The 288,358-nt window shown below is 44.8% G+C and overlaps 1 protein-coding gene across 1 annotated transcript; it reads left to right on the top strand.

Annotated features, from left to right (window-relative positions):
- Positions 1-117,702: 117,702 nt before the first annotated feature.
- On the top strand, positions 117,703-287,975 carry MEIOC (meiosis specific with coiled-coil domain). Its single transcript, XM_033919289.1, is given in 9 exon segments — positions 117,703-117,967; positions 150,175-150,303; positions 169,033-169,190; positions 181,925-182,029; positions 231,793-233,656; positions 265,720-265,854; positions 283,112-283,129; positions 283,131-283,293; positions 286,776-287,975. Coding segments are annotated over 9 exon segments (2,808 nt in total). The 5' UTR covers positions 117,703-117,961; the 3' UTR covers positions 287,006-287,975.
- The last annotated feature ends 383 nt before the right edge of the window (positions 287,976-288,358 follow it).

Raw genomic sequence — 288,358 nt, 5'->3', positions numbered from 1 at the left:
ACTTTTTATACTTTGTTCCCCTTCCCTCTGCCTTGATCCCTCTTCCCCTCTCTTTCTCTTCATACAAATTGTATTTCTGCCCTTCTCCATCTTGTATCGGTAAGTTTATGTTTGTCAGTGCGTTTGATTGTTTGTAGCATTGTTTGTAATTTGTTTTTAATGTACATTTTTATTATACTCTGTTTTTATATTATGTAAAACCGCTCTGAATTTTTGATAAGGCGGTATATCAAATTTCTAAATAAACCTGAAACCTGACTTACATATTTTGACAGACATTCCATGCTATACCATACCTAGCATATATCATCATTCACAGTTATGCATTGTCCTGACAGGCCATACACCCTCATGTTCCTGCCATGTTCTTGTATGTATTGTCTGTCATACCATGCCCTGTCATGCATCCTAATGCACTGCCATGTTCTATTATGTATTGCCTTACCACGCTTCATACTCCCAGGCGCTATAATGTACTGTCAAGCTCTACTAGTTACCTCAATATCATACCAAACTCATAACATCACCACCCCATGCTGCAGGAGGTCGTGTGCTGTCATATCCTATTAAGTAATACCATGCTTTTTGACTACTATCATGCTCCCATATGTATTATGCTATCATGTCATGATCTAGAATGTACTGTCATGCTCTACATTACTATACCCTGTTATGTTTTATTATGTATGTAAACTTGTAACCCGTTCTGAGCTCTTCTGGGAAATAAATCCAAATAGATAAATAAAATGCAGAAGAATTAAGTGAAAGAAGATTTAAATAGTGCAAACTTTCGTAAATTATATATAGGTCTTTTAGGCAACTTAAAGAAGTGTCAGTAGACAATGCCTGTGCCACTATGGACACCTGCAGCCCGTCAGCCTCCTTCTCTCTCACCTCTTCCACATCCCTGCAGCCCATCTCTTTCTCTCTCTCACATCCTACTTGCCCCTCTCTCACACACAGCTTACCCCCCTCCCCTCCAACCCTCAGAGAGCTTGTCAATTTTGTTGGCTCAGGAGATTGGGAACTACAAAGTCACCAGGTTCATATACATCTGCTATAAAGACAACCACAACATACAACAGATTCTGCATCTTTTTCTAAAATCCTGTTTGATGTTATGACAAATTAAAATTAAAGTTTTGATGTCACCTCCATTACAAAACACATTAAAAACACATTCAGAACTTTAACATACCTTAACAACATTAATGTCCAAGATTTAAAAAGCAACAACCCTATGCATGAAAAGGCAGCACTGTAAATATTACACCGTGTCCTAAAACACCAATATACTACCTACTGAAAAGCCCACATAACAAACACAACTGCAGTAAGATATCTACACAGTAGAATACCCCATCTTAGTCCAGAAATTCCCAAACTGGGTTTCAAGGAGGCCTAGGGATCTTCAAACTCTCTTCGCGGGTTCCTCAAGAAATTAGATTGTAGAATATATGGGGCTCATAATCGAAACAGAAATACATCTAAAAACCCGCCCAAGTCGGCACTTGGACGATCAAAGACAGGTTGTCCAAATGCCGATAATTGAAATGGGTTTTTAGATGTATCCAGAGACTTTGTAGGCCTCTGAATCCCGCAGTGCGCCCAGAGCAGAAAGGGGCATTTTTGGAGGAGTGGTTAGGGCGGGATGTGGGCCAACCTAGTCATACTGCAGGGATAATCGAAAGTTTAACAAGACTACTTAGCCGGAACTTATACGTTTTGACTTAGGCAATCTAAAAACAGGTATAAGTGCCCAAAAGGTATCCAAAGTGACCAGAGAACCACTGCAGGGACAAAGTAAAGACCCCCACACACACTCCCCCCCATATTCTCTGACCTCCTCACACCACCATAAAAATCAGAATGAAAATGTACATACCTGCCTCCAGAACATTAGCACTTGGCATAGCAAAGCCTAGTAGAGCTGCACAGAGATGGCTTAAATAGTCTGGAGCAAAGTCTGCTGTCATCGAAGATTTGAAGAGGTGGCAGCACCCCTCCAAGGCAGCACTTGGGATGGTCTGACCCCCCTCCCCCAGGCCACTACCTCATATACCAGCCACCCACGGGCTAGATGTTTCTCTAACCCCTTCTTCCTGTTACTGGCACCCAATGTGCAGCAATCTATGGAGCATCAGGCTGATCAAACAGCTGATCTGAGTTGTGAACCACATGGGTAAGAAAGGCACCAAGGACAGGAAGAACAAGTTAGAGATGTACTGGGTTGCTACACTGCTGATTACATTCTCCACCTGTCAGCTGGGATTAGACTGCTGGGGCTGGGGCAAAGGACTAGAGGTGTGGGGGTACAAATGTAAACATTAGTTCCTAGCACTGGAGATCCGTAGAGGTCTAGGACAATTCATCACGGCCGATGAATCGTCCAGAGCAGCATTTGATCTGTTGTGGAGGGCCATGCTCCACCCCCTGCCCCGCATCTCTTGAAAAGTTCACCATCAAGAGCAGCATCTTCCACCTCCTGCTTACGCCGGCCTCGACTCTCATCTCCTGCGACTAGAAAGTGATTTCAGAAGGGAGCCCTGGCCAAGCAGGGAGTGGAAAATGCTACTCACGCCAGCAAACTTTTAAAGAGGAGGAGGGAGAAGGAGGGGCACAATTCATCTCAGTTCATTGTGACCGTCGTGGAGATGATGATTCATTGTGGCCATTTTATCGCAGCCATAATGAAACATCTCATGATGAAACAGCCGCGATGAATTGTCCCATTCTGATCCACGGTGCCCACTGTTAATCAGTCACCAAAGAATGACACTGAGGGACATTGCATAGAGATTAGAATGTTATGGGTAACAGTTTTCTGTTGAGATTTCTATATTAATAATGAGGGTTGTAATTAAATGACAACTAGGGTGGATTCTACGGATGTGAGGGTTCACTTAGTGTACTGGTAATTTTTATTGTACAATGAGATGTTTTTAGAATTGTGAACCGCGATAGCACTTTGGTCAAATATTACAATCAAATCATTCCTTATACCGTGGCTCAGAATATACAAATCTAACCCATTTGGAAATATGGTGTCCAAAATCTCCCTCCAGCAACCACAGGAGCCACCTAAAAATGCCATTTAAGATACGTGGAGGGCCATAATCAAAAAATACATCTAAGTCCAATTTGGGCATAGGGCGCTACTCGCCCAAAGTTGGCAGCAGCAAAATGGCCATTCTCAAAAAGTAGATCCTACTTCAGCCAACAACACTTTGCCATCCTTGTCCAATCCATCATCCTCTCCAAACTAGATTACTGCAACGCCATCTACTTAAATCTATCAAAAAAAAGTCTTCTAAGACTCCAGCTAATCCAGAATACTGCAGCCAAACTGATCTTCTCAAAACGCAAATCTGACCATGCCTCCCCACTCCTTGCCAAACTTCACTGGCTCCCAATAATCCCCAGAATCCATTTCAAATGTTCCTGCCTGGCTTTTAAGATCATTCATGGCATCCTCCCTCCTCTTATCCCACTGTCTTTCAACTCCTCCAGTCCCGACTCCTCCAGAACTGCCCAATGGTATAAACTAGCCTTCCCCTCTCTACGCGGCATCCACTATGCAGGCAAACTGGGAAAATCCCTTCTCTTCAAAATCACAGGTCTTTGGAACGACCTCACCTCCCCGTTGCGGAACCTGAGCTCCCTTCAGTTATTCCGCAAACAACTGAAAACCTGGCTGTTCAGCAAATTGTAACTCTATCCTTCCCCCCCTTTCCCCTCCCCCTTCTTCACATAAGTTCATGTAATCCTTTTCTCTTCCTCTCTACCTACTATTTTAAGTTCTTGTAAACCGTGTCGAGCTCCATACTCATGGAGATGATGCGGTATATAAACTTAAGGTTTAGATTAGATTAGATTAGATGGGGGTTTTTTTCAAAAATTGTCTATTTATATGTCCAGGCGTTTGATTGTCCAGACAGCCACTACATCTGTCTTTATACCACACTCGACCAAAATTTTGTCCAAGTCCCAAGCACCCAGAACAAGACAATTTGGATGTGGGAGGGACCAGAATTGTGATGGACTGGCCACCCAGACATGGCAACAGAATAGTGGGGCACCTTACAGGGCACTGCTGTGAACTTCACAAAAAAGTGCCACATAAACATCTCACCAGAACTCCCTTATAGGTTATGGTGAGCCCCCCCAAAACCCACTATACCACCTGTCTACAACCTCAGTAGCACTTATGGCTACAGGTGCCACCTATATGGTAGTAAAGTGGAGTTTTGAGGGGTTTTGGTGTGCTCACATTTTCCACCATTAATATATTGGTTAGAGTGGCTTATGGGCCTGGGTCCTCCTGTCTATGGTTCACTAGCCCAACCCCCAGACTACTTAAGCCACCTCTGTGTAGCTCTACTAGGCTTTCCAATGCCAGGTGCTGATGTTCCAGATGCAGGTATCTACATTTTTATTCTGAACTTGTGGGGGTGCGACGGGGTCAGTGTGTGTGGGTCTTTACTTTGTCTCTGCAGTGGTTATCTGGTCACTTTGGATATTTTGGGGGCACTTATACCTGTCTGTACGTCATCTAACTCACAACATATAAGTCATCTAGGCAGTCTTGTCAAACATTCAATTATCCTTGCAGGACGACTAAGTCTAGATCGGTCCACATCGCACTCTAACCACTCCTCCATAAACGCCCCTTTCAGCTCTGGATGCACAGTGGGATTCAGACGCCTAAAATGTCCCTGGATATGTCCAAAATGCCATTTTGATTATCAGCACTTGGATGACCAAATGCTTACTCGTACAGGTTTTTAGACATATTTAAGTTTTGATTATGAGCCCCATAGTCTACAAAGTGAGAGAAAAGAGGGCTAGGGCTAATTTTCTCTTTTCTTGTCCCATTTTCTTACTGCAGTCAGATGATACCTGATGATATGCTACCAGCTCTGTTCCATTTAGTGAAAAACACTTTGGTTTTCATAAAATGATTTATCAAGAGGCTCCCAGGAGCCACCTGTAGTATGTACCTGGTTTCAATCGCACTAATTACAAGTCCAGTATTGATGTGGGAAAAAAGACCTTGAAAGCTCCTGTGTGCTCTACCTTCCTCAGCATTCTTCTTAATCCCCCATCTCAGGCCTCCCTTCTTTAAAATAAAGATTCTCTTTCCTTCTCTGATTGTTCAGCTGGATTTTGATTCAACAGGCTTTTGCCTCCGGTTGATTTGTATCCAGTGTAAGAGGAAGCTTTCTGGCCTCTGACCCAGCAGTGGAGTTGAAAAGGATTCTTTGAGCCCATCAGGAAAAAAAAAGCTGAAAAGGGAGGGAAAAGAGAAGAAAAGAAGAGATACTCTTATCAACTAAGGTTTACATCTGCTTTTAGCTGAATGCCTGGGATCCTGTCACTAACTTTGTACTGACCTTCTCTGACAGCAGAGATTATGTTCAGCATTCTTTCTCTCCAGCGATTGGATCATTTTATCTCTCTTTGACAAAGAGGCCATGTTTGGTTATAGTGCCACTTTATTGTCTCAGCCATCATGAGCTGTCTTTAACACTTAAGGGTCATTGGTGCAACCTTTTCCCAAAATCAACTAGGCCACCTCTGTCCACAGCAGCATAATTCCTGCAACAGTCAGTTCATTACCCAGGGGCTGATTTAACCCTCCAGCAGTCTCTAGTCACTGGAAAAGCCAGCTAACTCTTCTGACCATGGAGATGGGTGCGAGTCCCCCTCCAAAATCACGGGTTTTGACCAGCTGGTGGATCTTCTTTCAACTGTGTGTCAGCTAACCTTTCCAAAATAAAGGTGAGGCCATGGACTTCCATGGTAGGGCTAGGCCAGCCACCCATGCTTGATAGTCTTCCTATTATTGCTCTTGTGCCTTACCTAAAAAATGAATCAAGTGTGAGTCAAACCAAAGAACAACAACAAAAAAATGGTGAAAAACTGCTTAAAGAACATGTTGCTATTTCATAGACTCAACAAAAATCTTTATGTTAAATGGTTATTCTATAGATTAATATATAATAATAATAATAATAATTTTATTCTTATATACCGCCATACCCAGCGAGTTCTAGGCGGTTTACATCAATTAGATTAGGATCTACCTAGGCGGCAGATTTACAATTATTTATCAGAAATTACAGCTTTAAACGAACTAGAAAGAGGATGTGGAAGGAAGGGAAAAAGGGAGGCCTCATGAGGGAGGCGAAGTGGGGAGGAGGGGAGTTATTGTCGGGGGGGGGGGGGAGGGGACAATTAACGGTTAGATTGGTTGGTAGACCCTAAATTTAATTCCTATGATAATTGAGATTTTAAATGAGGGGGCAAGCCTCAGAACATGGAGTCGATCTTTCCCATTTTTGGGGACTTCTTCAAGAAGAAGAAACCATCCTCTCTTGCACTCCTTTTAACATCATAGGCTTGAGACCCATCTCCCTACCAAATAACTTAATTTAATTAATTTAAATTACTATATTCCTTCCTTTTAATTCCTTCAGTTTTTAATTTATCTTATTAACTATTTATTTCATCCAAAGTTTAAAACTATTCAAAAAAATTCTTTAATTTAATGATTTAGAATTCATATCTTCCTTATACATATCCACCTACCAATCTAATACTCGAGACCATCAGAATACTCTACAATATTATACTATAAAATTTATAAAGTACTTAATATTAAAGTGCATCAGTGCTTGAAAGTGCTTTTTTTATACTTGGATATACTACTAAAGATATATAAAAAAAACTTCTGTTCATCTCAGTTCATATAATCTCAATTTCTTCTCAGTTCATTCAATCGCAATTCATCTTCCTTCATTTCATAAAGTGCTCATGATGCTTAAATTCATTAGATAACTTAGTTCATAAAGTGCTTTTGATGTGCTATTAAAGATATGCAGGATGCTTCAATTTATCACAGTTCATGTTAGCAATACTCAAGTTCATTGAAAAAAAAATCAAATCTGTGATTAAGGCAATATTATCTTACTAGCTTTATAGCCTGTTACATTAACGGGTGCTAGAATATATGTGTGTGTGTCTGTCTTTATTTTTTTCTCTCTGTCTCCTTAGCCACTTTCTGTATTTCTGTCTTTCTTTGTTTTTGCTGTCCACCACCACCCCTTCACTGCTCCCCTTATCCAGCAGCAGCCCTTTTCCCTTTTACCTCCCCCCTGTCTATCAGCACCTCTTCCAGCTCCCCTGTCCAGCAGTAGGCCTCCCTTTCTTTTTTTCCCCCCATCCATCAGCACCTCTTCCTGCTCCCCCTGTCCAGCAGTAGGCCTCCCTTCCTTTTCCCCCCATTCCATCAGCACCTCTTCCTGCTCCCCCTGTGCAGCAGTAGGCCTCCCTTCCTTTTTCCCCTCCCTGTTCATCAGCACCTCTTCCTACTCTCCCTGTCCAGCAGTAGGCCTCCCTTCCTTTCCCCACCTCCCACCAGAGCAGAATCTCCCCTCTGTCTATCCCCCCAACGGTCCAGCATCTCCCTTCTCTCTATCTCCCATCAATCCATCACCTCACCTCTGTCTCCTCCTGTCAGCCACTGCCGTTCGCCGTGTGGTCGATCCGCTGCCGACAGGCGGGGTCCAGCTCTGGCGCAGCACTCGCGCACAGCAGCGGGAGCAGCGCCACCAGCAGCAGCGCCGCCATCGGGATCTTTTCTCGAGGAGGCGGGACAGGCTGCTGAGGAGCTTCGGGGGCTGCTGAGACGGCAGAGACGGAGCGGGCGAGCTGAACTGGCGTCCCCCCCCTCCCCGGTGCCAGCGCGCTCTCCCTCTCAGCGGGCCAGGCCGGAAAAGAGGAGACTGTTGTGTGGTGACATATAAGCGCGCATGCGCACTCTTGTGGCCACATCGCAACGGATCAGGGAACACGGCTTTAGAGTGCGCATGCGCGCTTACCATTTTATTATTATAGATACTGTACTTAGCTTGAATCCCTCAAACACGTGCTCTTTTAAAACAGCAGCCGTTGCTGAAACTTAATTATAGTCGTCCAACGAGGCCTACATTTCACAGGAATGGCTTACAACCCAATGCATCAGGGATATATTCTTTTCACAACGCTATGAGAAAAGCTAAGAATTACTACTCAGTTTAAAACATATACTATTCAAATTCACGCATTCAATTGCACACACACGCTACTGTTTACCCTCTTTTTTTGTATCCTCATGTCTCTGTTGGTTCCGAGCAGCAAGCAAATACGGTATCACATGTCCTATTTAAAAGGAGACGGCATGACATGTAGCCAGCATGTTTTTAGGGCAAATTAACTATTAAGGTGGCCTGAGGCAAAAAAATGGCGTCTTACCGGCAACAAACAGTTACCTTCAGCATTCTTTAACATTATAGAAACATAGAAATAGACGGCAGATAAGTCTGCCCACCCCAATGACCCTCCCCTACCTTTTTCTGTGAATAGATCCCATGTGTCTATCCCATTTGGCCTTAAAATCAGGCACGCTGCTGGCCTCAATAACCTGAAGTGGAAGACTATTCCAGCGATCAACCACCCTTTCAGTGAAAAAGAATTTCCTGGTGTCCCCGTGCAGTTTCCCGCCCCTGATTTTCCACGGATGCCCCCTTGTTGCCGCGAGACCCTTGAAAAAGAAGATATCTTCTTCCACCTCGATGCGGCCCGTGAGATACTTGAATGTCTCGATCATGTCACCCCTCTCTCTGCGTTCCTCGAGTGAGTATAGCTGCAACTTATCCAGCTGTTCCTCGTACAGGAGATCCTTGAGTCCCGAGACCATCCGGGTGGCCATTCTCTGGACCGACTCCAGTCTCAGCACATCCTTACGGTAATGCGGCCTCCAGAATTGCACACAGTATTCCAGGTGGGGCCTCACCATGGATCTATACAATGGCATAATGACTTCAGGCTTACGGCTGACGAAACTCCTGGGTATGCAACCTATGATTTGCCTTGCCTTGGATGAAGCTTGCTCCACTTGATTGGCAGTCTTCATGTTCTCACTGACGATCACCCCTAAGTCTCGTTGTGCTTCAGTTCTTGTTAGGATCTCGCCATTAAGGGTGTAAGTCTTGCATGGATTTTGGCTGCCCAGGTGCATGACTTTGCATTTTTTGGCATTGAAGCTGAGTTGCCAGGACCTAGACCAGCGCTCCAGTAGGAGTAGGTCATGCATCATGTTGTCGGACATTGAATTTATGTCTGTTGTGCTTTTGCCCACTACATTGCTTAGTTTGGCGTCATCAGCGAATAATGTTATTTTACCTCGCCAAGTCTCTTATAAAGATGTTGAATAGGATCGGGCCCAGGATTGAGCCCTGCGGCACTCCACTGATTACTTCCGTCATTTCGGAGGGGGTGCCGTTCACCACTACCCTCTGAAGCCTACCTCCAAGCCAGTTCCCAACCCATTTCGTCAATGTGTCGCCCAATCCTATAGAATTCATCTTGCTCAGCAACCTGCGATGTGGTACGCTATCGAATGCTTTACTGAAGTCCAGGTATACGATGTCCAGGGACTCCCCAACATCCAGCTTCCTCGTCACCCAGTCAAAGAAGCTGATCAGCAGTTGGATTGGCAGGATCTCCCCTTAGTAAATCCATGTTGACGGGGATCCCGTAGATTCTCCTCGTTCAGGATCGTATCCAATTGGTGTTTGATTAGAGTTTCCATTAGTTTGCACACTATTGATGTGAGACTCACCAGTCTGTAGTTTGCTGTCTCCATCTTGGAGCCTTTCTTGTGGAGTGGAATGACGTTAGCCATCTTCCAGTCCAAAGGGACGTTACCCGTACTAAGGGAGAGATTGAAGAGCGCGGATAGCGGTTTTGCCAAGACATCACACAACTCCCTGAGCACCCTGGGGTGTAGGTTGTCAGGCCCCATTGCCTTGTTAACCTTAAGCTTTGACTGCTGGGTATAAACTCGAAATTACTAAACGGGTCCTCTGCGTCAACCCTTGTCTATAGCTGAGGGCCAAGTCCTGGCGCCTCGCGGGTGAAGACTGAGCAGAAGTATTCATTTAACAGTTGGGCTTTTTCCGAGTCCGCTTCTACATAGTGTCCATAATACATCTTATTGTATAGGCAAACAGTCAATAGAAATGTTGCCACTTAAAACATTTATTGAGTCCATCAGATTGCATTGAATTTAACTTAAAAATCCAGCGTTGCTCCTTCTGAGCCAGGATTTTTTTTAAATTCCCTCCCCTCCTCCCTGGCTTTATCATGTCCAGAATCAATGAACATAAGAACATAATCAATGCCTCTGCTGGGTCAGACCTGAGGTCCATCATGCCCAGCAGTCTGCTCACGCGGCAACCCATCAGGTCCAGGACCTGTGCAGTAATCCTCTATCTATACCCCTCTATCCCCTTTTCCAGGAGGAAATTGTCCATTCCTTTCTTGAACCCCAGTACTGTACTCTGCCCTATTACGCCCTCTGGAAGCGCATTAAAGGTGTCCACCACACATTGGGTAAAGAAGAACTTCCTAGCATTCGTTTTGAATCTGTCCCCTTTCAACTTTTCCAAATGCCCTCTTGTTCTTTTATTTTTCGAAAGTTTGAAGAATCTATCCCTCCCTACTCTCTCTATGCCCTTCATGATCTTGTAAGTCTCTATCATATCCCCTCTAAGTCTCCTCTTCTCCAGGGAAAAGAGTCCCAGTTTTCCCAATCTCTCAGCGTATGAAAGGTTTTCCAAACCTTTTATCAGACGTGTCGCTCTCCTCTGAACCCTCTCAGTATCGCCATATCCTTCTTAAGGTATGGAGACCAATATTGGACGCAGTACTCTAGATGCAGAGGCACCATCGCCCGATACAACGGCAGGATAACTTCTTTCGTTCTGGTTGTAATACCCTTCTTGATTATGCCTAGCATTCTGTTTGCCTTCTTAGCGGCCGCTGCGCACTGTGCCGTCGGCTTCATTGTCATGTCCACCATTACCCCCAAGTCCCTTTCTTGGGTACGCTCATTCAATAAAATCCCTCCCATCGTATAGTTGTACCTCGGGTTTCTGTTTCCCACATGTAATGCTTTACATTTCTCAACGTTGAACTTCATCTGCCATCTCGTCGCCCATTCCCTTAGTTTGTTCAAGTCCCTTTGCAATTCTTCACAGTCCTCTTTAGTCCGAGCTCCACTAAATAGTTTGGTGTCGTCCGCAAACTTTATTATCTCACACTTCGTCCCTGTTTCTAGATCATTTATGAATATATTAAATGGCAGCGGCCCGAGCACCGAGCCCTGCGGGACCCCACTCATGACCCTCCTCCAGTCCGAGTAGTGGCCCTTCACTCTCACTAACACACTCATGCCTAACAATTCTCCCTTTCTATTCCCTCCCTCCTATGTCCCAAGTTAGTGTCCCCTTCTTCCCTCTCTTCTGTGTCCCATGTTCATGCCACCTCCCTTCCATCTAAGTCGAATTCGTGCCCCCTCCCCCTTCAGAATCGTGCCCCTCTAATGCCCCAACGCACTCCTCCCCCCCCCTTTCTCCCTTTGTCCCAGAAAGATCATGTCCCCTTACTTGTTCGAGCTGCACTTGCTCTATCTGCCTTCAGTGGCTTGTTGGGGGGGGTGCACTGGCAGCGATTCACACGCTGCACGTGACATCAGAGGGAAGTCCTTTGGGTCGGCTTTGGGAGGGAGGGAGGAGAGGGGCAGGGGGCAAGGAGGGATTCCCAGACGGGCAGGGAATATTCTCCGCGGCAGCCATGCGCCATACCTCCAACAAGCGGCCCCAAGGGTACGCGTACTGCATGTTGAGAAACACTGCACTAGACCACTGGACCACTAGGGTCAGGGTTCAATGGACCACCAGGGTTTTTAAAATTCTTATTCAGGTGAGGGGGAGGGTCAGGCTCCCTGGCCATGCTCACAAGAGCTGTACCTACTGCACAGCTCTTATAGGCACGCCCCAAGTAGCTCTGACTCCCTTAGCGACCAATGTTTAAAACCAATAGCGTGCATATAATTTGCACACTGTTAGTGTTGAACCTTGGATGCTAAAATCAGACCAGTGTTTCTCCGGTGCTGTAGCTCTACAATGCTGGAGTTTTATGTATTTGCCCCTCAGTCGGGAAGGAGCATAAATTGTGGTACAGTGCATGCACAGCCCATCTTCCACTGGAAACCTGGGCAAATGGTCATAATCTGCAAAACTTCCCAGACGCCAGACAATTTCTTAGAAAGGAGGACATGTCCGGGAAAACCAAAGCATTAACTAAGAAATTCAGGTGGAGATTTTTTTTTTTACAGTTTTTGTTCTTCAATTAGATAATTGGGGTTAAATCAGACTGAAAGATGAAAAGTTAATTATGGTGATATTAGAAAGGAGGGGAGGGAGGACACTCATTCAGAGATCAGAAGAACCAGCAAAGGAACCTGAGTATGTGTGTGGGGGGGGGGGAGAGAGGGCAATGCAAAGCCTTTCTGTGCCACTAACAGCTGCATTGAGCTAACACATGAAGGGGGGAATGCCACGTGGGTGTGTCAGTCACTGGGGGGCCTGACAAAAAGCAGGAGGGGTAGCAGGGTGACTGCTGCCTGCTCATAGAACTATTCCAGATCTGCAGTGAGTGAAACCTGTTTTCTCCTGGTTTTGCCACATCAGTCTCCTGCTTTGTTTCTAGCACTTTCCGTACTTGTCACTCTGGTCCTTCTTGCGTCTTTGCTGTGTAGTGACCTGCCTAAATTCCTCTCTTTTAGATAGAGTTGTGCTAGCCTTTAGAAAGTGTGTCACGTGCTTGTCACACTGTTCCGGAGCTCTTGGCGTTTCAGTGAATGTTTTCATTGGATTTCCTCCCAGCAGATGCCATAGGCCAGGATAACTGTCACCCTAGGAGGGTGCATGACCTTTGGCCCCTTTGGCAGGAAACTAGAGGTGAATGAGGAGGGGGGAGGATTAGAGGTTAAAGGCCACCTAAAATGAGACTGCTTGCACATATGCTATGGGTCTTGGTCATGCTTACTTTGAGAAATGAAACGCTCAGATCTGCATTTTCCCCAGGCTCGAAACTATCCAGTATGGCATCATCAAATTACTTTGCAACTGGCAAATCTTGGTGCTTGTGTAGGGTTACCATATGGCTCCAGGAAAAGGAGGATGGTTTGAGACATTGGGGTTTTACTTCCATTGCTCAGATGCAATGGCATAGTGAGGGGTGTGGGGTACGGGGAGGGTTCGCCCTGGGCGTGGTCTTCCTAAGGGCGCAGCACCTCTCCTCCTCTCTGCTTCCCCCACTCCTCTCCTTGCGACACGCACGTGCCCCTTGCCTTCCCCCTGTACCTTTTGTACTTCCCTGGCGCGAGGTTGCTGCCTGAGTTGGCATCGACGCTCTCTCTGATGTCACTTCCGGGACCCACACCTAGGAAGTGACGTCAAAGGGCGAGCCGACATCAAAGCAGGCATGCTGCTCACGCCGGAGAAATGAAAAGGGTATGGGGGCGCTGTTCACTCTTACTACGCCAGTGCCCAGATGTCTCTATTCATCCTCCTCACTTCTATTGCTTTCAGTGGAAGTAAAATCCGGATATCTCAATCCGTCCTCTTTTATCTAGAGCCATATGGTAACCCTATGTGGCCTCTAAAACCAGGGTAAGCCAGACTCCTACAGCAGGGTTTCCACTGTCCTCACTCATTCTTAAAATTTCCAAGCAACGCGCAAAACAGCCAAAAAACAGAAGGGAAAGTAACAGTTCCATGCTGTTAAATTTATTTTTCTTAAAAACTATGATCTCAAAGAGCTGAACACTGAAAGGTCAAAAGAAAAAAAAAAATCAGAGAAAAAGTATTTTGATAATCTTTGTTTCCTCCACCTTCCTTTCAAAAAACTAGCCATAAGCAGATGCGGACAGACAAAGATATGTCTTCATTTGCCTCCATTCCACATCCAAAGGCAAAAAGCTTTTGATATTATGGTCCAAGCAAACTTTTGATATCCACAATAAAAAGAGATTGATTCCTCAGCGGTTACTACATGTAAGTAACATGATACGGGTTTAAGAACAATTGGTTGGGTTCATTACTTACAAGAGTATGCCAGGAGATAACTCAGATTCTGATTTATACATCTTGCCTCTGTATACTTCTGTTTGCATTACATAGTGTGGAAAATCAAGCAAGAACACTGAAGTAAAATGACATTTAACAAGTTGTGTGCAAATTTTAAACAAAGGCAGGGCAAGCAGTCACATTTCAAAAGTGAATTTCAAAAGTGCCTTTCTTGCTCATAATTTTTAATGTATATTTTCTGTAACCGCTTTGAACCTAACGGATGTAGCGGTATAAAAGAAATAAATTACATTACATTACATTATATTAATGGCCATGTATCAGGCAGTAGCTGCCAGTAACGCCCTTGTAAAACATTTTTCTCTGTTCAAACATTTTCTGTTTTGGCAGCAATACCTTTGTGCACTGTCTAATGAAGGAATTATAATTCTGAAAATGTATTAATTTAACCTCATTAAAGCCTCCTTTTATCAAGCTGCGTTAGGATTTTTATAGCAGGCCACTGTGGTAAATGTTCCGACGCTCAAAGAAATTCTATGAATGTCGGAGCTTTTACCGCAGCTAGGGTTACCATACGTCCGGATTTCCCCAGGCATGTCCTCATTTTGAGGATATGTCTGGGGGTCCGGATGGCTTTTCAAAACCCGGAACTTTGTCCGAGTTTTGAAAAGCTTCTATCAAATTGCCCTCCTGCCCAATGAGAGCGGGAGGCGGGGCTAGGGCGGGCTTGGGGGTGGGGTGGGGCATGATGGGGGGTGGGGATGGGTAAAACTGGGCGGGCCTGGGGGTGGGTCTAGGGTTGGGATGTTTGAAACAGAAAATCTGGTAACCCTAACCGCAGCGTCCTGCGATAAAAAAAACCTAACGCAGCTTGATAAATGATGTTAGGTAAGGGCAGACCAGTGGCTCAATGGCAGCACTGTACATTGCCTTACAGAAGGAGCTGGGCTTGGTTCCTGGCTCAGGCTGTCTACACCTCTGGTCATTTAGGATTCAAGATGGTGCAGGGGCACTTTTCACAGCCACAGGAGGCCTAGGAGCCAACTTTTCAAAATGACTGGAGATGCTCAATTCGGCACAAATTATCAAGTCCATAGAAAAGAAATCAAAGCGTGGTGGGTCAGGCTGTCCTTAAATGAAGAGCATAGCAGGTGGTGCCTAACAGGGAGGACTTGTGGCGTAAAAAAAAGCTAGGGTAGCACTGCAAGCCCCACCAGTCTCTCTCCCTCCTCAACCCCAATTCATCGCCACAGTTTGCCATCTTCCTCCCAGCCCATCTACACCAAACTCATGTCTTCAGTCCACCCTGGTCCATATACAACCCATATTCTCCACCTCCCAGCCAGTCCTCAATATTCCTTCTTCCCTACCTAACCTGTTCGCACCATATACCATTTTTCTCTCAGACCATCCCCACTTATTTCTCAGTCTTTCCCTGCCTTAATGTCGTCTTCTTCCTCTCATTTTCTTTTTCTGTTTTCCTCTCACTTTTTTCTCACAATGCATTTGGACTTTTGTTTTTGGGGTAGAATACTTAGTACCCCCCCCCCCCGGTACCTACTCTACTCCCCCATTCTTTGCTCTCTACTTCCTCTTGACCTGACTTACCTTAACCATTAGGCTCCCTCTCACTCTACCTTCGTCAGTGTCCCTCCCCTGCAGGCCAGGCTCACCCATCCCTCACCTCCTATGAGAATTTATCATATAGTTCATGTTTTGTATCCCCACTCTTCCTGGCAAGGATCATTTTCCTACTCCTCCTTCTCAAAGCCCCAGACGCCATTCATATCTGGAATGCACAGACTTAAATACAATAGCAGTTCCACATCCAGAAAGGGCCTGTGAGTTGCTCCGCCACCTGCATGTATAAACTTTGGAAGCTCAGCAGTCAGTTGCTCCACAGCCCTCAGGGCCAAATTTGCATGTCCTTCCTGAACCTAAGACTGAAACTCCCAAAGATCACATGCTGAGTAGGAAATCAGTGAACCCAAAGGCATGCATTCATCTCAACCGACTGTGCCAGCCCACCTGCTAAGGCTCTAGGGTCACAGAGTAAGTGGTTGGCTTGGGGAGCTGAGTTACATCTGCAAAAATGGAAATTGGAATGTTCTTTGGTGATAACAGCTTTGGCACAATGCCCCTTCCTTTATTAGTGGCGACTCCAGGGCAACATCCTTCTTACTCTCTCCTTTTACTAAACATTCCCTCTCTCTCTTCAATTCTCTGCCCAGCACCATTATCCCCCCACTCTCCTCTTTCTCTGGCCAATATCATGTGGAAGGATATAGGGGTGGCACACGATTATAGCAGTACCCCCTCATTAATGGTGACCTGCACAGCTACACAGGTCAAATAATCCAAAAGCTACTCTGTAGCAAAGCTTGCCTGGGAATGAGAACGGAAAGCCAGGGCTTAGTAGCTGAGCCAAGATTAAAACCAAACCAAGAACCTCTTACCTCCTTCTAACGCCACCCATATCTCCTGTAACCTCTTCCTGCTGCTGCCATGCTATTTATTTGGGATGATACAGCATAATGAGCCCATTTAGTCCAACACCACTATCTCCCATAAGATGTGACAAGATAAGGACTGTTTTATTTTTGTGAAAAAAGGGAGATGGTCCCCTTTTAATTTGAGACTTAGTTTCAGGTCTCTACATTTTTTTTTGCAATTTCCATGTAAATGTCTAGTCACCTATAATCATAGGCAGAGGAATGCTTTTTTGTTTAGGGGGCCCCGCAAGCTCTGCCCCAGACCCCGCCCCCGTACTAGTTCTACGGTGTTTCCATGAAAATAAGACCTACCCCAAAAATAAGCCCTAGCATGATTTTCGGGGTAGGTCTTAATATAAGCCCTATCCCAAAAGTAAGCCCTAGTCCCGAGATTCGCTAGCAGCAACTCTTCAACCCGCCCCCCCCTGCCGCCGCACAGCTGAATCCCCGCTGATGCTCCATTCTTCCCTCCCATCCGAACCCCGTCGACCGCAAGCAAACCCTACATACATTCATCCAAAGCATCGTTGGGCTGGCAGCACTCTAAACAGGCTGCTTCGGAATTCCTCGGCGGACAAGGCTGAAGCAACCTGTTTAGAGTGCTGCTGGCCCGACACTGCTTTAGATGAAGGTATGTAGGGCTCACTCGCAGTCAGCGGAGTTCAGATGGGAGGGAAGGATGGAGAGTCAGCGGGGGATCGGAGGTGGGGGCGGGGGCGCTCAAGGGTTCTGCTGCACAAGGGATAGGAGGGAGAGAAAGATAGAAACTGGGCAAGGGTTCTGCTGCACAGGGGGAGGGGAGGGAGGGGAGGAAAGAAGCTACACATGTGGAGGAGAGAAAGGAAAGAGGAAGAATTGGGGTGAAAGAGAGGAAGGGAGAAATGATCATGTACATACCCCAATTAATATAAGACACTGTCTTATTTTCGGGGAAACATGGTAATTGTAATACCATTTTTTCCATTCATTTTTCATATTCACACAATATAATCTTATTAACAATACATAATGGTTAACCTCAAAATTAAACTACGCAAAGCACAATGTATGTTTCTCAGCATTCATTCCTACCAGAACACCTGGCCTTGGTCACACATGCACAACACAGATAATCCCTATGCAAATACAGGGCAACAGACTAAAAGTACTAATATATACAAACCATACGCTAAGATTCAAGACTCTGCATACAGTACAACCCCCAGAGAAATAGAAACAAATGCATTTCTTCCTGAATAGTGCAAAATATAGACAGCAGATGTCATTTCTCAAAACTGACACAATTCAATCACTAAATTGAAAAGAAAATCATTTCCCTTACCTTTGTTGCCTGGTGATTTTGGTTTTCAAACCATTTTTCTCAGTCTCTGATTGCACTTCCTTCTGTCTGTGCTCTTAAATGTGCATCCAGGGCCACCTTATCCATTTGCTGTTTTTCTCTCCTTCACTTTCTGCCATACATCCATCTTTCAAAATAGAACAAAACAAAAGACCCCCCCCCCCCTCTCATCTTTTGTGTTTTGTTCTATTTTGAAAATATTGCCCCCACAAGTGGACTGTAATTTAAAATCCTTGGTCTGTTTGGATCATAAATCCATCATTAGCATTAACTTTTAACATTCAACTTTCTTCTCAAAATGTACTTTTCCATGCCTTCCCTTCCCATCTATCCATGTGTACCATCTCCTCACTCTTTCTTCTCCCCTACTTCATAAGAAACATTTCTTCTTATCTCTTCCCTGTCACACCCATTGCTGTGCATCATCTCCTCCCTCTGTCTCCCCTTCCCCTTCATCCCTATGCACCATCTCATCCCTCTCCCATGGTCAGACATCTCTGTGTTCCCCTTTTCCCTCTCATATAGTCTGGCATCTTTCTCCTCTCCATAGCCTAGAATCTCTCTCTTCTCCCATGGTCTGGCATCTCTCTCTCCTTCCCTCCCTCATCCTGAAGTCTAACATCTCTATCTTCTCCTTTCTGTGGTCTGGCATCTCTCTCTCTCTTCTTCACATTCCAGTGGTCTGACACCTCTTCATTCTTTGGGTCATCTCTCCTCCCTCCCAGTGTAACATTTCTCCCTCCCTCCACTATCATGTCCAACAATTCTCTCTCTTTCTTCCTTTCCCCATATACATAATCTCTCTTTCCCTCTCATGCCACATACCTATGTCCAACAATTCTCTGTTCCTTTTCCCTTAACCACAGCAGCATTTCTTTCTCTCCCTGCCCACTACTCCACCTGTGCAGCATCTCTCCTTTCCTAACCCCCCCCCCCCCCGGTGCATTTGTCCTTCCCAACTCTCTCCTTGTATGTGCAGTATCTGTCTTCCCAACTCCATGAGCATCTGTCCTCCCTGCCTTCCCAACTCCCTACCCCCAGCCCCTCCCTGTCAGGCATTGCACCTAGCCCCCTTTCCCTCCTCCCCTGTCAGACTCTGCACCCAGCCACCCCTACTCCTCCTGCCAGACTCTGCACCTAACCCCCTTCTCCCCGTCATGCACTGCACCTAGCCCCCTCCCCTATCAGACTCTGCACCCTTCCCCCTCTTGCCAGACTCTGCACCTAGCCCCCTTCTTCCCCCCCCCCCCGGTCATTTACTGCACCTAGCCCCGTCCTCCTACCTCCTCTGGCCTGATAATCCAGAGGTGCAGCAGGCAGGGGTGAGCTTTCCTTGCTCCTGCTCCGCTGCTAACCCAGTCGGTCACGGCTGGTTTCTTCTGCCGCTGAGCGGCAATGAGCGGGAGCGAGCTTTCCTCGCTCCTGCTCGACACTCAGTAGCTTCTTTGAATGGCTCCCATGAATTCTCACGAATCGGAAGAATTTGCGGGAGCCAGTCAAAGAAGCCGCTGAATGCCGAGCAGGAGTGCCAAAGTGTGCTCCCACACTTTGCCGCTCAGCGGCAGAAAAAACCAGCCACGACCGACCAGGTTAGCAGCGGGCAGGAGCATGGAAAGTTTGCTCCTGCCCACTGCACCTCTGGACCACCAGGGATAAAAGTAAGTGGCAATTTTTGGAGAGGCTACAGCCCCTGTGCCCACCCCCCCATTCCGGCACCTATGCCTATAATGATAATTGGTGTATCTTTTCTGACAATCCTCAAATATACACAAGAATCCCACTACAGGGTGATCATCAAGAGAATGGAGGATAAGGGGGTCTGAGAAACTTCCTTGGATAAGGGAATATACCCAATTCCAAGTTTCAATGGTTCAAAGTCTCCATCACTGACCCTCCTATTATTAAACTTATTTCTTACTGGTTCATCGATTAATTAATATTTTCTCTTTATATCAGCAAGAAATTACTTACCTTAAAGATGCAGAGTTGCTGACAAGCCCAACGGGGACCCGTTTTGCCACTCACGTGCCTTTCTCAAGGGTTCTCAGGATGCTCTGCCAATATTCAGTTATGCGTCCCGCCTTATTTAGGGCTAGTTTGTTGCTGCATATCGTGTTATCTTGTGCTGCTGCTGCTCCTGGTCTCAGGAAGCAGCAGCTGCAATGGTGGAAGTGGCAGCTGGAATGAGGTAGGGAAGGTTATTGTTGGGGCAAACTTCTTATACTAGGTCAGTGTCTTTCAAACTTTTTTTAGCTCTGGCATACTAAATGGAGCAGATGTTTTTTACTGCACATTATAATTTAAAACCAACAAAAAATTAAATTTGACAGTTATATATTTAAATATATAACTGTCAAATTTAATTTTTAGTTGGTTTTAAATTATAATGTGCACTAAAAAACATCTGCTCCATTTATTTGTGGGTAATTGTAACAACGGTGAAACTAAAGCAGATAGAATAGAATTGCTAATCAATGCAACGGGTGTGCTTGTTTTTAAATGCAAATTAACTCAAAATATGGCTCGATAGTTGACAAGCAAACACATTTCATCATCCACCATCTGCAGTCGTTCTCCTTTTTTCGAATTAATTTCTGTCAGAGCTGAAAATCTATGTTCGTATAGATGAGAATATTCAAACAGTAACAAACGGCCTCTCAATTGCTTTGTTGCTCAAGTAGGTTAACTACTACATAAAAAATAAAAATAAAATTACTTGCCGTTAGTTTTCAAGGACCAATCATGTCAAAGAATGATGCTTGTCTGGGCGATTGTATCCTTGCGCACACAGACGCTCATAACATTGATGGTCTCTTGCGTATGCAACGTACATGTCATCTATTCTAGTGTATACTTATGAAGGGAATTTTTCAAAATAAAGTAAAATTCTGGAATCTCTCGTGGCACACCCAGAATCTCTTCAGGGCACACTACTGTGCCACGGCACACAGTTTGAGAGACAGAAAGAACAGAATAAGCAGTATTCACCTGTCTCCTTGCCCCAGAGCCAGTGACCCCTTTCCCCTGGCTTTAACTCCCCTTGTCAACATACAAAATCCTGAGAAATAACTTGAGCAAGGAGGGTAAGATTAATATTTTATGCTATGGAGTTCCACAGCAAGTGAGCTAAACAATAGAACATGGCCTGGTGAACACATTCCAGCCGTGCTCTTGCAGGTGTTGGTATAACTAATGGATTTCATTGAGAAGGAAAGGTTTGGCCGGAATGTAGAGTATCAACATGGACATCTCCAAAGTCGTGAGTCTTTTTTGTCAAATATTACTCACACCTGCAGATCTGTTTACTCTGCCAGTGAAGGTCAGGCTTTCATGTCAACAGATTTTTTAAAGTAGAAGAAGAATGAAACAGCGAGGAAGCAAACAAATCAAGGGATCAGCGCAACAAGATGCGTAATGTGCAGGTGAACATTTTGGAAAAGAAGGGACATCTGGCTGTTTCCCTCCGACAGGGTCATGACCTCAACAAATAATGAAAGCCACATGAGGCAGAAGACCCTCTTTTTACTCTCCTCGAAGGGAACTCTGGCTTTCACTGTCAGAGGTCATAGGCTGAAGATGCATTAAAGCCATTAGCAGCAGGCTTTTCCTTATGACTGACTCCCCAAGTTCAGCAATTATCCATGTTTAAGACTGCAACCTTCTTCAGTGGTCTGAAATTATGGGGTTTTTTTCCCAGTTTCCCTGGTAAAAACATACAAAAAAAACACCCATTATGCATCTGAAAGACATTTGATGCTATCGTGAATGTTTAACTGCATTTTTATTTTTTTTAATATCAGCTATTTATTTATATTTCAGGCATATAAATAAGAACATAAGCAATGCCTCTGCTGGGTCAGACCTGAGGTCCATCGTGCCCAGCAGCCCGCTCACGCGGCGGCCCCAACAGGTCCAGGACCTGTGCAGTGATCCTCTATTTATACCCTTTTATCCCCCTTTCCAGCAGGAAATTGTCCAATCCTTTCTTAAACCCCAATACCGTACTCTGCCCTATTACGTCCTCTGGAAGCGCATTCTAGGCGTCCACCACACGCTGGGTAAAGAAGAACTTCCTAGCATTTGTTTTGAATCTGTCCCTTTTCAGTTTTTCCGAATGTCCTCTTGTTCTTATATTTTTTTAAAGTTGGAAGAATCTGTCCCTCTCTAGTCTCTCTATGCCCCTCATGATCTATTTCGGGCTTCCGGTGATGTCACCTCCCTGAAATGGCTGGTTAGAGCGTGAGCTCTGACCTGACTGAGCGCAAAACCCCCTTTGGTGCTTTTCTCACCTCTCCGCAACTATTTTACAGGCCTTCGACTGTGGGTGAGTGGCAGAGTGTGTTTATGCTGCTGAAGAAAAAGATCACGTCTTTTCCACAGCAGGCAGGCGGAGCCCTGCACCGCATGGGAGTGAAGCCCAATAAGGCGGCCTGAGACTCTGGGAAAAGCGAGTCGGAGCAGGATTCGGGGCAGGATGAGCCGCAGAGCCTATCCCCGTCTAAACGGTCTGCTGCTATTACTAAGGCGGACCTGCAGCAGTGGGTGGTGGAGATCAAACAGGAAGTGGCAGGCGTCAAAAGCAAAATCAAGGAGGCTGTCCAGGACATCCGGCAAGATCTGGGGAAGATCGCCCAGCGTGTAGAGACGGCAGAGCAGAGAATAGGGGAACAAGAGGAGCAAGTGCAGGGGTTGTATGCTGTGACCGCTGAGATGCAGGACTTATTGGAGTGTATCACGCAGGTGGAGGACCTTGAAAATTGTTCTCGCTGAATTAATGTTCAGCTAAGAGGGGTCCTGGATACTGAAGAATATCAAGATGCAGAGCTGGTGTTGAAAGGATTATATGCCCACTTGCTTGGAGGGGCTGAGGCTGGAGATCCTGGCCAGCTCGTGGTCCCTAAGATTAATCAGGCCCACCAAGCACTAGGCCTCACGATAATGTTGCCTGCATGCATAATTTCCAGGAGAGGGAGCAGTTTTTGAAATCTGGGCGTGCTGCAGGCACGATCATGTGGAAAAATTGTAAAGGTGGAGGTCTTCCAAGATCTCTTGTAGCACAGGAGAGAGTTCCGCCCAGTACTTGCAGTGTTAAAGCAATATTCCATCAATTATAGATGGCTGTTAACTTTTGGGTTTCTGCTTACGGTCAATGGCAACCATAAAGAAGTGACCACTACCCAGGAGGCATGGAAGCTGCTGCGGAAGGAAGGGATGGAGACGCCTGAGTTGGAGGAGCCGGGTTATTAAGACTGGGTTTTCTTGGCCTAAAATACTAGTGCCTACCAGCAGTGGCTTAGTAATGGGAGGTGGTCCGCCCTGGGTGCCATCTTGCTAGGGGCACTGGCACCCCTCCTCCTCTCTGCCCCCTTCTCCTCCCCCTGCTGTGCACGTCCCTTGCCATCCCCTGTACCTTTTTGACTTCGGCGTGAGTAACATTGTTGCCTGCATCGGTATTGGCGCTCTCTTTGTCACTTCCAGGTCCTGCGCCTAGTAAGTGATGTGAAAAGACGAACCAACACCGACATGGGCATGCTGCTCACGTCGGAGAAGTTAAAAAGGTACGGGGAATGAGAAGGGGTGCACGTGCTGCAGGGAGGGCAGGGGAAGGGCGCCACTGCCCCGGGTGCCTCTCACCCTCGCTACGCCTAATTCAATTCATGCCCAAACTCCACCACAAGTCCGCCCCTAACTACTCCTATTTGCAGGTATGGCACCTCAATGTAGACACCTACATCAAAGTGTCTTTATTTGGTTTTCAATGGCGCTTTCAATTATTAGCACAAATTAAGGCCCCCCTTTTATCACCTCTTCTGACCCATGTGGGTTAATGGCTCATAGTTTCTGAGGCTTTTTCCTCATTTGACTTCCAGCTTTGTTCCACAACCCCCACTCAACAGGATGGCCACTGCCTTGACCTTGTCTTTTCCTCCAACTGCTCTCTCTCTCTAACTTCTCTACCTCACTGCTCTCCATCTCTGATCACCATCTGATATCCTTCACCATTACTCACCCTCCCCCTTCACCACGCCCAGTCATCTCCAAGAGGTTTCAAAATCTTCAAGCCCTCGATCCTTCCACGCTCTCCTTGCCTCCACTATGTTATCTAAGTCTGTCCACGAGGCTGTCTCGTCGTACAATTCTATTCTCTCCTCTGCTCTGGACACCCTTGCTCCCCCTGTTTCTCGCTCTGTCAGGCGTACCAAACCTTAACCTTGGCTCACTCCCAGTGTCCATTACTTACATTCCTGCACCCACTGTGCTGAGAGCCTTTGGCTCAAATCTCACACATGTGCTGACTTTCTTCACTATAAATTTATGATGACTTCCTTTAATTCTGCACTTACACGGTCAAGCAAGACTACTACATCCAACTAACTAACTCCCTTTCTTCCAACCCTTGTCATCTCTTTGCCATGCTTAACTCCCTCCTCAAAGTGCCTCCACTTACGACCCCTCCTTCTCTCTCTCCCCAGATTATGGCTGATTACTTCCATGACAAGGTCCGCAAGATTGCCCTTGAGTTTACTACAAAGTCACATCCTTCTCCCCTACCTACCATCCGCTCTCCTGAACTTCAACCTCAGACCTCCTCTTCATCCTTCACTCAAACAGCTCAAGAAGCTTCTCTTGTCTGACCCCGCCCGCTTGTTCCCCTGTCAACTACTGCTGACTTTTCTGCCTTCTCTGTAATCACAAAGGAAGAAATTGCACAACTTCTGTCTTCAGCCAAGCCTACTACATGCTCCTCAGTCCCTATTCCCACCCCTCTACTCGACCCCCATCTCACATACTGTTATCCCTCTCATATGCCATATTCTCAATCTATCTCTTTCCACTGCAACTGTCCCTGCTGCCTTCAAAGATGCGGTGGTTAAGCCGCTTCTCAAAAAACCCTCGCTGGATTCCTCCTGTCCGTCCAACTATCGCCCTGTCTCCCTTCTTCCATTCCTATCCAAGATACTCAAGCATGCTATTCTCCGTCGGTGCCTGGACTTCCTTTCAACTCGACAGAATCTCGATCCGCTACAATCTGGTTTTCGCCCCCAACACTCAACAGAGACTGCCCTCACTAAGGTCTGCAGTGACTTGTTCATGGCCAGATCTAAGGGCCTTTATTCTATTCTTATCCTTCTTGACTTGTCTGCTGCCTTTGATACTGTAAATCACAGCTTACTCCTTGATATGCTGTCCTCGTTTGGATTCCGTAATTCTGTCCTCTCCTGGTTTGCCTCCTACCATTCCCAATGCATCTTTAGTGTATGTATTGGTGGGTCCTCTTCTGCTGCTACCCCAATAGTGGTTGGTGTTCCCCAGGGTTCTGTCTTAGGACCTCTTCTCTTCTCTCTCTACACCTCTTCCCCCGGTGCCCTGATCTCCTCCCATGGCTTTCAGTATCACCTTTATGCTGATGACTCCCAGCTCTACTTCTCTACACCTGAAATTTCACCTAAAATCCAAGAAAAAGTCTCTGCTTGTTTGGCTGACATTGCTGCCTGGATGTCCTGCCGTCATCTGAAACTAAATATGTCCAAGACTGAGCTTCTCCTCTTTCCTCCTCCTTTCTCCATCTCTGTAAATAATACAGTGGTACCTTGGAATCCAAATTTAATCCGTTCCAGAATCCTGTTAGAGTTCCAAAACATTCGAGTTCCAAGACAATTTTTCCCATTGAAAATAATAGAAACTGGATTAATCCATTCTTTGGTCCCTCAAACTCAGCAAGACTGGGCCCACCTGGCAGAGACAGTAAGATCGGGTCCCCCACCGGCATAGGCAGCAAGATCAGCAATAGGAACTGCAAGCTGTGCTCAGCCCAAAGCTTCCCTCCCAGGTGGAAACAGGAAGCTGCGTCAGAGGGGAAGCTTTGGGCTGAGCAACACTTGCAGTTTGTTCGGATTCCAGGGCAAAATTTAAGAAAAAAAAGTTCGGATTTCAAGTTTTTCGAGTTCTGGGGCATTTGGATTCTGAGGTGCCACTGTATTGTCATTATTCCAGTCTCCTCTGCTCGCAACCTTGGAATAATCTTCGATTCTGACCTCTCATTTTCTACATATATCCAACAAGCTGCTATGACCTGTCGCTTCTATCTCTTCACTATCACCAAAATTCGCCCCTTATTCTCTGAGCGCACTACCTGGACCCTTGTCCAAGCTCTCATAACCTCACGCTTAATTACTGCAATCTACTCCTAACTGGTATCTCCCAGTGTTGCCTCTCCCCCTTGCAACTTGTGCAAAACTCTGCTGCGTGACTCATCTTCTACCAACCTCGCTGCGCTCATGTCACCCCTCCTTAAGTCACTTCACTGGCTTCCTATCTGCCATCGCATACAGTTCAAGATCTTATTGCTGACCTACAATTGCTGCCCCTGAATATCTCTCCTCGCTTCTCTCTCCTTATACACCTCCCAGAGAACTCCGTTCCTCAGATAAATCACTCTTTGCGTTACCCTTCTCCTTCACTGCGAATTCCAGACTTCGTTCCTTTCATCTTGCTGCCCCCTAGACCTGGAATAAATTACCCGAGTTTGTCCGTCAAGCCCCTTGTTTTAAAGCAGACTGAAAATCCACCTTTTTGATATAGCTTTCAATCCTTAACCCTACTCCTCTGCCCTCCAACCCAGCCAGCAGATTAGCCGTTTCCCTTAAATGTATCCATAACATCTTGTTTGTCTGTCTTGCCTGTTTAGATTGTAAGCTCTTTCGAGCAGAGACTGTTTTCATACTCTTTGTGACTCTGTACAGCGCTGTGTGCATCTGGTAGCGCTATAGAAATAATTAGTAGAAGAAGATAATAATAAAGATTCATGAGGGAGATGAAACAATAAAGCCTATAGATTGCTGAATGAATAGATTAATATGGTGGATTATACTTTTGTTACCTAATATAAATTGAACCACTACATCCGCCTCTCCCTTTTATCAAGCCATGCTAGGGTTTTTTTTTATTTTTGCCCGCTGCGCATCAGAGTTTTTACCGCAGCGGCAGATGATTTTTAAAAATCCTAATGTGGCTTGATAAAAGGGAGCCTAAGCCAATTTTAAAAAATTAAGTTAGGCGCACCAATCTAGGCACATAACTTTAGGCGTCTTTTATAGAATTAGAGCCAAAGTGCCACAGAATATCTGCACTATCTGGGCAGAACCAGAAGTTATTCAGGTTCTGCTGATATTCCTGGATAACTGCATAAACAGTAGTCCTAACTTGCCCAGATAGCCATTCAGGTACTGGCACCTGGCTAACCTCTGTGTCTGCTCTGACACTACTACTATTATTTATCACTTCTGTAGCGCTGAAAGCTGTACGCAGCGTGGTACATTTGACATTTAACAGACGGTCCCTGCTTAGAAGAGCTTACAATCTAACTTGGACAGACAGACATGAAACCCCGGGACCAACTTGGTACTAGCCAGAGAGTGCCACGGTGGTCAGCCTTGATATTCACCAGCACTCTCTGGCAGCCAGGAAAAGTAGCCTGCCTCTGGCGATAGTATGACTACAAATTCTCCAAAACACCGCAATAAAAATTATCATGAAAAGAAAAAAATTTGATCATGTAACCCCACTGTTAAAGGAAAATCATTGGTTACCGGTAAACCATAGAATTACTTACAAAATAGCCTTACTCACACATAAAATATTAGTAAATACAGCCCCAGCATTTTTAGAAAGATTTCTAATTCCATACACCCCTGTAAAATCTCTAAGATCAGAAGAAAAATCTCTGTTAGTAATTCCCTCATTAAAAATCATTTATTCAAGGAGGGATATGATCTTTTGTTACAGCTCCTCAAATTTGGAACTTGCTTCCTTTCAACATAAGAGAAAAAAAATTACTTAACAAGTTCAAAGGCCTATGAAAAAGTTGGCTGTTTAAGGACGCCTGTAACTGACCCAATTAAAATCACATGACCTCACTCTGGAATATATCTGGACAAGGAACACTGCTAAGTAGAAATTAAGTGGGTAACGTTCCCTAACCTTTTGTCTCTTTACCCATCCTTTTTCATTTATTTTGGAATTGTATTTACTCCAATTTTTTTTAACCCCCCCCCAACTGCATCTTTATGTCATAATTGTTTTTAGTGCCCTGTTGGAGTTTTTATTTTTTTTATTTTTAATCTTTGTAAATCGCATTGGATTTGGATATTGCGATCATATCAAATATTTTAAATAAACTTGAAACTAAACAAGTGGATTGTTTTTATTCACTTACCCACAAGTTACAATAGAAAGTGAAAGTGGCCCCGTTCACATCTATGCACCTTTAGGCACGTCGGATTATGTTGGCCGATACTGCTTGCACCTCTTCAACAGTGATGTTGCGGTTAGTGTTCATGATGTTTTCTTGAGTTTATCCAGGGTATGTGGATTTTGGCGTACCCTTTCTACTTTAATTTTCCCCACAGATAAAAATTGTGGACAAGTCTGGGGAACGTGGCAGCCATAACCCCTTGCTCACAGTTCGCTACTCTGTAAACAGTTCATGAACCCGTGCCAGTGAGTCACGTGAGGTGTGGCATGTTGCCCCATCTTGCTGGAAAAAGCAGTGCATTTTTTCTTCTGGTGTTAGTCGTAAAATTGTTCAAAGATGTCCAGGTAAACCGCAGTATTCACAGTTGATTCAAAGAAAATTGGTCCCACTATTTGTGTTCCTGACACCGTGCACTAAACACCAATTTTCTGGTCGTGAAGTGGTGTTTCATGAGTTAAGTGGGGATTTTCAGTGGACCAGTACCTCATATTCTGGGAATTTACATGACCTGATAAATGAAACCAAGTGTCATCTGTCATGAAGTATAGCGATGGGTCCAAATGTCTGTCAGCAATCATAGTCAGCAACCATATACAGCAATTTACGCTTTAACTTAGTCTTTCAGTACCTGCACACGAAACAGGAATGATGTAACTTCCTGTTTTGGAGGAGCAGGGAAGCCGGCATGCGCAGTGTTAGAGCCCCGTGGCCTGGGTTCATTTCGCTTATGGACAGTGGGCAAGAGAGTGGAAGAGAGGGAAGCTGACCTCACCGGTGGGGGGGGGGGGGGGGAGGGGAGAGAAATGCTGCTGCACCCAATTGGGGAGAGAGAAGGAAAGAGGGAGAAGGAAGACCAGGGAAGGGAGAGGAGAAGACAGAGAGATGCCAAGACCATGGGAGGGAGGGGAAGGAAAGGAGATACCAGTCCATGGAGGGGGAGTTAAGGGAAGGAGACAGATGCGAGACCAGGGGCAAGGAACGAGGAAGGGAGAGAAAGGAAGGAGAGAAAATGCCAGATAATGGAAGGGGAGGGAGAGATAGAAGAAAAGGAGAGCAGAAAGATGCTAGGGTATGGGGGAGGGAAGGGAAACTAAGGAGACAGATGCCAGATCAGAGGGAAAGGAAGGAGAGGAGATGCCAGAGTATGGAGGGGAAGGGAGAGATAGAAGAGAAGGAAAGGAAAGGAGAGAGATGCCAAGCCATGGGGTTGTGGGAAGGAAGGAAGGAAAGGAGAAGTCAGAGATGCCAGTGCATAGGGGAAGGGATAAAGACAGAAAATGGAGAGGGGGTGAAGCTGAAATGAATCATGTATAAAGGAGAGAAGGGGCACAGAACAGACAGTTTACTGAAGGGATATAGAAAAGGGGGAAGATGCCATATGGAAGAGAGAGAGGGTGGACACTGGATGGAAAGGACAGAGAGGGCAGTGGATAGAAGGGGCGAGAGAGAGGGTGAACAGTAGATGGAAGGGGTAGAGAGAGGGGGACAGACGCTGAATGGAAGTGTGGGGGATGGGTGGACAGACATTGAATGGAAGGGGGTGAGAGAGGGGAGCAGACGCTGGAAGGAAGTGGGGAGGAGAAAGGAAAAATGCTAGATTGGGGGAAAAGAAAGAGTTAGATACTGTAAGGGGTGAGGGAAAGAGGTGGCAAGCTATAGGTAGACACAATGAAAGAGGGAAATTGAAGACTGAATAGTAAAAAAGAGTTTAGACAGAGGCAGAAAATAAATTGAGAAGGAAGACCAGGGAAGAACAGGAGGGAGTGGAGAGAGAGAGATGCCAGAGCAGGGGGGAACGGAAGGAGACAGATTCCAGACCTGGGAAGAGGAAAGGAAGATGGAGACAGATACCAGATCTGAGGGGGAGGAAAGGAGGAGGAGAGAGAGAGAGAGAGATGCTAAAATCTGCTGGGAGGGAGCGATGGAAGGGAAGAAGACAGATGCCACACCATGGGGGGAGAGGAGAAAAGTAGATGGATGCCACACCATTGGGGGAGGGGGAAGGAAGAGGTGGAAGGGAGAGGCAGAAAGTTTCTGGAAGAGAGCAGGTGCCATATGGAAGAGGCAGAGAGAGGGCAGACAGTGGATGGAAAGAAGAGAATGAGAAGATAGAAAAGCAGAAACCAGACAAAAAAGGTAGAAAAAAATTCTATTTGTTTTATTTATTTATTTTTGCTTTAGGATAAAGTATTATTGTAGCTGTGTTGATAATCATTTATTAATAGAAAATTGAAATAAGGTGATCCTGTTTACTGGACTAATTTTAATAATTTTTTTTTTTTTTTTTACTAATTCAGAGACCATAACTCCTTTCCTCAGGTAAGGACAGGGATACTTTAACAGCAGTATAGTTTACTGACCTGAAGAAAGAGGTTTTAACCTCTGAAAGCTAATTGAGAAATGTATTAGTTCAATAAAATGACGGGCACTAAATTTTCTTCCTGCTATGCCCCATGCCTCCTGCCTTAGAAGCAGGTGGGGGAGGGGAGTAGCTGAGTCCACAATATAACAATTTGCCAAACTGGCCCCACGGTCCCAACCCGAAAGATCTTCTGTGGACTCAACCCCACTACCCCTCTATCACCCTCAGTGGCAGAGTCTCATACAAGCAGGAAAAATACCAAAACAAGCTCAATTCAAAGTTCCCAAAACAGGGCGCCATTTCCTAGCAGTGAGCCAAGCAATGCTCACACGGCCAGCACAAGTCCCATTCTTCCAGACATCAAAAGGATTCAAGAAAAAAAAACCCAGTAAGAAAAACAACTTAGCTTTCTTCCATGTATATATCAGCAGGTTCCATAGAAGTGTCCATGTCCTCTACTGCTTGTGGGCTAGCTGGCTGGCTCACCTCAGGGAAATCTTCCACCTCTACCATTTCCACCTCATTATCCTGCTTGCATTCAGGAGCCCTGGTTCCTGTGTCTCTTTCCTCTTGTAGCTCAGGCCTGACTGAATTAGGCTTCCTGGGCTCTGTTTCCTTGGTTATGAGCAGGCCACGCCCTAACCTGTATGGCGGAAGGGCAAACTGTTGTTTCTGCTGAGTTTTTTCCTGGGCTTTAATTAGCCTTAGCAGCTGAGCACTCCCAGAGCTAGGAGCTTGTCTTCTGGTTCCTTTCTAAAGGTAACCTCAGGTTCCTCAAGGCTGTTCTCACAGTGTTCCCCCTCCTCCCAGAGTTCCTGCACTCGGGCAGACATTCTAGGCTCAGAGTCTGAGTGCTTGTGGGTAGCAGAGCTGTTGCATTGGTCTGCTCTTTTCAGTTTTATGCCTGAGCTCTGCACCCTTCTATCTGGAGCAAGCCTAGCTCTAGGGCCGGGATTGTGACAATATGCCTGATATATTCTTTGGAGATGTATTTTGAAAGTTAAACATACAAAAATTACTGACTGCTGACAGCTGAATATCAAACCCTAAAATACAGAGGGATACCTTAATAACACACAAAAGTTTCAAGTTTATTTCTTACTTTGATATACTGCCCATCAACATGGCAATCCGAGCAGCTTACAATCAATTTTTAAACAATAGGAAAAGGAAGGAAAAATTACATTATTATGTATAAACAAAGTAAAATGTACCTAATAAAAATTATACAAGAATGTCATTTGTCATCCAGCCCAGTCGAGCTCAAAAGTAGGCACTTACCATTCAGCAAATGAGGTCTGAAAAAAATGGCTTCATCCACTCTCACTTCAGGATATGAATGTTCCTTCAAGTCTGGAGAAGGTAGCGCTAAATCCACCTTTATTATATGAGCTCTCAAATATCAATGCCAGAAGGATGTTATAGTCACAACCAGTGATGTCTATACTTTCACCAATAGTCCTGACATTATTCCTAAGTCTACCATTTCAATAAAAAAAATTTTCGAGGAAGTTATTTGGAATACCCAGCTAGAATAGATGATGGAGATTGGAGCAGTAGTAGACTTCCAAAAAGCAAAAGGATAAACACCGAAAACCTTTACTTGGCAAAGTGAATGGATAGCAGATGACCTGGTGGCATCCCAGGTCATGGGGGTAGCCAATTCAAGTAACCAGTATAGAACAGAAGTTATGACTCAGGAAATGGAGGTGTAGAAAAATAGAAACATGATGGCAGATAAAGGCCAAATGGCCCATCCAGTTTGCCCATTCGCAGTAACCATTATCTCTTCCTCTCTCTAAGACAGGGGTAGGGAACTCCAGTCCTCGAGAGCCTTATTCCAGTCGGGTTTTCAGGATTTCCCCAATGAATATGCATAAGATCTATTTGCATGCACTGCTTTCAATGCATATTCATTGGGGAAATCCTGAAAACCCGACTGGAATATGGCTCTCAAGGACCGGAGTTCCCTATCCCTGCTCTAAGAGATCTCATTTGCTTATCTCACGCTTTCTTGAATTTAGACACAGTCTTTGTCTGCACCATCTCTCCAGGAGACTGTTCCATGCATCCACCATCCTTTCTGTAAAAAAGTATTAGATTACTCTTGAGCCTTTCACCTCTTAACTTCATCCTATGCCCTCTCATTCCAGAGCTTCCTTTCAAATTAAAGAGACTCGACTCGTGCACATTTATGCCACGTAGGTATTTAAATGTCTCTCAAGATCAAAAATGTCTCTATCATATCTCCCCTTCTTCCGCCTTTCCTCCAAAGTGTATGGCTACATCAGGCCACTGAGAAGGCTGGAATAACCTTTGGGGGCTGATAGTGGTTAAAACACAAAATTTAGGCCAGATATTTTTTACAGTCGGTGCCTGTGTGGATTGTTAGAAAGTTTAGTGCTAATTTACACTTTAGTATTTTCACGGGAAAAGATTGGGGTGAGAGAAGTGGTAAGAGGGTGTGTCCTAGAATGTCATGTGACTAATCAGTCAGGCAAGTTGGCTCACCTTGCAGGTATTTGCTTTTGAGATATTTAATCAATAGTGTTAAAAAAAAAAAAATTAAAGTGCAGAAACTTTTTGAAGATCCCTTGTAGGAAGGAGGATCTGGTGCTGGATTAGGTGTTAATTTTGTAAGAATCAGAAAGGAAGATGAAAAGCCTAAGACCACAAGAAGAGGCTATACCTCAACAAATTCTGGACATATTAGTGACTGATATGAGGGAGTAGTAGAAAAGAGGTGTAATGTTCTGATAAAATATTGGAGGAGGAGAAAATGGTGTTGGGTTATGTAGGGGGGGGGTCGCTTGCTACTTAATTACTTATGTGGATTTGGCTCACTCCTTGTCTATCCAAAGTGGAAGAATCACAACTTGATAAGCTGAATAAGCCAATTTGTTCTTTCTGTGTTACTACATTATGGTTTCAAAGTGTAATTGATTTGTAACTTTTCTGAGCCCCAGGAGGAGAGGCCCTCAGTATGCTTAACGAGATTTCTAAAACCAGTCATGGCTGCCTGACGGACAACAGTAACAAGGCAGTGAGGTGGATGCTTTTTAAACATTCCAGTGTGGCCAAAGCCATGCATGCCTCAAAGAGCACATACAGAGTCTGAGCAAAGCAATCAGCAGAGCCTGAGACCAATTATGAAGCTTTTCAGCCTACCCATTGGAAAAGACTCTTTGCCTTTAACTTGTCTGACTAACTTTCCAGTGTTGTGGCCTGATGGCAGGAAAGCGACGCTCAGGGGCTCCTTCCACAGTCATTTGCACTCTCTCGTTTTGAAAAGAAAGTGACTGGGAGGTCATTGACTTTTCAAAGGCAAGGTCAAAGGTGAAGCAGGACCAGATTGGTTACATTAATATCTAGACTGGCAAAGTTCTTATGTGGGGTTTTTTTCCTTTGAGATACCACCCTCAGAGTTTTGTGAATGCCTTTTGTAATCCCTGAAATAAGTGCTATGTCAAATTTGTTTCTCCCAGTCAATTGTGTGGTATCTTTACAAAGCCTGCTGGTACCTTATGGGAAGCATGTGTCAGAGTTGGAAGAGACAAGAGGGTTTTATATATTGATTTGTTTAGGATTATTATTAGGATTTTATATACCGCCTATCAAGGTTATCTAAGCGGTTTTTACAATCAGGTACTCAAGCATTTTCCCTATCTGTCCCGGTGGGCTCACAATCTATCTAACGTACCTGGGGCTCTGGAGGATTAAGTGACTTGCCCAGGGTCACAAGGAGCAGTGCGCGGTTTGTATAAAGAGATTAGGTTCTTATCTTGCTAATATTTTTTCTAGTAGATAGGTGTATCATTCTGGGCGAGTGGGTTATATCCCAGTGCTCGTGAGTCTTGCAGAAGGAATCCACTGACCAAGGGGTAGACGTTGGCAGCACCGGTGCTGATGCTGTAGGTTGTTTTTGTGCATCGATGTCAGATTCTGCAGACATCCTTGATATTCCAGCAGCTTTTGAGCTGAAGTTGTCTAGCCTTAAGCAACTGTTTCTGCAATTTGGAGCAGCGCAAGCAAGAGTCGGGAATGTGTTGAGGACTAAGGCACTGAACACACCAACTATTGTGGGCCAGTGACAGAAATGGTCCAGTTACACCAGGGGCACCGCTTAAAGCTGCTAGAAGGTTTTGGCATCGAGAGGGAACGCCGCTGACATGAGGTCAACGGCTGCAGTGGTCCGGGGAGGTTGAGTAGTTCTTATATCGAAAAAAACCTTAACATTTCTGGCCTGAAAGCAGGCTGGAAAAAGCCCGAAGGCCCAAAAATGGAAATCAGTCATAAAATAAAAGTATAATAAAATGAGAAAAAATATTATGAAAAAAAGGGCAAAAAAAGCTGAAAAAGTTTGATGCGTTTGGAGAAGAAAACTGAGAACTGATGGTCTCGCGCGCCAACGTCAGGCGAGAAGGCACCCGTACATGCGCGGTGTGGGTAGTCTTGAGACTTTTCAGTCTTTTAAAGTAACAGTACGCTTTCCATACCTGGCTTTGTCCTTACCGGATTCCATGGATGAGAATATGCTACCTGCTTGTCCTAGAATAAAAGAAGTAGACACCAAGGGCCAGATTCTACAAAGAGTGCATTCACCCACTTATAAAATGGCTGCTGATTGTGTGTCAGTCATGCAACAGTACTGTTTATAGAACTACAGCTTCATGAAAGATAGGTGCTGGAAATGTAGGCCAGGGTTTTAAAGGTCATGTGAATTGCAGCTACCGAGGTACTTTAGAACGCTTAATGCTACGTCAGGCATTAGCCATGGCTACAATGGTGTTAGGCATTATAAAGCACCTCTGTAGCCAGATGGCACCTACCTCTCAAGGGATATTTATATACAAAGACCAGACATTTAATGAAACCAACAAAATAGTAGGTCCCAAATCACCAAGGGGATCTTTTACAAAACCACTGTACCAATGCTGCAGTGGTAAATGCACCAAAGCCCATTAAATTCCTGTGGGCTTCAGAATTGCTACCTCAGCTCTGTAAAAGAGCCCCCAAGCCTCTGAAGCAACCTCAGAAAATGGTAGTATCTTTTAAATAGGATTTAATATTAATCAACAAATGCTGCAAAAAATGATCCAAATACTTGCAAGACCTTTCCATCAAGAGTATAGGCCATCCCAGAGGATATTCTCTATCTTTGGATATCTAGAGCAGAATAAAAAAATAGGAATCTTAAAGAACCAACAGTTCATGCATCGAAATTCAAGCTTAGTCAGAAAAGCTTGTGAGACCCTCCTGAGTAAGTGGAAGTAAGCAAGTTTGAATCTCCTGAGAAGGATCTGGATCCAAAGCTCAATACACTTTAATATCAGACGGCAGTTTGATTTTTTGAACATAATCTTTATCAAGAAGGATTACAGCACCCCCTATATCAACTTTTATTTTCCAAGCTAAATTCTCTTTACAAAAATATGAACCCTGTTCTCTCTCCTCTACATCTCTCATTACCAAAGATTTCATATTAAATAGGACAGGATGCATTAAGTCCCAGAGGAAACCTCTGTGAAGCCTCTTTCACAATCGATCTGTCCAAATGACTGTCTTCAGTCATAGCAAATAACATTTTAAGTTTTAACTTCTTTTACATTGTTTCATTGATCTATACCAGGGTTCTTCAACCTTTTGACATCTATTGACTGGCGGAAATAAAATAATTATTTTGTGGACCGGCACTGGTCCGTGGACCGGCGGTTGAAGAACATTGGGCTAAGTGGTGCCCATCTCCATCCAATCTCCGCCCCAGACCCCGCCCCCATCATTGTACTAATTGTAACACCATTTTTCCCATTCATTTTTCATATATACACACACAATATAATCGTATTAACAACACATAATGGTTAACCACAAAATTAAAATACACAAAGCACACTATATGCTTTTCAACATTCATTCCTACCAAAAAACAGATAACTCCATGCAAATGCAGGACTAAAAACTAAAAGTACTAATATTTGCAAACAAACCCTAAGATGCAAGACTCTGCAAGCAGTACAACCCCAAAGGAAAAGAAACAAATGCATTTCTTCCTGAACAGACAAATCATTCACTAAACAAAAAAATAAAAGCATTCCCCCTACCGTTGTTGTCTCTCTCCCTCCATGCTGTGCCTTGCCTTCTGGCCTTCCCCCCCGGTGGTATCTTCGGGCCTGTACACGGTGCGATCAATGCGGCGACTTCGGGTTGGTTCCCTGAGTGCTGTATTGCACAAAGCTGTGGGCAGCGGCTCCTTGCGCGCCTCGTCTGGAAGCCTTCCCTCAGACATTGCGACGTCAGAGAGAAGGTTTACGGTTCAGGCGCAGGACGCACGGAGGAGCCTTTTCCCATGGCTTTGTGCACCGCAGCACTCAGGGAGCTGGCCCAAAGATGCCGCATTGATCGCACCGTGGACTGGCGGCTGAAGAACACTGTCTTGGCCTGATGGAGGTGCCGGCCCTGTGTTAGTTTGTTTGTTGTTATATGACTTATGCTTTTATTAAATGTTGTTCATCGCTTAGTAATTCAAATAGGTAATTCATCAAATGCTAATAAAAACTTTGAACTTTGATAGGCATCTACTACTGACCCCCAGGGCAGTCCGAAGAAATTGATGGAGAAATGACGGATGAGATTAAACGCAACTGCAAGGGAGGCAACGCAGTTATCATGGGCGACTTCAACTATCCAGGGATAGAATGGAACCTAGGCACCTCCGGCTATGTTAGAGAGACCAAGTTCCTGGAAACTGTAGGCGATTGCTTCCTGGAACAACTTGTCAAGGAAAACACGAGAAGAAACGCAATTCTGGACTTAGTTCTAAATGGGCTGCGAGGACCAGCACAGGATGTAGAAGTAGAAGGACACTGGGAAACAGCGATCACAATGATTTGCTTCAACCTGGAAATAGGGGTGAAATGTCAGTCCAGAACGACGGCCATGGCGCTAAACTTCCGAAAAGGAAATTACGAAGGGATGAGACGCATGGTGGGGAAGAAGATTAAGAAGAGGACAGACACTGTAAAGACGCTGGAGCAAGCTTGTTCTCTTTTTAAGGATACGGTCACCAAGGAGCAAAATCTATGTATACCATGTATCAACAAGGGATCAAAAAGGAAAAAGAATAAAGAACCGGTGTGGCTCACTGTAGAGGTTAAGGAAGGGATCAGAGACAAAAAAAACTTCATTTAAGGAATGGAAAAGATCAAAAACAACATCAACGCAGGTGCCATAAGGCGGTAAAAAAGGCAAAAAGAGACTACGAGGAAAAAATAGCCAAGGAGGCAAAAATCTTCAAGCCGTTCTTTTGATATATTAAAGGAAAACGACCCGCGAAGGAAGCAGTGGGACTGTTGGATGACCAAGAAATAAAGGTAGCGATAAAGGAGGACAAAGCAATCGCCGATAGACTGAACACATTTTTTTTGCGTCTGTATTTACCGAAGAGGATATATACAGTATACCGGAACCCATCAGGCTATATGCTGGAAACGAAAACGGGAAACTGACAGGGTTAACGGTCAGTCTAGAAGAGATATACAGGCAGATTGATACGCTTAAGAGCGATAAATCCCCGTGACCGGATGGCATCCATCCGAGGGTCATCAAGGAACTGAAAGGGACCATAGCTAAACTGCTTCAACTAATAGCCAATCTGTCAATCAAAACAGGAAAGATTCCGGAGGGCTGGAAGGTAGCAAATGTTACACTGATCTTCAAAAAAAGGTTCAAGGGGAGACCTGGGAAATTACAGACCGGTGAGTCTGACATCAGTATCGGGAAAGATGGTAGAGGCACTGATAAAGAACTGCATCACTGATCACCTGGACGGACACAGTCTGATGAGGACCAGTCAGCACGGTTTCAGCAAAGGCAGATCTTGTTTGACAAACTAGCTGCACTTTTTCGAGGGAGTAAACAGACAGATAGACAAGGGCGGCCCGGTCGACATTGTATATCTGGACTTTCAGAAGGCGTTTGACAAGGTTCTGCATGAACGACTACTTCGTAAAATTGCAAGCCATGGAATCGAGGGTGAAATACTCACGTGGATTAAAAACTGGCTGGAGCATAGGAAACAGAGAGTGGGAGTAAATGGACAAAACTTAGACTGGAAGAGTGTCAAAAGTGGGGTGCCGCAGGGCTCGTGCTTGGACCCGTGCTCTTCAACATCTTTATAAATGATCTGGACATAGGTACGACGAGCGAGGTGATTAAATTTGCGGATGATATGAAGTTATTCAGAGTAGTGGAGACGCAAGGGGATTGTGAAGATCTGCAACGTGACATAATCAGGCTCGAAGAATGAGCATTGATCTGGCAGATGAGGTTCAACGTGGATAAGTGTAAAGTGATGCATGTCGGTAACAAAAATCTCATGGATGAATGCAGGATGTCCGGGGTAGTACTTGGAGAGACAAGTCAATGAAGCCGTCTACGCAATGTGCGGCAGCGGCGAAAAGAGCAAACATACTTGAAAGGGCCCAGAGAAGAGTGATTAAGATGGTTAAGGGGTTGGAGGAGCTTCCGTACAGCGAAAGATTAGAGAAACTGGGCCTCTTCTCCCTTGAACAAGGAGACTGAGAGGAGACATGATCGAAACATTCAAGGTACTGAAGGGGATAGACTTAGTAGATAAGGACAGGTTGTTCACCCTCTCCAAGGTAGGGAGAACGAGAGGGCACTCTTTAAAGTTGAAAGGGGATAGATTCCGTACAAACATAAGGAAATTTTTCTTTACCCAGAGAGTGGTGGAAAACTGGAACTCTCTCCTGGAGTCTGTCATAGGGGAAAACACCCTCCAGGGATTCAAGACAAAGTTAGACAAGTTCCTGCTGAACAAGGATGTGCGCTGGTAGGGCTAGTCTCAGTTAGGGTGCTGGTCTTTGACCAAAGGGCCGCCATGTGAGTGGACTGCTGGGCATGATGGACCACTGGTCTGACTCAGCAGTGGCAATTCTTATGTTCTTATTTGGGGAAGGCTCCTAGGTTTACCTAGGATGGTTTTGGGAACCCTGGATATTAGTGGCAGGTGTTCAACTTGGTGTGCTTGAGCTGAGGGGAGGGTATATGTGAGGGAGTCTATAGGATGCTGGCACTTTCCCTTAACAATACTCCCTCATGGTGTCAGGTCTTAAAGTCCCTAGTCCCCCCAAGGGGGAAGTGATACAGGATGAGTGGAACCAGGAAGACAGAAACTAGGAAGTATAAAAGATGAGAGCACAGCTGGGCTAGGGAAGCTCGGGGGAATGAAGAGCTACTGCATATGTTTTCACCATTTGCCTATGAACCAGAACCTCAACGGTCAGATAGACCATATTTACTGGGACTTTGTAGTGTTGACATATTGAACCTAGTTTGATTTGTTGGAGTCCTGGCTCCAGAAACATGATTTATTTCATAACTTTGACCATCTCAGCACTGCAGACTCGTGCTTAGCATCTCGACTCGAGATTTGGATTTTCAAGACTTCTCTCCATATTTGTTAAAGTTTGGTTCGCTACATTTTGGATCCCTGAGGAAGGCATGTTTAGCCAAAACACGGTGTAGGGATGGGATACAGCAAACACACATACACAGGCAAAGAGTCGAGCGGAGGCGCTGCCATGGCAAGCTCCGGAGCTCCTTTTATTATGCTTCTATGCTAATGACATCATAGTAACTCCTTCGATTACATGTCTAATGATTGGTGGATACAAAGGTACATGCTTTTACATCGTAATCACTCTCCCTTTACCTCGTGCTTTACCTCGTGATCACCCTTAAGCTCAGCGCGTGACAGAGGCCTGCTTCTGCATGTAGGCAATGTCTGTCTGTTGCCCATATAAGGAATAAGATAAGGGTTAATTTGTGACAGGTAAGGGGGAAAGAGGGAATGATTCAGTATTCATTCACAGGGGCTTAAGATCAGTGTGCTGATTTTGCCTTGTATCAGAACTGTGTCCCTTCAACACAGCCCATATTAGGTCCTCTCACGACATATGTGGATTGAGTTTGTATCGTTGTTACTGCTTTTATCAAGGAAATTTTGAATAAATTACTACCAAGGTCCAAGAACATTGTGTTTCCACAACCTCATTTGTTTGGATTTGTTCTCCTTTTCCTGTGGAAACTTGTTTTTGCTGGTTCTCTGCTTTATGGATATCCATAAAACAGCACCCACTTCAATCACTGGGTAGCCAACCAATTTCTCTAAAATCTGAAATTACTACTTTAGGAGTCTATTGCAACTCAGAATTTAAATCTGACCAATAACTTAATAGAGTAGTTAAATATCACTATTTTCAACTTCGCACTATACGACAACTGCGTTCTCTTTTAACTAGAGACAAATTGGCTAAGCTAATTTATGCTTTTGTAATTATCAGGTTAGACTCCTGTGACGTTTTGTATGTTGGCCTTCCAAAAGTTAATCTTAATAGACTCCAGTTGGTCCAAACACAGCCGCACATTTGCTTATATTCATGAAAAAAACCTGATCATATCACACCTGTTCTTAATGATTTGCATTGGCTCCCAGTTAAGAAATGCATTTCATTCAAACGTCTCTGCCTAGCATTCAAAGCATTTCAGTTAGATCAGCCGGGATATCTCAAGGCAAAATTGAAAGAATTGCATTGATTTACGGTGTTGCGTTCTCCACAACGTTGCTTGTTTGAGCTTCCTTCATTGCAAACTATATAGTTAACTTTCACAAGGAAAAGGGCTTTTTCATATGTAAGTCCTTTTCTTTGGAACACCTTGCCCACAGCTATTTCTGAGTCATTAGGATTTTTATCGTTTCGTAAGATGCTGAAAACCTGGATTGTTTTCTTCTGCATTTTAAACTAGTGCGTATTGAATGAAAGGTCTTGGTGCTCATTAATGACTGTCTTTAACAAAAATGTTTTAATTGATTGAAAAAGCTTTTTATTGTGAGCTGATATTTATTTGAATGTAAACCGTTCTTGAACCTTGGGTACTGGGCAGTATATAAAGTTCTGGAATAGAACAGAACCACTGTACTGATAACTCTGGGACACCGGACCAGAGCAAGAGAATGGAGTACCTTATTGAGAGATTATAATGCCTGCAGTGGTCCTGCAGGAGAAGGCTACAGAGGATATTCCTATATTCAATCTCTCGTTCTGCATTTGATTTCTCCTTCACTTGCATGCCAGGCAGAGCCCCCCTTTCTAACAGCCTTAATAAATGTTACATTTTTTTCACTTCAGTCTGCTGCTTGCCTGTCCCACACTTTCTTGAATTCAGACACAGTCTTTATCTCCACCACCTCTACCAGGAGACTATTCCACGCATCTACCTCCCCATTTGTTCTAAGGCTACGTGCATAAAATAACCTTAAAGGCAATGTGTTTAAATAAATGAGACAACTTCCTTCTAATCTGCTGTTGTGGGAAGGTTGCCTTTTGTTCTATCCTATTGTCCTACTAATCACTCTGACAGCAGTCATGTCAGGATTATTCAAATTGCCATGTGCCCAGGCAGCTAGTTCTGCTGGTCAAAATGCCTCAAATGTGAATGAGTCAACCAAACTCTAAGCTTGAACAAAACCGCAGGTAGGTAGAAATCCTTTCTTGGGTCAGCCTTTTGATCACAGCTAGTTTGCATCATCCTCTCTGACAAGCTGCCAGTTCTCCAAAGCCAACAAGATATTTCACTCTGCCCTAGAGCTTAAAAAAAACCCTCATTTCTCTCATTCTCACCTTATTTCTTCATTCCAGCATACATGTTGTTTGGAATTTTTATTTTTAGAAAGAAAGAGGGAGGATTGTGAAATATGTTTGTGTATTAAAATGTATAACCCACTGTATCCAAAAAATCACAGTGATTACAACCAAACATGCAATAATAAAAACCACAATACAGTCAAACCTTGGTTAGCAAGTAACGTGGTGTGCGAGTGTTTTGCAAGGCGAGCAAAAACATTTTATTAAATTTTAACTCGATAAACAAGCGATCTTGCAGAGAGAGAGGAGACATGATAGAGACATTTAAATATATCACGGGCCGTTCTTCTTCACCGAAAGGGTGGTTGATCATTGGAATGAACTTCCACTTCAGATGATTGAGGCCAGCAGCGTGCCAGATTTTAAAAGGAAATGGGATACACATGTGGGATCTCTAGGGGGGTAAAATCAAAGGGGGTGGGTCATTAGAGTGGGCAGACTTGATGGGCTTTGGCCCTTTTCTGCCGTCATTTTCTATGTTTCTATGAGTACATATACGCAAGTCACTTCAAGTAAGCACAATATATGCGTGTCACATCGCATCACTGAGCGCGGCTGAACGTAATAAAAGCACCAAGCGCAATTCACCTGCAGTTCAAGCACACGGTATAAGTGCACATATCAAGAACGCACATCTTGTGCATCACCCTCATCCTCTCCTCTCTCTCATCTCCCTCAAACCAGCCACGATTCTATTCAAAAGTAAAGTGCAGGCTATTTGTTTTACTGTATATATTTTTATTTTATACAGTGCGGTATTTTGTATTAAAGTTTTGGGGTTGTGGAACAATTCGTCCGAGTTTCCGTTATTTCCTATAGGGAAATTCGCTTTGATATACGAGTGCTTTGGATTATAAGCATGCTTCTGGAATGAATTATGCTCGCAAACCAAGGTTTTTACTGTTTCATGAATCACATCAAACAATGCACTGTCAAACAAGACAGTCATTACAAAAATATAAGAGTATTTTTAAATCCCATAATCTGTTAAACATAACATTATATACCTAGGCTTACCAGATTGCCAGATTTCCCCAGACATGTCCTTTTGGGGGTCCGGACGGCTTTTCAAAACCGGGCACTTTGTCCGGGTTTTGAAAAGCTGTGTTGGGCAGGGAGGAAGTCCGTGCATGCGCGGACTTCCTCCCTGCCCGACAAGAGCAGGCAGCGGGGGTGGGGTTAGGGGGGGTTTGGGGGCAAAATTAGGGTGAGATGGGTGTAACTAGGCGGGCCTGGGGGCAGAGCTAGGGTATCCGGATTTTCCGAAAGGAAAATCTAGCAACCCTATATATACCTCAGTTTAAGAACTGGAAAAAGCAAGTAAGCACAAGTGGATCGTAAGCCATTTTCTAAATTCTGTCGTGTTGGTAATTGATCACAAGTTCAAAGTCAATGCATTCCAAAGTACAGGACCAATAGCAAAACCTGTTTTTGGCTTAGTACATCCAACAGACTTTGATTAATTGATCTTAAAACTCAAGATGGTTTATATCAGGGGTGTTAAATGTCGGTCCTCGAGGGCCACAATCCAGTCGGGTTTTCAGACTTTCCCCAATTAATATGCAAGAGATCTATTAGCATACAATGAAAGCAGTGCATGCAAATAGATTTCATGCAAATTCATTGGGGAAATCCTGAAAACCCAACTGGATTGCGGCCCTCGAGGACCAACATTTGACACCCCTGGTCTATATACTCTTAATAATGAAGCTATAGCATCAGAAACCTTGTTAGTACCAACTAGTCTTTAAGCCCGTTACATTAACGGGTGCTAGAATAGATGTGTGTGTCTGTCTTTCTTTCTTTCTTCTCCTTGGCCGCTTTCTGTCTGTCAGTCTTTCTTTCTGTCCACCACCATCCCTTGCCTGCTCCCCCTGTCCAGCAGTAGCCCTTCTCCCTTGTCAGCATGGGTTCAGGCAAAGGATGGCTTGCCTCACCAATTTGCTGCATTTCTTTGAAGGTGTGAATAAAGGTGAGCCAGTTTGACGTAGTGTATCTAGATTTTCAGAAAGCTTTTGAGTATAAAGAAAGCATTTTCATGTCTACTTTTGCTTACTAGGCAGCTTCTGTCTGGAACAACTTACTGTTGCAAATTAGACAAATTAATTCTTATGTTTTGTAAACTTTTGAAAATGTTTTTATTTTAATTTAAAGATACTTATTTGTTTGATTACAATATGTTTTGATATTATGTTATTATTTTATGTAATTCCTTTGGTTTGAGTCTTCTTTACTATGTGATCCATGGTGAACCTACTGAAAAATGCAGAATAGAATAGAATCTCTCCATCCCTTCCTCCCTCCCCATATTTCCCTCCCTTCTGTCCCCCACCCTCTAACATTCTTCTTCCTGCCCCTACCCTCCAACATTTTTTCCTTTGCTCCTCTATCCTCTCATTTCTCCCTCTTTTCCCTTCCACCACCTAACTCTCTAATATATCTCCCTAACTCTCTTTTGTCCACCGGTCTAACATCTTGCCTCCCGTTATCCAGCATCTCTACTTCTTCCAAGTCTAACATATCTCTTCCTCCCGTTAACCAGTATCACTTTCTTTATCCACTCCCCCTCCCTCTGTTCATAGTAACATAGTAAATGACAGCAGATAAAGACCTGAATGGTTCATCCAGTCTGTCCATTAGTTATTTTTATTAAAAATACATGATTAAATTAACTTGTCTCTTATTTGATATTTATGGACCATAGACTAAAGTCTACCTGGTATTGTCCTGGGTTCCAACTGCTGAAGTTACCATCTAAGCTCACTCCAGCCGATCCAACCATCCCGTTGTTTGCAGGATATCTACTGTAAAGTCTGGCCAGTAACATCCTCATGTTCCAGGTTAGTGGAGTTCCCACTGATGCCCTCCCCAGCCCATCCTACACTGAATCATTTCATATGAGACACAAACTGTACAAGTCTGTCCAATACCAGCCTTAGTTCTTTAATTTATACCATTTATTTTCTAATTAGAGATTCTCTGTGTCTATCCCACGCTTTTTTGAATTCCATCACCGTTTTGCTATCCACCATCTCTCTCGGGAGGGCATTCCGGGCATCACCACCCTCTCCGTGAAAAAGAATTTCCTAACATTACTCCTAAGTCTTCCTCCCTGCAACCTCAAGTTATGCCCTCTAGTTTTACCATGTTCCCTTCTCTGGAAAAGATTTGGTTCTATATTAATACCTTTCAAGAACATAAGAATTGCCATCTCCGGATCAGACCTTAGGTCCATCAAGTCCGGCGATCCGCACACTCGGAGGCCCCGCCAGGTGTACCCTGGCATAGTTTTAGTCCCCATATCACTCTGTGCTTCTCATAAGGAGATGTGCTTCTAGTTTACCCTTACCCGTATCATAAGGAGATGTACATCTAGCTTACCCTTAAATCCTAGAACAGTGGATTCCGCAATTACCTCTTCTGGGAGAGCACTCCAGGTGTCCACCACTCGTTTTCCCCTGTCCCTCCTCTTCTCTAGAGTATACTGTACATGTTTAGGTCTTCCAGTCTCCTGTCATATTTTTTTTGGTTCAATCCCCTTACCATTTCCGTCACCTTCCTCTGGACCACTTCAAGCCTTTTTATGTCCTTCGCCAGATATGGCCTCCAAAACTGAACACAATACTCCATGTATGGCCTCACCAATGACCTATATAGGGGCATCAATACCTCCCTTCTGCTGGCTATTCCTCTTTCTATACAGCATAGAATCCTTCTGGCTACACACTGTTTAGATCACACTGTTTAAATGCTTTTAGAATAGATCCTCAGACACAATCACCCCAAGGTCCCTCTCTCTCTCTGTGCTTATCAGCCTCTCACCTCCCAGCACAAATGGGTCCCTTGGATTTATACCCCTAAATGCATCACTCTGCATTTCTTCGCATTTAATTTTAGTTGCCAGACGTTAGACCATTCTTCTAACTTTTGAAGATCCTTTTTCATGTTTTCCATTCCCTCCGGGGCATCCACTTTGTTACAAATCATGGTATCAAGTTTCAAGTTTTATTAAGATTTGTTATCTATGCAATATCATATATTTCAATGCGTATTACAATTTTTTTAAAAAAGAGGAAGACATAACAAAACATTAGGCTAAATTTACTTTCTAACCCTTCAGCAATGTCACTCACAAACATATTGAACAGAATCAGTCCCAACACCAATCCTTGAGGCACTCCACTACTCATTTTTCCCCCCGAAGAGTAAATTCCATTAACCACCACCTTCTGGTGTCTGTCCATTAACCAGTTTCTAATCCACTACACCACTTTGGGCCCTAACTTTACTGTCTTCCATGAGCCCCAGATTCTTCACTCTCCTGCATCCTGCCCCTAAGGAAACAGAAAGTTATGTCAGAGAGGGTGGGACACAGGCAGGGCTGATGGCAGGCAGCGAATGTGAATCGCTTCTCCCACCAGTGATCTTCAGACATCAGGACAGGGAGGAGAGATACTGCACTGGGTCAGGGGAGGATGGAAGAAAAGATGCCAACCTGGGATAGGGCTGAGGAATAGAAGGAAAGATGCCTGGCTGGGTGGACACACTCTAAGCCAGCTGGAGAATAAATTCCTACCGGGCAGTAGGCAACAGGCTGGCCTGAGCGTAAACTCTATGGCTGCAGGGGAGAGTGTTAAAGCTACAGCCTCAGCACCCTGGGGTTGTGAGTTCAAACCCACGCTACTCCTTGTGACCCTGGGCAAGTCACTTAATCCCCCCATTGCCCCAGGTACATTAGATAGAATGTGAGCTCACCGGGACAGAGAGGGAAAAATGCTTGAGTAACTGAATAAATTCATGTAAACCGTTCTGAGCTCTCCTGGTATAGAAAAATGAACAAATAAATTCAAATTCTATTCTTCTTTTATTCACGTCTGCCTGCGATGCCATTTCTTTAAATTGCTGCCTCTATAGTCACAGCAATCTGATCCTGCAAGGATAGGCCTGAATTGGTAACTCCTAGATTTCTCAGAGATTTTGCAACAGTAATATAGTGATCATCAATAACAACTGTATCCAGAGAATCCATTAAACCAGCCCAAAAAATAAATACAGTCTTTGCAATATTCAGACAATTTATTTGCCAACATCTATCTGTCAATGGTATGAAGATACAATCCTACTAGATGCAAAGTCTGATTCACTTGTGTTCCGACTGAAACAACGAATTAGATATCATCAGCATAGATTGTGAAAAATTGCAGGCGGACCTTAGGAAATTGGAAGACTGGGCGTCCAAATGGCAGATGAAATTTAGGGCTCATTTTACAAAGGTGTGCTAGCGTTTTTTTGTTTTTTTTAATATATATCTTTATTCATTTTTAACACTTTCATTAAGTGAATACAAGAAAAATTCATTTTACACTTGACTGTCGTATGCCAAAATGATCATGAGCTTTATGAGTGACGGATTTTGTCAAACTTTCTGTTTCTGTGATGAGCTAAGATGATACCATACACCAGGGGTGTCCAATGTCGGTCCTCGAGGGCCGCAATCCAGTCGGGTTTTCAGGATTTCCCCAATGAATATGCATTGAAAGCAGTGCATGCAAATAGATCTCATGCATATTCATTGGGGAAATCCTGAAAACCCGACTGGATTGCGGCCCTCGAGGACCGACATTGGACACCCCTGCCATACACTGTATGCCATAATGAAACAATAATTTCAAATGTCATGTTTTTTGCTTCTCCTCTACCAAAGACTCCTGCACTCCATCTCTTATCTGGTTGCAACATGTCACACACTTTCAAATGTACCGTATATATTAGATTTCCAGTGCATTTTTGAGAGAGAAAAAAATAGTTGCCTTGACTTATGAATCAACCCTCTGGATGCTTTGTCCTTAATACCTTAACTTTTCAAAATTAAAATGCTAATATTTTTTTTTACCAAAAATTTAAGATGTCTTTGAATGTTGTTATTTTCCAAAGTATTAACTAAAGCAGGGGTGTCCAATGTCGGTCCTCGAGGGCCGCAGTCCAGTCAGGTTTTCAGGATTTCCCCAATGAATATGCATGAGATCTATTTGCATGCACTGCTTTCAATGCATATTCATTGGGGAAATCCTGAAAACCCGACTGGATTGCGGCCCTCGAGGACCGACATTGGACACCCCTGAACTAAAGGAAAGCCAATGATTTCAAATGTATAGCATAGTATAGGGCAGGGGTAGGGAACTCCAGTCCTCGAGAGCCGTATTCCAGTCGGGTTTTCAGGATTTCCCCAATGAATATGCATGAGATCTATTTGCATGCACTGCTTTCAATGCATATTCATTGGGGAAATCCTGAAAACCCGACTGGAATACGGCTCTTGAGGACTGGAGTTCCCTACCCCTGGTATAGGGAATCACAGAATGGTTTCAGAAAACAGAAATAAGATTTATGCTCATGCTCAGCCAACTAACAAAAGTGTTTTTCATATTTCCAGGGCCACCATGTGATATCTGAGTTTTCTATTCTTTCACTCCATTAACTGGTCCTGTTCCTACAGATTCATTTGGGAAGTAAATTGACAAAACTGGCTTCCAAGGTCACAGAATTTCAGCAGCTGCCTTTGGTTTCCAGTGGAATGCTGTCAGTTTGACACATGAAGAACATGAAACTCTGTCAGAGAGAAAGCCTTGCAATACCAATCTTATTTTTGTTAGGCAAATTTACTCGTTTTTTTTTCTGTCCGGGGAGAAAGTGTCAACCCTAACCTGTCTGCCTTGTCCCCCACTTACCTCCGGATCAGGTTAAATCTTGCTCCATTTTTTATACATTAATTTTTAAATCAAGCTTTTCCTCTCTATTTGGAGTGGCTTTCTGCTGTAGGCTCTAGTTTCTGGCCAGACATTTGGGCTCCTTCCAGTGATAGTTTGCCCTGTCCCCCACCCACCTCCAGGCTTGGCTGAAATTTATTCAGGCTAGCCAGCAGCAGTAGCAAGGTGAGCCTGCTGCCATCAACCTACCCTGGAAGCCTTCTTGGGCAGGCCTATGGCAGCAGGTTCACCTCGCTGCTGCTGCTGCCAGCTGACCCAGAGATTCAATTTCAGTGAGGAGGTAGGTGGGGGAGAGGGGAGAAGCACCGTCCAGCAAGGGGGGGAGGGGGTTGGAGGGAGAGAGAGAGAGAAGCACTTGCAGAAGAGGAGTTGGAGATAGGGAGGACAAGAGAGAAGAACCCACAGGAGAGGGGGCTGTGGAGAAAGAGAGAGAGAGAAAAGCACCCATGTAGGAGGGAGGGAGAAGCATCCACAGGGGGATTGGAGTGAGGGAGAGGGAGCGAGAAGTACCTGCGGGGGGAAGAGTTGGAGGAAGGGAAAGAGAAAAGCACTAAAAGGATACAGAAGATGGGAAGGGGGCCTAAGAAAATGAGTGAAAGGTAGGGGTTGGGGCAGGGGCAGGGGCAGGGGTAGGGGCAGGAACGAGACTAGGGGGAGGTGGTGAGGGGTGGAGCTGGGGCGGGGTCAGGGGTAGGGTCATTTGTCCTTTTTTGATTTCACAAATATGATAACCCTACCCTGGAAAAAGAAGAAGATGAGTCTCAGGGGTGAGTGAAAAGAGAGGATGTAACTAGAGGAGGGTTTAGGGGGAACAGAGCAGAAAATGACTGGAAATTAGTGATTGAGTTGGGAAGATGCCAGATCATGGAGTGGGATGGAGAGATGCCAGGGCATGGGGTGAGGGACGGAGTCAGAGATACCAGACCAGAAAGAAAGGAGGGAGGGAGGGAAAGAAAGGAGAGGAGATGCCAGAGCATGGAGGAAGAGGGAAAGAACATAAGAATTGACGCTGATGGGTCAGACCAGTGGTCCATCGTGCCCAGCAGTCCGCTCACGCGGCGGCCCTTAGGTCAAAGACCAGTACCCTAACTGAGACTAGCCTTACCTGCATACGTTCTGGTCTAGCAGGAAATTGTCTAACTTTGTCTTGAATCTCTGGAGGGTGTTTTCCCCTATAACAGCCTCCGGAAGCGCGTTCCAGTTTTCTACCACTCTCTGGGTGAAGAAGAACTTCCTTACGTTTGTATGGAATCTATCCCCTTTTAACTTTAGAGAGTGCCCTCTTGTTCTCTCTACCTTGGAGAGGGTGAACAACCTGTCTCTATCTACTAAGTCTATTCCCTTCATTATCTTGAATGTTTCTATCATATCCCCTCTCAGAGATGGAAGGGAAGGAGAGGAGAGAGATGCCAGGGCATGGGGGAGAGAAGGGAAGGGAAGGAGACAGAGATGCCAGACTGTGGGGTGGGAAGGAAGGAAAAGGGAAGAGAAAGATGCCAGAGCATGAAGACAGAGAGAGAAAAATGGAGGGGGTGAAGCTGAAATGAATCATGTACACAGAAGAGAAGGGACACAGGATAGACAGTTTTTCTGTTTCTATATAACATTTTATGTACTCCAGAAAGAAGCTCTGTTTGGAACAACACAAGTAGTTTAGCAAGCATTAGCAGTACATTTGAGACTGCGATCATACTCTACATATCTCAGTTAAAGAAAGAGGTTCATTACTGTCATGCCTACTACCTACTTTATAGGCAAATCTCACTCATGCATATTCATTAGGGATATCTTGAAAACCTGACTGTCTGGGGGTACCCCAGGACAGGTTTAAGAACCACTGCTTTAAGGCAGTGTATCGCCAACTGTGTGCCTTCTGAGATTTCAGGTGTACCACGACACACTGGGGAGGAGGAGAGGCGCTGGCACCGGCTGAATGCCTACAGGACGTGCCTCTCGCAGTGAGAGGCATACCCTATAGGCAATTAGCCAGCACTAGCGCCTCTCCTCCTCTCCGGCCCTCTTCCCTGCTGGCACCCCCACTGGCGGCTCAGGGCCCATCTGGAGGACCTTTGTGCATGCGTGGACATCGTGATGATGTCATGCATGCACATGATGTCATCATGGTGAAGTCCACGCACTTCCAATTGCCTCAAGCCACAGCCACTATGTTTAGTGTGCCGCGGCTCAACAAAGTTTGTGGGACACTGCTCTAAGGCATAGGGAGCTAGTGTTTCATTTATCCTACGTATTAAACCGAGTAAAATGCTGTTGCTCGCCTTCATTTTCTGTTTAGCTGCTCTCCTAGTGTCTGGTATCTGTTTTTCTTTAATTCTTGATCACACCTACAAGTGCCATAAAAGATAACCACATCCAGTCTCCTGGCACTGAAAGTGCAGACAAAAAAAAGAAGAGAGAGAAAGGAAATATAATTATGTATTTTTAACTAAGGGGCAGACTGGATGGACCATTCAGGTCTTTATCTGCCGTCATTTACTATGTTATACTGAAACCAGTTAGAGGAATCCATGTTCTGTCTCCTGCCCTGGAGCTGAGGCTCATGTATTTATTTATTTTTTTTTCCTTGGGGGGTAGGGAAAGATGAAGTTTCCTGAAAGGGAACACTAGATTTCCTGACACACAAAACAGTGCCTCAGACTCAGGCTGACCTTTCACATACAGGCTTAGCTCCAGAGAGATATGAATCTTATGCAGATGTTTCCCCCTCCCCCATCTCAGGCAGAGTCCGAGATGGGGAGCACTGGGTTTTCTAAACAATTTGTTCCCTATCAGCATGCATGAATACTGCAACAGGGATTGAATCTAAGGCAACCTTATAGCAAATGAAAATAACATTTACAGGCCAATTTAACTTTTAAAATAAATCACTGTATCTCTAAACTTCAAACTTGGGCTATGTCTGTCCAGATGAAGCTAAATGCAGCTAAAACTAACCTTCTGTGGTTAGGCCCAAAACTGGATCGTCTTCCTTCCACTGTACTTTTGGATTCTGGAGCCTCCCTACAAATTGAGTTCTCCTCTAAGATTTTGGGAATACTTTTTTGATTCTTCTCTTACTTTTAAGGATCAAATAAACTCTCTGGTTTAGAAATGTTTTTTCAGCTTACGAATGTTGAGGAAGGTCAGATCTCTTTTCCATCAACGTCATTTTTCTGTTTTGGTCAAATCTATTATATTATCCCGGTTAGATTATTGTAACGCCATTTATCTTGGCATCACTAAGAACTGCCTTCGAAGACTACAATTGATTCAGAATACAAGCGATGTATGTTGAAATATATTTATTAAACAAGAAAGTGCAGCGATGCACCCCTTCCCCATGTACCTTCTTAACTTCAGTGTGAACAGCCACGAACTTGCTGCTCATGTATGCTTCAGCGCTCTCTGACATTATATCCGGTAGGAAGTGACATCAGAGAGAGCGCCCAAGCTGACGCAAGCAGCAAGTTTGTGGCTGCTCGCACCAAAGATTAAAAGGTAGAGGGAAGGGGCATTCATGTGCGCCGCTCACCTCCACTACGCCACTGTTTGCGACATGGATTGGCCTCCATGAAGACGGGATACTGGGCTAGATGGACCACTGGTCTGACCCAGTAAGGCTATTCTTATGTTATACTGCCTTTCTGTAGTTTGCATATTATATAAAAGTACTTATTTTGCACATGGAGCAATGTAGGATTAGGTGACTTGACTAGAGTCATAAGAAGCTGCATTGGGAATTGAACCTAGTTCCCCTGATTCTTAGGCCACTGTTTCCCATGTCAGTCCTGGAGTCTCCCCTTGAAGCCAGGTTTTCAGGTTATCCGCAATGACTATGCTTGAGATTTGCATATAATGGAGGCAGTCTACGTGGTAACCCCCAACTTCCTAAGGTACCCTGTGTCAAGTTATGTTTACAGGAGGTAAGCCAGATGACACGTCCTCCCTTACCTGGAAAAACAAGGTTCTGGGACAATAATCTACTAGAGCAAGAAAGATATGTATAACAGACTACTCAAAGTATTTCTCTGCCAGTTTCATACAAAAATTAACCAAAGAGGCAGATGTATAATTCACAACAATAACTTTACTGAAAGGTACTGGAGTCTACTAAAAAAAAAAACACCCCAAAACCCCACCAAGAATAACAAGGCAATAAGGCATTTATACAAGAGAAAAAGAGACCAGCATCTCCAATACTGCCGAACCATTCCCATCTCCCATGTTCTTCTATTAAATATGTATGTAATGTTTGGTTTTAAAAGGATTGTGGATGTTAATTGGAAACCATCTAGGTATTTCTAGGTGGTGGTATACATTTTTAAATAAATAATAAATACATCTTTAAAAGTTCCCTCAATATCCTGGGATCTATCCCATTTGGCCTCTTGGCTTTGTTGACTCTCCATTTTTCATATTATTTATAAACATTTGCTTCTGTGAACTGTGCAGGACCGGGAAATTGCATCAGAGGAAAGGCTTGGGCTGCATGAGCACTGGATACAAGTTGCTGCTCACTGCTGGTGAAAAGCTAAAGGACTTAAAAGGTACTGGAGGGTTGAGGGAGGAGTGAAGTTAAGAGACCCCTGATCACCTGAAGGGTGGGGTTCTTGTGCCCACCCATGTTGGGCTCAGGCCCACCCATGTTGGGTGTCTGGCTACAACGCTGTTGCCTAGTCTCCCCTTCTACTTTGTTGCTGATAATACTCCTGGTGGAATTCTGCACACAAAATTAGCAAATCCTGCAAGTTCATTTGTCAAAATTTAAACAATATTTTTGCTAATTATTATCTATTATTTAAGCCCATTACATTAACGGGTGCTAGAATATATGTCTGTCTGTCTTTCTTTCTTTCTGTCTCTCTCCCTGCCTCTTTCTTCCTTTTTTTTTGTCTCTCTCCCTCCTGCTGTCTATCTTTATTTCTTTCTATCTCTCTCCCTCCTGCTGTCTGTATTTCTTTCTTTCTGTCTCTCTCCCTGCCCGCTGTCTGTCTGTCTTTCTTTCTGTCTGTCTCTCTCCCTGGCCCCCTGTCTGTCTGTCTTTCTTTCTTTCTGTCTGTCTGAACACATATTAGGCACAGATCCCCGCTATTCTGTAAACTTAGGGACAGATTCTGTAAACAATTCCTAAATCGGCAGCTGCCTACAAAACTGCGTGCCAATCGCGCTTAGTCGCCATTGACAGAATCATGGCTAACAGCGCCTACCAGAAAACGTAGGCATCTGCAATGTAGGCCAAATAGGCGACCTGCTGTAGACGAAAATTCCAGCGCCTACATTGTAGATGCTTCCTGGCACCTACTTTTTTAATAGAGTTTTAATTTGTTTTAGATGACGCAGTCAGTTACCGCGCCATTTAAAACAATTAAGTTAAGCAGTGATAGGGTGCTTACCGCTGCCTAACTTACAGCACCATTTACAGAATATAGCCCTTAGTGCTGTCGTGCTCACAGTTAGTCAAAAATAATGACAGGGAATAGGAAAAATACCAAAATGGTATACCAATGAGGGAGTGAAAATATCAATATATATATATCAGCCAAGTTTCAAGTTTTTATTCAAATTTGATTGATTCGCTTATCTAATTTCTAAGCGAGATACAAATTAAAATAAAATAGGGAAAATGAAAACAAAAACATGACTAAAATAAAAACAATGCCAATAACAGGACAATTAAAAGAATTTAAATGAAAACATCAAACAAATGGCGTACTAATGGTTGACAGATTGAATGACAAACATGAAACAAAAAGGAAGCTGGGTTGGAACTACAAGTTATATAGCAAAGAAAGATGAATAAGGAACAAACAAAAGGAATGGGAACATTGCTACTTGTTTCTTTAGAGGAATTTGAAAAATAAAAAGAGTGAACATAAGAACATAAGCAATGCCTCCGCCGGGTCAGACCTGAGGTCCATCGTGCCCAGCAGTCCGCTCACGCGGCGGCCCAACAGGTCCAGGACCTGTGCAGTAATCCTCTATCCATACCCCTCTATCCCCTTTTCCAGCAGGAAATTGTCCAATCCTTTCTTGAACCCCAGTACCGTACTCTGCCCTATTACATCCTCTGAAAGCGCATTCCAGGTGTCCACCACACGTTGGGTAAAGAAGAACTTCCTAGCATTCGTTTTGAATCTGTCCCCTTTCAACTTTTCCGAATGCCCTCTTGCCTTCTTTAAATAGGTGGCTCTTGAGTAGGCCCTTGAAATGGACAAGGTTATTCTCCTCCCTTACGGTATTCCAAAGTTGTGGGACCACCACTGAAAAAATGTCATGCCTTTTTGTGCATATTAAAGCTTTACATATGGTAGGATTAGCTCAGAGACACAGAGGGGTAATAACAACGGGATGGATCCCACCACCACCTCACCACCCAATCATTGCTTCGTCCTCTACACTTTTTAGCTTTTTTATATAAATATGTATATATTAATTTATAATAGAAAAATTCTTTGTGAAACTCAAAATCACTTCAATATGAAAACTGTAACAGGTCACTTAGCTTTGTAATGGTTCCTTGGTTCTGACGTGAGCACGTTTTGTTTTCTGCATCAGGAAACCCAAAAATTGTATTCTGAACCACACTTGTAAGTAACAGCAGGAAAAGAATATTGGGAACCCCTCCCCCCCCAAAAAAAATAGACCTGGCTATGCCCCTGTTTCCTAGTCAGCTAGAGCTCTTGAATTCAGTGGGCAAGGATGTTTCATGCCTCTCCTGCTTGGGCAGTGGGAAGTAGGTAAGGGCTGAACTGTGATTGGTTAGGGCTATTTTCCTAGACTAGCTGACGGAGGCATTCCACACATTCTTGCCCCAACCACAACAGAAGGTAAGGTTGCTGCTCTATTCCCTGAGTGTCCCACAACTAGCATTATGTTGCAATTTTCCAGAGAAAAGACTAGCATCTGATTCATATTAATTTCAGGTGAAAAATGAGGTTACATTTTAGCTTGTTCTTAACCAAATATGTCTTGTCCTACTTCAAAATAAGAAAAGGAAAAGATCTAAGTTCCCTACATTCTATCATTTAAAAAAAAAATAAATTTGTTCTTGTTCTCTTTGTTATATTTGTTTCGAAGACAGGCTCTGCCAAAGAACGCCTCTGATATGGATCCAAGGAGAACAAGGGCTAGAAACTTGATCTTCTGGATCAGCTGCCAAAACTTTGCAACTGAAGCTTAAGGAAAGAAATGAGGCTACGCTGATGAGCCTTCTCCACCTACCCAAAATGTACCGGTATTTTGCGCCATAGTCTGAGCTGCCTAGCAGAGCGAAACAGACGAAAATGATGGAGAAAATATGACTGAGTTAGCACCTGAGTAAAGTAAGGGTGTGCAGAAGACAGGAATTCTACTCTCATAACCCTAAAGAAAAGTTCTTCCAAATAAGGAAAATCAGAATCATGTTTCCTTAAGTCATTTTCTTTTAAATTCTACAAACTGCGCCTTTCTTTGATTGACATGCGGTAGATACCACTTTGCAAGTTGCCTACCAAGTTAGGTGCCGGGATAGAACTTGAGGATAAAATGTTTGGGTATCTCCCCATTTAAATTGGCCCCTCCCCTCTTTCCTCCAAGCAGAGACAGACACAAACACACAGAGGAGTTGTAAAGAATTCCATGAGCCATGTCAATGTGCTTTCCCCACTTGTTTAAATTGATATACAGTAAAACCTTGGTTTGCAAGTAACTTGGTTTGCAAGTGTTTTGCCGTACCTGAAGAAGGACACGGTATTACTCGAAAGGGTCCAGAGAAGAGCGACTAAGATGGTTAAGGGGCTGGAGGAGCTGCTGTACAGCGAAAGATTAGAGAAACTGGGCCTCTTCTAAACTAAACTAAACTAAACTAAACCTTGGGTTTATATACCGCACCATCTCCACGAATGCGGAGCTCGGCACGGTTTACAGGAAGAAAGATGAGAGAGGAACTACAGTGGAGAGATTAAAGAGTTAGGTGTAAAGGGGGAAGGTGAGAGGCCTAAGAGGGGGGAAGTGTTACAGTTTTGAGAATAGCCAGGTTTTTAGGTGTTTGCGGAAGAGTTGGAGGGAGCTTGAGGTTCAGAGAGGGGAGGTGAGGTTATTCCAGATCTCAGTGATTCTAAAGGGGAGGGATGACCCAAGTTTGCCTACATGGGAAATACCTTTTATGGAAGGGAAGGATAGTTTAAAAATTTGGGAGGATCTGGAGGAAGTAGGGGTTGGGGAGTTCCAGGATAGAGGGATAACGGCAGGAAGGATGCCATGTAGGATCTTGTAGGCCAGACACGCACATTTGAAGTGGATCCTGGGGATTACTGGGAGCCAATGGAGCTTAGACAGGAGTGGTGAGACGTGATCAAATTTGCTTTTCGCGAAAACAAGCTTAGCTGCGGCGTTCTGAATCCGCTGAAGTCTGTGGAGGCTTTTCTTGGTTAGGCTGAGGTAGATAGAATTGCAATAATCCAATCTGGAGAGGATGATGGATTGTACTAGGACTGCGAAGTGTTTTTGGTGAAAATAGGGTCTGACTTTCCTTAGCATGTGAAGGCTGAAGAAGCATTTCTTCACCAGGGATTGGAGATGTTCGTTGAAGGATAGAGAAGAGTCTAAGGTGACACCCAGAACTTTGCTTGAGAACTCGAGCTGTAATGGGGGGCCGGTGGACAATGGGATGGAGGAAGGTAGATGGTCTAATTTTTGGCCGAGCCAAAGGAGTTTTGTTTTGGACTCGTTTAGTTTCATATGCATTGTGAATGCCCAGGATTGGAGGTTCTTTATGCATGAGGATATGTTCGTGGAGAGGTTAGTGAGGTTCGAGTCGGTCTCAAGGAGGACGAGGATGTCATCAGCGTAAGTGTAAAGAGTTTCAAGGGGGGATAGTTGGAGTAGTTTCAGGGAGGACATGTAAATGTTAAAGAGGATTGGGGAGAGGGGTGAGCCTTGTGGGACTCCACAAGTCGGGGTCCAGGGGGAGGATGAGGTGCCACTCATGTTAACCATGTAAGAACGGGAGCGCAAGAATTTGGAGAACCAATCAAGAACTATGGAGCTAATGCCTATCTCGGAGAGTTGGAAAATTAGAATGTCGTGGTGGACAACGTCAAAAGCTGCGGAGAGGTCGAATTGTAGAAGGACAGCAAACTTGTTACGAGAATGCAGTTGCTGAACCTTAGAGATTAGAGAGGCCAATAGGGATTCAGTGCAGAAGTTGGGTCTGAAGCCATATTGGTAAGGTAAGAGGATGGAGAATCTTTCTAAGTAGGAAGAGAGTTGGGTAGATATGATAGACTCGAACAGAGGAGATTGAGAGGGGATATGATCGAAACATTCAAGGTACTGAAGGGGATAGACTTAGTAGATAAGGACAGGTTGTTCACCCTCTCCAAGGTAGGGAGAACGAGAGGGCACTCTCTAAAGTTGAAAGGGGATAGATTCCGTACAAACGTAAGGAAGTTCTTCTTCACCCAGAGAGTGGTAGAAAGCTGGTACCCCCTTCCAGAGGCTGTTATAGGGGAAAACACCCTCCATGGATTCAAGACAAAGTTAGACAAGTTTCTGTTGAACAAGAACGTGTGCTGGTAGGGCTAGTCTCAGTTAGGGTGCTGGTCTTGGACCAGAGGGCCGCCGCGTGAGCGGACTGCTGGGCATGATGGACCACTGGTCTGACTCAGCAGTGGCAATTCTTATGTTCTTATGCAAGACAAGCAAAATATTTTATTAAATTTTAACTTGATATACAAGCAATGTCTTGCAATACAAGTACATACAGTATACACACATCAAAACTGAGCCGATGGTTCTTTCTCTGACACTTCAAGAGTGTAGTGACTATTCTAAACAAGCAAAGTCTTGCAAAACGAGTACATAGAGTATACACTCTTTACAGCATCACAACTAAGCCGATGGTTCTTCTCTCTCTGACGCTGTGGGAGTGTAGTGATTGTTCTAAACGAGCGAGGTCTTGCAATACAAGTACGTATAGTATTTTGCATTAAAGTTTTTGGGTTGTAGAACAAATCGTCTGAGTTTTCATTATTTCCTATGGGGAAATTTGCTTTGATATACGAGTGCTTTGGATTACAAGTATGCTTCTGGAACGAATTATGCTTGCAAGCCAAGGTTTGACTGTATATTTTTGGTTACATATCGCATCATATCATTCCCAAAATGTATTTGAGAATAAAATTGCTTTCACCATAAGCATAGGGGCGAAAAGAAGAATAATTGATAATGAAAAGCAATTTCAAGTATTCATTCAATTTTCTACACCAGGGGTGGCAACTTCAGTCCTTGAGGGCCAGAATCCAGTTGGGTTTTCCCCAATGAATATGCATAGATCAATTTGCATGCACTGCTTTCAATGCATATTCATTGGGGAAACCCTGAACACCCAACTGGATTCCGGCCCTTAAGGACTGGAGTTGCCCACCCCTGTTCTATACTGTTCTCCCAAGGGAGCTCAGAATGGTTTACATCAATTTATTCACAATCATTCTAATGTACCTGGGCAATGGGGGGATTAAGTGACTTGCCCAGGGTCACAAGGAGCAGTGTGGGTTTGAACTCACAACCTCAGGGTGCTGAGACTGTAGCTTTAACTAATGCGCCACACTCTCCCACAAGAAAAACAAATATACTTTAACATAACTTCCAAAATACAACATATTACACAGATTGTCTGTAACAATATGATCTTGTTTTGTATGTTACATTACAAAGTGTACTGTATTATTTTAAACTTGTTTTACATTTTTTTATATTGCTTTGAAGTAGCTTTTTACCAATGTTTGTTCTTTTTCCTCTTGGCTTTTGTATTTGCTTGTCCCTGGAGAAAGTTAGCCCATGTATTTTCTATTTTATTTTCCCATTCCCCCTTTCCTTTTGTTAACTTGGCAGTTCTCTCCAACTCAAATAAGAACCAGACTAGAATATGGTGCCATGAACTTTTCATTCACAATTCCTGGGAATTTATTCTCCTACTCTTACACTTCCCTCCTCTAAAAAAACTCAGGTCACTGCAGTAAATATCTTGGATCAGGGGCAGGGCAGGATTAATTCTTTGAGGGCCCTTAGGCACACAAGTATACTTGGGTCCCCCTGGCCCTGCCCCGCCCCCTGCCCGGCCTACACCCCGCCCATACCCCACCCCATTTATCTGTTTTCTTATTCACTTCTATTTATTTTTTTAATTCAAAACAAACAAAAATTAGCATACCAGTGCACAGTTTTTCTTCTATGCAACCTCCAAACATCTCTGAACAAATCCCCCTTCCTTCCTTTCCCACCTACTTACCCAGGGCTTTAGCTCTGAACTCTTTCCATACGTATATAAAAGTGTTCAAATATATTGTAAAGCAGTAATACTACCCAAAATATAAATCTATAATATTAATAACTAAGTTTACAACGCAGATGAAGTTCAACGTGGAGAAATGCAAAGTAATGCATTTAGGCAGTAAGAATAGGGAACACGAGTATAGGATGTCAGGTGCAACTCTGGTTAAGAGCGAACAAGAAAAGGACCTGGGTGTAATGAAGATAGGACCCTGAAGACGGCAGTACAATGTGCGGCGGCAGCAAAGAAAGCAAATAGAGTGTTGGGCGTGATAAAGAAGGAAATCACGAGTAGATCAGAGAAGGTTATAATGCCGCTTTGTAGAGCAATGGTCAGACCCCACTTGGAATACTGCATCCAACATTGGTCTCCCAACCTAAAGAAGGATATAAAACTGCTGGAGAGGGTGCAGAGGCGAGCAACAAAGCTAGTAATGGGTATGGAGAAACTGGAATACGAGGATCGACTTATGAGACTGGGATTGTTCTCCCTTAAGAAGAGGAGACTGCGAAGGGATATGATCGAGACCTTCAAAATACTGAAAGGAATCGACAAAATAGAGCAGAAAAAACTATTTACATTGTCCAATTTGACACGGATGAGAGGACACGGAATGAAGCTAAGGGGGGACAAGTTCAGGACTAATATCAGGAAGTTCTGCTTCACGCAGAGAGTGGTGGACACCTGGAATGCTCTCCCCAACGAGATTATTGCGGAATCGACCGTCCTAGGATTTAAAAGCAAACTAGATGCACATCTCCTTATGAGGGGCATAGAAGGATATGGGTGACTACAATTTATGCCAGGTGTACACCTGGGAGGGCCTCCATATGTGCGGATCGCCAGACTTGATGGACCATAGGTCTGATCCATAGATGGCACTTCTTATGTTCTCAATTGCCTTACTCTATGTCAACCAACTTTAACCCATATGTATGTATAAACAACCAAATCTGTAACTCCTCTAGTACGTTCCACTCCATGTTTGTTAACTTGTAACGAAACAACAAGGCAAGCTGTCCACCAAAGAATTCAACATGAAACAAAAGAAGATTAGCAGAAAAGAAGGCGATTTAAATCAGGTTTATTCAAGGTGTTCCCATGAACAATGCCCGATGCATTTCACCAAACAAGGCTAGCACACACTTGAACTCAAAAGACACCACCAATACCTTCTCTCACCAAGCAGCATTATGGGGTAAAGATCTAGAACAATTGCTTACGCCTTCCACTTATGGGGAATTTAGGAAACGCCTAAAAACATATCTGTTCCTGAAGTATCTAGACAGCTGACCCATTCAATTCTTTCTCTTCAATAACGGTTCCCTTGAACTGTTAACCACTATCTTTCACCTCTGTTAAGTTCATTCAATTTGTACCATCTTTTAATCTTTGTAAACCGCATAGAACTTCATGGTCCTGCGGTATATAAAAAAAACTGTTATTATTAACAGAAAACCATGTCTTTCATACACACAGAACACAGATACACCTTCACCCAGTATGGAATAAGTAATCACAAACTAAAAATAGAAATATGTTGATAAAGGTTAAACTGAACTACCAAGAAGCCAAACTGCATACAGTGAAACATCACAGAAACAATGACACATAGCCCCCTAATACTCTGCAAAATATAAATATAGCAGATGTAAATTTGAAAATACTGCCAATTACCACTTTACAAATTAACAAATAGAAATAAAGCAAAAATTGAAAATAAGAATATACCATTTTATTGGACTAATCCATTTTTCAATTAACTTTCAGAGGCCATATCCTCCCTCTTCAGGTCAATATAGTATACTGCTGTTACATTATACTGTACTAACCTGAGAAACGGGGTTTTGGTCTCTAAAAGTTAGTAAAAATTGTATTAAAATTAGTCCAATAAAAAGATTACCTTATTTTCTGCTTATAAAAGTTTTATCAATACAACTACAATACTATTTTATTCTAAAGTAACAAAAAAATATTTTTTTTCTCCCTTTTGTCCTGTCTGCTTTAATCATCTTGTCTTCACTCTCTTCTTTCTAGCCAGCATCTGTCCTCTCTGTCTTCCATGCAGCATCAGCCCCTTCCATCCACTGTCAGGAAGGGTCAGATTTTAGCAATGTTGAAAAGCGTCTTTTATACAGCTAAGTACTTTTAGTACATAAGAACATAAGAACATAAGCAGTGCCTCCGCCGGGTCAGACCATAGGTCCATCATGCCCAGCAGTCCGCTCCCGCGGCGGCCCAAACAGGTCACCTGTCTGAATCATCAGAAGGGGCCCCCTTGCCACCCTGGTTTCCCATTGAAGTCCTATCTTCCCATCGAAGTCCTAACCCTCCGGTTTTGCACATGCACGATCTGGTCGGGATTCTATACTTATTTCCTGGATACTTCTCTCAGTATCCCACGATCCCTTTATCCCTCAGGAATCCGTCCAATCCCTGTTTGAATCCCTGTACCGTACTCTGCCCGACCACTTCCTCCGGCAGCGCATTCCAAGTGTCCACGACCCTCTGGGTGAAAAAAAACTTCCTTGCATTTGTTTTGAACCTATCTCCCTTCAGTTTCTCCGAGTGCCCCCTCATACCTGTTGTCCCCTTCAGTCTGAAGAATCTGTCCCTATCCACCCTCTCTATGCCCCTCATGATCTTGAAGGTCTCTATCATATCTCCCCTGAGCCTCCTTTTTTCCAGGGAGAAGAAATATTAAAGTTTATTTAAATATAACTATCGAAAATATTAAATATTTAGAAAACTGGATCTGATGACGAGTGGGAGCATAAAGCCCAGCACAATGAAAGTAGTTTGAACGCCTGGTGGCCCACTGAGGACCAGTAAGATGATTTGTAATTTGGATGAATGAAGTACGGCATGAATGTGAGATAAATTCTTGCATTTGATGACATCAGATATTGGAGTGTTCTTCGTTTAAATAAGTTTAAGTAGTGCCAATTGTTACATTGTATAGAGGAAGAAGTGGCACGTTTTAGCGATATGTTGTATCTGGGTGAAGAAGGAGAGAGAGGTGTCAAAGATGACCCCGAGATTGCAAGCAGACAAGACAGGGAGGATGAGAGTGTTGTCCATAGAGATAGAGACAGAGATCTGGGGAAGTGGGTTTAGGTGGGATGTTGAGCAGCTCTGTTTTAGCCATATTCAGTTTTAGACGACAGTGTAATGTCCAGGGTCAATGTCGGAGAGGCAGGCTGAGATCCAGATCTGGGTTTCAGTAGAAATATCTGGTGTGGAGAGGCAGATCTAGAAGTCGTCAGCATAGAGGTGATACTGGAAACCATGGGAGGAGATCAGCGTTCCAAGTGAGCAGGTGTAGATTGAGAAAAGTAGTAGTCACAGGACAGAGCTTTGAGGTACACCAACTGATAGCAGGATGGCTGTGGAGGAAGAACCACCATTACATACACTGAAGGTACGATGAGAGAGATAGAAAGAAAACCAGGCGAGAGCAGAACCCTGGAATCCCAATGTTAACAGCATGAAAATCGGAGGTTTTGGAAAATGCTCAAAAATATCTTAATTTGCATTTTATTAATTTTCCAAAGCACCCAATTCTATCATCTACGGACTTATTAAAAGAAATACAGTATATGGAAGAAATTTCGCATATACCCAAGGAAGCTATACCCCCTTTTTCTAAGATATACCACATTTCCACTAAGAATGCCCCTGTGCGGGGACAGAGTGCTCCTGGGGAAAATGAAGATTTGTCACAAGATAGTTTAAATCTGACTGGGTTTTTGGAATACCTGAATTGGAAGCAGTAAAGGTTACATTTGTGTTTCCTCAGGATTTTGAATATGTGCTGAGATTTTTTAATCACAAAACTACAGAATATATGGGACAAAAAAATCAAGAAAGAAGAAATTTTTTGATATTTAGATCAAGAATTCAAACTTTGGGAAGCACTTTCCAATTATGTTATCCTTGTAGATGTGTGGAGGGCATAATCAAAAGTGTGCCTAAGTCTGAGGTTGGAAGTTTTGTGCAAGACGTCTCTTCCCTGAAGAAACCCTTTCTGAAAACGTCAATCGCTCCTCCTAAACTTACTTGCTCCACTTCATCACTGACGCTGAAACCGTGGATTGAAGACAAAGTTTTATTTTATTTTTCTTTCCAGCTTATGATTTATCTTTAATCTTATCTATTGTTTTGCCTTTTGTCTTTGTTTTGTTCTATTTCTATCATTTAAATTTCTCCAGAATTCTACTGTTCAACGGCTCCCCCTTCTGCTTCTATTCCTTTCTCTCCTATCTTCTACCTTCCAAAGTATTTAGATCAATGCTGTCTTATTAAAATGTTTATTTTATTTTTATTTTTCCTCTAACTCTACTTTTCACTTCTCTATTACCCTCCAGGTACTTTAGTTAGATTGTGAGCCTTCGGGACAGTAAGGGAATTTTTCAAGTACCTTTCTTATTTCTAATCTTAATGTATATTTTCTGTAAACCGCTTAGAATCTAACGGATGTAGCGGTATATAAGAAATAAATTACATTACATTACAAACCCAGCAGGAAAAATGTCCATTTTCAAAGCTGCCCAATGTCTATCTTTTAGTTTTGAAATGAACTAGGTATAAGTTTTGCTCCTTAGGACGTCCACCTTTTTTGCCCATTTTCAAAAATAAAAACGTCCATGTGAAAAACGTACAAAAGCAAGTTTTGTAGATGTACCCACCAACTACCTTGTCTGATCATGGCAGAAGGAATCCCCATCACCTGAGCTGGTTTCGGGGATTCCTGGCAGCTCAGCTGATGGGGATTCCCCCTACCAGGATCAGCTGAGCCATGGAGCCCTACACCCCTCCCCCTGACATTCCTCTGACATCCCCCACCTCCCCTGACATCTCATACTTCCCCTAATATCCCCTGACATCTCCCAATATTCCTGCACCCCCTCCCACATCCCCGGAATACCCCCTCCCTTCGGAAGAGCAAACGTCAGGAGGAAAGCTCACTCCCTCCTGCCTACAGGGCTGCATGCTTCAAATGATGGGGCTTCCCCCTCCCAATGCATCTTGGGATGCAGTGGGAGGGGCCAAAGGCCCTGATTGGCTCAAAATGGTGCTTTTGAAAGCAGTGCATGCATATAGATCTCATGCGTATTAATTGGGGAAATCCTGAAGACCCGACTGGATTGTGGCCCTCAAGGACCGACATTTGACACCCCTGGGTTAGGGGATGTTACAAAAGATTTCACAACAGATTGCTTTCATATCAGGCAGCCATTTGGGATTCTGTTTTTCACCGATTATTTTCCACTTCCACTTCTTATGTGAATTTTAGGAAACCACTCAAGGCTTATCTACAGTATATGATAAATTTTTATAAGTGGTAATTTTTTGATTTGTTTACTTATAGTTTGATGTTTGATGTTCAGCTCCTCTTGCTTATTGTAAACAGCAAGGATCCACATGGTTTTGCGGTATATAAGCAACATGTTATGATATATGTGATTTCTTACTCTATGTAAATTGAATCTTCTGTGCTTTTCTGTTCAAGTATTTTGCTTACAATATATATTATAAATGCAAAAACATAAATAAATAAAAGAGCCTATTTCAACTGCAACTTGATTCACAATTATCCAAGCCTTTTCTCTCCTGTCTTTAAAGTAATTTTTTCTTTTTCAGCCATGTTTTTTTTTTTTGTTATGTATTCAAGATTCAAGTCTTAATGTTGTACTGTATATAGCTTTTCATTTAGAAGTTGTTTCCTCTTGAGGCTAAATACTACTCAATTTTAGAATTGCACATAACATTTCAAGTCATTTAGGACTGAAGTGCTTCTTTAATCAGCTTGTTAGCACTTCCCACAATTCTGGGCTTTCCCCATGAAGCTTCAAGGTTTGAAACATTCCCCATTTTCAGCCCACCCAAAAGTACATCAAGCTAATAAGCAGGTTTGCCTGTCTCCTCTTTACAAACCTTTTCCTGAAATATGCAGACAATCCTCTCCTCTTCTCTTCTTAACCCACCCCAAACACACTCACACACATACTCTCTCTCCTCCCCCAGAGCTCCCAGCTATGCCTTATTCAGTTTTAATCACCAAATGATGAATAATTTAAATAAATATATACACCAGAAAAATCTCCAATAAATATCTTAATACCACATATTCCGGGTAAGACTAACTTTTATGGCCTCAGCCCCACCACTCCACCACTATTAGAAGTTTTTAGGGTGAAGAATTACATGGGATCTCATCATTAGCTATAAATATATATACCATATTTTTTGCTCCATAAGACACACTTTTTTGCTCCAAAAAAGTGGGTGGAAATAAAGGTGCGTTTTATGGAGTGAATACCACAACCACCACCTATTTTTAGTCACAGCAGGGCCCCCTGTACCTGTTTTTAGTCGCAGCAGGGCCCCCCCTCCGTACCTGCTTTTAATCCTGACGCTTCCCTCACTGGACGGCTGCAGCAGTGAGCCGCCACCCCCGTGCCTGTTTTTAATCTCAGCCCTTGCTGGACAGCTCCGGCAGCCCTCCACCCCTCTGGCAGTGAGCCGCCATCCCCCATGCCTGCTTTTAATACCGGCGCTTCCCTTGCTGGATGGCTGTGGCGGAGCCGCTCCCACACCCCTGCACCTGATTTTAATTCTGGGGATTCCCTCGCTGGACAGCTGCGGCAGTGAGAAGCAGAGTGGCGAACTAGGCAGGCGTGCCTGCCTGGTCCTGCGCGCCTGCCAGAATGGCAGCAGGCATTTCTCGCGACTCTCGAGAACTGCCTGCAGCCATTCAGGCAGGCATGCCTGCCTTGTTTGCCGCTCTGCTTTTCACTGCCCAGCCATCCAGCGAGGGAAGCGCAGGAATTAAAAGCAGGTATTCTTCTCATTCTACTGCTTGATTGCTGACTTCTTCGATATGCTGCATTTCCTTATTCTATTGCCTGGCATGCCTAGGAATGGTAGGGGCTGCTCGTAGAGATGGGGAGGGGGGATGGGGAGGGTTCTGTAGAGGTGGGGAGGGCTAGGGGTTTGTAGTCTCCAGAGCCCATCAGAGTCCAGGGCACTGGTGTGGTAGGTATAGTCTTAGATACTGTATTGTATAGCTTTATTCTGGCTTGGGGGGGGGGGGGGAGCGGGTCACTTGGGGTGGGCAGAGATTAGGTATGTGATACTGATGTCTGTTTTGTTGTTCTTTACTCTATGCTTTGGGGGTGTCTTTGTTTTTCATTCTTGTTCTGCTGATATTAAGGAATGTTTCCCATGTTAGAGGTGGAATGTATGATATTCTGCTAGGGGGAGCAGGGTGGGCAGGAGGGCTGGATTCTGTTAATATGGAAAACTTTGATGATCTGGATTTCCCTGCTTTCTGCTTGTTTGATTTCTAATCTCTTGGTATGTTTGTTTGTCTTCTACAGCATGCTGTTCTGCTGTTTTATTATCATCAATAAAAATTGTTTAAACCTAAAAACAGATATGGGGGGGAGCCCTGCCGGGATTTTAAAAAAGGTACGGGGGGGTGCCTGCCTGCACTGTGCCCTGTCTTAGCCTACCACTAGACCACCAGAGGGGGAACAGATTACAGAGCTTGGCAGGGAGGGGATCAGGGTGCAGAGCTTGGCAAGGAGTGTGGGGTTAGATGCAGGGCCTGGCAGGGAGAACTTCGTTCAGAATGGTTTTCTTCTTGTTTTCCACCTCTAAATCTAGGGTGTGTCTTATGGTCAGGTGCGTCTTATGGAGTGAAAAATACAGTATTTCATTTCACTCTCACAATAAATAGCTAAATATATATTAATGTTTTTAGTGGTAATAATAGTGCTTAAAAGATTTATACATAAATAAATTTGTTTTAAATATTATATATAGCCACTTATCTTAGCAGCTGGCTTTGGCCCGGGAGGATCAGACCTTTACATGTTTCGCACAGCATGCTTTATCAAGGGTCTCCCTACGAATCAAAAATAGAATACAGGATTCAATTCATTCCTATAGCCAATATATTATAACATTTTAAACAAACATATCACCCTTTTCCTTACCATGGCCGGTGCTGTCATCCGACTTACTAATGATTTTCACATGGAAGATGGCGCCGGCGTCTCTTACTCTAACTATATAGAACAGTCACAGCTGACTTTCCCTGTACCCTATTGGGGAAGAACCTAACCAATCAGAGATGTCCACTCAATTTCAGCATTTAAACCTTTCAGTTCAACAGTATCAAGTTTAAAGATATATTGCTGCTCTTTTTCATTAAAATTTTTTTCTACATTACCACCCACCTGTCCTTGCTCTACCATATCTAACACACACCACCATAGCTCCTCAATTTTATGATTCTTCAGGATCCAATGCTGTACCATAAGAGCTTGTAACGCGTAATAAAACACTAAGTGTGCATGCACACTTACCTACGTGTTCCATTAAACAAACAAATAGTGGGAGGGAGGGAGACAGAAAGAAACAGGAGCAGAGAGAGAGATAAAAAGAAAGAAAAGCAGCGATAGAGAGACAGAAATAAAGAAAGACAGACAGACATATATTCTAGCACCCGTTAATATAACGGGCTTAAAGACTAGTTCTGAAATAATAAGATATTGTGTGTACATGAAAAATGAATGGAAGAAATTTGGGCGGGGCTAGAGTGGGGTTGGGGGCGGGGCTAGGGCAGGATTGGGGTGGGGCTAGGGTGGGATTGGGGGCGGGACTGAATATTAATAGATGTCCCATTTTGATGAAAAAAATAAATGGTCACGTTAATTATGGCCCCCTTTTACTAAACCGCGATAGCGTTTTTTTAGCGCAGGGAGCCTATGAGCGTCGGGAGCAGTGCGGGATATTCGGTGCAGCTCCCTGCACTAAAAACTGCTATCGCGGTTTAGTAAAAGGGGAGGGAGTATAGTTGTTACTGAGGTGACATTGCATATTTTAAAGTCATCTGCCTTGACCTCTTTGATAAAAACCCAAATATAAATGATAATTAATATTTTCTCTGCGTACAGTGTGCTTTGTGGTTTTTAAAAAAATTTTATTGTTGGTAGATCAAGCCAAAAAAGTGTGGGCACCCCTGATCTAGCACCTTAAGTGCACTCCTACCCTTATGGCTACAGTTGAGGCTCTGGTTTCCTGTGAAATACATTCCTGCAACTTTCTTCCACCATGCATTCATTCACCCTGTTGCAGCTTAGACTGAGGTTATTGCTTTTGTATGTAAATAATAGTCAATATGCATTTTAGTCAGCAATGAAAGCCATCAATTTGCATGCCTCTCCCCCCTTCCATAGTTAAGTACAGTCCTTTCCTGGTCATCCACTGAGGGATCATATTGCACAGCAGGGGCTTGAAACTTTTGTTCTGTGATTTCATCCCCCCTGTGTGCCTGAAGTATATTCCAGTAAAGTAATCACTTCTTTTATCTCCTCAAAACAAACAAAACAAAAACAAAGGTTATTCAAGCTGGTTTTTTATCACCCTGAAACTGGGGAGGAGAGGAAGGTTCACATACCGTAGATCAGAACTTCCTACACTGTGGGTTGAGACCCCCAAATGGCGTCATAAAAACTTACCTTTGGTGGGCTTTCAATAGGTGCATCATTGTTCTGCACCTCCAGGGAGTAACATAATTTTATTTGGATACAATTATGGGGTCACAGCCACAAAACGATTGGGAAACACTCACACTCATAGATATTTACAAGCTATACAGATAGTCCCAGTCCCAAAAAGCACAGTTACTTGCCCTAACAGGTGTTATCCAGGGACAGCGGGCAGATATTCTCACGTTTAGGTGATGTCACAGACAGAGCCCCGGTCCGGACCACTTTAAAAGTACTTCGCCACTTTAAGTCTTTAGAAAGTTCATGATAGTCCGAACTGCGCATGCGCGAGTACCTTCCTGCCCGACGTAGAGCGCGCGATCCCTCATTTAAGATAAGCCAGCTAAAAAGCCAACCCGGGGAGGTGAGTAGGTTGTGAGAATATCTGCTTGCTGTCCCTGGATAACACCTGTTACGGTAAGTAAATGTGCTTTATCCCAGGACAAGCAGGCAGCATTCCGTCTGGAGAAGGACTCCAGACAATAATGAGAAGGTATGAACTGAGGACCAGATGGCAGCTTTACAGATTTCCTCAATGGGAGATGATCTGAGGAAAGCCACAGAAGCTGCCATAGCTCTAATTTTGTGGGCTGTGACACGACTCTCCAGTGCCAGTCCAGTCTGAGCATAACAGAACAAGATGCAGGCAGCTAGCCAGTTGGAAATTGTTCTCTTAGAAACAGGGTGCCCCAACTTGTTTGGATCAAAAGAGATGAACAGTTGGGGAGATGTTCGATGTGTCCAGTCAATGTAATAGGCTTTGTCCAGTCAATGTAATAGGCCAAAACCCGTTTACATTCCAAAGTTTGCAAAGCGGTTTCTTGAGAAGCTACAGCCTTGATCAACCAGTCATCCAGGTAAGGAAAGACTTGAAGGCCATGTGATCGGAGAGAAGTGAAGACTCTGGGAGAAGATGCCAGGCCAAAGGGAAGTACCTTGTATTGGTAATGATAGCAATTGATTTGGAAACAAAGTTACTTTCTGGAAACCGGATGAATTAAGATATGTGTGTAGGCTTCCTCGAGATCTAGAGAGCATAGCCAGTCATTTTGATTAAGAAGAGGATTAAGCAGGGTGAGGGATAGAATTCTGAATTTCTCCTTGAGTAGAAATTTGTTGAGAGCTCTGAGATCCAGGATGGGTCTCAGTCCTCCGGTATTCTTGGGGACTAAGAAGTAACAGGAGTAGAATCCATGGTTCTAGAACTTCCTCGATGGCATTCAGCAGGAGAAGGGATTGAACCTCCTGCGGAAGAAGGGAGAACTGTGCAGGGTCCAAAACAGACTCTTTTGGAGGATGGTCTGGTGGCAGGGTGTGAAAATTGAGATTGTAACCCTGACAAATGATGGTGAGGACCCAGAAGTCTGATGTTATGAGCTCCTAACAAACTATGAAAAACTGAAGACGGCCTCCAATGGGCTGAGGCATAGACTGCAGAATGGTGACGTTGGCTGTGCTCTGAAGAAACACGTCAAAAAGGCGCTTGGTGTCGAAGGCTCAAGATGTTTTAACTTCCTCAGTGCCTTTCCAGACCGCACCAACATCGTCTCAGGTGATATTTGGGTTGAAGATGACTGGTATCGGCGACTCATCGGTGTCGGCTCCTTAGTGAGACGTGGTGGTACCAATGGAGACTCCTGTGCAGGTGCAACCAGTGTCAAGGGCTCAGAATGGACTGGCACTGGGGGAGTCGGTGTAGACATGGGCAGAGTTTGAGTCGGCACCAGCAGCTGGAACTGCTCACGTAATTCCTCTTGCAGCAACTCTTTAATATGTTGCTTTAGAGCATAGGTGTCAAACTCAATCACATAGGGAGCTGAAATGTAAAACACAGGCTAAGTCACGGGCCAAATTTTTTATTATGATATTTAGTCTTAATAGAAATATAGATCTTTTTTCACTCTGAGATACCATATCAGTCTGAAGACACTGATACTATAGTTGCTACTGTGTAGTTGCTACTGGCAGCAGGTGCAGGATTGGGACTCTGGCATGGTCGTGTTTAGTGCTGGGTCTCGGCAGGGAAGGGGTATGCAGAAGCAAGGATGTGAAGAAGCAACTTAGCTCACTGTTTGGGACTGGGTCCTTCTGCCTGCAAATGGGTACTCAGGCAGTGTGGTAAGGCGCTTAGAGTGCCGCTAGGACTGGGGCTGCATGGTCAGGCGCTTGGATGCAGCACAGTTACTGCAGGCCACATAAAATGGCCAGGCGGGCCAGATTCAGCCCGCGGGCCTTGTGTTTGACATGTGCACTTTAGAATAAGCACCAGTATCATTGGCTTTTTTGCTGGTACCTTCGGTAATGTTCTATGCTCCGGTGATGAGGAGGTCGATGTCGAGGCACTCACCGAGATCAGAGCTGAGCATTTCATGAGTCTCCTCAAGGTCCCAGGACTTGGCTCACTGCTGTTTTGACCTGAGGCCCAAAGGTGGTGGAGGAAGACATCTTAGCCAGCTTACCCAATGAAGTGTTTGACACCGAAGATGGTTCCACCGATGTCAATTGATGCGGTGTCGATTTGACCGGTGCGCCAATGAATCTCCCTCCATTGCAACACCGAAGAGGAGGCGCTGCTGAATAAGGTGGTTCTTGAGAGTCCTCTTCTGCAGAGATGAACAGCGGGAACAGGTTTCAGGACGGTGCTCGGGCCCCATGCACTGGAGACACCAGCAAAGCGGATCAGTCACGGAGATGGGGCGAGCACAATGTCCACACTTTTTGAAACCCATCTGCAGGCGGGACATTGAAGGGAAGACGGCCTTGGCTAAATTAAAATCTGAGGCCAAGGTGGTCGAACAGGCCCCACATGGCCGAACCCGCAAAAGAGAAAATACAAAAATTTCTACTTTTTTTTTTTTTTACGAAAAAGAACTTAACTAATAAAAGAAAAAAGAAAACTGATTGAAAAGTCAGAGATCCGCGAGAGCGGGAAGGCAGCAAAAAAAAGTTTCAATGACCGTTGAAAAAGACGTGTCTTCTTAGTTCCGTGGAAACTAAGAAACTGAGGAACCGTGCGCCTTTTGTTGGGCGGGAAGGCACTTGCGCATGCGTGGTTCGGGCTATCGTGAACTTTCTAAAGACTTAAAGTGGCAATACATTTTTTAAGTGGTCCGTACCGGGGCTCAGTTGGTGACATCATCCATACGTGAGAATATGCTGCCTTCTTGTCCTGGAATAAAACATCTAACTGCCTTAGTAATATCCACATAGTGGCAGTAATATTGGAATAGTGGCAATTCTCAGTCGCTATCCTATTAAGCCGGACTGTCTGTACCAGAGCTTCGTGGATGACGTTACCCCACACATGTCATTGGATAACACCTGTTCTAGGTAAATAAGTGTGCTAAATATATTTAGAGGGCAACTGCCTAGAATAGAGCAGAGCTCATCAATTAGAAACACCACATAGGCAGGACATAAGAATATAAGAATTGCCTTACCGGGTCAGACCAATGAATCTAGCCCAATAGCCCAGGTCACCAGCACCTGGCAAAATCCCACATAGTAGTAACATTCCATGCTACCGATCCAGGGCTTCTCCCACGTCTGTCTCAACAACAGACTATGGACTTTTCCTCCAGGAAATTATCCAAACCTTTCTTAAAACCAGCTATGTTAACCGCTCTTACCACAACCTCTGGCAATGTGTTCCAGAGCTTAACTATTCTCTAAGTGAAAAAATATTTCCTCCTATTGGTTTTAAAAATATTTCCCTATAACTTTAAGTGCCCCTAGTTTCTGTAATTTGTGATGGAGTACAAATTACAGAAACTTGTAACACCACTTTTCCAAACTGAAGAGCCCTAACCTTTGTAGTCTTTCCTCATACGAGATGAGTTCTATCCCCTTTATCATCTTGGTCACTCTTCTTTGAACCTTTTATACTTGTAGTTCCGCTATATCTTTTTTGAGATAAGGTGACCAGAATTGAACACAATACTGAAGGTGAGCTTGCACCATGGAGCGATACAGAGGTATTATAACATTCTTAGTCTTGCTAACCATCCGTTTTTAAATAATTCCTAGCATCTTGTTTGTTTTTTTGGTTGCCACCACACATTGGGTGGAAGGTTTCATTGTATTGTTTACAATGACACACAAATCTTTTTCTTGGGCACTAACCCCCAAGGTGGAACCTATCATCTGGTAACTATGATTTGGATTATTCTTCACAATGTGCATCATTTTGCATTTGTCCACATTAAATTTCATCTGCAATCTGGACACCCAGTCTTCCAATTTCCTAAGGTCTGCCTGCAATTTTTCACAATTTGCATGCATTATTACAACTTTGAGTACTCTGCAAAAAGTAGGTTTGTTAGCCGAAGTTTGTATTTTATCCTCTGCTGGTGATATTTTTTTATTATTCAATTAAGTTCAAAAAGGAAGACATTTCAGATAAGATCACTGATTGCATGAATAGAATTGGAGCTTGGGCTTCTACTAATATGTTGAAACTGAATGCATGTAAGATGAAGTTTCTTTGGTTTCATAATTTACTATCTTCTGTTCCTTCATTTCTTATTCTACAACCCTGCAAGTAGATAAAACGTCTAAAGTTTTGGGTATTCTTTTAGACTCTTCTCTTACATTTGAAGATCAAATTTCTAATTTATGGAGGAAGATTTTATATATTATGATGAAATTTAGGCTTGTGAAGTTGTGCTTTTTTGAACATCATTTTGCACTGTTGGTTCAGATGGTAGTGTTACCTCAAATTGATTACTGTAATTCTTTATATTTGAACTTAACATCAAAACTGATTTTAAAAAACTGCAGTTACTCCAGAATACTGTGGTTAGATTAATTTTTGGTCTAAAAAGATATGAAAGTGTTGCGTTAGCATATAAAAATCTTCATTGGTTATCAGTTGAGAGGCAAATTAAGTTTACCATATTTTTCGGACCATAAGACGCACCCCCCAAAAAAGTGCAGAAAAGAGTGTGTGCCCCCCCTTCGGTACTTTTTTTAGTGGTGGTCCAGCGCGGTCTGCGGGACGGCTGCCTGTGTCTTTAGAAGAGCGACGCACAATTCAGGAGTGTGACATTTGCGATTCCTGCCTGGTCGCACTGCTCTGTGATTAACTGCAGTCAGTTATTGACTGCAGCCAATCACAGAGCGGTGCGGGACCAGGCAGGAAGCGCAAAGGTTGCCCTCCTGCGTTGCTCTGCTAAAGACACAGGTAGCCACACTGGACCACCACTAAAAAAGGTACTGGGGGGATTGGGGCTGCGGGTGGCTGTAGGTGGCTTTGGACTTCTGGCGGCTTCTGGAGGCTGCGGGCGGCTTTGGGCTTCTTGTGGCTGCGGGCGGCTTTGGGCTTCCCAGTACCAGACACACCAGACCACCAGAGACACCTACATGTAGAGGAGGAAAAACTAAGAGAAAAAAAATTCTGAACCAAATTTTTTTTCTTGGTTTTTCCTCCTCTACAGGTGGGTGCGTCTTATGGTCCGAAAAATACGGTAAATCAGCTTGAATAGTTCATTGTGTATTAGAGACTGACTCTTCAGATAATCTGATTTTGCTTTTTTCTCATTTACATTATTCTTCCAGCAGATCATGTGGTACCTTATTACTACATTTTCCACAGATTAGAGGAGTGTGGTATAAATGACTCAACTCTTCTTTTGCTTACGTGCTGCCTTTACAATTTGGAATAATCTACCTGTTTGCATTAGGACTGATATCAATTACTTAAGGTTTTGTAAAAATTTGAAAACATTTTTATATAACTTGTTGTAATTAATATTCATGTTATGATAATATTTATTTATTTATTTTAAAAATTTCTATACCGTTTTATATCAAAACGGTTTACAAAATGGTTACATACATAAAATGTTAAAACAAACCAGGACAAGCAGAAACAGACAGAATTAATTCTTACAACACAAAAAATCAATATTCAAAGAAATGCATCAACAAAGAGTTGTGTTTTTAACAGTTTTCTGAATGAACTCCTATCACTGCATTTCCAAATTTGGCCAACAAGGGTGTTCCACAATTTTACTCATGCACATGAAAAGGTCATTGCATTGGTTTCTGCATATTTTGGATTGACATTTGTTTTCAACAATGCAGAATTTTCTGAACGCAATGACCTTGTTGGTTGATAATCAGACAACTTGTTCTTAAAGAATTTTGGGATTGTGCCATATAAAAACTGGTGACAGATCATGATTGCTTTGTATTGGATTCTAAATACAACTGGCAACCAGTACAGTTGTCGAAGATATGGCGTAATGTGCTCATATCTTGATGTTCCTGTTATCAATCTAGCCGTGGCATTCTGTACTACCTGCAATGCCCTGCACCTGGTTTTGGTTATTTCCAGGTACAGGACATTGCAGTAGTCCAGCCGCAACAAGAACATTGCCTGTACAAGGGCATGAAAATAAAATGGTGAAAGCATTGGTTTCACAAGATACAATAAATGTATCTGTGCGAAACATATTTGTATTGTCTTTGCCACTTGGCAGTTCATTGTAAGCCTAGGATCCAATCTTATTCCCAGAATTGTCATTGACTCCCTCACTTGCAATACCTCATCTATCACTTTTAATTCTTTTGGTCATCTATCCCAGTCTTATTTCCCCACAAACATTACCTCCGTCTTCTCTACATTCAGTCTCAGACCTTGCCTTTCCATCCACCCGGTAATTTCACTCATACAATTACTCATCAGTTTAACTATTGATAAGAACATCAGAACATAAGAAACGCCTTCACCGGATCAGACCTAGGTCCATCTAGTCCGGCGATCTGCACATGCGGAGGCCCAGTTAGGTGCTCTCTGTTGGAGACCCGGATTTTCCGTATCCCCCGATATGATTTGCAAGAAGGTGTGCATCCAACTTGCGCTTGAAACCCTGAACACTAGTCTCTGCCATAAGCTCCTCTGGGAGAGCATTCCAAGCGCTCACCACTCGCTGTGTGAAATAGAACTTCCTGACATTTGTCTTGAACCTGCTGCCACACAGTTTCAGGCTATGACCTCTTGTCCGTGTCACTCTGAAAATGTCAGTAATGCTTCTTCCTGGTCTATTTTGTCAAATCCTTTTAATATTTTAAAAGTCTCTATCAAATCCCCTCTCAATCTTCTCTTTTCGAGGGTGAACAGTCCCAGTTTTCTGAGGCGTTCTTGGTAGCTCAAATTCTCCATACCTTTGACTAGTTTCGTGGCTCGCCTCTGCACCCTCTCCAGTAGAGTCATATCCTTCTTGAGGTATGGAGACCAGTGCTGGATTGTTTTTGTATTTTTCTGTAGATTTTACAGCCTCTTTGAATGTAAATAGCCTTGAACCTTTTTGGTATATTGCAATTAATAAATTGTGTATTAGATTAGATCTGCAAATTTAATCATCTCAGTCATCGTTCCAATTTCCAGATCATTTATAAATAAGTTAAATAGCACTGGCCCTAGTGCAGATCCCTGTGGCAAACCACTATTTACCCTCCTCCACTGAGAAAAATGGCTATTTAACCCTACCTTCTCTTTTCTATCTGATAACTAGTGCTGCCTGATTCAGGGAAAAAATTTTGATTCGATTCGATTCAGCCTATTGAATCGAGTTTTCAATTCAATTCGATCAAACATCCTGGTGGGTTTATTTTATAGCCTCTTCACCTCCTTTGCCCTCTCCTACCCACACTGGCACTGTAGTGTAAACAATATAAACAAAAAGACTTTTCCTTTCTCCGTTAAATCCTAGCCCACATTCGCGGTCTAACACCAGCTCTGGCAGGATACACATTTCAAATCTGACATATTGTAATCACAAAACAGAAAATAAAATATTTTTTCTACCTTTTGTTGTCTGGTCATTATTGAAATCATGTTGGTCCCAGGCTCTGGTTGTCTTCTGATCAGGGTCTCCTTCTTTCTTCTTTCTCCGTGCTAACCATCCATCTTCCATCTCTGTCCTCCCCTTCCGTTTCCCTTCTCTCCCCCGGAAGTCTGTCATCTTTCCTTTTTTTCATCTCCATCCCTGCAGCTGCCATCAATGGACCCCACCATCCTCAGATCCACCAGCTCTCCCTTTCTCTTCCCAACTACCCTCCTATCCAGTATCTCTATCCGCCACCCCCCTCCACACCATCCCTTGTGTCCTTCCCTCCCTTTCTGTTCCTTCCCTCCCTAAATCTCATTATCCATCATCTCTCTTCCTTTCTTCTGTTTTTAGACCCATTATTTCTTCCCCCCCAGTCTGGTATATGCACATCTCTTTGAAACATAGAAACATATAGAAACATAGAAAGATGACGGCAGAAAAGGGCCACAGCCCATCAAGTCTGCCCACTCTATTGACCCACCCCATTGAGTGCTAGTGACCCTGTTCCTTAACTTGGCCCTTGTAGGGATCCCACGTGTATGTCCCATTTATTCTTAAAATCAAGCACGCTGGTGGCCTTGATCACCTGCACCGGAAGTTTGTTCCAGTGATCTACCACCCTTTCCGTGAAGAAATACTTCCTTGTGTCACCACTAAATTTCCCCCCTCTGAGTTTGAGGGGGTGCCCCCTTGTGACCGAGGGTCCCTTGGGAAAGAATATATCGTTTTCCATCTCGACGCGACCAGTGACGTACTTAAATGTCTCAATCATGTCGCCCCGTTCTCTGCGCTCCTCCAGGGTATAGAGCTGCAGTTTGCCCAGTCTTTCTTCGTATGAGAGACCCTTGAGTCCGGCGACCATCCTGGTGGCCATCCGCTGGACCGATTCAGCTCGAAGCACGTCTTTCCGGTAATGTGGCCTCCAGAATTGCACACAGTATTCCAGATGAGGTCTCACCATGGTTCTGTAGAGTGGCATTATGACTTCAGGTTTGCGGCTGACAAAGCTTCGATTGATACATCCAATCATTTGCCTTGCCTTAGATGAGGCCTTCTCTACTTGTTTAGCAGCTTTCATGTCTGCACTGATGATTACCCCCAAGTCCCGTTCCTCTGACGTTCTAGCTAGCGTTTCTCCATTCAAGGAGTATGTTCTACATGGATTTCCGCTGCCGAGATGCATGACCTTACATTTATTAGCGTTGAAGCCCAGCTGCCATGTCGAGGACCAGTTTTCCAGCGTGATCAGATCCTGCGTCATACTGTCCTTGAGGTTGCTTTCACTTACTATGTTACACAGTTTGGCATCATCGGCAAACAGTGATACTTTACCCTGAAGCCCCCGGGTTAGGTCTCTTATGAATATGTTAAAAAGGGATGGTCCCAGGACTGAGCCCTGCGGCACTCCGCTAGTCACCTCCGAAGTCTCAGAGAGGGTGCCGTTGACCACCACCCTCTGAAGTCTTCCACTCAGCCAATCATTGACCCATGCAGTTAGTTTCTCACCCAACCCCATTGATTTCATCTTGTTTAATAGTCTACGGTGTGGGACACTGTCGAAAGCTTTACTGAAATCCAAGTATACTATGTCCAGAGCCTCTCCTGAGTCTAGTTTTCCTGTCACCCAATCAAAGAAGCTTATAAGATTAGATTGGCATGACCTGCCTCTTGTGAATCCATGTTGACAGGGATCCCTTAGATTCCCTTCATCCAATATCGAGTCTAATTTACCTTTGAGTAGAGTTTCCATGAGTTTACACACTATTGATGTGAGACTCACAGGTCTGTAGTTCGCTGCCTCTGCTCTGCAACCCTTTTTGTGCAGAGGAACGACGTTTGCTGTTTTCCAGTCCAGGGGTACTCTCCCTGTACTTAGGGAGAGATTGAAGAGCATGGCTAACGGTTTTGCCAGAACATCGCCTAGTTCCCTGAGCACTCTTGGATGCAACTCGTCCGGTCCCATGGCTTTGTTCACCTTGAGTCCTGACAGTTCTCTGTAAACATCAGCTGGTGTGAACTCAAAATTCTGAAATGGGTCTTCCTTGTTTTGCATTGCTTCCAGCTGTGGCCCGTGTCCTGGTGCCTCGCAGGTAAAGACCGAGCAGAAGTAATCATTCAGTAGTTTGGCTTTTTCAGAATCTGTTTCCACATAATTCCCGTCTGACGTTCTAAGGCGTACTATCCCGTTTGCGTTCTTTTTCCTGTCACTAATGTACCTGAAGAATGATTTGTCCCCTTTCTTGATGTTCTTCGCTAGAGTTTCTTCCCTTCGAAGTTTGGCCTCCCTAACTGCCGTTTTGACTGCTGCAGACTTTGTCCTGTATTCAATGTTTGCTTCTTTTTCCCCGGTGCGTTTGTATGAGAGAAATGCTCTTTTCTTCTCCTTGACGAGGCGCGAGACCCTATCAGTGAACCATTGGGGTTTCTTTCTTCTTTGTTGTTTAGTTACTGATTTTATGTAGCGGATAGTTGCCTCCTGAAGGGTCGATTTCAAGGTTGACCACATAACCTCCACATTATCCGTTCTTTCTTGAACCTGAAGCGTCTGATGGACGAAGTCTGCCATTTGTGTGAAGTCAGCACCCCGGAAGTTGAGTACCCTTGTTTTTGTTTGTGATCTAGGAAAGCCTTTCCTAAGGTTAATCCAAACCATGTTATGGTCACTGGTGGCTAGCGGTTCTCCCACCGAGATCTCTGAGACACTTTCCCCGTTCGTAAGTACCAGGTCCAGGATGGCCTGGGCTCTAGTGGGCTCTAGTACCAATTGTTTGAGCCGTACTCCCCTTATGGACGTCAATATCCTCCTGCTATCACAAGTTGTCGCTGAGAGTGTGTTCCAGTCTACATCAGGCATGTTGAAGTCCCCCAATAGAACAACGTCCCCCCGTAAGGTGATATTTTCAATGTCATCAATTAAATCAGCGTCCTTGAGCTCCGATTGTCTTGGAGGTCTGTACACTACACCAAGGTACAGGCATTTTTCTCCGCCTCTGGCCAGGTTTACCCAGATGGATTCCCCAGTATACTTGACATCCGTGATCCTGGTTGTTTTGATATTTTCTTTGAGGTAAAGTGCTACCCCTCCTCCTAACTTACCCTCTCTGTCTTGCCGAATCAGGTTGTATCCTGGTATAGTTATATCCCACCCGTGAGAGTCTGTGAACCATGTTTCGGAAATCGCTACTATGTCTAGGTCTGCATTAACTATTTCTGTTTCCAGTTCTAGAAATTTGTTCCCCAGGCTGCGTGCATTAACATACATAGCTCTCCACTCTTTTTGTTTATTTAGCTCGTGTAGAGAGCAACCCATTTGAGTTAAAGTGTCCCCTAGCGATTCTTTTGCAGTAAGGGTACTTACCTTATACTTTGAATCGAAGTTTTGGTTTGCCACATCAGGATTGTTACTTACTGCTCCGGTGTAAAAGTGGGTACCCACCCCCGACTTACCTAGTTTAAAGCCCTTCGAAGTAGGTGGGCTAGTCGGTGTCCCTCCCTCTGTGTACTTCTACACCAGGGACCCACTCCCCCGAGGGCCTGCCCCTCTGAAGGCCTGCACCCCCACTGAAGGCTGCACTCCCCCTGAAGGCCTGATAACCCCCTGAAAGCTTACACTCCCCCCTGATGGCCTGCACCCCCCTGAAGGCCTGCAACCCCCCTCCCCCCAAAGGCCTGTATGTTCCCCCCTGGCCTCTCGCTCTTACCTTAATCAGCAGCCTGCAGAGAGGATCGCGATGCTGTAGCGATCTTTGCAAGCTGCCGTTGTCCTCAGCATCATGTTCGCTCTACTGTGGTCCCGCCCCTCCTCTAACGTCAGTGGCAGGATCACGGCAGAGCCAATGTGGTGCAAAGGACAACGGCAGCTTGCAAAGATTGCTACAGCATCACGATCCTCTCTGCAGGCTGCCGATTATCTTTAGGTAAGAGCAGGGAAGCCAGGAGGGAAGCCAGAGGATGCTGCAAAGGGCCAAGGCAGCACTTCCCGACTGACCCCCCCCTTGCCCCCTAAAGCAGCAGCAGCAGCGGCAAGCCAGCAAGATTCAGCGCTGCAGCTCTTGCTTTAGGGGGTGAGGGAGGAGGGTTGGTAACTGAATCGGCAAGGCCAATTAAAAAAAAAAAACAACAAATAGATTTGAATCGATTCACCTGATTCGAATCGGTGAATCGATTTGAATTGGAAATCGGGCAGAAGTACTGATAACCAGTTCCTAATGTACAACTGAACATTGCCTCCTATCCCATGACTCTTTAATTTTCTCAGGATGCTCTCTTGAGTAACTTTGTCAAAAACTTTTGGAAAATCTAGATGTACTACATAAACCGGCTCACCTTTATCCACATGTTTTATTCACACCTTCAAAGAAGTCAAGCAAATTGATAAAGCAAGATCTCCCTTGGCTGAACCCATGCTGAATCTGTCCCACTAAATCATGTTTGTCTACATGTTCCACAATTATATTTTTTTATAATTGTTTCCACTATTTTGCCTGGCACTGAAGTCTGTAATTCCCCAGATCTCCCCTGGAATCCATTTTAAAAATTGGTGTAACACTGCCTATTAGTACTACAAACAATTTTAATGACAGGTTACAGATCACTAACAGCAGATCGGCATTTTCATGTCTGAGTTCTTTTACAACCCTGGGATGTATACCATCTGGTCCAGGTGATTTATCACTTTTTAACTTGTCTATTTGGCTTAGTACATCTTCCATATTCACCGAGATTTCTTTCAGTTCCTCCACATCATCACCCTTGAAAACCATTAACAGTTCAAGTAGATCTCTTACATCTTCTGTAAAGACCAAAGGAAAGAATTAATTGAGTCTCTCTGCTATGGCCTTATCTTTCTTGAGCACCCTTTTGCTCCTTGATCATCCAACAGTCCCATGGATTCCCTCACAGGTTTTGTGTTTTTGATGTACCTAAAAAATTACTATGAGTTCTTGCCTCTTTGGGAAGTTTCTCATCATATTCTTTCTTAGCTTTCTTTATCAGTGTTTTGCATCTAACTTGCCAGAGCTTGTGCCTCTTGTTATTTTCTTCATTTGGATCTTTTTTCAAGAATTTTTTATTTTTTGCTTTAATAGCCTCTTTTAGTTCACCTTTTAAGCACACCGGCTCTCATTTTCTCTTCTTTTCACCTTTGTTAATACATGGAACACATCTAGTCTGGGCTTTCACATGGTATTTTTAAATAACATCCACGCCTAGTTTACAATCCTAACCTTTGCCACTGATACTTTTAGCTTCTTTTTAACCATTTTCCTCATTTTATCGCAGTTACCCTTTTGAAAATTAAATGCTGCTCTGGTAGATTTTTTTATTGATGTCACTTCAGATATCAGCTCAAATTTGATTACATTATAATCACTGTTTCCCAGTGGACCCCACAAATTTACCTCCTGTACTATGCCTTACATTCCACTAAGGACCAAATCTAAAATACGTAGCTCCCCCTCTTGTCGGTTCCTGAATCAGTTGCTCCAAGAAGCATCCATTTATGACATCTAGGAATTTTACTTCCCTAGCACTCCCTGATGTAACATTTATCCAGTCAATGTTGGGGTAATTGAAATCATACATCAACCAAACATCAAATATCCAACATTACAGAGCCTACACAACCAAAGTGGAGAAGATGACAGGGATAATTTGGGTCCTTTACTCTGCCTTCTTTTTAAAAACTCCTGGCTTTCTTTCACCATTATTGAAACTTCTCTATTGGGACTCCCTAAATATCCTGTTTCAATAGTATCCTTCATGAATATTCTACACCGAACTATCTGCTCCTGGGAGACTGCTGGCTATTCCTCCCATCTCAATTTTAAAGCTGTTCTATCTCCTTTTTAAAAGTTAGCACCTGCAGCCTGGTTCTATTGCGGTTAAAGTGGAGTCCATCCTTTTGGAATAAGCTCCTCCTTTCCCAGAAGGTTGCCCAGTTCCTAACAAATCTAAATTCCTTATCCCTGTACCATCTCAACCTCTTGGGTCCTGTGCATAGAATTGGGAGCATTTCTGAAAATGCTACCCTGGAGGATCTGGATTTCAGGTTTCTACCTAAGAGCCTAAATGTGGTTTCCAGACCCTCTCTTCCACATTTTCCTATGTCATTGGTACCTATATGTACCAAGACAGCCAACTCCTCCCCAGTACTATCTAAAATCCTATGTAAGTGACGTGTGAGATCCACTACCTTTGCACCAGGCAGGCAAGTGACCAGGCAATCCTCACCCCCACCAGCCACCCAGCTAATTTCTCTGTCTCCCTCAGCTCCTCCAAGTCTGCTACTCTAGCCTCAAGGGATCAAACTTGTTCTCTGAGAACTAGGATCTCTTTGCAACGAGCACACACATATAACTTCTCGCCAACTGTGAGATAATCATACATGTGACACTCAGTGCAAAAGACTAGATAGCAACCCTCTTGCTGCTGGACTACTGTCTGCATCTTATTACTGAGTTGATTAATTAAACCCTATTAAACTACTAGGAATATATTAGACTAGTATAGAGAGCCTTAGGATTATTTTGTATGCTTTAGTTAGTGTTTAATTCTTAGCAGGTAATGAAATATAGTAAGAATATATAATAAAAAATTATCCTGTTATCCTAATTAGACTAATTGACTATAAATTAAAACTATAAGTAAAGAAATGAGTTAGGGATAGGCAGGAGAGGGTAGGGCAGGAAGGAATTAAGACTAAGCCAGACCCTGCTCTGCCTGCCAGAGACTATCTCTAGAAAAAAGTTAAAATTTTAAAACTGTAAAACTATAAAAGGCTTTCATTCTACAAAGACTAGCTAAGTAAAGCTAGCTCTTTTAAGATCTAAACCAGGGGTGTCAAATGTCAGTCCTCGAGGGCCTCAATCCAGTTAGGATTCATTCAGGACTTCCCCAATGAATATGCATGAGATCTATTTGCATGCACTGCTTTCATTGTATGCTAATAGATCTCATGCATATTCATTGGGGAAATCCTGAAAACCCATCTGGATTGTAGCTCTTGAGGACCGACATTTGACACCCCTGATCTAAATTGGCTATGTAAAGGAACAATTTAGTCTTTATCCCTAAACTTATCAAACCTCAGAGCAAAATAATATATACTTACCTAGAAATATGTTTTCTGTTTCTCTCCTCTCAGAAAGATGTGTCCTCTTCTCCTGTCCTTCCAGAAAGAGAATGTTAGATTAGATTTTAACCCTGGTTTTATATTTGCGGTATATCAAATAAATTGAACTTGAATGTCCTCTTCCCTCTTTTCTCTTCTCTCAATCATATTGTGCTTGTTCTGGAAGTGGCCTAATGGTTAGAGGACCAGGGAATTCAGGATTCAGTTCCTGCTTTTGGCACTAACACTTTGCACCAAGTTACTTTGCGGCTCATTTTCAAAAGAGAAGAATGTCAAGTGGCATAAAGTGGCAGATGGACATTTTTCTTACCATTCTGTCCAAATCACTATTTTCAAAACCTGTTTTCTAGATGGATTTCTAGGCTCATCTAAACCTCAAGGGAATGTGATAGAGGTGAGGTATAAGGCAGGCTTATAACTTGGACATTTTTCTGCTCTAATAAAATTTTTTAGAAAATGTCCAGGGCACAGTTTATAAGTTTGGGGATTAGACCTGTTTTAAAACAAATAAGTGCCAAAAAGGTACCCACACTGACCAGGTGACCACTGAAAGGATGGAAGCATGCCCCCACATTTCCCCTCGTGGTCACTGACCCCCCCCCTCCCACTCCACAAAGATGTGAATGAAACAGTACATACCTGCCAGTATGACAGTTACAGATGTTATGGTCAATCCTATTAGAGCAACAAGCAGGTTTCTGGAATAGCCTGGTGATCAGAAAAGGGTACCCAGGCCCATATCTTACTCTAACTACTACATGTATTGTGAAGAGTGTGAACCTCCAAAACCCACCCAAATCCCACTGTACCCACATATAGGTGACCCCTGCAGGCATAAGGGCTATTGGTATTGTATACAGTTGGGTCCAGTACGTTTTGGAGGGCTCATCATACACCGTAAGGGGGTTATGGTGAGATGTGTATCTGGAACCCTGTACTTGAAGTTCACTGCAGTGCCCCCTAAAATGCCCCACTGATCTGCTAGGATGTCTGTGTGGCCAGTCTACTAAAAATGCTGGCCCCTCCTACATCCCAATGGCTTGTTTTGTGCATTTTGTCATTTGGATGTTTGTTTGTTTTTTTAAAAGGTCAAAAAAATAGATGCACTAAGGCAGGGGTGTCCAACCTTTTGGCTTCGCTGGGCCGCATTGGCCGAAAAAAATGTTTCTGGGGCCGCACAAACTTTCAAACACTGCAGCAAGACACAGGAGGGAGCCGGCAAGATGGTAAACACCCAGGGGCAGCAGAGGAAAACACTGCATCGCCCTTGACCAGGGCCGCACAAAATACTTCACAGAGCCGCAGGTTGGACACCCCTGCACTAAGGCAAACACACCTAGAAAGGTCATTTTTGAAAAAAAGACGTTTTGTGGTTTTAAAAATAACCATTTTCTCTACCCAATTTTTGGATGCATTTGATAAAACGTCCACACTTGGACTTAGACATCATATTGAAAATGTCCCTCTTTATCTCCCATTGCCTCCAATATCCACTTATATTGTAAGCATTTTGAGGCAGGGGCATATTGTAATTGAATACTTATCAATGCTGTGTATGTCCAGTATTGCTATAATGCTTTACTACAATGGCATTTTCTCTGTTTGTTACTGCTGGGTTAACCTGAGGAACACACAAATCAAGAAAAAAAAATTCGGTCTACTGAATATTCACTGCTTGTGATATGCAAAGAATGCAGAATCATTTTCCTCAGCTAAGTTGGCTCTACATTATGAGAATAGCAAAATCTATATCATAATTATACCTTAAAAGATTTATAATGCCAATCTCCTTTGTACTTGTTTTTTAAAGGTTAGATAAGCCATAAGCTCTGTGACTCTCATACAATAGCTGTAGGTATGTATTAAAAAGTTTGTTTTGTAAGGAAGAGTTTCCCTGAGTTATCCTTGTGCTTCTAAAAAAAAAAAACCCCAAAGGGACTTCCTTCTCAAATCTTGATTTTTGGGTGTTATTTTATACTTCATCAATGAATCTCAAGTCTCTAGACTAGTTTAGTCTTAAGCTACATTGTCATTAATATGGAAAAAAATAATACACCCCATACACACCCACACACAGAGCTTAGCTTGAAACCTTACCTCCCTACCAAGCACAAGAGAAAAATCTGTCTTCAATTACCAGAACCATGATTAAAGGAACAGGAAATTCAGGGGCTGCTTGGATATGCTGGCAAAATTCACATTTTGCCTGATCCTGGTTATGTTTCTCAACATTAGGAAAAAAAATTCTGTCCTTCCCTTATATATCCCCTAACAAAATTCCTGAGGAGTAATTGAAAGAGCAATTGCATTAGGGAAGAAGCAAAGCCCCAAATTACCAAAACAAACTTAGCAGTAGAAAGAGATACATTATATCTATCACTATTCATAAGAACTCTTTCAAGGCAGTGCAGGTATTGGTTTTAACTTCTATTGATGGGGAAAAAGAGATCATTCTTCATGGACAAATAGGATAGAATCAGGAGTGATGTCATTCTTGATGCTCTCTCAGGCCCCAATGCTCAAAACTTTTTTGTGCTGGTAAGACTCGTTAAATCAATCTTACCTGGCACTGAAGCTCTGCCTCTAATGCTCAAAAGCTCTGCCTCTAATGCCCAGAGAGCTTTGTAGGTGCTTCTTGGCCAAGAAGCACCTACAAAGCTCTCTGGGCATGCCCAGTGTGACTACTGTTCATCACCCTGTTTCATTCATTCACTGGGTAACACAGGAAAGGATTTGTTTTCTCTCCTTTTAATAAATTCTAATGTAGAAAAGAACAAAAAAAAAAAAAGAGAAAGAAAAAGAAAATAGAAGATTAATTCAGGAGACACTAATCCATAATGCCCTGAAATGATATGATTTAAAGTCTAAAAATCTTGAGTGGTTTAGAATGGGTAAAAGTGAGTCAATTTTGTACTCTTTCAAAAATGACAAAGATTAGGGGACACTCAATGAAGTCACATGGAAACACCTTTAAAACAAATAGGAGTAAATATTTTTGTACTGAATGAATAGTTAAGCTTTGGAACTTGTTGCCAGAGGATGCAGTAACAGTGGTTAACCTAACTGGGTTTAAAAAAGGTATGGACAAGTTCCTGGAGGAAACAGTCTATAGTTTGATATTGAGACAGACACGAGGGAAGCAACTGCTTGCCCTGGGATCTGTAGCATGAGAATGTTGTTACTATTTAGGTTTTTGCCAGGTACGTGTGACCTGGATTGGCTACTGTTGGAAACAGGATACTTGGCTAGAAGAACCATTAGTCTGACCCAGTATGGCTATTGTTATCTTCTTATCTTACCTCTCTTCCATTATAAGAACATAAGAATAGCCTTACTGGGTCAGACCAATGGTCTATCGAGCCCAGTAGCCCTCACGGTGGCCAATCCAGATTACTAGTACTTAGCCAAAACCCAAGGTGTAGCAATATTCCATGCTACCAGTGGCTTCCCCCATGTCTTTCTCAATAACAACTATGGACTTTTCCTCCAGGAACTTTTGTCCAAACCTTTCTTAAAACCAGCTTCGCTATCCACTCATACCACATCCTCTGGCAACGTGTTCTAGAGCTTAACTATTCTCTGAGTGAAAAAAAAAATTCCTCCTATTGGTTTTAAAAGTATTTCCCTGTAACTTCGAGTGTCCCCTAGTCTTTGTAATTTTTGATGGAGTGAAAAATCGATCTATTTGTACCCATTCTACTCCACTCAGGATTTTGTAGACTTCAATCATATCTCCCCTCAGCCATCTCTTTTCCAAGCTGAAGAGCCCCAACCTTTTTAGTCTTTCCTCATATGAGAGGAGTTCCATCCCCTTTACCATCTTGGTCACTCTTCTTTGAACCTTTTCTAGCGCCACTATATCTTTCTTGAGCTAAGGAGACCAGAACTGAACGCAATACTCCAAATGAGGTCGCACCATGGAGCCATACAGGGGCATTATGGCATTCTTAGTTTTGTTAACCATCCCTTTTTTAATAATTCCCAGCATCCTGTTTGCTTTTTTGGCCGCCACCACACATTGGGCGGAAGGTTAAGAACATAAGAATTGCCACTGCTGGGTCAGACCAGTGATCCATCGCGCCCAGCACTATGCTCCCGCGGTGGCCTCCAGGTCAAAGACCAGTGCCCTAACTGAGACCAGCCCAGACCCTTTTCTTGGGCGCTAGCCCCCAAGGTGGACCCTAGCATCTGGTAACTGTGATTCAGGTTATTCTTCCCAATGTGCATCACTTTGCATTTGTCCACATTAAATTTCATCTGCCACTTGGACGCCCAGTTTCCTAAGGTCCACCTGCAAATTTTCACAATCCGCATGCGTTTTAATGACTTTGAACAGTTTAGTATCATCTGCAAATTTAATCACCTCACTCGTCATTCCAATTTCCAGATCATTTATAAATAAGTTAAATAGGACTGGTCCCAGTACAGACCCCTGCGGCACTCCACTGTTTACTCTCCTTATATTCCTTCCCATATCTAATCTAATCTAATATTTGTGTGTTGCGCAAACCTTAAACAGGCTCAAGGCGACTTGCAGTGGGAAAAGGGTATTTTGGGGAGGGAAGAGGGAAGGAAAAAGGAGAAAGACTTAATCATACTAAGCATAAAAATTTGAAAGGTACATGTAGTGAAAATATAGATATCAATTATCAAAGAGTAGGGTTTTAAGTTTTTTTCTGGAATAAGGCATGTGAATTTTGCCCATCTCAAATCAACCCGTACTTCTGTTATGTTTTATTTATAGCACCATCCCTCTGGAATTCACTCCAAAACATCTTCACCTTGAACTTTCTTATCCTAAATTAAAGAATGCATTACAAACCCATCTCTTTTCTGTAGCTTTTGATTCATGGCATCTCTAATTACCTGACCCTTTCCAGCAATAGCAATGTTAACTATTTGTCTTATTTAATATCTATCTTTTCTGCTACTTATCTGTTTCGCTTCTCTTCATTGTAGTTCCATTCCTTTCCATTTCTGTCTTTTAATTTTATTTTATTTTGCGATTACTCATGAAAAGTGGTATATTAGGACTAATAAACCATAAATGAAGTCTTTGTTTTGGTCTTTATAGAAGTGGAGTGGGATTTGATATACCACCTTTCTGCAGTTACAGTCAAAGCAACTTACATATTATAGACAGGTACAGTGTCTTGCTCAGAGTCAAAAGGAGCTATAGTGGAAATTGAACCCAGTTCCCTTGCCAGGGGACAGAATATGTCCCTGTCTCCTTGGATAACTGTGGGAAACCATCCTGTGTCATTCTTTAGTGTCTCTCTTAACCTCAGTCCTTCTACACCAGCATTTTTCAATGCAAGGCTTGAGGGTCAGTGGCTGTGCCCATTCATACTCTGATTCTTCCCTCTTTCCTTAAAGACTGACACAGGGATGGTTTCCCACTATTAACTGCAGGGACGGGGACAAATTCTGTACCCGTGTCATTCTCTACACTACACTCTAGAATGTCTCGCCTATTGCACTGGAAAACTCCTTGTGAAGGGAGACATATTGCAGTCTATTCTATATGTGTGTGGAGGGGGGTGGAGAAGAGGCCAAGATCTGAGTATCTGGGGGACATTCTAGAGCAGGGGCAGACAACAGAATCACCCACTGCGTTCTTGGACCTAGTGCAAAATTCTACACAGGAGGGTAATTATGCAATGCACAGTGGCCTGGAATTCCCCCAGGAGGAAAAGAGCAGCCAGAGCCTCGTGTTTTCTTTCTCAATCTGATGGAGGGAGAGCTGAAATTCATGGTGTCTGCAATGGTCTGCCAGGACAATAGGAAAGTGATATCCTACTTAAGCAGTCAAGCTTGTACAAATGGAATAAATCCTAGCAGTTGTTACTATGGCTTTGGGGTTTTTGAAATGCATAATAAAATAATAGCACCATGACTTTATTGACTTGTCACCTACATAGGTTACCTATATAACAGACTTTTTAAAACTACCCACTTCAGAAGTCAGCCACATTAACATAGAAACATGATGGCAGATAAAGGCCAAATGGCCCATCTAGTCTGCCCGTCCGCAGTAACTATTATCTCTTTCTCTGTTCTGTAACCCTTCCTTACTTGAGCCCTTTAAGAAGCTGGTTATGGATCATGAGAGCTCCCTGACAAAAGTCAGCAGGGTATCTGAACACAACCATGGACAAATGATCAGCTGAGCTCTCTACGGCAAACAAAAATGTGAATTACAGAGACAAGCATTAAAAAGATATATTTTCATGTTTTAAAAGGGATATAAATTATACTTAGATGTAAAAACTAAAGTTTCAGTGATCACCTCTGGCAGCACTAGTACTTGCTTGGGGTGTGGACATTCCTTCATTATTCTTTTGTGTGCTATGCCCTCTACTGGCCACTTGACCTCACAGCAATTACAAAAATACAGCAAAAAAAAAAACATTTTTAAACCCAATCCCTCCGATATTCAGCCAGCAGCCGTCAGCGTTTTTTCAAATGCTGAATGTCGCTGGCTAAATTATCCCACTGACACTGAATATTGGGGGATAATTATGGATGGCCTGGGGCCCACGTAACTGTCTTATGTGGGCCCCAGCTGAATATCAGGCTGGGGCCTGCATAAGTTTTGTTTTTTTTACAAAATGTGAGCCCACCTGAGCCCTTGACCCATCTCCCTAGCCCGAGGCCACTGCACCCTCTCTGAAACACCTCTAGCTCTCAGTAGGTCAGGTTACAATTACAGTTATTTTATTTGATATATTGCCATTTTTAACAAAAAAGGAAAAAAGGTCAAATCAATGTGGTGCAGCAGAGAGAGAGAGATCCTGCCCTCTACTAGCCTACTTGGTAGAGCTAGAGTAACTGGAAAGCACTCAGGCTCGATGACCAGAAGAAGGCCCACTGAGAGAGCATCTGAGGGACTAGAAGAGTCCTCAGAGAGACTGCCTGAGGGATCAGTCCTCAGGAAATGACCGGTGACCAGAGGGTCTGTGGAAGGACCAGAGTAGTGGTGGAGTCCTGGCTGAGTGTGGTTGGTGGAAAGACCAGTGGGGAAGACTGGTGGTGACCAGCTGAGGAGTAAAGTAGCCAGAGGGCCTGGTAGAGTTTGAGGTGACTAGGAAAGTACCCCAGGCTTGATCACTTGCAGAGAGAGCAATGAAGAGCATCCAGAACTGGTGGAGATCCAAGAGACCCCACCACAGCTGAAGGGGACTGACGAGGGACTGGCGGAGGGACCGGTGGTAACTGGCAGAGAGACCTGTAAATGGTACTGGGAGCTGTCAGAGGACCCCCCTAGGAAGCAGCCTGATAACCTAGAGAGGTGGCTCGAGAGTGAGTGACCAGTGGTGACCAGAGAGACCGGTGAAGAGGTGGCCCAAGAGACCAGGGAGGTCGTGTATGTTTTAGAACAGTGTGACTGAAGTGAGTTCGGAAGAACTGAGTTTACAAGAAAGGAGATTGGAAGCGCCTGGGGAGTGGGGAGTGGAGAGGTGACGGGTAGTGACCACTCAGTCCAATCGCCTGATCACAGTGTCCCAGTTCGATATTCAACCGGAGTCCTGCATAAGCTAATTGGGTAAATTGAGGAAAGTTTTTGAGCTGCCTAGATTCATCCTCTTAGCTTATACAGGCCTTGATTGAATATCACTGGCATCTGCACAAGTCCCGGTTTCTCCCCAACACTACTCCATGGCTGGTGTTATAAGAACATAAGTATTTGGTACACCCTCACCTGGAATACTGTGTCCAGCACTGGTCACTGTACTTGAAGAAGGACACAGTACTACTCGAAAGGGTCCAAAGAGCGACTAAAATTACTGGAAGAGTTGTCATACAGTGAGAGATTAGAGAAACTGGGCCTTTTCTCCCTTGAAAAGAGGAGACTGAGAGGGGACATGATTGAAACCTTCAAGATAATGAAGGGAATAGACTTAGTAGATAGAGACAAGTTGTTCACTCTCTCCAAGGTAGAGAGAACGAGAGGGCACTCTCTAAAGTTTAAAAGGGGATAGATTCCGTACAAACGTAAGGAAGTTCTTCTTCACCCAGAGAGTGGTGGAAAATTGGAACGCTCTTCCAGAGGCTGTCGTAGGGGAAAACACCCTCCAGGGATTCAAGACAAAGTTGGACAAGTTCCTGCGGAACTAGAGCGTGCGCAGGTGGGGCTGGTCTCAGTGAGGGTGCTGGTCTTTGACCTGGGGGCCACCGTGGGAGCGGACTGCTGGGCACGATGGACCACTGGTCTGTCCCAGCAGCAGCAATTCTTATGTTCTTATGATGTCATCAGCAATGCGGCACACAAACGTCCGGGTGAATGAAGGCCACGAAGCAGCCAATCTAGATTGCTGCCAACGTTGCATTTGTTACAAGATATTTCAGTCTCATGGTTGGCGGGGAGAGATGGAAGGGACAGTGGGGGGGGGGGGGGGGAGTGCGCAGGGAGGATGGGAGGGAGGGATAGAAACTGCAAGGGTTCTGCTGCAAAAGTGATGGGAGGGAGCGATAGAAAAATACTGCACAAGGGGATGGGTAAGAGGGGAGGAAAGATGCTGCACATGTGAGGGAGAGAAAGGAAATAGGAAGAATTGGGGTGGAGGAGAGGAAGGGAAAGATGATCATTGTACATGAAAAAAAAAATAAGACCTACCCCGAAAATAAGACCTAGTGCCTTTTATGGGCCCAAAATTAATATAAAACAGTGGGATCCTTTTACTAAGGTGCGCTAGCGTTTTTAGCACACGCAGATTAGCGCGTGCTAACCCTGCGCTACGCGGCTAGAACTAACGCCAGCTCAATGCTGGCATTAACCTCTAGCATGCGCAGCATTGTAGCGTGTGCTATTCCGCACGTTAATGCCCTAACGCAGCTTAGTAAAAGGAGCCCAGTGTCTTATTTTCGGGGAAACATGGTAATTTCGCAGAAATTTCCTGTGCTTATTTAAATTCTAGATCTGTCAGAAATAAAGCGGTTTTACTTAATGATTGGATTATTAGCAGACAAATTGCCTGCCTTTTTCTGACAGAAACTTACTTTTAAATGATGATCCTATCATTGGAGATTTATTGCTAACTGATTATAAAGTTCTTCCTCAATGTAGATACCATAAAAGAGGAAGGTTAGCTGTTATTCTGCAGAAAAGTTTTGAATTTAGAATCCTGGAATCTAGATCTACCAATTATTTGGAAATAATAATAATAATGATAATAACAACTTTATTTTTGTATACCGCAATACCACAAGCAATTCAGAGCGATTTACAGAGGAAGAGACTGTATACAGACAGCGATGTTACAAAAAAAAAAAAAAAAAAAAAGACTTTCAGTTTACATTAACATGCAGAATAATTAGGAAAGATCTGTCAGACTCTCTTACTTGTATTTTGTTTTATGTCCCTCTGGGCGGCTGGTCGAAAGCTAAGAGTGATTTGTTTTGCATAATTCCACCTCCTCACCTTATAGTATTCTCCTTGGGGATATCAATTTACATCTAGAGGAAGATACTCCTGATAAATTAGATTTAATAACTTTTTTGTCTTCTTTAGTGACCTTTTCCTCAAAGGGAGCTCTCCATCCATCTATTTCTCTAGTTGAAGGTTACTGGTATCTGAATATATGGTCAGATCATTATTCTTATTACTTTAATCTTAGATGGAGGTATAAACTGAAAAAACCCCAACCACTAATACCAAAAAATGAAGTTATTTCAAGGAAACAAGTAGATGCTATTATTTTCTGGACAAGTTATGAGCAAATATGCTGCCCAGATACTCCAGATCAGGGGTGCCCACACTTTTTGGGCTTGCGAGCTACTTTTTAAATGACCAAGTCAAAATGATCTACCAACAATAAAATAAAAAAAAAAAACACAAAGCACACTGTATGCATAGAAAATGTTAATCATCATTCCTATTCCAGGGTTTTTCAAAGAGGTCAAAGCAGATGACTCTAAGCACTATCACCTCAGTAACAACCATACAAAAATAGACAAATATACCCCCTCCCTTTTTACTAAACCACGATAGCAGTTTTTAGCGCAGGGAGCTGCGCTGAATGCCCAGCGCTGCTCTCGACACTCATGGGCTCCCTGCGCTAAAAACCTCTATTGCGGTTTAGTAAAAGGGGACCTTAGTGTAAAATATAGACAGCAGATATAAATTCAGACACATTTTGATCACTAAATTTAAAATAAAATCATTTTCCCTACCTTGTCTGGTGATTTCATGAGTCTCTGGTTGCACTTTCCTCTTCTGACTGTGCATACAATCTTTCTTCCCTTCTTTTAGCCTGTATGCTTCTTCTCCTCCAGACCTCATTCCTTCCCCCCAACTTTTCCTTCCTCTTCCCTGCCCTTTCTTTCTCTCTGCCTCCTTTTCATTTTTTTCTGTTTATCTTCTTTCCTTCTGTCTCCCTGCCTGCCCTTTTTCTTTCTTTCTCCCTGCCCTCCCCCAAGCCACTGCCACTGCCATTACCATCGGGGACCAGGACCCAAACGCCACCAATAATAGGCCCCAAGCTCTCCCTGCTTCGGCCAACCAGCATTCCTCTCCCCGACGTCAATTCTGCCATCGGGAAGAGGAAGGCTGATCAGCCCAAGATCGTGATCAACCTATTGGGGGAAATGCTGCCGGGTCCTGCCTTCGCGGAAACAGAAAGTAGGCAGGACCCGGCAGGAACAAGAACAAATGCTTCACTAACCTGTCTCCCGCATTAGCCCGTAGCGAACGCTTGCTTCAGGGCTCTCAACATGTGCATGCCGGCTTCCCTTCTACCCCCTCCCCCGGACATAACTTCCGGTTTCGGAGGGAAGAGAAGAGAAGCCGGCACACACACTTTAGAGCCCGGAGCATAAGTTCGCTAGGGGCTGAAATCTCCAAGCCGGTTTTTTGGTTTTTTTTTTTAATGTTCAGCAGCGGCAGATGACAGCTGGGCGGACCGCCCAGCTAAAAGGCCCTAGGGAGAACACTGGAGAGGAAGGCTGATCGGCCCGTAGATCAGGACGGCAACACGAGTGCGATCGACTTGAGTTGCCTTCCTGAGCTACTGGTCGATCGCGATCGACGCGTTGGGCACCCCTGCTCCAGATGATTTCAGCTTGCATTGGGAGAATGCATGTTTCACTATTCTGGATAAATTGGCTCCAAAATAAAAGCAGAAACAAACAAAACGCCTTCCTAATTCTAGACTCTGGTTTGATAGTGATCTTTACACTTTAAAACGTATGGTTAGAAAACTAGAACGGATCTGGTTAAAATCTGGGAAACAAACTGATTGTGATATTTGGAGGAAAAAGGTACATAAGCAATTTATAAAGGATAAATGCAGGGCATTTTATTCATCAAAAATTAGTATAACGGGCACAAATATCAAAGAACTATTTAAAATTGTTAATAATATTTTTGATACATCCTCATTCTCTCAACCGACGCATATGGTGCCTCCTAATTCCATAGACCTAGCAAATTACTTCAGTCAAAAAATTTATAATCTAAGATCATCCTGTTGGTCAGTAGGAAAAATCAGGATTCTATGCATTTTCTACAAGAAAGTTGCTATGTAAATTTAACCTGGTGCACATTCGGACACCCTGTATGGGATGACTTTAAACAGCTTTACGATAAGTATGTAAAATCATAGTGTTCCATAAGTGCTCCATAGTGATCCATGTTCACCAGTGATTATGAAATTGGCTGCACCAAAATTTCAATTGGATCTATTTAGCTGGCTAACTTATTTGCTAGAAAATGGTGTTACCATTATCAGGAGGTCATATTATCATTACTCCTATTCCCAAAAATCCCAAAGGATCTATTACCTTGGAAGCCAATTACAGACCCATTGCGTCCATTCCAATTTTTGTAAAAATTATGGAAGATCTGGTATATAAACAGCTGTTGAATTATTTGGATCATTTCTCCATTCTTCATGGATCACAATTGGGTTTCAGGCCACTGTATAGTACAGACTCAGTTTTAGCCTCAATTTTGGATAATCTTTGTAATTTCTTCAGTAAGGGTATTAGTGTAATAATAATAATAATAACAGTTTATATACCGCAGAGCCGTGAAGTTCTATGAGGTTTACAATGATTAGAAAGATGCTACAAATTGAGTGGTCCTCTTTATATAGTTCGAGTCTAGAGTATCTTCATTCAATTTTAAACATCAATAAATACAAAGATGTAGTGGGTTGCTAAGAAAGCATTTATATCACCAAGAGAACGTAGCAACGGGAGTTCAGATATTGACCTCAGAGTATAGAGTGCTCATACGGTCTATCATTCGTCATTAATCCCTGCTAATGTTCTCATATTCTTGTATATTTTTTTAGAGTCTATTTATAATCTTTTTGTTGTGTATTGTATCATTTAAATTATTAATAAACTACTGTTTATATATCATATATTTTGATCACTTAGCTTATTTTGCGTATCTGCATTCTGTGATCTACTGGTTCACCAGTGCGGTCCCAGCATTAAAGTAAGTATTCCCCCATGCCAACGCGTTTCGCTTAGCTTTGTCAGGGCTGGGGAATCTGCGGGAAACATAAAGCACAAAGAAAACCTGTTACTGTATAGTAGTAGTTACATAAAGCCAAATATTCATAAAGTAAAGTATCTTACCATAGTTTTAAACTTCCATACTATCACGCCGGCAATAACCAAAAGATGGCCGCGGCGTGCACCCCACAATATAAATACACACATCCCTTGACGTCATCTCCAATAAGGAGCGAACAGTAAAACTGTCAGAATACTAACAGGCTAGTTAGACGTCAGCCTGAGCTAGCCAGTCAGAGGCTTCATTCAATCCCTCAGGAGCCATCGACCCTAACATGAACATCCAACGTAGTTCTTTTAAGTTTAGATTCCTCTCTATGTTTCCACCCTCCCACCCTACATAGACAGAGTCTAAAACCCTCCACCTAAGGTCATCTAGAGTATGGCCACATAATAGCCAATGCCGGACCAAAGGGGAAGTTTCGCTTTTTGTATGAACACGCGATTTATGCTCTGTCAAGCGTGTTTTTATGGATCTCAAAGTTCTGCCTACATACAGTTTGGGACAGGGACATTGGATCAAATAGATGACATGATCAGAATTACAATTTGTTTTAGTTTTTGAGCGATAGGCCTCCCCCGTACGGGGGTGAATCCATGTTTCACCTGGCATAGTGTAAGGACACCATTGACATTTACCACAGGGCAAGTGGCAACCTGCAATTTTAGCTTTTGGATCTCTAAGAAGGTTGTGATTTACATACTCCCCAATATTTTTCCTACGTTTGTATGAGAAAATGGGTCGCTCAGCTAAAGTTGGATTAGCCAATCTAGCTATGTGCCAATGTTTCATAACTAGTTGGGTAATGTGATGAGATAAGGGCGAAAATTGTTGAACAAAAGCCACCCCCTCAGATTCAGTGCATTTCTGTTTTTCAAGAAGTAGCCATTCACGATGAGCATATTTAGCTCGAATATATGCTTTTTTTATTACTTCACGGGGATAGCCACGTTGAAAAAACCGTCTCTTCATTATTTTAGCCTGGGCCCGAAATTCATCAAGGGAGTAGCAAATCCGCCGAAGCCGCAGGAATTGACTGATAGGTAGACTTCTTCTGAGACCAATGGGATGGAAGCTGTGGTATCGAAGTAAGCTGTTCCTATCAGTTTGCTTTCGATATATAGTTGTTAATAGTTTGCCATGCTTCTTAATAATTTTTATATCCAAGAAAGCAATTTCACAGTTATTAATAGTTGCAGTGAACTGTATATTTGTATTCAGTTTATTCAAGTCTGCAATGAATCGATGGAGATCCGCTTCTGAAGATGACTCACTCTATACTCTGAGGTCAATATCTGAACTCCCGTTGCTACGTTCTCTTGGTGATATAAATGCTTTCTTAGCAACCCACTACATCTTTGTACAAATTGAGTGGAACATACATAGTTAGAGATTGGTGGCTAATAGTTTAAGGGGTCAGTTTTTATGGGAGAGATTGAGATGGGAGAGATTGTACAGATTCGTTACCTAGGTACTTCAAAAACAGGTATGTTTTTAGGTGTTTCCTGAATTCACCATAGTTATTTGCGTGTATAATCAGTTTTTCCAGGTCTTTGCCCCATAGGCTGCTTTCTACGATAGAAGATGTTGGTGGTGTCTTTTAAATTTACATCCTCTAGCCGATGGGGAGACGGACTTCAGGTGTGTACTTCTCTTATGTCTGTTGGTTGAGAAGGAGAAGAGGTCAGTTATATATTTAGGGGCTAGACCGGATAGTACCTTAAAGCAGAAACATCCCAACTTGAACTTTGCACGTGCCTCCATTGGCAACCAGGGTAGGAGTTGGTAGGAAGGGGTTATGTGATCGGACTTCTTCAACCCAAAGATCAACCTTACTGCCGCATTTTGTACCAGTTGCAGTCTCTGCATGTTCTTTTGGGAGATTGCCAGATGGGCAATGTTACAATAATCGAAATGGCTTAGTATTAGGGATTGTACCAGAATTCTGAATGATGAAGCGTCAAAGTATGCTTTAATGGACCTAAGTTTCCAAAGAGTAAAAAAACCCTTTCTGACTAGGGAGACCACTTGGTCTTTCATGGTTAGGCCTTGGTCCAGTATTACCCCCAGAACCTTCGTTGTAGATTGAATAGGGTAGCTGAGTTTGTTGATGCATTGTGGTGTTGTAGCGACAGTTGGGTGTGGCGAGGCTACGAAGAATTTAGTTTTGTCTGAATTAAGCTTCAGTCTGAATTCTGTTGTCCATTGTTCCATCAAGTTTAGTGCTTCTGTTGCCATGTGGGTAGTTTCAGAGGGAGAAGTAGTGAACAGGATAAAGATTGTAAAGTCATCTGCGTAACTGAATAATTTTATACCCCGCTGGGCCAGTTGCACGCCTAGTGATGATGTGTAAACGTTGAAGAGCAGTGGGGATAATGGTGACCTTTGTGGAATGCCAGATGGGTTTTTCCAGGTTATAGAGAGGTTGTGATTGAAACGTACTTGATAGGTGCGGGACAAAAGGAATCCTCGGAACCAGTCAAGTACCTCTCCTCTGATGCCGATTGCGTCTAAGCATTGTAGCAATTTCTCATGATCCACCAAGTCAAAGGCTGAGCTCATGTCAAATTGCATGATTAGGGCGTTATGGCCCTTGCTAAATAAGGAGTGTAAGTAATCTAGGGTCGCCGCAATTACTGTCTCGGTGCTAAACAGAGGTCTGAAGCCAGATTGGGTTTCATGTAGTAGAGAGAACTGATCGAGGTAGTCCATCAACTGGGTATGTACTAGACCAGTGTTTTTCAACCTTTTTACACCTATGGACTGGCAGAAATAAAAGAATTATTCTGTGGACTGGCATCGGTCTGTGGACCGGCGGTTGAAGAACACTGGGCTAAGTCGTGGGCCAGACTCCCCCTATCTCTACCCAATCTCCATCCCAGACCACGCCCCCATAATAGTACTAATTGCGCCTTGCACATCCCGTGCCTCATCTGGAAGCCTTCCCTCTGACATTGCAACGTCAGAGAGAAGGCTTCCGGTTCAGGCGCAGGATGCCCGTAGGAGCCACTGCCCGTGGCTTTGTGCACTGAATCAGTAGGGAGAGGGAGCTGGCTCGAAGATAACGCCGCATCGATCGCACTGTGGACCGGCGGTTGAAGAACACTGTTTTGGGCCTGATGTACGTGCTGGCCCTGTGGACCGGCAGGAAATTTCTGTGGACCGGCACTGGTCCATGGACCGGTGGTTGAAGAACACTGTACCAGACCTTCTATTATTTTTACGAAGAATGGAATGGATGCTACCGGTCTATAGTTGGATACTGATGTTAAGGATTGTTTATGATTTTTTTGGAATTGTGGTGATTATAATGTGACCGTTATTAGTTAGGAATTTTCCATTTTTAAAATTATCAGTCAGATAGTTCCACAGTGTTAGTTTAAAGTCTAATGGGGCTGCTTTCATAATGTCAGGGGGACAGGGATCTAGAATGTAGTGTGATTTAGTATACTTGTTATAGAGTTTGCTGAAATTATTCCATTCTAGATCCTGAAAGGAGTTCCAAATCATGTCCACTGGTGTTTCATTTCCCTGTATGTTGGCTATTGGATGTGCGCATATGTCATTTGTCGAACAGTTGTTTCTTAGGTTTATAATTTTTGAATCAAAATGCTGTGCTAGATCATTTGCTGATGGTAGTTTCGTATCGTGCATGGATTGATTGTGGCGTGTGGTATCAAATAAATTTGTAACCAAGTTGAACAGTTCTTTAGTGTTGATTCCTTTTGAACTCGTATTGAATGTGTTAATTTTGGATGAGTAGAATGCTTTTCGTTTTTCTTTTATTAATTGTTTGTAGTTCTTTATGTTGGATCTCCAGTTGTTCAGGTCTGATATTTCTCCCGTTTTATTTCAGATCCTTTCTAGTCGTCTTACTAATTGTTTCACTTTTAATAGTTCAGAGTCAAACCATTTATTATATTTATTTGAGCATTTTTTACTGTTTTGTTTAGGGGCAACTTTATCTAAAATAGATGTGCTTGTTTTCGTCCAATGATCCCTTCTATTTCTTCACGTAATTCGTAATGTGCCCAGTATTCCTCTGGATTGATATGGCCCCTTGTGAGATGTTCTTTTTTATCTTTGGGTGAGTTTCTGCTTTTGGATGATTCCAGATTAAGTTAAAGTAGTAAGTGAAATGATCGGACCAGATGTCATGGCACTAGATACCGTCAGATAAAGAGATAGAAGGATCTAGGATCTTTTTTGTTGACATAGCTACCAAATCTAACTGATGGCCTTTTTCATGTGTTTGTGTGGGTAAAGGGAGATTGTAATTGAGCGAGGATAGGAAGTTTTTGAACTCTTTCGTGTCTGGATTGTCCTCGTACTCTAAATGTAGGTTTACGTCTCCTGCTATAATATTATATGAAGGAGTAATTGAATTATGTAGAACAAATTCATAGAAATCCTCTCTGGCTTTTGACCAGCTTTTTGGTGGGACATAAAATAGAATACAAGAGAGGGATTCTTTTAGATCCTTGTTTCTAATATTGCAGGCTAGTATTTCTAACAGGTTGGTTATTTTGGAATCTACTAAGTCAAGTTCGAGTTCTTCCTTAAGGATGACTGCTAATCCTCCCCCTCTTCTGTCTTTGCGATTTAACATGTGAATTTTATAGTTATCTGGTATATGGTCATTTAATATTGGATCCTCTTCAGACAATAGCCATGTTTCCGTTAGAAAGAGAAAGGCTAATTGCTTGCTGATGATCCAATCCTTGATTAGGAAAGCTTTGTTCCTTACTGATCTGGTGTTGAGGTAAGCGCAGGGAACAGAAGTGGTTGTGATGGGTCTGGTGAGTGTGGTGATTTTGATTGGTTTTACTTTCCTAGTCCTTTTTTTGAGGGTACGATGTTGTCTTCCGTGGCTTGTGATTACTTTAACATGACTTACTCTTTCTTCCTGTTGGTCAATTAGAAGCCTAATGGGTGTGTCAGGGTAATGAACAGAGTGAAGTTTTGGATGGAGTGAGTTAACCTCCTTAATGTTATTGCTTATTAAATAGATCAATGGGATCAATAGGAGATTCATGTTTGCAGATTGTTATGATTCCTTCCTGTGGTAATTGTTATGTTGGTTTCCCGGTTTCCAGTATTCAGTTTGGTAAAAAGATGCAGGGGGGTGTCGGGAGGCAGAGCTGGTCTCCCACACTGACCCAGTCTCTCTCCTCTGCCGCGGGACGCTGGCTTTCAGTTGGGGCAGCTCCCAATAGCAGTGGAGCTGCCCTGAAGCTGAAGAAAGTGTGTAGGCAGGCTTGAGAGGGTTTTGTTTTGGTCGCTTCTTGGTCACTTCGCAAAGGCGCTCGCTAAGGCGCCTTTGACATGCGCCTTAGAGGGTGTGCTGAACGGCTGCGCGCCGTTAGGCGCTGAACTTTTTATTGGCTCAGTGGTGGAGCGTCGGGGGAAGGGGTGGAGTGTGCTCCCAAGCCTGCAGAGTTCCTTCCTCTGCTCCCGATAAGTCGGCTGGTCCCACAAAAGAAAAGAAACTTAAAAGAAATTAAATTAACTCGTTGCTGCTGAGTCTTCCAACTGGAACGTTGGGGGAAGGGGCGGAGTGTACTAATACTACAATTGGATTTGAGTAGCGCTTTCAATTTAGTCGACCATAAAAAACTGCTGGAGTGTTTGGATGCTATTGGAGTACATGGTAAGGTCCTTATATGGTTTGAAGATTTTCTAATGTCTTGTACATATCAAGTAAAATTGAATAATGAGCTCTCTCACAGTTGGAGTAACCTTAGTGGTGTTCCACAGGGCTCACCACTGTCACCTTTGCTTTTTAATGCCTACTTAGCATCTCTAGGAGATAGATTGTCCAACTTTAAGATTAAACTATTCAGATACATAGATGATATTACAATTTTGGTTCCTATCTTTACTTATTTTTCTCATATTAACCAAATGGTGTCTGACAGTTGGCGGCCATTAAATTATGGATGGTAGAATTTAATTTAAAACTCAATACTGAGAAGACTAGGGGCTCCTTTTACTAAGCTGTGGTAGCGTTTTTAGCACGCGCTAACTCCTGTGCTATGTGGAAAAACTAACGCCAGCTCAATGGAGGCATTAGTGTCTAGCGCGCGCTAAAACCGCTACTGAAGCTTAGTAAAAGGAGCCCTAAATTCTTCTATGCTTTGCCGAATTTGAAGGAAGATGTTACATAAATTATCTTAAATGCTAAAACCTATATAGTTCATTCTTCCATCAAGATACTTGGTGTAATTTTGGACCGGAATCTAACAATGAAAAATCAGGTTGACTCTATGGTATGTAAGGGTTTCCACACATTGTGGAAATTGAGAACCATAAGAGCTTATTTTGACATAAACTCATTTCGACTGCTAGTGCAAGCTCTGGTTTTGAGTCAACTTGACTATTGTAATATCATGCATCTTGCAGGAGCCCCAAAAAATCTAGAGACTGTGCATTATTCAGAATGCAGAGGTTCACTTGATTTATAATCAAAAGTATGATCATATTACACCTTACTATCATCAATTGCATTGGCTACCGATTGAAGCGCGGATTAAGTTCAAATTTGGATGTTTCTGTTTTAAGGTATTGGCAGGCTTAATTGCAGAATATCTCTTGGAATCATTTACATTCAATAACTCCAAACATTCCAGGAAATCATATTCACTATTCTCTTTTCCATTTGCCAATTTAAAAGATTTCAACAACGTCAAGCAGCACTATGGGATAAGGATTTGACTTTCTTAATTATGTTGACTGACATCTATAATTTTGACGTGTCTTAAAAACGTATCTTTTCACTGAATACTTTGAAAATTAGGCATGCTCTGCCTTTCTTCTCATCTTTTGAACTCATAATGTTTTCTGAACCGCATAGAACTTAGCGGTATTTGCGGTATAAAAGTGAGTTTTATGTTATGTTGCCTCAGTATCAGCAAACCATCATTTCTTGCTGGTCTTGATTAGGCAATTCTGTGTAAAGCTCTATTTCCATAGGCTGGTCTGGTAAGTCCTCTAAGTTTGTAGCTTCAGCTCCAGCCTCCTGCAACTCTCCATAGCAGTTGGCTGCTCAGCTCCAAAATGACCTCTCAGCCCTGAGGTCTCCCCACTGTGTTGCTGCTTGTGTCTGGGACGCTCTCCTGTCTAAGAGTGCTGCCCTAGTGTTTAAGAGGCTTTTGCCCCACCCCCACCCAGGTGTAGGAGCTCCTTTTGGCACTGCAATTGTCTGCTTTCTGATTAAAGGGTTTGCCTCTTGTGACATGTGTGCGCTGTAGCTTGTACTACAGGCTAACCTGCACTCTTACTCCCTCTGGTGCTTTTGGAAGGAACAACACCAGGTTCAGGAATATCTGCTTTTAACTGAGCTGGCATGCTCATGTCAGCTTCAACTGTCTCTGCTATCACCAGGACACTACTAGCAGGCATATCACAATATATATATATATATATATTGTCACAGAGAAGACCCTGCGACTGTAAAGGGTAGTAGGAAAACACTAATGTCAAGAATTAGGCAAAGGAAAATAAAACCCCAAAATGAAAGAACACTACCAATACCTCAACCCAGAACCAGAACCAGCCAGGGAAGTTCTAATAGTAAGCAGCCTAAGGAGAAATTAGGTTCTTACCTGCTAATTTACTTTCTTTTAGCTTCTCCAGACCAGTAGAGGTTAACTTTACGATTGGGTATATATCTAATCATGACCAGCAGGTGGAGACTGAAAACAAAACTTTGGGACAGTATATCCTAGCCCCTCCTCTCTATTTCCCTCAGTCTGCCGAATAGCCAAGCAGAACCAAGAACTGGAAAACAACAGAGAGAAAAAACAATACTCCGAAAGGAGTAACAAATAACATACCCAAAAATGCTGTTGGAAAATGCAGAGGAGAAATTCCCGAAGGAAGAAGGTCCCCACAGCTCGCCAGCTAAGCCAGCCGAGCCACAGCCGCTGTTCTTCAATTCTCCCCGGCCCTAGAAAAATACTAGAACCCGCAGCAAAAACCAAAAACTGCCCGCGCAACAGCCCCAACAACAACAACAACAGACAGGGTGGGGACCTCTACTGGTCTGGAGAAGCTAAAAGAAAGTAAATTAGCAGGTAAGAACCTAATTTCTCCTTCTTTAGCACTCTCCAGACCAGTAGAGGTTAACTTTACGATTGGGACGTACCAAAGCAGTCCCTCTCACGGGCGGGACCCCCGAAGGGCCGATACCAGAACACGCTCACCGAACACCGCGTCCCGACGCGCCTGAACATCTACCCGATAATGCCGAACAAATGAATGCAAGGAGGACCAAACCGCAGCCTTACAAATATCCACCGGAGGCACGAGCGACGACTCAGCCCAAGAAGCCGCCTGACCCCTAGTGGAATGAGCCTTGAGAAACTCCGGAACCGGCTTCTTACTCAGAAGATAAGCGGAAGCAATCATCTCCTTGATCCAACGCGCAATAGTAGCCTTAGAAGCGCCAGCCCCCCGACGAGGACCCGCCAGAAGCACAAAGAGATGATCGGAGCTCCGAAAATCCCGGGTCCGCTGCACATAAGCATGGAGGACCCGACCGACATCCAACTTGCGCAGCTGTCGTTGCTCAGAAGAACCCTCCCGACTACCCAAGACCGGGAGGACCACCGATTGATTGACATGAAAAGGAGAAACTACCTTCGGCAGAAAGGAAGGAACAGGCCGCAAAACAACCCGCTCCTTCGAAAACTCCAGGAAGGGAGCCCTACAAGAGAAAGCCTGTAGCTCAGACACCCGTCTAGCGGAAGTAATGGCCACCAAAAAGACCGACTTCAGCGTAAGGTCCTTCAACGAACAGCCATCCAACGGCTCGAAAGGAGGGCGCACTAGAACAGAGAGAACCAGATTGAGATCCCAAGAGGGAATCGAGGGCCTTATGGGAGGCCTGATCAACTTGGCCGCCCTAAGAAAGCGAATCACATCAGGAATGGCTGACAAACGCTGACCTGTCACCAGCCCCCGAAAAGCCGACAGGGCCGCCAGATGAACCCGAAGAGAAGACCAGGCCAGGCCCCTATCCAGGCCATCCTGCAAAAACTCTAGAATGTTAGGCAGAGAAGCGCGAAAGGAGACCACTCCCCGCGCTCGGCACCATTCCTCAAAAAGACGCCAAACCCGTACATAAGCCCGAGAGGTAGAAAGCCTCCGGGACCCCAAAAGTGTAGAGATCACCTTGTCGGAATATCCCTTCTTACTCAGGCGGCCCCTTTCAAGAGCCAAGCCGTAAGACAAAAGGGAGACGGGTCGAACATGGGAATGGGACCCTGCGTCAGAAGATCGCACTCGAGAGGCAGAGGAAGAGGATCCGCCACCAGATGCCTCACCAGATCCGCATACCACGGACGACGAGGCCAATCCGGAGCCACCAAGACCACCAGCCCCGGATGGCGAACAATGCGAAGCAGTACTCTGCCTACTAATGGCCACGGAGGGAACACATACAACAGCCCCTCCGTTGGCCACGGTTGGACCAGAGCATCCAGACCCTCGGCCAGACCGTCCCTGCGACGACTGAAGAAGCGGGGTACTTTGGCGTTGCCACTTGTAGCCATCAGATCCATCAGGGGCTGCCCCCAAGCACGCACTAGCAACTGAAACGCCTCGGCGCCGAGACACCACTCTCCCGGATCCAAGAAGTGACGACTGAGGAAGTCCGCCTGAACGTTTTCTACCCCGGCAATGTGAGAGGCCGAGAGGTCCAGAAGATGCGACTCCGCCCAAACCATGAGCCGAGCCGCCTCCTGCGCCACCAGAGTGCTCTTGGTGCCCCCCTGACGATTGACATAAGCCACCGCCGTGGCATTGTCCGACAGGACTCTGACCGACTTGCCCAACAAAAGGGAGTGGAAAGCCAACAGCGCTAGCCGGACCGCCCTGGTCTCCAACACGTTGATCGACCAGGAGGCCTCCTCCGTGGACCAGGTTCCCTGAGCTGAGTGACCCAGACACTGGGCCCCCCAACCCAGGAGACTCGCATCCGTAAGGAGCACCGTCCACTGCGGAAGATCCAGACCCACCCCCTGAACTAGGTGAGGGGTCCGGAGCCACCAACGCAGACAGCAGCGCGCCAAGCCTCGCAGGGGAACCGGAACATCCATCCCGTGCCTCTGGGGAGACCACCTCCGGAGCAGAGCATACTGGAGAGGACGCATGTGGGCCCGCGCCCACCTCACCACGTCCAGGGACGCCGCCATCGACCCCAGGACCTGGAGGAAATCTCGCGCCCGAGGACACCGGGACGCCAAAAGCAGGCGAATCTGAGACTGCAATTTGCTCACCCGGGCCTCTGGGAGGAAGACCTTCCCCAAGGAGGTGTCGAACAGCACCCCGAGGTACTCCAGACGCTGAGCCGGAACCAACCGACTCTTGGAAAGGTTGACCACCCAGCCCAGCGACCGGAGAAACTCCACCACCCGAGCCGTAACCCGGGAGCTTTCCTGCAACGACTTGGCCCGAATTAACCAGTCGTTCAGGTAGGGGTGTACCAGGATGCCCTCCGACCGCAAGGCTGCCGCGACGACCACCATCACCTTGGTGAACGTCCGGGGAGCCGTGGCCAGCCCAAAGGGAAGCGCACAGAACTGATAGTGCCGACCCAAGATCGCAAAGCGCAGGAAACGCTGATGAGAGGTCCGAATAGGAACATGCAAGTAGGCCTCCGTCAGATCGAGAGAAGTGAGAAACTCCCCCGGCTGAACCGCCAGAATGACCGACCGCAGCGTTTCCATACGGAAAGAGGGAACCTTGAGAGCCCTGTTGACCCCTTTCAAATCGAGGATGGGCCGAAAAGTCCCCTCCTTCTTGGGCACCACAAAGTAAATGGAGTACCTGCCCGTGCCCCACTCCGGGGGGGGCACTGGAACTACTGCCCTGAGATCTAGCAAGCGCTGAAGGGTCTGGCGAAACGCCAGCGTCTTCCCAGGAGTCTGACACGGAGAAGCGAGGAAAAAATCCGGCAGAGAGCGGGCGAACTCCAGGGCATAACCGTCCCGCACCACCTCCAGGACCCACTGATCGGACGTGATCTCGGCCCATTTGGGAAAAAAGTCGCGCAGCCGGGCCCCCACCGGAACCAAGGGGGGCGCCGGCAAGGCGTCATTGTGCAGGACGGGAAGCGGGGGAACCGGCGGAGGGATTCCCTGCCCCCCGACGGGCCCCCCGAAAGGGCTGCATGCGCTGGAAGAACCTACCCCGGGAAAACCCCGGAGACTGGAAAGAAGCAGCCCCACGCCCAGGGCGATACTTGCGAAATTCCCGCAAACGCCCCCGGGCCGCACCACCCCGAGACACCGGGCGGGCACGGTCCTCCGGCAAACGGGGAACTTTCGAGTCCGACAGAGTCTGAATCAACTTATCCAAGTCCTCTCCAAATAAAAACGACCCCCGAAAGGGAAATTTAGTAAGCTTAGCTTTGGACGCAGCATCCGCCGCCCAAGCGCGCAGCCACAACACACGCCTTGCGGCCACGCCAAAAGCCATGGACTTAGCCGAGATCCGCACCAAGTCATACAGAGCATCCGAGAGGAATGAGGCAGCCATCTCAATCTTCGCTACCTCCTGATCCACCAGAGACCAGTCGTCAGACTCTCGATCCAAGACCCGCTCCGCCCACCGAAACACGGCGCGAGCGACCAGTCCCCCACAAATAGCCGCCTGGACCCCAAAGGCAGAGACTTGGAAATTTTGCTTAAGGATGGTCTCCAATTTGCGCTCCTCAGAGTCCCGCAAGGCAGAACCGCCCTCAACAGGCACGGTATGCCGCTTGGAAATAGCCGAGACCACCGCATCCACGACTGGCGAAGCTAACGTAGCCCGATCCCCTTCAGGAATGGGATACAGGCGAGCCATGCTGCGCGCCAGCCGAAACGGCGTCTCCGGCGTTTTCCACTGCTCAAGAATAATATCCCGAATATCCTGATGCATAGGAAAAGAGCGGGAAACGGAACGGATCCCTCGTAACAGAGGGTCCCCCACACGCGGAGTCTCCGGCGGCGCGTCCTCAAAACGCAAAGCCGAAGAAACCTGTTGAATAAGGTCAGGCAGCTCATCTCTCTGAAAAAGGCGCACCACGGACGCCTCGTCACTGGAGAACGGGAAACCCGACAACCCGCCGCCAGCTTCCGTCCCCTCCAGAGGGTCCTGGAATTCCTCAGAAGGGTCCAGGTCCTCCTCCAGACCGACACGTTCCTCCGACCACAAATCCTCGTCCCACGACACCCGCGGACGCTTGGACAAGAGAGGCGGCGGAGGGGACGTCACGTCAGACGAGAGAGGCAAAGCCGCAGGGAGCGCGGAGGAAACCCCACCCCCCGAGACCCCCTGGGCGCAACCGGGACCCCCAGCCGCCTGAAAATAGGCGTTGCATAATGAAAAGAAAAAATCAGGGGAAAAAACCCCCCGAGGGTCCCAAGGGACTCCCTGCCACAGCAGGGGACCCAGCAGAAACCTGCCCCTGCTTAGCCAAAACAGGGGGAAGGTCACCTGAGGTGGAAGACAAAATGGAGGGGCCAGACAGAGAAGATGGCGTCTTTCCCGCCAAAACAGCTCCCTCCATAGCCTGCAGCGGCTGAGAGACCTGAAAAGTCTCAGCCGCTAAAACAGGCAAGCCGGCATCAGCTGTCAAAATATCAGCTGAGAGGGAATCCTCTAAAACCCGACCGTCGGCGGCTCGGGGAATCCCTCCGTGGGCGGACGGAGAAGACCGGGCTTCTCCACCGTTCCCTGCCGACTCGCGAGGCACCATCGGCGGGGAGCTCTGGGCGCCTGCAGCCGCTGCCGACGGAGCTCCTCCACCGCACCGGCCTGAACACCGCTTGCACAGGCCGGCCGCGAGTGCCTCGCGTCTGGAGCACAATGAGCACTTTTTCCCTTTAGAAGTGCTCATTGCTCCATACGCGACCTAGCTGTAAAAAAGTGCCGGTTAGTTGAAAAAATACAGTAAAATACAGTTTTCTTAAAGGGATACAACCCTCCAGACCAGCACTACCTCAGGATTTTTTTTTTTTTTTTTTACAGAACAGACTCCACAGGCTCTCGAAGCAATATGCCTTGCTTGATTTAGGGGGCAAGGCTTACTGCTGAGGCTCCTCTAAAAAAATATGGGGAGGTGGAGGAAGTGGGGGGAGGGACCCCGCTCGTGACCCGCCGGGTTTGACACCCCCGAGGTCGGACGAACCCCCAAACAGAGTCCGTCCAAGCTCCGTCCGGCTAAAAACAGGGACAATAAACCTCTAAACAAATTCCAACAGCCCTACCAAGGGAGATGGGTACAGATCACTCAACACCTGCTGGAGACTGAAAGAAGACTGAGGGAAATAGAGAGGAGGGGCTAGGATATACTGTCCCAAAGTTTTGTTTTCAGTCTCCACCTGCTGGTCATGATTAGATATATACCCAATCGTAAAGTTAACCTCTACTGGTCTGGAGAGTGCTAAAGAATACCCATTTGCTTTCACCTAGGATTGGGTTCAGGAATGGGGAACAACATGCAGATGGAACCAATAGTGCTGTGGATACTGTTCCCAGGGGGAATAGTTATCAGGTGGCTTACAACATTCATGGGGGACCTAGTTTGAGGCAACACAGGGAACATTCTAGCCACCACTTTAGCCAGGAAGAGGACACACCTGCAGCTCATTATCCTGAGGCTTATAAGAGCCAGCAGCTGTGCTCACAAGGCAAGTATCCACTGAATCAACCTAAACTGGAGAGGAAACCCTATAATGAATCAGCTTACCTCAGCAAAATATACAGGTCTGATCCAATCTTAATGATTTTGAAATGCTAGAAGATTTGCTTGGTGAAACTTCTTAGAATAGGGAATGTTTAGACTCAGAAGAAGCCATGGGCTTTTATGAGGGAGTTTTTCAGAATGACCTGTGTGCCATGGAAACAGAAATGGTTTAGGTTTCTTTTGTGGACAAATAAGCAAACCTAGAAGCTGGAACTGTTTGCTAAGGTGCTACTGAAGTAAAGGGGCTGGCTGACCCAGTAAACTCAAATTTAAAGTTTACTTGAGAGTCTGAATGCTTTGATGTAAAGGTTTTGCACTCAATTTTGAGACTGTGTTTTCTAGGCTATGGCAGGGGTGCTGCACAGTCCTAGCAGTGATCTTTTGGATATTTTCTTCTCTTTTGCTGGATTGTGCCGCCTACTGGGGAGGGACTACAATCAATGGTCATTGTGGGAGGAAGTCCCTTTCTGCCCTGGGCTCCACTGTCAGAAGAACTCAGAGGTGAATCCAGCCTGACACTGCCAGTAAGAATTTTGACTTGAAAAATGTTTGGAATATTTTGAGAAGAAAATGGTAGTTCTAAGCTGAAAGAGTTCCCTAGTGTACTCTAAGCAGAACTACATAGAAGATCTGCCTCCTGGAAAGCATTTTTTAAACTGTGTTTTTCCTTTTGAAGTTTGTGTTGAGCACTGAGGAACTATAAAAGCCTGTGTGAAAAGTGGAACATGTGCAAAAGTAATGAATTTTGGTTTGATGACTGAAAGTAACAGTGCTTATTGTGAACTGTTGAAATTAAGTCAATGAAGAAATAAAGCTGCTTGAGTTTTGAACTAATCCACAGAATACTGCAACTAGGTTGATCTTCGTAAAAAGCAAATTTGACCATGTTTCCCCGCTTCTGTCAAAACTTCACTGGCTTCCGGTGATTTCTAGGATTCACTTTAAATGTACCTGCCTAATATTCAAGATCCTACATGGCATTCTTCCTCCCCTAATTCCACTATCCTGGAATTCTTCAAGATCTGACACTACCAGATCCGCCCACAAACTCAAACTATCTTTCCCCTTGTTAAAAGGTGTCATGTATGCAGGTAAATTAGGGAAATCCCTTTTCTTCAAATTCACTGAGCTTTGGAATAACCTCCCTGCCCGCTGCGGAACCTAGGCTCATTCCAATTATTCTGAAAGCATCTAAAACCTGGCTTTTCTCCAAAACATAAACTATCTATTTAAAATGTAAAGCTAGCTATCCTCTTCATAACCTCTTATTTCTGATTATGTCCTTCCCTCATTTATTGAATTTACCTGTAAACAGTGCCGAGATTATCTTTATGGAGATGATGCGGTATACAAACTTAAGGTTTAGTTTAGTTTAATCCAAAATAGGTATTTTCATCATTTGATCCATCACACTAATGGGAATTGATTAAAACTGCTCAGTCAGCGCCATGTACTCTGGGCTCTTTCTGCTACCCCTGCTCTCCCTCTGAGTCCTCCAAATGCATTGTTGCCAGTGTGGGGCAGTGCTACGGAGGTTAGCGCGTCGGGCATTTCATCATGCGCTAACCCCTGCGGCAAGCCAAAAACCTAACGCCTCAGCAATGGAGGCGTTAGCGACTAGCACGGCAGGCGGTTGAACACGTGGTATTCAACCTACCGCACCTTGATGAAAGGAGCCCTAAAAGTAGGTGAAATAGGAAAAGCTAAAGACTTATCAGCACACTCTCATAAAATTATGAGATGTATAATCATTTTGAGGGCAGATTCCACAACTAATGAATGATATTGACATTGAGTTATGTCAAAGACTAGGCACTTTTGAATTCTATACATTGTTTCTACCCTTTTAGGAGCTACCTGGACTGACTGAGGAATCTCCCAGTTCTTAAATAAAGCTTTTTTTCATGACCTTATGCAAAGGTATCTTAATGTATTTGTTTGGTCATAGTTCAGGTTCAAAAAGTTCAGAGTGAGGTTCCTCCCCTCCTTCCATTTTAATGGGCAAAGCCTGACCCATCTGCCTACTCCCTGGTGGAGACTTGCGTTGTTAAGGAAAGTGAAGGATCAGAAGATATACCATAGGATTCTTCTGCTGAGTATTCTAGCAAATCCTTGCCTGAATGGTTGGAGACATCTGAGTCAGACTCCAAAATATTTCCTACCAGATGAACCAAGGAGTGTGTGTTTAGGTGTGTGCTGACTAAATCTCACTATATAGCTACAGCTTTACTGAACAGTCTTTAACCATGGATTTTCTCAGGTTTTGTACTAAAAAGCACGATTCCTTTGAATGGCCAAATACTATTAAACTCACTCTGTGTTATATTGGCAATTGTATAAGGCTCTCATTCAGTTAATCCTTCTTTGGTAATCTTAGTTTTAGCAGCCAGACTCTGTAGTTCTTGAACAACTTTCTTTAATAACATGAAATAAAGAACAAACACTTACAATTGATGACTTCAAGGCAGTTCAACTTTGTCACTGAATCTTCTTACTCTATCAGTTCCACCTATTCAAAAAGGAGCTGGGAGTGTGTCCACACCTTGTGGAAATAGCATCATTCTCCAGACTTAGATATAAAACTAAGCTGTGTTTGATTTTAGAAATAAAGGTGAAAACTAGGTGGAAGAACAATGCTAGACTCAGGTTCTCATACAGCCATGCAGTCTTACAAATTTGGCAACTGTTCTCTCAAACTGAAGTTGGGCGGGCTTAAGCTCTATGGATTTTCAAACTGAAGTTTTTGGGCTTTCAATGACCCCTTTTGCAAACGGAGACAAAGGACACTGCTAATGTCCTGATGTTCAGGACACACCAATTATGTGGGTCAGAGCCTGCAATGGTCAGATTACATCAATAATATTTCTTAAAGCTACTTGGTAATCTTTTCGATATGGAGGGAACAATGACTGATGCTAAGACAAAGGGCTCAAATGGCCCACAGAGATCGAGTAACCAGGATAACAAAAGTGGTTGATGCTCCTGGGAGGAAAAAAGGGTTGGAGTGGCCCAGGCCAAAAAATGAAAAATAGACAAAAATGAACTAAAGTTGGGTAAAATATTAGAATACAATAAAACAAGAAATTATGAGAAAAATAGTGAAAAATAAACAAGGGAAGGCACACAAAAAGAAGGCAAAAGTTTGATACGTTGAAGAGAAAAATGAAGACACAGTGGAAAACTAAGAACTGATGGCCCCATGAGCTGGTGCTTTAGGCACTACTTAAAGTTTTAAAGTGACAGTGCATCTGGTAGTGTTCATACCGGGTTCCATAGATCAGAGATTCTCAACACACGTTATGCGTACCCCCTGGGGTATGCACACCATTGCCAGAGGGTATGTGGTACCAGCACTGTATGTCTTCCAACTTCCTTCTGCCGTTGCATATCTCCCGCCTTATTAGTCTTCTCTCCCCAGCCTCCCCCCTCCCCCCCCGGACCAGCAGTGGCAGCAGTGTGCTGCTAGCATTAGTTTGCCAGTGATTCCATCAGGCAGCCTTGGGGCCTTTGCTAGGTCGGCCCGCCTCTGACGAAAGAGGAAGTTGCATCATCAGAGGCGGGCTGGCTGCTTGATGGAATTGCCGGCTCAGCAGTTCCCCCTCCTCTTTCTAGCAGCAGCTCACTGCGTGTTTTTAACTGCCTCACACAGCTGCCACTAGCATTTAGTCATGGTTCCATCAGGTAGCCTCAGGGCCTTTGCTAGGCTGGACTGCCTCCAACAAAAGAGGAAGTTGTATCATTGAAGGTGGGCTGACCTAGCAAAGTCCCTGAGGTTACCTGATGGAACCTTAGCCAAACTAACACTAGCAGCAGCTGTGTGTGGAAGTTAAAAGCATGCAGTGAGCTGCCACTAAGGAGAGGAGAGGTACTGCTGGATAGGGGGGAGGGAGAAGGGGTACTACTGGACATGGGGGGGAGAGAGGTGCTGCTGAACAAGGGAGAGGGAAGGGAGAAGAGGTGCTGCTGGACTTGGCCGGGGGGGGGGGGGGAAGGTGCTGCTGGACTTGAGGGAGAAAGGGACAGAAAGGAAAGGTGCTGCACGCTAGAGGGGAGGGTGAGATGGTGCATGGGGAGAGAGCATATTAGTAGTGAGTGGTGTTGGGAGAGGGAAGGAAGGAAAATTGTTGCAGGATGAGTGAGTGATGAGATAAATGGACATGGTGTGGAGGAGAGGGAGCAATGGGGCATGGGTAGAGAACATGTTGTGAGTGGGGTTGGGGAGAGATGGACTGGGGTTAGGAAGGAGGGATGCCACACTTGAGGGAAGGGGTGAGGAGAAAGACAAAGCATGCAGGAGGTGTTGGATATGGAGAGAGGAGAGATGTCACACAAGGAAAGGGGAAGAGAGTAAAAAGTTGGACTCATGGAGGGAGAGAGAAATGTTGGGGGAGGGAATATGGACTGGAGGAGAGGAAGCGTGCAGAAGGCAGAGAGAAAAATGTTGGATGTGGCAGTAGAGGGAGTGGGAGAGATGCACCCTGGATCTCGCTCTTTTCTCACTCCCTTTGTAGCAAGGGAGGGAATGAAAGGACAGTGAGTGAGAGGAGAGAAAGACATGTTGCCAATGGGGGTAGAGGAGAGAGGAAGAAAAGTTGAACTTGTGGAGGGACAGAGAGAGATGTTGGTTGGGGAAGGGAATGAGGTCCGGAGGAGAGTAAGTGTGCAGGAAGCAGAAAGAAATATTGAATGCATAGTCAGGACGTGCAACCAGAGGCTTATGAAATCACCAGACAACAAAGGTAGGAAAATATTATTTTCAATTTAGTGATTGAAATGTGTTAGTTGAGAATTTATATATATAGGTGTTACTGAGGTGACATTGCATATTTTTAAAATCATCTGCCATGCCCTCTTTAAAAAAAAAAATAATTAATATGTTCTCTGCGTACAGTGTGCTTTTAAAAAATTTTGTGGTTACCATTATTTATTAAGATTATATTGTGTGTATATTGAAAATGGATGGAAGAAATTGCATTACAATTTAGTACTATTATGGGGGTGGGGTCGAGGCAGAGCTTGGCCAAGTCTGGGGTGGGGGTACTCGGTTGATATTTGTTAGACTTAGGGTGTATACTTGGCTTGAAGAAGTTGAGAAACTCTGCCATAGATGAAGTCACCTACATGTGAGAATATTATGCCTACTTGCCCTCAGAGAATTAGTTCCCACTAGAGCAGTGGTCTCAAACTCAAACCCTTTGCAGGGCCACATTTTGGATTTGTAGGTACTTGGAGGGCCTCAGAAAAAAATAGTTAATGTCTTATTAAAGAAATGACAATTTTGCATGAGGTAAAACTATAGTTTATAAATCTTTCCTTTTGGCTAAGTCTTAATAACATTGTAATTTATAGCTAAAGAGACATATGATCAGGAAACTGTTTATTTTCCTTTTGTGATTATGATAAACATAGGGAGGGCCTCAAAATAGTACCTGGGGGGCCGCGAGTTTGAGACCACTGCACTAGAGGAAGTCTGGGGAGAGGTCTAAGTCTTCCAGCAACTTAGCAATTACAGTAAGTCAGAAAGGTCATCTTTACAAAAGAGTCTTACTAAAGTGGGGTCATTTCCCTCTCCCACTGAAACCTCTTCCTCTTTCAAAGCCTCCCTAATAGAAGCAGCCCTAAAAAAGCTAACTGTGCATGCGCCTGAAGAGACGGGATCCGATATTATCGGCTGCTTTTCTCTGCATTCCAAGAGCTCCAGCCTGGTTTGGTTGGACGCGACCCCTTCCTGTAGGTCCCTAAATCTCAAAGGGCCATCTTGGAAGCTGATAGGCCTGAGATACAATACAAAATCTGGCTCAAATGGGCATTCATTATTGAGTCCTTCCCCTACATTTATTTTACCATATTTATATTCCACACAAGCCAAATGTTCTATCGGATGACAATGAAAACCTAAATAATTAAAAACACTTAAAACAATTATTAACAAAGGTAAAATACTAATATTTCCCATTTTGTTTCAGCTAATAAGCAAAACACTTTTTTTTTTTTTGCGCGTTAAAAAAATCAGGTTAAATATATACGTACTAACGCATTTTCCAATTTTTGACAGCTCAGTTGTCTTCCGAAAACATACACATTGTTTAATGCGCCATATACATGATCTGTAGTAGCAGTATATGTCTAATGTCTGAGAATTAAGCTGCTGAATATAAGCCAAAGCAACTTTGTGGTTTCATTGTCCTTACATCTAAAAGCTGTTCTGAAAAGTCTAGGCTTCCGCAATTTCAAGACATTCGGCACCTCAACCAACTAGAAACTTAAATTAGTTTCCACCGTTCTTAGAACCAATCAAATCACATCACCACTCGCTGATCTCACCTCCTCTCGCGAGCTACTGTCCAATCACCAGCGGATTCAAACGAGGAACAGCCCGCCCTCTAGAATTTCAAGCGGGAAACCAAAGGATGGAGCACGCGCTTGTTGACGTTCCACTTTTTCTTGGGTAACTGCTGTCACGGGTCGAAACGGGACTTTCGCCAATTCAGAGTAAGTGGGGCTTTTTTTTTTGGTTTTGTTTTTTTTTTTACTGTCCTGTTTCACCTCTTCCTTTCTACTGCTGCAAATCCGGTGATGCAGAGGAGAGAGAGTTAAGCTGGAGTGCGCACCGGGCAGAGATACTAGTCGTGGCGCGTGTGAAGTGCACGTGACGTCTCGTGCTTAGCTTTCAGCGCGCCTCTTCCTCCCCGCGGATATGAAAAAGTAACGGCCGCTGGGGCCGCTCTTCTTAGTTGGGAACTGGGCGGCGAAGGGAGAGGTGATTGGGCTGCGGGCGGAAGAATCATGGTAGTTAAATAATGACGGTGTGAAACCTCGAAAATTACTTTTTAATTTCGCAGTTTAACAAAAAAAAAAAAAGAATACGTAGTAAAACAAAATACAAATTAGAACGTGATATTTTTATGTAAAACAATTAAAAGCCAATTGAAGAGGGAGTTTCTGATGGAGGTAAGGCTTTTCGACATGTGGAAGAAATGTATATTATCGAGTGTGTGAGGTAAAAACAAAGCAGAAAAATCTTTCGTTTTATAACAAGGTAAAGTTCTTGGCAGTTACCAAAAAACTAGTTCTAAATAATAAAGAAAATAGACGTAGCGAAAAACTTAAAGATGCGAGGATAAAAATTAGGGCGTTTTTTTTGTTCCTGAAAGCAGGTTAGTTTTTAATAAGGAACCTGAATAAACGCCTCCCTGTGGGATGGAGGACAAAGGTAAATCCAAACTCTTGGGGGATTAATCGGAGCATTTAACTCTTGACAATACAAGGTTTGATGTTATAAAAATCCAGAGGCATTAAGGAACAAGACTAGAAGGCCCAGCAAACAGGTTACAGTCTGTACAGAAGAAAATACAATTTATACAATTTAATGGAGGAAAAATGATTTAGTATAAATCCTTTAAGGAAAATAAATTCCCAGAGAAGTAATCTCTCACGTGATGTGCTATGAAAACTTCGGAACGCAGCCTAAATGATTTGTATGTGAAAGTGGAGAGGGCAATGATACTTTTAAAAGTCAGAACAGCAAGAGGAGGAAGGTTTTGAAAGTACATTCGTAAAGAAAAGTGATAAATCACAAACATGACTCAAGAAGGGTGAACCTCAAGAGTGACTTAGCATAAAGCCACTGGCAGGTGGTGAGATAGAAATATATTACAGTAGAAAGAGGTTCCAAAGAATTTGCCAAAACATTTGTTACCTTGGTAAGTACCAGAGTTATAAGAATTACTATTAGATGGGGAGGGCAGTCAATACCCTAAAATCTGGTAAAGCAGGTGTAACTGTATTCCAGATATCACCTCAAAATAGAATAGTATCTTAGAAGCCAAATTAAATTAACATTTTTTAAAAGGGGACTTGACTACATTGAAAGAATTTACAGGAATAAACTCTAAAGAAGCATAATTCTTGTTGATGACTGACACTTTTGAAAGTCTGTCATTTCATGATGGAGCTTGCTGTGATTTGATAATCACAACTGACTTGATAAATGGAAGAATTTTTTTTAGGTTGACTAATAAATCCAAGTCTCTTAATATTTATTTCATCCCTTGCAGTTGGTCACACTGCTTTAAAGGTCATGTGGTCAGTAAGTATTCAAAGCCAGTTAATCAGTTAATAGTACCTTTTGCCTTGTTAGCTGGTGCAATATGCCTGAATGAATACTCAGTGGCCCAACTGGATAGTGCAATTGAATATCCTCTCTTACCCTGCTAAAACCAAAACTGGTTATTGTGTGGGTAGTCCAGGAATATAGTCAGCACTTAACCAGGTAAGTGTCAGTATTGAACCATTTTAACAGGTTATATGGTCCTATTTGGCCAGTTAAATTGCAGTCAAGTCTTTGGCTGGGCTTACTTAACTATTTGGGATGCTACCAGTTTACCTTGCCTCTCAGTTCAGTCTAAACTGTTCTAATAAGAGCACCCGCAGAATAAATCTATAAAATTATCCCTCCCTGAAATCATGTCAATACAAGAAGTTTTTTGATAGAATGTTATCATTCCAGGCAGCTAAATTGAACACATGGCTTGGAAAACCCATACTTGAGGCCACTTCTTATGTTGACTTTAGAAAATTACTGAAGACACGTCTGTTTGACAAGTTCTAAATCTCAAAGCATGTTCCACCTATCTCACTAACAATTCCCAACAGCTGTCCACATCTTAATTACGCCACTGTTATAACTTTTAGATTTAACTGATGTATTCTTTCAACTGTTGTATTCCAAATTGAATGTTTACCATGTATCTCTGTTGTAAACCGCTTTGAACTTCTGGTATAGCGGGATATAAGAAATAAAATTATTATTATTATTTAAGAGCTGAATATTGGCAGTTTCCAGTTAAGTGCTGATCTGGATATTTAATGCTGATAATCAGGCATCACCTAGCATCGAATATCCAGGCAAAAGTTTCAGTATTGCACTCAGTGTTTAAAAAATGCTGCCTGCTGCTGACTGAATATTGTATATTTCTTGTTTCTATTTTAGTCTCTTCCCCCCCTTGAAAAGTAAAATCTATCTACATGATTTGTTTGTAAAATGCTTACATAAACATTAGTGCTATAGAAGTATCCTCTAGCTGTTGATCAGGGTTAAGATTATTCCTTTCTTACTTAGCCTTAAAGTAAGGAAGGCATAATTGATTTTTCATGATCAGACCTGTTTTCTTAGTAAATGGAGGCCTGGAAGATCCTAATGTCCCACTGCTGCCCTTTGATTTTTTGGGTAGGTCACTTAAAGCTTAATTGCTTCAGGTACAAAAATAAACCCACCTTGAACCACTACAAAAAATGTGTGTGCTAAAATATAGAAATGCCAAGTCTTTCTCCTGTGTTTGTCTATACTAGACTGTAACCACTGCTTAGGAAAGACTGCTATATATCTGGAAACAATATAGGAATCTAGTAGTAGTTTTGCATAAATCTGTATATTTGTTTAACGTAGCAAAACTGTGAACAGCAAGGACCCTTGGTCGCTGCATGTGCCTCTGAGGATATGTCATACTAAAATGATTGCTCCCAAACTGCTAAAATTAATCTGGAAATTGCAGAAATAAAGTGTAACAACAAAACAATCAGCAATCTAGAGATATCAAATTTATTCAAGATGCTTCTAGCGTTCCTGATGTGTTTTGCCAAACAAAGCTGCTTCAGAGACTTAACTGACTAAAACCAAAATATGTGCAAATTCTAATGCTATCATTAAAAATAAAATCACAATTTAATAAAAACATCTGAATAAAACAGACCATATGTAAACACATCAAAGTCTGTAAAAGGATGGCTAATTTATCTACTTCAGTAGAAAAGAGTTTTCAAAAAGATAGCTCAATACACTTCATCCACTTTTCCTGCAATGATTTTAACCCCTTTGAAAATAATTCTTCTGTTTGACCTTCAAACCAGGATGCTTGATACCTTCATCACTTGAAAACCACTGCACAGGAAGAGATTCTTCAAAACTCAGAGCAGGAAATAATCTGAGGGAGCCAGGTCAGGACTGTAGGGTGGATGGTTCAGCTGCTGAAACCCACATTCTCAGACAGCAGCCTGTGATTTTTGCGACATGTACACCAGTGCATTGTTGAGAAGAAGCAGCACGCCTGTGAATTTTTCTGGTCTTTTCGCATTGATTGATTTCTGCAAAGTGATCACTGTGTTGGCGTAATTCCCCTCCCCTCCCCCGGTTATGGTTGTCTTATGTGGCGTGAACTCCAGAAGCAAACATCCATCATCCCAGAAGACAGTTGCCGTGACTTTGCCTGAAGATTTTTATGTCTTGAACCTTTTTTTAGGATGGGAAATGACTTGTGCTTCCACTGCATTGACTCCATTTTGGACTCGAGATCTCTGTGATGCACCCAAGCCTCATCTCCAGTCACAAAACAATGAAAAAAATTAACTAGTCTTCATGGACCATCTCCTGGTTCTGACAGCATTGGAGTCTCGTGTCGGCATTCTTGGAACTCATTTTGCACTAAACTTGGACATGCGCAACTTTTCATTCAAATTATTTTCCAAACTGTACTTGCCGAGATACCGATTTATTCAGCTATTTAGGAAACCTAAATTCGCCTGACAAAATTAAATCCTCAATTTTATCCCAGAACAAGCAGGCAGCCTATTCTCACATATGGGTGACGTCATTGACGGAGCCCAAATGCGGAAGCCTCTCAAGCAGACTTGCTTGTAGAAACTAGAAGTTTCGAGTCGACCGCACTGCGCATGCGCGAGTGTCTTCCCACCCAGCGTAGGGCGCGTCTCTTCAGTTCTCAGTTTTCCGCGGAGCCGAGAAGTCCATCTTTGACTCTCTGCGTTTAACTTTGTTACTTCGTGCCTTCTCTATACCGCGGTTTGTGTTCTTTTCTTCACTAATCGCTGTTTTTATTTTATTTCTATTTTTAAAAAAAATTTTTTTACTTTCTTCCGTTCAGCTGCCGGGGCAGGCTGCTCGGCCGCAGCCCAGGGACTTTGATTTTGCGGCGGCTAGTTTTCTTCCTATGTCCCGGCCAGCAATGGGCTTTAAGAAGTGTAGCCAGTGCCTTTTCCTCACGGACCCACACCCTTGATGCCTCAAGTGCCTTGGGCCGGACCATCAACCGAAGTCGTGCGAGCGCTGTGCTACTGTTACAACCTCAAGCCCTTAAATGTCGTCGCATTTTGGTGAAGAAGCTCTTCGGGATGGATTCTTCCTCTGATCCCTCGAATGTGAAGGCGGCCTCGACCTTACCTTCGACCAAGATTCCTCCTGCTTCGACCTCGAGCCTCATCAGACCTTCTTTGTTTGCAGCGGCTCTCTCCTCAACGACTTCTGCTGTATCTTCCCCTGTATCCTCAGGTCAGATAGCCCAGCAGAAAGTTCCAGCGGTGGTGCTTAAAGTGCCTAAGACTTCCAAGTCGAAGCTCATTTCCACTGCCTCTGTGGAACCTCCAGCCAAAGCAGGTGGTCCGGTTTTAGACGCGGATTCATCCTTGACGGCTTCTTTCCAGACTATGTTGGAGAAACAATTCATTCAGTTCCTCACTAATATAAGACCGAAGCTTCTTCCTTTCATCCAGCCTGGGCATTCTGTAGACTCCTGCGAGGTCGAGCCTCTTCTGAGCTTGCACACTCTTTACAGGGAGCAGAGTTTCTGCGAGTGTCTGGTCTGGCATCTAATGACATGAAGCAAGGAGCAGAATCTTTGCATGTGCCTCGGCAGGAATCCTCACACTCTATACAAGGAGCAGAGTCTTTGGGAGTGCATCGAGGTTCCTCCACCTAGTCTCTGGAGCTTCGATCCACAGCCTCCAGCCCTATACATTCCTTGATGGCATCGGCTGCTTCTGTCTCAGAGTCGAAGTCTCCTCGATCTTTGAGATCTGCTTCCAAGCACCGTTCTCACCGACTATCGAGGCATACTTCCAGGCATAGTTCTTCTAAAGAACGACCTTCTTCAACTAAGCCTCGATCTTCTCCTACTTCTACTAGACCGCCGACTCCTCGATTGAGGTCTCCACTTCCACACCTCGAGGATTCAGCGGTTTCGATTGCTTCGTCCAAGTCTCCATATTCTTTTGATGCCTTTTTTCCTGCCGAAGCTTCATCTTCGACCCAGGCTGCCTAGACAACCTCGAGTCCTTCTCGAGGCAAAGCATTGGCGGATCAGCTATCTTTTTCATCTTTCTTTGTCAAATGGCTGTTGATTTGGATCTTCAATTAAATGCTGGTTCCAAATAAGGAGTATCTTGAAGTCATGCATCTTCCTCAACCTCCGGCAGAGTCACTTAAGCTTCCTCTTCACAAGCTTTTGTCTCGGACTTTTGCCAGATGCCTGGAGACCCTTTACACCATTCCAGCTGTTCCAGGCAAATTGGAATCTAGATATAAAACTCCATCGCAAAGGATTTGACAACTCACAGTTATCTCACCAATCCCTGCTTGTAGAGTCATCCTTAAAGAGGTCCCATCCTTCCAAGGTTTATGCCACCGTTCCTCCTGGAAGGGAAGGGACAACTATGGACAAATTCAGACGTTGCATCTATCAAAATTCTATGATGTCCTCTAAAGTCCTTAATTATAATTATAATTTTCATTTTATTACTTATTTTGAGTTCCTCATTACTCTTTTGCCTAAATATTAGTTATTTGGATACTCAAAAACACTTTGAATTTCAAGAAGTCATAGCTTCTTTATCACAACTCAGATTACATCTCCTCCAGTCGTCTTATGATGCTTTCAAGTTGTCTGCCCGGGCAGCTGCTTGCTCTGTAGCAATGCGTCGCCTTGCCTGGCTTCGTATCATTGACATGGACCCTAATCTTCAGGACCGCTTGGCTAACATTCCTTGTGCAAGCAATAACCTCTTCGATGAATCAATTGAGGCAGCCACCAAAAAGTTGTCTGAACATGAAAAATCTTTCGCTTCTATTGTCAGACTTAAGCCAAAGCCAACTCCTGCCAAGCCTATACGTCCTCTTCCCATTTACCAAAGGCGTTTTGCTCCAAGGGCGACTCCTTACACTTGCCCTCCTGCTAAGAAACAGCAGCCTCCAAAGCAACAAAAATCTCAACCTTCTGGTGCACCTAAGGCTTCACAGCCTTTTTGACTGTTTACGACAGAGCATAACCTCTGTCGTTCTGTCTCTGACTTCTCTTCCCCCTATAGGAGGTCATCTCCATCATTTTTACCACTGATGGATGACAATTACATCCGACCTCTGAGTGCTGACTATCATCAGGAAGGATACTCTCTTCATTTTACTCAGGTTCCACCAGAGCTTCCTCCAAGAGAGAATCCTTCCCAGACCGCCCTTCTTCTTCAGGAAGCTCAAGCTCTGCTTTGTCTCCATGTCATCGAAACAGTTTCTTTGGAACAGCAGAACAGGGGTTTTTACTCCCGTTACTTCCTTGTTCCAAAGAAGACAGGCGATCTGCGTCCCATTCTGTATCTCAGAGCTCTCAACAAATTTTTGGTCAAAGAAAAATTTTGAATGTTGTCCCTGGCATCCCTTTATCCCCTTCTTGAGCAGAACGACTGTTTATGCTCTCTGGATCTCAAGGATGCTTATACTCACATTCCCAGTCATCCGGCCTCCTGTCAATATCTCAGATTTTGGGTGGGGAATCTGCATTATCAATACAGAGTGCTGCCCTTCGGCCTGGTTTCATCTCCCAGAGTGTTCACCAAGTGCCTGGTAGTGGTAGCAGCAGCTCTTCGGAACCATGGTCTTCAGTTATTTCCCTACCTCAATGATTGGCTCAGCAAAGATTTAACTTCTCAGGGGGTTATTGTAGTGACCTGGTTCCTACAAAGTTTGGGATTCGAAATCAATTTTCCCAAATCCCAACTTCAGTCCTCACAGAATCTACAATTCATAGGAGCTGTTCTGGACACTGTCCAACTCAGAGCATTCCTTCCACAACAACGTCTGGAAGCTCTTCATACAGTGTCTTCCCGCTCTTCCATCTCAGCGAGACACATGATGGTCACATGGCCTCCACAGTACACGTTACTCCTTATGCCAGACTTCACCTCAGAATTCCTCAGTGGATCCTGGCCTCTCGATGGACACAGGTTTGCGACCCACTTTCTCGACACATAAGTCAATCCTTCATTGAAGCAGTCTCTCTGTTGATGGATGGTCTCTTCCAATCTTTCCAGAGGCTTGCTTTTTCAAACGCGCCCCCATCAGAAGGTCCTCATGACAGATTCTTCAACCTACGCTTGGGGTGCTCATGTCAATGGTCTCTGTACACAAGACCACTGGACCAGTACGAATCCTCAATGTCACATCAATCTGTTGGAACTCGGAGCGATCTTCAAGGCTCTCAATGCTTTTCATCATCTTCCTCATTCGGATAGATAACCAAGTCGCCATGTATTATGTCAACAAACAGGGATGGACGGGATCTGCCTCCCTTTGTCAAGAAGCTCTGAATGTTTGGGACTGGGCAATCTGCCACAACACCTTCCTCAAAGCTGTCTACATTCAAAGGGTGAAGAATTGCTTGGCGGTCAACTTGAAGAGTCTTCTGCAACCTCATGAATGGACACTCCATTCCTCGTCTCTTCATCACATTTTTTCAGAGTGGGGAACGCCTCAGATAGACCTCTTTGCAGCTCCCCACAACCACAAATTGCCTCAGTTCTGCTCCAGGATATATTCTCCTCATCGCCTTGAGGCAGATGCTTTTCTTCTGGAATGGACGAATCTCTTCCGCTATGCATTCCCAACATTCCCTTTTATTCTCAAGACTCTGGTCAAGTTGAAGAACAATCATGCCAGCATGATTCTGATTGCTCCTCGGTGGCCGAGACAACCTTGGTACTCGGTTCTACTTCAATTCAACAGCAGGGAGCCATACCTTCTACCATTTTTTCATTCTCTGCTTACACAGAGTCGGGGATCTTCTTCATCCCATCCTGCAGTTTCTACACCTGACAGCTTGGTACCTCTCAACATAACTCCTCTTCAGTTTTCTCAACCTGTCAGACATTTTAGAGGCTTCTAGGAAACCTACCACTAGACAATGCTACCACCAAAATTCTGTTTTGGATTACCTTTTGCACTTATCTACTTCTGGCCTCAAGTCTACATCGATCCGAGTCCATCTCAGTGCAATTGCAGCTTTCCATCAGCCTATTGAAGGGAAACCCCTCTCTGCTCATCTGGTGGTTTCCAGATTCGTGAAAGGACTTTTCAATGTCAAACCTCCTCTCAAACCGCCTCCTGTGGTTAGTGACCTCAATATTGTTCTTTCTCAATTGATGAAGCCTCCATTTGAACCAACAGATACGGCTCATCTGAAGTATCTCACTTGGGAAGTGGTGTTTTTCATTGCCCTCACTTCTGCGCGAAGAGTCAGTGAGCTGCAAGCTTTAGTTGCTGATCCACCTTTCACTGTCTTCCATCATGACAAGGAGGTCCTCTGTACTCATCCTAAATTCCTCCCTAAAGTGGTTTCAGAATTTCATCTCAACCAATCCATTGTTCTTCCAGTGTACTTTCCAAAGCCTCATTCTCATCCTGGAGAATCAGCTCTTCATACTTTGGACTTCAAACGTGCTTTGGCCTTCTATTTGGAACGCACCAAACCATACAGAACTGCTCCTCAACTTTTTGTCTCCTTCGATCCAAATAAGTTGGGCCATCCTATTTCTAAGCATACCATCTCTAACTGGATGGCGGCTTGTATCTCTTTCTGCTATGCCCAGGCTGGATTACCCCTACACAGTAAAGTCACAGCCCATAAAGTCAGAGCAATGGCAGCTTCAGTAGCTTTCTTCAGATCTACACCTATTGAGGAAATTTGCAAGGCTGCTACTTGGTCCTCGGTTCATACTTTCACTTCTCAGTATTGTCTGGATACTTTCTCCAGATGGGATGGACAGTTTGGCAGTATTACAAAATTTATTCTCCTAAATTGCCAACACTCCCACCATCCCATTCTGGTTAGCTTAGAGGTCACCCATATGTGAGAATAGGCTGCGTGCTTGTCCTGGGATAAAGCAGTTACTTACCGTAATAGGTGTTATCCAGGGACAGCAGACAGCTATTCTCACATCCCACCCACCTCCCCTGGTTGGCTTCTCTGCTAGCTATCTGAACTGAGGAGACGCACCCGATGTCGGGCGGGAAGGTACTCACGCATGCGCATGCGGGTGACTCAAAATTTCTAGTTTCTACAAGAAAGTCTGCTTGCGAGGCTTCCACATCCGGGCTCCATCGATGATGTCACCCATATATGAGAATAGCTGCCTGCTGTCCCTGGATAACACCTGTTACGGTAAGTAACTGTTTTTTCTTGCACATTTCTGTGGAAGTTGCTTCCACAGGCTGTCCAGTATGAGGGTCATCTTCAATGGACTCTACCCCACTTAAACTGCTTGCTCCAAAATTTTACTTTGCAGTTTATGGTTAGTCTGCCCCATCATCCTACAGTCATGCATTCATGGATCTTTGACTTTTTCCTTTTGTGAGAAATTTTATCACTGAATGGTGCGCCAAATCTATCAGTTTTACTTGATTCCTATGAGGAGTCCTGACATCCTGTCTCTTGGATTGTTAGATTCACACCGAGCTGCAACTATGCATGAGTAACCTTGAGACATGTCACAACATGCACAGATATTTCAACACACTTGTTACTTTCTTTCATACTCGGGTAAATTATTGAACGCCTCTCATACCTAGCTGGGACTAGAAACAGATTCCACAAGGAATGAAGCCAGTTGATACAAAGGGATAGCTTACTCTAAATATGCAATACTGTAAAAAAAAAAAAAAAAGGCATGTCCAAACTAGACTAATGTTCCAAGGTTTCAATAACCTCTTTGAAGATAAAAAAAACCCTACTAAATTAAAAACCAAGAGTAAAGAAAGCATTCTTAGTCGCCTTAATCTGTCAAATGACAAACGGGTCAGCATGTGTACACAATCAGGCTTATAAAAATGAAAGCCTGATGTCATGAATAATAATGGCAAGAAAACTTCAAATCCCCTTTCAAAATCGACCTGGCACTCACTCAAGGAATCAATATTAAAAGGACAAATCAGTATGGGCCCAAAAGATTAAATAATAAATACTTAGTACATTTTCAGCCCCAGGCAGGAAATTCATAGGTGACCAGCACCAGGTTAATAACCTAAATAAATCCTGCCCCATACATCATCTAGTCCTGTGAAAATGTGTACAAACTGCCAATGGAAACTTTTTAGTCAATTTTGAAAGGGGAAAGGAAGGAAAAGGGTGGTTCAAAACCCTATTCCCTGGTGAAAAGCTAATCAAAAAACTGGAAAAATCAATATCCAGAAAACAATAGTGTTCAAATAGTGTTATCAAAAACAAATATCCAAAAAGCTTATCTGAAACAGAGTTCTTGTCACAGTTCGTAGCAAAGGAATTTCTTGTCATGGCTCGACACAGCTCTGTTTCGAAAACCACCTTCAAGGGCTGAGACATTGGAAATAAGTCCCAAAAGAAAGTCAATTAGAAAATAATACGATCTCACATCAGATTATTGCCCCGTTCAGTAAATTCGACCTGCGACAGAAACGAAACACAATGGCAGCTAGAGAATTTGAAGACGCCCTGGAGATCTGCGTAGGCAACGCACTCTGCGTCATGACATGAGACACCGTCAAAACAACAATTGAAAAACAAAATGCAATATACAAAATGCACAATTTATATAAATCCCAAAGGATAACGAAGAAAAAAAGTGTGTGTGTGTGAATGAATATAAAAAAATGAATTAATAAAGGAAAAAAAAAAAAGACAAATCGGGATCCTTGCAAGATATTCGTTGCGACTCCAGGTCAGCCGTTGAAACATCTATCCACGTTTTTAATTCAGTCCCACTGGTGAGTGGGATTTTAAATGGAAAATCCAAAAGTTTTCTCTCATCAACAAATGGGACATTTTGTCTCCCTCAAAAGAGGTAGGTATCTGTTCTAAAATGTACCACTTAAGGTCAGCTAATTTGTGATGATGTTGTATATTGTGGGAAACCAGAGGGCCACATGTTTCTCAGTCTTCAAACAACTTCGATGTTCTATAAATCTAGTTTTTATGGCCCTGGATTTACAACCCACATAAATGAGCCCACAAGGGCAAGAGATGACTAAACCACAAAAGTTGAACCACAGGAAGTTTGAGCTTTCAATTTGTAAGACCTCCATGTGCTAGGATGAACCCAATGAGTACCAACACATGAGGTGTTGCAGTAAGAGCAGTGACCACAGGGAGAATGATACCTCGTTCTTGGTTGATGATGATGTTTAGGTCTGAAGTTGAAGGATACCAGATGTTCAGAGAGACTTTTACCTTAAGAAAAAGCAATACAGGGATTCTCTTGAAATGCCAGGTGAAGCTGGAGTACATGCCATTGAGTTCGTATACTATGGGCGACTGCGGATGATTGAGTGGAATGAGAGAGAACACAGACATGATTTGATGAAAGTTCTTTAGAATTTTTAGTTAGCAGGAGCTCCCTATTTGCATGCCAAGCGATTGAGGGTAACTTTGAGACAAGAATTTTTTTTGTAACAACTTTGCTTCTCTTTTAAAATCTGCATCGGTGGTACATATTCTCCTGGCTCGTAAAAACTGGCCAATAGGTATAGCAGATTTTAGACGTCGAGGGTGACAACTGGAAAAAGACAGATAATTGTTTCTTGCAGTAGATTTATGATGAACTGTAGTTTGTGTCCTCCCCCTCTCTAAGAACACTGTAGTATCAAGAAATGTGATAGAAGCAGGCCATTCAGAGTGGATTCCCTGAATGGTGAAATCCTAATAAGTCATTATAGCTTGCAGGTCCTATGCTTCCAGACAGATTTTTTTTGGACATCAGGCCGCCTGGTGGTATAAATTTCTGATTTGAATAAAAAACCCAAAAATAGTCTTAGACATTTGGAGCATTGAGATAAAGTAGTATTTTTCTGCATATCGATGGCCACGAATTTGGACTTGGAGGATGAGATGTACAGTGTCGGCATCTATGAGACAAACTTTTTTTCTGTTACATAGATATTTTTGGACCCCTATTAGGTTACACAGGTTAGACAGTTCTAAATCTAATAGATGCTGGCACTGTCATCTATGTAAGCACCAGCACTAGGTTAATGGAATATATATATATGAATGAAGATACTATCAAATAACAAACTCAGCTGAAAGAAGTTATCTTGCAGCTTTGCTAGACTTCATTCAGGCAAACTTAAAGGTTAATGTTCACTGCCAGTTTTCTCAATCTGTAAGAGATGTTTTAGAAGCTTCTAGCAAGCCTACCACTAGACAATGCTATCACCAAAAGTGGACTAGATTTTTCTACTGGTGTTTTTCTCATCATAAGGCGTCTCAGCATTCCTCCTTATCTTCTGTTTTGGACTACCTGTTGCACTTATCCAATTCTGGCCTCAAGTCTATATCTATCCAAGTCCATCTCAGTGCAATTGCGGCTTTCCATCAGTCTAATGAAGGGAAACCCCTCTCTGCTCATCCAATGGTTTCCAAATTCAGGAAAGGACTCTTCAATGTTAAACCTCCTCCTGTGGTTTGGGATCTCAATGTTGTCCTTACTCAACTCATGAAGCCTCCATTTGAACCAATTGATAAGGCTCATTTGAAATATCTCACTTGGAAAGTGGTGTTTCTCATAGCCCTCACTTCTGCTCGAAGAGTCAGTGAACTGCAAGCTTTAGTTACTGACCCACCATTCACTGTGTTCCATCATGACAAGGTGGTTCTTCGTACTCATCCTAAATTCCTACTTAAAGTGGTTTCGGAATTTCATCTCAACCAATTCATCGTACTTCCAGTGTTGTTTCCAAAGCCTCATTCTCATCCTGCAGAATCAGCTCTTCATACTCTGGACTGTAAATGTGCTTTGGCCTTCTACTTGGAATGCACCAAACCACACAGAACTGCTCCTCAACTTTTTGTTTCCTTCAATCCAAATAAGTTGGGCCATCCTATTTCTAAGCATACCATCTCTAACTGGATGGCGGCTTGTATCTCTTTCTGCTATGCCCAGGCTGGATTACCCCTTCACAGTTAAGTCACAGCCCATAAAGTCAGAGCAATGGCAGCTTCAGTAGCTTTCCTCAGATCTACACCTATTGAGGAAACTTGTAGAGCTGCTACTTGGTCCTCGGTTCATACCTTCACTTCTCACTATTGTCTGGATGTTTTCTTCAGACGGGATGGACAGTTTGGCCAAACAGTATTACAAAATTTATTCTCCTAAATTGCCAACACTCTCACCATCCCATTCTGGTTAGCTTGGAGGTCACCCATATGTGAGAATACCTGCCTGCTTGTCCTGGGATAAAGCACAGTTATTTACCGTAACAGGTGTTATCCAGGGACAGCAGACAGCTATTCTCACAACCCACCCACCTCCCCTGGTTGGCTTCTCTGCTAGCTATTTGAACTGAGGAGACGCGCCCTATGCTGGGCGGGAAGGCACTCGCGCATGTGCGGTGCGGGAGACTCAAAACTTCAAGTTTCTTCAAGCAAGTCTGCTTGTGAGGCGTCTGTATCCGGGCTCCGTCGATGACATCACCCATATGTGAGAATAGCTGCCTGCTGTCCCTGGATAACACCTGTTACGGTAAATAACTGTGCTATATGAGAAGATGAATGCTGAAATGTTGGGGCATAGCAATTTATTCAAACTGGTTTGGGGCCCATTGACATCCTTTATAACTTAATTATAGGTGTCTTTTGTCAATTTTTGTTTATTTCCATACACATCCAGGACAGGGTGGGGATATCTCGTTGGGTTATTCTTTGAGTAAATTTATTGGATGGGAGGGGAGGGATAGTCTTCTTCTGCATTGTTATTGATTGAATATAAGTGTTTGTTTTGATTATTAATATCTGGATAATTCCTGGCAGTTTGTATTAGTTTGAAAAATTAAAAAAAAGAAATGTGATAGAACATTGATTACTGGTCATAGTGAAACATAAGCAGGGAGTTAAATAATTAATCCAAACTATGAAGGCTATTAAATGTTCTTGTGCGGAAGTTCAAACAAAAAAGATATCAATAAAGCGCATCCAACACTGGATGTGTTTGAAAAGTTCATTGGAATAGAGATGATTCTCTTCAAATTTAAAAAAATGTGGTTACAAACGTATTGTAAATAATATGTAGCAGCAGGGATTCATTCATACCACAAAGACAAAAAGAACTGTTGACAAAATCATAGAAAAAACGGAGAAAAATAAACCTCAATTGTGGGCAGCCGGGACTACACAAGTACCCTAAGCCACCCACATCATCGCTGGTTTATGAAAAAACTCCGTATGAATATAAATCACTCTCATACGTAGAAATTTAATCTCACTTTCAGTATTTTCAGTGACAACATTCAAAAATGTCCAAGAGAAAGGTACTTTCAGTATTTTCAATATTTTCAGTGACAACATTCAAAAATGTCCAAGAGAAAGGTAACTAAATCCCAAACTAACTAAACTATGGCAGTCAGCTCAGCTGTAAGCATACATACAAGATATTGATACTCTGGTTTTACAAACCACGCGGCTTAACTGTTTTAGTATGCTTACAGCTGAGCTGACTGCCATAGTTTAATTAGTTTGGGATTTAGTTACCTTTCTCTTGGACATTTTTGAATGTTGTCACTGAAAATACTGAAAGTGATATTAAATTTCTACAGGACTAGATGATGTACGGGGTAGGACTAATTTAGGTTATTAACCTGGTGCTGGTCACCTATGAGTTTCTTGCCTGGGGCTGAAAGTAATAATTATTTATTATTAATCTTTTGGGCCCTTACTGATTTGTCCTTTTAATATTGATGCCTTGAGTGAGTGCCAGGTCGATTTTGAAAGGGGATTTGAAGTTTTCTTGCCAAATTCCTATTTTGTAGTATTTATTGTTATTTTGGCAAATTTAGGTTTATTTGTGGCCTATGAATAATGAGCATGAGCATGAGCACTTTATAACGCTGTGCTGCCTGTTTCGTGATCATCCTGTGTGACTTGCCACCCAGATAAGATAAGTTTTTAAAGATATTAGTCTCAACAGATTATTTTGTTACAATGTATGGTGGTATAAAACATAAAATGGGGCTATGATGGTCTGATGGCAGCCGGTGTTTTGTTTTATACACTTAAACACTGATGGTTGTGGGTCTGAGCACTATTTAAAAGAGTATTTTAATGAATGATATAAAAAATTTATAATATTGTGACACATTTGTAGTTATTCATGAATAATGAAAGCCTGTTATGAATAATAATGATTGGCATGTTGTAGAAACCATTGAACATTTCCAAGATAAATTTTGATAACCATAAAAAAGGAAAGAACCTGAAAGACTTATTATTATATTCGGCACTTCCAATGGGTGACAGTGCTGCCTGATTTAGGGAAAAAAAATTTTGAATCAATTTTTCGATTCGATTTTCCTGCCCAAATGAGTGTCTCTTCCCCCCCCCCTCGTCCTCCAAACATCCTGGTGGTTTTATTTTATAGCCTCGAGGTGCTTCAAGAAGGGGCTCAGACTGCAGCTCGAACATAGGCACCGAGACAAAGAGATCAGGTCTTGAAAGTGCAGCAGTGCGCTCCAAAGAGGGCGACCTTGAGGATGAGTATTCCCTATGTTTGGAGGCACGCTTAGCTGGAGGTCGGGGTCAAGGTCTTGGCAGTCAAGGCCGACCCCGAAGCCGAGGTCGAGACCTTTTCAGCAGACTGTTCCATCGTGCCAAATAGTTGAAGAATTTTAGCATGGCGTCTGCGAAGGGCTCAAGGTTGAAGGATAGCACAGCGCGAACAAGTGTCAGGGCAATGTTCAGGACCCAAGCAAGCGATGCACCAACGATGAGGGTCGGTGAGTGAAAGTACCTTGCCACACTGGCTACACTTTTTGAAACTGGTAAGAGGCCGGGACATAGAAAAAAGAAAAGCCGACGTAAGAACGAGGTTCAGCGGCCAGGCCTAGGCCGACGGGCTGACGGCCAAAAAGAAATAATAAAACTTTTTTTTTTTTTTTTTAAAGAAAAGGAGAAAAAAAGACATGCGGGCTCAGCGACTGGGAAAAACAACAAAGCCGCAGTGCGAGAAGGCAACGAAGTAGCTGCAGAGCTGAAGTGAAGAGGACTTCTCGGCTCCGCGGAAAATGTTGAACTGAGATACCTCACAGGAGACGCGCGCCCTGACTCGGGTGGGAAGGTACTCATGCATGCGCAGTGCAGCACTCGTAAGCTCTTACAAAGATCTTAAAGCAAGTCTGCTTGCGAGGCTGTCCGCTGCGGGGCTCCGTTGGTGACGTCAACTACCTGTTGAGAATATGCTGCCTGCTTGTCCTGGGATAACTACATTTATCCGGCATCTATCGATCCCCATGGGTGCCGGTAAACTGAGTCTACTGTATATCCTTTCTCCTAAATAGGAGATTTGCTTAAAATTATAATATTATTTTAGCAACATTTCTTTATCTTGATGAAACACAAAAGAAACTAACTTACAGTAGTTGCTCATCCAGAAAGATCTATTTCGGATGATTCTAACAATGCAGAAACATTTAAAGCTTTCTTGTCCTCTGTAGAAACTTTCTCCACATTTTTCAGATAATATATCTTTTGAATTGGAGGAAGATTTGACTGAAATTTTTAAGATGGTAATCATAACATTTTTAAAAAGTTCTTGAGTCATAAATCTGGAAATAGGTAAATTCAAAATTCTCAAGTTTAAACCCTTATTCTGATTTTCCAGATTTTCAGTTTTCCTTAAAATTAAACTTTTTATCTGTTACTTGTTGAGAAATAGCATTTTTCATCTCTATAGAATATTTTTCCACATTCTCTGAGGCAACTGTTGCTGAGTCAGTCTCTAGGTGTTGCAGTTTTACAGAGAGATTTAAAGAAACTGAAACAAAATTAACACATACCAAGTGTAAATTCTCAATGGTAGTCCAAAGTGAGTCCAGAGTTGCCGCCCATGGGCTTTCCAACAGCTTGCGGGGGGGAATAAAGATGCCAAATTTCCGACTACAGCTTCAGATTCAGCTGAGCCTTGCCTTTCCTCACCTTCACCACCATTTAACTTCAATAATGATGTTCTTCTACAAAACACTGATACATTGTTCGGCGTCAGGATAAGTGGAGCATTTTCTTCTGGATTAGACTCCAGGCAAACTCCCAAGACCCTCCATTTGCAGCAAAACATCTATTGTACTTCCCGGAGTAGGAGGTGGATTGGGTCCTCCTGGGCTCAATGAAAGCGTGTCCTGACTGGGTTCTTCCCTCGGCCCAGTAGCAGATTCACCCATCATTATTGCATTGACTGTATAAGCTGTTCTTGTACAATCCCTCTGTAGTCTGGACGATAGGGTGTTGTGAATCTTATCCATCTAAAATCTGTAGGAATCTCAAATGACAAATTTGACCCCTCCCACTGAGTCCATCGCCTGTGACATGCTCCCTGAAGTCCAGTTTTGTATTCCTACAACCAAACTAGGAGCTCATCTCTTTTGCTTGTGTTTCTTTTCTTAAAATCTAGTATATTAATTTTATATTTGGCACGAGTATTGCCTTTCTGCTGTAGATACACCCTGCGGGTACATTGTTCGGTGGGAGATTTCAGACTTTGAGAAAAGGCCTGCATCTGGGGGGGATACCTGCCACTGCAGTAAGCCCCCTGGATGGCCTGCACATCAGATTGGGGCTCCGGAATTGGGAGTTAGCTCGCTCCAGGTGGAATGCAGGCTGCTCGTTTCCATGGAGGCGCACCCAGGATCGGAGCCGGACTGCGTACCTTTCCTAAATATTCCGGAGGTCCTGATAGTCACTGACTGGGTGACTGGGCAGGTGAGGCAGTCAGAAGACTTAAAATCCATTTTTTCCAGCTTCCTGAGGTACAGATCTCCTTGCATGCTCTGTTTAAGCTTGCCTGCCATTTTTCTATTGCAGCACTGAACTCTGAGTAGCTGTATGCACGCTGGTTTGGCGATTTACGGGGGTCCTAAAAAGGGTTTTTTAGGTGGTTTCCCTGCATGCCCTAACCCCTCCCTATAAAAACACAAAATTGCCGTTTTCCCGGGTTCCCTGTGTTTTTCCCGGGCTGTTTTTGGGCAAAATCGGCACCTGCAGTGGTCATCTTAGATTTTCTTTATATTTTTCAAAAGTATATTTATCCCAGGACAAGCAGGCAGCATATTCTTAACACATGGGTGACGTCACCGACGGAGCCCTCGGTACGGACCTTTTAACTAGAAGTTTCTAGTTGGCCGCACCGCGCGTGCGCGAGTGCCTTCCCGCCCGACGGAGGAGTGCGTGGTCCCCAGTTTTTCCGTTTCCGCGGAGCGAAGAAGACGCGTGTATTTTTTCAACGGCCGTTGAAATCACTTTTTGCCTTCCCGCTCGCGCTTTTGTTATATTTTTTTTCTTCCTCTACCTTCGGGTTTCCTTTTTCTTTCAATTGCAAAAAAAAAAAAAAAAAAAAACTTTGATTTTTATTGTTTCTTTCGTTTTTGCCCCGGCGGGGCCTGTTGCCATTATACAGGCCTCGGACTTCGATTTTGCGGAGGCTATCTTCCCCTTCATGCCCCCGCAGGTCGGTTTTAAGAAGTGCCAGCGGTGTGCACGCCCGATCTCCGTTTCTGACCCACACAATTGGTGTTTGCAGTGCCTGGGTCCGGAGCATCGGGCAGATTCCTGCACCCGCTGTGCCACTTTACAAAAACGTACTCTTAAAAACCGAAGAATCCAGCAAACCCTGCTCTTCGGCTCCGAGTCGGCGATGGATTCATCACCCTCAGCGGCGGTACCGCAGAAATCGGCACCGTCCAGCTCGACACCGACCGATCCCGCATCGGCGCCACTGGCGCCAGGTAAGCCGGCTAAGAAGCCTTCCTCTTCCCTCGAGCGCCCTCCAGCTACGGTGACGACACCGTCCATACCGGCATCACACCGGTCCCGTAAACGCTCCGCCCCGATAACGGTGAGTGCCTCGTCATCGGCCTCCTCATCGCCGGGGCGTGGAGCGGCATCCAAGGAACCGAAGAAAAAGAAAGCGGTTCCGATGCCACCCCTGGATGACCGTATCTCGGCCATCCTACAAACTCAGCTTCAGGAGCAGTTGAAGAAACAGCTTGAACAACTGCTACCCTCTATCCTGGCACCGCTCCTTCCGGTACCAGACCGGCCCGAGCCCCGCACCGAGCCCCCGGTGTCCACTCCTTCGGTACCGGTAAACACCTCGATGCCGATCCTTTCGGCACAACAACTTCCTGATGATCCTGTGGTTCATTCTCGAACCACAGTGGATCCTGCTCGGCACCAGGCGGTACGGCACTCTTCTCGGGACCGAGAACGACGCCGATCGTCCTCCCCTGGTGCCGTTTCGGTGCGCTCTGGTAAATCTTTGTCCAAAACTCACCACACCGCACCCTCCACCCCGGTGTCCCGACACGCACCAGAGGTCAGGGATCCGGATTTATGGGAGGAGACTCCTCTCGGTACCGAGGAGGATCCCTCCTCATCTGATGAGGAACCATCGGCGCCTGATGCCTCCTCTAAACCCGAGCAGTCCTCTTTTTCTAAATTTCTGAGGGAAATGTCTGCTGCTCTGTCACTTCCCCTTGAATCTGACTCCAAAAAGTCCCAAGCCTTTTTAGAAGCCTTAGACTTTGAGCAACCTCCTAAAGAGTTCCTCAAACTTCCCGTACATGACATCTTACGGGAGACATTCTACAAAAATTTGGAAAATCCCCTCACGGTACCGGGAGCTCCCCGTAAACTGGACAACCTTTACCGTGTCATCCCTATTCCAGGATTCGACAAATCTCAATTGCCCCATGAGTCCCTTCTGGTGGAATCCACCTTAAAAAAGACTCAGGGCTCCAGTGTCTATGCCTCTACCCCTCCTGGCAGAGAAGGTAAGACCATGGACAAGTTTGGCAAGAGGCTTTACCAAAATGCCATGCTTGCCAACAGGGCAAACAACTATTCCTTCCATTTTTCCTTTTATCTCAAACACTTGGTCCAACAGCTGTCTGCCCTCCAGAAGTACCTTCCTGAGCGCAAGGTCCCGCTATTCCAGCAGCACATATCTGGCCTTCTCCAAATGCGCAAGTATATGGTCCGATCGATCTACGACTCCTTCGAGCTCACCTCTCGGGCCTCTGCCATGGCTGTAGCCATGCGTCGCTTGGCCTGGCTCAGAGTCTCCGACCTGGACATCAACCACCAGGACCGCCTGGCCAACGCCCCCTGTCTCGGGGATGAGCTTTTCGGAGAGTCACTGGATTCCACCACCCAGAAACTCTCCGCCCATGAGACTAGGTGGGACACCCTAATCAAGCCGAAAAAGAAGGCTCCACCTGCTCGACCCTATCGGCCTCAATCATCCTACCAGCGGAGGTTCTCAGCCAGGCCACTCAATCCGCCTCCCCAACAATCTCGGCGACCCCGTCAACAGCAGCACCATGCCCAGGCTCGGTCTCAGGCCACCCAACCCTCCAAGCCTCCTCAGCCTGCTAAACAATCTCAGCCCTTTTGACTCTTCTCTCCAGGGCATAGCCAGTCATCCACCCTCGCTACCTCTTCCACAGCCTATCGGGGGTCGTCTCACCATTTTCTCAAGCCGTTGGGAAGTCATCACGTCGGACCAGTGGGTCCTCAACATCATCCGCCACGGCTACTCTCTCAACTTCCAGACTCTGCCTCCGGACAACCTTCCCGTAGAGTCTGCTTCAAACTCATCTCAAACCCCCCTCCTCCTGAGGGAGGTTCAATCCCTCCTCCTTCTCAATGCCATCGAAGAAGTACCTCCAGATCAAAGGGGGCAGGGATTCTACTCCCGCTACTTCCTGGTACCCAAAAAGACGGGAGACCTCCGTCCCATTCTCGATCTAAGGGACCTCAACAAGTGTCTGGTCAAGGAGAAGTTCAGAATGCTCTCCCTTGCCACACTCTATCCTCTTCTTTCTCAACACGACTGGCTATGTTCCCTGGACCTCAAAGAGGCCTACACTCACATCTCCATCAATCCACATTCTCGCCGCTACCTGCGATTCCAGGTACTGCACCACCACTATCAGTACAAGGTGCTACCGTTCGGCCTCGCCTCCTCACCCAGGGTCTTCACCAAGTGCCTCATAGTGGTAGCGGCCTTCCTCAGGTCTCACAACCTCCAGGTGTTCCCCTATTTGGACGATTGGTTGGTGAAAGCACCTACGTCTCCACTTGTGCTACAGGCTACTCATCACACCATCTCTCTCCTCCACCTCCTGGGGTTCGAGATCAACTACCCCAAGTCGCATCTGCTTCCCACCCAGCGACTTCAATTCATTGGAGCAGTTCTGGACACCACGCTAATGAGGGCTTTTCTCCCCTCCGATCGCAAGCAGACCCTGCTCCATCTCTGCCGTCAGGTACTCTTGCATCCCTCCATTCCTGCTCGACAGATGATGGTCCTCCTGGGTCACATGGCCTCGACAGTGCATGTCCTTCCTCTGGCTCGTCTCCACCTTCGTACACCTCAGTGGACGCTCGCCAACCAGTGGTCACAGACTACGGATCTTCTTTCTCATCCCATCTCTGTGACATCATCTCTTCAGCAATCTCTCCAATGGTGGTTGAACTCCTCAAATCTTTCCAGGGGTCTACTTTTCCATCTGCCCCCCCACTCTATGATCATCACCACAGATGCGTCCCCCTACGCGTGGGGAGCTCACCTGGGAGATCTACGCACCCAGGGACTTTGGACCCCACAGGAGCGTCGTCATCACATCAATTTCCTGGAACTCAGAGCCATGTTCTACGCCCTCAAGGCTTTCCAACATCTTCTCTGCCCTCAAGTCCTCCTCCTATGCACAGACAATCAAGTCGCCATGTACTACATAAACAAGCAAGGCGGCACCGGATCTCGCCCCCTTTGTCTGGAGGCTCTGCGCATCTGGACCTGGGCCACGGACCGCAATCTCTTTCTCAGGGCGGTCTACATCCAGGGCGAACAGAACTCTCTGGCCGACAATCTCAGCCGCATCCTTCAACCTCACGAGTGGACGTTGGACCCTCCGACTCTACTCTCCATCTTTGCTCGATGGGGCACTCCGCAGGTGGACCTCTTTGCAGCACCTCACAACCATCAGCTGCCCCAATTCTGTTCCAGACTCTTCTCTCCTCACCGTCTGGCCCCGGATGCATTCCTGCTCGACTGGAGGGATCGGTTCCTCTATGCCTTCCCTCCACTTCCTTTGATGTTGCGGACCTTGTCCAAACTCCGCAAGGACAATGCCACCATGATCCTCATCGCCCCTCGGTGGCCTCGTCAACACTGGTTCTCCCTTCTGCTTCAACTCAGCTCCAGGGAGCCCATTCCTCTTCCTGTGTTTCCTACTCTACTTACACAGCAGAATCAGTCTCTACTACATCCCAACCTGTCTTCCCTCCACCTGACAGCTTGGTTTCTCTCGGGCTGACCTCTCCGGAGAATCTATCTCAACCGGTCCGCCTCATTTTGGACGCCTCCAGGAAACCGGCCACTCTTCAATGTTACCATCAGAAGTGGACCAGATTCTCCTCGTGGTGTCTCCGGCATCATCAAGAACCCACCTCTTTGGCGGTGGAAACTGTCTTGGACTATTTGCTCTCGCTGTCCAACGCTGGCCTCAAAACCACTTCCATCAGAGTCCACCTCAGTGCCATCACTGCGTTTCACGAGCCTATTCTCGGAAAACCCCTCACGGCTCATCCGCTGGTTTCCAGATTTATGAGAGGGCTCTTCAACATCAAACCGCCTCTCAAGCCTCCTCCCGTCGTCTGGGACCTGAATGTGGTTCTCTCTGCCCTTATGAAACCTCCGTTTGAGCCTCTTGCCACAACTTCATTCAGGCTTCTTACCTGGAAGGTGCTTTTCCTAATTGCCATCACCTCTGCCAGGAGGGTTAGCGAACTGCATGCACTGGTTGCCGACCCACCGTTCACTGTTTTTCACCATGACAAGGTTGTTCTGCGTACCCACCCTAAATTCCTTCCCAAGGTGGTCTCAGCTTTTCACCTCAACCAGTCCATTGTGCTTCCCGTCTTCTTTCCTAAGCCTCACTCGCATCCTGGAGAACAGGCGTTGCACACGCTGGATTGTAAGCGTGCCCTTGCTTACTACCTTGATCGTACCAGAGCTCACCGTACATCCCCCCAGCTCTTTTTGTCTTTCGATCCCAACCGTTTGGGCCGTCCTGTCTCCAAACGGACACTTTCAAATTGGCTTGCTGCCTGTATTGCCTTCTGTTATGCTCGGGCCGGTCTCTCACTGGAAGGATCTGTCACGGCCCACAGAGTCCGAGCTATGGCTGCTTCTGTGGCTTTCCTCCGTTCCACGCCCATCGAGGAAATCTGCAAGGCGGCCACTTGGTCCTCAGTTCACACGTTCACTACTCACTACTGTCTGGATGCATTCTCCAGACGGGATGGACACTTCGGCCAATCTGTGTTACAAAATTTATTTTCCTAATGGCCAACCATCCCTCCTCCCTCTTTGTTAGCTTGGAGGTCACCCATGTGTTAAGAATATGCTGCCTGCTTGTCCTGGGATAAAGCACAGTTACTTACCGTAACAGGTGTTATCCAGGGACAGCAGGCAGATATTCTTAAGTCCCACCCACCTCCCCGGGTTGGCTTCTTAGCTGGCTTATCCTAACTGGGGACCACGCACTCCTCCGTCGGGCGGGAAGGCACTCGCGCACGCGCGGTGCGGCCAACTAGAAACTTCTAGTTAAAAGGTCCGTACCGAGGGCTCCGTCGGTGACGTCACCCATGTGTTAAGAATATCTGCCTGCTGTCCCTGGATAACACCTGTTACGGTAAGTAACTGTGCTTTTTTGTACTTAGGAGCTTCATTTTCACTTCAGACTTCACAGATGGCCTCCTCAGGACATGATGGCATGGATTCATGCCTCATTTGCAGCGGATGGCTGTTGGCTTAGCAGCCGTGTTTACGTGCGCCGCAGCCTGCCCTTCCACCTCCGGAGAAACCCCCCTTGCCTCTAATGCTGCTGGAGACGCGAAGGACCCTAAAAAGAGTAAGGAAGGTGCTTCTGTGACATGCAAGTACAGTTCCAGGGAAAAGTCTCATAAATCTAAGCCCTCTAAATCAGATGCGCACAGAGCGGCACTTGCCGCAGGGGACTTCTTTCCCCTGGAATTCATGAATATGATGTATTGGGCGTATGTAGTCAAAAAGTCTATGCCTGTGACTTCTCAGAATCCAGCACAATAGGTGGGCTCTTCTCTACCGCTGGATTCAGCATGTCTCTTTGTTCGATTCCTGGGACCCAAGAGAGCAGATGGGTGGTGCCTTCCATCGCACCTGCTTCTCTCTCCATTCCCCTGTTGCAGGGCATCTTGACAGCGGCCGCTGATGTTTCTAACCTGGCGAACCTTTGTGATCAAGATGAGGGTGGGTCCCGCAACCTTGTAGATTATCCGTCTGTAAGCAGATTGTTCAAGGCAAACTTGCTTACGAATATCATTGCAGAGTCCCTGCAGGAATTGAACCTGCAGTTGGATTAACCTGTCCAGGCGAAATGTTCACTGATGAGTGATCAAAAACCTCTCTCCGCCTCCTTTCCAGATAATCCAGATTGTGTCAGGATTCTTTCAGAAGTCTTGGGAGTCCCTGGAGGGACCCTTAAAATGTGCTACAGCCATGGCACCAGAGTTTTCTAAAGTCTCACTTCGCCGAAGGTGGATTCGGCTGTGGCGCAGGTGACTAAGCGCACCTCTCTACCCTCCTATGTTCAAGACAGACGAGGTGGATTTTATCCTTAAATGCTTCTTTGATTCAGCGGTGGCTGGAGTCAGGGCTACAACGGCCATGTCATTTGTCACCCGAGCGTGTCATTCCTAACTCCACCATGATCCTGAAGATGTTGTCCTCGGGGATCTGGATTTTCTGATCTCCGGAATGGATTACTTGGTGGACGCCTTATGACATGATGAAAGTCTTTGCCAAGCTGGGAGCTTATTCCGTGTCTGCCAGAAAAATGCTTTGGATTAATCAGTGGTCTGGAGACTCTTCCTCCAAGGACACCCTAAGCAGATTGCCTTTTAAGGGACTGCTCCTCTTCGACCAGGGGCTGGATGTCCTCATGGCCAGTGTACAGGACCATAAGCCTGAAGTCTTACCAGGCAGTAAGCCGGGGTTCTGGGCATCCTAATTTTTGTCCCTAGAGATGCCCTCACCAGTACGCTGGTCCCCCCGGCCTCGGGTCAAAGATTTGGTTCTTCCTGACCCCGCTTCAGAGGGCCCGCACGTCAGCAGCCCTCTTAACAGGCGTCCTACCGCTCCCACTAAAAAGCAGTTCTGATGTCAGGCCTCTGGTCCCTCTCCCTCATGTCGGAGGGCGTCTTTCGGCCTTCCTGACAGTGGCAGATGGTGACATTGGACAGGTGGGTCCTGGAGGTCCTTCAATTTGGACTCGGAGTGGAGTTTTACGAACTCCGTCAGACTTCTTCCTGGATTCTTCTGCAGGGCGTCCCGAGAGGGCCCTAAAGGTGTCCACAGTTCGCAGACTACTGGATCTTGCAGCAATAGAACCCGTTCCAGAGGATGACTTAGGCTTAGGGAGATACTCGATATACTTCATCATTCCAAAGAAGGCTCAGAAGATTGGAGACCGATCCTGGATCTGAAAGCAGTAAATGCGGTACTGAAAGTTCCACGCTTCCAGATGGAAACTGAGATCAGTTATCTTGGCAGTGGCACCAGGGGAATTCTTGGCCTTCTTGGATCTAATGAAAGCATACCTCCACATCCCCATCTTTCTGGGGCACAGGAAGTTCCTGTGGTTCCATTTTCTTGGTCAACACTTCCAGTTTGTGGCTCTTGCGTTCAGCCTGGCATCGGCGTCCAGGTCCTTCATCAAGATCATGGTTGTGGTGGCTGCCCACCTTCGCTTTCAGGGAATCCTGGTCCATCTGTACCTGGCCAATTGGCTAAGAGTCCTCTCTTGTGGAGGGGCACTGGGTAGTACAGCAAGTAGTCCAATTGTTGCAGCGTTTCGGATGGGTAATCAACGTGAAGAGCCATCTAGTACCGACGCAAGACGGAGTATCTGGGAGTCCAGTTTCACACAGCCAGGAACCAGGTGTTGCTTCCGGACATCTGGAAAGTGAAGATCTGTCACTCCATTCAGGAGATGTTAACAATTCCAGCACGGACGGCCTGGCAATATCTGCGGGCCCTGGGTCTCATGGTCACGATCATAGATGTGGTTCTCTGGGCCAGGCTTTGTCCTCTTCAGGAGTCCCTGCTGTCACGGTGGAGTTTGCAACGAGACCCCTTAACGATGCCTTGGATGGTGGTGGTGGTGGTGTGCAGCAGCATGCAGTGGTGGTTAAACCCAAAGACCCTGGACAGGGGGCTGCCGCTGAGAGTTTCAGACTGGGTGCCTTTCCACGAACACAAGTCTTTCCGGTTGGGGGGCAGTATGTATATCTGCCCAGGTGCGGAGCTGATGGTCTGCCTCGGAGAGCAGGTGGTCACCTGGAGTGAGGGCGATCCGCCTCACCTTGCTGCATTTTCAGTCATGTCTCCATCGTCGGTCTGTCCGGATGTTCTCAGATAATGCGACAGCGGTGGCCTGGGTCAACAGACAGGGAGACACCAGGAGTCCTCCTGCACATGAAAGCACAGCTGCTCTTTTCCTGGACGGAAATGCACCTGGTGACCCTGTCAGCAGCTCACGTGCTGGGCGTAGAAAACATTCAAGCAGACTTTCTCAGTCAGGGTTGAGTGTGTAGTACGGCAATCATCCAGCATTCGATCTGATGGCGTCTGCCAAGAACAGAAAGGTGGACAGATTGACTTCAGCTTTTGGTAGGAGGCCGGCAGTGAGGATTTGGATGCCCTAGTGCAACCTTGGCCTTGGGGAGGTCTTCTCTACGTATTCCCACCATGGTCCATGATAGGGCGCGTTCTGCACTGCATTACGGTTCACGAGGGCCCAGTGAGTTTGGTGGTAACAGATTGGCCATGAAGACTGTGATATGCATATTTCGTCCAGCTACACTTCGAGAGGGGACTCTCACCTTCTAACTTTGGATCTGATAGCGCTCCAAGATCTGGACCTCTTTGATCTTACAAAATGGCTGTTGAGTGCGCGGCATTGACAGCCAGGGGCTATTCGACCGCAAGAGGAAATCCACTGTTGCGGCCTATGCAAAGGCCTGGAGATGTTACCAAGCTTGGTATTCCAGATCTCAGGTGGATCCCTTAGGTTCCTCAGTGGCTCATATTCTGGATTTCCTGCAGACTGGAGCTTGCTGTTTCTTCCCTTCGTGTTCAGATCATGGGTTTCTCTTGCTTGGGTCCTGCTTCGCTCGGGTTCACTAGCATCCCATCCGAACGTGGTCCGCTTTTTGCGTGGTGCGGTTTGGCTGAGGCCTCCTTTGCGGTTTCCCTGTCTTGACGTGGAACCTGACTTTGGTCCTGCACTCACTGGCCTGTCCGCCCTATGAACCTCTTGAGCAGGTTTCCTTGCAAGATCTCACTATCAAGACTGTCTTCCTTGTAGCGGTCAAGTCAGCCTGTAGGGTCCCGGAGCTACAGGCACTCTCGTGACTGGATACTTTTCTTTGAATCACGGATTCTGCGGTCATCTTGCGGACGGTGCCCTCCTTCCTGCCAAAGGTGGTTTCTGTTTTCCATGTAAATCAGGAATTGCATCTGCCGATATTTGCTCCTTCAAGATCCAAGTCCAAGGACAGAATATTGCGGACCCTGGATATACATCATCTTCTGTGTTTGGAGGCCACCAACGATTTTCATCTCTCGGACCTTCTTTTCGGGATAGGCCTTGCCTCTAAGGCTACCATTTCCAGATGGATTCGTGCTGTCATTTCTTCTGCTTATGTAGTGATGGGGATAAAACCCCCCCCCCGTGGGGTTAGGGCTCACTCCACTAGAGGAATGTCTTCCTCTTAGGCTAAATACACTGCAGTTTCACCTGAGGAGATTTGCAGGGCAGCAACTTGGTCTTCTCTGCACACTTTTACTGGATTGATGTAGCAGCTAAGCTAGATGCTGCTTTTGGGGCTTTGGTCATGGCTTCGGCTCATCGGGGGCCCCCCCCCCTGATGTTCTGGGACTGCTCTGATATGTCCTTATTGTCCAGACTACAGAGGGATTGTACAAGAATGAAAGATTAGGTTCTTACCTCTGCTTATCTTATTTTTTGTAAATCTCCTTTGTAGTCTGGACACCTGCCCGGTTTCTGTCCAATTCACAGGTCGTCTGACCAATCACTGGCAAGCTGAATTTCTGTCTCTGACCAGCCTCAATGAGAGTGCCATCCTTTCCGTAGGAAGTAAGTTTGTGGGGTCTCCGGGTGGTTGCCCCCATCTGACTGTATAGGCTGTGTCTCCTGCTAAAGGTTTTATAAAGTTCTAAGATGTTTATTGTTCAAATTGGAAAGTTTATGATATATTTTGCATATTAATGTTTCAGAGTTATTTGCATGAGCAGAAGTGATGGTATAGCGGGGAGTTCCCAGTTCCCCCTCTCTTTTTCTTTTGTTTCCTGTTTCTCCTGTAGACCTTTCTGGCTTGTATACTGACTGGACTTCAGGAAGCATGTCACAGGAAATGGACTCAGTGGGAGGGGGTCAAATTTGTTATTTGAGATTCCTACAGATTTTGGCTGGATAAGATTCACAAAGATTCAGAACATCCTATCGTCCAGACTACAGAGGAGATTTACAAGAAAGAAGACTAGCAGAGGTAAGAACTTAATTTTTTGTTAGTCTGACGTAGAGATGAGGTTACAGGAACGGGTGGAGGAATAACCCTCTGCCTCCCTCTTTTCTTTTAGGCATAGAACCCCCCCCCCCAAAAAAAAAAAAAGTTCAAGGTAATATAATAAAGGTATTAGGCCAAAGAATCATGAGCACTTATCTACACTTCCTGTTCTGACTCATCTTGCCTCTATAATGTGTTTGTATCAGAATGGCTTACTTGCTTTGTTATATCAAGATTTCTAATTGTTTTAAAAGTAAATCTATGGTCTTGTAAACTCCACATATTCTTTTATTTTTTACATTTTGAGATTTTTTTTTGTTTTTCAAAATTTGTGTGTGTGTGTGGGGGGGGGGGGCGGCACAATGGTTAGGGCTACAGCCTCAGGATCCTGAGGTTGTGAGTTCAAATCTCACACTGCTCTTTGTGACCCTGAGCAAGTCACTTCATCCTCCATTTCCCCAGGTATAAAAGTTCCACTTTTTTAATTGTTTAACTCATCAGTGATCATGTGTATATTATTCATGACATCAAGCTTTCACATTTAAACATGATTGTGTGCACACGCTGGCTTCTTTGTTGACAGAGATTAAGGAGACACTAAGTATGCTTTCTTTGTTCTTAGTTTTAATTTAGTAGTTTTTTTTTATTTTAAAAGAGGTTCTTGGAACTTTGTAATGTTATTAGTCTAGTTTGGACATGCCCTTTTGTTTTTATATTTTTGGACAGTATTTCATATTTGGAGTAAGCTGTTACTTTTGCATCAGCTGGCTTCCATTCCTTGTGGAATCTGCTTCTGATCCCAGCTAGGTAAGCCATCCTTTTACAGACTTTGATATGTTTTTATAAGGTCTGTTTTATTCAGATGTTTAAAATTAAATCCTGATTGTATTTTTAATTGAATTTGCACAGATATTTTGTTTTACTGTTGCTGGGAGCACTTTGAATAAATCTGATATTAACTCCAGATTGTCTACTGATTGTTTTGTTTCATATTGGATTCTTTGGTGGATCGTTTACCTTATTGTTTTTTCACAATTGCAGAAATAAATGCTGAAAAAGTGATTAAAAAACACACCTTGCTCGAAATTGCACACTTTTTGGAAGGCAGTCTTCTCAAAGCTATAATGTTCACTATGGCCCAGTATTAAAAGGATTTACCGTATTTTTCGCTCCATTAGAGACACTTTTTTCCCCAAAAAAGTGGGTAGAAATTAGGGTGCATCTTATAGAGTGAATACACAAAGCGCCCCCCCCCCCCATTACCTTATTTTAATGTGGCCGCCCTCCCTCGCTGGATGCGGCGTACAAGGCTGACTGGCTGCCTGATTCCCGCCGCTTCCTCCGAGAACTGCCGGCTGACTCCTCTTCTGTTCTCTCGCGTAGCAGTGCACCAGGTTGCCTGCCTGGTCCTGCGCTACTTCCTCCGAGAATTGACAACTGCCTCCTCTTCCGTTCTCTCGCGTAGTGGCGCACCAGGTTGCCTGTCTGGTCCCACGCCACTTCCCGCAAGAGTTCTCACAAGAAGGAGCGTGAGACCAGGCAGGCAACCTGGTGTGCTGTTACGTGAGAGAACGGAACAGGAGGCAGCCGGCAGTTCTCGGAGGAAGCGGCGGGAACCAGGCAGCTAGCCTGGTGCGCCGCTCTCAGTGAAGCACTGCGTCCAGAAGTTTAAAAAAAAAGGTACACGCGAGGGGCGTGGGGGAGGAGGAAGAGGGCCTGGGCCTTGGGGTAGGGAGGGAGGAGGAAGAGGGCCAGGGCCTGCCTGGGGGGTGAGGAGGAAGAGGCTGGGGCCTGTCTGGGGGGAGGGTAGGGAGGGTGAAGGAAGAGGGCCAGGGCTTGCCTGTTGCCTACCTGGGGGGCAGGGAGGGAGGAAGGAGAGGCTGGGGCTTTCCTGCTGCCTGCCTGGGGGGTGGCCAGCCTACCTACCTACCCGCCCTGTCCCATCCCTACTTGCCTGCTTGCTCTGTCCCTGCCTGCCTTGTCCCTACCTGCCTACCAGCCACTAGGCCTGCTTGCCCTGTCACTACTTGCCCTGTCCCAGCCTACCACTAGACCACCAGAGGGGGGGACAGGGTACAGAGCCTGGGGGGGACAGGGTGCAGAGCTTGGCAAGGAGTGTGGGGTTGGGTTTCCTCCTCTAAATCTAGGGTGCATCTTATGTTCAGGTGCGTCTAATGGAGTGAAAAATACGGTATATCTGCTGTCTATTTTGCACTCTTATTTGTCTATTTTTCTATAGTTGTCACTGAGGTGACATTGCATATTTTAAAAAGTCATCTGCCTTGACATCTGTGCCCTGTCCCTGCCTGCCCTATGCCCTGTCCCTGCCCACCACTAGACCACCAGAGGGGCTACAGAGCCTGGCAGGGAGAATTTGGTTCAGAATGTTTTTTTCTTGTTTTCCTCCTCTAAATCTAGGGTGCGTCATATGGTCAGGGGCGTCTTATGGAGTGAAAAATACGGTATGCTCCTAAAGTTATTAGGGCTGAGTGCATAACTTTATATTCAAATTTTCATTAAACTCAAATTTAGGAGCAAAAGTGACGGGTGAATTTACGGCAGGGGGAAAAAAGGAGCACTTCACTTATTTTCAGCATTAGGTTCATAGATCTAGGCAAGCGAATGGCAGGTTTAAATTGATAACTTCTAAGCTTCTAAATTGGTACTTGCCAATCATTTTTTGTGCTGCGACCCTATGATTAGAGTTGCAATGATGTCTACAACCTCACCAAGGCACATCAGGGGCATAGCAAGACAATGCCAGTTTGGGTAGACCTGAGCCTAAACCTCCTCCCTGGTGACCCCAAATACAAATCAATACCTGCGCTGGCAGGGATCCCCAAGCCCCACCAGCTGAAGATGTTGTGTTTTGACAGCGCTCCTGACACTGTGGGCCAGCTTTTTTCCTTCCTGCATATATTCAAAAACCAAGCATGGGAGAGAGGGGTGTGCTGGTGCACCAGTGGCCTATAGAGAGTCACTGAGTTAAGGCGCATTCTGGGATGCTGGAGCCAGCTTGATGCCCCTGCCAGCATTAAAAGGATGTACAACCCAGGTCACAACCCCAAATGTGGTCTGGACTTGTAACCCACAGTTCAGGAAGCGCTGTCCTAAATTAAAATGAACTTTCAACGGAACGGAACTTTCAAAGGACAGTTCTATAACTTCACATAAAAATATATAAGTGTATAAATGCACTATATGCCTATATATATATATATTTTTTTTTTTTTTTTAATATGTGGCCTTATATTGGGTGTTTTTTTGTTGTGTTTTTTTACAGTAATTCCAGAGAGTCCTTATTGGTTGAGTGGAGCAGTCTTTGTAATAGTAAATGTGAATGTTAAAATCAATTCTATTAAATATTAACTATTTTAATGATTTTATTTTTTTGTATAGCCCAAAACTGTATACAGAGGCACCAGTCGTTGTTGGAATAGTGCTGATACAAATGGGAGGCTAACTGATGTATTTAACAGTGTTATGATGACAGGCTCCAGTTCATTCTATGGTTGCTATAAATCACAGGTAAAAGCATTTTGAAAAATCTTGAAACCATAGCTGTTTTCTTCAACTTTTTCATAGCATCAGTTGATGTAGTGGTTGGCCTTAGAGGATCGGTGTTTATTTTTGCTTTGTATGGCTGTTATTGTAGAGCTTGATTGTAAGCTATTCAGAAAATTTAATGTAAACTGTTCTTGTTGTAATGGGTAGTATAAAGTTAATAAATCATAAATCAGATCAAATATTCTGTGTAAAGAGATCATGATTTGTTGTGATCTTAAGAAAAGATCTATATCAGTGTTTCCCAACCCTTTCCTGGAGGACCACCAGCCAGTCGGGTTTTGAGGATAACCCTAATGAATATGCATGAGAGAGATTTGCATAGAAAGGAGGTGAAAGGTATGCAAATTTGCTCCATGCATATTCATTAGGGCTATCCTGAAAACCTGACTGGCTGGTGGTCCTCCAGGACAGGGTTGGGAACCACTGATCTATATAACACCATATTCATTATAAGAAGTTTTGAGGGGCATAATCAAAACTTTAAAACGTCTAAAAATCTGCCTAAATCGACACTTGGACGTTCTAATAGCAGGGACGTCCAAGTGCCGTTATAAACAAACTTTCTGGATGTTCAGCAGCACTTCTAAGTTACTGTGGGTCCAGAGTTCAAAGGAGTGTGTTGGGAGATGTTTTTATGGGCAGGCATCAGGCGGGCTTAAACCTGGACATCCTGAAGCAATAAAGCTTTCTTTAATCTCTTCTCCTCACCAGCACAGCTCACTAATGGGTAATAGCTCACCATTAACAGCAGGTGGAGACTGAGACAAAAACTTTTGGCAAGTGGGCTTTGCAGTCCCAAGTACAATCAGTCTGCTCTTAGTCTCTAGTAGGTGGAGGTGGTAAGCCTTTGCAGTCTTCCCTGAGTTAGTGTAGAGCTGTTGGATTTTGTTTTGAGGTCTTCTGGTTCCCGTCCCCCCCCCTTACCGTCTGTGGTGCCGGATTGAGCTTGGGGGGACCCTTTCGAGGGTCTGTCCAACCTCGGGAGTACCACACTGGGGGGGTCAAGTTCCCCCATTTCCCCCACCTCCCTGAACTTTTTCAATAGAGCTGCCTCAGCTGTAAGCCTTGCCACCGATATCAACAAGGCATATAGCTTTGAGAGCCAGTGGGGTCTGTTCATTGTAAAGTAGTTATATTGGGGGGAAAAAGTCCTGAGGCAGTGCCAGTCTGAAGGGAAACCTTCAATTGAGGTTAATTGCATTTAATTGCTAACTTGTACTTTTGTTTTCAGCTTAGTAGTGGTTTTCACAATGAGCACTTTTAAAGGGAAAAAGTGCTCATTGTGTTCCTGCCGTGAGGTTGATGCAGCCGGCCTTTGCTCACGGTGTTCCAGCTGCTGCAAAGGGGAATTCTAGTCGGCTTCAGATGCTGGCAAGACCTTTGCACGTCTGCAGCAGGCAGGGGGGAAACCCTGGCTTCCCCTGCCACCCACACAAGAATTTCCCCAGCCTCTGATGGTCAGGGAAATAAGGTTTCCCTTTCCGCCGATAGTGCTGGGGACTCCATTACTGCTGCTGCCGGCTTGCCTGCTTTAGCAGCTGGGGCAGTTCAGGCCTCTTTGCTGCTGCAGGCCTTGGGAGGTTTTTTTTAGCAGGTTTTGCTCCAGTTTTGGCAGGCAGCTTCTTCATGTTGTCTGCAGCCTTAGGTGACCTTCCACTGGAGAGACAGGGGCAGGTTTCTGCTGGGTCTCCTGTTTTGGCAGTGAGTCCTGCTGTGCCACCGGGAGAGTTTTCCCCAGATTTTATACAAGGCTTATTTTCAGGCGGCCAGGGGTCCTCTTTCCTCACCAGGAGTCTTGAGTTTTTCAGGGGGTCTTTTGTGGGATGATATTTTGTTTGGGGAGGCATTTTCACCTGATGAAAACTTGGACCCCTTGGTGGACCCCCAAGATTCTCTCGGGGATGGATGACAGTGGCTGGTGCGCATTTTTCAGCAGGAAGAGGTCCAGGAGTTTATTCTTCAGTTTTCGTTGGTTTTGCGTTTCAAAGAGGATGCAAAGGACCCCCTGCTTCGGAGGATAACATAATTCTTTATTTATCCCAGGACAAGCAGGCAGCATATTCTCACATGTGGGTGACGTCATCCACAGTTCCTCAGGACCGAATACTTCAAAAGTGCATCGCCACTTTAAGATTTCAGAAAGTTTGCGATAGCCAGCACTGCGCATGCCCAAGTGCCTTCCCACCCGACATAGGCGCGCGGTCCCTCAGTTCTTAGTTTTCTGCAGAGCTTTCTCTTGCCTTTCCACTCTCTAGTTCTTTTTTGTTTCCTTTCTTTTGTATAAAAGTAAAAAAAAAGATTTTTCTTTTTACCTTTTTACGCCATCCGCAGGTTTTCTTCCCAGCGAGGCCTACATTCATGCCTCAGCCATCGAGTTTAATTTGACTGAGGCGGTATTCCCGTCGATGTCATGCCTGCTGATAGAGTTTAAAAAGTGTGGTCTGTGTTCTCGCACTATTTCTTTGACAGACCCCCATAGCTGGTGCCTGCAGTGTCTGTGTCCTGAACACCATGTACAATCTTGTAAACGCTGCTCTTTGCTGCAGAAACATACCATAAAAAATCATATCCTCCAGGAAGAGAAACTATTTGGTGTCAGCATGGTGGGAGATTTGCTGATGACACCGTCTTAAGTCGAAGTCCCCAATACCGAAGTCATCGACACCACCAGAGGCATCAGCATCGACACCGGTGTCGTTTCACATTGTGCCCTCGGGTAAGCTTGCTAAGAAGCCACAAAGGTGCAGCCCAAGGATTCTCGGCACTACTTCAGTCTGACCACCCATGCATCGAAGCATTGTTCCTCTAGGCACCGATCTCCATCTGCTCACTGTCATTCATCGTCTTCCAGACGTTCTGACAAGAGCTCAATGAAGTATGGAAAGGTCTCAGCAAACTCAAGCATTCAGTGACCCCGACACTGGACCGAAGCGCCAGTCTTTCCTGCAAGACTCTGATCTACAGGATGACCCGAATCCTGACCCGTCACCTTCAACTACTAATGCTGATGACTCCGGCATCAAAGTCTCCGAGGTATTCTCCAGCTAGAGGAGCTTCTCCCACTGAAAAGTTGTCTTTTTCTTGATTTATTCGTCAATTAGGAAAGGACCTTTCAGTGAAGTTGGAGGCTGACTCCAAGTATAGTGAAGAATTTCTGGATACTGTGGATTATGATCAGCTTCCCCGAGAGATGCTCAAACTGCCGTTACATGGCATTTTGAGAGAGACTCTTTATACATTACATTACATTAGTGATTTCTATTCCGCCATTACCTTGCGGTTCAAGGCGGATTACATCCAAACTAAAACAAGAATTACATTTCAACTTTGAAGTAATAGATTAAACGATGAGATAAAATTTTAAGGGAGAATTATGGGTTTTAGATAATGTTTGATAACTAGAAAAATTTGAGAGTACTAAGGGTTTATAGAGTGTTGGATGTTGGGTTAGGATTGTTGTGCTGGATAGGTTTAACGTGTTTTTTGAAGAGTATGGTTAATCTCTTTCTTGAAGATTTTGTAATCTATGGATGAAGATAACAGAGTGGTGAGTTGTTTGTCCAACTTAGCTGCTTTGGAGGCTATTAGGTTGTCATAAAGTTTTTTTCATTTGACATTTTTGGATGGTGGGTAATAGAATAGTGAATGTGTTCTTCTGTGTCTGATTGAGGAGGATTGATTTAGTCTTTTATTCCAGTAAGTTGGGCTTTCTCCGTTGATAGCCTTGTAAAGTAAGCAGTAGAATTTGAAGTTCACTCTCGCTTCTATTGGAAGCCAATGCGAGTCATGGTATGCCTCTGTGATATGGTCATATTTTTTTTAGTGAATAGACAAGTCTCAGGGCTGTATTCTGCACCGTCTGCAATTGCTTCATCATGGTTGCGGAACATGGTAGGTATAGTATGTTGCAGTAGCCCAGCATCCCAAGGATTAGAGATTGTACCAGTAGTAGGAATTGCTTCTTTTCGAAGAATGATCGGATTTTTCTCAGATTTCTCATGGTCAGGAATGATGTCTTTATTATTTTGTTAATTTGGAGTTGCATGTTACAGCTTTTGTCAATCGTGATTCCAAGCAATTTTAAAGTAGGTTGTATTGGGTATGAAAATGAATTTATTACAAGATTAGTTAACTTTGGAGTTTTATTATTTTCAAGTAGAATGAAATTTGTTTTGTCAGGGTTAAGTTTTAATTTGTGCTCTGTCATCCATATAGCCACTGATTCGAGGGTTCTGTGTATTGTGTTTGCTATGAAGGATTCTTGTTGGTTGAAGGGTAGAAGAATAGTGATGTCATCTGCGTAGCTGTATGAAATTATGCCAAGATTATCCAGGTAGTAGCTGAGGGAAGCTATATATATATATATATTAAATAGAGTAGGTGATAGGGGTGATCCCTGGGGAACTCCGCAGGGGTTGGACCAAGGTTCTGATTTTTCTTGCATTGTTTTGACTTTGTAAGTTCTTGATTGTAGGAATCCTTTAAACCATGCAAGTACTTTGCCAGAGATTCCTATTGAGTCGAGAGTTTGTAGAAGCATGTCGTGGTCGACCAAGTCAAAGGCTGCAGAAAGGTCTAATTGTATCAGCAGTTTTGCGGAATCCACCATTCTAGGATTTAAGGGTAAGTTAGATGTACATCTCCTTATGAGTGGCATGAAGTGACATGGGTAGGGGTAGGCTAGATGCACTTCTCTTTACGAGTAGCTTGGAGCGATATGGGGACCAAAACTATGCCAGGGTACACTTGGCGGGGCCTCCGCGTGTGCGGATCGCCGGACTTGATGGACCTAGGGTCTGTTCCGGAGATGGCGCTTCTTATGTTCTTATTTTTTTGCCTGTACTGAGGTGTTGTCTTGCAGTGTCCATTAGTGTTCCTAGAAGTGTTTCCGTGCTGTATTTGGCTCGGAATCCTGACTCTGTGGGGTGGAGTATGTTGTAATTCTCTAGGAAAGAGGCTAGAGTTTTGGCTACGAGACCTTCCATCAGTTTAATGTACAATGGGATTGAGGCAATGGCTCTGTAATTGGATGGTTGGTCTGTTGCTCCTTTAGGGTTCTTTAATATCGGAGTTATTATGATTTCACTGAGTTCTGGTGGGAAATAACCCTCTAGTAGTGAAGAGTATATCCATTGTAGAAGCAGGGAGCGGAATAATGTGCTTGATGTTTTCATAGGTATGTGGGGCAATGGTTGAGGTCACAGGCTGCATGGCTATATTTATTATAAAGATTGTTGAATTCTGTCCAATCTATAGGTGAGAAATGGGACCAGGTTCTATCTGCTGCGACAGATTCTTTATCTATTGGTGGAAATGATGACTATGTGTGAGGATGTTCCGTTGAAAGAAGCTCTGATAATTGCGATTTTGTTTTTGAAGTAGGAAGCTAGGAAGGTGGCTGTAGGGGGGGGCGAATTGTTCTCTATGTAACGTGTTGTGTTTGTGAGGTCTTTTAGTAGCTGGAATAATTTTTTTGAGTCTTGAGGTCCATCTCCAATTTGTTTTGAGTAGTATGTCCTTCTTCTTTTTTCTTTCAGTTTTTGTTTGTACTTTCGGTTTGTTGTTATCCATGCTGTTTTTATGGAATCTTGATCTCTTTTTCTCCATTTTCTTTCCAGTTTGTCTACATTGTCTCTTGAGTTGGAGTAGTTCATTGTCAAACCACTTGTCTGATTTTCGGAGGATTTTGGTTTTAAGTTTTTCTGGGGCATTGAGGGTGGTCTTACTTAGCAGGTTCCATTTAGAAATGAAGTCTTTAGGTGTGTAGTGTTGTATTATGGAATCTGTTTTTGACCAGAATACTGTGGGATTTATATGTTTGCCTGAAAGGAAGGTTGTCTGAGTAGTCGGAGTGTATTTGTTGCTGGACCAATTGATTTTGAAAAAGTAGGTGTAGTGATCAGACCAAAGAGAACGGTTCCATTTTTCGTTTGAGGTTTGAATTTCTGGATGTGTGGTCTGTTGGGACATGTATGCTACGATATCCAGTTGGTGTCCTTTTTCATGTGTAGCTTGAGGATCTAAGATTTTATATGTTAGGGCTTCTAGGTATACTAGTACGGATTTAGCATTTTTGCAAGATTGGTTTTCAAGTTGAAGGTTGAGGTCTCCTAGAAGGAGGTTTGTAGGTAGTTGCTAGAGAGTTTTGATAGATAAATTCTTCAAATATTGGTTTGACTGTGCTCCAGTTACTTGGGGTTATGTAGCATAGTATGCATGTGAGTGTTCCTTTAAGTAATATGCTTGAGAGTTGACAGGCAAGTAAATCCATGTATTCTGTTATTTTGTCTTGTAGGTGTATGTTTAATGTGTTTCTGGCTATGATAGCAATTCCTTCTCCTCTCTGATTTTCTCTGCGTACCAGTGTTATTTTGTGGCTTTTTGGGCAGACTTCAGTTATTCTAGGGTCAGTATCAGAGGTGAGCCAGGTCTCTGAGGAAAAGGCAGTCAAGGTATCTTCTTCTATCCAATTTTTTATGCGTTCCGTTTTGGGGCCAATGGATCTGATGTTCATATAGGCGCATTTGAGAGGGGTGTATTCTGTTGGCGAGTTGCTCGTTGTTTTCAGGTATATGAGTGATCTTTGGTGGGGTAGTATTGTGGTAATGTAGGGATTTGTTGGTTTTCTAGTTGTTGATTTAGGGGAGGGTTGATAATTGAAGGGCTGATAGTTTGTGTTTCTGTTTAATATGCGATGCCAGTTTGGCTGGGTAATTCCTCTGGAGTTTGCTATGATAGGTATTGGGTATATGTTGTGTGCATATATTTTCCAGTCTGTGAGGAGCAGAAGTATCAGAAGGATTGCATGAGTATAACTTAAAAGTGTGGTTCTCATGGTGGTGCAAGATGCAATGCTCATTGTACCTGACATATCTAGTATGGTATAGGATTTAGGGATGAACAGATATAATACCCAAGTTAATGCTAATATTGCCTGCTACAGGTTTCAGTGCGTCCCTTGCGTCTCCCTCTTGTTTACAGTTATCTCCAGCTGGGTCTGGGGAGGGGCAGAGTATTTTCTCCTGTTCTCTGCTAAACACAAAACACTGCTGGAACAGGAGGAGCGGAGATATGCCAAGTGCCCTGCTGGAAAGGGCTCCCAAAAGTGGCCGTTGGTGCCGAGCGCTGTTAGCGCTTCTACTCTTTTAGTTCCCTTCACTGCTGGAACGGGGGTGGGGTGTAGATGAGTCCAGGTGCCCTGCCGAAAAGGGCTCCTGAGACCGGCTGCTGTTGTGAAGCGCAGTGCTTCTCTTCTGGCAGTTCTCTCCCCTGCTGGAACGGGGGAGGGGTGAAGAGGAGGCCAAGAGCCCTGATAAGTGCCCCAAAGGTGACCAAACTGATGAGATGACCACTAAAGGGTTTAAGGTATGCCCTCCTCCCTTACTCCCCCAGTAGTCACGACCCCCTCCCATCACCCAAAGGAGTGGGAAAAAAAAACAGGCTTCCCATCAGCTGATTGCAGGGGAATCCTGATCAGCTGAGCCAGTTTGGGAGAGTCCTACCAGCTTAGCTGATGGGGGGGAATTCCCCTGCTAGGATCAGCTGAATTCAGTCAAATAAGCAAAAATAGGGCAAAGAACCTCTCCAAATAATCGAGAGAGTGATTAAAAATTATCAATGACACAAATGGAGGAGGGGAAAGAAATCCCACTTATCTTTTAAAGGTGTTCAGCAGGACCTCCAACCAACTCAATGTCTCCAGTTCATCGAGCAAGCTATTCTGGATACTATTCTCATGAGGGCGTTTCTTCCCTCAGATCGCCTAACCGCTTTGCTTCATCTCTGTCAACAGATGTTTCAGCTACAAACAATCTCTGTGAGATGCATGATGGTCCTCGTAAGCCACATGGCCTCCACAGTTCATGTCACCCCACTTGCCAGATTGCATCTTCGCACTCCTCAGTGGGCTCTCGCTTCTCAGTAGTCTCAGGCAGATCAGCTCTCAAAGCATAACTCTGTAACCTCATCTCTTCTACAGTCGCTCTACTGGTGGATGACCTCCTCCAATCTATCCAGAGAACTCCTTTTCCATCTTCCTCCACATTACCAGATACTCACAACAGATGCTTCTATGTATGCCTGGGGAGTTCACATGAGCAACCTTCAAACCCAAGGTCACTGGACTTCCAAAGAACACAAATTTCACATCAGTTTGGTAGAGCTCAGAACATGTATTATGCACTAAAAGCTTTCCAGCATCTCCTGAGTGAACAAGTCTTCCTTCGCACGGACAATCAAGTAGCAATGTGCTACATCAACAAGCAAGGAGGCACGAGCTGTCTCGTCTTTTGTCAGGGAGCTCAAAAGATTTGGCTTTGGGCGATCACACGCAATCTCTTTCTGAGAGCAGTCTACATACAGGGAGAACAGAATTCCTTAGACAACCTCAGCAGAATTCACCAGCCCCACGAATGGACACTCAGTTCGACAACTCTTCAGTCTATCGTCGCACAATGGGGCACTCCTCAGGTGGACTTATTTGCAGCTCCTCACAACCACAAATTGCCCCACTTCTGCTCTAGGCTTTATTCACCTTACCGCCTGGAAGCAGATGCGTTTCTTCTGGATTGGATGCAAATGTTCCTCTGTTTCCTCCCACTCTTCTCATCTTGAAAACTCTTTTCAAACTCAAACAGGACTCAGCCACCATGATACTCATAGCTCCTCGGTGGCCCAGACAACATTGGTTCTCCCTTCTACTTCAACTCAGCAACAGGGAGCTCATACCTCTTCCAATATTTCCTACTCTGCTTACACAGAATCAAGGAGCTCATCTTCATCCCAACCTGCAATCGTTACACCTGACAGCTTGGTTTCTCTCGGGTTGACATCATTGCATCTTTCTCAGCCTGTATGCAGTATTAACGCTTCCAGAAAGCTGGCCACTCAACATTGTCTTAAACAAAAGTGGACTTGGTTTTCTTCCTGGTGTCTCCATCATCATCATGATCCAGCTTCCTTGTCAGTGAAATTGTTATCCCAGATCAAGCAGGCAGGTATTCTCACATATGGGTGACATCATCGACGGAGCCCGGATGCAGACGCCTCACAAGCAGACTTGCTTGAAGAAACTCGAAGTTTCGAGTCGCCCGCACCGCGCATGCGCGAGTGCCTTCCTGCCCAGCGTAGGGCACGTCTCCTGAGTTCTCAGTTTTCCGCGGAGCCGAGAAGTGAACTGCGGTTTGTTATTTTTTCCTCACGAATCGCTGTAATTATTTTCTTTATTTTCTTTTCAGTTTAAAAAAAAAAAATTTTTTTTCCTCTTCCACCCGTTTTCCGGGACAGGCCGCTCAGACACAGCCCTAGGGCTTCGATCTTGCGGCGGCTAGATTCACTTCTAAGTCCTGGCCTGTCACGGGCTTCAAAAACTGTAGCAAGTGTCAGCGTACGATTTCTCTTACGGACCCATCGCTGTCTCAAGTGCCTTGGGCCGAAACATCATCCGACGTCTTGCCTGCACTGTGCTACTCTTCAATCTCGAGGTATTTTGGTGGATAAGCTCTTTGAGATGGATTCTTCCTCAGATCCCTCGACTTCGAAGCGACCTTGGCCTTGACTTCAATCGAGGCTGCTCCTGCTTCTACTGCTTCCACCTCGAGCCTCATCAGACCTTCGTCGTTTGCAGCAGCTCTCTCTTCGACGATACCTGCTGTATCTTCCCCTGTTTCCTCAAGTCAGATAGCTCAGCAGACAGTTCCAGCGGTAGCGATTACAGTGCCTACGACTTCTAAGTCGAAGCACACTCACGCTGCCTCGGTGGAACTTCCAGCCAAGGCAGGCGAGCCGGTTTCAGACGCAGTACCCTCCTTGCCGGCAGCTTTCCAGACCATGTTGGAGAAGCAATTTATTCAGTTCCTTACTAATATGGGACCGAAGCTTCTTCCTCTCATCCAGCCTGGGCATTCAGCAGACTCCCGTGAGGTCGAGCCGCTTCTTTTGCCTCAGTCTGAGTTTACACACTTTGTAGGGAGCAGAGTCTCTGCGAGTGTCTGGTCTGGCATTAGTGCACATACAGCAAGGAGCAGATTCTTTGCAAGTGCCTTGGTAGGAATCCTCACACTCTATACAAGGAGCAGAGTCTTTGGGAGTGCATCGAGGTTCCTCCTTCAAGCCTCTGGAGCTTCGATCTACAGCCTCCAGTCCCATACATTCGTTGATACCATCGGTTGCTCCCGTCTCCGAGGTGAAGTCTCGATCTTAGAGATCTGCTTCCAGGCATAGTTCTAATCGATGATCGATGCCTTCTTCGAGGCATCCTTCAAGGCATAGTTCTTCTAAAGAAAGACCTTCTTCCACTAAGCCTCGATCTACTCCAACCTCGACTAGACCACCAACTCCTCGTTCGAGGTCTCCAATGCCAGACCTCGAGGATGTCCCGGTTTCGATTGCCTCGTCCAAGTCACCAGATTCCTTTGATGCCTTTTTTTTTTTCCTGCCGAAGATTCATCTTCGACCCAGGCTGCCTTGACGTCCTCGAGTCCTTCTCGAGGCAAAGCATTGGGAGATCAGCTATCTTTCTCATCTTTCTTCGTCAGATGGCTGTGGAATTGGACCTGCAATTAGATACTGGCTTCAAATACTCTAAGGAGTATCTCGAAGTCATGCATCTTCCTCAACCTCCGGCAGAGTTACATTACATTACATTACGGATTTCTATTCCGCCTATACCTTGCAGTTCAAGGCGGATTACAAAAGATTTGGCTGGACATTTTCCAGTGAAGATACACTTTTTTTTTTTTTTTTTTAAACAGAGGAGATATAGCTGGAAAGATTCCGAGGGGATTTACAAGTTTGATAGCAAATTGACAGTGCAGAACTGTGTGATATAAACAAATAGATTACATTTGGAGTAGGTAAGATTACTATACATTTCAGGAAGATGATTTGGGGAGGATTTTATAGGGGAGAATTATTTGGAGGTAGGTGAAGAGGGGTTAAGATATTTGGAAGAATTTTTTGAAAAGCAGGGTTTTGATTTCTTTTCGGAATGTTTTGAGGTCGCCCGTTGTCATCAGCAGGTTGGAGATGGAATGGTTGAGTTTTGCTGCTTGTGTTGCCAGAAGGTTGTCATACATTTTCTTGCGCTGTGTGCCTTTGAGTGGGGGGAAGGCAAAAGGGTTCGGGGTTCTTCTGTGTCTTGAGGTGAAGATCTGGTTTAAGCGGTTGTTTAGGTAGGAGGGGGAAGAGCCATTTAACGCTTTGAATAATAGGCAGTAGCATTTGAATTGAATTCGTGCTTGTATGGGTAGCCAGTGAGAGTCTAAGAAGGCAGTTGTAATGTGATCATATTTTCTCAAGGAGTAGATCAGTCTGAGGGCGGTGTTTTGTATGGTCTGAAGTTGTTTTATCATCATGGCAGGACAAGGTAGATAAAGGGAGTTGCAATAGTCCAGTAAACCTAAGACTAGGGATTGGGTAATTAGTCTGAATTGTGCTGGATTGAAAAATTTTCTGATTTTACGTAGATTTCTCATAGTTAGAAAAGCTTTCTGGGTTGTCTTGTTGATTTGGGACTGTATTGTGCAGCATCTGTCTATCGTTACTCCTAGGAGTTTGAGTTCGGGTTGTATTGGGTATTTGGTATTTTTGATTTTCAGTTCTGTGATGGTAGGAGTTTTGGCCTTTTCGAGCAAAAGGAATTTTGTTTTTTCTGAGTTTAATTTCAGTTTGTGGTCCATCATCCATTTTTCCACTGTATCTAGGGTTGTTTCTAGCTTTGCTGTGGTGGTGGTCTCAGATGGGTCGAAGGGGAGGAGTATGGTGATATCGTCTGCGTAGCTGAAGGATGTGACATTTAGGTTGTTTAAAGTGGCTCCTAGGGAGGAAATAAAGAGGTTGAAGAGCGTAGGTGAGAGAGGTGATCCTTGTGGAACTCCGCAGGGATTGGACCATGGTTCTGATTTGATATCATTGGACTTTACCCTATAGGTTCTTGATTTGAGGAATCCTTGAAACCAATTGTGGACCTTGCCTGAGATCCCTATGGCGTCAAGTATCTGTAGTAATAAGGAGTGGTCAACTAGGTCAAATGCTGCGGAGAGGTCAAGTTGAATTAACATCATCTTTTTTCCTTTACTGATGCGTTGCCGGGCTGTATCTAGTAGGGAGACAAGTAATGTTTCTGGGCTGTGGTTGGTTCGAAATCCTGATTGTGAGGGGTGAAGAAGGTTGTGGTTTTCCAGGTAGTTGATGAGGTATTGTGCAACTAGGCCTTCTATTATTTTAACGTATATCGGTATTGAAGCGATAGGTCTGTAGTTGGAGGGGCTTAAGCTTCCACTTCATAAGCTTTTGAATCAGACTTTTGGTCGATGCATGGAAACACCTTTTTCCATACCAGCTGTTCCTGGAAAATTGGACTCTAGGTATAAAACTATGCATCGCAAAAGGGTTTGACAACTCAGTTATCTCATCAATCCCTGCTTGTCGAGTCCTCCTTAAAGAGGTCCTATCCTTCCAAGGTTTATGCCAAAATTTTTGACTTATCTGGATACTCAAAAGCATTTTGAATTTCAAGAAGTCCTGGCTTCTTTATCCCAACTCAGATTGCATCTCTTGTAGTCATCTTACGATGCCTTTGAGTTGTCTGCCCAGGCAGCTGCTTGTTCTGTGGGTATGCGTTGTCTTGCTTGGCTTTGTACCATTGACATGGATCCTAATCTTCAAGACCGCTTGGCTAATATCCCTTGTGACAGCAATGACCTCTTTGATGAATCCATCGAGGCAGCCACCAAGAAATTGTCTGACTATGAGAAATCCTTTGCTTCTATTGTCAGACCCAAGCCGAAGTCAGCTCCTGCAAAACCTGCACGCCATGCTCCTATCTATCAGCGGCGTTTACTCCGAGGACGACTCCTTATAATCGCCCTCCTCTAAGAAACAGCAGCCTCAGAAACAACAGAAACCTCAAACTTCTGCACCTAAGGCTACTTAGCCTTTTTGACTGTTTAAAACAGAGCATAACCTCCACCGTTCTGAGTGTCTCATTTTCCCCCTATAGGAGATCGTCCCCATCATTTCTACCACTGATGAACGATAATTAAATCTGACCTCTGGGTACTTTCCATCATAAGGGAAGGATACTCTCTTCATTTCTCTCAGATTCCACCAGAGCTTTCTCCAAGAGAGTATCCTTCCAATCCATCCCAGATCGCCCTTCTTCTTCAGGAAGCTCAAGCTCTGATTCGTCTCCATGCCATCGAACCAGTTCCCTTGGAACAGTTTTACTCCCGTTACTTCCTTGTTCCGAAAAAGACGGGCGATCTGCGACCTATTTTAGATCTCAGGGTTCTCAACAAATTTCTCATCAAAGAAGTTTTGCATGTTGTCCCTGGCATCCCTTTATCCCTTTCTCGAGCAGAACGACTGGTTATGCTCTCTGGATATCAAGGAGGCCTACACTCATATCCCCATTCATCCGGCCTCCCATCAGTACTTCAGATTTCGGGTGGGGAATCTGCATTTTCAATACAGAGTACTACACTTCGGCTTGTCCCCGTCTCCCAGAGTGTTCACCAAGTGCCTGGTTGTGGTAGCAGCAGCTCTAAGAAATCATGGTCTTCAGGTATTTCCCTACCTAGACGACTAGCTCATCAAAGATTCCACATCTCAGCGGGTTATTGTAGCGATCCAACAGAATACCTGGTTCCTACAAAGTCTGGGATTCGAAATCAACTTTCCCAAATCTCGACTTCAGCCCTCACAGACTCTACAGTTCATTGGAGCTGTTCTGGACACTGTCCAACTCAGAGCATTCCTTCCACAACAACGTCTGGAAGCTCTTCTTCTTCAAATCTGTCATACAGTGTCTTCCCGCTCTTTCATCTCACAAGATGGTACTTCTGAGTCACATGGCCTCCACAGTACAAGTGACTCCTTTTGCCAGACTTCACCTCAGAATTCCTCAGTGGACCCAGGCATCTCAATGGATGCAAGTTTGCGACCCTGCTTCTCGATATATATCAGTCACTCCTTCATTGAAGAAGTCTCTCCGTTGGTGGATGCTCTCTTCCAATCTTTCCAGAGGCTTGCTTTTCAAACGCCCCCTCATCAGAAGGTCCTCACGACAGACTCTTTGACCTACGCTTGGGGCGCTCATCTTGATGGTCTCCGTACTCAAGATCTATGGACCAGTACGGATCGTCAGTGTCATATCAATCTCTTGGAACTCAGAGCGATCCTCAAAGCTCTCAATGCTTTTCAACATCTGCTTCACGACCAAGTAGTCCTCATTCGGACGGACAAGCAAGTCGCCATGTATTATGTCAACAAACAAGGAGGGACGGGGTCTACCTCCCTTTGTCAAGAAGCTATGATGGTTTGGGACTGGGCAATCTGCCACAACACTTTCCTCAAAGCTGTCTACATTCAAGGGACGCAGAATTGCTTGGCGGACAACCTGAGTCGCCTCCTGCAACCTCACGAATGGACACTCCATTCCTCGTCTCTTCATCACATTTTTTCACTGTGGGGAATTCCTCAAATAGACCTCTTTGCAGCCCCCCACAACTACAAACTGCCTCAATTCTGCTCCAGGATATACTCTCCTCATCGCCTCAAGGCAGATGCTTTTCTTCTGGAATGGTCATATCTTTTCCTCTATGCATTCCCTCCATTTCCTCTCATTCTCAAGTCTCTGGTCAAGTTGAAAAACAATCATGCCACCATGATTCTCATCGCTCCTCGCTCCTCGGTGGCCAAGACAACCTTGGTACTCCCTTCTACTTCAACTCAGCACCAGGGAGCCATACCTTCTACCTTATACAGAGTCAAGGATCTCTGCTTCATCCCAACCTGCAGTCTCTACACCTGTCAGCTTGGTAACTCTCAATATAACCCCTCTTCAGTTTTCTCAATCTGTAAGAGATATTTTAGAAGCTTCTAGCAAGCCTACCACTAAACAATGCTATCACCAAAAGTGGACTAGATTTTCTACGTGGTGTTTTTGTCATCATAAGGATCCTCAACATTCTTCCTTATCTTCTGTTTTGGACTACCTTTTGCACTTATCCAATTCTGGCCTCAAGTCTACATCTATCCGAGTCCATCTCTGTGCAATTGCGGTTTTCCATCAGCCTATTGAAGGGAAACATCTCTCTGCTCATCCGGTGGTTTCCAGATTCATGAAAGGACTTTTCAATGTCAAACCTCCTCTCAAACCGCCTCCTGTGGTTTGGGACCTCAATGTTGTCCTTGCTCAACTGATGAAGCTTCCATTTGAACCAATTGATGAGGCTCATCTGAAGTATCTCACTTGGAAAGTGGTGTTTCTCATAGCCCTCACTTCTGCTCGAAGAGTCAGTGAGCTGCAAGCTTTGGTTGCTGACCCACCATTCACAGTGTTCCATCATGACAAGGTGGTTCTTCGTACTCATCCTAAATTTCTCCCTAAAGTGATCTTGGAATTTCATCTCAACCAATCCATTGTTCTTCCAGTGTTTTTTTCCAAAGCCTCATTCTCATCCTGGAGAAGTTGCTCTTCATACTCTGGACTGTAAACGTGCTTTGGCCTTCTATTTGGAACGCACCAAATCACACAGAACTGCTCTTCAACCTTTTGTCTCCTTTGATCCAAATAAGTTGGGACATCCTAATTCTAACCATACCATCTCCAACTGGATGGCGGCTTGTATCTCATTCTGTTATGCCCAGGCTGGATTACCTCTTCACAGTAAAGTCACAGCCCATAAAGTCAGAGCAATGGCAGCTTCAGTAGCTTTCCTCAGATCTACACCTACTGAGGAAATTTGTAGAGCTGCTACTTGGTCCTCGGTTCATACCTTCACTTCTCACTATTGTCTGGATACTTTCTCCAGATGGGATGGACAGTTTGGTCAAACAGTATTACAAAATTTATTCTCCTAAATAGCCAACACTCCCACCATCCCATTCTGGTTAGCTTGGAGGTCACCCATATGTGAGAATAGGCTGCCTGCTTGTCCTGGGATAAAGCACAGTTACTTACCCTGGAGATAGTACAATACAGCACAGTTACTTACCGTAACAGGTGTTATCCAGGGACAGCAGGCAGCTATTCTCACAACCCACCCACCTTCCCTGGTTGGCTTCTCTGCTAGCTATCTGAACTGAGGAGACGCGCCCTGTGCTGGGCGGGAAGGCACTCCTGCATATGCGGTGCGGGCTACTCGAAACTTCGAGTTTCTTCAAGCAAGTCTGCTTGTGAGGCGTCCGCATCCGGGCTCCGTCGATGACATCACCCATATGTGAGAATAGCTGCCTGCTGTCCCCGGATAACACCTGTTACGGTAAGTAACTGTGCTGTATTGTACTATCTCCTCCATCTTTCTGATTTGGGTCTTAAATCTACATCTATCAGAGTCCATCTCAGCGCTATTACAGCTTTTCACAGGCCAGTCTAGGGTAAGCTCCTCACTGCTTATCCATTGATCTCCAGATTCATGAAAGGGCTTTTTAATGTTAAACCACCTCTCAAGCTTCCTCCTCTCTGGGACCTTAATGTGGTTCTTTCCCAGTTGATGAAGCCTCCGTTTGAACCAAAGGGAACAACTCATCTTAATTTTCTCTCCTGGAAAATTTTTTCTCATCTCACCCACTTCTGCCAGGAGAGTCAGTGAGTTACAGGTCTTGGTCGCAGATCCACGCTTCACAGTTTTTCACCATGATAAAGTGGTTCTACGCACGCATCCAAAGTTTCTACTGAAAGTTGTCATGGAGTTTCATCTCGGTCGATTGTTCTGCCTCATTCTCATGCAGGAGAAATGGCACTACACACGCTTTGGCCTACTACATCGACAGGACAAAGCCTCATAGAAATCTCCCCAGTTCTTCATCTCATTTGATCCTAACAAGTTGGGTCATCCTGTAACGAAAAGGACAATTTCCAACTGGTTGGCTGCCTGTATATCATTCTGCTGCACTCAGACCAGACTGTCTCTGGAGAGTCGTGTCACTGCTCACAAAGTCCGAGTTATGGCAGCTTCTGTAGCTTTCCTCAGATCTATTCCTATTGAGGAAATCTGCAAGGTTGCCACCTGGTCCTCATTTCATACATTCACTTCACATTACTGTGTGGAAACTTTTTCCAGATGGGATGGGCACTTCAGCCAGTTAGTTTTTCAAAATTTGTTTTCTTAAAAAGGCCAACTCTCCCTCCATCCCATTCTAGTTAGCATGGAGGTCACCCATGTGTGAGAATATGCTGCCTGCTTGTCCTGGGATAAAACACAGTTACTTACCGTAACAGGTGTTATCCAGGGATAGCAGGCAGATATTCTCACAACCCACCCACCTCCCCTGGTTGGCTTCTTAACTGGCTTATCTTAACTGAAGGGACCGCACGCCTCCGTCAGGAGAGAAGGCGCATGCGTGGTGTGGGCTGATTACGAACTTTCTAAATTTAAAGTTGCGATTCACTTTTGAAGTATCCGTATTGGGGCTCCGTTGGTGACGTCGCCCATGTGTGAGAATATCTGCCTGCTGTCCCTGGATAACACCTGTTACGGTAAGTAACTGTGCTTTCCAGTAGATAGTGTGTCATTCTGGTTCCTCTCTCTGGCCTTCCTGCACCTGCCTACTGTCTCATTCTGATTGTTTTTCAAGTACATATCTTGGATGGCAGTCAGCCCTTTGGAGGCTGAAAAATATTGTATCATTGGTTTCTAGAGTCTACAGGGGTACTATTTGAGCTCCTTTGATGCTTCTGTTGGCATTTGGTTATTTCATTGTTCAAGTCATTTCCTTACTTCACCTAGTCTCGGGGAAGGTCTTGCAAGAGCTCCCAGTGAAGTAAGAGGATCACAGAAAAAAATCCAGAGTTTATTCCTTCTGCAGATGTCTCACAGCCATGGGAAGATAATCTGCTTGTCCAGAATGCCACCCCTATATACTGTAATCTTTCAACTAAAATTAACAATTAGTGGGGGCTTGTGGAAAGATATTATCAAGGTATAAGCATAATCTCTTTTTATTTTAAAGCTAAGTTATTGTGGCATGTTATACCCTAAAAGAAGAAATGGTTGAAAATCAGGTTACATCAAATGTTTTCTTGTATACCTTTTTTTTTTCCATTGTATTAAGTAAATTATGATATCAGCTGTGGATTAGTTCTTTTGTAGGGTGACCTGGGATTGATTAGTCATAATTTTTTTTCATTTAGAAGAAAGGCGCAAGAGATGATAGGTGTATTTATGCCACAGAGGTATTTTAAACACTGGATGTGAGTTTCTTTTAATTGAAAAGAAGCTCTGGAAAGAGGGGACGTAGGATGAAGGTTAAAGGGGACAGTCAGGAGCAACCTGAGGAAACACTACTTCATGGAAAAGGTGGTGGATTAGTGGAACAGGCTCCTGGTGGAGACAAAGGCTGTTTCTGAATTCAAGCTTGAGACAAGTATATAGGACAGGGGTGTCCAATGTCGGTCCTCAAGGGCCGCAATCCAGTCGGGTTTTCAGGATTTCCCCAATGAATATGCATTGAAAGCAGTGCATGCAAATAGATCTCATGCATATTCATTGGGGAAATCCTGAAAACCCGACTGGACTGCGGCCCTCGAGGACCGACATTGGACACCCCTGATATAGGATCTCTAAAAGAGAGGAAAGAATAGTAGTTGGTTTGGATGAGCAGATTGGGTAAGCCAAATAGGTTTTTATCTGATTTCTTTTTATTGTGTGTGTGTTTAACTGTCCTTCTAATTGATGTCAAATTCAGAATGAAGACAGTTTGGAGCTCCGTCAGACTTATGGTCCCCCTATCTCTACACCTGAATATTCAAGTTCTGCAGAGACTTCTCTTTTCTACGCACCTTGGTCTACGTATGGTGATGATGTTAAGCAGCCTGGTAGTTCTCAGATCAGTCTAAAAAACAGGTAAATTATTTTTAACAATCATGAAGGTAATCTTGAATTAGGCTCCCTCTAACTTGTGCAGTAAGAATGTACATAAGCTATTACCAGTTTTAAAAGTGGCCTTAAACTGCATACTTTTACACTTCTTATTTTAGTATGCACATAATTAGAACTGAAAGGTACAGGCGGAATAGAAGTCATTAATGTAATGTAATAAAACTGTGTATATACTTCTCCCTTCCAATTCGCTGGTTTAGAACTCACGAATTTGGTTATTCACGAGTTTCTAAACCCGGATTCACCTCCCAAACGCCTCATAAAATGCACACGATCAAGAAGCCCCGCTCTAACGGCCTCACTTCTTCCAGGACCGTTAACAACATCCGGCCATGATGCCCCCAGGCCTTTGTCACTCTAACGGCCTCACCTCCCACAAAGCCCCCCAGACAGCGACATCACCTGCCCACTTGCCAGTTTCGTGCTCCTAGCTGAGCTTTTGAGCTCCGGCGCCCCAGCCAATCTACGACTGCCTTGTTCTCAGCCACTCCGCGGCACTAGGTGGGTACAGCCACTGTCAAGGAGGGTCTTTGCCACTGTCATGCCAATCCGCCGCCGAGCCAGCCAATAGGCCTCATGCTTGTGAGGGAAAGGGAAATCCACTGTCTTTTTGCCTCCTCGCACGGGGCAGGAGCGTAGGAAGAGCGCTGCTGCCCCGCTTCACCCGCTAGACCACCAAGTAAGTTTTATAGAGGTCCGAGAGGCGGGGGAGAGATCCAGGATGCAGGAGGGAGGCAGGGGTGGGTCAGAGCCGGCCCTAAAAGTTATTCGTGTTTTTCGATATTCGTGGGCCGGCTCTGCCCCTAACCCCTGCGAATATTGAGGGGGAAGTATACTTTTGAACTTTCAGAAGTACATGTATAAATTTATTCCAGGGAGTGTCCCTGCTTGTCATAAGTAAATGTATACACAAAGAAGGCAATCCTATAACTGAATGCCTCCAACTGGATGCCCAGAGGATGTGTAGTAGGATCCTATTCTATAAAGAAGCCTAGGTGCCTAGATCTCATTTGAGCAGTTTTTCCCAACTCAGTCCTGGAGTATTCCTTTGCTAGTCAGGTTTTCAGGATATCCATAATGAATATGTATGAAAAGATAATGGCAGTATATGCAAATCAATCTCATGCATATTGATGCAAGAAATTGCAGGACTGAGTTGGGAAACACTGCATTAGAGAATACTAATGTTATCCTAGGACAAGCAGGCAGTATATTTTCATATGTGAGTGACAACATCCATGGAGCCCAGTACAGAGTGAAAAAGTATACTGCCAGTTAAAAATTTGTTTTATGTCTCGAGGCTGCCCATGCCGCGCATGCATCGATGCCTTCCTGCCCGATGTCAGCTCGCGAGACCATCAGTTCTGTTTTCTGCAGAGCTGGGAAGCTGTGTTTTTTGGAGTCAGTCCAAAGTGTGTCATCAAGGTTTTTTTTTGTGCCTACCCATGTTTATTTTCTTCAGTATTTTGCTTTATTTTTCATTTCCTTTTCAAAATAATTTTATTTGTTCCACTTTTAGTTTTGGGCTTTCAGCCTCTAGCAAGACTGTTTTTAGGCTGGCCAGTGTCGGATCATTTTCAGTGTCTGATTTACTCGACCTCCGGTATTGACGGTGTTTCCCCCCATGTCAAAGCTGTCCAGAAGTTTTAAGTGGTGCACTCAGTGCAGCAGGACCATATCAATCACTGATCCACATAATTGATGTCTACAGTATTTGATTCTTCTGCTCACCATCCACTTTCTTGTAGGCATTGCTTTATACTTCAAAAAAGATCACTGAAGGATAGACAGCTCCAGTTCGACAGACTTTTTCTGTTACATCCCTTCCGGATTCCATACGCTAGGCTGCTCATAATCCACACACAAAAAAAAAGTGGCCTAAATGGGTACTTGGACGATCAAAAAGCCTGATCGTCCAAGTACCCTGCCTCTAAACGCATAGAGTGAAAAGAGGCGTTTTTTAGAGGAGGGGAAAGGCGGGAGGTGGGCTGACCTAGACATAGGCGTACAGCAGGTATAACCAAAAGTTTAGGCAGGTTGCCTAGTCGGCACATACGTTTTAACTTAGACCAAGTCAAAACAGGTATAAGTGCCAAAAAAAGGGGCTGCTGAGCTGATGGCGGCTGGCGCGATCAGCTCAGCAGCCCGGCAACCTACCCACCACAACCATCGGGACAGGAGAGATGCCTCGTATCCCCTGCCGCAATAGCGATACCACCAAGTGCCGCCAAATGCGGCACTTGGGATCGCAAATGCGGCAGGAGAGATGACCCATCTCTCCTTCAGCGATCCACCCCTCCCCCCGATCTGATCGGGCCAGGAGAGAGCCCAAGCCCTCCTGGCCCTGCCGATTACGATCGGGGCAAGAGGGAGCCCAAGCCCTCTTGCCCCGCCAGCCACGACCTTCACCGACAACATCGGGGCAAGAAGGAGCCCAAGTCCTCCTGGCCAGGTGACTCCCCCCTACCCCCACCAAGATCCGGGCAGGAGGGATCCCAGGCCCTCCTCCGATACAACCCTCCTTTTGGAAGTTTTTTTTGATAATGGACATTTTCCCTGCTTCTACTTTCAACGTTTAAGGCCTTAGGCCAAAAGGACTTAGACGTTTTAAAAAAAAATTATGCCCCTCTAGATGTTTAATCGCAAACTTTTGTGAGCACATGCTCCACCCCCGTAGCCTGAGAGCTAGCAAACGTATCCAGATACAATTTCTGTAAGCAATCCATGCAGAAGTTTCTTGCGGTTGCTCTGCTTCTTTTTTTGATTTTCGCATAAAGTTTGTTTTCTTGGTGGCTTCAGTTCTTTGAGACTTCTTCCAGTTGGTCCCCTGTCGGAGGAATGGACGCAGTCCTGCGGTGCCGGATTGTTGCTTCACAGAAAAATTCTGGTAGGTCTGTTGAGCCAGCCTGCTGTGTGCCACCTTTACTGAATTCGGCTCCTTCCCCTGCGAGTTTGCTTGAACCTTGTCACAGGTTTTTAAGCGCAGGCTGTATGCATCTGGAGTGAAACCCACTGGGTTTCAAGGCGCAGGCTGCCTTTCCCGCCCCTGACCGTGTGGCGAGGATCCGTGGGGGGGGGGGCGGAGGTCATAGTCAGTGTTCGGCTGGCTGGCAGTCTGAAGATCTTCAATTCTGAGTGTTTGGAGAAGTTTCTGAAGCAGAAAATCCTTTATCCCAGGACAAGCAGGCAGGTATTCTCACAAGTGGGTGACGTCATCCGACGGAGCCCCGATGTGGACGCCTCACAAGCAGACTTGCTTGAAGAAACTCGAAGTTTCGAGTAGCCCGCACCGCGCATGCGCGAGTGCCTTCCCGCCCAGCACAGGGCGCGTCTCCTCAGTTCTTACTTTTCCGCGGAGCTGAGAAGTCCGTCTTTGACTCTCTGCGTGAAGTATTTTCACTTGTGCCTTCTCTACGACCGCGGTTTTGTGTTCTTTTTGTCACGAATCGCTGTTTTTTGTTTATTCTTTTCTTTAAAAAAAATATATATATATATATATATATATATTTTCTTCTGTTTGTTCGACTGAGCAGGCCTCGCGACGGCAGCCCCGCGGCTTCGATCTTGCAGCGGCTCTTTTTCAGCCTATGTCCCGACCTGCAACCGGTTTTAAAAAGTGTTCCAACTGCCAGCGCGCAGTTTCCCTCACGGACTCTCATCGATGCTGTCTTCGGTGTCTTGGGCTCAACATCTCCCGAAATCGTGCCGGCCTTACTCAATACTTAAGTCTCGTGCTTTTAAGTGTCATTGTATCCTGTGGGAGCAGCTCTTCAGCATGGAGCTCTCGACTTCGAAGGGTGCCTCGCCCTCGACTTCATCCGAAGCTCTTCCAGCTTCCACAGCTTCCACTCCGAGCCTCATCAAACCTGCCTTGTTTGTGCCGGCTTTGTCTTCGATGCCTGCTGCGGTGCCTTCCTCTGTCTCTTCAGGTCAGATAGGGCAGCAGCCCATTTCCACGGTGGTGCTTAAAGTGCCTAAGACTTCTAAGTCAAAGCACTCTCACACTGCCTCGAGGGAACATGAGGCCCGTGCAGGTGGTCCCGTTGGAGACGCGGATCCATCCTTGCCGGCTTCGTTCCAGACCTTGTTGGAGAAGCAGTTTATTCAGCTCTTTACTACCATGGGGTCGAAGCTTCTCTCACAAATCCAGCCTGGGCATTCAGCGGTCTCTCGCGAGGTCGAGCTGCCTCCTATGTCTCACTCTCATACACACTCTTTGCAGGGAGCAGATTCTCTGCGAGTGTCTGGTCTAGCATCTGGGCACGGACAGCAAGGAGCAGATTCTTTGCCAGTGTCTCCATTGGAACCCTCACACTCGAAGCAGGAGCAGAGTCTTTGCGAGTGCATCGAGGTTCCTCTTCTCAGCCTCAACTGCTTTGTTCCAGAGCCTCCAGTCCTGTCCATTCTCTGGGGGCTTCGACTGGGGCACGTTCTCCTCGATCTTTGAGGCCTGCTTCAAGACACAGCTCGCATCACAGATCGAGGCATTCTTCGAAGCATTCATCCAGGCATGCCTCGCCTCACCGCAAGCAGCCTTTTCTTCAGTTTTCTCCACCGCCTCCATCGAACCTTCTGCTTCCGGACCTAGAGGACCCGGTGGTTTCCATTTCTTCGTCCAGGTCTCCTTCCGCTGGACCAAACTGCCTTGACGTCCTCGAGTCCTTCTCGAGGCCAGACTTTAGCGGATCAGCTGTCCTTTTCATCTTTCCTTCGTCAGATGGCAGTTGACTTGGATATTCAATTAGATACTGGCTTGAAGTTTTCCAAGGAATATCTCGAGACTATGCAGCTCCCTCAACCTCCAGCTGAATCTCTCAAGCTTCCTCTCCATAAGCTTTTGGATCAAACCTTTGTCCGCTGTCTGGAAACTCCTTATTCCATTCCATTCCAGCTGTTCCAGGCAAATTAGACTCTAGGTATAAGACTGTACATCATAAGGGGTTTGACAATACTCAATTATCTCTTCAATCCCTTCTGGTTGAGTCTTCTTTGAAAAGATCTCATCCTTCCCAGGTGTATGCTACTGTCCCTCCGGGAAGGGAAGGTAAAACTATGGACAGATTTGGTCGTCGCATCTACCAGAATTCGATGATGACCTCCAGAGTCCTCAACTATAATTTTCATTTCATCACCTATTTTGAGTTCTTTCTTTCCATTCTTCCAAAGTTTATGCCTTATCTGGATTCTCGTATGCACTTTGAGTTCCAAGAAGTCATTGCTTCCTTATCGCAACTCCGTCTGCATCTTCTCCAGTCATCCTATGATGCTTTCAAGTTAGCTGCTCGAGCTACTGCTTGCTCTGTGGCCATGCGACGTCTTGCTTGGCTGCATACTATCGACATGGATCCTAACCTGCAGGACCAGCTGGCTAATGTTCCTTGCGCAGGCAATGACCTCTTTGAGTCCATTGAGGCAGCCACCAAGAAACTATCGGATCATGAGAAGTCTTTTGCATCCATTCTCAGACTGAAACCAAAGCTGGCTCCTACTAGTCCTACACGCTCTCCTCAAATCTATCAGCGGCGTTTTCCACCAAAGCAGGCTCCTTCTACTCATCAGCCTGTCAAGAGGCAGCATCCCCAGAAGCAGCAAAAGCCTCATCCACCTGCTGTACCTAAGGCTCCTCAGCCTTTTTGACTGCCTGGAATAGAGCATAACTTCCATCATTCTGCCATTTTCCGTTTTTCCCCCTATCGGAAGTCGTCTCCATCATTTTTAACACCGATGGACGACAGTTACTACCGACCTCTGGGACCTTTCCATCATCAGGGAGGGATACACTTTTCAATTCCATCAAGTTCCTCCGGAACATCCTCCAAGAGAGTATCCTTCCAATCCCTCCCAGATTGCCCTTCTTCAGGAGGCTCAAGCTCTGCTCCAGCTTCGAGCTATCGAGCCAGTTCCTCTGGCTCAAGAGAACAAGGGATTTTACTCCCAGTACTTCCTTGTTTCGAAGAAGATAGGTGATCTGCAACCTATTTTGGATCTCAAGGTGCTCAACAAATTTCTAGTCAAAGAAAAATTTTGCATGTTGACCTTGGCATCTCTTTCTCCCTCCTCGAGCAGAACGACTGGTTATTCTCTTTGGATCTCAAGGAGGTCTACACACACATTCCCATCCATCCGGTCTCCCGTCAGTACCTCAGATTTCGGGTGGGAAATCTGCATTTTCAATTCAGAGTACTCCCTTTCGGCCTGGGCTCGTCACCCAGAGTCTTCACCAAGTGCCTGGTAGTGGTGGCCGCAGCGCTCAGGAACCATGGTCTTCAAGTATTTCCATACTTTGGCGACTGGCTCATCAAGGATTCCACATCTCAAGGGGTCGTGGTAGCAACCCAGTGGACTATCTGGTTCCTGCAAAGTCTGGGATTCGAAATCAACTTTCCAAAATCCCATCTATAGCCTTCTCAGACTCTTCCATTCATCGGAGCTAATCTGGACACAGTCCAACTCAGAGTGTTCCTTTCTCAACAACGTCTGGAAGCTCTTCTCCATCTTTGTCAGTCAGTCTCCTCTCGCCCATCCATCTCGGCGAGACACATGATAGTTCTGGGTCACATGGCTTCCACAGTGCACGTGACTCCTTTTGCCAGACTTCACCTCAGAAACTTCAGAAGTTTTGAGATGCCCGCACCGCGCATGCGCGAGTGCCTTCCCGCCCGATGCACCGGGCGTGTCTCCTCAGTTCTTTTCTTTCCGCGGAGCTGAGAAGTTTTGCTTCAACTCTCTGCGCTGAGTGAACCTGTGTTCTTGCCTTCTAGTGCTCGCGGTTTTGAGTTTAATTTCTCTTAATCGTGTGTTTTATTCTGTCGTTTTCTTATTTTTTTAAAAAAAAATTTCCGTAGAATCGACCAGGTTGGCCGCGTGGCTGGGGCCCCGCTGCTTCGATCTAGCGGCGGAGCTTTTTCGGCCTATGTCTCAGCCTATTACCGGTTTTAAAAAGTGTATCAAGTGCCAGCGCGCAATTTCATTGACGGACCCGCGAAGACAATTGGGATTTGCCTCCGGGTAGCCGAAGCCCTGGGCGTCGCCAGGAGGACTTCTTCCGGAGCTCCTTGCCTGCCAAGCCATCTCTCGACCCGTGGAATGCTGCTCGAGAGGCGTCAGCCCATCCTCCTCTTCGCTTCCACGGTCTCCAGCCCCATCTATTCGTTGGAGGCCTCTGCGGACCCATCTGGGTGTCGTCGTTCCAGATCTCCTTCGAGACGGAGGGAGGGGCACCACTCCAGGCATTCTTCGAGACATTCGTCCAGACATTCTACAGTCTCGCCTCAGAAGAAGCTTCCTCGTGTGGGGTATTCATCTTAAGATATCTCCCCTCCTCCGGGCCCGGAGTTCGAGGATACCTTCAAGTCATTCTCGCCTTGTAGATCCCATGTCTCCTTGGATCAGGAGGCCTCGACTTCATCAAGTCCGTCTCAGCGTCCTGTGTTGGCGGACCAGCTGTCTTTTTCATCTTTTCTGCGGCAGATGTCGAGATCATCCGCCATCACCTTGGACTCGGGTTCCCGCTACTCCTGGATACCATTCATCTGCCTCATCCTCCTGCTGAGTCTCTTCGCCTGCCTCTCCACAAGCTCCTCGATCAAACCTTCATGCGCTGTTTTGAAACACCGTACTCCATTCCTGCTGTTCCTGGCAAACTGGATGCTGTCAGGTTTGTTAGTGGCCCCCCCAATGTATGGTGGTAGGGGTTAAGTGAAAGGCGCACTGACAAACGCCTGGTCCCAGGTTCAGTTCCCTCACTGAAGTTTCACCAGGGAGTAGAATCAAATAATAGGCACAGCCAGAGGTGGTTGCATAAAGAATATATTATAGAAATAGTCTTACAGAAAAGCAATATTTATAAGCATTACAATGAAGCATTACAATTAAGTAGAGAGCAAAGCAGTTTCCCTGCCTTACAGAGTCCAGAAACAAAGAGACAGAGTCAGAAGTTCTAGGAAGAGCCAGGGAGAGAGAGAGAGCCAAGACCCCTCTCCTCCAGAGATAGAAAGATAGATTGATAGATTGATAGATCAGAGAGGAGGCTTTTATACCTTGGAATCTTATTCTGAATATAGAAACTTGTATGTCCCAGTATCTTTCTGTTTAGAATTTGTAAACTGTTTGAAACAATGGTTAATTTAATTGATAAAGGAGGGTGTGATACTTGCAAGCATGGAAGATGGGATTAGTCTCTGGCTTCTTTGTCCCATTCAAGCAGCCTATCTGCTTGATCTGTGCACCTGGACTCATTGTCCTAAGCACCCTCTTAATCAGACATTAACACCTTTTAGCTAGTCATGATTCAATCAGGGCTACTTAAAACATATCAGGGATACTTAAAAGTTTCCCTGCCCTCAGGGTCTATCTGCATTCCCATGCCAGAGTCAGATTGATATAATTTCCCATAGGCCTTCGCTGACCTAAGTAATGCCAACTACAATGCTGAATGGTAGCGATAGCTAGGCTGACAGATGCTAGGTATCGCACGGTGCATCATAAGGGGTTTGAGGGCTCCCAGCTCTCCCATCAGTCACTGTTGGTCGAATCCTCCCTCAAGCGATCTCGTCTGTCCCAGGTGTATGCCTCGGTGCCACCGGGCTGAGAGGGGAGGACCATGGATAAGTTTGGGAGGCGCATCTACCAGAACTCGATGATGGCTTCCCGAGTTCTCAATTACACCTTCCATTTTGCCACCTATTTGGAGTTCTTCTTTCCGGTGCTTCAGAAGTTTATGCCTTACGTCGCCTCGCTGTCCCAGCTGCGTCTTCAATAGATGCAATCTTCATTTGATGCGTTTGAGCTCTCGGCACGGGCTGCCGCCTGTTCCGTGGCCATGCGTCGCTTGGCATGGCTTTGGACATTGATATGGACCCGAACCTCCAGGACAGGCTTGCAAAGATTCTGCTCCTTGCTTCACGTGCTTGGATGCCAGACCAGACACTCAAAGAGTGTAAGTTCAGACTGAGGCAAAGGAAGTGGCTCGACCTCGCGGGAGTCTGCTGAATGACCAGGCTGGATGAGAGGAAGCAGCTTCAGTCCCATATTAGTAACGAACTGAATGAATTGCTTCTCCAACATGGTCTGGAAGGAAGCCGGCAAGGATGGATCTGCGTCTGAAACCGGACCACCTGCTATGGCTGGAGGTTCCACCAAGGCAGTGTAAATGTGCTTCGACTTAGAAGTCTTAGGCACTTTAAGCACTACCGCTTGAACTTTCTGCTGAGCTATCTGACCTGAGGAAACAGGGAAAGATACAGCAGGTGTCGTCGAAGAAAGAGCCACTGCAAACGACAAAGGTCTGATGAGGCTCGAGGTAGAAGCAGGAGGAGGCTCAGTCGAAGGTGAGGCCGAGGGCGCCTTCGATGTCGAGGGATCGGAGGAAGAATCCATGCCGAACAGCTTCTCCACCAAAAGATGATGACGTTTAAGGGCTTGAGATTGAAGAGTAGCACAGCGCTTGCACGACTTCGGTTGATGTTTCGGCCCAAGGCACTTGAGGCACCGACGGTGTGGGTCCGTAAGGGAAATCGCGCGCTGGCACTGGCTACACTTCTTGAAGCCCGTGGCAGGCCGGGACAAAGGAAGAAAAATAGCTGCCGCAAGATCGAAGTCCTTGGGCTGCGGCCGAGTGGCCTGCCCAGGCAGACGGACGGAAGAATTAAAATTTTATATTTTTTTTTAAACTAGAAACAAAAGAAAAAGTAAGAACAGCGATTCGTGAAGAAAAAAAACACAAACCGCGGTTCAGAGAAGGCACAAAGTAATGAAGTTAAACGCAGAGATTCAAAGAGGGACTTCTCGGCTCCGCAGAGAACTGAGGAGACGCGCGCCCTACGCTGGGCGGGAAGGCGCATGCGCAGTGCGGTCGACTCAAAACTTCTGGTTTCTTCAAGCAAGTCTGCTTGTGAGGCGTCCGCATCCGGGCTCTGTCGGTGACGTCGCCCATATGTGAGAATAGCTGCCTGCTTGTCCTGGGATAATAATATTCTTTTATACCGCCCAACCATGAGTTCCAGGCGGTTCACAATCAAGAAGGCTGTACAATCAGTGAAACATACATGTAAATGGGGTTAGAGAAATAATCATGTTACAAACTTATCAAACAAGTAAGTTTTGAACAATTTTCTGAAAGCATAATATGATTGCATTTGTGGAATCAGAGAACTTAACCAGGAATTCATTTTTCTTAACTGAAAAGCAAAAGTCTTATCTAGAAATCTCTTGTAACGACAAGCTTTTACAGATGGATACATAAACAAACAAGTCATTTCGAGTACAGTGGTACCTTGGATTACAAGCATAATCCGTTCCAGGAGCTTGCTCGTAATCCAAAATGCTCGTTTATCAAAGCAAGTTTCCCCATAGGAAATAATGGAAACTCGCTTTGATACGTGAACTCGCAGGCCTTGAGCATGCTCAGATGCTCAAGGCCCAGCAGAAGAGGAGGCCGGTCTTCGGGCACTGGCACCAAGCACAGGACATGCCGGTGCCCAGATGAGGGTAAGAAGCGGCGGGGGGATGCTGGATCGTGGCGGGGGGGGGGGGGGGGGGTGCCGGATCGCGGCGGGAGGGGGTGACGGATCGTTGGAGGGGCGCTCGTAAATCGAGCCATGCACGGTTTCCGAGGCACCGATTTTGCAAATGTTTTGCTCATCTTGCAAAACACTCGCAAACCGGTGCACTCTTAAACCGAGGTACCACTGTATTTTTATTTGACTTATAACTTAAATTGGGAGGATAGGTATCCTGGAGCCAGACTAAAAAGAACTTTAAAGCAGATACGGCCAAATTTAAACACAATTCTCACTTCAAATGGAGTCGCTGATAGAAAGGACTCACATGGTCACATTTTTTTTAACCTAAAGATCAAGCGCACTGCCTTATTTTGTATTACTCGAATACGATTTAAGATTTTCTTAAAAGATGCCAAGTAAATGATGTTGCAGTAGTGAAGGGCAGATAGAATTAGAGACTGAACTACTAATCTGAAAGATACTGACGGCCTCTTTTACAAAGCCGCGCAGCAACAGCCCCGAAACTCTTTAAATCTCTATGGGCTTCTGGACCGTTAGTGCAGCGCAGGAGCTAGCACGGCTTTGTAAAAGAGGCCATAAGTAAAAATATTTTTTACTAGTTCGAAGTTTCTAGAGAATCACAAAACTTTTTTATCATTAGATCTTCTAAAGTTAAGTAACGATCTAATTTCACCCCTAAGATCTTAATTGAAGTGACTATGTCGAAATTCTGACCTTTGATTTGAAGGTTTTTTTTAAATCTGTAATGCTATCGTTCAGACTGGCAAGAAAAAATTACTTTTTTCTGGATTAAGTCTAAGTTTAAATTTGAACATCCAGTGTTCAATCTGTGCCAGAAGAAAAGCAATCTGATCTTTTATATCCTCAGAAAAAGCTGACATTGGCAAAAGTATAGTAATATTGGCAGCGTAGATGTAGAATTAGACTTTCAAGTCTTGCAGTAAATTAGCCAAGGAAGTCAAAGAGATATTAAAGAGTGGGCGACAATGGAGATCCCTGTGGCATTACTGATGGATTACTCCAAGAGGATGAATATTGCCCAGCTGAATAGACTTGATAAGACCTATTTTGCAAAAAAACTTCAAACCACTTCCAAACGTTCCAAGTGATTCCAGTAGTATCCAAGCAGAGCAATAAAATCTCATGATCTTCCAGATCAAAGGCACTACTTAAATCTAATTGAAGAATCAAGACACTTGAACCTAAACTGAACTGCCTATAGAGATAATCCATTAGCAATGCCAGAACTGTTTCTGTACTATAACCCGAGCAAAATCCTGATTGATGGCCTAATGATCCATTTACAGTATACAAGTCTGATGTCTGTAATTTTTTTTTTTCAAGTATTTAGTAATTTGAGGTGTTCTGCCCATACTAGTGTGTGCAAGAAATTTTGTTGAAATCCTACTTTTATCTACATATATATTTTGAATTATAACCTACCTCAGGTTGTCTTCTCTACAGTATATTAGATTTTTTTAAAGTTAGCCTGCTGTGTACCTCAGACATATATGGGTGTCTCCAGATATTTGTCTGTGAACAACCAAGGGAGAATGAAGATGCTTAATATTCTTCTGTTAAACAAATAAGAAGAGTTATTCATTAGCTCTATAGTGAAACCTATAGAAAAGGCTATAGGAGATGCATAAATGTTAATGCTGGTTGCACTCAGGTAGGTGGCTTGTTTGGTTCCACGTTATTTATGCTGTGTGTCCATTGGTTTAATTGTTCTTGTTGCAGAACCAAAAAGACTTGAATTGTCGTTATTTCTCCTTCTTAGGGGTTATCCTTTGCTTTGGTATGAACTGAAGAGCTGAGGCAGTGCCCAGTGACACAAAGAGGCAGAGTTGATAAATGTAGATGTTGCCTTCTGCAGTCCTCGTGGGTGAAGAGAAGAAACCCATTTGTCAAGACTACTGTACCCTTCTACTGGAAAGAAGATTATCTAGGTAAGAACCTCATCTTCCCTTGATCAGGCACTTCCAACTCTGTGACAACTGTAACATTGATGCTAAAATAACTGACACCTTAATATTTTGCTTTCATAACAATATTGGTTGATAAGATATGCAGTTTTTACATCATTTATATATAACTTAGCACAGAACTATTAGATTTACTTTGTGTGTGCATGTGCATGCATATATGATGATTTTCCTTTTTTTTTTTTTTTAGGATTCAGACTGAGAGAGTCGACTATGGCAGTGAAACAGACTTGTATGGCCTGGTGTCTAACATCTTGGAAGAGCCAGAAAAATCACAAACATATTTTGCTGATGGGTTAGTTGTCTCTGATTGTTGATTTCCTTAGCAACAGCAGCAGATGAATCCAGAGACTAGTGGGATAGCACATATCTACCAGCAGGTGGAGATAGAGAAACTGATTAACAGGTGGTCCTCTTGGATGGAACCTCTCCTATACCTTCAGTATTGTCTATCTCCAGCAGGCTATGGTCGCTATTTCACTAGCTCCTGGCTTTTGCTGTGCAGTTCCAATTTTTATTCTTGAGGCTCCTGTTGAGGGTTTCTGTCTTCATTTACATAGGGGTGTCTGGCTGAGTGGTGCCAGCTTTGGGAATTACACCTGGGCCCCCCCAGGTCCCTGCTCCACCCTCCCCTCCAGTGGATTGCTAAAGTTGTTGTGACTGGACTGTGCTTTCCTGACAGTCTGCAGACCACAACTGCCTGTAATAACATCAATTTCTTCTGAGGTCAGGGAAGGACAGTTTCCTCTGAGGTAAATTTAGTTTTAATTTTGGTTACCATCAGGTTGTGTGTGCTGCACATGGTTCGGGGGCAGAAATAGAGGCAGAAGTAATCAAGAGGTGTTTGTGCTGTGGGTTGCGCTGAACTTCATCATGGGTGTGTGCGGCCTGCTACTCGGATGCTGCGGGAGAGGAGGCCAACATGACACCAGACGAGTCAGCTGTTTCCTGTGCAGATGAAGCGCGGCCATGCTCCCCTTCATGTTTGGAGGTGCCCACTTCAGTACAGATCATGTCGGTGAGTAGGGGAATTTCGGCAAATGTCAGCGGTTTCAATACAAGAGAGTGTGCAGGCAGTAACGGCAGGGACACAGCAGATACCGTTTTCCCCAGATCTCAGAGCTCTTAACAAATTTCTAGTTAAGGAGAAATTCAGGATGCTATCCCTCACCCTGCTTTATCCTCTTCTCAATCAAAATGACTGACTATGCTCCCTAGATCTCAAGGAAGCCTACACACATATCCTAATTCATCCAGCTTCCAGAAAGTAACTTCTTTTCCAAATCAATCGCTGTCATTACTAATACAAGGTACTTCCCTTCGGCCTGACATCTTCTCCCAGAGTCTTCACGAAGTGCCTGATTATAGTGGCCGCATCTCTCCGATCACATGGCCTTCAAGTCTTTCCTTACATGGACAACTGGTTGATCAAGGCTGTATCTTCTTAAGAAGTAGTTCTGGCAACATCTTAGACCATTTCTTTTCTACAAGTTCTGGGATTCGAGATCAACTTCCCAAGTCAAATCTCATTCCAACTCAACGTCTGCAATTCATTGGGGCAATAGTAGACACCACTCTCATGAGAGCGTTTCTTCCTCAGGATCGCCTTCATGCTCTCATCCGCCTTTGTCAGCAATTGCTTCCTCTGCAATCCATTTCTGCCAGACACATGATGGTTCTCTGTCCATGTCACACCTCTAGCAAGGCTTCATCTTCGCACTCCTCAGTGGACCCTTGCCTCTCAATGATCTCAAGCGACGGATCGTCTCTCACAACATATATCTGTAACATCATATCTTTTGCAGTCGCTTCGTTGGTGGATGACCTCTTCCAATCTCTCCAGAGGTCGTCTTTTCCATTTGCCCCTCATCACAAGGTCATCACGACAGGCGCTTCCCCTTATGCCTGGGGGGCTCATATGGATGATCTTCAGACTCAAGGTCTTTGGACTGCCAGGGAGTGGAAATTTCACATCAATTTCCTGGAACTCAGAGCAATGTTTTATGCCCTCAAAGTTTTTCATCATCTCCTCTGTCCTCAAGTTCTCCTCCTTCGCACAGACAATCAAGTAGCAATGTACTACATAAACAAGCAAGGAGGCACGGGTTCTCTCCTGTTGTGTCAGGAGGCCCAGAAAATCTGGACTTGGGTGACAGCTCGCAATCTGTTCTTGAAGGCTGTCTGCATTCAAGGGGAGAAGAATTCCCTAGCAGACAACCTCAGCAGAATTCTTCAGCCTCACGAATGGACTCGCAACTCTCCAGTCCATCTTTGCTCAATGGGGCATTCCACAAGTGGAGTTGTTTGCAGCTCCTCACAATCACCAATTGCCCCAGTTTTGTTCCACACAACACACACTCCAAAAACTACTTCCACAACCTAAACTAGATACAACAATAAGGCAGAAATAGTCAAAAAGGTTCTCAAAGGGGCTGCTCAGGATCAAAACTGTGCACACCACGCAAACCGCGTGAAAACTAACGAGATGATCTCAAATTTTAAGGGTGCTCTCAGTGTGAACAAGCAGCAACAGGAGACAAGCTCCAACACTTCATAACTCAGGTAGAGGTAATATACCCCCACCCGCACACCATCACTGAGCACCCAGGGTGTGCAGTAAATCATGGTGAGAACGTTCACAAATCAAAAAATGAGTGAATCAACTAAAGTGAGTAACAGGTGAGACCTGAGCGACCCCTAAATGAACCCTACCAGCCAAAACTCCAGAAAAAAATCAGAAAAACGATAACTTAACTGAAGAATAAAGAAGAAACTCATCTCTGAAGCACAAAATTAAAGCGCGTCCGGATAACAGGTTCAACCGAGCTGGTTTCGGGGAAGAACCCTTCTTCAGGAACCCGACGAAGAAAAATGAGGGAGGCTGAAGGGCGGGGCGGCCGAGGAGCAACGCACCCAGTGTTGTACGCAGTACTCCAGGTGAGGGCACACCATGGCCGGTACAGCGGCATGATAATCTTCTCTGATTTGTTCGTGATGCCCTTCTTAATCATTCCTAGCATTCTGTTCGCCCTTTTCGCCGCTGTCACACATTGTGTAGACGGCTTCATCGACTTGTCGATCATAACACCCAAGTCCCTTTCCTGGGAGATCTCTCCAAGTACCGCCCCGGACATCCTGTACATCTTTATAAACGATCTGGACATAGGTACAATGAGCGAGGTGATTAAATTTGCAGACGATATAAAGTTATTCAGAGTAGTGAAGACGCAGGGGGACTGCGAAGATCTGCAACGTGACATAATCAGGCTCGAGGAATTGGCAGTGACATGGCAGATGAGGTTCAACGTGGATAAGTGTAAAGTGATGCATGTCGGTAACAAAAATCTCAGGCATGAATACAGGATGTCCGGGGCAGTACTTGGAGAGACCTCCCAGGAAAGGGACCTGGGAGTTCTGATCGACAAGTCGATGAAGCCGTCTGCACAATGTGTGGCGGCGGCAAAAAGGGCAAACAGAATGCTAGGAATGATAAAGAAGGGGATCACGAACAGATCAGTTATCATGCCGCTGTACTGGTGCGCCCTCACCTGGAGTACTGCGTACAACACTGGTCGCCGTACATGAAGAAGGACATGGTACTACTTGAGAGAGTCCAAAGAAGAGTAACCAAGATGGTTAAGGGGTTGGAGGGGCTGCCGTACAATGAAAGATTGGAGAAACTGGGCCTCTTCTCCCTCGAACATAGGAGATTGAGAGGGGACATGATCGAAACATTCAAGGTACTTAAGGGGATAGACTTAGTAGATAAGGACAGGTTGTTCACCTCTCCAAGGTAGGGAGAACGAGAGGGCACTCTCTAAAGTTGAAAAGGGATAGATTCCGGACGAACGTAAGGAAGTTCTTATTCACCCAGAGAGTGGTAGAAAACTGAAACGCTCTTCCAGAATCTGTTCTGGGGGAAAACACCCTCCAGGGATTCAAGATAGGGTTGGACAGGATCCTGCTTAACAAGAAGTGCGCTGGTAGGGCTAGTCTCAGGGTACTGGTCTTTGACCTGGGGGCTGCCGCGTGTGCGGACTGCTGGGCATGATGGACCACTGGTCTGACCCAACAGCGGCAATTCTTATGTTCGTGCTTGAGATTTTTGTTACCGACATGCATCACTTTACACTTATCCACGTTGAACCTCATCTGCCATGTCGATGCCCATTCCTCGAGCCTGATTATGTCACGTTGTAGATCTTCACAATTCCCCTGTGTCTTCACTACTCTGAATAACTTTGTGTCATCCGCAAATTTAATCACCTCGCTCGTCATACCTATGTCCAGATCGTTTATAAAGATATTGAAGAGTACGGGTCCAAGCACTGAGCCCTGCGGCACCCCACTGGTGACGCTCTTCCAGTCCTTGTATTGTCCATTTACCCCCACTCTCTGTTTCCTATGCCCCAGCCAGTTTTTAATTCACGTGAGTATTTCTCCCTCGATTCCAGTGCTCGCAATATTCTGAAGTAGTCGTTCATGTGGAACCTTGTCAAATGCATTCTGAAAGTCCAGATATACAATGTCGACCGGGTCGCCCTTGTCTATCTGCTTGTTTACTCCCTTGAAGAAGTGCAGCAAGCTTGTCAAACAAGATCTGCCTTTGCTGAAACTGTGCTGGTTGGTGAGCAAACATGCAAAAAAATAGACCACAGTAGTTCTCCGCGGAGATCTCAGAACTAGTAAAGCAAAAGAAAAAAGCTTTCGTTACCTACAAACAATCACAACGACCAGAAGCTAAAGAAATCTATCTAGCGAATTCTAGAAAAGTTAAAATGACAGTCAGAGAGGCCAAAGTCCGGTTGGAAGAAAACATAGCTAGGCAGATAAAGGGGAGAAATCCTTTTTTAAATACGTTAGCGACAGGAAGAAGAACACAAGCAGTATTGGGCGCCTAAAGAAACTGACGGTGACTTTACAGACTCGGATACAGACAAAGCAGTAATACTCAATAATTACTTCTGCTCAGTCTTCACTTGCGAAGCTCCAGGTCCTCAACTCGGAGGACCCATTCCGGGACATGGAATTTACCGCGAGCGTCGTCTACCACGAGCTATCAAAACTAAAAGTTAACAAAGCTCTGGGCCTGGATAATTACACCCTAGAGTACTTCGAGAATTGAAAGATGTCCTGGCAGAACCGTTAGCCGAGCTCTTTAATCTTTCCCTAAGCAAGGGAAAAGTGCCACTGGACTGGAAAACTGCCAACGTTATCCCACTCCACAAAAAGGGATGCAGGTCAGAGGCTGAAAATTATAGACCGGTGAGTCTCACATCCAATAGTGAGTAAACTAATGGAAACGTTGATTAAAAACAGATTGGACATGATTCTGGATGATGAAAGATTAAGGGATCCCCACCAACATGGCTTTACGAAGGAAAGGTCTTGTCATTCCAATCTGATAAGCTTCTTTGACTGGATAACAAAAAAACTGGATTGGGGCGAGACCCTGGACATCATGTATTTAGGCTTCAGTATGGCTTTTGATAGTGTCCCACTCTGTAGGTTATTGAACAAGATGAACACGTTAGGACTAGGAGAAACACTGGCAGCATGGGTAAAAGACTGGCTTAGCGGCAGGCTACAGAGGGTACTGGTAAATGGTATTCCCTCAAAAACGTTGAAAGTGACCAGTGGAGTGCCACAGGGCTCGATCTTGGGCTTGATGCTATTTAATATCTTTGTAAGGGACCTGACTCAGGGACTTCGAGGCAAAATTACATTATTTGCCGATGACGCTAAACTATGCAATGTTGTGGCCAGGGCAACAGAACCTGACAGCGCAACCAGGCCCAACAATATGGTACAGGACCTACTTTTACTGGAACAATGGTCCAGTTCTTGGCAACTAAACTTTAATGCCAAAAAATGTAAAGTAATGCATCTTGGAAGCGGAAATCCATGCAGAACATACACCTTGAACGGTGAAAACTTAACAAAAACTACTGCAGAAAGGGACTTGGGAGTACTCATCTGAGAAGACATGAAAGCTGCAAATCAGGTGGAGAAAGCTTCATCAAAAGCTAGACAAATGCTGGGTTGCATCAGTAGGAGCTTTATCAGCCGAAATCCTGAAGTCATAGTGCCGTTGTACAGATCCATGGTGAAGACCACACCTGGAGTACTGTGTCCAGTGCTGGAGGCCGCATTATCAAAAAGATGTGAAGAGAATGGAGTTGATCCAGAAAATGGCCACTAGGATGGTCTCAGGGCTTAAAGATCTCCCATATGAAGAACGTCTGACTAGACTGTGTTTATATTCTCTTGAAGAGCACAAAGAAAGGGGGGGCATGATAGAAACATTCAAAAATATCATGGGCCGCATTGAAGTGGAGGAAGAAATCTTTTTTCTTAAGGGTCCCATGGCGACAAGAGGGCATCCGCTAAAACTTAAAGGGGGAAGATTTAATGGAGACACCAGGAAATACTGCTTCACCGAAAGGGTGATTGATCGATGGAATGGTCTACCACGCCAGGTGGTCTAGGCCAGTAGCGTGCTCGACTTTAAGAGACAATGGGACAAACAATTGGGGTTGCTACAGAGGACTCTTGAGTGGGCAGACTTATTGAGGAGGTCAGACTTGGTGAGGGAGGGTTCTTGAGTGAGCAGACTTGTTGGGCCGCCGGCCCATTTCTGCTGTCATACTCTGTTTCTATGTTTCCTTTATCAGCGCCTCTACCATCTTTCCCGATACCGAGGTCAGACTCACTGATCTGTAGTTTCCCGGGTCTCCCCTTGAACCTTTTTTGAAGATCGGCGTAACATTCGCCACCTTCCAGTTCTCTAGAATCTTTCCTGTTTTGATTGACAGATTGGCTATTAGTTGAAGCAATTCAGCTATGGTCCCTTTCAGTTCCTTGATGACCCTCGGGTGGATGCCATCTGGTTCCGGGGATTTATCGCTCTTAAGCCTATCAATCTGCCTGTATACCTCTTCTAGACTGACCGTAGACCCTGTCAGTTTCCCATTTTCGCTTCCAGCATATAGCCTGATGGGTTCCGGTATGCTGTGTATATCCTCTCTGGTAAATACAGACGCAAAAAAACGTGTTCAGTCTGTCGGCGATTACTTTCTCCTCCTTTAGTGCTCCCTTTATTTCTTGGTCATCCAACGGTCCCACTGCTTCCTTCGCAGGTCGTTTCCCTTTAATATATTGAAAGAATGGCTTGAAGTTTTTCGCCTCATTGGCTATTTTTTCCTCGTAGTCTCTTTTTGCCACTTTTTCCACCTTATGGCACCTGCGTTGATGTTTGTGCTTAGTCCAGTTTTCATCTTGTTTTGATCTTTTCCATTCCTTAAACAAAGATTTTTTGTCTTTGATCGCTTCCCTAACCTCTACAGTGAGCCACGCTGGTTCTTTGTTCTTTTTCCTCTTTGATCCCTTGTTGATACGTGGTATATATATAGATTTTGTGCCTCAGTGACAGTATCCTTAAAGAGAGACCAAGATTGCTCTAGCGTCTTTATAGTTTTTATTCTTTTCTTAATTTTCTTCCCCAACATGCGTCTCATCCCTTCGTAATTTCCTTTTCGGAAGTTTAGGGCCGTGGCTGTCGTTCTGGACTGAAGTTTTGCCCCGATTTCCAGGTTGAAGCATATCTTATTGTGATCTCTGTTTCCCAGCGTCCCTTCTACTTCTGCATCCTGTGCCAGTCCTCGCAGCCCATTTAGAACTAAGTCTAGAATTGCATTTCCTCTTGTTTTCCTTGACAAGTTGTTCTAGGAAACAATCGCCTACAGCATCCAGGAACTTGGTCTCTCTAGCGCAGCCTGAGGTGCCTAGGTTCCAGCCTATCCCCGGATAGTTGAAGTCACCCATGATAATAATAATAATAACTTTATGATAACTGTGTTGCCTTCCTTGCAGTTGCGTTTAATCTCATCCGTCATTTCTTCATCAATTTCTTCGGGCTGCCCTGGAAGTCAGTAGTAGATGCCTATCCTTGTTTCCAGTCCATTTGTTCCTGAAATTTTGACCCATAGAGACTCTAACTTATCTGTCTGTTGTGGCATGTTCTCTCCAGTAGATTAAATTCTCTCTTTGACGTATATGGCAATGCCTTCTCCTTTTTGAGCCACTCTGTCTCTGCGGTATAGTTTGTATCCCGGTAGCACCATGTCCCAGACATTTTCATCAGTCCACCATGTATCTGTGATGCCGATGATGTCGACATCATCCTTTTGTGTCACAGCTTCTAATTCACCCATCTTATTTCTAAGGCTCCTTGCATTCGTGTACGTACACTTGAGTTTGCATCCTGTTCCCTTCTTGCGTGTCCTTTCCTCTTGTGTCTCGTTCGATCTGTCCTGACTGCGATCTGGTGAGTCTTCCTCTCCATCTTCCTGCATGGTATCCTCCTTTTGTGTCCCTTTCGTTCTGTCCTGACTGCGATCTGGTGAGTGCTCCCCTCCATCTTCCTGCACGGTATCCTCCGGGTATACCACCATGATTCTCATTGCTCCACTGTGGCCCAGAGAACATTGGTTCTCCTTTCTACTTCAACTCAGCTCCAGGGAGCCCATACCTCTTCCAGTATTTCCTACTCTGCTCACTCAGAATCACTTCTGCATCCCCACCTGCAATCTACACCTGAGAGCTTGGTTTCTCTTGGACTAAGTTCTTCTGATGGTCTCTCTCAGCCTGTTCGACATATTATTGATGCCTCCAGGAAACCAGCCACTCAACAATATTACCAACAAAAGTGGACTTGGTTTTCATCCTGGTGTCTGCTTCATCTTCGCAATGTAACATCCTTGGCAGTGGAATTGGTGTTGGACTATCTTTTTCATCTGTCTGATTCTGGTCTCAAATCTACATCTATCAGAGTCCATCTTAGTGCTATGCCAGTTGAGGGAAAACCTCTTACTGCTCATCCTTTGGTCTCTTGGTTTATGAAAGGACTTTTTAATGTTAAACCACCTCTCAAACCTACATCTGTCGTCTGGGACCTTAATGTACTTCTTTCCAGCTTGATGAATCCACCATTTGAACCAATGGCCACAGCTCATCTCAAGTTTCTCACCTGGAAAGTTGTGTTCCTTATTGCTCTCATCTCTGCCAGGAGGGTCAATGAACTGCAAGCGTTGGTGGCAGATCCACCCTTTACTGTTTTTCATCATAACAGATTGGATCTACACACCCATCCAAAGTTTCTTCCGAAAGTTGTCACTGACTTTCATCTCAATCAGTCCATTGTTCTTCCAGTGTTTTTTCCTAAACCTCATTCTCATGCTGGAGAAACCACTTTACATACTTTGGACTGTAAACAGGCTTTGACCTATTATATTGACCGGACAAAGCCTCATCAAACATCTACCCAATTGTTCATCTCCTCTGATCCAAACAAATTGGGATGTCCTGTTTGCAAGAGAACGTTATCAGGACTTAAATTGCATATATACTAATGCAAATTACATATATACTAATGCAAAGAGCCTAAGGAACAAAATAGGGGAACTAGAAGTCATGGCCAAAACTGAGAACTTAGACATCATTGGGGTCTCCGAAACGTGGTAAAATGAAGAAAACAAATGGGACATAGCACTGCCGGGGTACAAATTCTATCGCGAGGACAGGTCAAGGCAGAAAGGAGGAGGAATAGCTCTATACATAAAAGAAAGCATACACTCGACCAGAGTGGACATAGCAGCGACGACCAAGAAATTGGAATTGCTGTGGGTTAAAATACCGGGAAGGAAAGGGCCCGAGATAAAAATGGGCCTGTTCTATCGTCCACCTGGGCAAAACGAAACTACCGATAAAGAAATGGAAGCTGAGATGAAATGGGAATGCAAAAATGGTAACACGATCATTATGGGAGACTTCAACTATCCCGGAATAGACTGGAGTCTTGGAAACTCAAAATGCGCTAGGGAGACCGGATTCCTGGAAGCTATACAGGACTGCTTCATAGATCAGCTTGTCAGAGAACCAACGAAAGGAAATGCCACTCTGGATCTAATCCTTAATGGGCTAAGAGGACCTGCAAAAGACGTGGATGTAGTGGGACCGTTGGGAAACAGCGATCATAACATGATCAAGTTCAAAGTTGAAGTAGGAATACCAAAGGGAAAGAGAACCACAGCGACAACTTAATTTCAAGAAAGGAAACTATGAAGCAATGAGGGTAATGGTAAGGAAGAAACTCAGGAACAACACAAAGAAATGGCAGACTGTAGAGCAAGCCTGGTCTTTATTCAAGGACACGGTAAGCGAGGCGCAGAATCGGTATATCCCCAGATTCAGAAAAGGGTGCAAAAAGAGCCGAACAAAAGACCCGGCGTGGATAACTAAAGAAGTGATGAAAGCGATAGGGGATAAGAAGAATTCATTCAAGAAATGACAAAAGGGCAAAACCGAGGAGAACTGGAATGAACACATGAAGTATCAAAAAGAATGTCACCTCGTGGTTAGAAAAGGAAAAAGAAAATATGAAGAGAGGCTAGCCAGGGAAGCACGACATTTCAAACCATTCTTCAAATATGTTAAAGGGAAGCAGCCGGCTAGGGAGGAGGTGGGACCGCTGGATGATGGAGATAGGAAGGGAGTGGTGAAGGAGGAGAAAGAAGTGACAGAAAGACTAAATATGTTCTTTTCATCAGTATTTACAAAAGAAGACACATCCAACATACCGGAACCTGAACAAATCTTCAAAGGAGACCAAGCAGAGAAATTTAACATCCATGGAAGTAAGCCTTGAGGACGTAAACAGGCAGATAGAAAAATTAAAATCTGACAAATCGCCGGGCCCTGACGGAATCCACCCTAGAGTATTGAAAGAACTAAAGGAGGAAATAGCATAACTACTACAGCAGTTTTGTAATCTATCCCTGAAAACAGGCGTGATCCCAGTGGATTGGAAGATAGCCAATGTTACGCCCATCTTTAAAAAGGGATCGAGAGGTGACCCGGGGAACTACAGACCGGTAAGTCTGACCTCGGTTCCGGGGAAAATGGCAGAAGCGCTGATAAAAGATAGCATCAAGGAGCATCTAGAGAAGCATAAACTTATGAAAACAAGCCAACATGGCTTCTGCAAGGGAAGATCGTGCCTGACAAACTTATTGCACTTCTTCGAAGGAATTAACAAATGGATGGACAAAGGGGACCCCATAGACATTGTATACTTGGACTTCCAGTAAGCCTTTGACAAGGTACCCCATGAACGCCTACTTTGGAAACTAAAGAACCATGGGGTGGAAGGAGACGTACACAGATGGATCAGGAATTGTTTGGCGGGCAGAAAGCAGAGGGTAGGAGTGAAGGGCCACTACTCGGACTGGAGGAAGGTCACGAGTAGTGTTCCACAGGGGTCGGTGCTTGGATCGCTGCTATTCAATGTATTTATAAATGATCTAGAAACTGGGACGGAGAGCGAAGTAATAAAATTTGCAGATGACACCAAGCTATTCAATGGGGCTAGTACTAAAGAGGACTGCGAAGATTTACAAAGGGACCTAAACAAACTAGGGGAGTGGGCGACGAGATGGCAGATGAAGTTGAATGTAGAGAAATGCAAAGTCTTACACATAGGAAACAGAAACCCGAGGTACAGCTACACAATGAGAGGGCTGTTATTGAGTGAGAGTTCCCAATAAAGGGACTTGGGGGTAATAGTGGACATGACAATGAAGCCATCGGCACAATGCACAGCGGCTGCTAAGAAAGCAAATAGAATGCTAAGAATCAAGATAGTGCGCCCGCATCTGGAGTATTGCGTCCAATATTGGTTGCCGTACCTAAAGAAGGATATGGCGATACTTGAGAGGGTTCAGAAGAGAGCGACGCGTTTGATAAAAGGTATGGAAAACCTTTCATACGCTGAAAGATTAGAGAGACTGGGGCTTTTTTCGCTGGAGAAGCGGAGACTTAGAGGGAATATGATAGACTTATAAGATCACGAAGGGCATAGAGAAAGTGGAGAGGGACAGATTCTTCAAACTTTCGACAACTACAAGAACGAGAGGGCATTCCAAAAAATTAAAAGGAGACAGATTCAGAACCAGTACTAGGAAGTTCTTCACCCAACGGGTGGTGGACACCTGGAACGCGCTTCCAGAGGGAGTGATAGGACATGGTACGGTACTGGAGTTCAAGAAGGGATTGGACAATTTTCTGAAGGAAAAAGGGATAGAAGGGTATAGATAGAGAGCTAGTATACAGGTCCTGGACCTGATGGGCTGCCGCGTGAGCGGAGTGCTGGGCATGATGGACCTCAGGTCTGACCCAGCAGAGGCACGGCTTATGTTCTTATGTTAACTGGCTGGCTGCCTGCATTTCGTTTATTATTATTAGGGTTTTTTTTTATATACCATCTATCAAGATTATCTAAGCGGTTTTACAATCAGGTACTCAAGTATGTTCCCCTACCTGTCCCGGTGGGCTCACAATCTATCTAACGTACCTGAGGCTATGGAGGACTGAGTGACTTGCCCAGGGTCACAAGGAGCAGCATGGGGTTTGAACCCACAACCCCAGGGTGCCGAGGCTGTAGCTCAAACCACTGCGCCGCACTGGAGAGTCATGTCACAGCCCACAAAATTAGAGCTATGGCAGCTTCTGTTACTTTCCTCAGATCTACTCCCATTGAGGAAATCTGTAAAGCTGCCACCCTGTCCTCAGTTCATATGTTCACTTCTTACTACTGTCTGGAGTCTTTCTCCAGACGGGATGAGCACTTTGGCCAATCTGTATTACAAAATTTATTTTCCTAAAGGCCAACACTCCCACCATCCCATTTCTGTTAGCTTGGAGGTCACCCATACGTGAGAATATGCTACCTGCTTATCCTGGGATAAAGCACAGTTACGGTAACATGTGTTATCCAGGGACAGCAGGCAGATACTCTCATAACCCACCTACCTCCCCAAGCGGGAAGGCACTCGCGCAGTCGCGGTTCGGGCTATCGCAAACTTTCTAAAAACTTAAAGTGGTGGTGCACTTTTAAAGTGGTTCATACCGGGGCTCCGTCGGTGACGTTGCCCATACGTGAGAATATCTGCCTGGTGTCCCTGGATAACACCTGTTACGGTAAGTAACTGCTTTTTTGCAGGATGGGGTGGGCAAGGGATTGGCGTATAATTCCCTTAAAGTTCAAGTGGTGGCCATTGCTTTTTACAGGGGCAGGGTGTCTCACTCTTCCCTTGCTTCCCAGCCTAATGTAGTTCATTTCCTGAAAAGAGTGCAATGTATTCATCTGCTTGTTAAGAGACCCTGTCCGGAGTGGTGTCTTAAGTTGATTCTTGGGGGGGGTTACAGAACGCCTTGTTTGAGCCTTTGTCTAATGCATCTATAAAGGATGCAACGTTGAAAACGGTGTTTTTAGTGACCATGGCTTCGGCCCAGTGATTTTCTGAATTGCTGGCATTGTCTTGCAGGGATCCTTTTGTGTGAATTACGGATTCTGGAGTGTCACTTCAAACAGTTCCGTCTTTTCTTCCTAAGGTGGTATCATCCTTTCATTTCGATGTCCGTAGGATGCTTCTCCACTATCTGCAGATTACTAATGACTTTTGACGTTCGGATCACCTTTTTTCTTATTCATGGGGTGCAACAAAGGTATGGCAGCGTCCAAAGCTTCTATTGCACGCTGGGTCAGAGAGGCGGTTAATTCTGCTTACTTGATGGCAGGGAAGCAGTTACCAGAGGATCTTCATGCCCATTCGACCAAAGCAATAGCTACTTCATGGGCTGAGTCCAGCGGTTTTTCCTTGGAAGAAATTTGTCGTGCAGCTACTTGGTCATCCAAGAATACTTTTTCTAAGCATTACCGGTTGGATGTGGCAGCAAGTGTGGAGGCTGTCTTTGGCACATCGCTCATTGCAGAGGCGGTGTTTGCTTCCCACCCAGATTGAAGATTGCTTTGCTATATCCCACTAGTCTCTGGATTCATCTGCTGCTGTTGCTAAGGAAGGAGAAATTTATGTTCTTACCTGTTAATTTTCTTTCCTTTAGATGCAGCAGATGAATCCAGAGCCCCCGTCCTTTCTGGATATTTGCTGTTAATTACTCTTTCGGGAGCCTCGGAGGTTATGTTATAGTTGGTAATTGTATTCTGTTTTATTTCCTTTGAAATTTGTTATGGGAAAGAAGTTTTTTGCATACTGAGCATATTAATGTTTCAGGATGCTTGGAGAAGGAGCGATACTGAAGATGCAGGTGTGGTTCCATCCAAGAGGACCACCTGTTAATAATAATAGTAATAGTTTATATACCGCAATACCGTTAAGTTCTTTGCGGTTTACAATAGATTAAGCAAGGTACAAATTGATTGAATTTAAGAGGGGGGAAGAGGAGAGTTAATAGGACTGGAAATGCGTGGAGAAAGAGATTAATAGGACAGAAGAATCATTATGGAGGAGAAAGAAGATGAGTGGGTCAGTTGTCTAGATACTTTAGGAACAGTTGAGTTTTTAGACGTTTTCTGAATTCCTCATAAGTAGTGGGCGAAAGCAGTTGATCTAGGTCTTTACCCCACAATGCTGCTTGATGTGAAAGAAGGTGTTCATGGTGTTTTTTCAGTTTACAGCCTCTAACTGGGGGGGAAACGAAGTAGGAATGAGAGCTTCTCTTGTGTCTGTTGGCAGAGAAGGAGAAAAGGTCAATTATGTATTTAGGGGCAAGTCCGTTTAGCGCTTTAAAGCAGAAGCAGGCGAATTTAAACTTTATGCGTCCTTCCATCGGTAGCCAATGTAACTGCCGGTAGTAGGGTGATACATGATCGAATTTCTTTAGTCCGAAGATTAATCTGACCGCTGCATTTTGCATTATTTGTACACGTCGCATATTTTTTTGGGAAATGGCTAAGTAGGCGATGTTACAGTAGTCAAGTTGACTTAGTACGAGGGATTGGACCAGGGTTCTGAATGCCGACGTATCGAAATAAGCTTTAATGGATCTGAGTTTCCAGAGAGTGAAGAAACCCTTTCTGATTAAGGAGTCCACCTGGTCTTTCATGGTTAGGCATTGATCTAGAGTTACGCTTAGTATCTTTATGGTGGGCTGGGGTGATTAATGGTGGGATGGGGTGATTAAGTTCATTGATGCATCAGTTTCTCTATCTCCACCTGCTGGTAGATTTGTGCTATCCCACTAGTCTCTGCATTCATCTGCTGAGTCTAAAAGAAAGAAAATTAACAGGTAAGAACATAATTTTTCCATATTGATGATATATTAGATATATTTATTTGCTTGCAAGCACCTCTTTTTTGAGTACTTTGGGTTGAATTTAACAACTGAGAAATCCTTTGAAAAATAAGGGTCACTGTTTCATTTTACTAAGTAGTTTTACGAAAATATCCATTGCCTTCATCATACCACAAAAGCTTTTGACTTATTATATACCAGTTCAACTTCCTTTTCATGCTGCTTGACAGTCCAGACCAACGAGTTGTGTCCTACTACCATTAGATGGAGATAGATAACCTGGAAGACTTCAGTATATGGACTTTTGCAGCTGGAACTCTCCAGTACTTCTTTCAACAGCAGGTGGTATAGATTTGTCTGGTGCATCAGGTTTGCTCTTCCTGTTTCTTACTTCCTGGGATGTAGTACTTTCCCTGCAGCCCTTGTGCTAGTCATTTTTCCAGTATTGGTCCTCGGATTTAAGCCATTGGTCCTTAGAGTTGAACCTGGACGGGTCTGATCTTCCAAAGCTCTGGCCATTAGCCAACAGTCTTCTACCCAGTGTGAGGCATGCTGGCTTGAGTCTTTGAGGCCTCTATCTATGGGAGGGTGAGATCTTCATCCTCCAACAAAGTGCCTCAGTAAAGGTGGAGGGAAAAACGTTAATTGTTCTATCAGGTTTTATTTCCATAGATATTTGCTGAGGGAATAAGGTTCTATTAAAAAAAAACCACAACCTACTTGAGAGAAAGTCAGGAAAGGAAGAACAGCAGAGGGCAAATACCAACAGGATAGTCAACCTTAGAGCTCCATACCTGATTCAGTGAGTTGGGGAGTTTGGTACAAGGTGGATAAAAATCAATGATTAAAAAAAAAAAAAATCTGATTTTTTTTTTTAAAAATAAATAGTTTTAAAATAAATAATTTTCTATGTAAGATACATTCTAGTATGACAGACACTTTATTCCTGAATCTGTGTGTAGTCAATCCCTTCTTGCAAGAATTCTTGTAGAGAGCCTCATTAGCATTCTTTTGTTTTGCCTCATTTATTTGGGCTGTCCTCTAATTCCTCAATTGTCTCTCTACAAGTGAAATAGTAGGAGCCTGTTTGTTCTGCTCATGTTTATTTTTCAATTAAATTGGGGGGGGGGGAGTTGCTAACCATTTACAAGGCTTTTTCAGTGCTGCAAAGGATCCTGCTCTTGGGAAAGCTCTGGTTGCGGGAGAGTGCAGACTCTGAGGTCAAAGGTCTGCTTCCATGGGGCAGACTGCTTTGCAGTGCACCCACTTGGACAGCCTGCAGTAAAAGTTTGGGGGCTCAGGGGCTGATGCCTTGGGAGCTGGCTCACTCCAGGTTCATCAGCAGTGAGCTTGAGCACAGGCTGAGTTGCTCCATGGCAGTTTTTCCAGGATCAGGGCTGACTGCTTTCCTCTCCCCACAGTGGTCTTCGTGATAAGACGTATGGGGACAGACTTAAAGATCTCAATCTATATACTTTGGGGGAAAGGCAGGAGAGGGGAGATATGTTAGAGACGTTTAAATAACTACATAGTATAAATGTGCACGAGTCGAGTCTCTTTCATTTGAAAGGAAACTGCAATGAAAGAGCATAGGATGAAATTACGAGGTGATAGGCTCCGGAGTAATCTGAGGAAATACTTTTTTATCCCAGGACAAGCAGGCAGCTATTCTTGACTGATGGGTGACGGCACCGACGGAGCCCCGGTACGGACAATTTTAGAGTGATCTCACTCTAAGAACTTTTAGAAAGTTCTAGCTCGGCCGCACCGCGCACGCGCGAGTGCCTTCCCGCCCGACAGAGGCGCGCGGTCCCTCAGTTTCTTAGTTTCCGCGGAGCTAAGAAGACGCGTTTTCAACGGCTGTTGAAATTTTTTCTTAACTTGCCTTCCCGCTCGCGTAAACGTTTGATTTCTTTAACCTTTCTTTTATTTTGAAAAAAAAAAAAAAAAAAACAATCTTACATTTTTTTCTTCAATTTCGGTTTTTCCCCGGCGGGGCCTTCTGCCACCATCGAAGCCTCGGCCTTCGATTTGGCGGAAGCCGTTTTCCCTTTCATGCCCCCTCAACCGGGTTTTAAAAAGTGCCAGCGGTGTGCTAGGCCTATATCTCTCACGGACCCACACAACTGGTGCTTGCAGTGTTTGGGTCCTGAGCATCAGGCCTCTTCTTGCACCCGCTGTGCTACTTTAAAGAAAAGAACTTTAAAAAATCGCTTAATTCAACAGCGTTTGTTATTCGGTGCCGAGATGTCCGACCCCGTTCCTTCGACTCCGGCTTCGGCACCGCTTCAGTCGGCACCCTCGTCTTCGACGCCGCGTGATTCCACACCGGCATCCCAACAGTCAGGTAAGCCGGCTAAGAAGCCTTCCCCGCTGGAACGTCTTCCGGCCTCGAGTGCAGTGAGCCCAGTCCTGCCGCCGGTTAGACGCCAGCGGAAGCGCTCCGCCCCTATTGAGGTGAGTCCCTCGACATCGGGCTCCTCATCTCCGGGGCGTAGAGCGGCACCACAGGTACCGCAGAAGAAAAAAGCGGTACCGGTGCCATCCCTCGATGACCGCATTACGGCCATCCTTCATGTGCAGCTTAAGGAGCAATTAGAACGACTCCTTCCTGCTATAATGACACCGAACCTTCCGGTGCCAGTCCGCACCGAGCCATCGGTACCGGTTGTACATCAACCCGTGTCGGTACCGGTTGTCGAACCTGTCTTACCTGCTTCTACTGTCTCGGTACCGCTTCACCTAACTTCATCGGTATCGATGCCAGTCCTTGCACCGGAGCCGACAGCTCACCATCAATCGGTACAGACTTCGGCACCGGTGCGACCGATAACATCGCCTGACTCGGTATCGATGAGGTCGGGTAAGTCGGTACGCAAAACCCGACACATGCAAACATCGACACCTGAGTCTCGGGACCATTCTTCCCATGTCAGAGACCCTGATCTGTGGGGGGACTCAGAGGAACCCTTTCTTTCTGAAGGAGAATGTTCCTCAGAGGAGGAGGATTCGGCTCTCCCTGACCCATCCTCCAAACAGACCACTTCCTCTTTCTCCAATTTCTTGAAAGAGATGTGTGAGTCTTTGTCCATTCCTTTGGAGGCTGAATCCAAAAAGTCTAAAGCTTTTTTGGATGCCCTTGATTTTGATCAGCCTCCAAAGGAATTTTTGAAGCTTCCCCTTCATGACATCTTGAGGGAAACTTTCTATAAAAATTTAGAGACTCCTTTAACTGTTCCAGGGGCCCCACGTAAACTGGATTCTCTATACAAGGTAATTCCCATTCCTGGGTTCGACAAGCCTCAACTTCCACACGAATCCTTATTTGTCGAATCCACCCTTAAAAAGACTTCAGGAGCCAGTGTATATGCATCTGTCCCTCCTGGCAGAGAAGGAAGGACCATGGATAAATTCGGTAAGAGGCTCTACCAAAACGCTATGTTAGCAAATAGAGCTAGTAATTATGCTTTTCATTTTTCTTTTTATTTAAAGCATCTCCTTACCACCATGGCTTCCTTCGAGAAGTATCTTCCTTCAAGAAAACATCCATCTTTTCACTCCTGCTTGTCGTCTCTATTCCAACTTCGTAAGTTTATGGTTAGGTCCATATATGACACCTTTGAACTTACATCCAGAGCGACAGCTATGTCGGTGGCTATGCGCCGTTTGGCCTGGCTTCGGGTATCCGAGCTTGATGTTAACCATCAAGATCGGTTAGCCAACGCCCCATGCCTAGGGGATGAGCTCTTTGGGGATTCCATGGACTCTACCACCCAAAAGCTCTCGGCTCATGAGACGCGCTGGGATACCCTGCTCAAGAATAAAAAGAAGCCTCCTCCACCAAGACCATACAGGCAGCAATCGGCTTATCAACGCCGTTTCACAGCCCGTCCATTGCCTACCACTGCTCAACAACCTCGACGTCAGAGGCAACAGCAACGTCAGCCTCCCCGACAGCAGCAACAGCAGCAACCTGCGAAACAACCTCCTCAGCAGAAGTCACAGCCCTTTTGACTTCATTCTCCGCAGTATAGCCAGTATCCCTGTTCCTGTTCTCCTGCCTCAACCAATAGGAGGTCGACTTTCTCTGTTCTTCAGCCGGTGGGAAGTAATCACTTCGGACCAATGGGTCCTCAACATCATCCGCCACGGCTACTCTCTCAACTTTCAGACTCTCCCACCTCAAAGCCTGCCAAAAGAGTCTGCTTTGAACAGTCCTCAATCAGCCCTCCTTATTCAGGAGGTCCAATCCCTCCTCCTTCTGAACGCTATAGAGGAAGTTCCTCTAGATCAAAAGGGGCAGGGATTCTACTCCCGTTACTTTCTAGTTCCCAAAAAGACAGGAGATCTCAGACCCATCCTGGACCTTCGCGATCTCAACATTCATCTAGTAAAAGAAAAATTCAAGATGCTTTCTTTAGCCATACTTTATCCCCTTCTAAATCAAAACGACTGGCTATGCTCCCTCGATCTCAAAGAGGCTTACACTCACATACCGATCAATGTAACCTCAAGACCATATCTCCGATTCATGATCAATCATTGTCATTACCAGTACAAGGTGCTGCCCTTCGGTCTTGCCTCATCTCCAAGGGTATTCACCAAATGTCTCATTGTGGTGGCGGCTTTTCTGCGCTCTCACCACCTGCAGGTATTTCCTTACCTGGACGATTGGTTGATCAAAGACACTTCTGCCCAAGCGGTCCTTCTGGCCACCAACCAAACCATCCAGTTTCTGCAACTTCTGGGATTCGAGATCAATCTACCCAAATCTCATATCATTCCCACTCAGAGACTTCAATTCATTGGAGCGATCCTAGATACACTCCTCATGAGAGCTTTCCTGCCATCCAATCGGCTTCAGACCCTTCAGTCTCTATGTCACCAGGTACTTCCTCTGCCGTCCATCTCAGCAAGACAAATGATGGTGCTCTTGGGACACATGGCATCCACAGTTCATGTCACACCTCATGCCCGTCTTCACCTGCGCACTCCTCAATGGACCCTTGCGACCCAGTGGTCCCAAGCGTCGGACTCTTGCTCACGACACATATCTGTGACATCATCTCTTCGTCAGTCTCTGCAATGGTGGTTGGTATCCTCAAATCTATCCAGAGGTCTTCTGTTCCATCAGCCTCCTCATCAACTAGTCATCACCACCGACGCCTCTCTGTACGCATGGGGAGCTCACTTGAACGAGTTCCAGACTCAGGGTCTTTGGTCAGCCCAGGAAAAGAAGCATCAAATCAATTTCCTGGAACTCAGAGCGATGTTTTACGCCCTCAAGGCCTTTCAACACCTTCTCTTTCCTCAGGTCCTTCTGTTGTGCACAGACAATCAGGTTGCGATGTACTACATCAACAAACAGGGTGGGACAGGCTCTCGCCTTTTATGCCAGGAAGCCCAGAAGATCTGGAATTGGGCCATAGACCATCATCTCTTCCTGAAAGCTATTTACATTCAGGGGAAACAGAATTCATTAGCGGACAAACTCAGCAGAATTCTCCAGCCTCACGAGTGGACACTCGACCCTGTAACTCTACAGTCTATCTTCACTCAATGGGGCACTCCTCAGATAGACCTCTTTGCAGCTCCTCACAATCACCAGCTGCCCCGTTTCTGCTCAAGACTTTACTCTCCACACCGTCTCACAGCAGATGCTTTTCTCCTCGACTGGTCGAATCTGTTCCTGTACGCCTTCCCTCCTCTACCTCTCATGTTGAGAACCTTGTTCAAGCTCAAGAGGGAACGAGCCACCATGATTCTGATTGCTCCGAGGTGGCCCAGGCAACATTGGTTCTCCCTTCTACTTCAACTCAGTTCCAGGGAACCTTTTCTTCTTCCTCTGTTTCCTTCTCTGCTTACGCAACAGCAGGGAACCCTTCTGCATCCCAACCTCCAGTCTCTACACCTGATGGCTTGGTATCTCTCGGGCTGAACTCGACTGATACTCTTTTGTCTCAGCCCGTTCGTTCCATTCTGGATGCCTCCAGGAAACCAGCCACTCTACAATGTTACCATCAAAAGTGGACGAGGTTTTCTTCCTGGTGTCTTCTTCATCATCTTGATCCCACTTCCCTAGCGGTGGAGACGTTGTTGGATTATCTTCTTTCTTTGTCTGATTCTGGCCTGAAGTCCTCTTCCATCAGGGTCCACCTCAGTGCCATTGCAGCTTTTCATGAGCCAGTCCATGGAAAACTTCTTTCAGCTCATCCCCTGGTATCCAGGTTCATGCGTGGGCTTTTCAATGTGAAACCACCTCTTAAAGCCCCTCCGGTTATCTGGGATCTCAATGTGGTTCTTTCCGCTTTAATGAAACCTCCATTTGAACCTTTAGCTACCTCTCCTTTCAAATTTCTCACTTGGAAGGTACTTTTTCTTATTGCCATTACCTCTGCCAGGAGGGTCAGTGAGCTTCATGCACTGGTTGCAGATCCACCTTTTACGGTTTTTCACCATGACAAGGTGGTTCTGCGTACACATCCAAAGTTTCTCCCCAAGGTTGTTTCTGAATTTCATCTCAACCAATCCATTGTTTTACCTGTTTTCTTTCCAAAACCTCATTCTCATTCTGGGGAACAAGCTCTGCATACTTTGGATTGTAAAAGGGCTCTTGCTTACTATCTGGAGCGTACGAAACCCCACAGATCAGTTCCCCAACTCTTTCTGTCCTTTGATCCGAATAAATTGGGACGTCCTGTTTCTAAACGTACGTTGTCTAATTGGCTTGCAGCGTGCATTTCATTCTGTTATGCTCAGACCGGACTGACACTGGAAGGTTCTGTCACAGCCCATAAAGTCAGAGCAATGGCAGCATCTGTAGCTTTCCTCCGTTCCACTCCTATTGAGGAAATCTGCAAGGCTGCTACTTGGTCCTCAGTTCACACTTTTACATCTCATTATTGTCTGGATACATTCTCCAGAAGGGATGGTCACTTCGGCCAATCTGTTTTGCAAAATTTGTTTTCCTAATGGCCAACCTTCCCTCCATCCCTCTTTTTGTTAGCTTGGAGGTCACCCATCAGTCAAGAATAGCTGCCTGCTTGTCCTGGGATAAAGCACAGTTACTTACCGTAACAGGTGTTATCCAGGGACAGCAGGCAGATATTCTTGCGTCCCACCCACCTCCCCGGGTTGGCTTCTTAGCTGGCTTATACTAACTGAGGGACCGCGCGCCTCTGTCGGGCGGGAAGGCACTCGCGCGTGCGCGGTGCGGCCGAGCTAGAACTTTCTAAAAGTTCTTAGAGTGAGATCACTCTAAAATTGTCCGTACCGGGGCTCCGTCGGTGCCGTCACCCATCAGTCAAGAATATCTGCCTGCTGTCCCTGGATAACACCTGTTACGGTAAGTAACTGTGCTTTACGGATAAGGTGATAGACGCGTGGAACAGTCTCCTGGAAGAGATGGTGGAAACAGAGACTGTCTGAATTCAAGAGGGCCTGGGATAGGCACGTGGGATCTCTTGGAGATAGAAAGAGATAATGATTATTGTGGATGGGCAGACTAGATGGGCCATTTGGCCTTTATCTGCCGTCATGTTTCTATGTTTCTAAGAAGCATTCTGAAGACACAAGCAAGTCTATTCTAGGCTTGTTGAGGCAGAAGTTTTCCTTGTGAGCTGTTTGCAGCTTCAGTACTTGCAGCACCTGCAGTGAGTAACAGGATGATAAAACTGGTTTTTATTTTTTTTTTTGTGGGGGGGGGGGAGTAGAGTTAGGTTCCCCCACCTCTAATATCCCCAAATCACTAGTTTTTAGACTCCAATGTAGCACTCCCGTGCCATTCTTTGAGCTAAAATCACTGCCGCAGTGGCCATCTTGGATTTCTCAATGTGAAAATAGAATCTGCCTCAAAGCACCTCGATTTTGCTTAAGAACAGGTGTGATGGATACCTCAGGCCAGGATATCTTGGATTCATGCCAAGTTTGCGATGGATGGCTGTCTGAGGATCGTCTTGTGTGCCATGCGCTGCATGGCATGGGGGAGGGAGGGGCGGGAACCTCTGGCTTAGTCTCCTCTGGTTCCTTGGTGGGTGTTAGTGCTTAGATGGTGTGAGGGTCAGGAAAAAAGTCCTGGTTTAAGCCAAGGAGCAATGCAAGTATGTCCCTAGTGAAGTGCAGCTATGGTGCTGTTGAAAACCCCCCCAGAAAGGAGTTCATGAGCATCCACGGGGAGCCCTCTAGTCTAGAGTATTCAACCCAGTCTTCAGGGACCACCTGGCCAGTCGGTTTTCAGGATAACCACAATGAATAGGGATGATAGATTTTGAAAACCCACCTGGCTGGGTGGTCCATGAGGACTGGGTTGAATACCACTGGTTCTAGTCGTCCTGGACAATGTCCCCTGAATTAATAGTTTCAAGTTTATTAAAATTTTGATTTGAACGCAATATCAAATAATTCAATGCGTTTAACAATAGTAATTTTGGGGGGACAAAACAACCATTTAAACAATAAAAACATACAATCTTATCTATAGTTATTTAAAGATACATAAGGAATAGAAGGATAAATTACATTTGTTTAAAATAACCAAAAGAAAAGACATTTAGGGAAAAACAACATCAGGAGGGATATTAAAAGGTTTTACAGAAACTTGGTCTAAAAGTAACTGGCTTGTGGTTCTTTTTTTTTTTTTTTTAATGAAAGACTTGATCTAAAATGATAATAGAAAATCGAAGAGATTATCTAATCTAGGTTTCATATGCATCTTTATAAAGATAGCTTTTTAGTTTGCTTTTAAATTTTTCTAAGGAAGTTTTAGCGCGCAAAAAAATTGGAAGTTTGTTCCAAAGCTGGGGTCCCAAGATAGAGAAAGTTGTGGTTCTTCTAGTGCCAATTACTTTCAGTGATAGAATGGACAGCAAATACTGATCAGCTGATCTAAGAGATCTAGCTGGGGAATAAGGTATTAAATATCGATATAAAAATAATAGGAGTATTAGTTTTCTGTATTTTAAATGTCAATAGTGCAATTTTATATGTTATTCTGTGTGAAATCAGTAGCCAGTGTGCTTCTTGCAAGAGAGGAGTAACATGATCATATTTTTTGGAATTAGTAATAATTTTTATTGCTATGTTTTGTATTATTTGTAACTTTCGTATTTCTTTCTGTGTTATACCTTGGTACAGTGTATTGCAGTAGTCCAGCCTAGAAATTATCAAAGAGTGAATTAACACATTAAGGGCTTTAGGTTCTAGAACTTTGGCTAAAGATCTAATGAGATGTAGTTTATAAAAACAAGTTTTAACTACGGAACTAATCTGATCATGGTAGGATAGCTCGTGGTCCAATAATATTCCCAATATTTTAGTGCTTGTTACTTTTTGTAGTGGAAAATTATCCAAATAGATTTGTGCTGCAAATGTGATGTCTTTTTTCCATTACAAGAACATTATTGAAGATTTAGATGGATTAAGGGCTAACATATTGTCTTTTAACCATCGATGTTTGAAGCTTACATGATTATTTTAGTGCAGTGGTCTCAAACTCAAACCCTTTGCAGGGTCACATTTTGGATTTGTGGGTACTTGGAGGGCCTCAGAAAAAAATAGTTAATGTCTTTATTAAAGAAATGACAATTTTGCATGAGGTAGAACTTTATAGTTTATAAATCTTGGCTAAGTCTTAATAATAATATTGTAATTTATAGCTAAAGAGACATATGATCAAGAAACTGTTTTATTTTACTTTTGTGATTATGATAAACATACCAAGGGCCTCAAAGTAGTACCTGGCGGGCCACAAGTTTGAGACCACTCTTCTAATGCAATAGGTGTGTCATTCTGGATGGACAGGTAATACAGTAAAACCTTGGATTGCAAGTAACTTGGTTTGCAAGTGTTTGTAAGACAAGCAAAACATTTTAACTTGATACACAAGCAAAGTCTTGCAATACAAGCACATACAATATACACACATCACAACTGAGCCGATGGCTCTTCTCTCTGACACTGCAAGAGTGTAGTGACTGTTCTAAACAAGCAAAGTCTTGCAATACGAGTACATATAGTACAGTGGTCTCAAACTCAAACCCTTTGCAGAGCCACATTTTGGATTTGTAGGTACTTGAAGGGCCGCAGAAAAATTAGTTAATGTCTTATTAAAGAAATGACAATTTTGCATGAGGTAAGACTCTTTATAGTTTATAAATCTTTCCTCTTGTCTAAGTCTTAATAATAATATTGTAACTTGTAGCTAAAGAGACATATGATCAAGAAACTTTTACTTTACTTTTGTGATTATAATAAACATACCAAGGGCCTCAAAATAGTACCTGGCGGGCCGCATGTGGCCCCCAGGCCACAAGTTTGAGACCACTGATATAGTATATACATGTCACATCGCAACTGAGCCGATAGTTCTTCTCCCTCTGACGCTACATGAGTGTAGTGACTGTTCTAAATGAGTGAGGTCTTGCAATACAAGTACATATAGTATTTTGTATTTAAAGTTTTTGGGTTGTGGAACCAATCATCTGAGTTTCCATTATTATGGGGAAATTCGCTTTAATATACGAGTGTTTTGGATTACAAGCATGTTTTTGGAACAAATTATGCTCGTAAACCAAGGTTCTACTGTATTTCCATGCTCATGAGCCATGCAGAAGGAATCCATTCTAGCTTTTGAATCTCTTTCATCGTTAGAGGGCTCTTCTGCCCCCTTCAGTTTTTCCTTTTTCACATGAGCCAAAAAGAGACTTTCTGATCTTCTCTGTGTCTTTTCCTTTCTTTTGCAAATATTTGATGGCTTTCAATGCTCAGAGTTCCCCTTGGCAAGGGTTCCGCTCTTTCTGCATGAAGGAGAAGCAGACTGAGGTCTGCAGGTGACGATCCAATCCTTCTGTGATACTTGTTGGTCAACCTGCAGAAACTTTTCTTGAACTCGGGGTCTGTTCCCCTTATAGCCTTGCTTGCCTACTGTCAGGCATCCGTAGGTAGATCATTGGGGTTCTGCAGGGTGCCGGCTGCATTTCACCTTCCCCCTTCATGTCCGCAGGGTTATGAGGCTCAGCCAGCCTGAAGATTCAGTATTGGAGGAGCGTTCCGTTTGAGACAGTGATTTCTTCTTCCATATCCGGCTACCTTAGGAGCTGAGGCAGGTAGCAGCACATTTCCAGCACAGGTCACAATGAGTGAGACTATTAAACAACCTATGAGGAAAATCTGGGGGTCTTTAAAACCATTTTTTAAATTTGTACCCCTTCCGTTAGGTTTCCCCACCTCCAAAATCCCCAAATCGCTGCTTTTTGTTTTAATTAAAGCATTTTGGGGCCATTTTTAGGTGCCAAAATGCTGCTGGCTTGGCCATCTTGGATTTCCCAATTTATTTTTTCAAAGTTCTCCAGAACCTTCAAATCCCCTTGTTTTGCTTCAAAACTGGCTGGGATGGAGTCCTCTAGCTTCTTTACTTGTCACTTCATGCCAGGTTTACACTGGATGGGCACCCATAAAGCGCCCTTGTGCCACATATCATGCAGCATGTGAATTGGGGTGGGAGTGGCCGGCTTAGCCACCCTTTACTCTCTAGGACTGAATAACAGTTGGAGGTCTATCAATTGGGAGTAAATTCTTTCCAGAGCCTCAGATTGGTGGTCATTCTAAGCACAAGAGCGAGAAGGTCTCCCTGCCTAATATGGCATTTTTCTCTAGAATTTGTCAATCTGATGTGGAGAACTTATCTAGATGGACGAGATCCCCATGTGAAGTCTGGCAGCTCATCAGGAGTTTGATGATGGGGCTTGGGCTCCCAGGGCACATCTGCCTCAGTGTGAGAACCTGGCCAGGATCGAGTGGGCCTTTCTAAGGGAGACACAGATGAGAAGTTTTCGTATGCCTTAATTGTCACAGAGCAAGCCCTCCCTCTCAGGAGATAAGAACATATGAATAGCCCTACTTGTTCAGACCAACGTGCCATCAAGCCCAGTAGCCCGTTTTCACGAGGCCCAATCCAGGTCACTAGTACCTGGCCAAAACCCAAAGAGTAGCAACATTTCATGGTACCAATCCAGGGCAAGCAGTGGCTTGCCCCATGTCTTTCTCATTAACAGACTATGGACTTTTCCTCTAGGAAATTGTCCAAACTCTCTAATTAAAACTAGCTACGCTATCTGCTCTTTCCACAACCTCTGGCAGTGTGTTCCAGAGCTTATCCTATTGGTTTTAAAAGTATTTCCCTGTAACTTCGAGTGTTCCATAGTCTGTAATTTTTGATGGAGTGAAAAATCAATCCACTTGTACCCATTCTACTCCACTCAGGATTTTGTAGACTTCAATCATATCTTCTTCAGCTGTCTCTTTTCCAAACTGAAGAGCTCTAACATTTTTAGTCTTTCCTCATATGAGAGCCCCTTTATCATCTTGGTCGTTCTTCATGGAACCTTTTTTAGCACCACTATACCTTTCTTGAGATAAGGAGACCAAAACTGAACGCAGTACTCCAGATGAGGTCGCACATGGAGCGATACAGAAGTATTATAATATTCTTAGTCTTGTTAACCATCCCTTTTTTTAATAATTCTTAGCAACTTGTTTGCTTTTTTGGCCACCGCCACACATTGGGTGGAAAGTTTCACCGTATTGTCTACCTTGACACCCAGATTCTTTTCTTGGGTGCTAACTAAAACTGTCTGATTCACAATTCGAATTGGTTCACTGATTTAAAACTAAAAATAAATAAATAAAAAAATCGGCTTCCTGATTTGGACCCTCACCCTCTAAAGAAGGAGCGGCAGCGCTTCCGCAACTGCTTTAGAGAGCGAGGAGGGAGGGTCAGTCGGGAAGTGCTGCTGTCGGCTCCTTCCCCCCCCCTCCCCCCCCCCGGCATCCGATTTCCTATCCTGGCGTCCGGCTTCTCCCCTGGCCTCCCCGCACCATTTACCTTCTCGGTGATGCCTGCAGAGCAGATCGCGGTACTGCTTTGAGGCTGTTTCCTCTGCTGCGAATCTGCCTCTGATGTCAGAGGAGGGGCGGGACCACAGCAGAGGAAACAGCTCAAAGCAGTTTGCAAAGACGTTAGTACCGTGATCTGCTCTGCAGGCTTCACCTAGAAGGTAAACAGTGCGGGGAGGCCAGGAGGAACACGGAGGCCTTCCGAGAGGGGGGAAGGGGGTTCCACAGTCCTTCGGGATGGGACAGGCCTTAGGGGGTGCAGGCCTTCAAGGGGGGGGACAGGCCTTTAAGGGGTGGGAGGACTGGCCTTTAAGGGAGGGACAGAACTTCAAAGGGGGGACAGGCCAGGGATGGTTGCATAAGTCTTCAGGGGGAAAAAGCCTTCAAGGGAGGGCAGGTCTTCAAGGGGGGAGGGGACAGGCCTTCAGGGGTGGGGTGCAGGCCTTCGTGGGGGACAGACCTTCAGGGGAGGGGGCCCTGGTGTAGAAGTACACGGAGGGAAGGGGGGTTTCAAAGAGTCGTGCATATGCCGGACTTTGGGGGGGGAAGAAATAAAAATAGAGGAGAGGGAGAGAGATGATGGACAATGGGATTTAGGAAGGGAAGGAACAGAAAGGGAGAGAAGTTGGACACAAGGGATGATGTGGAGGGGGGATAGAGATACTGGGTAGGAGGGTAGTTGGGAAAAGAAAGGGAGAGATGGTGGACCCTGGGGTGGTGGGGAAGGAGGGAGAGATGCTTGATGAAAGGGTAGTTAAGAAAAGGTGGATCTGTGGATGGAGACAGAAAAAGGAAAGATGCCAGACCTCCGGGGGAGGGAAGGGAAAAGGAAGGGGAGGACGGATATGGCAGATGGATGGTTAGCACGGAGAAAGAAGAAAGAAGGAGACCCTGACAGGCAAGTTATAGGAAGACAACCAGAGCCTGGTTGTTTAACAAGATTTAAATAACGATCAGATAGCAAAACGTAGAAAAACGAATTCTATTTTCTGTTTTGTGATTACAATATGTCAGATTTGAAACGTGTATCCTGCCAGAGCTGGTGTTAGACCGCAAACGTGAGCTAGGATTTAACAGAGAGGAAAAATCCTTTTTGTTTGTTTATTTTGTTTAAACCACAGCGCCAGTGTGGTTAGGAGAGGTCAAAGGGGGTGAAGAGGCTATAAAATAAACCCACCAGGATGTTTGAGGCAGGAAAATCGAATTGAAAAACCAATTCAATAGGCTGAATCGAATTGAAATTTTTTTTCCTGAATCGAGCAGCACTAGTGCTAACCTCCAAAGTGGACCCTAGCATCCGGTAACTGTGATTCAAGCTATTTTTCCCAAAGTGCATCACTTTGCATTTGTCAACATTAAATTTCATCTGCCACTTGGACGCCCAGTCTTCCAATTTCCTAAGGTTTGCCTGCAATTTTTCATAATCCACATGTGTTTAACCACTTTGAACAGTTTAATGTCATCTACAAATTTTAATCACCTCACTAGTTGTTCCAATTTCTAGATCATTTATAAATAAGTTAAATAGCACCGGTCCCAGATTAGAGAGTTGCGCAGGGACAGAAATCCCACCCATCCCCGCCCGTCCCCATCAGGATCCTCTCCGTCCCCGCCAGGATCCTCTCTGTCCCCGCCAGGATCCTTTCCATTCCCACCCATCCCCGTCAGGATCCTCTCCGTCCCCACCCATCCCCGCAAGGAATTACCTCCATCCCCGCCCGTCCCCATAAAAAGCAGCAATTACTTCTGACAGGATCATCAATTCCACAGTTTCTTTTGCTGTTTTCCTTGTGGAATCGCTTTGGTGGAACCCTTTTTTTGTTTTCTGTTCAGGTAATTAACTTATAAACTCCCTCTTTTACTAAGGCTGACGTGTCCATTATATTATATGGATGAACCCTGCTTCCAAAGCCTTCCATCCCTATGGGAGTCCTGTTGGCTAGAGGGGGGTCCCCGTGGGAGTCCCGTGGACCAGAGGGGGGTCCCCGTGGGTTACGGGGGGGATTCCCGCGATCCCCATTCCCGTGCAGACCTCTAGTACAGATCCCTGTGGCACTCCACTGTTTACTGTCCTCCACTAATGAGAAAAATTACCATTTAACCCAGTGGTCTCAATCTCACAGCCCGTCAGGTACTATTTTGAGGCTCTCGGTATGTTTATCATAATCACAAATGTAAAATAAAACAGTTTCTTGATCATATGTCTCTTTAGCTATAAATTGCAATATTATTATTATTAAGACTTAGCCAAAAGGAAAGATTTATAAATTATAAAGAGTTTTACCTCATGCAAAATTGTCATTTCTTTAATAAGACATTAACTATTTTTTTCTGAGGCCCTCCAAGTGCCTACAAATCCAGAATGTGGCCCTGCAAAGGGTTTGAGTTTGAGACCACTGATTTAACCCTATCCGATAACCAATTCCTAACTCACAACTGAACTTTTCCACCTATCCCATGACTCTTTAATTTTCTCAGGAGCCTCTCATGAGGAACTTTGTCAAAAGCTTTCTGAAAATCTAGATACAGTACATCAACCGTCTCATCTTTATCCACATGTTTCTAATCTAATCTAAACTTTCGGTTTATATGCCGGATCATCCTTTAAACCAGTGTTCTTCAACCGCTGGTTCACGATGCGATCAATGAAGCGTCTTCAGGCTGGCTCCCTGAGTGCTGCAGTGCACAAAGCCGAGGGAAAAGTCTCCTACGCATGGCCTGCGCCTGAACCGGGAAGCCTTCTCTCTGACGTCGCAACATCGGAGGGAAGGCTTCCAGATGAGGCGCGGGAGGAGCCGCTGCCAACAGCTTTGTGCAATGTAGCACTCAGGGAGGCGGCCCGAAGACGCCGTGTTGATCGCACAGTGGACTGGCCCAAAGATAACACCGAGGGGCAGGCCAAAAGGCAAGGCACATGGAGGGAGAGAGACAACAACAGTAGGGGAAATGCTTTTATGTTTTTTATTTAGTGATTGATTTGTCTGTTCAGGAAGAAATGCATTTGTTTCTTTTCCTCTGGGGTTGTACTGCTTGTAGAGTCTTGCATCTTTGGGTTTGTTTGCAAATATTAGTACTTTTAGTTTTTGGTCCTACATTTGCATGGGATTATCTGTTTTCTGGTAGGAATGAATGTTAAAAAGCATACAGTGTACTTTGTGTATTTTAATTTTGTGGTAAACATTGTGTGTTGTTAATACAATTATATTGTATGATATATGAAAAATGAATGGAAAAATTGGTGTTACAATTAGTACTATTATGGGGGCGGGGTCTGGGGTGGAGATTGAGTGGAGATGGGCACGACGTAGCCCAGTGTTCTTCAACTGCTGGTCCGCGGACCGGTGCCGGTCCACAAAATAATTATTTTATTTCCTCCGGTCCATAGGTGTCAAAAGGTTGAAGAACACTGCTCTAAACAATAGAAGCTTGACTCGGTTTACATGAGAAGAGGTTGATATCTATTTCCTCAGGTGAAATAATTTATGTAACAATTTTTGAAAAAAGAGAAGTCTTTAGGTTTTTTCAAAGACTTAGGTAAATTGTCCAATTTAGGCCCAAACCATAAAAGTTTCATTTTTGTAGAGTTGAGCTTCATGTGGACTGAAGAAGCCCAAGTTTGAAGTCTAGAAATGTAGAAGTTGATATCTGATGATAAATTGATCAATAATGGGTCAAAATCCAATAGTATAAAAATATCATCTGCTGCAAACTTTACTCAGCATGCAAAGATTCAAAAAACATTTTCTCATGAGATTATTAATCTGACATTCAAACAAAAGTGAGGAATCAAGCACAATTCCCAATATTCTTGAGGAAAATTCAATATTCAACAATTCACCAGATGTCTAGGAAACCAATGACTTAGGTAAATTGTCCAATTTAGGCACAAACCATAAACCATTTTTGTAGAGTTGAGCTTCATGTGGGCTGAAGAAGCCCAAGTTTGAAGTCTAGAAATGTAGAAGTTGATATCAATGATGGGTCAAAATCCAATAGTATAAAAATATCATCTGCATAAGTATAGATCGATTCAAATCTTGTCAGCTTAAAGTTACTTAGGCCTTCTTTTACAAAACTGCGATAGTTTCTTGCACAGAGTGCCTCGCTGAATGACCCGTGCTGCTCCCGACACTCAGAGTTCCTATGAGCATCGGGAGCAGTGCAGTCTATTCAACCCTCAGGGATGCCGCATAATGATCTCCAAACACAAGATGAAGAACCTTCTGCGTGAACTTGATAAGATCGCATAGTCAAAAATCCTCTAAATAATTCTAGGACATTTTTTCCCAAACCAATACTTCACAATAGGTAAAGTAGAATGTTGTGGTTGACTACATCAAAGGCTGCTGATAGATTGAATTGTAAAAATATGGCATATCGTTTTCGAGATAAGCTTTGGATATTGGAAATCAGCATGGTCTCTACTAAAATTAGAATGAAAGCCATGCTGAAAAGAAAGAAGTATAGAAAACTTCTAAGTAATCAGAAAGTTGTTTTGATACAATTGATTCATTCATTTTTATCAGTAATGGTATATTCGCAATAGGATGATAATAAAATACAGTCAATAGATCTAGGTCACGTGTCGATCCCATTTGGCCTTAAAATCAGGCACGCTGCTGGCCTCAATCACCTGAAGTGGAAGACCATTCCAGCGATCAATCACCGAAAGGGTGGTTGATCGCTGGAATGGTCTTCCACTTCAGGTGATTGAGGCCAGCAGCGTGCCTGATTTTAAGGCCAAATGGGATGGACATGTGGGATCTATTCGCAAAGTAAAGGCAGGGGAGGGTCATTAGGGTGGGCAGACTGGATGGGCCATGGCCCTTATCTGCTGTCAATTTCTATGTTTCTATGTTAGGTCAGACCCTTTCAGTAAAGGGGTTAATACGATATAGCCCATTTTGTTAGAGAAATAACCTTTACCAAGTACACAATTGACCATGGCTGTTAACAAAAGTAAAGTGGAAGATGGTATATTGCAGAAGATATAAGAGGGAAATGGATCAAGTATACAATTTCTTTTTCCAAGTCTATTGCATAATTATTTTTTTTTTACTTGGCTTGCCTAAACAGGAAGAAAACGCCAAATTCTATCAGCTGGAATATCATCAGAAGTTTTTTCAATATAAAGTTGTTTGTAATCAAGTGTAGAGTATTAAAATGAGGAGAGAATAATTGTGATTTTGTCATTAAAGAACTGTGCCAAATTATCCACTGTGGGTCTCAAAATTCTATTAGATGTATTTACCTTACTTGTCAGAGATTTCCATAAATTTAAATAGAGCCCTAGAATGATCTTTTGAGTTGTTGTTTATTTTGTTTCCAAAATAACTTCTGCGCGTTTTGTTTAATTCATGATTATATTCCTTTATTTTTGATCTCCAACTTAGTTTATCCACATCTAAGTTACTTTCTCCATTTTTTTCCAGTTTCCTACACTCACATTTGAGAACATGGTAGTCTTGAGTAAAACCATGGAACTTTTTGTTTTTCTGTAAACATTTTTTGTGTAAGGGATGCTAATGAATTAAAGATCTTTGCTGAGTTATTGCTCCATTCGTCCAAGATATCTTCTATATTAGGATTCTGTAAAGAGTTAGGTAGAGATTTCAAGAGTTGTGACCAAAAAGTATCAGAATCTAACTTTTATTCCAGGACAAGCAGGTAGCATATTCTCAACAGTGGGTGACGTCACCGACGGAGCCCCACAGCGGACAGCCTCGAAAGCAGACTTGCTTGAAGATCTTTGTAAGAGCTTCCGAGTGCTGCACTGTGCATGCGTGAGTGCCTTCCCGCCCAAGTTAGGGCGCGTGTCTCCTCTGAGAAACCTCAGTTCAACATTTTCTGCAGAGCTGAGAATTCTCTTCTAGCTCTGCAGCCTTCATAGCCTTCTCTCACCACGGCTTTTATTATTTTATTAGTCACTATGCTCGCGTTCGTTATTCTTTTCTTTTTCATACAATAATGTAAAAAAAAAAAAACAAGTTTTATTTTTTCTTCTGGCAGTGGCCTTAAGGGCTAGGCCTGGCCGCTTACCTCGTTTGGTACGTCGGGCTTCGTTTTTTTTCTATGTCCCAGCCTCTAACCGGGTTCAAGAAGTGTAGCCAGTGCAACAAGACCCTTTCAATCACCGATCCCCATAGTCGGTGTATTGTTTGTCTGGGTCCTGAACTTTGTCCCGACGCTTGTTTGCGCAGTGCTATCCTCCAACCTCGGGCCCTTTGTCGGCACCGTGCCAAGCTCCTTCAACTTTTTGGCACGACGGACCAGCCAATTGACAAGGTGTCGACCTCGGCTTCGGGGATAGGCCTCAACCTCTAAGTCCTCGACCTCTACTCCAGCTTCTGCCTCCACGAAGGCCTCGGCGGCACCTCCTCTGAAGACTTCGATGGGTAAGTCTCCTGTCTCTCCTTCAGGTACTACTTCTAAGAAGCCTCCGGAGTCACAGGCATCCCAGGCTACATCTACCCTGCCTCGACTAGACCTCCAGCTAAGCATGCCTCCAAGCATTGGGAGTACTCAACCTCGAGGTCGCCCTCCTTGGAGCGCACTGCTGCACCTTCGAGACCTGAACCTTTTGTCTCGGTGCCCAAGTTCGAGGACATGTTAAAAGCCATTCTGACCACGCAGATTTCCTCGGTCATGGCTCAACTCCTCCCGTCCTCAACCCAGCTTCCTGTGAGCCAGCCTGAGCCGCAATCTGAGACCCCGATGGAAGCACCTAGAGGCAAGCCTCGGAAGTCTCGCCAGTTCTCATCCAGTGACTCTTCACCTACTCCTCGGACACAGTCTTCTCCACCTCGACTGAAGCATCGCTCAAGGCATTCGAGGCATCTCACTTCCTCAGGAGACATCTCTACAACAGAAACCTTCACCTTCTTTGGATACTGAGACTTCTATGCCTCGTTTATCCAAGGCTACTGAGACTTCTTCCAAATCTAAACATAAGTCTCGCAAAGCTATTACACTGGCTGCTTCTTCTCGAAGTCCATCGAGACCGCCTCCGAGGAAGCCTTCTCCTCCTGCCTCGACCCAATCTGTTCCTCGAACCCCGGGAACTTCACCATCAAGGGTTTTGAAGCGCAAACACTCACTGACTCCTCCTCACGCAGGTAGTGCAGCTTCCTCAATCACTGTGCACCTGGACTCTGAGCCTCTGTCTCAGTATTCCAGAGAGGCTTCTCCCTCCTACTCAGTAGTTCCTCGGTCTCGCACTCCTTCTCCGGAAGATGCCTCGACCTCAAAGTCTACCTCTTTTGCCAGGTTCGTCTTCGACAGGGAAAAAGCTCTTCAACTGGATCTCCACTCTGATTCCAAGTATATACCTGAATACTTGGCCAACATGGAGTTGCCTCATCCACCCAAGGAGACCTTGAGGCTTCCTATGACTCCAGTATTGAAGCAAACTTTCTTAAGGAATATGGAAACTCCTTATTCCATCACAGCCATTCCATCCAAGCTGGAATCCAGGTATCACACAGTACCCTGCAAAGGCTTCGAGAAATCTCAATTATCCCATCAGTCTTTGGTGGTTGAATCTTCTTTAAAGAATGCTCATCCATCTAAGCTTTACGCTGCGGTCCCTCCAGGCAGGGAGGGCCGTACCATGGACAAGTTTGGCCGCAGATTATACCAGAATTCCATGATGGCTAACAGAATTCTCAATTATAACTACATCTTCACGGCTTATTTCAACCATATCCTCAAATTACTGCCTAAATTCTACCCGGCTCTTGAAGAACAAAGTATCCAGAATTCAAACAGATCATCAGAACTCTGTCTCAACTTCGCCTCTTCATGTTGCAAGCCACATAGGATGCTTTTGAGCTCTCTTCTAGAGTTTCGGCCTTTGCAGTAGCCATGCGCCGTCTTGCCTGGCTCCGCATTGTTGATATGGATCCCAATCTGCAGGACCATCTAGCCAACTTGCCTTGCCAGGGGAATGAACTCTTTGATGATTCTTTTGAAGCTGCTACAAAGCGCCTCTCTGAACATGAGCGCTCTTTGCTTCCTTGATTCGGCCGAAGCCCAAGACTCCTCCTGCTCGGCCATACAAGCAACCACCGTGTCGTTATCCCCAAAAAACGACACTAGCTTTCTCCAGGCCTCCGCCTAGAAGGCCTCCACAACAACGACAGCAGAAGGCTCACTCCTGCTGCGACTAAACCAGCTCAGTCTTTTTGACATTCCCATTCTGAGCATGCCAACCTCCCTGCATCAAAATTCTCTTCTGCCCATAGAAGGTCGTCTTCACCATTTTTATCACCAGTGGGAGATGATCACCTCAGATATCTGGGTTCTCACCATCCTTCGGGAGGGATACTCACTTTACTTTCTTCAAGTGCCTCCAGATCACCCTCTAAGAGAGTGTCCTTCCAATTCGTCACAACTTCCCCTTCAGGAAGCTCAAGCTCTTCTTTGCCTTCGAGCTGTCAAGGAGGTTCCCTTGAACTAGCAGGACACGGGCTTTTATTCCCGTTATTTTCTAGTCCCAAAGAAGATGGGGGATTTGCGACCCATTCTGGACCTCAGAGCCCTCAACAAATTTCTAGTCAAAGAGAAGTTTCGGATGCTATCTTTACCAACCTTATATTCCCTGATGGATCAGGGAGATTGGCTATGCTCTCTGGATCTCAAAGAGGCTTACACTCAAATGCCGATTCATCCAGCCTCTCGCAAATATCTTCAATTCAGGGTGGGGAATCTTCATCTACAATACAGAGTTCTTCCTTTTGGACTCGCCTCATCCCCCAGAGTCTTCACGAAATGTCTGGTGGTGGTAGCTGCAGCCCTCTGTGCCCAGGGTCTTCAAGTTTTTCCATACTTGTACGACTGGCTTCTCAAGGCCCCCTCTCAAAAAGGGGTTATTGTAGTGACCCAACAGACTATTCTGTTCCTCCAAAGTCTGTGGTTCGAAGTCAACGTTCCAAAATCCCAGCTGACCCCCATCTCAGTCTCTCCAATTCATTGGGGCCACTCTAGACACTGTCCAGCTCAGAGCGTTTCTACCTCCACCACGTCAGGATACCCTAATTCGCCTTTGCCATCAAGTGTCTCATCTCACATAAATTTCAGCAAGACAAATGATGGTTCTGTTCGGTCACATGGCTTCTACAGTTCACGTGACTCCTTTTGCCAGATGTCACCTTCGCGTACTCAGTGAACCCTGGCATCTCAGTGACAACAAGCTACCGACCCAATTTCTCAACAAATTACAGTAACTCCTTTGTTGAAGCAGTCTCTCCACTGGTTGATGCTCTCTTCCAATCTTTCCAGAGGTTTGCTGTTCCACAATCTTCCTCATCAGAAGGTTCTCACAACAGATTCGTCAACCTACACATGGGGAGCCCATCTCGACGGGCTCCGTACCCAAGGTCATTGGACTCCTGCGGACCGTCTTTGTCACATCAATCTATTGAAACTCAGAGCGATTTTCAATGCTCTCAAAACTTTTCAACACCTTCACGACAACGTAGTCCTTGTCCGGACGGACAACCAAGTCGCCATGTACTATGTCAACAAACAGGGAGGTACGGGATCTCACTCCCTTTGTCAAGAAGCTCTAAAGCTCTGGGATTGGGCAATCCATCAAAACATCTTTCTCAGAGCTGCATATATTCAAGGTCAGCACAACTGTCTGGCGGACAAATTGAGTCGTCTTCTGCAACCTCACGAATGGACACTCAATTCCTCGCCTCTACGTCAGGTGTTTGCTCAATGGGGGACCCCTCAGATAGACCTCTTTGCGTCTCCCCTCAACAACAAGCTGTCTCAGTTCTGCTCTCGAATATACTCTCCCCAGCGTCTCGGCAGATGCTTTTTTCCTTGATTGGACTGGTCATTTTCTCTATGCCTTCCCTCCATTCCCTCTGATTTTCAAGACTCTTGTCAAACTTAAGACAGAACGTGCCTCCATGATTCTGATAGCTCTTCGGTGGCCCAGACAACTATGGTACTCCCTTCTACTTCAACTCAGCATCAGGGAGCCTCTGCTTCTACCAGGTTTTCCCTCTCTGCTTACTCAGAGTCAAGGATCCTTGCTACATCCCAACCTGCAGTCTCTACACTTAACAGCTTGGTACCTTTCAACCTAACAGACTCTATACAATTCTCTCAGTCTGTACAAGATATTTTGGTAACTTCCAGAAAGCCGTCCGCTCGGCTGTGTTACGGCCAGAAATGGAGAAGATTTTCTGCTTGGTGTTCCACTCGCTATCTGAAGCCAATGTCTACCTCCTTGGCTTCTGTTTTGGATTATTTACTTCACTTATCACATTCGTGTCAGTCTACATCTGTCCGAGTCCATCTTAGTGCGATTGCTGCTTTTCATCAGCCTCTTGATGGGAAACCTCTGTCTGCACATCCTGTGGTTTCCTGCTTTATGAAAGGACTTTTTAATGTTAATCCACCACTTAAAACCAGCCCCAGTGGTCTGGGATCTCAATGTTGTCTTGGCTCAATTGATGAAGCCTCCATTTGAACCAATTGATAAGGCTCATCTCAAGTACCTTACTTGGAAAGTAGTTTTCCTGATTGCCCTCACGTCTGCTCGAAGAGTCAGTGAGTTACAAGCTTTGGTTGTGGATCCACCTTTCACAGTTTTCCATCATGACAAGGTGGTCCTCCGTACTCATCCAAAATTCTTACCTAAAGTTGTTTCAGAATTTCACATCAATCAATCTGTTGTTCTTCCAGTATTTTTTCCAAAGCCTCACTCTCACCCTGGAGAAGTGGCTCTCCATACTTTGGACTGCAAGTGTGCCTTGGCTTTCTACTTGCAATGCACTCAACCTCACAGGACAGCCCCACAACTTTTCATCTCCTTCGATCCAAATAAGTTGGGGCACCCTGTCTCAAAGCGAACCATCTCCAACTGGATGGCTGCTTGCATCTCTTTCTGCTATGCTCAGGCTGGTCTCCCTCTGCAGGGTCGAGTCACAGGTCACAGAGTTTGAGCAATGGGGCGTCTGTAGCTTTCCTCAGATCAACTCCTATTGAGGAAATCTGCAAGGCTACCACTTGGTCCTCGGTTCATACATTCACCTCTCCTTACTGTCTGGATACTTTCTCCAGAAGGGATGGCCATTTTGGCCAATCTGTTTTGCAAAATCTTTTTTCTTAACTTGCCAACTCTCCCTCCATCTTATTATGCTTAGCTTGGAGGTCACCCACTGTTGAGAATATGCTGCCTGCTTGTCCTGGGATAAAGCACAGTTACTTACCATAACAGTTGTTATACAGGGACAGCAGGCAGATATTCTCACAACCCATCTTCCTCCCCTGGTTTGCTTCTCTGCTAGGTATCTGAACTGAGGTTCCTCACAGGAGACGCGCGCCCTAACTCGGGCGGGAAGGCACTCGTGCATGCGCAGTGTAGCACTCGGAAGCTCTTACAAAGATCTTCAAGCAAGTCTGCTTTCGAGGCTGTCCGCTGCGGGGCTCCGTCGGTGATGTCACCCACTGTTGAGAATATCTGCCTGCTGTCCCTGGATAACAACTGTTACGGTAAGTAACTGTGCTTTTTCTTACTAAGATCTTTTCTTTGTGTTTAATATCTTTTCTTTGTGTTTATTCACACAGGATTGCAGGCCTTTGCAAATATGCATGATACAGTGGTGGCCCTCAATCAAGGGGATGACCCCATGGTCAACCGTCTGTTCAGACCTTCAGCTCTGTTAGAGATTATTATGGACTTTTTGCAGGAGTTAAACCTGGGCTCCCAGCATGTCCCTTCTGCTCTCTGTTCTATAATGAATGGAGTGAGAGCCCTGTCTTCTTTGTTTCCCTGGCATAAGTCATAGAGCATTGGGATGCTCCTGAAGGGTTCTTTAAAGTAGCCAAGACAATGGCTCAGCTGTATCCGATGGAATAGGAGTGTCAGCAGCTGTTTGCTCAGCCCACAGTAGATTCCTTGTTATCCTAGGACAAGCAGGTAGCATATTCTCACATGTGGGTGACATCATCCTCAGAGCCTGGTATGGACAGTGTTAAAAGTGAACTGTCACTTTAAGTTTTAAGAAACTTTGTGACTGCCCGTATCACGCATGCGCGAGTGCCTTCCTGTCCAACGTAGACTCGCAGTTCCCTAGTTTTTCGCAGAGCGAAGAAGTGCTTGTTCTGGACCTTATATAGTCAGCATTGCCTTCAACCCGTATCATGTCTCTACCTGAACTTTGGGCTGTTGTTTTCTTTATTTATTATTTTACAAAAAAAAAAAAGTAAATAGTTCCTGTCTTCATATGGAGCTTCTCAGCTTTCGTTTATTTTCAGTGTTTTTCTCCTTAGAATTTAATCATTAAGTTTAATCTTGCTGCCACAATTTTTTCATCCATGTTAAAATCATTGATGGGCTTTAAAAAGTGCTGTCGGTGCCAGTAGTTTATTTCCATCACTGACCCATATAGCTGGTGTTTGCAGTATTTAGTCCCTATGCATTGTGTTGAGTTCTGGCTGCACTGTTCTACTGTTTTGGGTCCCTGGTTTGGTAATAAGGTTGCATATACCATTAAAGTCTGAAATAAACAGTGCCTGCATCTTGTACATAGTCTGCAGTTTTTGTTTTTTTTGCTTTGCTGCTTGGTTTGCTGCAGTTCTGTGGATTTTTCTTTTGCTTGCACTGTTCTACCTTTTAGAAGCACTCACTGAAAGCTCATCACATTCAACAAGAGAAGCTCTTTAGTTCAGCTATGGACACCAGAAAACATTCTGAGCCTGTGATACCAGCAGTACCAGCATCAGCATCAAAAGAGATTCTAGCATTGGGAAAGCTAGCTAAGTATCCATCTTCTTCCCAACCAGCATCACAAGCCTCTACAGCAGGGGTGTCAAAGTTGGTCCTTGAGGGCCGCAATTCAGTCGAGTTTTCAGGATTTCCCCAATGAATATGCATGAGGTCTCTTTGCATGCACTTCTTTCAATACATATTCATTGGGGAAATCCTGAAAACACAACTGGATTGCGCCCTCAAGGACTGACTTTGAGACCTGTGCTCTACCCTGTCCTGGAGGAACGCCAGGCCAATCGGGTTTTCAGGCTAGCCCTAATGAATATGCATGAGAGAGATTTGCATATGATGGAAGTGATAGGCATGCAAATTTGCTTCATGCATATTCATTAGGGCTAGCCTGAAAACCCAATTGGCCTGGTGTTCCTCCAGGACAGGGTTGGGAACCACTGCTCTACAGCATCAAGCGTCTCGATGCAGGCTAAAAGGTGACGCCTCCACTCCATCTCTGCAGGTTGTGTCTCCTTCAGAGCGTACATCCTCATCGAAGTCACCCACCCCTAGACACCCTGATGGTACTGATGGTACTGGCTGCAGCTCTTCAAGGATTAACTCAGTGAGTTCTTCAGGAGGGAGATCGGTGACATGTTTAAGTTAACATACGACAACAGTACCGGCCCAGCTTAAACATAGCACCTCGAGGCCACAGGGTACCATTTTCAGATCTCCATCGAGGTGTTGGTTTATGTCTCATCAATTTACCAGTAGACAATGACGCTCTCCATCAAGATATTGATTCTCAGCATCACAACGCTCTCCATCAAAACATCGTCGCTCTACATCGATACATTGATGTTTTTCCTTGATGCATCAACACGCTTCATCAACTAGACACTCTGCTGCAAGACACCATCTATCTACATCGTATTGTTCCCATGTTTGTTGGGAGAAGAGAACTTCCCATCACTCCTCTTCATCAGATCGGTACTGAAGACATCGAGGTGCATCGTCTCATCAATCTCACCATTCCCCTCTGCATTCTTCTTAGAGAGTCACCTGCGGAGGAGCTATGAACAGCGCCAGGCCAGAAGGCACTCATGCATGTGTGGTGCGGTAGTTCACAAATTTTCTCAAATTCTTAAAAGTGGCGATGCACTTTTAAAGTTGTCTTTACCGGGGCTCTGTGGATGATGTCACTCGCATGTGAGAATATCTGCCTGATGTCCCTGGATAACACCTGTTACGGTAAGTAACTGTGCTACTGGGCTTGATGGACCTTTGGTCTGACCCAGTAAGGCTATTCTTATGTTATGTACTAAATCAGAAAATTGAAAGAATAGGATGAAACACAATCAAACCTAATAGATTAAAAATAAAAAAATAGAGTTTTTATAAATAAAACAAATTAAAAAACGATTCCTTTGGCTTCATCATTGGTCCAAAGATGCAGTTTCCAAGCAACGTTTGATTAAGCTGCTTTTCAAAGGAAAGCTGCTATTTGACGAGGACTTAGACACATTAGTCAAGGATTTGTGATTTATCCCAGGTCAAGCAGGCAGCATATTCTCACATGTGGAACTCCCTAGCTTACTATGAAGGGATGGAGGGAGAGTTGGCCATTAGGAAAATAAATGTTGCAATGCTGCTTGGCCAGTATCCAAGAAAATGATTTCCACATGGTTGGCCTCATGTATCTCCTTCTGTTATTCTCAGGCTGGGCTGTCACTGAAGAGTCGTGTCACAGCCCAGAAAGTCAGAGCTATGGCAGCTTCAGTTGCATTCCTCGCTGAACTCCTATTGATGAAATCTGTAAAGCTGCTACTTGGTCCTCAGTTCATACATTCACATCACACTACTGTTTGGAATCTTATTCCAGACAAGATGGTCACTTTGGCCAAGCAGTATTGCAAAATTTATTTTCCTAATGGCCAACTCTTCCTCCATCCCTTCATAGTAAGGTCATCCTCAAGATGCTTGTTATCCGAGGACAAGCAGGCAACATATTCTCGCATGTGGGACTCGCTCTTACCACAACCTCTGGCAATGTGTAAACCACTGAGATCTATTGTGTACAGATCCCCCGCAATATAGTAAATTTTTAATAAATCAAACCATTCCACCAAGGAATCCATAACTTGCTGATCCCAGCTCAGGCAAGCCCTTGCGGCACAGGAGCTAAAGACTACTGCCTATAAAGAAAGAGCTGAAACCTCAAAGGACAAAGAAAATACATGCTTCCTGTCCTGTACGTCCTTAAGCACTATATTCTCCCCCCACCTCCCGCTCCACAGGTACCGTCATCTTCTTGGTCACTGCAGCCACCAAAAAGTCCACTCGAGGCAGCTCAAGCTTATCTTGCTCCTCCTGAGATATTGGCCATTTTAGGATTAGCAGAGGCCACAGATAAGGGATCAAATGAGGAAATATTAAGGGCCTACAGCCTGTGAAAGACCCTGGTAGCTGTGGGATCATCGGCTTCATGGATCACTATCTTTGTCCCCTAAGTTCTTCCTAAACATGTCCAAAACGGAATGTGCAGGAGAAGGGGACACTAATCCCAAATCAGATACTGAGAAAACATGCCTACGCTTGGCAGCCAGACCCTCTTGCTGAGACTGGGAAGACAGAGCAGGGCCCAAAACTACAGGAAAGCTAGACAGTGCTCCTGCCTCATCACTCCCCCCAAAAAAACAAATAAGCCTTGTGCAGTAACAAAACAAATTCCAGAGAAAATGGCTGCAAGGGAAATGTCTGCCCCATGCCAGCAACTTCAGTCTGAGCAGAAATAACAGATAGATGTGGATGGTAAGGCTGGCCCCAAACTCAAAACCTCAATGGCTGAAACCGCAGGAAGATCCTTTTGAAGAGACAAAATGGCCACTGTTAGCTGAGAAGCAGGCCACCCCCTCCTCCACGCAGGAAAAACCTTTGGAGCCTGTTACCGCCAGATCTGCAGAAAAAGAGCTACCACAACCACTCGAACAGACTCCTGATGCTGCTTGGTGCTTCCCACAGCGCAAGCAGCATTTAACACATCAGCCATTGTTACTAAAAGCCACAAACAACCGTGCTGCATCCAACAGGAAAAGGAGATTTAAAGGGCCACTTACCCAAATCGCAGGCATAGAGAAGGGAGAGAAAACAGCAGTAAACCACCCCTGAATGCAGCAGAGACCCCCCATGAGTACAGGCAGTTGGTGAATCCTCTATGTGACCCAATGGTTGATCCGGTCTTCTTCCCATCAGGAAAGTTTGCAGGTTACTTAGAGGGTGATTTCTCTGTTGCAATTGTTGGGCTGGGAGTCAGATTCGACACAATTCAGGGGAGGGTCTTTCTGCCTGAAGACCAGGACGTGAAGTTGCAATCTCAGGTTTGCGTGCTGATCCGGCTACCATACCCACGGAAGTGGGATTTTTTTCCAGGTTCAGGGCTCTATGGTGGCTCTGGAGGTAGTTCCCTGGGTACGCTTTCATATGAGGCCTCTTCAGCGCTCTCTTCTCTCCCGATGGTCTCACCTTTGATGGATGCCGCAGGCCTTGTGCAGCATGGATTGGTGACTGGACAGTGCCAGTCTCTTCCAATGGATGCTCCTTGTGACCCCGGTGTGGCAGGTGGTCACGGCAGATGCCAATCTGATCGGCTGTGGGGCTCAGTGCCTGCAGGCATCGGCACATAGTGTGTGGTCCCTGGAGGAGGCTCACTGCTCCATCAATCTTCTGGAATTGAGAGGATCAGATTTGCCCTCTTGGAGTTTCGGAATCTGATTCAGGGCAGGCCGACAAGGGCCCTCTTAGACAGTGTCTTGGCGGTCGCCTACATCATCATGCAAGGGGGCACAAGGAGCCCTCGATTAGCTCAGGAAGACTCGGGCTCTGCTTCTGTGGGCCAAGTCGTATCTTCTGCTTTTGTCAGTGGCTCACATTGTGGGGTCATCCAACGTTCAGGCAGACTTCCTCAGCAGAAATCTTCTAGATCTAGGAGCATGGGAACTGTCACAGGAGGCATTCCAGCTTATAGTTCAAAGGTGGGGGCATCCAGAGTTGGATCTCATGGCCTTTACTCGAAATGCAAAACTTTCTCGTTTCTTCAGCAGCCTCTGGGAACTGTTTTCCGAGAGGGTTGATGCCTTGGCTCTCCCGTGGCTTGATGGACCATTGGTCTGAGCCAGTAAGGCTATTCTTATGTCTTTCCCCCCTGGCTGATGATAGGCCAAGTGTTACTTCGAGTTGCTCACTTCAGGGGGAAAGTAGTCTTTGTCTGCTCTGGATTAGCCACACCATCTATGGTATGCGGATCTGCTGGGTCTGGCGATGGGGATTCCTATCTGGCTGCCGAAAATGCTGGACGTACTAGTGCAGGGTCTGATACAGATTGATGATCCCTCTCGCTTTGGTCTTATGGCCTGGCTATTGAGCGGTCAAGGCTGAGGCATAAGGGAATTTTGTAAGGTTATTTCTACTCTGCTGCAGGCAAAGAAGATGTCTACATCCATGGCTTCCCTCAAAGATATCACCTTGAAGACGGTCTTTCAGGTGGCTCTGGTGTTGGGTATCCGAGCTGCAGACTCTGTCCTGCAGAAATCCCTTTCTCTGTTTCATGGCTGCTGGGGTGTCAGTATGGCCAGTTCCTTCCTTTCTTCCTAAGCTGGTTTCTTCTTTTCATGCCAAGCACTTTTTCTCCCCTCTTTCAGGGAGGAGGACTATGGGTCGCACTTCTAGACTTTGTGCCTTCTCGATGTGCAGGAGGATGCTGTTACATTAACTTCAAGTTACACTATCTTCAAGTTACTAATGACTTTAGGCAGTTGGATCACCTCTTTGTCTTGTTCTCGGGCCCTAAGAAGGGCTTGGCAGCTTCCAAGACTTCGTGGGCCGGTGGTTCCGGGAGGCTATACTTCTTGGCTGGTAAGCCAGTTCCACTGGATTTGTGCACGCACTTCACTAGAGTGGTCATGACTTCTTGGGTGCAGTCTAAAGACTTTTTCTTAGAGGAGATTTGTAGGGCTGCAATGTGGTCCTCCTCGAATACATTCTCCAAACATTATCGTTTGGATGTGACCGCGCGTGGGGAGTCTGCATTTGGTGCTCTGGTTATCATGGAGGCTGCGTTGGCTTCCCAATCTGCTGAGGATTGCTTTGCTACATCCCACTAGTCTCGATTCATCTGCTGCAGGTGCTAAGGAAGGGAAAATTATGCCTTACCTGTTAACCTTCTTTCCATTGGCCACAGCAGATGAATACAGAGCCCCACCCATTCAGGATTTGGGATTTTTCTGCGGTTGCTTCTCATTAAGTGGATTTTTTGTGGCATTGTTGCAGTTGGTTGTTGTTGGTCTATGGTTGGTCTTTGTTCTGGGAAAGAAGTTTTTTAATATACATGCAGTTGTGTGGTTCCTGATGCTTGGGCAAGGAACGATACTAAATGGCAAGAAGGGGTTCCATCCAAGAGGAGCATCTTCAATTCAGTTCAATAGCTCCACTTCAATTCAGTTCTCTAACTCCACTTGCAATATCCCATTAGTCTCTGGATTCATCTGCTGTGTCTAAAGGAAAGAAAATTAACAGGTAAGGCATAATTTTTCCATCTGACACCGCACAGCCAGAGCATCCCTCAGCTCTACAAAACTAGGCCAGCCCAGGAGCTAAGCAGCAGAGACCAGGAGCTAGGAGAAGCCCATCCATCTTCCTGCTGGAGTTAAGAGCATACCGACTGACAAGGAGGCTTGCCATCCAATAAGGCACAGTTCAGAATTAGTACTCTTATCTCCACCAGCAGGTAGATGCATTTCCCTGCTATCTACAGACAACTGTTACAGGCAAGCAGCTTTATTTTTTGTATATTCCATTGGTTTGTACTGGTTTAGCAGGATGAAAGGTAAGGTGAAATTTATTCTTACCTGTTTAATTTCCTTTTCCTTTAATCCTCCTAGTCCAGGGAAGACGGGGAGATTATGTCTTCTTTTATGCCCTACAGTGTAACTTTCTTAATGTTATCAAATGGTGAGATCTGGTTTTCACACTCCACTGCTTTGGCATTAGCATACTGGAGGGTTCTACATTTCACCAGCTGGTGATGTCATTGGAAGATTTCAGTTTCTCTTTTATCTGCTGGTAGGGAGACACAGTCCATTGGTCTCGACTGGTTTAGCAGGATTCAAAGAAGAACACAGATAATACATTTCACCTTACACTACTAAGGTAAAATACCTATCCACAGCCTTTGAAACTTTATTTCCTTTGAGGATTTCTATATTACACTTTAGAGATGGTGGATTTTAAGCTGTGTTTATTAGTGTTGCCCGATTCATGATTCAAATCGATTCACTGATTCACTTCGGGTGAATCGAATCGATTTACTCCACCAAAAAATCGGCCTCCCGATTCATTGACTGACCCTCGCCCCTAAAGCAGGAGCGCCGGCACTGCCTCTTGCTGGCCTACCGCTCCTGCTTTAGATGGTGAGTGGGGAGGGTCAGTCGGGAAGTGGCTTATCCGCTAGTGTCTGGCTTCATAGAACATAGAAACATAGAAAGATGACGGCAGAAAAGGGCTACAGCCCATCAAGTCTGCCCACTCTTCTGACCCACCCCATCAAGTCTGAGTGCTAATGACCCATTTCCCTAACTCGACCCCCGTAAGGATCCCACGTGGATGTCCCATTTGTTTTTAAAGTCGAGTACACTGGTGGCCTTGACCACTTGCACCGGAAGTTTGTTCCACTGATCCACCACCCTTTCTGTAAAGAAATACTTCCTGGTGTCACCATTAAATTTCCCTCCTCTGAGTTTGAACAGGTGCCCCCTTGTGACCGAGGGTCCCTTAGGGAAGAATATATCGCTTTCCGCCTCGACACGACCTGTGATGTACTTAAACGCCTCAATCATGTCTCCCCTTTCTCTATGCTCCTCAAGAGTGTAGAGCTGCAGTTTATCCAGTCTTTTCTCGTATGGGAGACTCTTGAGTCTAGAGACCATTCTAGTGGCCATTCGCTGGACCGATTCAGCTCGAAGCACATCTTTTCGGTAGTGTGGTCTCCAAAATTGCACACAGTATTCCAGGTGAGGTCTCACCATGGTTCTGTAGTGAGACCTCACCTGGAATACTGTGTGCAATAAGTTGTCTGAGCTGTCTTCCCTCTGCCGCGGTCCCGCCCCTTCTCTGATGTCAGAGAAGGGGCGGGACAGCGGCAGAAGGAAGACAACTCGGACATCCTATGGCAGCTTACAAAGTTTGCTAGAGCCAGCGATCTTCTGCAGGGAAAGGCTGCTGAATTTCAATAAATTAAACACGTAGGCCTAATGGGGGGAGGGGGATTGTAGTCCTTCATGGGGGGTGCAGGCTTTCCGGGGGAGGGGAATTGTAATCCTTCTGGGGGGAGGGGGATTGTAGTCCTTCAGGGGGGTGCAGGCTTTCCGGTGGGAGGGGGATTGTAGTCCTTCATGGGGGGGGGTGCAGGCTTTCCGGTGGGAGAGGGATTGTAGTCCTTCATGGGGGGGGGGTGTAGTCCGTCGGGGGTGCAGGCCTTCAGAAGGGACAGACAGGCCTTCGGGGGGGGGGATGCAGCCATCCAGGGGGAGGGGTACAGGCTTGTCTTCAGGGGTGGGGTGTAGGTCTTCAGGGGGTAACATGCAAGCCGTCAGGAGTGGGGTGTAGGCATTTAGGGGGGACATGTAGGCCTTCAGGGGTGGGGTGTAGGCCTTCAGGAGGGGTGCAGATGTTCAGGGGCCCTGGTGTAGAAGTGCACAGAGGGAAGGGGGGGTTCAAAGAGACGTGCATATGCTGGACTTTGGGGGGAAGAAATAATGGGTCTAAAACAGAGGAGAGGGAGAGAGATGGTGGACAATGGGATTTAGGAATGAAAGGGAGAGATGGTGGACCCTGGGGTGGTGGGGAAGGAGGGAGCGATGCTAGATGAAAGGACAGTTGAGAGAAGGTGGATGGAGATGAAAAAAAGGAAAGATTCCAGACCTCTGGGAGAGGGAAGGGAAATGGAAGGGGAGGACAGAGATGGAAGATTGATGGTTAGCACAGAGAAAGAGGAAAGAAGGAGATCCTGGCAAGCAAGTTATCAGAAGGCAACCAGAGCCTGGGGCCAACAGATTCTTCAAACTTTCGAAAAATAAAAGAACAAAAGAGCATTTGGAAAAGTTGAAAGGGGACAGATTCAAAACAAATGCTAGGAAGTTCTTCTTTACCCAACGTGTGGTGGACACCTGGAATGCACTTCCAGAGGATGTAATAGGGCAGAGTACGGTACTGAGGTTTAAGAAAGGCTTGGACAATTTCCTGCTGAAAAAGGGGATAGAAGGGTATTAATAGAGGATTACTGCACAGGTTCTGGACCTGTTGGGCCGCCGCGTGAGCGGACTGCTGGGCACGATGGACCTCAGGTCATACACAGCAGAGGCATTGCTTATGTTCTTAACAAGATTTGAATAATGACCAGACAAGAAAAGGTAGAAAAACTAATTCTATTTTCTGTTTTGTGATTACAATATGTCAGATTTGAAACGTGTATCCTGCCAGAGCTGGTGTTAGACGGCGAACGTGAGTTAGGATTTAACAGAGAGAGGAAAAGTCTTTTTTGTTTGTTTATTTTGTTTACACCACAGCACCAGTGTGGTTAGGAGAGGGCAAAGGGGGTGAAGAGGCTATAAAATAAACCCACCAGGATGTTTAAAAAAAAACACCCAATTGGGCAGGAAAATCAAATCGAATTGAAAAATCGATTCAATAGGCTGAATCGAATCAAAAATTTTTTTCCTGAATCGGGCAGCACTAGTGTTTATTGTATGGGCTTATAACACAGAAAAAAAACATTTTCCTGTTGGGTTGATATTCAAAGTGATTTAACTACCCAGAAATAGCTCCTGGCCAGTTAAATTGCCTGTTTGAGACTAACTGCTAATTTTCGTTGGCAGTTAACCAGTCAGTGCCAAACTCAAAACTGGCTGTTTTGGGGGGCATTCTAGAAGTGGAGTTAGCACTTGACCAATTAAGTGCGATATTCAGAATTTAACCAACCAGTTTAACTACATAAAAGTTGTTTCTATCTTTATGCGGTAACCCATAGTCAGTTAAGTGATGAATATTTGTTAGCTTCACAAATCCAGAAATCTGATGCTGATTCCCAGACATAACATTAAATTTCCAGGTTTAACGTTGGCGGTGGGATCAAAGTGCTGAGTGTTGTCAGCTGAATATCAATCCCTGTGTTTCTTGGGTTAAATATGATTTTTATTTGTTTTAAAACAGAATTATTACTAAATATCTGCATTTACCTGTTTTAGGATCTGCTCTTCTAGTTTAAAATCTGTATGGCCTGTGAACACAAGCAAATTAACAGACCACCATGATCTTTTGTCAGAAGCTAAAAGATCAACTGATGCAGCCTTCTCTCAACAGTCTATGTATAGTGGTGATTCCATATCCGCAGTCGAAAAGCAGTATCTGCACAATGGCACAATCATACCACAACAAAAAATAGATGAACTCTATCATGGTCTTACAGGTTCGGACCTTGACGAGCAATGGTTATACCCATCTCGAGCTGACAGTACTAGCTGTTACAATATATCAACCAATGAAAATACCAAAACATTTCAAGAATATTCATTTGTGAAAAACTGCTTTACACCCCAATCTGGGCTTTCAGAAGTCATGAAAGAATCAGCAGTAGATTCTTACCCCTATGGAAGGGATAAAATGTGTTCCAAAGGAGTTGATACACAACTGCAACAAAAAAGAGCAGAATTATTTCTTTCACAGTTTAACAGGTACTCTGATGATGCTGATTATTGTAGGTATGCTGACTATTCACATGTTAATAAATCCAAGCATAATAAATGTTCAAACTTTGGAGTTCAGGATGCCAAGAAGCTTGCCAATGGAAACCTTGAAACGTCATCTGTGGAAACAGATACTTACACTAAACTGTTTCAGTTAAAACAAGCAAGTCAGAAGAAAATTGAGGACATCATGCCAGACCAACATAACTTTAAATTTAAGACTTCATCACTCATATCAGATAAGCAGTTCCCAAAGGAAACATTTCCTTCTGACTTTGGCTTAAAATCAGAGTATGGAATGAAAGCTCACTCGGTATGTGCTGGGAATAATGATTATACAAATGTCTTAGAAAAGCAGCATAATTCCAAACTTGATCCTCAAAGTTCAGAATATTTTAAACCAGCAAGCTTAACAAATTCTGCATCTTCTGGTATAGTAAATGTAAACAGACCAACATGGATAAACATTCAGGCAGAAAACAGTAGCTCTGCTCCTTATCGAAATCAAAGTCACTTGATGAAACTGAACAATCATTTGTCTGTTCAATCAAAAAACTCCAGCCATGCCTCTGAGTTTTCCCAGTTATCATCTACAAATGTAACTTCAAATAGCGGCTCACTGTACCAGAAATACTGCCAAGAAAACCCTTCAACGTTTTCCAATTTTGATTTCAATTACAACAGTACAGAAAGAATGCAATCTGCTAATAATATAGAAGGTTTGACTAAAGTTGAGGATGAAGTTCTGTTTGAATCAGTTACTGACAAAAAACTAAAGCAGATAAATGGATTTTGTGATAACTACTCGGTACAGCAGTTTGGTCCTGCAGATAATCTGAACAAACATAATTTCCAAACCAAGTCTCAAAGTGGACATTATGATTTTGAGGAAGGGCAAAAACAATTGGATGGTTTGCCCCAAAATGCTTGTCAAGATCTGTTGGAAACTCAGTACAACAATAACCACAGGCAAGGAAGTGGAGATAGTAATACTGTTAGCAACAATCGTTTGAATCGCACACAATCCTCTTGCTTTTCAAATACATACATGATGGGCGACTTAAGGCAGAACCACAATTTTCAACAGTTTGGTTCTACTGGATTTCCATCAAGATCCACTCATCCATTCAGTCACTCTCTTGTCCCCCTGATGGATTCATATGATTTGTTTTCTTATGAAGATTTAGGTCATTTATATCCTTATTTTAATGACATGATCTATGGTGATAATTCTTTTCCTGGTTTTGTACCAACTTTTGGATTTCAGAGGCCACTGAAAATCCGTAGTGGTCCAGCAAGCGAGCTACATGTTCGGCTGGAAGAATGCTATGAACAATGGAGAGCCCTGGAAAAAGAAAGAAAGAAGGTAACAGAAGTCATGTATGCTAGCTTTTATATTTTTACCAAGACACAAATCTGAGCAAATGTGTTGTATGACATTCTTATATTGATATAGCAATCTTTCAAGTATACTAAAATATACATACACACACACGCGATCTTGGTTTGTTAAATTGTTTTGGTTTTGGATTAATTTTGTTTTTCATTTTAACCCTTCTGGGGTTCTGAATATGAATCTGTTATTTAATTCATTTTCTATCCCATTGTCCCCAAAGAGCTCAGAACGGGTTACAGGTTAAACATACATAGTATACAGTTAAACAGGTTATGATTTGCACTGGATTTGCAATAATTTCTGTATGTTTGTTATAACTTATTATCCTAACTTGACACATACTAGGGGTCTAATACTAATATATATATATAATATACTGTTTATCGGTTACAATTTACCATAGTTATCCTTACAGTGCAAGTTTTCCAATATAAGTTTTATCCTATAATAGGTCTCTTTTTCTCCTTTGTTATATCTTTAGTATGTAAGTAATTGTTTATACAGTTGCTTTAGTTAGGTTGTGAGCCCATTGGACAGATAGGGAAGTTCCAGGCACCTAATATTAGATATTTTATTGTTTGTGAACTGCTGTGAACTTCGAAGAGGTATTGGCGGTATACAAATAAAAATTACAGTATATATATGTGTGTGTGTGTATGTGTATATATATATATATACTAGTGTTTAAGCCCGTTACATTAACGGGTGCTAGAATATATGCCTGTCTGTCTTTATTTATGTCTCTCTCCCTGCTCCTGTCTCTTTCTTCCTTTCTTTATGTCTCTCTCCCTCCTGCTATTTTTCTCTCTCTCCCTGGCACCCTTTGTCTGTTTGTCTGTCTGTCTCTCTGGTCCCCTGTCTGTCTCTCTCCCTGGCCTCCTTTGTCTGTCTGTATTTCTTTCTGTCTCTCCCCCCCCCCCCCCCCCACTTTCCTTTGCAGAAGCAGCAGCGGTATTTCCCTACCCCTCCAGGTCCCTGTGAAGCAATTGCTCCGTTCGGCCCCTCCCCCTTCCCTTCCCGCGGGCTGGCCTGCTGCGGCTGAAGGTTTTTGTTTCAAGTTTTAAAAGTGCCGGCGGCGGCTCCTCTCACACTGCTGATCCTCCTGTAAAGAACAGCCTGCGATGGTGGCCGGCTATAGCGAACCTCGCAGGCCGCTCTCCAGCCTCAGTAGCACGTTCCCTCTGACGCACGGGATCGTGTCAGAGGGGGAACGTGCTACCGAGTTGGAGAGCGGCCGATGAGGTTCGCTAAAGCTGGCCACCATTGCAGGCTGCTCTTTACAGGAGGATCAGCAGCAGCGGCGAGTGAGGGCCGAGGTGTGTTCCCTGCCGAGGACGCAGACAGGGAGAGAGCTTGCCTGGCTTCCAGGGTGAGTGAGGGTGGGAAGAGGGGAGTGGCCAGAATGTTTCCTGCCGCTGGGTTGGCTGCCACGGATCACACACCACAGCGGCAGGCAACACAAAATCCTAAGTGCGCATGTGCGCTTAGGGTTTTATTATATAGGATATATATATATACATATACACACACACACACTCCCCATCTCACTCCCCAACTTACCTGTAACAGGTTCTCTGTAAATAGCAGAGGAATGTAGCCACACTTGCTGGTGAAGTCCTCTGAGCCTGCATGCTGGTGCTCTCTCCTAGGTACATTAGGTTTTGGAGTGGTTTGTTTGTTTTGTTTTTTTACTAGTGAGCATGTGCGGCCACCTTGCCTCCCGAGCTCCACCCCCTAGCTGTTCAGTTATGTCATTAGCTTAATTAACAATTCAGAATGGGAATGAAGGGTGGATGCATTCTCCTGCTGTCTACTGAGAGCCCCTGTTACAGGTAAGCAACTTTGCTTTCTCCGGAAACAAGTAGGGGAAATGCAGGCACACTAGCTGGTGAGTCCCTAGCCTTAAGAATTAAGTGGGTGGAGGAGACAAATTAAAACACAAGGTATAGGCGGAATAGAAGTCCCTAATGTAATGTAATGTAAATTCCATAGGACTGATTGACCAAATTGAATATCTTGTGCTGAACTCTAGTCCAAACAATAGTGCTTAGTAAAAGGATGAACTGAGGACCAAGTGTCTGCTTTGAAGATATCTGGAAATGGGACTGATTTCCTGTTTGAAATGGAAAAATTATGCCCTACCTGTTACTTTTCTTTCCTTTAGATGCAGCAGATGAATCCAGAGACTAGTGGGCTAGCACACATCTACCAGAAGGTGGAGATAGAGAACTGACTTGCAGGTGTATATCTTGGATGGAATCCCTCCTGGCCAGTTAGTATCGCTCTTTGCCCAAGCATCAGGAATAATGCAGCTGCACAGCAACAAACTTCTTTCCCACAAGTAAAAAGAATATAACACCCTGACCCAACAATGGATTTAACCTGCGAGAGAAATCACCTTCGAAAAAACCCAATTGGATGGGGTTCTGGATTCATCTGCTGCGTCTAAAGGAAAGAAAATTTAACAGGTAGGACATAATTTTTTTTTCCTTATTGCCGACAGCAGATGAATCCAGAGACTAGTGGGATCTAGCAAAGCAAACCTCAAACCAAATGGGACGAACCTGCCGCCTCTGCAATGACCGAAACAACAAAGGGTGCCTCCACGCGGTCCACCAAATCCATGTGGCAATGCTTAGAAAATGTGTTCAATGACAACCAAGTGGCCACCCTACAAATCTCAAGAGAAAATCCCCTGGACTTGGCCAAGATGTAGCTATTGCCCTTGTCATGTGAGCATGGAAAGCCTCTGGCAAATACTTGTCCTCCAATAAATAAGCGGAAGTAATAGCCTCTTGGACCCAACGAGCCACCGAAGCCTTGGAAGCCGCTAGACCCTTCCTATGACCTGAAAAGAGCACAAAGAGGTGATCCAAACACCGAAAATCATTAGTAGCATGAAGATAGTGCAAGAGCACTCTACGCACATCGAGAAAATGCAAAGAATGAAACCGCAACCCCCAATCCTCTTCTTTGAACGACAGGAGGAAGAGGGACTGATTGACATGAAAAGGCAAAACCACCTTAGGAAGAAAGGAAGGAACCGTCCGAATCGAGACCCCAGACACCGAGACATGTAAGAACGGATCCCTGCAGGACAACGCCTGCAACTCAGACACGCGCATAGCCGATGCTAGAGCTACCAGAAAAATCACTTTCAAGGTAACATTCTTGAGCTTCGTGTTACTCAAAGGTTCGAAAGGAGCCCCTTGCAACCCCCCAAAAACCACCTTTTAAATTCCAATCTGTACATGGTCTCCGCAAAGGCGGCCAAATGCAGTTCACCCCCTTAAGGACTTGAACCACATCTGGCTGAGACCCTAAGGACGCATTCGACACCTTATCTCTATAACAGGTGGTAGCCACCACTTGAACCCGAAGGGAATTATAGGCTAACCCTTTGGCCACCCCATCTTGCAAGAAGGAAAGAATGTGCGACAAGGAAGCCCAAAAGGGAGAAATCCCTAACTGAGCGCACCAAGACTCACATACTCGCCAGACCCTAGCATAAGCTATTGAGGTAGATCTCTTATTTGCCTGCAGAAGAGTAGCGATAACCTGCTTGTAATATTCCCTATGCTTCAGCCATGACCTTTCAATAGCCAGGCCATAAGACCAAAGCGGGAGAGATTTTCCCCCTGTACCGGACCTTGCGCGAGGAAGTCGGGTGTCCCCGGAAACCAAAGAGGAGCGTCCTGCGACCATCTCATCTGAGTTGCATACCAGTTCTCATCCGGCGTCACAGACCTCTTCAGCATTGAGTCCCTGTGTCTCCTGCTGGGCATGCATCGTCATCGAGGTCTCCCATCACCAGACACCCTGCTGTACCATTGATACCCACTCAGTCTCAGGTATTGGTACAGGATATTTGATCCAAACTCCATGATTTCCGCGCAGATAGATTGGTGACATTTTCAAACTAATCTCCATGCCAGTGTCTACACCAACCTCATTGGTACCAGCTCAGCCCAAGTATAGTGGTCATAGGCCACAAGATACAGCTTCGGAGTCTGCCTCTAAACATCGCTGTGCTTTGCATTGACGTTCTCCAAGTCAATGTCAATGCTAATCTTGTGTGTCCAAGAGGCATCGATGCGCTCGTCCCCGGTACTGGTGATAGGCTTCATCGGAGCATCGATCATCATTGAAGTATCAACACCATTCTTCACATCGAAATTCTGCATCAAAGGTCTTCATTGGGACACTGAAAGGCTTCATCAAAATGTTGACGCTCTTTATGGAGACATCAGCTATCCTTATCTAAACATCGGCGCTAAGTATTCCACCTCGAAGCATACATCAGCTAGATCAGTAGTGTTCAATCTATGGATCAGTGGAAATAAAATAATTATTTTGTGGACCGGCACTAGTCCACGGACCGGCAGTTGAAGAACACTGGGCTAAGTCATGGACCAGACTCCGCCCATCTCCACCCAATCTCCACTCCCCAGACCCCACCCCCATAATAGTACTAATTGTAACACTATTTTTTCCATTCATTTTTCATATATATATACACACACACACACTATAATTGTATTAACAACACAATGGTTAACCACAAAATTAAACTACACAAAGCACACTGTATGCTTCTCAATATTCATTCCTACCAGAACACAGATAACCCCATGCAAATACAGGGTGGGGGGAGGCAGGGAAAGAGAAAGAAAGACACAGAGCTTCATGCTTCCAGGAACTAAACAAGCTGCTGTTCCTCCATTGACCAACTAACAGTGCTGCTTTCTCTGGAGAGAGACAAGAGAGAAAGAAAGAGGGGACAGAGAGAAAAAAAGACAGAAAAAAAGAAGGGGCAGAGAGAAAGAAAGGGGAGGGGAAGGGAGAGAGGAAGAAAAAGTTGGGGGAGGGAATAGAGTGTGTCAGGTGGCAGGCAGGGAGAGAGGAAGAAAAAGTTGGACTTATGGAGGGACATAGAGAGATGTTGGTTGGGATGAGGCCTGGAGGAGAGGAAGCATGCAGGAGGAAGAAAGAAAGAAAGATTGGATGAACAGTCAGAGTCATGAAATCACCAGACAACAAAGGTAGGACAAATTATTTTATTTTCAATTTAGTGATTAAAATGTGTCCGTTTTTTGAGAATTTATATCTGCTGTCTATATTTTGCACTATGGCCCCCTTTTACTAAACTGCAATAGTGGTTTTTATCCCAGGACAAGCAGGCAGCATATTCTTAACGAATGGGTGACGTCACCGACGGAGCCCCGGTACGGACCTTTTTAACTAGAAAGTTCTAGTTGGCCGCACCGCGCATGCGCGAGTGCCTTCCCGCCCGACGGAGGAGTGCGTGGTCTCCAGTTTCTTCGTTTCCGCGGAGCGAAGAAGACGCATGTGGTATTCAACGGCTGTTGAACACTCCTTTTTTGCCTTCCCGCTCGCGTTATTCTGATTTTTTCTGCTTTTTTCCTTCGGGTTTTTCTTTTCTGTCTAATTTACAAAAAAAAAAAAAAAAAAAACTTTATTTTTTCCTTTATTTTTCAACAGGCCCCGGCGGGGCCTGTTGCCATCATACAAGCCTCCGGCTTTGATTTCGCTGAGGCCGTATTCCCCTTCATGCCCCCTCAGCCGGGTTTTAAGAAGTGCCAGCGGTGTGCACGCCCGATTTCCCTTTCGGACCCACACAACTGGTGCCTACAGTGCTTGGGTCCGGAACATCGGGCTGACACCTGCACCCGCTGCGCGACTCTTCAAAAACGCACACTTAAAAATAGACAAATTCAGCAGAATCTCCTCTTCGGCACCGGTTCTGCTATGGATCCGACCCCGACGTCGACGGCACCGCCGAAATCGGCACCGTCAACATGGACACCACCTGATCCCTCTGCGGGGTCGATGGCGCCAGGTAAGCCAGCTAAGAAGCCTTCCACTTCCCTCGAGCGCCCTCCAGCCACGGCGGTGACACCGGTCCTTCCGACGTCCCGCAAGTCCCGTAAGCGCTCCGCTCCGATAACGGTGAGTGCCTCTTCATCGGCCTCCTCATCACCGGAGCGTAGAGCGGCACCTATGGTACCGAAGAAAAGTAAAACGGTACCGGTGCCCCCATTGGAGGACCGTATCTCGGCCATCCTCCAAACTAAATTACAGGAGCAACTCGAGCACCAGCTTCAGGAACTGCTCCCAACCCTGCTGGCACCGCTCCTTCCGGTACCGGTCCGGCCCGAGCCTCGCACCACTACGCCAGTGACCACCCCCTCGGTACCGATGAATACTTCGATGCCGGTCTTATCGGCACAGCCTGCATTACAGACCTGCACGGCGGAGGACCCATCCCGAACCCAAGATCGACATCGATCGTCTCGGGACCGGGATCGACACCACTCCTCCCGGGACAGAGATCGGCACCGGTCTTCATCCCCCGGCACCGTATCCATGAGATCTGGCAAGTCCCTTTCTAAAACCCGCCATGCTGAGCCGGCCATCAGGGACCCTGACTTATGGGAGCAATCCCCCCTCGGTACCGAGGAGGATGCCTCTTCCACTGATGAGGAACCCTCCATGGCTGAATCCACCTCCAAGCCCGAGCAGTCCTCATTTACAAAATTCCTTCGGGAGATGTCTGGGGCTCTTTCCATCCCACTCGAGTCCGACTCCAAGAAGTCCCAGGCCTTTCTAGAAGCCTTGGACTTCGACCAACCCCCCAAGGAATTTCTCAAACTCCCCGTCCATGATATTCTGCGGGAGACGTTTTATAAAAACTTGGAGAACCCCCTTACTGTTCCAGGTGCCCCTAAGAAACTGGACAGTTTATACAGGGTCATCCCTATCCCGGGATTTGATAAACCCCAGTTGCCACATGAGAGCCTCCTAGTAGAATCCACTCTCAAGAAATCTCATGGTTCCAGTGTCTATGCCTCCACCCCTCCTGGCAGAGAGGGTAAAACAATGGATAAATTTGGAAAGCGCCTATACCAGAATGCCATGCTGGCTAGCAGAGCCAACAATTATTCATTTCATTTTTCTTTTTATATGAAATATCTGGTACAACAACTTTCTGCTCTGCAAAAGTACATCCCTGAACGCAAGGTCCCTTTGTTTCAGCAACAAATTTCCACCCTCCTTCAGCTCAGGAAGTTCATGGTACGCTCAATCTATGACTCCTTCGAGCTCTCCTCCCGTGCCTCTGCTCTGGCAATTGCTATGCGACGCCTTGCCTGGCTGAGAGTATCTGACCTGGATGTCAACCACCAAGACCGCCTTGCCAACGCGCCCTGTCTTGGTGATGAACTTTTTGGGGAGTCTCTAGATACCACCACACAAAAACTTTCGGCTCATGAGACCAGATGGGACACCCTCATTAAGCCTAAAAAGAAGACTCCGCCGACACGACCATACAGACCTCAGTCTTCTTACCAACTTCGCTTTTCTGCTAGGCCGCTGAATCCTCCTCAACAGCAATCTCGTCGGCCTCGCCAACAACAACAACAACACTCTCAGGCTCGCTCGCAATCTCACCAGACAGCTAAGCCTCTCCCTCAAACTAAGCCTCCTCAGCCCTTTTGACTCCTTTCTCCAGGGCATAGCCAGTCTCCAACCCTCGCTGCCTCTGCCTCAACCTATCGGGGGCCGCCTCACCATCTTTCTACGACGCTGGGAGGCCATCACATCAGACCTGTGGGTTCTAAACATCATCCGTCACGGATACTCACTAAGGTTTCAGACTCTTCCTCCAGACCACCCTCCCGTAGAGTCTGCTTCTCACTCCTCCCAAACTCCTCTCCTCCTCAGGGAGGTCCAATCCCTCCTCCTTCTCAATGCCATCGAAGAAGTTCCACCAGACCAAAGAGGTCAGGGATTTTACTCCCGCTACTTCTTGGTACCCAAGAAAACAGGAGATCTTCGTCCTATCCTCGACCTCAGGAACCTCAACAAGTGTTTGGTCAAGGAAAAGTTCAGGATGCTCTCACTTGCCACACTTTATCCTCTTCTGTCTCAACACGACTGGCTATGTTCCCTGGACCTCAAGGAGGCCTACACTCACATCCCAATCCATCAGGCTTCACGTCGCTACCTCCGATTCCAGATACTCAATCACCACTATCAGTACAAAGTGCTTCCCTTTGGTCTCGCATCTTCGCCCAGGGTGTTCACCAAGTGCCTGATTGTGGTAGCGGCCTGTCTCAGGTCCCACAACCTACAAGTGTTCCCCTACTTGGACGATTGGTTGGTGAAAGCAACGACCGCTCCACTTGTGCTGCAATCCACTCACCACACCATCTCTTTCCTCCATCTCTTGGGGTTCGAGATCAATTATCCCAAGTCGCATCTGCTTCCCACGCAGCGCCTTCAGTTCATCGGAGCACTTCTCGATACCAACTCCATGAGAGCGTTCCTTCCTGCCGACCGGCACCGGACACTGCTTCACCTCTGTCGACAGGTGCTCCTCCAACCATCCATCCCTGCTCGCCAGATGATGATTCTTCTGGGTCACATGGCCTCGACAGTCCATGTGGTTCCTCTGGCGCGACTCCATTTGAGGATACCGCAATGGACCCTCGCCAACCAATGGTCGCAGACCAGGGATCCTCTTTCTCATCCCATCTCTGTGACATCGTCTCTTCAGCACTCTCTTCAATGGTGGTTGAACTCCTCAAATCTTTCCAGGGGCCTCCTTCTTCATCCGCCCCCTCATTCCATGATCATCACCACAGATGCCTCCCCCTATGCATGGGGAGCTCACATAGGGGATCTACGCACCCAGGGACTCTGGACCCCTCAGGAGCGTCAGCATCACATCAATTTCCTGGAACTCAGAGCCATGTTTTATGCTCTCAAGGCCTTCCAGCACCTTCTCTATCCTCAGGTTCTTCTACTGTGCACGGACAACCAAGTCGCCATGTACTACATCAACAAGCAAGGCGGCACCGGATCTCGTCTCCTTTGTCAGGAGGCCCTCCGAATTTGGACCTGGGCCACAGCCCACAATCTTTTTCTCAAAGCGGTCTATATCCAGGGCGAACAGAATTCCCTGGCCGACCAGCTCAGCCGCATCCTTCAACCTCACGAGTGGACCCTGGATCCTCCCACTCTCCACTCCATCTTTGCTCGATGGGGCACTCCACAGGTGGACCTCTTTGCAGCTCCTCACAACCATCAGCTGCCCCAGTTCTGCTCCAGACTCTTCTCTCCACATCGTCTGGCCCCGGATGCATTCCTACTCGACTGGACGGATCGGTTCCTCTATGCCTTCCCTCCACTTCCTCTGATGTTGCGGACCCTGTTCAAGCTCCGCAAGGACAGGGCCACCATGATTCTCATCGCCCCTCGGTGGCCCAGACAACATTGGTTCTCCCTCCTGCTTCAACTCAGCTCCAGGGAGCCCATTCCTCTTCCTGTATTTCCTTCTCTGCTTACGCAGCAACATCAGTCTCTGCTACATCCCAATCTGTCTTCCCTCCACCTGACAGCTTGATTTCTCTCGGGCTGACCTCTCCAGAAAACCTGTCTCAGCCAGTCCGTCGCATTTTGGATGCCTCCAGGAAACCCTCCACACTCCAATGTTACCATCAGAAGTGGACCCGGTTCTCCGCTTGGTGTCTCCTTCATCATCACAATCCCACCTCTCTGGCGGTGGAAACTGTACTGGACTATTTGCTCTCTCTCTCCGACGCTGGCCTCAAGTCGACCTCAATCAGAGTCCACCTCAGTGCCATCACTGCGTTTCATGAGCCTATCCTTGGAAAACCCCTCACGGCTCATCCTCTGGTTTCCCGGTTCATGAGAGGCCTCTTCAATATCAAACCACCTCTTCAGCCTCCCCCAGTCGTCTGGGACCTCAATGTGGTTTTGTCAGCCCTCATGAAACCTCCTTTTGAGCCTCTGGCTACTACCTCGCTCAAACTTCTCACATGGAAGGTGCTTTTCCTCATTGCCATCACCTCTGCCAGGAGGGTTAGCGAGCTACATGCACTGGTAGCCGATCCACCGTTCACTGTTTTTCACCATGACAAGGTGGTTCTGCGTACCCATCCTAAATTCCTTCCTAAGGTGGTTTCAGCCTTTCACCTCAACCAGTCCATCGTGCTGCCTGTTTTCTTCCCTAAACCCCATTCTCATCCTGGGGAACAGGCTCTTCACACGCTGGATTGTAAGCGTGCCCTGGCGTACTACCTTGACCGTACCAGGGCTCACCGCTCCTCTCCTCAACTTTTTCTGACCTTCGATCCTAATCGTCTGGGTCACCCTGTATCTAAACGAACGCTGTCCAATTGGCTTGCTGCCTGTATTGCGTTCTGTTATGCTCGGGCCGGCCTGTCACTGGAAGGACCTGTCACGGCCCACAGGGTCAGAGCTATGGCTGCTTCTGTGGCTTTCCTCCGTTCCACTCCTATTGAGGAAATCTGCAAGGCGGCCACTTGGTCTTCAGTTCACACATTCACTACTCACTACTGTCTGGATGCCTTCTCCAGACGGGATGGACACTTTGGTCAATCTGTGTTACAAAATTTATTTTCCTAATGGCCAACCATCCCTCCTCCCTCTCTGTTAGCTTAGAGGTCACCCATTCGTTAAGAATATGCTGCCTGCTTGTCCTGGGATAAAGCACAGTTACTTACCGTAACAGGTGTTATCCAGGGACAGCAGGCAGATATTCTTACGACCCACCCACCTCCCCGGGTTGGCTTCTTAGCTGGCTTATCCTAACTGGAGACCACGCACTCCTCCGTCGGGCGGGAAGGCACTCGCGCATGCGCGGTGCGGCCAACTAGAACTTTCTAGTTAAAAAGGTCCGTACCGGGGCTCCGTCGGTGACGTCACCCATTCGTTAAGAATATCTGCCTGCTGTCCCTGGATAACACCTGTTACGGTAAGTAACTGTGCTTTAGTGCAGGGAGCCTATGAGCGTCGAGAGCAGCGCGGGGCATTCAGCGCAGCTCCCTGCACTAAAAACCGCTATCGCAGTTTAGTAAAAGGGGAGGGGGTATATTTGTCTATTTTTGTATGGCTGTTACTGAGGTGACATTGCATATTTAAAGTCATCTGCCTTGACCTCTTTGAAAAAAACCCCAAATATAAATTATAATTAACATTCTGTTTTTTTATTTGTTTTAATATTCTTTATTCGTTTTTAAAACTTCAATTGTGCACAATATCATTAGAGCACAATATACTTAATAGAATAAAGACAAAACTTATTTTTCCCACTCATTTTTAAATTACAAACATCTCAGAAAATACTTGTAATCAACCCTTCTATATTTCTTAACAAATGCCAAAACATCTCCCCCCTCCCTGGATGTGCATGTTTTCCCCAAATTATACAAATAAATCAATCTTTATAATATTTAATTAATTGTTCTCAAACTTCCATAAATTTTTTATAATAACTCTTCTGAATGGCCATAAACTTTTCCATTTTAAAGATATAACATAGGGATTCCCACCAGAATGAATAATTTAATCTATCCCAATTTTTCCAATTCTTTAAAATAAGCTGCATGGCAACTCCCGTCATTATAAACAAAAGTTTGTTATTTTTTGCTGAAATTTGACTTTTTGCCCTCATAGATGCCAGTACATTTTCAGAGATCCTTTAATAATTTAACATTTTCTCTGCGTAAAGTGTGCTTTGTGTTTTTTAAAATTTTATTGTTGGTAGATCATTTTGATTTGGTCATTTTAAAAGTAGCTTGCAAGTCAAAAAGTGTGGGCACCCCTGCCCTAGAGGAAAGGAGGGACAGATGAGATATGATTCAGATGTTTAAGTACTTGAAAGGCATTAATGTAGAACAAAATCTATTCCAGAGAAAGGAAAATGGTAAAACCAGAGGGCATAATTTGAGGCTGAGGGGTGGTAGTCTCGAGCAATGTAAGGAAATTATTCTTTATGGAGAGGGTGGTGTTAGCCTGGAATGTGCTCCAGAGAGAGTTGGTGGAGAGGAAAATGGTGACGGAGTTCAAAAAAGCGTGGGATGAACACACAGGACTTGCACGGTCTGTGTCTGTATATGGCCGTTTGGTTGAGGATGGGCTGGGGAGGGTTGAGATGGTGTAGATGGGGCTGGAGTGAGCTTTGATGAAGACTTCAGTAGTTGGAACCTAAGCACAGTACCGAGCAGAGCTTTGGATTCTTGCCCAGAAATAGCTAAGAAGAAAAAAAAATTTAAATTGAATCAGGTTGGGCAGACTGGATGGACCATTTGGTTCGTTATCTGCCATCATCTACTATGTTACAGTGCTACTTGATTGCTTTTGTACGAACTGAAAGGGTAGGAGCAGCTCTCTAGGAAGGCGGTGGAGTTGAAAAGATGATGGACAGTTTTATGCAAACAATTTGCGTGTTCAGATGCAAAACCCTAGCATTCATGACTTGATACATCTATAAGAAAGATTATCATCAAGGTAAGAACCTAATCTTTCCTTAACTTTTCATCTACTACTTATGAGAACCAAAATAGAGAATGACACGGTGATTGTTACCCGCAGCTAGCCGCGGGTAACCCGCCGAAACGGGGAAAGAAAAAAATAGTGGTTGCTGCGGGGTGGGGACAAGGCCATTCACCGCCCCGTGGAGTGGTGAATGGACTTGTCTCCGCAGTGAGGCAATGAAGGATTGTTCGGTCCATCAGCCCCCACCCACCCGATCGTAGCGTTCCGCCATCTCCCTCCCTCCACCTCACCTTAGATGCAGAGTTTGCCGGCTTTCTTTTTCACCCAGCCGCACACTTTCAAAGAGCCACGCATGCGCGGCTGCTCAAGTTATTCAATCTTCTCCTCTGCTGCAACTTCCTGTTTCCAGTTGCGTCAGTGGTGAAGATTGAACAACAGAGCAGCTGCGCGTGCGGCTGGGCAAAAACGAAAGCTGGCAAACTCGGCATCTAAGGTGAGGTGGAGGGAGGGAGTTGACTGAACGCTGCAATCGGGCGGGAGGGGGCTGCTGGACCTTTTCCGGCTCACACTAGGAAGGAGGGAATGGGAAGGAAAGAGATTCTGGGCCAAGGGGATGAAGAGGGAGAAAGGGGAGGGCAGGCAAGTGAGCCAGATGCTGGAAGCAGGGGGGGGGGAAGAAAGAGGGAAAGAAGCTAGATGGGGTTGCAGAGAAGAGACACATTGGTGTAGAAGAGGAAGACAAGGGAAATCTGGACACAGGAAGGTAACAGAAACGGGGGCATAGGGACAGAGACATAAAGGGGACATACATGCCATGAGGATGGTATATGGACACGGGGGGGGAAATGCCAGATACATAGGGGAGATATTAGAAATGGGGAAAATAGGAACACAGAAGCGAGATTGTTTGGGGACCAAGCTCGCAGGCTCCAGCGGCTTGCACAAATTACATTGTAACGTGCCACGAAAGTAAGAGGGAGGTAGATAGGCCGCGCGAGAGGAGCTGAAGAGTGGTAGAAAGGAACAGATGGTGAAGGAGGGAGGGAAGGGTGGTGGTGGAAAGGAATAGAACAGACATTGAAGGAGGGTGTAGAGGAACAGACCATGAAGGGAAATGTGGAAGACAGAGTGGGGAGAAGATGCTGGAAGGGAAGAAGACAGATGCCAGATTATGGGGGAGCGGAGAGAAGAAGATGGGTGCCAGACCAATTGGGGAAGGGGTGAAGTGCGAGGCATGGTAACAGAGCAAATGGAAGATGCAGAGAGAAGACACACAGTGAATGGAAGGAATTGAATGAGAAGATGAGGAAAGCAGAAACCAGACAACAAAGGTAAATTCTATTTATTTTCTTTTTCTTTTTTTTTTTGCTTTAGGATAAAGTAGTATATTAGTTGTGTTGATAAAAATTTATAAACAAAGCCCTGCCAGCTGAACATCTCTTTCTCTAGTTCAGTAGCCAGAACTTTGATTTATAAGGAAGGAATAAGCTAAATATTGCAGTACTGAGGCTTATAAGGAAGGAATAAGCTAAATATTGCAGTACTGAGACTTATGTGGATGCTGCGGTGACGGGGCAGTGAATGGGATGGCAGTGTCGGTGACGGGGCGGTGAAAGGAATGGCAGTGACGGGGTGGTGAAGGGGATGGTGGGCCGGGGACGGGGCAGTGACGGGGACAGATTTTTTCCCTGTGTCATTCTCTAAACCAAAACAGTTTTCTTTTCCTGTTACTTTTATTTACTTTCCTTACAAAATGGTTTCTTGCCCACTGCTTTCCTACTTCTTCCAGATGTTCCCATCCAGACAATTCCATGATGCAACCTCCATCTGAATAAAGTTAGGTGTTTGTTTTTTTGTTTTTTTTTTGGGGGGGGGGGTTAAATCTAGAACCTTTACTTTTGAAAGAGCCCTTTCTACACCGGATTTAATATTACAACATACCATGAGGTGATCTCTGGTTGCCAGATGATCACCCACTGTAACATCAGAAATACTTTTCAATGTTTGTAAGTACTAAGTCCAGTGTGGCTCCATCTTGTGTGGGTTCCAATATCAACTGCTAGAACATTTCTCCTTGTAGAAAATCCAGGATCTCCTCCATTTCTAGAAGACCCCTTAATAGGGATACCCCAATCAACATTTGGCAACATAAGTCATCTATTAAGACGTTCCTTTTTAAAGATGCTTTCCAAGTTTAATTGTCATAAGGATTTTTAAACTTTTCTTAGTCCATCTGTATTGGACTGTTACAACCCCACCCTCTTGTCTTTTTTCCTGGTGCCCTCACTTTTCTTAAAATAATATTGTAGTTCTCCCCATTTTCCTTCTGTATCTGTCCAGTCATGTGTCTTGTTCCCTGTCCTTTTATGTTAAATTTGTTTTTATGGTAAACCACCTTGAAATATATCAAATTATTAATAAACTTGGAAATTAAAAGTCACCTATTAGTGGGAGGAAGTGATGTCACAGTGGCTGATGGCCCGTGAAATAATTTACATTCTCCCTTTTTTTGTGAGATTTTGTGAGCACCTTGCTGCTCTAAGAGTGAGAGTTTCGAATGATGGCAACTAGGAAGAAGCAGCTTGACATAAGTATTTTCTACATCTTCTGGCCCTGTGCTCTGAATCTAAAATGGCAACTGAGAAAGTGGGAGCAGTTCTTGTTGAAGCCACAGCGGATGCCACTATTACTCAATTGCAGCAGGAGATTTGTGGCTGGTTTAAGGAGCTTAAATCGGATCTTACTTCAATCTGAGCAGATATTCATGGAGAGTTGGAGGATTTAAAGAAAGATGTTGGAGATATCAGACACAGATTGGGGGAGGCCGAAACGGTACTTGATTCTCATAAGGAGGATCTTATCCGCATGCAGGACTAAATGCTTGCATTGGAGCAGGGAGCAGAGGAGGCCTTTGGAAAATCGATCAATCTTCGCTTCCGTGGGGTGCCAGACACTGTTTTGGATGCGTGTTGTATGGAAACTATTGAGAAGCTGTATCTTTCGATTTTGGATGTGGCTGGTACTCCAACAGAGGTGGGTAAACCCATATTGGATGATATGCATTGTATTGTGGGTCCCTGGGGTGGCCTGGGGCCTTGGGACATAATTGCATGCTTCTATCGCTATGCAGATAAAGAACAAGTGCTGAGAGCAGTGCGCCGCAGTGGCGGTGCAATGTGTTGGGGGGAAACCAATACAGAGATCCTAATTTGGCTCAGGCAACCTTGTTCCACCGCAGGACTTATAAAGATTGGACACAGCTATTCCGGGAGCAGTGGCGTACCTAGCATATGTGACACCCAGGGCCCATCATTTTTTGGCACCCCCCCCCCCCCCCATCTGTATGAAAAACATGATTTTTAGTAACAAGCCACATGTCACACATGAGTACCTAGGAAAAGGCAGCATCTTACATACTGCAGGGAGCAGTACAACAGCAATACACCCATTGTAAACCTAAACAAGCCAGACTAGTACAGATCAATCTTAAGCAGTATTTTAGCCGCGGTTTCATGAGGCTGCCTCATGAAACCACGCTAAAATACTGCTTAGGGCAGCTGTGTGCCGAAGTTAAAAGCACACAGAACTGCCGCTGCTTGTCTGGGGGTGCGGAGACAAAGGCTGGAGCAGGAGACATACGTGGCAGGAGTCGGTGGTGGAAGGCAGGAGTGCCGGCATAGCGACGGCAACAGAAGTTGCACGTCAGCTAACGCCGGCACCTTTTGCTGCGGCTGGGGACCCAAATCCTTCGCGGACCGGCAAGATTTTTTTGCGAACTGACACCGGTCCGCGGACCGGCGGTTGAAGAACTGTGCTTTAGTATATGTACTTTGTCTATTCGCTTTTCTCCTTTCAGCTATGACTGGGAATAATTTTCTGTTGTAATGATGTTCTCCTGGGCTGCTAACCCTTTTGGAGTTGATCTTCTACACTTCCTGATTGCATGGTCCATGGAAGTGTTTTTTTGTTTTGGTGTGTTTTTTTTGTTGTTGTTTTTGTTTTTTTTGGGGGGGGGGGTGTTGGATTGTGGTTGGGTGAGTTGGTTGTGTGTGGGTTGGGAGGAGTGTGCACTTTAAGTTTGTAAGGCGGTGTTGATTTTGACTTTGTGTGCTTGGTAGTGTGCTTGAACTGGGGGTTTGTGCCTCTTTTCTCAATAATAGTTAATGGCTTCCTATACGTTTTTGACATACAATGTTAGAGGGTTAAATTCCTCACAAAAGAGACGGCTGCTCTTTAGGGAGCTTAGTCATCAACATGTTTCAGTAGGTTTTATACAAGAAACACATTTAATTAATGTCCCGCTATGAGGGTTTATTACATTAAACAATATCCGCATGTGTTTCATTCTTCTAATAAAGTTCATAAGAAGACCTGTGGGGTGGGGATTTTAATTCATAGGGGGATCCAATTTGTATTAAGACAGGTATTTCAAGACACTGAAGGCTGCTATTTACTGGTTGAATGGGAGGTTATATAGGCTTCTTAATCTCTATGTCCCTAATAGTGGACAGGGCCCTTTTTATGATGTTGTTGAACGGGTCTTTTTGGATCATGGGGAAGATATTTTGATTATTGGGGGGATTTTATTTTAATTTGCAAACCTACTTTGGACAATTAAAATTCGGCCATTTATTATGTTAGAATTGATAGACGGAAATTATGTGGTTTTATGCGACGTCATGATTTGGAAGATGTGTGGCGTTGGAGTCATCCTGTTGACCATGATTATACATTTTATTTGCCTATACATAATTATACTAGAATAGAAATGTGGCTGGTAAGGTGGAATACTTTGTCACAGGTTATTGGCTCGTCTATTGAACCAGCGTCTGGTCTGATCATGCGCCTCTTGCGCTTCGGTTGCATGAGTTGAGTATTAGGGAGGGCTGCAGAGTTTGGAAATTGAATGATTTTTTTACTAATGGATCCTAAATTTTTGTCATTGTTGGAAATGGATGTTCAGGACTTCTTTAGTTTCAATGTTACTGGGGAGGTGAGCCCTGTAATTCTGTGGAAAGTTTTAAGGCTACCATGCGTGGTTGTTGTATTTCGAGGGGCTCTTTTCGGAATAGATGTAGAGTCCAGCGCAGAGCTAGGTTGACTTGTCGTTTGCTGCGTTTGGAGCACATTCATAAACGACTTCCTACATCTGGGGGTCACCATGCGTTTGAGACCTGTCAGCAGGATCTTCAGGCATTGGATCTTGAAGATATGGCTTGGGCCCTTAAGTGGAGGAAGCAACAATTTTTTGAGTGGGGCAATTAGGCAGGTCATCTTCTTGCCTCTCAGTTGCGTAAGATTCAAGCCTTTCACTCTATTCTGCATATTTGGGATTCTCAGGGGGTGTTACACACTTGAGAGATTGAGCTTCATCGGGCTTTTTGGATTTTTATAAGACCTTGTATATTCCGGAACACGAACCACAAACACCTGAGATTGAGGAGTTTTTAGATGGCATTACTTTACCGTGTCTAGCAGAGTAGATTGGCTTTCTTTGCCCATTCAATCAGAGAAGGTTCTTGCTGCGATTCAACATTTGTCTACACATAAGGCCCCTGGTTTGGATGGTTTTTCGCCTTTGTTTTATAAGAAAATGGTGGTGCACTTAGTGGAGCCTTTAACTTGTTTATTTAACTTTTGGGGGGAGGTGGATCATCTTCCATTATCTTTCTTTCAGACTGCAATTGCCCTTCTCAAATCTGGAAAGAATTCAGATTTCCCTGATGGGAGTAGTTTATAAGCTTTTCACTCGGATTCTAGTGGTTAGGCTACAGCGTTTTCTCCCTGACTTAGTGCACACGGACCAAGCTGGTTTCATCGTGGGATGTCAGCTGGGTGATAATGTCCGATGACTGTTGAATTTGATTTGGGTAGTTTGGGAAAGAGCCTCTCCAGCAGTCCTGCTTTTTGTGGATGCAGAGAAGGCCTTCAATAGGGTATTGTGGCCTTTTTATGCTTTGCATCGTTTTTGGTTTTTCTGGGAATTTTTTGAAATGGATTACTTTGTTGTATGATACCTCGGAAGTGTGTTTGAGAGTGAATGGTAGATTTACAGATTCTTTATGTATTCACCGTGGCACTCGTCAGGGATGTCCACTCTCGCCTTTGATTTCACTTTGGTTATGGAACCCTTGGCACAGGCCATATGAGAGTGGGGATATCAATGGGATTTTGGTGAATATAAAGTTTCCTCAAATGCAGATGATGCTCTATGGTTACCCGGCCCTTTCAATCCTTGCGGGGATTCTACTTTTGTTGAAAAAATATGGGGAAATGGCAGGTTTTAAACTTAATGTGGCAAAATCAGAATTGTTGAATCTTACCGTTCAGGGTGACCTGTTATCTCAGTTGCAGAGTTCTTTTCGCTTTCATTGGGCTACTCAGTCTGTCGGTTATTTGGGGGTTCATATCTGGGGATTTAGATGCTTTGTTTTGTTTAAATTATCCACTGTTATTGTGGACGGTATTTCTTATTTGGATAGATGGGAAGGGTTACATTTGTCATAATTGGGGAGAATTTATGCAGTGAAGATGAATGTTCTTCCGCGCTTTTTGTATTTATTTGCTAGTTTGCCTTTGATTATCTCCAAATTTTTTTTCTTTAAGTTACAACGGCGGGCCTTTGCTTATATTTGGACTCATACACCTCTGTGGGTTCGTATAGCCCGGGGGTCGGCAACCCGCGGCTCTTTTTCACCTTTGCCGCGGCTCCGGTAGTGTGTCACGCGGGCCGGACCAATCAGCAAGCAAGGCTTTCATCTGTGTACGTGCTGAGCTCACTGCTCAGCATGGCTATTTCCCGCCGCGACGCCGGACTTGTAAGCTGCATGCCTGCATCGCCAGAATTTAGGTAAGCTGTTTTCATCCCCGTGGGAGTCTCTCTCATGCACTATGGCTCTAAGTCAGGGGTGCCCAACTCAGCAGCAGCGATCGACACAAGCTTCTGACGTCGGGGCCTACCCTCTGCAAGTCCCGCTTGTTTCAACTTCTTTTTCCACAAAGGCGAGACTCGTAGAGGGAAGGCCTCGATGTCGGCAGCTTGTCTTGATCACCGCTGCTGACGAGTTGCTGAAGAGAGCCGCGGAGCAGGGGGGTGTTGCCAGGTGCAAGTAGAAGGGAGAGGGCCAGATGCAGGACTCATGGGTGAGGGAGCAGAAGAGAGAGAGGGAAGGGAAACAAAAGGAAATATTTCATACTGGGCTGGGCCGGAGTGGAGGGAGGGTGGAAAGATTCTGGCTACAGGGTGCATTAACAAAGGAAAAGGGGGGAAAGCTGAAAATGGAGATAGTGACACAAAGAAGAGAAAGAGTAAGTAGGACCTACTGAATAAGGATAGAGATACAGAGGGGACATGAAGAGGAGGTGAAATAGAGACATAGAAGTAATGCTGAAAAAGTGTGTGGGGGGGAGATAAAGACATTGAAAGGGCAAATGGTGAACATGGGGTAAAGACAAGGACAAAGACAAATGAAGATTCTGAAAAAGTGGTGAGATAGGGATATAGTGAGATGGACACAAAGAAGGGTGATGCTGGAAAATAGGTGGAATGGTAATTCTGACAAACACAGAAGGGAAATGCTGGATCAAGGAGAGATGGGGCTCAGGCTGGATGGAATGAGGAGAAATGCCTTGTTGGCCCGGAACTTCCTCTCCTACGTCAGAATTGACGTCAGGGAGCGGAATGCTGGTCAGCGCGACGCTTCTGCAGGGAAAGCTTGGGACAGCGGTGGCTTGGGGGCTATTCCCCGATGGCGGTGGCAGCAAACCGAGTGGCTTGGGGGAGGGCACGGAGAAAGAAAGAAAGGGGGCAGACAGGGAGACAGAAAGAAGGGGGAACAGGGAGACAGAAAGAAAAAGTTGGGGGAGAGAATGAGGTCTGGAGGAGAGGAAACATACAGGAGGCTGAAAGAAAGGAAGAAAGATTGGATGCACTGTCAGAAGAAGAAAGTGCAACCAGAGATTCATGAAATCACCAAACAGCAAAGGTAGGAAAAATGATTTTATTTTCAATTTAGTGATCCTGTATATAGCATTAAGATAAGAAACAATATATGCAGTGTTAGATTTGTTTTATAATGGTTTTGCGGCTCCAAGTTTTTTTTTTTCTTTTCGAAAACGGGTCCAAGTGGCTCTTTATGTCTTAAAGGTTGCAGACCCCTGGTATAGCCCATATGTATTGGGATAGGGATCATGGTGGTATGGAGTCCCTGATTTTACCACTTACTATCAGGCTGCACAATTGCAGGCTCTCTTTCATTGGGCTTATCCCAGCAAAAGCTGGGTTCCGTTGGAACCAGGAACTTTTGCATTATCCCAGGACAAGCAGGCAGCATATTCTCTACATGTGGGTGACGTCATCGCGGACAGCCTTTCAAGCAAACTTGATTGAAGATCTCAAAGTTTGCTAGTGCTGCCCACGCATGTGTGCCTTCCTGCTCCACTAGAGGGCGCATCCCCTCCTTGTGGTCTTCAGTTCTTAGTTTTCCGCGGAGCCAGAAAGCTCTGCGTTCTCTAAGTGCTTTTCTAGCACCGCGGTTTCTTTTACTCGGGAGTCGCTGTGCGCGTTGTTTATTGCTTCAGTTCCTTGTTTTTTGTTTTTTCAGTTCGGTGACTGGGGGCTCCCGGTTCGCCGTGGCTGCGGCCATCTTACCTTATGTCCCGGCCTCTCACCGGGTTTAAGAAGTGCTCCCAGTGCGGTTGGGTTATCTCCATCACTAACCCGCACTGCTGGTGTATCCTGTGCCTGGGTGCTGACCACCCGACTGATTCCTGTCCTCGCTGTGCCACGTTTCAACTTCGGGCTGTTCGGCGATGTAGGGCCAGGATTGCGGAGCTTTTCGCCATGGAAGCCGCTCCTGCTTCGACCCTGGCCTCGGCTTCGGCCTCGAAGACCTCGGCCCCGGGCAAGTCATCCTCGACCTCGAAGGCCTCGACCTCAAAGTCATTGGCTCCGGGTAAGCCCCTCTTCCTCCTTCAGGTTCAGCTCAGCTACCAAAGAAGCCTTCCTCGGAATCTCTGGCCATCCAGGCGGTGAGTGTAGTCCTGCCGACCTCGATGAGACCACCCTCCAAGCGTGCTTCCACCACATGGGTCGCCCTCGGTGAAACGCACTGCTGCACCTGCCCGGCCAAATATGGTCACGGTTCCGATGTTTGAGGAGGTACTGAAGGTTATCGTCTTCTCGGAGCTCTCCTCGGCGTTGGCTCAGCTTGCTCTGGCCTCGACCTCGCACGCTGTGGACCAGCCTGAGCGTCGCGTCGAGGTTTCTCGAGGCAAAGCACGTTGATCTTGGCATCTGTCCTCGTTGGATTCCTCGCCTCTTCCATTGAGGCAAGTTTCTCCCTCGAGCCGGCCTCGGTCGAGGCACCGGTTGAGGCGCCTAGCGAAGTGTCCGCGGGACTCCCCCCCCCCCCCCCGAGGTGGGGCAGGTCCTCGGATCCTCGCACTACTGGCTCCATTAAGACCTCGGACATCACTCTGTCCAACCCGAGTCTGTTGAGGTCGCCGGTCTGGTTGGATTCCCCGATCCGGGAGGAGCCTGCCTCGGGGAACCCGGGCTCATTTTCCCGAGGCTTGTCTTCAGGCCGAGGTTCTCCGGGGCACCGTCCTTGGACCTTGGCGGTCCATGTCTCGCAGTCCTCCCCTCCGGGGACTTCAAGGCGCAAGCTCTCGTCGACGCCTCCTCGTTCTTTCAACGGGGCTTCCTTGGTGTCCATGCAGGTGGATACGGATGTTCCCGAGGCTCCCGCAGTATTCTAGGGAGGATTCCCCCTCCTTTTCGGCTGCCCTGCGGTCTCGTTCCACCACTCCACCGGGAGAGCATTCTGAGAGCAGGCCCTCTTCCTTCACTCGATTTGTGCAGGATATGGGGAAGGCCTTGCACCTGGACCTCCAGTCAGATTCCAGGTATACCAAGGAGTATTTGGAGGAGATGGAGCTTCCATGCCCTTCTAGGGAATCCTTGCGGCTGCCTCTGAATCCGGTGTTACACCAGACTTTCTTTCGAAATCTGGAGACGCCTTATGCTATTCCGGCTATTCCCTCCAAAATAGAGTCTCGGTACCGGACTGTGCCTTGCAAAGGGTTTGAGAAGGCGCAGCTTTCTCACCAGTCTTTGGTAGTGGAGTCTACCCTTAAAAAGTCTCACCCGTCCAAGGTCTATGCCACTGTCCCGCCAGGCCGGGAGGGCAGGACGATGGGCAAGTTCGGGAGGCGTCTCCATGATGGCGAACCGAGTCCTGAATTATAACTTTATCTTTACTTCTTATCTCAAGTGGTGCATTAAGTCCCTACCATCATTCGAGGACGCTTTTCCCTCTGCGCGCCGTGCGGAGTTCCGCCGGCTTGTGGATACACTGTCGCAGCTTCAGTTGTACGTGTTTCAGGCCTCCTATGATGCATTTGAGCTGTCGTCTAGGGTCTCGGCCTTCGCGGTGGCGATGCGTCACCTGGCGTGGCTCCACATTGTCGATATGGACCCGAACCTGCAGGACAGATTGGCCAATCTCCCATGCTTGGGCAGCGAATTGTTCGATTATTCCATCGAGGCTGCCACGAAACGCCTCTCCGAACACAAACGCTCCTTCGCTTCCCTGGTCCGGGCTAAGGCAAAACCCGCCCCACCCAAGACCTACCGGCTGCCTCCCCGGTGGTATCCACAGAAGTCCATGCCGGCGTTTTCTCACCCGACGTCCGCAGCAGCAGAGGGCTCTTCCTAAGCCCCAGACCCCCGCTGCGCCTAAGCAGCAGCCGTCCTTTTGACTGGCCCTGCGGAAGGGGTTGGCCCCTTCTGCCTTGGGGGTTCCCCCTCTACCCATCAGGGGTTGTCTCCGCGCCTTTCATCAGCACTGGGCGGAGATCACTGCGGACACTTGGGTCCTCTCCGTCATTCGGGAGGGGTACTCCCTCAACTTCCGGGTTTTGCTTCCAGACAGACCTCCCAGAGAGTCTCTTTCCGACAGGTCACAACTTCCTTTGCTTCTTTTGGAAGCGCGGGCCCTCCTTCGCCTGCGGGCTGTGGAAGAGGTTCCCCCTTGCCAACAAGGCTGCGGGGTTTATTCTCGGTACTTCCTGGTACCCAAAAAGACCGGGGACCTTTGTCCCATTCTGGATATGCGGAAACTGAACAAGTTCTTGGTTCGGGAGAAGTTCTGCATGCTTTGGCTTCCCATTTTTGTATCCCTTAATGGACGAGGGGGGCTGGTTGTGTTCCCTGGACCTGAAAGAAGCCTACACTCACATCCCGATACATCCGGCTTCTCGGCGGTTTCAAGTGGGGAGCCTCCACTTGCAGTATCGAGTTCTCCCATTCGGGCTTGCTTCGTCTCCACGGGTCTTCACGAAGTGCCTCGTGGTGGTCGCGGCGGCCCAGCGGTCGCAGGGCCTTCATGTTTTCCTGTACCTCGACGATTGGCTTATCAAAGCCCCGTCGAGGGAGGGGGTTATTTCAGCGACCCGTCAGACTATTATCTTCAGCGTCTGGAGTTCGAGATCAACTTCTCCAAGTCTCAGTTGTGCCCCTCTCTGTCCCTGCAGTTTATCGGGGCCGTGCTCGACACGCTCCGCCTCTGGTCGTTTCTGCCGCCGCCTTGGCAGGCTGTACTCCTGCGACTGTGTCAGCCGGTGGCTCAGCGAAATTCGGTTCCAGCCAAGCAGATGAAGATTCTCCTGTGACACATGGCCTCCACCGTTCACATCACACCGTTTGCCCGGTTGCATCTTCGGGTTCCTCAGTGGACTCTGGCGTCTCGGTGGTGGCAGGATCTGGATCCCGTTTCTCAGCACATTGCGGTGACTCCCTCCTTGAAGCGCTCGCTCTGTTGGTGGGCCAACTCTTCCAAACTGTCCAGAGGTTTGCTCTTTCTCATGCCCCCGCATTAGAAGGTTCTGACGACGGACTCCTCGGAGTACGCTTTGGGAGCGCACATCAACGGCCTGCGGACTCAGGGTCTTTGGTCGAGTGCGGACCGTCGCTGCCACATCAACCTGCTAGAGCTCCGGGCCATCTTCAAAGTCGTGGTAGCTTTTCGTCATTTGCTACAGGATTCAGTTGTCCTGGTGCGTAGGGAAAACCAGGTGGCGATGTATTATGTGAATAAGCAAGGGGGTATGGGTTCCCTATCGCTTTGCAGGGAAGCCCTTCGTCTTTGGCAGTGGGCGCTGCACCACAACATCTTCCTTCAGGCGGTGTATATCCAGGGCGAGCAGAATTGTCTGGCAGACAAGTTGAGCTGTCTGCTTCAGCCGCACGAGTGGTCGCTCCATTCTCGAACTCTGGGACAGGTGTTTGTTCGATGGGGGACTCCGCAGATAGATCTGTTAGCTTCGCCCCTCAATCACAAGTTGCCTCGTTTCTGCTCGAGGATGTACTCCCCGGATCGTCTCGAGGCAGATGCTTTCCTTCTCGATTGGACGAGACGGGTTCCTCTATGCGTTCCCTCCCTTTCCTCTGATTCTCAGGATGCTGGTGCATCTCAAGTCGGTCCACGCCACCATGATCTTGATAGCTCCTCGGTGGCCCTGGCAACCGTGGTTCTCCCTGCTCCTTCAGCTAAGTGTCAGGGAACCTCTGCTACTACCTGTTTTTCCTTCTCTGCTGTCTCAGAGTCGGGGTTCGCTGTTACATCCCAATCTGCAGTCGTTCCACTTAACAGCTTGGTTCCTCTCCAAGTGCCTCCCTCCTTAGGTTTCTCCCAGTCGGTGAGGGATCTTCTCGAGGCCTCTAGGAAGAGCTCTACTCGTCAATGCTATTCTCAGAAATGGAGCAGATTTGCGGCGTGGTGTCCTGAACACCGCATGGATCTGCCCTCGGCCTCCTTGTTTTCTGTGCTGGATTATCTGTTCCACTTGTCTCGGTCTGGCCTCAAATCGACATCTATTCGAGTCCATCTCAGTGTGATTGCTGCCTTTCATCAGCCGCTTGAGGGGAAACCGCTCTCTGTCCATCCGGTGGTTTCCCGCTTTATGAAGGGCCTTTTCAATGTTCAACCTCCACTCAAGCCCCTTCCGGTGGTTTGGGATCTTAATGTGGTTCTGGTTCAATTGATGAAACCTCCGTTTGAGCCCATTGATAAGACTCCTTTGAAGTTTCTCACTTGTAAGGTAGTGTTCTTAGTTGCTCTCACGTCTGCCCGCAAAGTCAGTGAGCTGCAAGCGCTTGTTGCGGATCCGCTTTTTACTCTATTCCATCATGACAAGGTGGTCCTTCGTACTCATCGTAAGTTCTTGCCTATGGTGGTTTCGGATTTCCACCTCAACCAATCCATTGTTCTTCCAGTGTTTTTTCTGAAGCCCCACTCGCATCCTGGCACACTTGACTGTAAGAGAAGCGTTAGCCTTTTACCTGTGACGCACCGAGTCTCATCGGACAGCTCCTTAACTTTTCATCTCTTTTGATCCTAATTGGTTGGGCTGCCCTGTTTCCAAGCGCACCTTATCCAACTGGTTGACTGCTTGTATTTCTTTTTGCTACGCTCAGACTGGTCTCTCGCTGCATGGTCTGGTCACGGGACATAGGGTCCGAGCAATGGCGTCGTCGGTCGCTTTCCTCAGGTCCACGCCTATTGAAGAGATTTGCAAGGCTGCCACTTGGTCTTCGGTTCATACCTTCACCTCTCACTATTGTTTGGATGCCTTTTCCAGGCGCAACGGCCAGTTTGGCGTAATCTGTTTTCCTAATTGCCAACTTTCCCTCCATCCCTTTTTGGTTAGCTTGGAGGTCACCCACATGTAGAAAATATGCTGCCTGCTTGTCCTGGGATAAAGCACAGTTACTTACCGTAACAGGTGTTATCCAGGGACAGCAGGCAGATATTCTCGCAACCCTCCCACCTCCCCAAGGTTGGCTTTTTTGCTAGCTAGCTGAACTGAAGACCACGAGGAGGGGATGCGCCCTCTAGTGGAGCAGGAAGGCACGCATGCGTGGGCAGCACTAGCATACTTTGAGATCTTCAATCAAGTTTGCTTGAAAGGCTGTCCGCGATAGGGCTCCATGGATGACGTCACCCACATGTAGAGAATATCTGCCTGCTGTCCCTGGATAACACCTGCTACGGTAAGTAACTGTGCTTTCTTATCCCTTAGCTGCTTTACCCTGGTTGCCTTTGGCGGAGTTACGTGAGATTTGTCATCAGGCTTCACATGGGGTATCATGTGATGTCAGGTACATTATTTTTATGCTACCCCTTTGAGGTATGCTCCAGGATTTGTTTTGGCTTGGTCTTCGGTGTTTCGCAGGTGGGAGTTGGCTGGATTGCAAGTGTTGGGACAGTTGGTTCTTTAGGAGTCGGTGATACCATTTACAGCATTGGTTAATTCTTATGATTTACCTGATACTGATTTTTTTTTTCATTATATGCAACTTCGGGATTTTTTCCTTTGGAAGGTACTTCCAGAGTAGGCCATGGCAGATTCAGATTTTTTTGAAAGTATTTCGTTTGGGGAGTGGTGTGGGATTAATATCACGTCTGTATAAGACTCTGTTGTACAGTCGTCCTTTGGCTCCCTGTTATGAGGCAAGGTGGGAGGCTTTGATGGGCCGGACCCTGGGTTCCAGTGCATGGGGTACTATCTATTCCCAGCTCTTTCGTCTTTTTTTGACTACTAATTTGATTGAGCAGGGTTACAAAATGTTATTTCATTGGTATTATACCCCAGTAAAGTTGAAAAAATTATTTTCCTTTGTGGATGGGAAATGCTGGTGGGGGTGTGGGGCTGATGGTAACTTTTTTCATATTTGGTGGGAATGTGAGTACATTGTTCATTTTGGAGGATGGTATTGCTTTCCTCTGTCCCTCTAAGTTTGGATGTTTATTTGTTAAATAATATACAGGTGGGCATGGCACCTGCTATTGGACGTTTCTTGCCTTTGCTGGTCACTGCAGCTAGACTTTGTGGCTTCCTACTGGAAACGTAGTACTATTCCTACCAAGAATGATTTATTACTTAAGTTGGATAATATTTATTTGATGTCTAGACTCACTGCACTTAGGAGGGATTTTTTTTCTCTCTCTCTTATGTGTTCCTACCAAATGTGTTCTTTCCTAAATGTTTCTTCTCTTTCTTTAAAGATTGTAGTTCATCCCCTTTGCCTTCTGTACCAGTTATGTAGTAAAATGTATATAATTTGTATTAGAACATATATAATTTGTGCTCAATGTTTTGTTATGTCCTCCCCTTTATAAATATTATACGCATTGAAATACAGTGGTACCTTGGATTACGAGCATAATCCGTTCCAGGAGCATGCTCGTAATCCAAAATGCTCGTTTATCAAAGCGAGTTTCCCCATAGGAAATAATGGAAACTCACTTTGATGCGTTCTTACCCCCCCCCCCTGAGAACTGGCATTGCTCCCCGCGATCAGGCACCCCCCCTGCGATCCGGCACCACCCCGCCCCGATCCGACCCCCCCCCCCCCCGACACGATTGGGCACTCCCCGACACAATCCGACATCCCCCCCGATACAATTGGGCACCCCCCCGCCGCTTCTTACCCTCATCTGGGCACTCTTGAAAATCGGCTTCCTCCTCTGCTGGGCCTTGAGCATCTGAGCATGCTCAAGGCCCAGCAGAGGAGAAGGCCGATTTTCAAGAGTGCCCAGATGAGGGTAAGAAGCGGCGGGGGGGGTGCCCAATTGTGTCGGGGGGGGGGTCGGATCGTGTCGGGAGGGTGCCCAATCGTGGCGGGGGGGTCGGATCGTGGCGGGGGGGTGCCAGTTCGAGGCAGGGGGGGGGTGCTCGTAAATCGAGCCATGCTCGGTTTCCGAGGCACCGATTTTGCAAATGTTTTGCTCGTCTTGCAAAACACTCGCAAAACGGTGCACTCGTAAACCGAGGTACCACTGTATATGATATTGCGTAGATAACAAATCTTAATAAAACGTGAAACTTGATTCTTGTAGCTTTTTTCATCAGGTGTTGTCACCTTATTGTCATTGGAGAAGTATCACTTGATTTGTTTTAACTCTTTTGAATGGGTTACACAACTATTATGTATTCTGTCTTTGTTCTTGTGGTTCCTGTGTGGTTGGGGGGAGGGGGGGAGGGGGTGGGAAGAGGAAGTGAGTTTCCTTGTATTCCATTGTTGGTATTCAACCTGTTATTTTTGAGATATGTTTAATAAACATTAATTTTTTCTAATCACCTATTAGTAATATTTCCCTTTTTACAGCTATATTCTGAATGTCAGCTATTAAATCTCTGTCCTCCTCTTCTGCCTGTGAAGGAGGCCTTTATATTACACTAATGTAAATACCGTGTTTCCCCGAAAATAAGACCTACCCCAAAAATAAGCCCTAACATCATTTTCGGGGTAGGACTTAATATAAGCCCTACTCTAAAAATAAGCCCTAGTCCCGGGATTCGCCGGCAATTCTTCAACTTGCCCCCCACTGTGCAGTCGAACGCGGCAGAGTGAAGTCCCTGATGGACAAGGCCGAAGCAGCCTGTTTAGAGTGCTGCCGGCCCGACGCTGCTTTGGATGGTAGGGCTCGCTCATGGTGAGCCGGGAGGGAAGGATGGATGGTCAGCAAGGGTTCAGCGGTGGGGGGTGCTCAAGGGTTCTGCTGCACAAGGGTTGGGGTACAGGGGGAGGGGAGGAAAGATACTGCACATGTGGGGGAGAGAAAGGCAAGAGGAAGAATTGGAGTGAAGGAAAGGAAAGGAGAGATGATCATGTGCATACTCCGAAAATAAGACCTACCGTATTTTCACGCAAATAACACGCACCCGTATAAAACGCGCACACGAATATAGCGCGCAGAAATCACGATGATTTGCACAAAAACTTTGATATACCGCGCTCACGGGTATACCGCGCATGCTGCCCGACGCTCCTTTCGCCCGCCCTGACTTTCCGTGCGCTGTCCCGACTCTCCGTTCACCCCCCCTGACTTCCGTGCACTGTCCCCCCTTGAAGGTCTGTCCCCATCCTGAAAGCCTGATGCCCCCCCCCCGACGTCCGATACATCCCTCCCCCCCCCCGAAGGACCGCCGACTCCCCAACAATATCGGGCCAGGAGGGAGCCCAAATCCTCCTGGCCACGGCGACCCCCTAACCCCACCCCGCACTACATTACGGGCAGGAGGGATCCCAGGCCCTCCTGCCCTCGACGCAAACCCCCCTCCCCCCCAAGAACCTCCAACCGCCCCCCAGCCGACCCGCGATCCCCCTGGCGACCCCCACGACCCCCCCACCCCCCTTCCCCGTACCTTTGGTAGTTGGGCCAGAAGGGAGCCCAAACCCTCCTGGCCACGGCGACCCCCTAACCCCACCCCGCACTACATTACGGGCAGGAGGGATCCCAGGCCCTCCTGCCCTCGACGCAAACCCCCCTCCCCCCCAAGAACCTCCGACCGCCCCCCAGCCGACCCGCGATCCCCCTGGCGACCCCCACGACCCCCCCACCCCCCTTCCCCGTACCTTTGGTAGTTGGGCCAGAAGGGAGCCCAAACCCTCCTGGCCACGGCGACCCCCTAACCCCACCCCGCACTACATTACGGGCAGGAGGGATCCCAGGCCCTCCTGCCCTCGACGCAAACCCCCCTCCCCCCCAAGAACCTCCGACCGCCCCCCAGCCGACCCGCGATCCCCCTGGCGACCCCCACGACCCCCCACCCCCCTTCCCCGTACCTTTAGTAGTTGGCCGGACAGACGGGAGCCAAACCCGCCTGTCCGGCAGGCAGCCAACGAAGGAATGAGGCCGGATTGGCCCATCCATCCTAAAGCTCCGCCTACTGGTGGGGCCTAAGGCGCGTGGGCCAATCAGAATAGGCCCTGGAGCCTTAGGTCCCACCTGGGGGCGCGGCCTGAGGCACATGGTCGGGTTGGGCCCATGTGCCTCAGGCCGCGCCCCCAGGTGGGACCTAAGGCTCCAGGGCCTATTCTGATTGGCCCACGCGCCTTAGGCCCCACCAGTAGGCGGAGCTTTAGGATGGATGGGCCAATCCGGCCTCATTCCTTCGTTGGCTGCCTGCCGGACAGGCGGGTTTGGCTCCCGTCTGTCCGGCCAACTACTAAAGGTACGGGGAAGGGGGGTGGGGGGGTCGTGGGGGTCGCCAGGGGGATCGCGGGTCGGCTGGGGGGCGGTCGGAGGTTCTTGGGGGGGAGGGGGGTTTGCGTCGAGGGCAGGAGGGCCTGGGATCCCTCCTGCCCGTAATGTAGTGCGGGGTGGGGTTAGGGGGTCGCCGTGGCCAGGAGGGTTTGGGCTCCCTTCTGGCCCAACTACCAAAGGTACGGGGAAGGGGGGTGGGGGGGTCGTGGGGGTCGCCAGGGGGATCGCGGGTCGGCTGGGGGGCGGTCGGAGGTTCTTGGGGGGGAGGGGGGTTTGCGTCGAGGGCAGGAGGGCCTGGGATCCCTCCTGCCCGTAATGTAGTGCGGGGTGGGGTTAGGGGGTCGCCGTGGCCAGGAGGGTTTGGGCTCCCTTCTGGCCCGATATTGTCGGGAAGTCGGCGGTCGTTCGGGGTGGGGGTGCGAGTGGTCCTGCCGGGGGGGGGGATGTATCGGACGTCGGGGAGTCGGCCGGGCAAGAGGGCTTGGGCTCCCTCTTGCTCCGATCGTGGATGCGGGTGCGGGTGGGAGCGCGTGCGAGCGGTCGTTCGGGGTGGGGGTGCGAGCGGTCCTGCTGGGGGGGTGAATCGGGCATCGGGCGGGGTGGGAACTATGTTTTAAAACTTTGGTATACCGCGCTCACGCATATAACGCGCGAGGGGTATGCGCGGTAGGTAAAAACGCGTATAACGCGCGCGTTATATGCGTGAAAATACGGTAGTTCCTTTTTTTGGGCCCCCAAATGAATATAAGACACTGCAATTTTCAGGGAAACACGGTACATATTCCATTCCTACTTCCTCACCCAACACACTACACTCAATCTACACACAAGAGCATAAGAGTTGCCCTACTGAGGCATTTGATCCCAGTAATACATTTTCATAATTGTTGCAGGAGGACCTACATCTGTTTATAAATAAGTTCTATACCATTATTTTATTTATGTGAAAAAGTATGTAATTTGCATAATTCTGATTTATTTTTGGCACATAATCTTTGAACATAGAAACATAGAATATGACAGCAGAAAATGGCCGACGGCCCAACAAGTCTGCCCAATCATGATCCCTTCCACCCTTGAGAAACTATTCCCTATCATACCTCTGTAGCGACCCCACATGTTTGTCCCATCGTCTCTTGAAGTCGAGCGTGCTACTAGCCTTGACTACCTGACATGGAAGACCATTCCCTCTATCAATCACCCTCTCGGTAAAGAAGTATTTCCTGGTATCCCCATGAAATCTTCCTCCCCTAAGAGATGTCCTCTTGTCACCGTGGGACCCTTAAGAGTGAAGATTTCCTCCTCCTCGATGTGGCCCGTTATGTACTTGAAAGTTTCTATCATGTCCCCCCTTTCTCTGCGCTCCTCGAGCGAGTATAAGCGCAGACTGCTCAGACGGTCTTCATATGAGTGATCTTTAAGTCCTGAGACCATCCTTGTGGCCATTCTCTGAACTGACTCAATTCTCTTCAGAGACAATTGTATTAACCATGTGCTGTAACTCAAAAAAGAGATAGTCCATTTGCTTAGTTGCAACATTTTTTCCTAATGATTAAAATTATGAATTGTAAATATGTATTACCAAAATCAGTCACATGGAAGACAGGTTTTTGTTTGGTTTGTTTTTTTGGTCAGACTGAATCTGCTCTTGCCAAGAACTATCCAGGAAAAAAGGTTTCCAGCACTAACAACACACCTATTCCAAGGCTTACTTCAAATCCATCAAGAGTTGATCGTTTAATTGTTGATCAGCTACGTGAACAAGCACGAGTAAGTAAAAAATTAAATTACTGTACTGAAAATTGTAGTGCCAGTTAGAAAAGTGGTGGTGGATGTTTTGTGTTTTTTTTTTTTTTTTTTTTTTTTACATTTTGTAAAACCAACTCGTTTATCTATTCTCCTTAAGTGGTTTGAATTAAGAGCCAGTCTTATCAAATGCCTTTTCTGTGGGGTATGAATTATAGAACATATGTAAATGTATAAATCAGGCACTAAGTTATTGTAAACAGTATCTACTTCTCATATTTTTTTTAAACATTATTATCATTTGCCATTTGTGAGTTTAGGCTGTAGTGCTCTAGGTTCTTATCCATTCCATTGCAGTGAACCTGCACAAGTCTAGAAGTTGGAATGAGGAAACAGACTCTCCTTAACACTAGCTGGCTCTGTGACTCCATAAGAATAGCCTTACTAGGTCAGACCAATGGTCCATCAAGCCCAGTAGCCCGTTTTCAGGGTGGCCAATCCAGGTCCCTAGTACCTGGCCAAAACCCAAGGTGTAGCAATATTCCATGCTACCAATACAGGGCAAGCTGTGGGCAGACTGGTACTTGAGGACTACAGCCACATGTCCGAAGGCAATGTCGAGACAGTGTGACCGTTCTTGCCAATAGTGGAGCCCCCAGGAATTAGGTTCACACAGAGGATCCCTATAGCAGTGGTTCTCAACCCTGTCCTGGAGGACCACCAGGCCAGTCAGGTTTTTGGGATAGCCCTAATGAATATGCATATGAGAGATTTGCATATAATGGAGGTGACAGGCATGCAAATCTGCCCCATGCATATTCATTAGGGCTATTCCAAAAACCCGACTGGCCTGGTGGTCCTCCAGGATAGGGTTGGGAACCACTGCCCTATATGGCATGGTCTACTGGTTCCAAAGGAAAATAGGGCAGGGTTTTTCACTTGCAACAACCACTTACCCTTTGGGTTAAGGCCTCTGGTGCCAGTGATTTTTGGGTCTTTGCTGCTTGAACCGGAGGTGAGAACCGAAAAACAGATGAATAAGACAGGATTAAGGCTAAGATCCATCAGGGTCTGGAGTTAGGATCAAGAAGAATCTAAAGAAACAAGTAGACTCTGTTGAGAAACAGACATCCAAAGCAAAGCCAACACTGTGATAGGTTATGCTGCTGTTCTCTCTGTGATCACTTTAGGAAGTAGAATGTGCATATGGGTACAATACATAACTTTCTCTTGTTGCTGTTACGTATAATAAAGCAAGAAGTTGAGACTGTTTAAATGATCTGAGAATGTCTGATTACGTGATGCCAAAAGTAATTTAGCCAAGGAAATTCACACTTTGATTCTACTTCAGCTACCACTGACTTTGGCAAGGAATTTTAAATATTTCAAAAGCCAATGGTGTAATTATGAAATTGCAACTGACATCATCTTCAGTCCAGCTACAAAATTGGCTAGTGGTCTTTGTCATAAATCGTATAGAGACAGACTTAGAGACCTAAATATGAATACTCTGGAAGAAAGATGGGAGAGAGTAGATATGAGAGAGATGTTTAAATATCTCCATAGCATTAATATAAAGATGAGTCTTTTTGAAATGAAGGAAAATTCCGGAAGGAAAGGGCATAGGATGATAAGATGTGATGGGCTCAGGAGTACTCTAAGGAAATACTTCTGTACAGAATGGGTAATAGATGTGAGGAATTATCTCCCAGTAGAGGTAGTGGAGACAAAGACTCTCTAAATGTAGGATATCATGGGACAAGTGTGTGGGATCTCATAGGGAGAGGAAGAGATAGTGGATGCTTTGGATGGGCCATTTGTCTTCTATCTGCTGTCATGTTTCTATGACCTGCAGGAACAGCCAAAAAAAAAATGCTCTGCCATTCTCCTGGAATGTATTGATGTAGATGTATGTAAGCGGTATGAGACCCTGACTTTAGAGCAGTGGTCTCAAACTCAAACCCTTTGCAGGGCCACATTTTGGATTTGTAGGTACTTGGAGGGCCTCAGAAAAAATAGTTAATGTCTTATTAAAGAAATGACAATTTTTCATGAGGTAAAAACTCTTTATAGTTTATAAATCTTTCCTTTTGGCTAAGTCTTAATAATAATATTGTCATGTATAGCTAAAGAGACATATGATCAAGAAACTGTTGTATTTTACTTTTGTGATTATGATAAACATACCGAGGTCCTCAAAATAATACCTGGCGGGCCACATGTGGCCCCTGGGCCGTGAGTTTGAGACCACTGTTTGAGGCAGACAAAACTGATGTGAACAAAATCCTGAACACATTTTGACCTCAAAAAATGAAGAAACAGATTGTGGACGAAAAAGACACGCCAAAGAAAGAGGAAAAAAGGAACAGAAATCAGGGGCTGGCAGCTCATGAGGGGGACGGCAAGAGGAGCAAATCACAAGGAAAAACAGCAGGAAAGAGAAAAAACCGGGACTTAAATTGCTTGTACGCAAATGCGAGAAGCCTAAAGACCAAAATGGGAGAACTGGAAGTCACAGCCAAAAAAGAGGACCTAGACATCATTAGAATCATGGAAACATGGAATGAGGAAAACAAATGGGACATAGTACTGCCAGGGTACAAACTCTATAGGAGAGACAGGACTCACAAGAAGGGTGGAGGAATAGCACTATATATAAAGGACACCATTCACTCGACCAGAGTGGATACGGCAACAAAGGCGGAAGGATTGGAATCATCATGGGTTAAATAACCAGGAAGAAATGGATTTGACATAAAATTGGGACTGTACTATCGTCCACCTGGTCAAACAGAAGCAAACGACAAAGAACTGGAAGCAGAATTGAGGCGGGAATGCAAAAACGGAAACGTGATGGTAATGGGGGACTTTAACTACCCCGGGATAGACTGGAGTACTGGAAACTCCAACTGCGCAAGGGAAACAGAATTCCTAGAGGCTGTGAGGGACTGCTTCATGGAACAGCTCATCAAGGAACCAACAAGAGGGAATGCCATTCTCGACCTAATCCTCAATGGGCTAGGGGGATCTGCAAAGGAAGTGGAAATAGTAGGACCACTAGGAAACAGCGATCACAACATGATCCAGTACAAATTAGAAGTAGGAACATCAAAAGTGAAGAGAACCACAGCGACAACGCTCAACTTCAAGAAAGGGAACTACGATGCTATGAGAGCAATGGTGAGAAAGAAACTCAGAAATAGCTCAAGAAAAACAGAGACCTTGGAGAAAGCCTGGTCCCTATTCAAGGACACGGTGCAAGAAGCACAAAATCTGTACATCCCCAGGTTTAGAAAAGGGTGCAAAAAAAAAAATCGAAAAAAGACCCGGTATGGATAACCAATGAAGTGAAGAAAGCGATAGGAGACAAGAAAAAATCGTTCTGAAAATAGAAAAAGGACAAAACTGGAAGGAACACAGAAAACACCAAAAAGAATGTCACCGAGTGGTTAGGAGAACAAAAAAAGAATAAGAAGGGAGACTGGCTGGAGAAGCAAGAAATTTCAAATCATTCTTCAGATATGTTAAAGGAAAGCAACCGGCGAGGGAGGAAGTAGCGCCGTTGGATGATGGCGACAGAAAGGGAGTGGTAAAGGAGGACAAAGAGATAGCTGATAGATTAAACAAGTTCTTCTCGTCAGTCTTTACAAGCGAGGACACATCCAATGTACCAGAACCCAAAAAGATCTTCAGTGGAGACCAAGAAGAAAAACTATCGACAATAGAGGTAAGCTATAAGGATGTCCTCCAACAGATAGTTAGATTGAAAAGCGACAAATCACCGGGCCCGGACAGAATCCACCCAAGGGTATTAAAAGAACTAAGAAACAAAATAGTGAAAATACTCCAATGAATTTGCAACCTATCCTTGAAAACTGGGGAGATCCCAGAGGACTGGAAAATAGCAAATGTTACACCTATCTTTAAAAAGGGATCGAGAGGTGATCGGGGAACTACAGGCCGGTAAGCTTGACTTCAGTTCTGGGCAAGATGGTTGAAGCACTGTTAAAAGACAGCATCTGTGAGCACATAGAAAAAAATGGACTAATGAAAGCGAGCCAACATGGCTTCTGCAAAGGAAGATCGTGCCAAACGAACTTACTGCACTTCTTTGAAGGGATAAACAGCCAGATGGACAAAGGGGAACCCATAGACATCATTTATCTCGACTTCCAAAAAGCCTTTGATAAGGTACCCCATGAGCAGCTACTTAGGAAGCTGTGGAACCAAAGGGTGGAAGGGGACGTATACAGATGGGTTAAACACTGGTTGGCAGGTAGAAAGCAAAGGGTTGGAGTGAAGGGCCACTACTTGGACTGGAGGAGGGTCACGAGCGGTGTTCCGCAGGGGTTGGTACTCGGACCGCTGCTGTTCAATGTATTTATTAATGACCTAGAAACAGGGACGAAGTGTGAAGTTATAAAATTTGCGGATGACAGTAAATTCTGTAGCAGGGTTAGAATGTGGAGGAATGTGAAGACCTACAAAGGGACCTGAACAAACTGAAGGACTGGGCGAATAAATGGCAGATGAACTTCAATGTAGAGAAATGCAAGGTCATGCATATAGGGAAAAAGAACCCGATGTTCAGCTACAAAATGGGGGGATTAGTACTAGGGGAAAGTAACCTTGAAAAAGACTTGGGTGTGCTAGTGGATACAACAATGAAGTCAACGGCACAATGCGCAGCAGCCTCAAAGAAAGCAAAAAGAATGTTGGATATTAAGAAGATTATTACAACCAGAACGAAGGAAGTCATCATGTCGCTGTATCGTGCGATGGTGCGCCTGCATCTGGAGTACTGTGTCCAATATTAGTCACCGTACCTTAAGAAGGACATGGCGATACTTGAGAGGGTTCAGAGAAGAGCAAAAAGAATGATAAAAGGTATAGAAATCCTTTCATACGCAGACAGATTAGAAAGGCTGGGGCTCTTCTCCCTGGAGAAGCGGAGACTCAGAGGAGACATGATAGAGACTTACAAGATCATGAAGGGCATAGAGAAGGTGGAGAGGGACAGATTCTTCAGCCTATTGGGAACCACAAGAACAAGGGGGCACTCGGAGAAATTGAAAGGGGACAGGTTTAGAACCAATGCTAGGAAATTCTTTTTCATTCAGAGGGTGGTGGACACCTGGAATGCGCTTCCGGAGGTTGTGACAGGACAGAGTACATTACGGGGTTTCAAAGAAGGATTGGATAAATTCCTGAGGGATACGGGGATTGAGGGATACAGATAGAGGTAGAGATAGGATTATGAAAGGGTATAGATAGAAGGATAAAGGGGATTGAAGGGTTTTAGACAAAGGATCACCTTACAGGTCATGGACCTGATGGGCCGCCGCGGGAGCAGACTGCTGGGCACGATGGACCTCTGGTCTGACCCAACGGAGGCAACTTTTTATGTTCTTATGTTCTCATGTTCTCATTCTCAAGATGCTAATCAAGCTCAAGCGAGAATAGGCCACCATGATCCTGATAGCACCTTTGTGGCCTAGAGAGCTGTGGTTCTTCCTTCCACTTCAGCTCAATGTCAAAGAACCAATACCACTGGAGATCTTTCCATCTCTTCTCACACAGAGTCAAGGATCTTTTACATTCCAGTCTTCAGTCCTGTACCTGACAGCTGGGCATCTTTCAAGATGACCTCAGCTGACACGGATCTTTGGATGCATCCAGAACACCTTCTACACAGTGATACTACCATCAGAGGTGGACAAGGTTTTCTACGGGGTGTACTCATCGTCGTCATCATGCTTCATCCTCCTTTATTTCTTTTTTGTTATGTTTATTTTTATATATTTAACGAATAATTACAAGTTACTCCACTTGTTAAAGAAACACAGTGTCTGATTCAATACAACTCTTGTATAAATAATATAGAGATAAACAATCAATGAATATTTGAATAAACACTTCCTCAGACCACAACAAAATTGAAATGGTCTTGAGCAGTCTTTCCAACTATTGCATCCAGCTTCTTTATAGCTGCAAGAAGAGTGCTCAGAGTTATTGCAGATTCTGATGCTGGATCACCAGCTACTCCGATGTTTCCTTCCATCTGCAACTCCTTCGGGGCAGAGCTCTCACGCTCAATTCCAGTGCAGAACCAAACCCCTGATTGCCGGTCTGAGGGTTACCTGCCTGCTGAGCAGCTGGAGAATAGTTTGTTGAATTGGAGACGACGAGCAAGCTGGTAAAACGGCTCTCACAGTCCCCTTCTTCTTAGAGTGTGGCATTTTAATTTCAAAAAGAAAAAAGCTCCGTGGTAATTTACCAAAGGTAAGCCACTCTAAAGGAAAAAAACTCCTTTATTTCTATCTTCTTCATTCTCCAACTCAGGTCTTAAAACTTCTTCAGTCAGAGTTCATCTTAATGCCATCAGTGCTTTTCATGGATCAATCAACAGTAAATCTTTGACTGCTCATCCTCTTGTTTCTAGATTCATGAAATGACTTTTCAGTATCAAACCGCCTCTCATACCACCTCCAGGGGTTTGGGACCTCAGTGTTCTCTCTCAACTGATGAAGCCTCCTTTTCAATCAATGTCTTCGGCTCTTTTCAAATATCTCACTTTGAAAGAGGTATTTCTATTCTCCATTACTTCTGCTCATCAAGTGAGCGAGCTCCAAGCGCTGGTGGCGGACCAGCCTTTTTACAGTATTCCACCATGATAAAGTAATGCTTTGCACCCATCTAAAATTCCTCCCAATTGCCTCCCTTTGGAATCAGGTGCTCCCTCCCACGTGGGCCATGGTGGAGCATCGTTTGCTTACTTGGCAACTTCTTTACCATATACAGCTCTACGTCATGGCAAACTTCATGGCTATGCTCATATTTGGCGCAGATTTCGGGCATCTGTGGGGATTAGTGGCAGGGGTGGACTGGGGCACTGAGTCGACTATGCGGCTGGACTGGGATAGCGGAGACTGGGGGGAACCTTTATTTTTATATCCCTATTCCATTCTTTGTTTTTTTCTCTCTGATATTAGATGCTTCTCGACCTAATTGGGTGTTGTGGGAACTGTGTTTTGTCCCTGGGGGGTGGGGGGAGGGGGGATTTTGACTGTATTTTGGTGGGTTTTGTAGTTTGTTATTGTTGAATTGGGGGGATGATATTTGTATTTGTTCTTGGCTACACTTCGGGTGTTTTTCTTTTTTGGAGTGTGGTTGATTGCACTGTATTTTCTTGCTGCTGTATGCTATATGTTATGTAATGCTTGAGGTGTATTTCAATAAAAGCTGTTATTTAAAAAAAAAAAAAAATTCCTCCCAAAAGTAGTCACAGAATTTCATTTGAATCAATTCATCGTGCTTCCAGTGTTTTTTTCCCACGCCTCAAGAAACGGCTCTTCATACTTTGCACTGCAAACAAACTTTGACTTATTACTTACAGGGGACTAATCCACATAGAACATCTCTTCAACTGTTCCTATCCTTTAATCCTAACAGGTTGGGCTGGCCTGTATCCAAGAGAAGTATTTCCACATGGTTGGTGGCCTGTATTGCCTTTTGCTATGCTCAGGCTGGGCTACAACACAGGGTCGTATACAGCAGTATTCTTCAGCCTTTTGACACCTATGGACCGGCAGAAATAAAATAATTATTATGTGGACCGGCACCGGTCCGCAGACCGGCAGTTGAACACTGGGCTAAGTCGTGCCCATCTCCACCCCAGACCCTGCCCCCATAATAGTACTAATTATACAATTTTTTCCATTCATTTTTCATATATACACACAATATAATTGTATTAACAACACATAATGGTTAACTACAAAATTAAAATACACAAAGCACCCTGTGTGCTTTTCAACATAACCCCATGCTAATGCAGGACCAAAACCTAAAAGTACTAATATTTACAATCAAATCCTAAGATGCAATAATACTCTACAAGCAGTACAACCACAGAGGAAAAGAAACAAATGCATTTCTTCCTGAACAGACAAATCAATCACTAAATAAAACCAATAAAAGCATTCATCCTACCGTTGGTGTCTCTCTCCCTCCATGCTGTGCCTTGCCTTCTGGTTTGTCCAAGGGGTAATCAGCTCTTAAATCCAATCTATAGTCCAATTATCCTGGGCAAAATGTACCCTGTAAATGCTAGTGTCAACTCGCTGTCCCCTTAGTTTTCAGGGACACACCATCGCGTGCGGGAAATCAACCTGAGCTCCCAAAGGCCCTTCCATCCCTTCGCTATCCGCACCTGGCCAGGACAAAACTCAGAAAGCCGCGGTCAATGTATTTGGGATCAAGGATGCGAGTGGGAGGGGGCTAAACCCAACGGAAATGACCCCCTCCCTGGCCACAGTCAAGCAGTTTGCTCCATACTGGGGGAGGGGCAGAGCTGCCTCCCAGGAACTTCTGGGGCCATGCCCAGTCTGGCCCCTTCCAAAAGGAAAATGTCTCTTTGGGTTTTGAGATAGCGAGGGGAACGCGTTTGGGTCCGGTAGGCCCTGACCTCGGCATTGAACGCCGAGTGCTCGCCTTCCGTCACCAGCTCTCTGAGGGCTGTGGGCAGCAGCTCCTCCGGAAGCTTTCCTTCTGACATTGCCCTGAACTCTTTTCTCATTTATTTCCAAGGACAGGTCCTGTGCCCTTCCTCCAAGCAGTTCCAAGCCATCTCCAATACAGGAGCTAAAGGAGATTAAAGCAGTTCAAGATCTCAGAAGCTCCAAGAGGCCCTTTTCATAAACCAGTGTGCTTACTGTAGCAAAAACAAAATAACTTCCTGCAGGGAGCACTGAGACATCCCATAGTAATTTTCAGGTGTGTGCACTTCCTGAATGTCCTAATAATTTTTTTAGCCCTGGGATTAGATCTAAGGGTGGAGAGTTTTGTACTACTGGCTTAGTATGGCTACATAGCCACGTACTAAGCGATTAGCCCATGCTTACCCAAGCTCCTACCATCTATGTGTGGCAGTAGGAGCTCACTACATGCTAATGGCCACATAAGAAAATTAGTACATGAATATTAATGGGGAAAATAATCATTTTATTCCAGGGTAAAAGTGGCCACTTTTTACCACAGTTTGGTAAAAGGGCCCTCAAGTGTGGTGAAAAGCAAACTGGAAGAGGACACTCAGCAGCTCACACACGATCCCTTTGCTATTGCTCCCTCAAGCACAAGCCCCGATCCCCAGTCCAGCATCTATCCTTCATTTTCAGGTTCTCTTCCTCCACTATTTCTCTCAAAGTCCAAACCCCTAGTCCTAGTCCAGCATTTCACCCTCATTCTTTCAAACTCCTCCTTCCCAAGTTGTTTGAGTTCACCCAAGAGCTTTCTTACACCAGCATCCCAACATCCTCTAACACAACGCTTTCCCTTGCCCAGCGTCTCGCCCCCTAACGCAGTTTCCTGTGTCCGGTAGGGCGGAACGTGGCCGAGATAGAGAAGTTGCGTCAGAGGGGGGGTGGGTAGGATGGGGAAGAAGTTGGGGTTTGAGAGGGATTATGCAGGATCACGAAGGGGGGGCAGACAGAAAAGCATGCTGGACCAGGGAATGCCCAAAGGATGGCAGACCATGGGGAGATGACCCCAATCCCCGAATGCATGTGAAGAAGGATGCTTGGCGTGTGAGTGTGAAGGAGTCAAATGCGTGCGAATTGATATTTCTGTGGCTTTGTGCACTGCACTGCAGCACTCAGGGAGCCGGCCCAATGAACGTGCTGGCCCTGCGGACTGGCAGAAAATTTCTGTGGACAGGGACCAGTCCACTGACTGGCAGTTGAAGAACACTGGTATACAGCACATAAGATCTGATCTATGATAGCTTCAGTTCCTTTCTTACGTTCCATTCCCATTAATGAGATCTGTAAAGCTGCTACTTGGTCCTCAGTTCACATTCACATCTCACTACTTTCTGAAATCCTGTTCTAGACAAGATGGTGACTTCGGACAAGCAGTATTGCAAAATTAATTTTCTTAATGGCCAACTCTCCCTTCATCCCTTTGTTGTAAGCTAGGGAGTCCCATATGTGAGAGTATGCTGCCTGCTTGTCTTGGGATAAAGACAGTTACTTACCGTAACGGGTGTTATCCAGGGACAGCAGGCAGATATTCTCACAACCCACCCACCTTCCCTGGTTGGCTTCTTAGCTTGCTTACAGAACTGAGTAACCACGAGCCTACATTGGGGAGGAAGGCACTCGTGCATGTGCAGTGCAGGCAGTCGTGAAGTTTCTAAAAACTTAGTGATACTACACTTTTAATGCTGTCCATACCGGGACTCAGTGGATGACATCACCCATATGTGAGAATATCTACATGCTGTCACAAGAACATAAGCGATGTCTCTGCTGGGTCAGACCTGAGGTCCATCGTGCCCAGCAGTCCGCTCACGCAGCGGCCCAACAGGTACAGGACCTGGGCAGTAATCCTTTATCTATACCCCTCTATCCCTTTTTCCAGCAGGAAATTGTCCAATCCTTTCTTTTTTAAAAAAAAAAAATCTTTATTCGTTTTTACATTATGCAAACAAGTGTACAATAATTCAAGTCATACTATACATTCTTCACTTGAAACTCTACATTCATTTTATACCATAAACTATCTCCCCTCCCTCCATTTCCATATATTACCCCTCATAATGTCATAAAACCCACCCATCCCTCCTCCCCCCTACATATATTTAATGGGGATAAATATAATTATTTATTTATTATAATACTCAATTAATGCTCTCCACACCTCTTTAATGGGGATAAATATAATTATTTATTTATTATAATACTCAATTAATGCTCTCCACACCTCTTTAAATTTCTTATAATAACCTCTCTTGATTGCCAATGTTTTTTCCATTTCATACACTTGACAAACCGAACTCCACCAGAAACAATAATTCAATCCTCTATAGTCTTTCCAGTTATGTGTTATATGTTGGATGGCAACTCCTGTTAAAATCATTAACAGTTTGTTATTATTCGATGAAATTTGACTTTTGGCCCTCATAGACATTCCAAACAAAACTGTGTCATATGATAGGGCCACAGGATTCTCTAACATACAATTTATTTGACCCCAGATCAATTTCCAAAAATTATTAATAAAAGGACAATAAAATAATAAATGATCTAGAGTTCCAGCCTCAAGATGACAATGCCAACATCTATTAGACTTAGAGCAATCCAATTTTTGTAAGCGAACAGGGGTCCAGAGTGCTCTATGCAACAGGAAAAACCATGTTTGCCTCATAGACGCAGACATTGTACATCTTATCCTCCAAGACCAAATACGTGGCCATTGAGATGCATTAATTTGATGCTTAATCTCAATGCTCCAAATATCTCTAAGTACAGTCCTTGGTTTTTTATTTAAATATCCAGATAATGTTTTATACCACTGTGCGGCCTGGTGACCCATAAAATCTGCCTGGAAGCATAAGAATTCTAGAGTAAAATGAGTATTTAAAGACTTCCATTCAGGGAACCCTGCCTGAATAGCCTGCTTCAATTGCAACCACTTATAACTTTGTTTTTTATTAAGTCCAAATTTATGTTGCAATTGTGAAAACTCCAGCAGCTTACCATCATTAATAACATCATTTAAAGTACGTATTCCTGCTTCAATCCAATCCTTCCAGACAATCATAAAACCGCCTATTTGTATCTTGGAGTTCAGCCATATATTTTGACAAGTAGATTTTTGAATAGTAATAGGAGTTAAGTTGTTTACATACTTTAATGTTGTCCATGTGTCCATTAATATCCTATTGGTTTTCCTCATTCTAGGCATTTTAATGCTAAGTAGATGACGAAGCCTGATAGGAGACATGAGCTGCCACTCCAACCATAACCAATCTGGAAGCTTCTCCATGAGTTCTGGGAGGACCCAATACATACCTTGGCGCAATATATAGGATTGATGAAACCTATAAAAATTTGGAAAATTTACCCCTCCCTCCTCAATTGGTTTTTGTAAAGTCACTAGAGCAATTCTTACAGCTTTACCCAGCCAAATAAATTTACTAAGAATATTATTTAACTTTTTGTAAAAAGACCCCTGAAAAAAAACTGGTATCATTCCCATTTGATAACAAACCACAGGCAATATCATCATTTTGACAGTTTGAACTCTTCCCCACCAAGATAAATGTAAAGGATTCCATTGCTCACATAACTCTGTTACTTTTTGCAATAAACTTTTTTCATTTATTATAATTGTCTCATCAAGCGTGTTTTTTATCCATATACCTAAGTATTTTATTCCTTCTTCTTTCCAAATAAAAGGTAATGAGTCAAATAATCCTTTTGTGCAATGCACATTTAAAGGAAGAACTTCTGATTTAGTCCAATTTATTTTATATCCTGAAAACTTTCCAAATCTTTCAATCAAAACCAATAAATTTGGAATGGTTGTTTCCGGATTCCTCAAATGAAGTAATATATCATCCGCATATGCAGAAACTTTATATTCTTTATCTTTATGCGGTATACCCTGTATCTCCTCCTCTTGTTGAATAGCTAATAATAAGGGTTCAAGCACTATATCAAAAAGTAAAGGAGACAAAGGACATCCCTGTCTAACTCCCCTTTGCAATTTAAAACAATCAGAAAAATTATTATTGATATATAATCTAGCAACAGGAGAGCTATACAGAGTTTTAATCATTTGTATAAATCCCGAACCAATACCAAACCACTCCATGGCCTGATACATAAATGTCCATTCCACACGATCAAAAGCTTTCTCTGCATCTAGAGACACAGAAAAAGCCGGATCTCCAATTTCTTTTGTTAAATATAACATTTGCAATGCCAATCTGGTATTATTAGAAGAGTGTCTCTGAGCAACAAACCCTGTTTGATGCATACCAACTATGTGAGGAAGAGCTTTTGCCAAACATGTAGCCAAAAGTTTGGCTAATAATTTACCATCTACATTTATCAACGAAATAGGCCTGTAATTTGAAACCAACATGGGATCTTTATTTGGCTTCGGCAAAACAATAGTTAATGATTCTGCCATAGTGCCTGATATACAACCTTTCTTTAGTTGATTCTGATATAAATTTAATAAATGAGGTAAAAGAGTATTTTGAAATGCTTTATAAAACTCTACCGTAAAACCATCACCACCTGGAGCGGTCCCTACTCTAAGAGATTTCAATGCTGTTTGTAATTCTTGTAAAGATATTGGATTTTCCAAACTTCTTTTTATATGATCAGGAATCTTCGGACCTTCAATATTATTTAAAAACACTATACCATCTTTTTCTTTATTTAAATAAGACTCAGAAGAATACAGGTTTTTATAATAATTTAAAAACTGTTTTAAAATAGGACCAATCTGAAAATGAGTTTCACCTTTTTCATCTTTTATTGCATTCAATTTCATCTTTCTTTTTTTCACTTTAAGATAATTAGCCAATAATCTTCCCGCCTTATTTGAACTACCATAATACAAAGCTTGCTGACACATAATATTTTTTTTAGCCAAATTAGAAGAAATCTCATTATATTTATATTTTGCTTTTAATAAAGTTTGCAACGTAGAATTCTCCCACTTATTAATCAATTTTAATTCTAAATCTTTTATTTCGTGTTCCAGTTCCGTAAATTGCTTATTTAATTGTTTTTTAGAATAAGCTGAAAATGATATAATTTGCCCTCTCATCGTTGCTTTAAAAGCATCCCATATTATTTCTGTAGATATTTCCTCTGTAATATTATTTTGAAAATATTCATCCATTTTTAATTGAAATTCTTCACAAAATTTTGGATATGCAAGCAATGCATTATTAAATCTCCGTACAGGCCTACCATTATCCGGGTCATTAAAATTTAAAGAAATCCACACTCCTCCATGATCTGATAAAATTATTGGTTCTATAGAGGCTTGTGTAACATCTTGTATTAGCCCATCAGAAACAAGAATATAATCAATTCTAGAAAAAGATTTATGAACATGTGAATAAAACGAAAAATCTCGATCATTAAAATGAAGAATTCTCCATATATCTTTTAAATTGCAAGAATTTATAAAATTATCCAACCCTAAAGATTTTAAAATTTTACTAGGTTTTTTATCCAATAAAGGGTCCACAACAGCATTAAAATCTCCTGCTACTATCAAATTATTAGCAGCCAGTGGTAAAATTATTGGTTGTAGAGTTTTAAAATATTCAATTTGATTCGAATTAGGTACGTACACATTAAATAGCGCCACAGTATTATTGCCCATACTCATGTTCACATGCACCCATCTTCCTAATTTATCTGCTTTCACCATATTAAATCCTGCTGAACATTTTTTATTTATTAAAATTGCTACCCCAGCTTTTTTCCCCACCGCCGGTGCAAAAAAGCAATCTCTCACCCAATTACCAATTAGCTTTTTTGATTCATCTCCATTAAGGTGAGTCTTCTGTATGAAATAGACATCCGCATTTTGTTTTTTTAAATATAGCAATACTTTTTTCCTTTTTATCGGGTGGTTGAGACCATTAACATTTATTGAAAAAATTTTTAAAGTCATTATATCAAATCAAAACAATAATCAATAATATTCTTCACATCAATATTATAACCTCTTTTCCCCTTTTTAAAATTATTATTAGAACCCATCCCCTCCCCTATACCCCTTCCCATATTCTTAATCCCCTCCCCCTCCCATCCCTCCCTTAAATTACTTGCCAACTTTGAAACGCACACCTTGACTAGGCAATAGATAAACTCCCCACAAGCTATATTATAATTTTAAAACCATTAGCCAGATCATTATCATATTAAAATGAATATCATTTTATCACACAAGACTTTTTTATCAAGGATTACCTCTTTTTTCTTTTTTTTTTCCTTTCCTTTCCCCCATCTCTCATGAACCCTCCCTTCTCTACTCACTCATTTCCATTAAGATATTATTGAAATACATAAATAATCACACCAAATTTTAAAATTACATTCATCCAAACCACATCCATCTTTCATGTCAGATTACATCACATTCCCTCAAGTTAAATATCACTTTTAAATATTATTAAATATATAATGGAAATCTTTTTTCCTAACTTTTCCTATTCAAAAAGTCAATAAATTCCCCAAAACAACAATTTTTATCCCTTTAACATAACCCTCCTAACATTCCATACCCATTTCCACACTAGCATATTTGCTACCCTTTTTAATTTCCACTCCATTCACAACATTCTCTTATATCATATGCTTTATATTATAACATCCAAACTTTCCTTACATCCTTCGCTTTTACCAAAACTTCTAATTAATTTTTTTTTTTTTTTTTTTTAATCTCCTCGTATATCCACCATTATTTATATTAAGTTCAGACCAATTTTTATCCCAAACAACAATATTATGACTCTTGTTGCATTAATAGATTTGCAATTTTAAAACTATAGTCCATACATAACAACAAATTTCCTTTTCTTGTAATAAGATGCTATATGTCTCATAAAGTCTCCTTTCAAATCTCCTCTTGCTTGCAGATCCATATCAATTTCTATCCTCTCACACTACTGTTTATACATTCTCAGTCTCATCTTTTGATCCACCTTAAATCTCTTTTCCAATTGTTTTGGATAAAGATTTACAATGACCACAATTTCAAACTTGTGGTACCAATCATAGATCCTTCACATTCTACATATACAAACCCTGTTCCTTTTTTTTTTTTTTTTTTTTTGACCATCGTAGCTCTGTCATTTTTATTTTAAGGTCAGGCCAACTATATACCAGAACCATCTTCAAAAAATCCTCTGCTGCATTTAGAGAATTTCCATTACAATGTCTTATTCCATATATCACAGCAGACTTCCCCTTTTATGCAAATGAAAATTGTAAGGCTTACAAAGTCACAGTCTAACTCTCATCTTGCTTGCAGATCCATTCTATTTAATGTCCTCTTGCTTGTAGTTTATATCTTCTCAATACTATTTAGAACTTATTTCCTTCAATCTGTTTTGCACAATCCTCAATCCTTTCTTAAACCCCAGTACCATTCTCTGCCCTATTACATCCTCTGGAAGTGCATTCCAAGTGTCCACCACGCGTTGGGTAAAGAATAACTTCCTGACATTTGTTTTGAATCTGTCCCCTTTCAACTTTTCCGAGTGCCCTCTTGTTCTTTTATTTTTTGAAAATTTGAAGAATCTGTCCATCTCTACTCTCTCTATGCCCTGCATAACACCGATTACAGTACGTAACTGCTTTATCCGGAGACAGCAGGCAGATATTCTCACATCCCACCCATCTTCCCTAGTTGGCTTCTTAGCTTGCTTATAGAACTGAGGTACTGCGAGCCTCTTCAGGCGGGAAGGCATGCTCAGTGCGGATAGTCGCGAGCACTTTAAAAGTTTTTAAAATGACAGTTCACTGTCCATACCGGGCTCTGGATGATATCACCCATCTGTGGGAATATCTGCCTTCTGTTTCTGGATAACACCTGTTACGGTAAGTAACTGTGCTTTCTGTTAGTCCCCTGCGAGGATTCAGTATGGCCCACCTTCTCGTTCTGAATCGCCTGCTTTCTGCCTTGCTTATCCTCCTACTAGGCTTCAGGATCTACCAGCCAGTTGACGGATCTTGTGGGAGGTTTTCCACTTCTGTAAGTATGCATTTCTGAAGGTTGTTTCATGTGGGTTCTCGTTGCACACTGAAGGTTAGTTCTACATTGTTCCTCAATGTTTTTCTGTGCTGCCTTTGTGTTTGTTTTCATGTTTTGTGGAGCAGACCAGTCACAAATTGTTTGTTGCTGGGGAGCTTCTCCAGTACTCCTTTCTTTGACATGGATTTGTTAAGATATGTTGCTTTGCTTTGAGACTGAACTGCAGTGGGCTCTAACTCTAAGGTGGGAGGAGCATTTGCTCAGAAAAATGTTTGAATTTCTTCAACTCCCAGATTGTGGGAAGGTATTGAACACCTAGCGTCCTAAATCTTCCAGGGACTAACAGAAGATTATCAAAGGTGAAAACCTAATCTTCCATTTTTTTCTATTGGATTTCTGGACATCTTTCCCAGAATGTCCAAACTCAGACGTAGGTGTCCTATCGAAAATGTCCCTCGACCTGTATAGTTAGATTATATACTTTTTTTTAACATAATTTTTCAGTGATAGAAAAGTTTCTTAAACATTAATGATTTGGTTTTGGAAGGTAGCTGATTTGAAATATGTACTACCTAGCAGTTTTTTAAATGATTAATTTACATATCCCATTTCATTTCAGGTGCAAAATATTTATACTGCTCTTTGAGCAATGTAGATAACTGTATTAAACATTTAATCTAAGATTGTGTTCTATCAAACTTTGGCACAGGTTGTAACTTTACTGGGAAAAAATGGAACGATTCCGTAGTTCTCCTCTGCACGCCAATATTTTGACAGCCCTTGATAGACAGTTGGAGGCAATTCACATTGTTCAGGCACGTAGAAAGGATGAAATTGTTAATGCATCAAATCGGCAAAGACAAGGTGTTCCTCGTTGCCAGGATGATAGAGGTATTAACAGTAATTATTAACTTTTGTTCTGATATTTGATTTTGAAAGTTTATTAGCTGAGAATTACAAACACTAACCCCCTCTTTTGCAAATGCATAGTGTGGGTTTTAGCGCCGGCAGCAGCGGTAACTGCTCCGACGCTTATAGAATTCCTATGGGCGTCGGAGCAGTTACCGCCGCTGCCGGCACTAAAACCCGCGCTATGCATTCGTAAAAGAGGGGATACATTAACAACAAAAAAAAGAAATTAGAACATGAAAAGCTGAAGAAACAGTATGGAAGCTTCTGCACTGCTTCACGTGAGCAATACTCAGGCTGCTCTGCTTGAGTAACAGAATTTATCTGAGGACAAGAAGGGTGTTGTGTGATTTTTGACCAGAAAGTGACTTTGAGTTGGCACATATAAATGGTATTTCAATCTTTTTTTTTCTGTGTGTTACAATGCATTTGCTCTGTTAGATCTTTTATGTCAACCTCATATTTCCTTGTCATCCAGCAGCAGGTGAATCCAGAGACTTGTAGGTTATGACCATCTGCTAGCTAGTAGAGATAAAGAGCATTTAGCTGAGCTTTATCGCACATAATGGTGTGCTCCAGCAAGTGAATGGATGGTCTTTCTCAACCTCCTGATCGTCTTTAATACTTGACTCCTGTTCTAAATGTCTCAGTTCAGATGAGCTGGGGTGTTACATAAGAATATAAGAGTTGCCATACTGGGACAGACCAAAGTATCTATGAAACCCAGTATCTAGTTTCCAGCAGTGGCCAACTGTCACAAGTACCTGGCAAGATCCCAAGGAGAAAAATAGATTTTATACTACTTATTCTATGAATAAGCAGTGATTTCTCCAAGCCATATTAATAATAGCTTATGGATGTCTCTTTTAGGAAATTATCCAAACCTTTTTTAAACCCTGGTAAGTTAACTGCTTTCACTATATTCTCTGGCAATGAATTCCAGAGTTTAACAATTAAGTGAAGAAATATTTTCTCCAGTTTGTAATGAATTTACTACTTAGTAATTTAATCATATGCCCCCCTAGTCCTAGTATTTTTGGAAAGAATTCTTAATGCATATGGTTTGCGGCCATAGGGAGATAACCTGCTTGTCCAGAAAGACACACCTATCTACTGAAAAAGATATTATCAAGATAAGGACATAAACTCTTTTTATCCCAGGACAAGCAGACAGCATATTCTCACGTATGGGTGACGTAACCGATGGAGCCCAGGTATGGACCACTTTAAAAGTGCATCGCCCCTTTAAGATCTAGAAAATTCACGATAGCTCGAACCGCGTATGCGCAAGTGCCTTCCTGCCCGACACAGGGCACGCGGTCCCTCAGTTTTTTAGTTGAAATGGGACAGAATCAAAACGAATGCTAGGAAGTTCTTCTTTACCCAACGTGTGGTGGACACCTGGAATGCGCTTCCAGTGAGCGTAATAGGGCAGAGTACGGTACTGGGGTTCAAGAAAGGATTGGACAATTTCCTGCTGGAAAAGGGGATAGAGAGGTATAGATAGAGGATTACTGCACAAGTCCTGGACCTGTTGGGCCGCCGCATGAGCAGACTGCTGGGCACAATGGACCTCAGGTCTGACCCGGCAGAGGCATTGCTTATGTTCATATATGGATCGCCATAGCGTTCATTTTTTCTATGGCTGGTTTACCGTTACCCCTCCCGCTGATACTTCTCAACGTGGGTAGTTGCTGTGCTTGGGCACTTGTGGTCACCGCCATCCACCACTGCTTCTAGCAGTCTCTGGCCATCGACCTTGCTGATTTCTGCTTCCTCTGCTCTTTTCTTCAACAGCGCATTCCCACTCCACTTCAGCAACCCACCGCATGTCTGTTCATCATATTCTTGATGCATCCAGGAAACCAGCCAATGTTATCAACAAAAGTGGACTCGGTTCTCTTCCTGGTGTCTTCTTCATCATCATAATCCAAACTCATTATCTGTGGATTTGGTGTTGGATTTTCTGTTCATCTCTCTTACTGGTCTCAATCTACATCTGTCAGAGTCCTCTCAGCGTTATTACAGCTTTTCATGCACCAGTCAACGGTAAACCTCTTACTGCTCACCCTTTGATCTCCAGATTTATGAAGGGGCTTTTCAATGTTAAACCACCTCTCAAACTCACACCTGTTGTCTGGGACCTTAATATATTGCTTTCCAGTTTAATGCAGCCACCATTGGAACCAATGGCCACAGCTCTTCTTAAGTTTATTTACCTGGAAAGTGGTCTTCCTTATTGCCAGAAGGATCAGTGAGTTACAAGCATTAGTAGCAGATCCACCCTTCACCGTTTTTCTTCATGACAAAGTGGTTCTGCGTACAAATCCAAAGTTTCATCCAAAAGTTGTCACTGTCTTTCACCTCAATCAGTCAATTGTTCTACCAGTGTTTTTTCCTCAACCTCATTCTCATGCTGGGGAAACCGCTTTGCATACTTTGGACTGTAAAAGAGCTATAGCCTATTTCATTGACCAGTCAAAGCCTCATCGAACATCTCCCCAATTGTTCATATCTTTTGATCCAAACAAGTTGGGGCATCCTGTTTCCAAGAGAACGATTTCCAACTGGCTAGCTGCCTGCATCTCATTCTGTTATGCTCAGACTGGACTGGCACTGGAGAGTCGTGTCACAGCCCATAAAATTAGAACTACGGCAGTTTCTGTAGCTTTCCTTAGATCTACTGCTATTGAGGAAATCTGTAAAGCTGCCACCTGGTCCTCAGTTCATACCTTCACTTTTCACTACTGGAGGACTTTCTCCAGATGAGATGGGTGCTTTGGCCATTCTGTTACAAAATTTATTTTCCTAAAGGCCATCTCCCCACCATCCCATTTCTGTTAGCTTGGAGGTCACCCATACGTGAAAATATGCTGCCTACTTGTCCTGGGATAAAGCACAGTTAGTTACCGTAACAAGTGTTGTCCAGGGTCAGCAGGCAGATATTCTCACAACCCACCCACCTCCCCGGATTGGTTTCTTAGCTGGCTTATCTTAACTGAGGGTCCGCGCGCCTTACGTCAGGCAGGAAGGCACTCACACATGTGCGATTCGGGCTTTCGCAAATTTTCTAAGATCTTAAAGTGGTGATGCACTTTTAAAGTGGTCTGTACCAGGGCTCCGTCGGTGACGTCACCCATACGTGAGAATATCTACCTGCTGTCCCTGGATAACACCTGTTACGGTAAGTAACTGTGCTTTATTGCAACTTTTACCTAATTATATATATATTTTTCAGTTAAGACATTTTAGAAATTTTCTTAACTGGAAAAAAAAGGAAATAACAGAGCTATAAGGAGAGAAAACCTGGTAAGATCAGCAATTGCACTGGTTTTTCATTTCAACATGAAAGGGAATATATCACAATGCTCAGACTAGTGGGAAAACAATAGAACATGAAATATACAGTGGTAAGGCAAAATCCCTACTAAGAACAAAGTTCTTTCTATTTTTTTAAATAATAGATGTGTTTGCCCTCGCTTCTGCAATTAAAGAAATGGCTGTTGCTACAAGGAAAGCACGCACAGCACTTTGGTGTGCTCTTCAGATGACCTTGCCAAAAAGTGCTTTTACTGCTGGACCAGTGGATATGGAGAAGACTTTGCAGGAAATTGTGAATGCTGAAGATAAAGTCTATGAAAACATGAGCAACAGTAATGTCAATAGTCAGAGAAGTGAAGTAATCAAAAACTAATGTCATCAGAAAGAATAATGCACTATTATGTAGCAATATCAGGCTATATGAAATATATATTCTTTTGAATTTTAATGTTCATTTTTCCTTCCAAATTGGTAGTTTAGTAACTTTTTTTTTTTAATGAAGCAATGTGTACTTCTCTGACTAATCTGTAATTTCTTAGCATATTTGCATGAAGATATCTCTTCTCACACCAAATTTTGAGTTGTCATGATAACAGGTTAGTAAAGGTAATTTGATTCTTCTGGATTAACCAAAGTGTTACCGAAAGGGACATTGTCAGGGTTGCTAAAATGGCATAGTAAACATTTGTTCTCAGTTGGTAGCACAACAGTAAAGATATGCAAATTATAGCAAGACATTTCTGTTTCTTGGAATGCATTTCTTGCAGCACCATAAAGGCTAAGTAGTAAAACAAGATTCAAGTAGAAGCATCAAATAGAGAAATATTAGAATTTAAGAACAAGCAAAGAAATCCTATGTTATTTTTTATTTCATTTTCCTCCATGATGCAGCAGTAGAGATTCAAATTACAATAACATAATTAGCCCATCCAGCTGAGCTCTTATAATGCAAAATATGAACAAATGCTAGCCAACCAAGTTTGAATGCATTCAAATTTGCATATAAATCTGTACTAAGGTGCAAAGCATCACTAAATAATTGTAAACTGTGATAAAGATACTTCACCAAAATATCAATTCTGACTTTGACTCTTTGAACCGATTCTACAGTGTAGGTGTTAAAATCTAACGGATCTATTTTTCCTCTTAATATTTCCAAATAATGAATCAAAATGACTTGTAAGCAGCCTGCTGGGTTGCTGTCTAGCTACATAAAGAACAGTTTTGATTGTGATGTAAAGAACTTTAGGTATAAATTCAATATATATTCTAAAAAAAAAAAAGTAACCCAGAACATATGGGAAAAATAAATTCATAACCTCTTTATTAATGTAAAACAATTATTTAAATTTTGCCATATTTATGAATTTGAAATCCTAGAACCTAAGTATATTATATGGAGGAAAGTACATCAGTTTTTCTCTTAAATTAGTGATACAAATGCCTTTCTGAAAACCATGCTAGTTTCTGAATAAACCTGTTTAAAATCATTTCTGTTAAAGAGATTTTATTTGAATTGTAGGTCTTATTCATACATTTTACCAATTTTAACATATTTAAATTGAATCAAAATACTACATTACAATTTACTGAATATTTTAGAAAAAAAATACCTTATGTTCCTTTAAAGGTGCTTAAATAATGACTTCTTAGAAGTATATTGTTATCGTACCCTTTGTTTGCTTTAAAGGGTATCGGTTCTAATATATGATTTTTAAAAAAGTTG

This window comes from Geotrypetes seraphini, chromosome 13 (assembly GCF_902459505.1).
Source record: "Geotrypetes seraphini chromosome 13, aGeoSer1.1, whole genome shotgun sequence".
NCBI lineage: Eukaryota > Metazoa > Chordata > Amphibia > Gymnophiona > Dermophiidae > Geotrypetes > Geotrypetes seraphini.
The sequence above is the reverse complement of the archived record's forward strand: the minus strand, read 5'-3'. Positions and strand labels throughout refer to the sequence as shown.